Source organism: Podarcis erhardii (assembly GCF_964252035.2).
Source record: "Podarcis erhardii genome assembly, chromosome: 1".
Taxonomy (NCBI): domain Eukaryota; kingdom Metazoa; phylum Chordata; class Lepidosauria; order Squamata; family Lacertidae; genus Podarcis; species Podarcis erhardii.
In genome coordinates, this window is record NC_138497.1 from 63,652,712 (window position 1) to 63,941,069 (window position 288,358).

The window sequence follows — 288,358 nt, forward strand, 5'->3', positions numbered from 1 at the left end:
TTTTCGTCTTTCTTCCCTTAAAGCCAAACAGTCACTTTCTTTCTGTTCAGCAAAACAAGTCTGAATCCCTGCTATATTAGTTTATTTCCCTCTATCTCTTTGTGGCTTTGACACTTTTTTAGGTTACAAATAATCTGTTCATTTATTAATCAGTTTTTCATTGGGTTGTTAGAATGCCAAAACAGATTACTTCAGGTTACTTCAGGTTTCTTTAAAAATTGTGTGTCTTAGCATTTATTTTTTGGTTCCCCATAGGTCATTGTGTGTGTGTGTGTGTGTGACTTTGGGGACATGTCCATCACATGTTGAAAGTCATTTTCATCAAGTTCTACTTATCAGATAGCACATGCTGAATTTTAAGCCTTTTTCCATTGTTTTCCCATTTTTTAGTCCAGTAGTAATCTGTGTGGTTTTGATAATATCTTTGTATTATTTAATAATAATTCTTTTCTAAATCTGATGTCTTTGTGTCAAATCTGTTTTCATCTGACTGGTAATCTAATTTTTTGCTTTATTTTTTTATTTTTTAACCTTTGTTGTATTTTTTACAGTTCTCTTTCTATACATGTGGAGTAATTTTTATTTAACAACATGAAGAAAAAAACAACAACAAAACTAAGTGAAGGAAAACAAACAAACTTAGCAGATAATAACAGTAATTATATGAAAATGTGATAATATTAAATTGAGTAAAATGCTTAACATGCTAAGATTTTATTATTTGCAGCTAATAACTCAAGGAGATTTTCTTGGGGAGGGGGCTTTTGATCCTTCCTTTTGTCTTTTAAGTCCCCCCAAAACCCTGCCCCCTTACAGGATATCACTTCTACAGATATGCAATGATGAAAAGGCAGCAACAACCCCTCAACTCAGTTCTTCGCCATCACAAGACCTGCAACAACAGTTTTCAAAATGCCCACAGCTATCTCTTTCAAAGTATATAGACTGACGGAGGAGTGGGGCTGACAAAGGGGGGAGGAGTTGAATTGCAAGGACATTTTGCCACTTTTGAACCTTAAAAACTGTGCTCCAGGATTGAGAAGATCACAATTGTCTCAAGATATGCAACTGATATTTGATTAGGTGTTTTTTTTGTATTATGTGTTATTATGTAGGAATGTTGAAATGTGTCTGACAGTGTGTTATTTCCACAAAGGGGGGTGGGGGCAAAATTCTGTGTGTAATTGTTTCTGTATAATGTAGGGTGCATAACTATGAACAACAGAAGGGTTTGGATTACACCCCAAGTTTTTTCATGGAGGATTCTCATATATTACATGCTTTCTGATAGAGCAGGCTATATTTAGATTAAGTCAACTGATGATCATATTTGCTTGTCCCACCTGGCACTCTGCAGTGTGCCCATTTATTTATTTATTTTTATTTTGTCACAAAAAAAGATTTTTTTTATTATTCAAAGGACACAAATAGTGATTTGTTTTTTCTATACACGAAGTTCCCAGAAAGAAATTACTTTTTTACTATTTCTTTCTCTCTTTGCAGTCACTTTCTTTCTGTTCCAGAAAACTATTTTGAATCTCTTCTATGACTTCTGTATCTCTTGCAGATTCAGTACTGTCTTTAAGTAGCAATTGTTCTGTATTTATTTATTAATCTTGGATTTCCCATATAGCTGTGAAATTAATCTAACCACAACCAAGTATTATTCTTGGAACCATGTTTTATCAGGTAGTTTTGAAGCAACACTCTTTATTATTAGAATGCCAAATGGAAATGGGTGTAGATCATGTCTCAAATTTTATTTATTTGAGGACACGTCCACCATACGTGGAATAAGGTTCCTTCACTTTGTTTATATTTCCAACACATTATTTATTTTATTTTATTTTGCTAACATCTGCATATCATTTTCATATAGTTTCCCCCCCAGATTGCACACAGTGAATCTTAAGGTTTTCCCCCATAATTGCTCTCATTTTTTCATCTCAATTGGACAACCAAATTGTGTGCTTACTCTTCTCTACCGAATTTTGATTTTACCAAGGAGAAGTTTCAAGATCCATGAAAGCCCAGATAACATGAAGGTGGATATGCTTTGGTTTAGCAGGAATGATCCCTTAAGAGTTAAATTGACTTATTTGGACAAGTGCCCTTTTTAAGAATGCCTTTCTTTTTTTTAACAGAATGGTTTGAAGAGTTGAGAACCATGGGGCAAGATAAATTCAAATTGGACTCAGTTTGAATTGGGCAAGTGTATCCAGGCTGCAATTAGCCTTTTGGTCCTTTAAGAGCAAGTGAGCAACTTTCCTAGAGTGCAAGACCAACGCCAATAAAATAATAAAATCCCATAGAAAGGCCAAGGCGAAGACTTCTCTCTCATGAGATGTCCAAACCTGTGGCAGCTATGGTGAATGCCAGGCGACATGGTTAAATGAAAGCCCCGAGGGGATTCAACAGACAGGATGTGTTGCTGTAGCACTATGCCGGTGTGAGACCACAGAAGAGCTAGCTTGACACCTGAGAAACACACAAAAATGGTGAAGGACAAAACACCAACTGCATTTTTCAGTCATTAGTGGACCTTCCTGCTAAATGTAAAGCATAGCCACTATTGAGAAAATGTTTCTCCCAAGAGCTAGAATGCCACAAGTAATTTAGTAACAAAATGCAACATATGTTATTTTTATATGATATATTTATACAAAGGCATCCATTTACAACATACGATGTTATTATTTGTGGGGCAAAAATTTTTAAGAAAAATTCTAGCCCCAAAGGGGGGATAATGTGATAGGAATTTTAGGGTTTTAGATATATGGCAACGTTCATAACCACATGTACATAGATCAGCACAGGAAAGCCAACCTGGAACCATTTTGATTGCTAAACTGAGCAAATGTTTCTCTGCATGGTCAAAATGGAAAAGTCCCCCCATTGTCTCTTTCCTCACAAATCCTGTCTTAAGGACACATTTAAGATACAAGGTGTGAGCCTGTGACCTGGCCCAGGAAATAAGTATTTTACCACTACAAAAGAATGGCCAGGCTCCCCAGGAAATCCAATCAAGTAACCTGCCAGACAGAAGATAAACAAGGACAAGAGAAAAACAACATTTAAATTTCTGTGATGTAGGTGGGATGTATCTGAGGGGTGGTCTTAGGTTACACCCCTTCTGTGATGTATGCATAATGTTTCTGGGGGTGGTCTTGATCTACAGGGTGGCAATTTCAAAAGTCTTTATAAGGCCTTGCACGCCATTGTTCTGGGTCCTCCTCCTCTCCTGCGTGTGAGGGGAGTACCCTGTTGCAACAGATCAATAAAGATCAAGCTTACTAGCTGCTTTGCTTCTCAATATTCTCTGGTTGGCCTCTGTTATTTTCTCCTACCAATAGGGAACCTATGTAAGGACTCTATATGGGCTCTTGGATACCCCATAAGGGAAAAGGGCATATTTTTATTTACAACACTCGTGCTTATGTCATTGTTTTCTTCCATTATCACTTTCGTCAGTAATTACTTGAAAACCTCAAAAAATATACTTTTTAAAAATACAAAATAATTGGCAGGAGAGGACCCCGAAACAGCTCAAACAGGACTGAGCATGCTCGTTGAGCATAGAAAGTTGACAAACTTTTGTGGGGGAAGACAGAAAACCAGGAAGAGGTGGAATGGTGTATCCTTGGGAAAAGGTGTTGCTGGCTGGCTGAAATCTTGACCAGGAATACTCTGCACTACCAATATTTTGCTGCTAATCCCACTTGTACACCCTAACGTACACCCTCAGTTCACCTTAAGGAAAGGAAATGCCCAATAAGCTTAGCACAGCATCCCTTGTGAACTAAGTTTGCATCCCAGATGATGCCCTCTTTAACATGTAAGGGTTCCATGGCAGAACTCAAGGCTCCATTAACAGGCAAGGAAAGGGCTAATAGAAGGTTGAAAGTATGAAAACTCATTGGTACAAGGCATCCCCTTATAAGAGCAAATGGGCTCAGCACCCAAACGTATGCCTTCTCAAGGAGCACCTGCAGACCACCCAAGTGTCAGAACATCCCATGTATAGTGCTAAATTCCACATGCCCCCAATTTAAAGCTGGATACATGAAAAGCAATTTGTGGAATTTAGGGCTGCATACATGAAAAGCAGAACAACCACCCTTAGCCTTTACTTTCCTCCCTCCCTGTGCCTTCAATAAGAACCATTTTTTGATGAGTAAGAGAGTAAAGCTCACCCAGCTGAAGAATGAATAAATGCAGCACACTTTTAAATGTAAACACACCTCCGCTTGTGGTTAGAAAAGTGATTGCTCAGTGCATCTTTCATGTTTGAATAAGACAGGAAAATGCTGCACAGAACTTCACACAAGACAAGCAGTCTAGGGACACTGAGATTGATACTCCTGTTAAGCCTTCCAAGTCCAACCACATGATAAGGTTAGCATGTGCTCATCCTAAAAGCATTTGTGGTGGGGGTAAGAGGGACTCAAGGAAGATAATAAAGCTTAATAAAAGTTAACATTTGGCTGCAGGGCTCCAGGATGGTGTGGTATCTGCACTCAAGTTACTTTAACAAAGGAGGGGGGAAAACTACATATATCTTAAAGCGCCATCTCTAATTGAGGCATGTGTAGTTTCATTGTTACATTCCATGGTAGCTGCGACGTCTGGAACTGATAACGCAAACGAAAAGACAAAGGAATTAAAAAATGGGTTGCCGTTTGGGGCAAAAATAATTAGGTGTGATGCATGGGTGAGGTATCCAGAAATGAACCCTGATTCTTTCCTTCTTGTGTGTTGTTGGCTTCATGCAAATGTGGGCACATGCAAAATGGATCCCTTTTTACTTCACTGGACTTGATCACACTAAACACACTCAGGGATGTATGCATGCAGCAGCTCCTTCCATCTGGAAGAATGAGGAAAGTCCACATGCACAAGATTTCTGTGTTCCCTTTGCAGCACCTAGAGAACTCTGAAATTAGCTAAGCTATTAGGCCATTGCTGGCCACGTGACCCGGAAGTGTCTGTGGACAGCACTGGCTCCCGGCCTCTTAAGTGAGATGAGCGCACAACCCTAGAGTTGGACACGACTGGCCCGTACGGGCAGGGGTACCTTTACCTTTATTAGGCCATTGCATGGGTAAACATGCATATTCAGCTACATATTTTCCATTCATTTCAATAAAACTTTTGCAGGATATGTTTTCAGTGGGCTGCACCCTAGATCTTGTCTCCAAGTGGTGAAAACATCAGGAGGGTCAGTAAATACGCATTTGTCAGCTTTAGCATTTTCATTTTCAAATAATTTCTCTGTTCTGTGTTCCCAGTGACTGCTGGGCTTAAAGAATTGCTGTGAGTCTAAAATGGGGAGAGGGAGAACCATGTATGACACTTTGAGCTCCTTAGAGGAAAGGTGACATATGAATGTAATAAATAAAGGCACCAAGATGGCCCTGACCCAGATAATACTCACCGCTGTATGTCACAACTAGGACAAGGATGATTCACCACAGGGAAACCATGTTTGATGGTATCTCCATGACAACTGCAAAGTGTATTCTAGCTTTGAACTACATCTCTGGGGTGTTCCACCCCAGAGATTTGAGCTGGTTTAAAAGCACATACAGTGGCTGAAGTGGTTGTGAACCACACATAAAACTCCTTAAGTACAATTGCTCTGAATGGAAGCAAACGAAGGAAACAGAGACCTTGGTGCCAAACATCTCCAGACAAGGCATCTGTGGAAGTTGTGAACACCTTTAAATTTGCCATCGCAATTTGTAACCGTACTTATATAATCCTCCGCAAAGGTAAAACATCTTATCTAGCAATGAAAAACACTGAAATGTATCAGCTTGCCAAGAGAACTGATGCCTCCATTTCCAAGGATGTCTCAGCTGTTTACCCGATACCAGAGTCACACATAAACACAGATGAACCAACAGCAAAGTTTAGCACTTGAATTTCACCATCTCCTTTCAACTTTTGTGAACAGATCAAACTTCACCTGAATGCAAGCTCTTATAATTGCTTGTGCTAGAACATGCCTAGATGAAACAAAATTGATGTCTTCTTTGATGATTAAAGTTCCTTTAAGAATGTATCCCCTCCTCCACACATACACCAAATTTGTGCATGGAACTGTATCAAAGGAATGCAACCAAACCAGGTAAATTTTTTCACATGGGAAATGGCTCCTTTTTTTTAAGTACATGTGCTAACAAGTGTGGAATACTCAAGATAATGCAAAAATGCAATTTTTCTTCAGGACTAAGAATATTATTGAGTAGTAATGGATGTTCTGATCTGGGGGGGGGGAATTAAATTATTCTCCTGATTAAAATATGCAGGAAAGTTAATTTCAAAACCTTTTATCACAACCAAAAGTGAACAGCTGCTTTTTATTTTGACACAAATGCTCCCAACTATATTCGGAGATGTGATTGCATGGAGATATATCAATGAGAATTGAGACTTTCTTCTGAGTAGACTTCAATAAGAGTGCATTGTAAGACACACTTTCTGAGATATTTACTAAGCAGCCTTAAGAAAATGAACCACCTTCTCTTTTAAGGTCTGTGAGGCAAAGCAAAGGGAAAACAATGTAATAAATTCCAATAGATTCAGTGAAACGGGGAGATAATGAACTAGTAGTAAATCCTAGATAAAATAGAGTCTTAAAATTGGGGGTGGAGGAGATGATGCATGCCTTCCTCATGAGATTCCCATAGGCATGTGATTGGCCGCTGGGAGAATAGGATGCTGAACAGGCCTATGATCTAATCCATCAAAGATTACTAAGTCGTTAAAAAAGCAAGGCTAAATTAAGGGAAGACAACAGCTCAACTTTGGTGTGTCTGTGTAAGTCACCAGAATTCAGTGGCTGCTTCCAGATTTTTGAATTCCCTCCCTAGAGAAGTTAGACTGGCTCCCTCCTTGTTGTCTTTCTGGTGCCAGATAAAGACTTTCTTATTCCAGCTGACTCTGGGAAACTGACTGCTTTTAATGAAAGGGCTGGTGCTATGCTGTTTTTACTCTGTGTATTCTATTAATGTTTACTTTTTAAATGATTGCTTTTTTCCTATTTTTTTAGCTGCCTTGAATCCCTATCAAGGAAAAAGGCAAGGTATATATAAATATATAATCTTAATAACAATCGTTGGCTGATTCCCAAAACTCAAAGACACCGTGCAAGAAGGCATGAATTTTATGTGGTAATTATGAGGAAATTTAGCTTGACTTCTGCCTACTTTAGCTTAGCCAAATTAAGAAACCACAGTAAGTTTTTATATTATTTAACAGTGTGCATCCCTAAGAAACCATTACAGAACAACAGGTTGGCACTAACCACAGAATGGGCACAAGAGTAGTATTGCTCCCCAAGGTCTTCTTGCACAGCACTGGGCAATTAACAGCCTTTGTACTATTTCCACAAAAACCAAGAAATCTTGCCTCAGGTCAGTTCTGATTCTCCATTTTCCAATATGAGTGCTATGTTGGGGCCTTCTTCAGTACTGCAAGTATAAGCATGATAAATACGGTAGTTAACAAACAGGCTCACCTCACAAACTGAGCAGCGAAATCCAGAGGCCATTTTTGGTGAAGAGATGCTCAGATTTCAGGTATTACAGGTGTTCCAGAGCAAATTAAATCAGCACTGAGGAGCTGTTGTTAACAATTCACTATTAACCTGATTACCAACCTCTAGTATTCATTTCTCAGTGGGTAAACAGAGAATTAGTGAGAAGTTGCATGCAGCAGATATTGCTTAGCATTCAGAAACATCCATGTTCCTTGCCAATGACTTCCCATGTGTTCCTCCTGCCGAATGTGGTAGCAGAGACATGCATATAACAAATCATTCCTTGATTCTCTCTCATAATCAGTACAAAGGAAGCTATGGAGAGAGCCATTGTGGTGTAGTGGTTAAGAGCGGTGGACTCGTAATCTGGGGAACCGGGTTCGCGTCTCCGCTCCTCCACATGCAGCTGCTGGGTGACCTTGGGCTAGTCACACTTCTCTGAAGTCTCTCAGCCTCACTCACCTCACAGAATGTTTGTTGTGGGGGAGGAAGGGAAAGGAGAATGTTAGCCGCTTTGAGACTCCTTCGGGTTGTGATAAAGCGGGATATCAAATCCAAATTCCTCCTCCTCCTCCTCTTCTTCTTCTTCTATGGAATTTATATATGGAGAGAATTTCTTAATACATACACCATAGCATTTCATACCAGCAATTCTCTGGATGATTTATGTCCTTTGCATATAATTGGAGGAGTGTATATAGCTTTTGCCACTTTTGTGCAAGATTTGTATGAAGTGGGATTACTCTGATGTTTCATAAAATACATATTTATGTATTTCTCTCTGGTCTTTCACAAAAAAGAATACTCCTTTAAGTTTGATGAGACCTATAGCAGAGATCTTTTGAAAAGATGACACTCCTTTATTACCTGTGTTACCAAGAAGGTAAAGTTTAATTGCAAATGATAATTGCTCCTCATTTCCACATCACGTTTTATGTGCAAGGTGTGCTACAATCTTTTGTTCAAAAAAAAATATATCCACTTATCTGCACTACACTGCCATAATGTTCCTGGTTGACAGACTGAGCTAGGAGCTGAACCCTGTTCTCTCATGCCCAAATGGATTTACTACTCAAGCCTGAGGTGCATTTTATAATTGAAGAGAAGTAGGCACTATTCAGAAAGTTCCCCTGGGTGTCAAGAGTTTAGACACACCAGGCCCATCTTTAGAGCAGCTATCAGCATCATCATTAAATTATGGCATTTGCTCCCATGAGAGGTAGAAATGGCCACCCACTTGGAGGGCTTAAAAATAATATTAGAGTAATTAATGGAATATAAGGCTATGTTCTGCTGGAGGTGGAATGCCTTTGAATCACAAGTGGAAAGAGGACTTTTGCACTCAAGTTCTGCTTCCTATAGGCATCAGATTGGCTGCTATGAGAATAGAATGCTGGACTATTATTATTTCAATTTATTACTTGCCTCTCACTATAAGGTCCCAGGGTAGAGTACAACAACATTAGATACAATGTTTAAAACCGTTTAAAACAAATTACAGTCACAAAAATAGGGTGGATTCTAAAAATACCATTATAAGTTCCTTGGGTACCTGGACTTCCTCTTCTAATTCCTTGGTGCCAGATGCTGAAGTTAGCATGTTAAAAATACAAGCCAGGAGCCAGCCCAGCGATGGCCCGCTAAAGATGGGTCATTAGCTGGGACAAAGGGAGTGGCACTGTGCCAGAGGGCAAATGGGAGGGGCCCCTCTCCCAACTCAGAAGTAGAGCTGGAGGCAGAGTTGGAAGGAGGGCAGTTGTTTTCGGGATTGCAGTTGGGATAGTGTAAGCTGCAGGAAAAGTTAGTTGCAGTTTGCAAGCGGCGGAAAACTGGAGAAAGCAGGGTTAGAGCAAATCAAAGGCAGCAGCCATGGAAGAATCATGATCTTCTGGAATGCTGGAAGCCCCTCTATCGTAGGCTCAGGTTGTATGTATGTATAAATAAGCCATATATCATAAAGACACCACAGTCTCCTCTGTGCCTCATTTCCAAAGGAAACACGAATCCTGGGTACTGTATATACTCGAGTATAAGCCGACCCGAATATAAGCCGAGGCACCTAATTTTAGCACAAAAAAACTGGGAAAACTTATTGACTCGAGTATAAGCCGGTTCACCACACCACAAATCTGGTGGTGGCAGCAGCGGCGGAGGAAGAAGAAGCAGCCCGAAAGGGCTGCTTTCAGGCTGCTCATTCCTCCGCCACGACCGCCGACAGCGGCAAAGGTGGAGGAAGGAGCAGCCTGAAAGGGCTCCTTTCAGGCCGCTTGTCCCTCCGCCGCCACCTCTGCTGCTCGCAGCGCCTCTCCCAACTGCGGCTCCTGTGCCTGCCCTTGCAAGAGGCAGGCGGCGGCAGGACCAGTGACAAGAAAGGGCTCCTTTCGGGCCGCTCGTCCCTCCATCGCTGCCACCCGCCTCACGAGTATAAGCCGAGGGGGGCATTTTCAGCATTAAAAATGTTCTGAAAAAGTCAGCTTATACTCGAGTATATACGGTAAGTGCCTGGAACCTCTGGAATCTCACACTGCTTGGAGGTTGGAGTGGCGAGCTACAATATATATCTCAAAGACATGTCTCAAAGTATAGAGATATGTCTTCAGAATGCAATAGAAACTGTGTAATCAAGATGTCAGATACACCTCTGTGGGGATGGAATTCCACAGTTGAGGAATTCCACAACGAGCTGAGTAGGGATCTTCCTATGTTCTGATTACCTGAACTGAATACTGACTACATGGTATCATAATAGAATTGGGCAGGGTTCAAAAAACAGTTCTAGTCTCCATTAAAAGCCACATTAGGGGGTTAAAAAAAACAGAAACCCCGTCTGGCTCCAAATGTAGAACCATGATACTGATGGAACAGCTTTAAACAATGATACAGTTTTAGCCTGATGAATTCTGAAGTGCTCAATTATTTGTCAGTGCGTGAGGAGGAGGGTGGGGTGGAAATGTGTCACCACAGTTCTCTGATTTCATGAAGCAACACCTGAAGAGCACAATGTTAAGCTGCCTTAAAAGTGCTTTTTCATTATTAAGAAAATGTGATGCACATGTTCGTTGTAGGATGTTGCTATTCCCCAGCATGTAAACTGGGAAAGCACAAAGCAAGCAGGCAGGAAGATCAACTCCAGCCTCCTCAGGAGGCAACAGGGCTGATAATATCAAGCCAACATTTAGTCCACTTTATATATTAGGAATTGGAGGATATCTGTTTTCTTAAAAAATAATAACACCACAAAATGCAACCAGACCCAGTGATTCCTTGCAGGTGAGAAAAAATAGGCCCACAAGACTCCTCTCCTCACATGAGTTAACAAATCATGTGTTTTTATTAGATTTCTTGCCCACTCTCTACTATGAGGTCCCAGGGACAATATCAAAACCACTTAAAACAAATTACAGTCAGAAGAATAGGGTAGGTCCTTAAAAATACATCTCAGGTGTCAAAAACCAGGGCAAAGAGGTGCATATGACAGGTGAATGTGCCAAATTCACCTCTGAGGGGCAGAAATTCCATAGCTTAGGAGCGGCCACACTGAATGCCCTCTCCTGGACTGCTACCCCCAACACTTCTGAGGGCAGTAGAACTACCAAGAGGGCCCTCTCTGTTGATCTTAATGCTAGAAAAGGTCTGTAGGGAGGCATATTTGGGGCCTAAGTCAATTAGGGCTGTGGCATATAGAGGTCCTCAGTATCCTCAGATGGTGGAAACTGGAAAGAGGGGTGACAGTGGCAAGTCCCTACTTTTCTCACCTAGCCCCCTAAGCTACTCTGCTACCCTCAGGCATGGTGGAGGTCACCATCCTGTTGCCAGCACTGTAGAAAGATTCATTGGCTGGGTTGTAGAATGGAGATGCCATCTCCATTCTTACCTCAGGCAGGAAAATATATTGGGGTTGGCCCTGGCTGCATGTGAAGAGCTACTTCCACTAGTGAAGAGAATGGAGCAGCTCCTTTCACAAAAGAGTATGTGTGAAGCTCAGGACTGATGGCTGCTTTGAACCCTTGCATACACAATAGGAACATGGCTGAGTTTGCAATCAGACTCACGTCACATAAAAACACTGTTTGTGTGAACTTATTGTGGGTGGTTCATATACGGCTGCCCCAATTCCTACAACAGCAGTTTGGCTCAGGACTCTGCCCCAACTGTGTCCCTGGTGACTGCAAGCACTAGTCTACAGGAGAATATGAGTGGAATCCAGTGGATCCCCTCCTTTTGTAGGTGAGCAATGGGTTGCAGCAGTTGTCCTCTTTTTTGCTCAAGCAAATCATCTCTCCCCTCCCCCTCCTCACCCTTCACCCAGTGGAAAAGGGAAGCAGTGGAAAAATACATCTGAGCCTCTAAATCGGGGATGGGAAATGTGTAGCCCTCCGTGCTAATATGCAGTTATTATAAACAGTACCATATGCAGTACTGAATAAGAGTGCAATAAATTCAGATGCCTGGATGATGAAGACGTGTCTTGTTGAATCATGGTGAGAAGATCTTTCGGATGAAAACTGAACAATGCAAAGATGGAACAATACTAAGGAGAGGGGAGCCAATTTTATCATTCCAGTGTTTACTTTAAAATTGAAGGATGTAAATTAGCTAAACTAATTTAAAAATGAGTAGAGTATTTTGTTAAGAGGAGGGTCTGGGCTAAATGTTAGGAGCCCGGGATCACTCCAAAGTAAATCTATGTCATTGACTTTTTAAATGATTGCTGTTTATTTTCAGAAACAGACAGCACAACATTGCAGTGTACTTTCCATTGATTGCATAAACAAAACAAATAAACAAAGCCCAAATGTATAACTAGAACAATACAATGCACAGCTATCACCAATGTGAAACAGGATTGGACCACAGTGGTGGGGAGAGGCTTGAGCCCTTTGCTATTCCTATAGTCTGGATCCAGAATGGGACTCCCCTTATCAGAGCTTGCAGGGCAGCAGCTGAAGAAGGAGCAAAAAGGGTTTTCTTGTGTGTGTGTTTCTTTGTGGCTGATTAGCTGCTCTCCCTGTGCAAGGGTCAGAGGGGGCAGGGTTTCTGTTGAGGCAGGTGATTAGCTGTGGGAGGAGCTTATCAGAGCTTGTAGGGCAGACAAGATGGGTGACACCTGACTTGAGAGTAGTACATGTGAAAAGGATCTAGGAGTCTTGGTTGACCACAAACTTGACATGAGCCAACAGTGTGACGCAGCAGCTAAAAAAGCCAATGCAATTCTGGGCTGCATCAATAGGAGTATAGCATCTAGATCAAGGGAAGTAATAGTGCCACTGTATTCTGCTCTGGTCAGACCTCACCTGGAGTACTGTGTCCAGTTCTGGGCACCACACTTCAAGAAGGACACTGACAAACTGGAACGTGTCCAGAGGAGGGCAACCAAAATGGTCAAAGGCCTGGAAACGATGCCTTATGAAGAACGGCTAAGGGAGCTGGGCATGTTTAGCCTGGAGAAGAGGAGGTTAAGGGGTGATATGATAGCCATGTTCAAATATATAAAAGGATGTCACATAGAGGAGGGAGAAAGGTTGTTTTCTGCTGCTCCAGAGAAGCGGACACGGAGCAATGGATCCAAACTACAAGAAAGAAGATTCCACCTAAACATTAGGAAGAACTTCCTGACAGTAAGAGCTGTTTGACAGTGGAATTTGCTGCCAAGGAGTGTGGTGGAGTCTCCTTCTTTGGAGGTCTTTAAGCAGAGGCTTGACAACCATATGTCAGGAGTGCTCTGATGGTGTTTCCTGCTTGGCAGGGGGTTGGACTCGATGGCCCTTGTGGTCTCTTCCAACTCTATGATTCTGTGATTCTATGATTCTAAACATCCAACTGCTATTTGCATAATTCTCATTATTTTTACTATGGATCACCATAGCTGCTACTACAGGAGTAGGGAGCCTCAGGTGCAGGGCTGAATGTGCCCCTGCAGGTTTCTCTACCCAGCCCTAGAGACTCTACCCAGGCCACACACCCCAGGCCTGCACCCTCCATTAGCCATTTTACCTGTTCTAATATCTGTAGCTTGCCTGGCCACACCCACTCCTGCTATGCAGCCCCTGGAAGGTTTCCCATGAGGAAATGTGGTGTTTGGCATGAAACAGGGTCCCCAGTCCCTATGCTAAGGTTTCTTCCCCAATTATCATTACTACTACTTCTACTTTTATGAAGGTATATGCTGCTATTGAAAGGATAAAGGATCCTGTGTGAGAGGCAAGGAAGTTAAGATCTCCCAGGGTAAGAGGCTGGAAGAAGAAAGGGAAGCTCCCAAGTGAGAGTTGGGTATGTTCATTACTCTCTGTGTGGGATAAGAGTTAAGATTTACTTGGGGAGAAAGGACTTTGCATTTTTTCTTTCTCCTTTTTATGTTGGGGGGGATTGTAATGTTTAAGGAAAGTCCCAATAGCCCTCTTTCCAAACAAAGAAAACATACTATTTTTCCATAGTGCCTTACAACATGTAAAAACAATTAAAAACCATATAAAAGGTGAAACAACATATCCATTAATTAGAGTAAGCACTTCAATTTGGTTGGGGTGGTGGCGGCTCTACCCCTTTTGGTAAAACCCCAATTTATTTATCTTCATTTTAAAAAATCAGACGCATCCTGCTTTAAATGCAGAGTAAAGGTGGCGCTCCAGCCCCTTGCCCCACAGTCTGAAGGAAGGATGGACAAGTCTGTCAGTTTTGGCTTCTCTTACTTTCTCATTTTTCCAGTCTCAACTTCATTCTTCTCCATATCTGCCACACCGGTTTGTGAATATATCTATTTTTAAGTCTTTGCAAAAATTCAACAATTTCAATGCAAATTTATTAAACGATATACATTTTTGTACATAGGTTTGCCTCATATTAGCAATTTCCCCTATAATCACTGGGTCATGTAGGTTAGCCTCATCCCTTGCCACCATACCCCTTGGCCACAGCCCTCTGCCCCCACACTCAAAGGGATGCCGCAGGCATACTGACATATGTGCGTAGAGCTTGTTCGTGCAAGGGGGGATTCTGGGACAATCTGTATCTGTACCATGAAAGAGCTTCATGGTCATATCATATGTTGTCATGCATGTTAGGGCCCCTTCTCATGTCATGTGTAGTGGCATAGCTAGAGGGCATTTCAGCAGTGAGGATCCAAACAGTGCATGTTTTGGGCACATAAAGTCTCTCCCCCACCTCAGTCACCCTAATCTCTCCAGCATCTTTATTGCTCAGTCTTCACAGGTGATTTAATGTTGTGTACAACTCGAGAAAGGAGGCATCATTTGATTTGAAAGGTTAAGGAGAAATCTCTTGGAAGAGAGTATTTCAGACCTTGAATTGTTAGGAAGATGCACTGTGCACTAAGCCGATGATGAGAGCAAGATGGAACATTGGCATATAACTCTGGTTATATTGGTTAGATAAACTCTTTATGGCATTGTGGCCTAAGATTTATTAGTGCTCCTTTCGTGAAAGAACTGATCTCAATGATTGCCAAAGAAAAAAGAATATAAGGTCAGGGCAAGTCCTCCAAATTCTGTCATCTCATCTGCCTCGTAAACTTTGCCTACGTCACCTAAGTAGATTGATGGGTATTTTATGTAGACTGTCAACAATCACGCAAGAGGCAAAAGGTTAAAAAGCAAGGACGAAGGCGTAAGCAGAAATTCAAGTATCTACAAACATTTCCTGGATCGTTCCCATGAGGCATAACATTAATTCAGGATGTACCCTCAGATATACATGGTAAAAAAAATTAACTTCTTTTTTTAAAAAATGAAATTGGCTATGCCAACCCCAATTTGAGTTTTATGAATTTGTTTTCCTCTTCCCACACCATTGCTTTTTCCTTTCGTATCATGTCTTTTAGATTGAGAGATTGTGTTGTTGTTTTTAAATTTCTGTACAAGCAGTATTTTAGATGCATTGTCTTACTATATATTATTTTTGTAAGAAAAAAGTTATGCTACAGCCTCACAAACTTCAGTGTGACAACAGCAGGGTGAGTGAAACAGGCAGACTGGTGGTGCAAGTAAGCTGACTGGCAGAGTGAGCAAGCAAGAGGCCCAGATGGGCCTTCCCATGTTCCCCCAGCTGCTGCTGCCACCACCCGCCTGCATGCATGCACAACAGGGAGAGGGAAGACCGGGGTCCAACTGAGCAGGCAGCCCAGCTGACGAAATGACTGGGTGGGAATTCCGGCAGACCAAGGGAGCTGGCCACTCCCTCATAGCAGTGGTACCAATTTGATTGGCAGCAGGAAACCTGCCCAAATCCTATGCTACTAGTGTCCACAAGAAACCTGGCTGAGAGGAACTCTTTTTCAGACTAGAGATGTAAAATGTGCACTTGGTGAACTAACCACTAACATAAAAGCGATTCATCATGTCTTTTGGACCACTGTTTTTATGCCTCCGAAAACATTCCTATGATTAGCTTTATTTGGATTATGGAATTCCACACAAGTACAGAATGTGACAAGCACCAAATTCACTTTCCTAATAGTCTGTTTTTGTTTTAGCGGCATTCGGTTCCTGCTTGCACAATTCCCATAGACATCTGGTTGGCCACTGTGACAGAGTACTAGACTAGATGGGCCACTGGTTTCATCCAGCAGAGATATTCTTATGTTCCCACTTGGACTACTGCAATGCACTCTACCTGGGGCTACCTTTGAAGGTGACCTGGAAACTACAACTAATCCAGAATGCGGCAGTTAGACTGGTGACTGGGGGTGGCCGCTGAGACCATATAACACCGGTCCTGAAAGACCTACATTGGCTCCCAGTATGTTTCTGAGCACAATTCAAAGTATTAGTGCTGACCTTTAAAGCCCTAAATGACCTCAGCCCAGTATACCTGAAGGAGCGTCTCCATCCCCATCGTTCTGCCCAGACACTGAGGTCCACTGTGAGAAGTGAGGTTACAGGGAACCAGGAAGAGGGCCTTCATGGTGGTGGCGCCCACCCTGTGGAATGCCCTCCCATCAGATGTCAAGGAAATAAACAACTATCTGGGCTTTAGAAGACATCTGAATGCAACCCTGTATAGGGAGGTTTTCAATGTTTGATGTTTTATCATGGGCAGGGTATTATTATTATTATTATTATTATTATTATTATTATTAGCTAGTGCTGTCAAAATTAATCATCTCTTTGGCAGCATACATATGGGTGTGGGGTTTTATTCAGATTCTCTTGCATATGTTGGACACAACTGAAAAGGTATTCGTGCATGGAAGCCTGCTTCTGCATGCAGATTGCTGGATCCGACTGCTAACATCTGTGATGAACTGCACACAAACCCTGCTTAGTACAAGTTCCTTTCAAGGCCAGATGGAAAACAAGCGGTCTCCACACAAACTCACCACAGGCACAAAGGTTGTGTGCTGTTGTGCTTCAGCATTTGCTGAGGTCACACTGGAACCATGTATATCTTCTCCTTCGCCGATAACCTCACATTCCTCTTTCCACTTTGTGGAGTTTAGTGAACATCAAGGCCTACTATCCTTTCTACATACACACACACACACACACACCCTCCCCAGACTGTTTGGCTCCTCGTTGTATGAGAAAATTCTTTCTCCATCAGGTAGTTTACAAGGAGTACTAAGTCATTCTCTGGGACAAGTCTCTGTGTGCCTCAAACAGTGCCAAGGAGCACTGAGGGGAGGAAATATCAGTTAAGCACAAATTTGGAACTTGAAATTGCCAACATACAAATAGTAACCAGAGAACAGAACCTTGATTTGAAACATGTTTTCTTCCAGGAACAGGCTTCTTATTCCTTTAATTGCTACGCATCTCCCTATCCATTCCAGGAATGGCTGTGGGAAGTGTTCAAGGCATTCTTTACCAGCTCTCCCTGGTGAACCATTTTGCCTGGCATGCAAGGTCTGATCAGAGTTGCCAGATCAATATTTAATTTTAAAATATGGAGCCAGAGGGACACTGTCATATTCTGTAGCAAAGGTTCTCAAAGCTGTGGACCAGGAGTGCCTAACCTGTGGCTGTCTCTACATCTTGTCAGACTTCAAATCCATTCAGTCCCCGAGTATGTGACCCATGGTCAGCTGTGATGAAAGCTGTAGACAAAGATTATCTGGAAGGCCACTCCTGCTTTAGAGTGATAATCTAACAGAGGCACAAGTTCTTTTTAGAGGAGGGACACATTCACACTGTACTTGTAATGCACTATCATACAGTCATGGCTTACCCCAAAGAATTATGGGAGCTGTAGTTCAAGTGTGCTGAGAGTTGTCAGGAGACCCCTATTCCCCCCACAGAGCCACAGTTTCTGTCATTCCTTCTGAAGAGAGATTGATTATCAAAACACTCTGGGAACTGTACCTTTGTGAGGGGGGAAAGGGTCTCCTAACAATTCTCAGCATGTTTTATAAAAGTACAGTGTCCAGAATTCTGTGGGAGGAGGCCATGGCTGTTTAAAGAGGTATCACAGTGCTTTAAATGTATGGTATGAATGTGACAGAGGTTTGGACATCTCTTTGACCTGTTTTTATTTGTTGGAAGCCACCCAGAGTAGCTGGGGAAATATAGATAATGTATAGATAATAAAATCATCATTATCTGTTGTTGTTGTTGTTGTTGTTGTTGTTGTTGTTGTTGTTGTTGTTGTTGTTATAGTTATACCTTGGTTCGAAATCCCAACCTTGCATGTGGTTTTAGTCTGGGTCACATATTATATTCATTACTTGATTTGCACTACTTGATTACATAACTGTAAACTGGGTGACTTGAAGCTAAGTGCATGAATTGGCTCCAGGGGAAAAGCACTATGTCTGAACTGATGTTGGAGTTCTGTCTTCAATTTTATGAGTCATTCTGCCTCACCACCATTCTATGACTGGCTCCATCCTATGCACCCCATTTTTATGACTGCCCCAGCTGCTTGTTTATCACTGACTCCACCCTATGTAATCTTTTTATCACTGGTTCTGCCCCATGTTTCTCATGCTGGGATCTGCACTTGCAAAGCCATTTTGTGATTGGCTTTGCCACCAGCTGTCACTGTGTGACTGGCTCTGCACTGAGCCACTCTTTTAAATGATATGACTCAATAATTTCCTGCCCTCTCAAATGAGCCCTGAGAACAGAAAGTTTGAGAACTCCTCATATATGGCACATCTGAAAGATGTGCGAAGTTACCACTTGATACTGGAGTCATCAAATAATAGAGTGAACCATCTTGCTTTTTCCATGTGTTCAGTATGATAGTACTCTGTGATCCCCTGTTTTAAAATGGAGTCTCCGAAGAATTCAGCCCTATAACCCAAAGTTGGAAAAGTTGGTTTAGCCTTGGATATACAGTGTGGTCTCACCTTGTGGATTTCCCTGAATCCACAAGGCAAATGAGGACACTATTAATAATTAGCAGATACAGCTCGTAGGTAGGTTTTTACATTTCCAAGGCTGGAGTTTTTCTTCAAGATAAAACTTACAACAAGAACAAGAAAAAACAAAAAAGTAAACAATGAAAGGATTTCTTTAGACATAGGGCCAAACTACACATTATGAGAGAAACCCATGACTGGACTGCCCGATTTTTTTCTCTTTAAATGAAATGCAGCGATGGGTGGAGAAGGCAATTTGCTTTGTTTCATTTTACTTTTTCCCACAGTGCTATTTTCCAGATTAAAACCACCAGTCCCCCAAGATGTTTGTCCCAGAGGGCATTTCTCTTCACGGATTGTAAGCTACTCTGTCTCAGTTTTACCACCGCCCATCCGCCAGGGCACTATGTGAAAACAATGGATTACACTTCTTGAACTAGGAGACAAACTATTAACACTGTTGTGTTCACCCTAATACCTGGGCAGTGAGAGACTACAGGGGTCCCAGCACTTACCCAGGGTTCCATTTCTTTGCAATGAAGGTCAATGGAGACTGTGGTGTCTTTAGAACACATGGTTTTATTTACACATATATACAGCCCGAGCAATGGATTGAACAGCTCACAGCATTAACACTCCCAACAGATCTTGCATCCCCATTAGATTCCAGGGAGGTTCCCAAAGGCCATAGCTTTGAATTCAACCCACAGAGAAAAACAAGTCTCTTTCTCCCTAGCTTCCAGCCCAGCCAAACTTACACACTCTGGCCAACTCTGCTATTATTGTCCTACCTACAAGATGATGTCACTCCAGCCCCCCTTCCTCAGCCCCAATCCAGATCTGCTTTGGCATCAGAAGATTAGATCACAGATTTATTTATTTATTGCATTTATATCCTACCTTTCCTCTGCGGAGCTCAAGGCAGTAGAGATTCTTTCCTTCACAATGTGTCCTCATAGCTATTCTGTCTGTCACACTAATCGTGTCTGAGTAAGAATTTGAATGTGGGTCTTGTTTGTCCCTCAGACAAACAGAAAGAAAGCAGAAGAAAACTCTACCTGCTCCGAGAGAAGCCTCTCTCATTCAGAGATTGGCTCCACCCCAGGTGTTTTGTCTGAGATTGCCCACTCTCTGTTTTCCCGTAGAGAATTTGGATGATACTGTTGCCAACCCATTGCATTCCAGGGTTTTCTATTGGGATCTTTCCCCCTGAACCTGATTTGTTTTGCACATGCACACACATTTGCTTAAAATACAATTGCAGCACCGTTATGTCCACTGTGGGCTAGCAAAGCACAAATGAGGCTATTTGGGGCTACTGTGCCTTGACAATAACTTTCCTCCTTGCAGCTTCTCTCTCTAACTGCTTCCTGTGGTCCAGCATGGTTGATAAATTGCCTTGTATTTAGTCATTCCCTGCAATGTGGGTTTTTAAAAAAGAGCAGTTTCCTCTTATTATCCTCCTGCCACTTTCTTTCTTTTAAAATGGAACAAGCACATCATTTTCAAGGCAGCTCCTTGAACAAGAAAGGCAAAAGAAAAAAGTGAGCCTAGCCCAGGTGGAGTAGACCAAAAATGATCCCAAAATAGGCACCACTGCATGACGGGGCTCTCTGCTAGAAAAGCAAACTGAGGGACAATCCCATGTGTTTTTACTAAAGCTGTTAATTCACTCCTCACATCTCTCATTCAAGTCATCAATCACAACATAACCAAAATAGAGCTCAGAGCGCAGCTGCTAGCATGCCACTGTAAATGAACCTTCTGCCAATGGAGCCCTGCCCCGCCAAGTTGGCGTCATAGGAGAGGGGAAAACTCAACAGGAAAAATAAACTAATCAGGTACCACAGACCCTTTCCTTAAGGGGAAAAGGGCTACTCACTTTTAACTCTTTGTAAGCACATTCACCGGTAAGCCATTGGCTGGAAAGTAACCTGTTTGGGGATGTGGCCTTGTGGAAGCTCAGTAGCAATGACCTTTTGAAGAGAACTTCTCACCACGACATCACCATAATTCTCCACCTAGTATGAGCAATGTCGCTGTGTGTGGTTCTTTTAAAGCATAACACCTGTGAGGAGGAGTCATACCAACCATGTAATAACTCAAAAGCATAAAGTTAAAGGAAGCTTGCATACCTGTAGGGGGGATGTGATCATCATTATGTAGGCTGTCCCGTTCAAGAAGGCCATGGATTTCTTCTTCTGGAAGCAAAACACATAAAATTTGTTACAAAGGGAAACATCTGAACATCATGTATAAACTGGATATAAATGTGGCTTTGACAAGCCTCATCTTCTAAATCTGTAGCTAATTGTTTATTTGCTTTTTCCACAAAAGGTTTTTATATGCATTCATGTTACTATTGAAATAATTATGTATTCTAGGTTTGTTTTTGGTTCAGATTTACATATTTTTAAACAACATGAGAGTATATAATACAAAGTGTTGTTTTGTCCTTGTAATAATGTTACCACCTCATCAAATTTCCAGACATCCCTAACTAGGGATTATGAACAAATTTAATTCAGTTTGGATTCAAAGGCAAACCTACCGAAAATCACAATTTCAAAAACAAGGAGAGCCAAAACATAGCCTCCCTTCAAAACCTGCACACACCCAAATTTTGTGACACAGATCCCCCAACCAAACAACCTTTGCATATATTGAGGGAAAGCATACATAAAACTGAATATATTCATGAAAATAGCAAACAAAAAGCATTATTGCTTGCAAAAATGTATACCTTTGTCAAAACGGCATACAAACATATGTTTATTAGCAGAAATTCACAATAAAATGCTGGTGAATTTCTGGTGGTGATCGCACTAAAATACTGATTGGGAAAATGAGAAATTGAGAGAATTGGAATTGACAGATTTATCCAGCCCTATCCCTAACCAAGATTTTATAAAAACGTGTTGGCAGGCCAAATTAAAAAATGTCTCCTTGGTACTTGCTGAACAAGGCTCACTACTTCTTTTTTTGCTTCTTCTGGTGCTGCCCTCTTCACTTATGTTTTGTGATTCACAAGGTGATCAGATACAAAGGAGAAAATAACTAACATACCTTTAATAGTTGTGCCAATGAGAGAATCTGGGCAGGTGGGCCTGGCTGTGATGGCAACTCTCTAAGGCTAAGCAGTGCTGCACAGCTGGATTAAACCATCCTTTAAATTTCCCACAATTCCTCAGAGAGATGCTAGATTAGAGGCATTATGGGAAATTAGATATAACTAATTGGCATTACTCAGAGTGTTGGGTCTCTTTAAAAAAGAGGGTTGATGGAGTAGCATTGCTATGGCTGCTATCAGATGATAGGAGATGCTAATTTTGACCCTGCATACAAGGATGAGAAAAGCTATACTTGTTGAAATTCCTGAAAGATATAGGGTCACAATTTTTTTCATGTTAATTCACCCTATATGATCATTGTTATCAACACCATCATTACCATAATTACATTTGTTGCCCACCCTTCACCAGCAGGTCCCAGGGCAGGTTACAACAATTTAAAATTCAAGATTAAAAACAGTTAAAATAGATTACATACAGAGGAATAAGGTGGACAATGAAAACTCACATCTCAGGTGTCAAAGGCCAGGCTAAAGAGGTTGTCTCTTCAGCATTTGCCAGATGCTGTATGGCGAAGAAACCAGAAACGCCTCTGTGGGGAGGCAGTTCCACAACTCAAGGGCTGCCATAGAGAATATCCCCTCCTACTAACTGAAGCTTCCAAGTCATCTTTAAGGGCAGCCCCACATAGAGTGCACTGCAAGAATCCAGTCTGGAAGTTGCTAGATCATGGAATATCATGACCAAGTCATTTCTGTACAAAAGGGGCTGTGGCCATAACTGGAAATAGGCACTCCCAGCCACCAAGGGCCTCAAGTAACAATGTTGGACCCAGAAGTGTCCCCAGGCTACAAACCTGCTGCTTGCAGGGAAAGAAAGCAAATAATGTGGTACTCATAACATGTTTCTTCCAAATGGGAGGAAAATGGCACATTTACTGGGCACCAGGCTACACTGGGGAGGGTCAGTCAAACATCTCCCTCTACATGCTCAGACTCATCGTGAGCTTGATTAGGCTGTTCTTATGAATCTAAGTTTAATCAGTGCAAATCTTCCTGAATTAAATGGTGTTGCAAGAGGCCAGAACTGATGAATAGAATAAAACAATCGCAATCAATCAATCCTGTCATGCAAACTAAGGTGTTTTTTTCTCCCAAAAGGCAGTTTCCAAGACATCATTAACTTGAAGAAACTTTCACTGGGAACAAATGTGTCCCACTGCTGGTGGGGGTTTTTTCCACCTACAACTGATTCCAAAATTTGTAATTGCTTACAGTGATGTTTAAATTTACCCAAGGGTGGGCTGCAGTGAAGAAATAACATTGTATTTAATTATGTTTATTTTCCATAGAACTTGCACCGTGCCATCAAGTATTACATAAAATGAAACCTCTAAGCTTAGTCAAAACAATGAAAATGTGGAGGCATAAACCCACAGAGGCAGAGAAATTATCCTAGACTAGTGTTGCCCAAGTACCATATCACTGATTCCTATCAAGCCATCACAGGAAAATGGTCATAATATAGATTCATTATAGTTCTTCAACCATGAATTGTATGTTATGGATGGGTGACACACACACACACACACACACACACACACTCCGAATATCAGTACCACAATGATCACCACTAATAGACCATCCACCATTTATATCAAACATCTCACTTTGGATCATACCCAAGGAGCCATGCAAGGAGCAAACTTTTGCACATACAATAGGACTTTGTCTTCTCCTCCCCACTGAAGCTCCCATGCACACACCCCATTTGATCAGTGTGCTGATGACACCCGTTTCTATGGGTGAAATTCTTGCTGTCTCAGCTTGCCTGATAGCATGCTCCCCCCTCTTCCTCACCCCGTACTGCTCTAACAGGTCTCCTGATCCTCTACTGTGAGCCAATTGTGGGGGCACAGAGAGAGGTGGGGAAGCTATGTTTAATGTTTACATAAATTTAATGTTTACATAATTTGACTGTTACGTTCATGTTGTCAGGAGCTCAGGCCTACACTCGAGTAGGAGCCTGGTAGAGACACATGCCCGACTGGCATGTTCTCTCCCTCCTGGTCAATCGTTCAGGAGCTTCAAAAGCTTTCTTCAGCCCAAACATCACAGCGACCAATGCCAACAGACACCGGCACATTTAGGCATCCACAGAGTTCGTGCAGCTTGCGTAACAGACCTCAGCAACTCAGCATTTTGGCTAATCTACTTTATTTACATATAAACACACATGGAGCACTGCAACATGGCTCCCTCTCTCTCTAGCATCAGACAGCAAAGAGAAAAAGACAAAGGACAATAGTCCCACTTCACGGAACACAGTAACACAAACATCCTGTCTCCGTCACTTCCCACTCTGTGGAGTCAAAACATATACTGTCATGTGATAGACAACAATCCCATGACTGCAATCATGGAGCAGGAATTCTAACACATTACTCATTGAGCTGTGGAATGTCATTTCCAGAATCCATTCCAGTTTGGCTTCAGGGCTGATCATGGCACTGAAACTGCCCTGGTGGCCCTTGTTGGTGTCATTTATTGGGAGTGAGATTGGGGAGTGTGACCCTGCTTGTTCTCCTTGTTCTCTTGGTGGCTTTCAGTACTGTTGACAATTCCTCAGATGGCCTTGGTGGCTAGGAGTGCCTTTTCCCCCAACTCTGGCCGATTTGCCAGCTACAGCCCCTTTTCGACAGAGATAACTTGACCACTATAATCCATGCTCTGGTAAGATTGGGACTGGATTATTGTAATGCACTGCCCTTGAAGATGATTATTGTAATGGGGCTGCCCTTGAAGATGATTCAGTCCAAAATGGAGCAGCTAGATTGCTGACTGGGGTTCCGTTTAGATCTCACATAACCTTTGCTTTAAAACGTCTATACTTGTTGCCAGTTCATTTCTGGGCCCAATTCAAGGTGCTCCCATTGGTGTCCAAAGCCCTCAGTGACTCAGGCCCCAAATACATGAAAGCCCACCTCCTTCCGTACAGACCTAATCAAGGTCAATCTATGGAATTTTAACTGAATTAATTAGAGAAGAACCAAGGTGAATGACTGACAAAGTTAAATATGGCTACCTGCTAAAACATACTACATTGTTTCAAGGGAGGATTGCGGTTGATATTTTAAATTTATATTGCAATCTGGTTTACAAAATACTGCCACTATTCTGGAGCTCTGATTTCTTCCAAATTCAGAAATTAAGCACATATGATGAAACAAGGTGTCATTATTTCCATACTTGACTGAGCATAAACTAAACCCCTTCTCTCTATTTGCCTCTCACAACCCAACAAACTCTTTACTGTTCCTTCCTGCCTAACTTTTGCCTATTACATCTTAGAGCCATATTTATATTCCACTAATTGCAATATCTAATTGTTAGTTTTAAACCTACAGGAATCTCCATACTGGACATATAGAGTCTCGTGTTCCTCCTGTTACTCTGTTTATCCTGGGGAGAAAACGCAGCTTCATTTAAACTGAAGTGTGCATTATTAAGAGAGCTGAGACAGGTCCGATTTGTTCAAGTGCTTTATTACAACTAACTTAACTCCATATACAAAGCTGTCCCTACCTGATGACATCACCCAGCTTGACAGAACTTAACTTTTTCTACTACATCTCCCTTTCTCTGAAAACATTTCAAAAATATAATGGAAACTGTATTCAATTCTTTCTTTCTTTCTTTCTTTCTTTCTTTCTTTCTTTCTTCCAAAGGAGGTTTTAGCATCTAGATGTTCTACAAATCTAATATTTTTTGTGTGAAATTGAAGCATGCCCTTAGGATGAAGAATTCATTGTCTCCGCTGCACAAGGAACGAGGAGTCCCTGCACTAGTCTGGGCAGTTCTTTGAGCTCCCATATCTGGAATACAAGCCTCCTCCTGTGCAAAAATTGTGCCTTTGGCGATATTTTATCCGTTTATCTTTCCGGTGAAATTATTGTATATTCACAGCTTTTGAGTCAAATCAGCTGTAGTGGTTGGCAGGGTTGTACAGTCATCGACTCATGAGCAACTTTGGTGGATTCCACCCAAAAATTGTCGTAATTTTCTGGTGCAGCTGTAACTGCTTTTCCTGTATCTATTTTGGAGGTAACTCAGATGATTGATATGTATCTCTCTCATTGAGACATCTATGAAAGATGAGGGTTTGTTGCTTTCTTCTAGGAATGAAATTTCTTCAGAATAGTTTTGTTTTGTACCTTTGTGGGCTCCAGCAAGGAACCAACATGCTACCAAAGTGACTTTTCTTTGTGCATTTTTGCCAAATTGCTTCCCTGGCCAGATGAAAGCAGTGGAAGCCACTCATGCTTGCTTATATGGTTGTCCATGTTTAGTTTTTTGTAACCTTCTAAGTATGCGGAGTGTCTATGTCTGGCATCTGTTGATTGGGCTTGAGAGCCTTTTCAATTTATCTTTGTTGCTCATTGACCAACCTAGATTAATGAGCTTGTCTAATGGCCTTTTGAAGAGTCAAACCAGAATCCAGTGATTATTGTTGTGACAATTTTTCTTCGTGGAGGCCTACTGCAGCAGCCTTTCCCTATCTGATGCCCTCCAGATGTTTGGACTACAACTCCCATTAGCCCTCTAAGCATATCATGTTGAGGAAGGCCATACAACAGGATGGTCTCTGATTAGATTTTTTTAAAAAAGAACACCATAACCATAGGATTCAGCAAGTGTCAGAAAAGATGTGATAAAGCTAATTCCAGGTTCCCAGGGTCTTTGACTGCAGCGATTACATCGAGTCTCCTCATAAATCCTCTTTTTTCTTCCCCATGAAATGGCTTCTACCACTTCAGTATACTGAGTTTTTTTTCCTTCATAATAGTGACATCAGGATTTCATCAGCCTGATCCCTGATAGAATAAAGTACTAGGTTTTGTATGTAAACCAGAGACTTCTCCAAATTGGTTGAAGGGCCTAATCCACTTAGACTACATTCCAAAGGACTGGAAATTAAATTGTTCTGGTGAGGCAGTCTTTAATGGTTCCATTCTGACTGAGCCTGGAGTGTGTTGTGATGCGGTGTCAGGGCCTGAAACAGCTTGTTCTATCATTCTAGTTTCATTCCTTTTGAATGCCTCTTCCTTTTTCTTGTTTCCCCTTTCCTGGGCCTCAGTATATACTCCCTGCTTCTGTGCTCTTCCTGGCATTTACTGAGCACCTGAGCATTTAAGAGGTACTCTGCTTGCTTCAAGCTTACAGAATCTGGTTCTGTAGAGAGGTTAATGGCAGGATTTAGCCATTTCTGGTACCATTAAGAGAGCTGAGAAAAGTCTGACTTATTCAAGTGGTTTGTTACAACTACATCTCTAACAAAGCTGACCTTATCTAGCTGGCCAAAGTTAACTCCTACAAAGGGAAACACTGTTCACCGTTTAGCTCTGGTTGGATATCCATCATTCTCTAGTCACAGTAGCTTTAATGCAATCAGTCTCCAGAATATTTTTGTGGTTCTGAACTTCATACCAGCACTTTTGTAAATTACCCTTACTACACATAACTATAGTTCGCTTCCGAAATCATGTATGTCATTCGGGTACTTGTGTAATGACTTCTCAACCTTGTCCTTTGGATAAGCTATCCACACTTGTGTCTTTATCTAAACATATTTCTGTGCATCAGTTTTATGATAATTGTTGCTTTTCTCTGAATTTTCCCCACAGTTTTAAGCACTCTTCAAGTGAATTCAATGCTGAAGGAGACAGCAGTATCTGGCACAGAGGAATTAGAAGGGAGGTCCTGGCATCCCACAAATTTACAACAATGCAGTTCCTATAATCTCCAACTGCTGCCCAACATAGCTGGCACTGGTGGGAGTTGGAGTCCAATAATTACATTATAACAAACATTTATAAAAAGTTTATCCCAGCCTATGTCTGTAATGGATTTAAAATTAATGCTTTGTATGTTTTGTTCACACACACTTAAAAATATGAAATTGTTTAATATGTGTTTCTATGGTTAAATCACTCTGAGGTGTTTCACACAGAGCCGTTCTTAAATGGAATAAAATAACAAACAAACAAACATGGAAAACTAGGTTCTCCTAAACTGAATTATTCTGGTTAATAGGGTTCTCTGAAAGAAGAGGGGAAAGAAATCCTTCAATAACAATAGAGATTGCTGGCGTTAGGTGCTGCCAAATTGCAAACAATTCTGTTTTTCCTTGTTACTTATTCGTAGAGATTAGATTACCTTCCCAAACTCAGTGTTGCCATCCATCACAAATTCTGGAGAACAACACTCGCAAAGGAAATGCTCTTTGCTTCAGGGTCTCATCATCATTGTTTGGACCTTTCCTTTATGTAAGGCAAACAAAGAAGTCACATGAGTCAGAAAACCTTTTCATCAGGGGGCCGGTCCACTGTCCCTCAGACCTTGTGGGGGACCAGACTATATTTTGAGGGGGGGGGAGGAATGAACGAATTCCTATGCCCCACAAATAACCCAGATATGTATTTTAAATAAAAGCACACATTCTACTCATGTAAAAACACACTGATTCCTGGACCGTCTGAGGGCCGGATTGAGAAGGCGATTGGGCCTCATCCGACTCCCAGGCCTTAGTTTGCCTACCCATGGTTTAGACACTACTGGGAAAATACTGAAAGTAGAGATGCTGCCACAATGTCATTCAAAAAACAACAACAACATAAAATCAGAGGATTAAAACTGATGATGCATTTGACGTATTTTGTAATCTTTTTTTGAAAGGCTAGTGACAGTAAGTGTGCTTCTGAGGAAATGAATAGCACCCTACTTTGGAGCTCCTCTTTTTATCCCATTCTTACCTCCCTATCTATCTGAAACTAACCGTGCTTATCTTGGCAGGACAAGAGTCACATCTCCCAATAGCTCTGTTCAAATCGATGGTGCTGTTTCAAGTTTAAACTAGCCTTAAAGGTAAAGGTAAAGGTACTGCTGCCCGTACGGGCCAGTTGTGTCTGACTCTAGGGTTGCGCGTTCATCTCACTCTAGAGGCCATGAGCCGACGCCGTCCGAAGACACTTCCAGGTCACGTGGCCAGCATGGCGAAGCTGCAGCTGGTGAGCCACCAGCGCAGCACACGGAAACGCCGTTTACCTTCCCGCTATAAAGCGGTACCTATTTATCTACTTGCACTTAAGGGTGCTTTCGAACTGCTAGGTGGGCAGGAGCTGGGACAGAACGACTGGAGCTCACCCCACCGCGGGGATTCGATCCGCCGACCATACGATCGGCAAGTCCTAGGCACTGAGGTTTTACCCACAGCGCCACCCGCGTCCCTAAACTAGCCTTAGCTTTAGGGGAAAAAAGTTATTGCAGCAGGTTTATAGTTATTGTATGGAGTGAACCCAATCAGACAATCCTTCACCAGCGCGGGCACACTGAAGTACGCCCAGAGCTCTCCCTCGCCCCAGTTTGGTTCCCATTTCCTCAGTCACCCACAGGGACCATAAGCCATCCATGGCATGCACACATCTCAGTGCAGCACAAGGCTGTGGATTAGGTTTATACAGTACAGTGGTACCTCAGGTTAAGAACTGAATTCATTCTGGAGGTCTGTTCTTAACCTGAAACTGTTCTTAGCCTGAAGCACCACTTTAGCTAATGGGGCCTCCTGCCGCCGCGCTGCCAAAGCACGATTTCTGTTCTTATCATGAAGCAAAGTTCTTAACCCGAGATAATATTTCTGGGTTAGTGGAGTCTGTAACCTGAAGCGTCTGTAACCTGAAGCGTATGTAACCCGAGGTACCACTGTACTTATTTCATATTGCATAGTTAGTATTTGGAATGGAAGAACTAAAATAACTTAGATCAAAGGATGCTACTTTCTCTCCACATACCCCACACCTCCCCAAACACATTTTGGATGTTTCTCACGACTGCTAATTTGTTCAGACTTCTGCCTAAACCAAAACGCATTAACATTTCCAAACATCTTGTGACTGGTTTGGGCTTGTTCCCATTACTTCACATTCATTTCTGCACATATAATATATCAACTTGGTTAAACAAAGATGACAACCAAGGCTAAGAGTCCTGCTTGCAAGTTATTAAAAAGTCATCAATCATTCATTTCCTCTCCCCGCCTCCCTCGAAGATCTGTCTATAAATAGCCATTCTGCTGATTTAAAATCTAGGCAATAGACAGATACAGATATTGACATAAAATTAATTAAGAATCAGAATGGAATGGAATAATCAACCAGATGGTAAATATGTGACCCAAGGCCAGGAGACACAATCTGTTTACTAATGCCCAGTTGTGCATTAGCATCCAGCACAATAAATTATTTCCAACTCCTAGTGAGAATTTTCCCCCAACTGAACTTCATCAAAGAACATTTGCCAACAGGGGGGTCAGGCCAAAGGCCTATCTTGTCCACTCATAGTCTCCAACCAGAGTTCTGTACATTAGTCTCTAAAACATATGCGGAAAAGACAGAATAAAAATACTCAGGACAATGAGAAGTGCTTGACCACTTGGCAACAGAAACACTGCAAACCTCCCTTCATTTCAATGAGGCTTCCACATGAAAACTTCCCAGCAGACTCTGACCCAGGTTGATTAGTAGGAAGGACACCATTTTGATTTAATGCTTTGGGAATCAAACCATTTCAACCAGACCTTGACTATGGGTCTTGTGCAAACTTTGTTGATGACTAATATCTCTCTTTCTCTCTCTTCAGTGGACTTGCCCCATAGTGGCTCAACTGGAGTCACTTTTGGTTGCTCAATGTACACAGTGATTTGAACATCCATGGGGGACGGTAGGCACTAATCCCTAACCTCAGTTCTTCACCTGAATGCATGAACAGAGCCCCGCACATACAACTGTATATCTGGGCTTGGTTGAGGCCTTCAATATTCATAAGGGATAAGAAGAGCATAAATGATAAGAAGAGCATAAGGGAGAGAGCATAGCCATGGTAACTGCTCTGCCCCTACAGCAGGCATAGGCAAACTCGGCATAGGCAAACCACTGGTCCTGTTAGCTAGGGATGATGGGAGTTATAGTCCCAAAACATCTGGAGGGCAGAGGCAGTAATGCTTCTGAGTTTCTGGAAGCCGCAGAAAGAGAGACGGCTCTTGTGCTTGATGCTACTTGCTGGTTTTCCACAGGCATCTGGCTGGCCAGTGTGGGAACAGGATGCTGGACTAGATGGGCAACTGGCCTGATCCAGCAAGTTCTTATGCCAGGAGCTAAGCCTGAAACTGAACCCCCCCACACACACATGCACATATATACATATTCACTGAACCCAGTTCTTGAATGCTTGAGCAAGTCTTGCGATTCAGATGAATGGAAATTTAGCATTCACATTTATTTATTTTTTGAAGAATCAATCCCATAGTATTTGCATGATTCATGAAAAAACATTATAAGCAACTAGCAACTGTTAATGAGTAAGTAAGTTATGCACATTGAGAAATTGCTCTGGAAGGTTAATGATGGTTCCAGCATGCATAGGCTTACGAAAATAAAACAGAAGCATGTGGAAGGCATCAAGCTTGCAATTTTTAACATGAGCAGCACTAATAGACCTTCTCTATTGCCAGGCACAACCCCTGTAATTCTACAAATTAGGCCAAGCCCCTGGGAACGGTGTGCCTGCAGCTGCTGAGCAGATGTGGGGAAGAAAAATGAGGCAGATTCATCCAAATAAAACTGGATGGTTTTGCAGTTAATAAAATTACCACTAATCTGGTGCTAACTGACTAGAGTTCCATATAAAGAAGAAGAAGACCAAAGGAAAACACATACAGGGGTTGAAAGGTAAAACAGCAGCATGCGAGGAGCTAATTTCCATTTAAGACTAATTTCTGTTTACTAATTAGAGACACAGTGCTGAGCTTCCCTTGACTGCGAAAAGGCAGGAAATCCATTGCAGCAGTATAGGATATTGGAGGGGAGCTAACATGTTAGCACTTTCCCCACAATTAATTGTCCACAGAAGTCCCCAGTCAAATAAATTAGCACTGTGTAAATAGGAAAATAGAATGGAGAATCTGCGCAATTGTTTGGCTCTGGTAGATTCTCTGCTGGGGCTGCTTACTTGCAATAGGAATTGCATGTATCTCTCCATTATCTGATACCTTCTCAGAAGCTGGCTGAAGTCTGGGAGGGCCGCATCCAGCCCTCAAGTCAAGTTCCTGAGTTCCTTAGTACAGTGGTACCTCGGGTTACATACGCTTCAGGTTACAGACTCCGCTAACCCAGAAATAGTGCTTCAGGTTAAGAACTTTGCTTCAGGATGAGAACAGAAATTGTGCGGCGGCGGCGCGGCGGCAGCAGGAGGCCCCATTAGCTAAAGTGGTGCTTCAGGTTAAGAACAGTTTCAGGTTAAGTATGGACCTCCGGAACGAATTAAGTACTTAATCCGAGGTACCACTGTAATCAATAGTCAATGCATCAACTGTGCTCTCTCTTTCTCTCTCTCTTCTTTTGAACACATGAAGCTGCCTTTTTTAAAAAAAACCTTGTATGTCACATAGATAATTATTTCATTTCATTTCATTAATTTAATTTATGAGACAATTAATTAATTAATTAATATCAAGCCAGACATGTGGTCAATCCAGCTCAGTACTGTACTGCGTATTCCGATTCTGTCAGCAGCTTTGCAGGGTTTCAGACAGGAATTGCAGCCAGGCTACATCTCATGAACCCCTTCAGCAGAAGCCCTGCTTTGATTTTTGGAAAACATATTTTAGCATAAAATACCTTTAGAAATGCACAAATGGATAAAATAGCATTTAAATGCATGTTTTGTGTTTAAACATGCATTTAAGAATACATATTTAAATGCACATTTTCGTAGAGGGTTTTTTTAATCCACCAATTAAAGCAGGCAAAATGGGATGGAACAAAGTTATGAATAAATGCAAATTAAATTGACACAGATTGGAAGTTGGCTGACCCATCGTTATTGTGGTGTTCCATCAGATAATGTCTTGAAAAGGGCTTCTGAAAGCTTCAGCATTTGAGGGGGTGGCTTCTGGGTTCTGTATATCTGATAGTTGTTCTCTTATAGACTCTACTAATTCTGCATTCTGTCCACGCCTACCAAATTTTTACTGAATAAAGTAAATAGCAGATATCAGGTCAATTAAAAGGTGTGCAAATAGGTAGCATTTTGAAAATTTAAGGATGAAATTCTAAAGTAGGTGGGTGGCAGGAACTGAAGGCGACTGAACTGCTGTTTCCAACGCCAGGATTGGCCAAGGATGAATGAATGCAACCTGCAAGGTAAAAAAAAAAAATCTCCTCTCACCTTCTTATACACCAGGATTTTATTTTTTAGAAATATAACCTATCAGAACAGAAGACTCTGTGCTATTTCACACATTCTGCACAGGCCAAGTTGGATTTACTATAAAATGACAACAGGGCACTGGAGCCACTCGCTGCTCCATAATGATGTATAATGTATGTATATTTGCATTTCACATTTTTAGGGGTACACTTAAAACATATGAAGTTTAAATATTAAAAAGAAAAAAAGAGCAATATGCAAAGCGACTCTAAGCCAGCAATTGCAAGTGTGGCAATAAGTGCATTTTATCCAGGAGAGCACAGTTCGCAGAATGAGCTCACTTTGGGATAGTACAATTCACCCACATGATTCCCAGAGATTACAAATGTTACTGGCTCAAGCTACACATTTTTCAGAGCACTGAAGAAGAGCTGCCTCAGGTTGAAGAGTGATTGCTATTATATAAGAGAGTTTAGGAAATGCAGAGTCTTAACCCAACTGTATCTCTGATCCTGAACTAATTCCAACATCACAGCTTTGGCACTTTGAAACAAAATTGGGCCTTTTTCTTTTTTTTTAGGAGTAACATGTGACGCAAGAAAAAGAGTTAAGAAAAGAAGGTTGTTTGTTAATTTGAGGACAAGGCTGCAGAAAAATGGGGAGTTAGGATGAGCTAGTGTGCGTCAAAAGACAGAGGTTTTGGGAAATGAGTAATCTTGGGGAGTGATAATAAATTTCATTTGGTTCGACCTCATTGCATAAATACTTGTTTTCAGCTCCATGAATGTATTATCTGATAGATCAACAGCCTGTTGAAACCCACAGAGAGGGATCACAATGTTCAGTTTTGGATTCTTTAACAGCCTTTGCTGGAGATTAGGAGACAGTGAACTCTTTCAACTGTATCATGTCTTATATTGCTATCTGGTTTGAAAGCTATCCGTGGTCCTATGAAGAGAAGCTGGTGGTCAGGAGTATTCAACAAATCAATTAAGATGGAGCGCAACACCAAGATTTATGGTAGTTAAACCACAGAGCCTAGGGCTTGCCGATCAGAAGGTCAGCGGTTCTAATCCCCGCGACGGGGTGAGCTCCCGCTGCTCGGTCCCTGCTCCTGCCAGCCTAGCAGTTCAAAAGCACGTCAAAGGGCAAGTAGATAAATACCTTCCAGCGGGAAGGTAAAAGGTGTTTCCATGCGTTGCTCTGGTTCGCCAGAAGCAGCTTAGCCATGCTAACCACATGACCTGGAAGCTGTCTGAGGACAAATGCCGGCTCCCTCGGCCAGTAAAGTGAGATGAGTGCCGCAACCCCAGAGTCGTCCGCAACTGGGCCTAAAGGTAAGGGGTCCCTTTACCTTTACCTTTAAGCACCAAGTATTTCAACTCACCCAGTTAGTAGATCAAAACTCCTGTGAGAGCACAAGCTCCATGGCTGTGCTACTAAGATCAACTTGTGCATCCTTGGGCAACCTGGTGGCCTCCAGGTATTTTCAACTATAGCCTCCATCAACCCCAGCCAGAATGTGCCATCCAAACCACCTTGAAGGCACCAGGTTGATGATGCCTGAGCTGGAGTGATAGTATACTGTGTGGATGGTCAAATTCAAGTATGCTCACGATGCTGTTTTCTTCTAGACCAGTAGAATAGTCAGAGCATCACACCCAGCAGCAGGCAGGTGGGAAAGAGGAAGGATCCTATCCTGCATGGGAATGTACAAAGCACAGCTCACATATATATGGCCTTCAGAGAGTAGACCATCAATATGTGCCCTCTTAAACTAAGATCACATACTGAGATCCCTAACGTGTGGAGAAGTTTCTTCCACAAATGCAGGCATTTTCTTCCAGCTGTTTTGACCCGCTTCCAGTTAACTCTAATCAGATCTTTCCAGTCTGTTTTCTTCTCTTATTGGAAGTGCTGTGTATCTCCACTTCCTGTTGGAAGCTGGTGCGATGCTGTACTCAAACAGCTGCTGTTGTCCCTTTGCAGGGGGGGGGGGCTACATTCCACCAATGGCTGGACAGAGGCATTATACAATGTGTTGCCTGGAAATCTCCCTTGAACAAATGCAGGACAGTTTCATTAGTTATTAGCTTATGAATTATGACACCCTGCTTATGGGAAATACATGCACAGCTGGAGCCTGTGGCAGAGTCCAGGATTACATTACAAGACGTGATCTGATGGTTAACTCAGACCTTGGAGACCACCCCAGGCACAGCGTGTGGCTCCTGTTGTACGCAGAAGATTAGGTTGGAAGGAACATTTTTCTTACATCTGCTATCATATATTTTAGGGCAGAGAGAGTGTCTTTTGGCTTGAACCTGTCGCCACACCCAATTTCTATTTCCTCCCCACAGGAACCACAATAACTAGGCTGGCCCAGGCCTGACTATGACTCCATAACATATGGTGCAGCTGTTTCAGTCATTTCGTAGTTGACCACGGCACAGAGAGATGTGCTGAAGGTCACCATCTGAAATATATGGCGCAGTTAGAATTTCAGCACGCATTGTTGTGACTATGGCATCAGAATCACAACTCCTTCCTCTCAGAGAACCAGCCACAATGGCTATGTTCTACTGTCTGAGGCAGCACGCCTTTGAATTCTAGCTGTGGTTGTGCTCATATCCTGCTTGTGGACTTCCTATAAGCATCTGGGAGGAAACCTTGAGAACAGGATGCTGGACTAGATGGGCCTTTGACCCGATTCAGCAGGATCTTACATTCTTAACTCCATATTCAAGACTCTGACAGAAATTTTAAAGCCATGAGAAGGGAAGCAGTGATAAAACAGTGGATAGGTTGGGGGTTGGTGAAGAGGTGAAACGAAGTACACCCCTGCTGCTGTGGTCATGATTCAGAGCCAGAAAGATCATCTGCTTCCTTCTCAACAGAAGTATACCTTCTATCAGTCCTTTCCTCTTGAAGGAAATAATCTGGAAAACTATATTCTGACAAACATTGCTAATAGCATATGAGTGTGAGAGCCAGGAGAGGTGGTAGTGGTTTAATTCCAAGAGTTTCCTCTTTTCCAATTGCCTCAGCAGAAGAAGAAAAGAAAGAAAAAAAGACTAATTATGGTCTATAAATGCAGACATGTGGTGTTCCAGAGTCTGGCTATATTGGCTTGTTGGGAGAGTACTAGATGTTTGCCTAGCAATTTTGTATGTTGCCTAAATTTATCCAGGACACTGAATTAGCAAAAAGCTTGTCTTGGTATAAAAAATGGCAGGGATGTTGCTGCAGGTGGTCAGCAGATTTGGAAAACAGGATACACACCAAGGCATTGCAGGTCACTGAAGAGGGTAAACAAGCAAATTCTCTAAGAAACACCTTGGGCTGGATTCAACAAGGTCCTGTTCAGAGTAGACCCACTGAAATTAACAAACCCAAGTTAGTAATAGCCATTAACTTCAGTGGATCTACTCTGAGTAGGACTAGTGTTGAATACTACCCCCTTCCTTTTCTCCTCCACTCATAGAAATAGTGCATTGTTAAATATTTCCTGGAGTTTATGGGTGGAGGTAGTGTGCTTCCCTTCTTTCCTACCACTCTCTCTACCCAACCATAATGTAATTTAGAGAAATTTAAGAAATGCCATACCCAGAAATATCCAGACATGTTAACGATATGTGTGGCCTCCATTCATTCTTTGAATCTCATTTGATTAACTATTTTCCTTCGGAGGGAGAGAAAAGTTTAGCTTAATTAACTAGTCAATTAGTATCAATATCTACTCTGTAACTGGCCAAAGGAAAACACCAAGGACCCCTTCATCATTTAAATCTTCTAATGACATAAAATTGTGTGTGTGTGTGTGTGTGTGTGTATAAAGACTCCCCCCCCTCCCCACTTCACAACAGCCATGAATTTTGGGCTGATCCCAGCCCACTAAATGCAGCACTGCTATTTGCATCAAACCTTTGTGAATGTTAGTGGTCATGAAAATGAGAGGCTATCACCGGTGACAGAATCCAGACACACACGACAGGGCAGGGATTTATTTACAGAGCCCTATTATAATCAGCATCATTGCTATTCTTTTGTATTCAAGTCACTCTGAAACAGAAGTGTAAGTAAGCCCTTTTAATGAGTCCTGCCATGTCAATATACAGATTTCTATGGCAGCAACTTTCAGCAGGGTTTCAACATTCCTCTCAAGATTGAACTGTGGGGACCAGTGGTCAGGAAATTGCCTCCCTCCCCTCGCCTGCATTTGAGTGTGTTGCAGGCCATTAAAGGCAGAGAGGTTTTCCACTGGAAAAAGTTGGAAGAAGTGCTGCCCATTTTCCAAGGACTCTTTCAGTTCTGAACCAGACTCCTGCTAAGGAAAGGCATGAAGATAGTACACTGGAAATGAACACAGCTTTACAGAATGCTGAATGACAAATTATATTTCGTAAGGCAATTTCACATTTGAGGGGTTTTGATCAAACACTGGGGAAGGAGAGAAACCATGGGACAAATGGGTGTTATTTGGCATTCTGTCTGGTGCAGAAACCAGCTGCACTCATCCTAACACTTGGCAAAGGAAAACAAAGTCAATACGGGTGAACTGCTCCTGTTTCTTGACCATTAAGGTTGTGTGCGTGCGTGTGATTGGGTTGTTGTTTTTATTTTGATTATATATATTGGGGTTTTCATGTTGATATTGTTCTGTGAACCGCCCTGAGACCGCTGGGTATAGGGCGGTATATAAATCAAATCAATCAATCAATCAATCAATCAATCAATCAATCAATATAATGTGCATGGAACCATCTCTAGGTGGATGAGGAACTGTGGCATATTGCCTCTGTCATAGCTTTATCCTCCATGATTTTGTCTAATCAACTTTCTAAGCCATCCAAGCTAGCAAAATCCATAGTTTAATTATGCTACATGTCGAAACAAAACAAAATAAATAAATAAATTCCTTCCAGTAGCACCTTAGAGACCAACTAAGTTTGTTACTGGTATGAACTTTCATGTGCATGCACACGTCTTCAGAGTCACTGAAACAGAAGTCACCAGACCCTTATATATAGTGAGAGGGTGGGGAGGGGTATTACTCAGAAGGGTGGTAGGAATGGGTGATTGGCTGATATTGCACTAAAGGACAAGATAGAAACCAGTGTGGGACAGAGGTGAGGCTGGTGGATGGAACAAGGACACCAAAGTTGAAATCTCCACAAATGCTCACTTGGTTGCAATCTCCTAACCCAGGGTTCGGCAACCTAAGGCCCAGGGGCCAGGTGCAGCCCAATCGCCTTCTCAATCTGGCCCGCGGATGGTCCGGGAATCAGCGTGTTTTTACATGAGTAGAATGTGTCCTTTTTAAAATGCATCTCTGGGTTATTTGTGGGGCATAGGAATTCGTTCATCCTTTTTAAAAAATATATAGTCTGGCCCACCACATGGTCTGAGGGACAGTGGACCGGCCCACGGCTGAAAAAGGTTGCTGACTCCTGTCCTAACCTAACCATCTCAGAGTTACCTGGAGAATACAAATGGAGCATGCACTTCCTTAACACATTGGAGGAAAGGCCGGATAGTGTGTGTGTGTGTGTGTGTGTGTGTGTGTGTGTGTGTGTTTTAAAAAATGTCCAGGTTTTTCTTGGTTAAACTGCTCAAACTATGGCATAAAATGAGCTACTTCTGCTTCTCAATTCCCCCAGGAGTCTTAAATATTCTTTGCAGTCCTGTCTGAGCGAGACAATAAAGAACAGATTTGTTCCGATTTGCTTCGAAGTCTCCCCCATATCAGTGGTTGTATCCAAGAAGTCCAGCCCTCCGTGTACAATAGCTCATTTACTCCTGAGCCCCTGCTAGCAGCGCATAACAAAATATTTCCTCTGCACTCTTCCTGGACTTTTTAAACTCCAGGTGACCCACAGTGAAATCTGTTTTAATGGGGCCTCAGTTAAACAAGTCAACTGAGCCTTTGTTTAACTGGGCAACAGAATGCAGAGCTCTTCCCCCCACCCCCCAACCCAAAGCACACATTCTTGTTTTCTCTTTAGAGTTTGGAGTCACATTTTATCATCCTTAGGCTATTTCAGAGAGGAAGTGTTGTTGTTTTTTAATCATGCCTAATCCTCATTGAAAAAGTTAACTGGCTAAATCTTCCTCCACTGGAATGGCCTGCATCCAGTAAATAACCTGGAGCACAAACACTTTTAAAGACCACTGAGCAGTGTGTCCCTATGTTTGTCTGCTCAGAAGTACGGTAAGTCCCATTGAGTTCAATAGGATTTGCTCTCATGGTAAGTTCATTTAGAATTGCAGCCTTATCAAACTTAATGCATCTGGTATCAGCAGGATTTAGGCTGGTTTCAGACTTCAGCACTCATTCAGGTAGACGCCAGCATATGTTCACAGTGCAATAAAGTGCATCTCATAACCACCCACCCCCAAGATAGCAGGTACATTGTGATGTAGCAATGGCACAGTGCTCTTGCACAACAAATCCACTTTCATTTTTGTTTTACTTTTTGCAGCAGCATGAAGAAAAGCACGATAGAGGGTGTGACAACTATCACTCAACCATAACACCTGCACAAATTTTGAGCAAGCAAATCAAGACAAATGTCTAATAAACTGGTTGTCTGAAGGTGACCGTAGTGCTTCATTTTGGCTGGGTCATGGTTAAAATGTATTTTTGAATATTGTGTGGCCAGTTCTGTAGCTGGCCAGATTATCTTCTAATAATATTGCTGAAAAGGTGGAATGCTCCCTCACTCGCATTCAGCGAATGCGTAACTCATTCATATGACTAAACAAAGTGATAGAACTCAACAAGCTGAATGGGGAAGCAGGAATAGTTTGAGGTGTATGTGAATGGAATCACCACCATATCTTACATTAATAAGAAAGGAAATTGAGATTCCTGCCTGGGTTGAATTTCTGAAGGAAGTCAAGAATTTTGGCAAGATCTCTACAAGCTGTTAGGAGAGTATTGCTGCCACTTCCCCCTCAAATTTGATATGAGAAAATTTAAATGAAGCTGAAAGAATTTAAGGAAAAGGAATAAAGCTGATTGGAGTAGGGTGGTAGCGGTAGTTGGAGACACAACTCAGTGACTGTAGTCACCAGTTGATAAGAGTTCAACTACTTACATCCAGGTCTTAACCAGCCACCAACCACATAAGTCTAGGGCTATTCTTCCAAGATTTAAAGACTAGTAAACTGCTGTGAGAGGTTTTAATGGCTCTTTAAGCTTTGTCTAAGGTCTGGAAGTAGTTCACATAAGTATGACAAATTGTTGTCCTTCATTTGCCTTCTCGACAATAAGTAACACAATGGATTTATTTATAATGACCATTTATAACTGGTTAATCCCAAGGTGGGGTATAAGAAGACATAATTTTAAACAAGCTTTATTACTAATACAATTAATAAAAATAAAGATTACATGCTCTCTAACCTTGTGGTCTTGACTCTTCTGATCCACATCCTTGAGAGACTGCTGTTAAAGGTTTGCCATCAAAGAACGAAAGGATACATGTGCCTATTGATGCTTAGAAGGCTGCATCAACAAAAGTATAGTGTCTAGGTCAAGGGAAGTAATAGTTCCACTCTCTTCTGCCATGGTCAGACCACACCTGGAATACTGTGTCCAGTTCTGGGCACCACAGTTTAAGAAGGATATTGACAAGCTGGAATGTGTGCAGAGAAGGGCAACCAAGATGCCAAAGGGTTTGGAAACCAAGCTTTATGAGGAATGATTAAGAGAGTTGGGTATGTTTAGCCTGGAAAAGAGGAGACCGGGATGAGATATGATAGCCTTCTTCAAATATCTAAAGGGTTGTCACATGGAAGATGGAGCAAGATTGTTTTCTCCTGCTCTTGAGGGTAGGACTCGAACTAATGGCTTCAGGTTACAAGAAATGAGATTCCGATGAAATTTCAGGACAAACTTTCTGACAGTAAGAGCTGTTTGACAGTGGAACAGATTCCCTTGGGAGATTGTGGACTCTCCTTCCTTGGAGTTCTTTAAAGAGAGGTTGGATGGCCATCTGCATTGCAGGGGGCTGGATGAGATGAGTCTCTCCAACTCCAGTACAGTGGTACCTTGGGTTACAGACGCTTCAGGTTACAGACGCTTCAGGTTACAGACTCCGCTAACCCAGAAATAGTACCTTGGGTTAAGAACAGAAATCGTGCTCTGGTGGCGTGGCAGCAGAGGGAGGCCCCATTAGCTAAAGTGGTACCTCAGTTTAAGAATTGTTTCAGGTTAAGAACAGACCTCCAGAACGAATTAAGTTCTTAACCCGAGGTACCACTGTATTCTACAATTCTAAGAGCTTATCTAACTGGAACAATTTCAATTTATGTGCTGCAATTGAGATTCAAAGGGACACCATTTTAAACAAAACAGACCAACCCCTTTCCCATCCACCTCCCTGCCTTTAGATTTAGCCAACAATTTATAGATTATATGTCAACAAAGAGGCACTGCATTCTTGCTTGGTAATGAATTCCATCCATTATAAAACAGACTGTTTTGAGAAACAATTGGCTGCACTTATCAAATTATGAGGCTCCTAGAAGATTAAAATAATTGCGTTGTTAATGCCAGTTATGTTTTGGTTTCCCGCTCTATAATAATTTGGAATCATAATTTTTACGATAAATTGCCACCATACTTTCAAAAAAGTGATGGAGAGAGAAGCCTGGCTATTCTTCAGTGTTTCGAGCCTGAAACCAATCTCAGTCCTGAATTGCCACAAACTTTACAACTTGCTCGATTTTGCTTGAAATGTGCTTTTCTATTCTTAAAAGCCAAACCCTGAGAAAAAAATAACTGAAACCAAATGCCATGTCACCGAGGCCAACCATAACACATGGAAGTCCTAAAATAACAGGAGAGCGATTGTGGTAATGCCTGACCTTCTGAACCACACATATGGTTGGGATGCAACAAAACAGCCTGCATTCATTCCTAACCAGTGCACATAAGGCTCGTTTTCACAAGTGACTCTGAGAGCCACTGAGCTGATACATGCAGTAGAATCAAGCAATAAAGCTTTTCCAGGTTTATAGCATTTGGAGCTCACATTTCTGAACGCTTGCTAATGAAAGAAAGCAACTCCTGCCACATAAGACAAAAGTATGGCTGCAACTTATCCATGGTTGCAAGCTCCCCAATCTCCGAGCAGCAAGAGATCCCAGGCGTCCCTGCGCTTACCCAGGGTTCAGCTTCCTTAGAATGAAGGTCAGTGGAGACTATGGTATCTTTAGGATGTATGGCTCTATTTGCACATACATGTATACAACCTGAGCCTAGGATGGAAGGGCTTGCAGATCCTGCTTACCCTTTAGACATCCTGGGGCCAGGGGCTCATCCAAAGCCATAGTATTGCATTCCACTCAGAGAAAAATCAAGCCTCTCTGTCCAGCTTGGAGCCAAAAACTCACATGCCAAAAACCAGACCACCTGGCCTGTTGCTCTCCCTAGGATGGCATGGCATCCAGTCAGGAAAAGCAGGGAAAGCCGCATCCTCCTGAAGAGCACCATCACTTAGTTGTTGCTATGGCAACATGGTTCACTCTTTACTCTGTGGAGGAAAGCACTTAATTGGCCAGCTAAGGCCATTACTTTACAAACAGACTTGATTATCCAGTTCAACAGGTTCTCTCTTACTAGAGTCTAACTTCACAAATGCAGAATCATAGGTTTGGAAGATACCCCTATATATCTTCCAGACCAACCCCCCCAAATCCTATAACACTATCTATGTTCAAGGATAATTTTTCCTGTGTTTTTTCTTCTTCTTCAGGGGTGCATTCAATAATGTGATTCTCCCATCTAAGAACATAAGAAGAAATCCACTGGATAAGCTCCCTCTAGTCTGTCCCCTCACAGCAGCCAAATAGATGCCTATGAAAAGTTCACAGACAGAACCTGAAGCATGAAACCGTGAGTCCACACATAAAATTCAGCCACTTGATTCTGCTGAGCATATAAGCTAGAGCAGGCTTCCTCAACCTCGGTCCTCCAGAGGTTTTGAGACTACAATTCCCATCATCCCTGACCACTGGTCCTGCTAGCTAGGGATCATGGGAGTTGTAGGCCAAAAACATCTGGAGGGTTGAGGAAGCCTGAGCTAGAGCTAAAGACAGAGGCTGCAAGAAACTTTGGAACAGTGATATCTTCATCCATTACACCATCTTGCAATTCTTGTATTCCAAGTGGAGGCATTGGTACATGCATACAATGATTAAAGTTTCACTTGTGAAAACAGCAGAAAGGTTTATTTAGAATGTACAAAACAGAGTTTATAGAACAGCCTCCCCCAACCTGGTGCCTGCCTTCTAGATATTTCATACTACAACTCCCATTAGTCTCAAGTAGCACAGCTAGGCTGGCTGAAGCTTATGGGAATTGCAGTCTAAAACAACTGGAGGGCACCAGATTGGGAAAGGCGTTGTTACAGAGCTTGTTTTAAAACTGCAGGAACCTGCTTTACATGCCAGAAATGACATCACCATTTGGAATAAATTTAAATGGGGTCACAGTCAGACTCCATTTACTTATATGGGCAAAAGCAGCCCTTTTCAGAAGTATCACAGAATTTTTTTTAAAAGTTCCAAACATTCCTCCATATTTCTTGCCCTGCCGCCAAATGTGCCCAGGCCGATATGTACATGTAACATTCATGGAATGTGTGTGAGAGTGAGCGAAGCACTATTTGGGTTACCCCCTTTTGTTGGTAACAATATTTTTATTAGGTTTACAGAGGATTAGCGTGACCTCATCAGTTCTAAAGCTATCATTTTAAACCACAAGGCTAATCTACGTCTAGAAAGACATTTTTCCAGTAGATATGTCATTATGTACAGCGGCGGTGGCAGCATAGACCAAAGCCTGAAGTTCTTAAGCAATTATCCTAAGTGTGTTTACTTTCATGGAAAACAATGGGACTTGCTTCTAAGTAGAGATGTCTTTAGGGTCAGTGTAGCAAGACCACTCAGAAATTTATAGACATTGACACTTACTGTTTTGCAGAAGCAGACAAAGGCCATTGTCATGATCTGGCAGGACTACAGGGAGGAGGAAGAGGATCCCGGCAAGAGATGTAGCCAGGACTGGGACACACTGGGGCAAGCTGGGGGTGGGGAAGGGAAGGTTGGTGTAGGAAGTACTCACGGGGTGATTGAGGGTGACAAGGGGATGAGGGTCAGTGCACAGGAACCAGAGCAGCAGGACCCATCACCAGAGCCAGAGGGGGCCCTGTCTTCACAAACACAACAGGCTCTGAGGCAGAGGGAGCAGCGGATGGGATACTCTAGGAGGCTGAGGCAGGCAAGGGCCCAGAGCCCAGCTCCCCAGCTGGGGCTTGGTGTGTGATTCCTCAGCTGGAGTAGGCTTGGAACAGGTGAGGGTCACATGCCTCATCAAGCCCAGAGGCTGCAATCAGCATGCAGAGTATAAAAGGGCAGCAGAGCCAAGGTGCTGTGTCTGCTCAACTGTCCATGTTGATGGGGCTCAGCTTGGGTGCTCCTGGATCTCTGTGGGACTGTGCTTCATTTTGGACTTTGGATTGACCCTGGACTGGGGACTTGACATACTAACTTGCTGCCAGGTAAGCCAGGGGTTTAGGACAGACATCAAGTCTAGCTCTCAAGTTCACAGCAGTGGACACCTTGCTGCCATTTCCTCTTCCCCTCTTTCTGAAGGTCCAACTAGGAGCTCATTCACCCTTCTGTTTGTCCCACAATTTCTAAACACAGGTGTGAGAGGTTTTTCTTTTGGTCCGCTGCTTTCACCAGGAAAGCCGTTTAATGCTGAATCAGAATAAACCTCAATCCACAGAAAACCCCATAGATGTTACAGCTGTGATTGGCTATCCTGACAAGGCAGCCACAAGCTTTGGTGGGAGAACAAGCTGTGATATAAGTGGTGGTGGCTTTAACTCCTTCTCCACCGGATCTCCACTGGAAATCCCCCCCAACTGGTATTATTTTACTTTTATTTGTTTTTTCATTCTGCTCTTCAGCCTAAAAAAGTCTCTGAGTGGCTTGCAGTACTCTTTCTCGCTCTCTCTCACAGGCTTACAAAGAGATGTGACACAAAAGGAAAACTGATCAGGAGAAGATGAAATAAACAAACTCAGATTCAGATTCTTAGTAACTAGTTATTCTAACAGCCAGCTGAGATGGGGAGGGGAATCAAGGAGAGGAGCCACCAAAAGTAACAATAGAGTCCTTTCTCTTCTATCCTCTGTGGCAGCCTGTTGAAATGGCTGTTCCAGGTTTCATATGGGTGTCTGTATGTTTTCTCCTCCATGGCTAACATCTCAGGAGGAGACGATCTAGACCAAAGTCTCCATGTAGTAGGAAGGGGTCAGGTCCTTCTCCTTGTACCATGCCCCCCAACCAGCTTATTATACCAAATTTAGGACTTTAGGTGAGCTTTTTTTGTTGGAATCCATTTGTCTTTAAAGACAATGGAGCCTGCCTCTGGGGGCGAGGTCAAACCACTGTGTTGGCAGACCTGAAGTGACATTCTAGTGTGCAAGCTTCACTGATGTGGTCCAAAGGAAGTCAGAGCAATACACTTGGCACCAGTTGTGCTGTAGGATATGCTTTAAAACAGAGAAAGATGGTGGATTTGTTCTTGTTTAATAATTGCAAGAGGCCACCTCTGTTCACAATGCATGTGTTCCACTGAAATATTGTCTGGTTTTGCGTCTAGTACTATGAACCATGGTGTTACATGAAAAACATATCTTTATTATTTAACTTGCTTTAATAATTTGGAATAAAAAATATAAAATAAGTAACTTACTTAGAAATATTTTATGAATCACATCTGGATTCTACACCACTCTAAGGAGTTCAGACTGGGTTTATCCCAGGATATTCTCACAACCACCCTGTGAGGCAGGTTAAACTGAGAAATAGTGACTGGTCTACAATCACTTAGTAAACTTCAAGGCTGAGTGGAAATAAAATCTCCCTGGTTCAAATCTGATACCATCCACGACACTAGCTGTAAAGACATACAATGCTGCCAACATTTACGGTAATCTGTCTTCAGTCAGGCTATTAAATTGGAAAATTGCCAAGTAAGTTTTGCTGATGCTAGGATCATCTTGAAGTATATGGCAATTCTAAGTTTCAACAGCCATTAAAATTGACCAGAAGTCTACACATCTGCATGAAGTAAGGCACACATGACTTCACTGTGTGCCTTACCTAAGCAGCTGCAGGTAAATTCAGTATGTTTAAAAAGATCCATACAAAAATGCAAAGGAACAGATAAACTCTTGCTCAAGGTCAAATCAGACATGTTCATTAAAAAAAGCTGCAGAGGCAATTGCAGTAAGGATCATGGCAAGTGGGAAGGTGAATTAATCCCCCCCACCCTCCATCTTGGTCACAAAGAAAACCATACCCCTGTAAAAGATGGGGGGGGTACTTCCAGCTACCTCACCCACTGCCCTTGGAAACCCTGTAAGAACCTGCTGCAAGAGAGAGACTGTCTGCAGAATCATGGGAAGGTTGTTTCTAGGACCAAAGTGAAACTGTAAAGCTCCCTTGTTATTTTTGCTATTGGATAATGGATGTTGTTTGTGTAAACTTGTTATATAGTACTGAAACGTTGTTTTTTGTATGTTACTATATTTGATGTTGTGTTGTTTTGCTATGTTATTATGGAATTGTTTTTGCAATTTGGCTTTGAAACACATTTCTGTTTTCTTTGCTGTAAGCTTCTTTGAGTGTGATTTTTCTCTCTGTGTGTGGAAAAGCAGCATACAAATAAAAAGACTGAATGCTGAATGGATGCCCTTAAAGCTGCTGTTACAGATAGGTAGCCGCGTTGGTCTGCCATAGTCAAAACAAAAAATTCCTTCCAGTAGCACCTTAAAGACCAACTAAGTTAGTTCTAGGTATGAGCTGCTGTTAGGCCCAGTAGGGAAACCACTATTGCTGCAAATTATTATTATTATTATTATTATTATTATTATTATTATTATTATTATTTCATTTATACCCCGCCCTCCCCAGCCAAGGCCGGGCTCATAAACGGGAGCATAACTTAATGGTACAAGCATCTGCTTTGCATGTTAGTTCAAAGGATGAGATAGCAGACGATAGGAAAAGACCTTAGTCATTGCCAGTTGGAATGGGCTAGATGGACAAATGACCTGACTTGGTATAAGGCAACTTCCTATGGTCACCATCCTGTTCCTACCTCCTGCAATTCTTTAGAAGATAAAACAACTAGACACACAAAATATGATCATGCATGTAATGTTGTCTACTTTGGCCTTCAGTTACAATGAAAGCACCCAACATCCAAGGTTTTAAAAATTAAACTATTATGTGATACTGGCAGCTGGGGATTATGCTTCTTCACTGGTTTTTCAGTCTCCACCTTGGGGTGGGGCATGTGCATACCACTCACATCCTCCCATGTACGTATTTGTATAGCAGTTGCTTCTGTATCAGAGAAAGGGTAGTCTACAAGTTGCACACTAGATCCTCAGCAATAGGCACAATGTATGCTACTAGGCAACTGAAGCCCCACATTGGAAGGTGATCTATTTGTAAAATGACTCATGAACTAAGCTGGGGTGGCAGTGCTAAAGGAGATCAGTTGAAAGGTCTCAAGGCAATGTGTGAGAGGGAGGGAGGGAGGGACTTACCTCTGTTTCTTCTCTCTGGTGGCAGGAGGACATTCGAGATCAGGTGAAGTTCCACCTCTAGAAATTGATAGGTAGGCTAGAAGTTGAAGATCCAGGGAGAAGAGGGTCTTGTCCTACCACCCTCAAAACTGAATTGCAAGAAATGCTGGAACACAAAATATGAGGCCTGCATTGCAACATTAGCTGGGCCTTAGCAGGCAAGACAGAAAAGTACCACCCGTGCATCTGGAGCTTAGACACCCAAAGTCTAGTGTTAGAAGCCAAAGTAAAGTGGGATTCAGAATGCTTGAACATGCTGGAACTGATCTGATAGGGCACAGCAAGTGGTAGAAGTTTCAGATAAGCAAGGTAATAGGTGAGGAAGGTATTGTATATAACAGCTAAGCATCGCACTAAAACTCAGGATGTCTGAATACTCCCTTTCCTGCTTTTATCCTAAAACTTTGCATCACTCACTCACCTTGCTATTATTTTGATACCTATCTTTAAGACCAGAAACATTTTAAGTATGCAGAAAAAGGAAATTGGGTAAAGGAATTCAAAAGACCTTAGAGCAGCACATACATTCAAATATACTTTCCTACATCACTATATCCCAAAAGAGCAGCTCCTATACAATCCCTACCCTTTACATTTACACACAACTTCTTTACACTAAGATTTTATGAATACTTCTCTGTACTGAACTGTGGTGATTAGGTTTTTTTAAACCAAGGCCACACAAATACTTTTCAGTGTGCAACCTTAAAATTAAGCTTCAAAACTGCAATATTTTTCTTCATGCTTTATATCCTCTTGGAAGCCAGCCAAACAATACTTTCCTTCTTCTCTGCTCAGCAAAACCATTATGTTGATTGAACTGAAGCCAACATGCACACTCATGACCAATCTTGTCTAAAACTTTATTCAGGAGGGAACAAAATTGCATTTGTGATGCTACAGATTAGATTGTGCAAGAGCTTTCGTTCTGAAGCTGCAGTTTTTAGAGATTTACACAGGCCTCTTTCCAGATGCAACACATTCTACAGATAAGACAGAATACCTGTCTCCTCAGGAAATCTGAGGGAGAAGACAGAATTAAGTCACACACTTATTGAAACAGTAAGACTGTAAATGCTCCCTACACCTCTCTACATTACAAGTATTGGGAGGAGCAGGGAAGCCCAGATGGTGGTATCTGAGCACCACCTTCTTTCATTTCAGGATGTGCTTGCATCAACTGAGCTGTATTTTAGTGCAAGAATAATGTACTACTGAATTTTAGATGCCACATAAAAATACATGTTTTCTTGGACATTCAGTAGCCTTTACTACAGTTGAACATTTATGCTCTTTTAATGAGATGACTTTAAAAACCTAAGAGCAGCCCTGCTGGGTCAGATTGAAGATCCATCTAGTCCAGCATTTTGTTCCCACATTGGCCTATGGGAAGCCCACAAGTGAGACATGAGCAAAAAAGCACTCTGTGGCTCATGTTTCTTGGTAACTGGTATTCAGAACCTTAACCATCTGATATAGGAGGTAATGTATAGATCTGTCATGATGAGAAGCCATTGATAAGTTTATCCCCCATGCTTTGATCCTTGATATGCTATTAATTCTTTTTATAGTTGTTTTAAGTATGTTGTAAGCTGAATTATTATGGAAAAGCTGCATAGACTCAACTGAAGGCATCATGAGAGGGTGGCTAAATGCCAGTGACCACCTACTTATTGTTAACATCTACGCTTTTTACCATTTGTAATAATAATGATAATAATAAATTTATACCCCGCCCATCTGGCTGGGTTTCCCTAGGCACTCTGAGCAGCTCCCAACAGATTAAAACAAATATTAAAAACTTCCCTAAACAAGGCTGTCTTAGATGTCTTATAAAAGTCAGATAGTTGTTGATTTCCTTGACATCTGATGGGAAGGCGTTCCACAGAGTGGGCGCCACCACTGAGAAGGCCATCTGCCTGGTTTCCTGTAACCTCACATCACGTAGTGAGGGAACCGCCAGAAGGACCTCAGAGCTGGACCTGTGTCCGGGCAGAACGATTGGGGTGGAGACGCTCCTTCAGGTATACTGGGCAGAGGCCAACACTTGGAATTGTGCTTGGAAATGTAGTAGGAGCCAATGTAGCTCTTTCAGGACCGGTGTTATGTGATCTCAGCGGCCGCTCCCAGTCACCAGTCTAGCTGCCGCATTCTGGATTAGTTGTAGTTTCTGGGTCACCTTCAAAGGTAGCCCCACGTTGAGCTTATCACAGTAGTCCAAGCGGGAGATAACTAGAGCATGCATCACTCTGGCGAGATGGTCTGTGGGCAGGTAGGGTCTCAGCCTGCGTACCAGATGGAGCTGGTAGACAGCTACCCTGGACACAGAATTGACCTGCGCCTCCATGGACAGCTGTGAGTCCAAAATGACTCCCAGGCTGCACACCTTGTCCTTCAGGGGCACAGTTACAGGACCAGCAAGTCCTCCACACCAGCCCCCGCCCCCCGTCCCCCCAAAACATCACTTCTGTCTTGACAGGATTCAACCTCAATCCCTTAGTGGCCATCCATCCTCCAACTGCCTCCAGGCACTCACACAGGACCTTCACTGGTTCTGATTTGAGATGTAGAGCATCCACATACTGATGAACACCCAGCCCAAACCCCCTGATGATCTCTCTCAGCGGCTTCATATAGATGTTAAAAAGCATGGGCGAGAGGACGGAACCCTGAGCACCCCACAAGTGAGAGTGCAAGGGTCTGAACACTCATTCCCCCAACACTACTTTCTGAACATGGCCCAGAAGGAGCAGGACCACTGTATAACAGTAACCCCAACTCCCAGCCCCTCTAGCTAGTCCAGAAGGATGTCGTGGTCAGTGGTATCAAAGGCCGCTGAGAGATCCAGAACTAGGAAACAGCTTTCACCTTTGTCCCTAGCCTGCTGGAGATCATCAATGGTAGTGCCCAAATAATAATTCTGTGTGCATTTACAGCAAAAATAGTGTAATAATATAACTAAGAAAGGATTTCAGGAAAGGACCTTCGACACCAATAGTAGCATTTGAATGCAAGCTGCCCTTCTTTTTCAGGGTATTGTAGAGCTTGCCACATGCCTGCACCCTTGTGAGTTTTTGATTGATCTAAACAGAACTTTTAAGAGACAATGGAAAATTCCACTTTATGCATAGCAGAAAATATGTCCAGAACAATCACCACATAAGGCAAGTACATGGATATTTTAGGAGGTATATTATGTGATACCGCTTAATCACACAACACAATTACTTTGCTTTCTCCTTGGCTCCTTGGAGCATCGGCAAAGAGATGAGGGAGACTTGTTCATGGCATATGAGCCACGGGGAGTGAGCAACGTGAGGCGAAGACCAGGTGTTTACTGAATCTACATATCAGAAAAATAATGCAAACAGGTCTCTATATACAGTAGCCTATGTCTACACATCCACATCAATGCTACCACTCACTGTAATGCTGTGCTATGCCTTCTTTTTATTTGATGCATGCTATGGTGTGGGAAGCAGAGGAGTTAGTGACTAACAGCCTTAAGTCCGATGCACGTCTTCATCATTCCCAAACAGGCGAATTTTGGTTGAGACTGAAACTCTGCAATTACAAAGACCAGGTAAACAATGAGCTACGAGAACCAGTGCAATGATCCCTGCTTAATATACATACTAAAAATAAGCTTGCAACAGTCATTTAAACTAATCCCTAAAAGGCAGCTCAACACTACCCAAACAGAAGCCTTTCTCTGAATACTGGCATGATACAAATAAGAGATTACACGGCTACTTGTTTAGCAGTTATCTTCTGTCTCCATGATCTTGAAAATACGGTATTCCTAATGCAGATATTTGTGGGAGACTATCAGTTCAATAGTGATTTAAAAGTCAGTGAAACGGAGTAAAGGATGGAAAGTAATGCACATCCCTGCTCAGAGCGAATGTTAGCACCCAGCATCCTTGGGCAGATGCCAGTGGCCCAGCACTCTATCAGGGTCCCTTCTTGAAAATGCCCTGCCAGCCCCAGCCCCTTGCCGCCCACCCCTAAAAAGATTTCTGACCTGGTGCCCCAAACAATACTAGTTAAGTGTTTTCAATAATTCCTGAAAGCAATGTTTTGTTGGAAGCATTAAATGTCAGGTTGACCTAATTGCTGATCACACTTTGAAGTACGTACTGCTGCCCATTGCCAGGTAAGCTTGCCAGGGCTGACTGAGAGGGGGGACGCCTATGAAAAGGCATTTTGCCTAGGCCTCCCTCCAAGCTGGAGTAGACCCAGGACTATGATTTAAGAATTCTTTATGACTCATCTTTCTTGGAAAACAAGCATTAGAACTTGTGAACTGCTTATTTGGTGGGTTGCCGAATCAGAGCTATATGAACTGCAGAAGACAATGAAATGAAATAATAAATGTAAAAAAAGTCATGTTTAAATTTAAAGCATTAATTTTGATGCTTATAGTACGGATTATATATTCATAATTGCAAATTGTAACAGAGTTATGCAACTTTATATTCTTTGAAATGACTGCTTAGAAAATAAATGATAAATGAATTATATTGTTGGTTAGTTTTTTAAATAGAGGTAATTTTGTGAAGTCGCATGAAATTATTTACTCTGTTGTTTTTAAAATGGTTACTCTGACTATATTTTACAAATATTCTAGTTTAGTTTTTCTATTTTTAGATATCTATAAATTTTGCATTTATGGAAAAAATAACAAGCAAAGTACAACATAAAATCCAAGTACTACAATAACAACTGTAAAAACATAAAAAAATACTAGTTGGTAAAAAGATTTAGATGTTTATAAACTTTGCTTTCTGGAAAATACATCTTTCTTCTCCCCCCCCCCCCTTTATTACACACAAATGAATCAAAATAAGAAATGGATCAAAACTGCAGAAATGTATGATATAAAGTTATGGCAAGAGTGCGTAATCTTTCAGCTCAAGGGCTACATTCCCTTCTGGGAGTCAAATGCCAGTGGTGCATGGGATGGAGGCAAAAGTGGACACAGCAATAAATGTGAATTTTACCCTTGTACAGGAGGCTACTATTCTTCACACCCACCTATCCCTCGTTATCCTCCAACCAGGTAGGCAAGAAGCATTGAGAGTTGAAAGACGCACTCCTACCAAGCAAAGGTGCTTGATGGTGCAAAACAGGGCTGATGAGAGGTGTTGCTTGGGTGAATCTGAGGACCAGACAGAGGCATGAAGGGTCATATTTAGCTCCCAGGCCTAAGGTTCCCTATCCCAGTGTTAAAAGGAATAAGCAGGCATTACAGGCGGATTATCATCTCACATTTAAAGGAACAGAAGAGCTAATGCACCAGATTCAACTAAATTGTAGAGCTAGTGGAAGCCAGCACAGTAAGTTCTGCTTGTGCAAGAGACATGCCATCCTCTCATCCATATGTGTTCTCCCTGTAGCTGCTTGGGGGGGGGGGTCAAGAGAAACCCCAGAACAGTGCATGTAGCAAGAAGAGATTGTTCCCATCTGGCAAGCTGAAATACTTGTGCTGGCAATGATCTCCTCAGCACACTGCTGACTTTCTAAGGTCTAAGGTTCCCTATCCCAGTGTTAAAAGGAATAAGCAGGCATTACAGGCGGATTATCATCTCACATTTAAAGGAACAGAAGAGCTAATGCACCAGATTCAACTAAATTGTAGAGCTAGTGGAAGCCAGCACAGTAAGTTCTGCTTGTGCAAGAGACATGCCATCCTCTCATCCATATGTGTTCTCCCTGTAGCTGCTTGGGGGGGGGTCAAGAGAAACCCCAGAACAGTGCATGTAGCAAGAAGAGATTGTTCCCATCTGGCAAGCTGAAATACTTGTGCTGGCAATGATCTCCTCAGCACAATGCTGACTTTCACCCAAAATCTCCAGGCCTGGTTATTTGTTTGGAACAGAATCTGATGAAATGGCTTGCTTTTTCTGCATTTAGGATTGAATGAGCAGTAACAATCTGTACAATAACAACTACAGATGTTTTAACCACTTTTTAAAGTTTGGAGGAAGACATTTTTGTTGTTAATTAATAGACAACAGAATATGGTTCTAAAAGATGCAACAAGATACAAGCCACTTGGAGAGGGGTTTAGCCTGAATAAGAATATTAAATCTGACTGGAATATAGTTCACAATATACAGGAGGCGAGGTAGCACCATAGTTACAGAAATAGCAGCCAAAAAGATTCAGAAAGAATACTAATTGCATTTTCTAGTAATTGTTTTTGTTATATTATTGTGACAAGCCTTTTTTAAAAAAAATCTTTACTTTTATATTTAAAGTAAATAATTTTTTAAAAAAATGCTTGTCAAAACACTGCACTGAAGATGTATTCAAAACTGTTAAATAAGCCACACATGGGTGGCACTGTGGTCTAAACCACAGAGCCTAGGGCTTGCCGATCAGAAGGTTGGTGGTTCGAATCCCCACAATGGGGTGAGCTCCTGTTGCTCAGTCCCAGCTCCTGCCAACTTCGTAGTTCGAAAGCACGTCAAAGTGCAAATAGAGAAATAGGTACCGCTCCGGTGGGAAGGTAATCGGCATTTCCGTGTGCTGCTCTGGTTTCGCCAGAAGCGGCTTAGTCATGCTGGCCACATGACCTGGAAAAACTGTCTGCGGACAAACGTTGGCTCCCTTGGCCACAAAAGCGAGACGAGTGCCGCAACCCTAGAGTCGTTTGTGACTGGACTTAACTGTCAGGGGTCCTTCCCTTTTTTTAACCACTATACACTTATTAAAAATCCACAAAGAAGTAGATAGTATTTAAAATTCACTGGAAAAGAGCCAAGAGGAGCAGAAAATGTAGTACACTCTGGAAAGCTACAACAGTGCTACATAAAATAAATACTGTTTGATTATTACATAGCAGGTTATAGTAGAGCAAAGGGGAGCATTTCACAAATCATTTAACAGAAGTGGTATCAGAAAGTTCCTTGACGTCACACTCTGCAAACTGGTTACATAAGCACAGTTAGATTAAAGCACACATAGTCCCACCGCTGTTAACAGGCCCAAATGAGCTTAAATCCAAAATCTCACTCTTAGAAAAGATGTGCCTTTTTACTCTGACATTACTATAAACTTCTAAAGCAACAATCTCAACGCTAAGCACAGGAGCACTAGAAGTTGCATCTGCAAATACAGTACCTAAAGTAGAAGAATATTAGGGAAAGTTTGAAAATAATTACTTTTTATTGTTTAAAATATGGCTCACAATGCATTACATATAATACATTAAAATGACACTGATTTTGTCCTGCGTGCCCTATTTTAACAAGAAAATCAAAAACATTTGCCTACAATTAAGGATAGCTGTTCACAAAATGTTGTCAGTAATATATCATAAATTACACTATAAGGCCAAGTTAAAATAAAAATAATGAGCCCTGAACTATCTCTGGATTCTGCACAATGACCCAATATAAAGACTGCTTTTGGATTTATGAAAAGGCATTGAAGGTCTATATGTGTGACTGGATTTAGGCCTCTTATTTTTCTTCACTGAAACATACTTCTCTTCCTTGGGAGGAGGCACATGAACTGGTTTCCAAGGGACTGGATTGTAAAAGGCTGGAGCTGGATATGTACTTCCTTCTGGATAGCCTGGAATGTTTAAAGAAGCACAGTGTTTCAATCTAAACTATTAGCAATAACATTGTTTCTTAGGGTGCAATCCTACACACTTACCTAAGAACAAAACCCACTGAACAAAGAAAGGCTCGCCTCTGAGTAGACAAGACTGCAGGGTTAGTCATTCTAAGTTAAGATTCAGGGATCATTCTATGCTTCATGGGAGGGCAGCCGAGAGGCTGGAAGATGCTGTAGATCCACCTCTCTAAAGGCAAAGAGGGAGTTGTGCAGGCAGAGCTTTGCTATGTGCAGGAGTGGAAAGCTCGGCTACTGCTTTACTGTAAGTGGTTCTCCAAGCACAGCAGAACCAGACAGAGGGAGAGATGTCAGCATTGTATCAGGGAGACCTTGGAGCTGTCTAAAGTTCCATTGTCTCCTGACACCTCCACCCAAAGTGAGAAAGAACGCTATCTGCAGAGTTGGCTTATTTCTTCTTTCATTAGTGTCATTGAAATGCAAAATAGATATAAATAAATAAGCCATATCTCTCCTCCTCCCCCCCCCCCGTGGCTTGCAGAAGTTGCCAGCACTTTGGAAGTAGTGATTTCTCTCTCTGCACAGCATCCCCCATCACCAGCTTATGATTGTTTTGCCCAAGAACTCTGCCACTTTAATGAAATTTTACACAAAAGTTTTTTGGGTTTTTTTAAATGTACCATCTACCTAAGACTACAAATCCTTCCAGCAGTTATAGTCTGCATAGTTCCTTTCCTACATTCAATGAACCAGGATTTATTTTCACTTTCAGAGCTTATACTTTATATACAATTTTATAGTCTGTAACAAATAAGGGATCAGCTGGCCTATATTGTATCCTATTTAACTTTCTTCACCTGAAAGATCAACTGAGATCTCACGATACCTTACAATGGCCTTTAAGGATGGCTTTAACACATCCCTGGGCAATTTACAGGACAATAAATACACAAATATACTTCCACTCTGTAGATCTCAGCAGTATAATGAACAGTGTCTCGGATCCTGATATCCCATGAATTTAAGAAAGTTCATGGAAGGGAACTTTGCTGTCATCACTCCCTGGAGGGTAAGGAAACTTTCCTAAACAGAGTGGCATGAGGCACAGGAGGCTGCCAGTGGGAGCAGGGGGGAGTCACACAAAACTGGGTGGAGGCATCACGTGTGAGTAGAGCTTGGTTTGAGCAAGGTGCATTGCCCAGTTATAGGTGACCTCCCTCCCCAAGCGATCTATGCCATGCTCCAACCCTCCAGAGACAATTTCAGGGGCACAGGAAGAGACACAAAACTCCTCTTCTGTCAGTTTCCTTCCATTCACTAGTGTGAGAGTACTGAATTTGCTACCCCAAATGCCAATGTTAAAGGTCAGTTTATTTTCATCATTGCTTAATTTTTATCACTGTTTATCAGAGAAGGAGAGCGTGCTGCATGGGCTATACCTAAATTATGGTAGCAGGAATGTGGTGCCTTTGCCATAACAATCCTATTTGTCTGGAAAGAAATGTAAATACATTTCATTGGAGTGGTCAAAACAAAGTCTGGAATATGTTCTCTACTGTGAACAAAACTGGGAAGATATTTTTAATAAATTACTTAGACAAGTGACAGCAGCTGTCTGCAAGTACTGTAACAATGTCCCAAGACAAAGCATGAAAGAAGTATGCACCACTATCTATAATCAAACCAAAGCAAAACAGCAACTGGTTTTGTGCCTGGTGTGCTGTTTAGTGTTCAAAAGGAACAGCAGCCTCTCCCAGCAAATAGTTTAGGTTAACATATTTATAAGTGCAACACATTTGGCAAATAACTATGAAAGAAATGTTGTTTAAATGACAAGTATGCTTATTTTTTTCTAGGAAAAAAAATAAGGCCAGAAACAACAAATATGCTTTTCTGGCTGTAACAGGATGTGTTTTATTGAAAATAGGATCAAGGGTGGGTAGGCAGGCTGGAGTCATGCACATGGTGTCAGGCCAACTGATTTCAAAAGGGCATAAGCCTGCATAACTTGACTCAGGATTATATCTACCCAAAGACAACTTCTACACTGCACAAAAATTAGAGAGAGGCCGATTTTCTTTATTGGTAAAACCTTCAATAGGCCTATCATGAGCTGAGGTCCAAACTTATGAGTCTGTCTCAAAGGTGGTGGCTACATTTGCCTTGAAAGGTCTGACGATAAGGCCCAATGTTTTAGGTGCAGGCAGAAACCATAATCTTTAGCCCCCTTCAGTAATTACTCATGTGAAGAGGAAAAGTGAGTACAATAAAACTATAGAACTGCTTTTTGCTCCCATCAGCACTGTATGGCTTCTGTCAGATGCTCACAAGTTTAGCTTAAACTTCTGCAGCAAGGAATCTTCTCTAATTGAGGAGGCTGCCATCAACTCTGGAAGATGTTAATCAGTATAAAGGCAGATTAAACATTTAATAAATATATGAATAGAAGAGCATTCTCGGAAGAATAGGCACTGCAAAGAACAAGAATGTATGTGCCAGTATATTTTACTGAACTCTACTGACCAAAATGAATGCTTTCAAAAGTAGATTTCCAATGATATAATCTTAAGTTATTTGGGGTGTGGAATGGGACCAAATATACACATTCCTTTATGTGGGGCAACATCTACTGTTTGTGGCCTGTCTGTATCCACATCTATGGCTAAGGAATTCTAGCAGATGAACATTTAAAACAAAATATTCAAAAATAAATAGTAAAAGTATCCGAAAACTGCTCCTGCTACACAAGTTATGAAGTTATTAGTCTGTCTAGTACAGATACAAACCAGTATCTTTCCCATCTGCAGAGGCACAGCCAGCTGATGCTTGGCGGGGCTTAGTTTTGGAATTTTGCAGCCATTCTTTGAACATCTGCTCTGATTTTTCTTTTTTCTCTTGTAGTTCAGCTTCCCGTTGTTTTTCCTTCTCCTACAAAAGGAAAAGAGCCAAGAATGCCAAAATGTCTTAATACAACTGTCTTCTTCCAGATGTATTACTTCACCACTGTAACCAATTACTCTGGGTACAATCCAAATATAGTTAAGCACCTGTAAGTCCTACTGATTTGAATTTGAAAGATTTAAACTCATGTTCTAATTCCAACACTGACATAAACAAGATTTTAAAGTCTCTAATTTTGGCTGGTTTATGCATTTGGTGTTTCAAAAGTTTCATGTATGTTTTCATGATTTACAAAACAAGGCCACCAATGTACTATCAGGACACAGTGTAGTGAAGCATCCTCTCCCTAATTCAAATGTAATCTCAGCAATGAATTCACCAGGTGAACACTATTATTTAAGTCCTACAATCTGTAATATGGAGATGTTACTGACCTACCTTAAAGAAGAGTTTATTTACAGTATTTAGAGGACACCCTATAACAAAGTTCTCAGGGAGGCATAAATCGAGAAAGAAATCAATTTAAAATTCAGTAATAAGATACTAGAAGTATAAATACAGCTTAAAGAAATGAGTTGTAGAGTTAAAACACCTTAATGCCAAAAGAGATTAAAAGGCTTGGGAAAATAAAAAAAGATTTTCACCTGGTGCCAAAATGAGAATAAACCAGGTGCCAGGTGAGCCTTTCTGGGTAGAACATCCCACATCTAGGGTGCTACCACCAAGTAGGTTCCCTCTCCCATAGCCACCTGCCACACCTCACTCAGTGGGCGCACTTGGAGAAGGATGTTTGAAGATCTCAGGGTCCAGGTAAGTACATGTGGAAAAGAGCAGTCCTTCAGCTAGCCTGGTCCCAAGCCATGAAGGACCTTAAAGGTCAAAACCAACCCCTTGAATTGCGTCCAGATTACTGACATGATACATGGGTGGAAGGCTGTGAACAATCAAAAAACACTATATAAATTTTGTTATTACTATTGTTATGGAGTAACATGTTTCAGTTGCATCACAATATCAGTCCAACAAGATATGTTGTTGGTTTAAAAATACAACTTTCAGAGAATGGTATACCTGTATATCTGCAAAATCTACAAACTGGCGCCAGTTGAAGAAAAACACAATTCTTTTAGAAATCCTGTGATTCTTATGTAGCTGTGAATAACAGTTATACCATGAAGGGGAGCTAGAAAATGAAGTGTGCATATAATAAACTTTGATAACATTGCAATGTTCACAAGCTTCACTGTACCCCAGTCCCTTTTCTGCAACAAAAAGTGATTACTCCTCACGTTAGCATACATCTTCATCACCCATTAATCCCTCTGAAAGACATCTTGATTACAATATTGCACATGCAGTATGCTATAAATTTCTCTATGATTCCAAGACTAACTTAATCAACAAAGCTATACAGATAAATTCATCAAGTAAGCCAAGCTGCAAAGTAGAGGATAAGAAAAATCCTCAAAACGGGAACTCATTCCAGATAAGAACTATGTGTGGGTTACACCTCTAAGAGCAACCAAAACCAGATCAGCATCTCTTCAAATGAAAAACTGGGATAAAAGTTACCTTCTCTTCCTTCTTCTTCTGACCTTCTTCCATTTTCTTTTTCTTTAGCCATTCCTGATACATCTCTCGCGACTTTTCCTTTGATTGTGCTCTCTCAAGTTCTTTGGCTGCTTTTTCTGCCATCTCTTTGCTGAGCTTAAGTTCCCTTTCCCGTTTTTCCTGTAGATAATAATAGAAAACATATAAGAGAGAGCAGTAATAACAACTCCTACAAAAAGATAACTAGACTAGAACCCTTTCCCCTCATATCCTTGTTCTCTATTTGTAGATTTTTTTCTTCTTGTACACTAAGTATTTATGGGCATCCTGACCTACTGAAGTGGTAAAACCCAGATTAAGTTAATTCACTGGTCCAGATAGGTTGCTTCTGTCATTCTTCTTGCAGCCTTCAGCTCAAATGTGAATAGCCCCTGGTATCTGGAAACACTGTGCTTTCCCATTGTACTGACACTACTGATTCACATGAATGTTGCACAGGTGGTATGAAAGTCTTGATATGATTACTCAAGTTGGTGGTTTCTTTGTGTGTGTTTTGTGTTGTTTTTTTACAGTGAAAGAGTTATGACCAGTTTGTAGATGGTTATCCAGATGAAGAGATGAGTTACCTGCAGCTAGGCCAAGCATGGACAGCTACAGATAACTCCATGCAGCAACCTCTGGACACTATAAACAAAAGGACCAGTTAAATAATGGAAAGCTCTAGCTGCCTTTGACAATCTACAATAAAAGTGTAAGCAATTTTTTTTTTTATGCTGTAAGTTTTTATGTTCCCTGTAAATTAATAAACTGGTTTGGGAAATAAGTATTTGCCAATGTACTCATGCTTCATGAAAGAGACCGCCTAGATTGCTTGGCTTCACATTTTCTTGGAAAAGGGCCTTATGCCCGGATTAGCCAAGGGGAACCCAGAACACAGGCTGGAACATAAAAGGGTGTGTCAGGCCCTAAATCAAGTTCTTCCCACTGCTCAGGCTTGTTTCAGAGTGATTGGCATGGAGACCCTGGTTCAATTCTGCCTATTTATTTCTATGATTAATATCATATTAATTGTTTAAAGTTTTATTTGTTCCACAATTTATTAGTTAAGAGAAAAATACGACTTGTATAGACAGTCCATTATCTCAGTGAGTTTTTGGTCCTGATAAAAAGAGCTAGAAAGCCACATATTTGTCATGTCTACACTTCAAAATACATGTGTGTTTTCAGTCTGCTTCTCAGAAAAAATGCTTTGATCTTGTCTTCATTAGTGATATGATCTATTTTTTAAATTACTGATGAGTTTATATACCCTTTAATACCATTGACAATCACAGAGTTCTATCAAATTAATTCTAAAAATACCAGTTATTTTTAGGATGAAAGACTTCAGTTCCCACTACTCCACCCAAGAACATTATTAGAGATAACACAAACAAGGCATACCCCTTTTCAACTTTATTTCAATCAAAAACTTAAAAGGAATAGAGGGATAATGCAATACCTTTACAATACCTTCTACCCTTTACAAACATTCATTACTGCAAACAGTGGTACTTGCAAACAGCAGCAATGCATACCAGGCTAGTTTGTTACTATTGCATGTATTTTTATATTGTAAACACCCTGTGATTCTTGAAGGGTGGTATAGAAATTTAATAAATAAGGAAAATAAAAAAAGATCAGATTAATAAAACAGTAATGATTCCATTGACTTACACATTACTGTTTTAAAGAATTTCAACACTGCACTAAGAACGCTTTCATTTATTTTCCTGTGCCTACTAGTGTCCTTTATACAAAACGAAAAGAAGAGTAAGTTTGGTGTAGTGGCTGGAGTGTTGGGACTTCAACTGCTAAGTCACAGGTTCAGCCTTGAACCTCCCCAAGATACATTGAGTTAATAGCTGTCAACCTAGCCAATTGATGCACAAGCAATGCTGGAGAGGGATGACACCATGTATCCTACTCCGAGTTCTCAGAGAGGTGGTTATATTATAAATGAAAGTAGTTTCGGCCAAGATATTCAAGGGTGAGCAGACCGTATTAAGATTCTTCTCTTAAGAAAAACCTTTACAAAACTTACCCCACCCTCTAATGTGATTTGAAGCAATGCATAAACCAAATACCTTTGTCATTATCCCTTTTCTATAATCCTGCTAACCATTTTGCTTGGCATTTATTCAGACGCCATTCTATGTCATGAGGAAATTCTAATTCATTCAGCTGTCCTTCCCTGTTTGAACACGCACTGTACACCTCATCTGCTAGTATCAGCTTCTCCAACTTGACAATAATTAAATCAGGGCTTGAAGTGTTTATACTACTATGGTTTAAACAGATGTCACTGTTCTATGATACTAGTAAGTACATGTAAGAACATATGAAGAGTCTGTGGGGAAAAGTATCTAGTGCAGTATCCTGTTCTCACAGTGGCCACCCAGATGCCCATGGAAAGCCCACAAGCAGGACCAGAGCACAACAGCAACCTCCCCTCCTGTGGTTTCCAACAACTGGTATGCAGATCTGCTGGGATCTGCTGTAGCATGCTCCAATCACACGCCATTAGTGAATCATTGTAAAGGAGTACCACATGCAACCCTGAAGGAGCAGTGGTTACTTCCCACATCACTGTCAACCTCTTCTGTGAGCTGGTGATGGCAGCTTAGGAAGCAATAAAATTGGTGCAAAAGGTGCTTCTTTACAAACATTTCTGTACTTGTGCTGCTGTAAGTATTATTACTGATTTATTATTTAAATGTAAATCCCACATTTCCACACAATGTTGCCTGAAATGGCTAGCCACCAAGATAAAATACAACATGCAAAGAGTATATTAACCTAAGCTCATCTACTTTCAAACTGAACTAATTTTTTACCCTGGACTTTACCCTGTAAGAGTTAACATTTTCCACTTGGTCAGTCTAATTGATTCTAGTCTCAAACTACCACACTTTGCTTCAAAGGGCAAGCTTATAATTTATTTAAATAATGTTATGCCAAAATCTGTTTGTTCTTGCATATGGTGAGGAAGTGGGGGACTGAAAGGACAAATGTTCCTTTAGCTCTGCATATCTATAGAATAAAGTATGTACTAAAATAAAGTTTGTGACCTGGTGACGATTTAGTATTAGCATACATATTCTCAAAACCAGTATGCTTTTAATCTATTTTGAATATCTACACTAAGACTACTCTGAATCTCAACCAGACACAATACCAGTCTAATATAACTTTTCATTATTCAAAAGGAGGTATGGAGTGGAATTGACAAACTGGTTTTGAAGCAGACTCACCTGATGTGAACCACCTGGACCAATAAGCAGACTAGATTTGCAGTCCACTTTGGAATCAACATTCTTACAGGTTCCACAACAAGATGGGTTTGAGGGTTGCTTCCAAGTCTATTTTCATTTTTTAATGGTAATTCCAGCCACCTGAATAGCATCTGGAACATGAGCATCCTCTCCTGCTGTTGTGCATTGCAAATAGCAAAACTGGGAGTCATCAGAATTTATGGCATGCCATCACTCTCAGGGAGACTGTATAAATAATGGTTTCCCTACATGGAATTACCTTTAAAATTGAAAACAGACTCAGAGGTAGCCTCTGGGCCACCCTATGAGTAGTTTTGTTTTCTGTATAGAAACAGGATGGAGTAGACTTAAGTCTGCTTCCATGCTGAAAGTGGACAGAATGGGACTGATGTGCCTACTGATATTAAAAATAGCTAGAAGAATACTAAGGCTACAGTCCTCAACCCAGTCTTGGGAATTAGCACCATTTAATGGAACTTTCTTTTGAATAGACATTTGTAGGATTGCTCAGATATTCTGCCATTTAATAAACTCGTATTAATTACTGCCACTGACATTATAGGTGTCAAGCTTTAAGCACAGACCCCTGGAGACTAAGTAAGCGATTCATTCCTGTTGAACTATGAAAAAAATGTGGAAAAAATATCTGTATTAGCATGAAATCCAACAGTGTTTATGATAGCTTGGTAATTTATGTTGTTCCTAGACCAGGCCAAGTACACATAAAAAGGAAATAACTGGCTATGTAAAAATGTAAGACATTATTTAAGAAAAAAGCTATGGAATTCTTCACCCTTTTCACCTCTTCATTTTTTTTCTGGACCCATTCTTTGTGCTTCTCTTCAGCCAACTTTTTTTTTATTTCGCGTTCCTGTTTTTCCCTCCTTTTCTCCTTTTCCTGATTCACCTCCTATAATAACAACAACAAAACATTACTACTACTACTACTATTTTTATTATTCCACCCATCTGACTGGTTTGCCCCAGCCACTCTGGGCAGCTTCCAATAAATTAAAATATCAAAGACAGTAAAACATCAAACAGCCCTTCTCCATACAGGGCTGCCTTCAGGTGTCTTTTAAAAGTCAGATAGCTTTTTATTTCCTTGACATCTGATGGGAGGGAATTCCACAGGGGGAATGATGGGGCTGGAGACACTTCTTCATGTATAAAGGGCCGAAGTTGTCTTTAACAGTGGTATCTCTGGTGGGAGACATGTTGTGCTTTTTCTGAGTAGTTTGTCCATCATTGGTCCCCATCCACCCCACCCCGCAATCAGTTCTCAGCTGTGGCTCCTAGAAGCTGTCAGCATGTGACAGTGGCAACACCCAGTGAATGGCTTCAGTTAGCAATATAAATCATCCAAATCTGTTTTTCACAAATAATACGGGAAATGTACATTTTGGTGCCTGGCAATCTGCTGTCAAATGTAAATTATATAAGTATTCACCTTCATAGCTCGTTCTTGTAGTCGAGCACGTAACTCTTTCTCTTTGGAAAGGAACCACTCTTCCCATGGCGAGAGATTTTCTTCCACAATTAGCCGATTTTTCCTTTTTGTATCTTTAAAATGGTCTGCACTGTGAAGTGACAGGTACAAAATTAGACAGTGTTTTATGGGAATGCCATTTTCTAGCTAATGGTATCAAAGATGTCTTATTACGTACATCTTCCTCTTTTGTACAGTATGCTTGGAAGCAATTCCTAAAACTGACAAACTACTTTCAAAATTCATTGAAGTACAAGGACCAAAGTATAATATTTAAGATACTTTTATAATGTCCTTCAATAAAAATGTCTGAAAGTTTATATTTAAAAACACAAAAACAGTTAACCTACAAAGTATTCCAGCAGTGGAAAAACAGTAGAATTAAAAGGTACCAAGTAAAAAACATCTGAAGGACTATGGTTTTGACTAGAAGTTTTAGAAAAATAAAAGGACTTTGGCCTCATGCTGAAACGACAAAGAAGTAGGCACTAGGTGACCATTAGATTATGGACCCACTACAAAGAAGGCCATCTCCTGATAGCCATCACTATGCCTCAGACAGCTGGACACTGACATAATACCATTTACTGAAGATCTTAAAGCACAAGTAAACAGTCCACATGGAGACAATATAGTTTTCAATCAGTCTGATCCTGATCCTAAGTTGTGAAGAGCTTCAAAAGTCAAGACCAGTACCAAAAACTGGGCCCAGATAGGGACCAGTAAACAATACAACCTGATTAATACTTGCCTACAAGTATCATAACACAAAGTCTTAGTTAATAATCTAAATACCACATTCCGAACTTGTACTAACTACAGTTTCCAAACCATTATCAAAGGCAGCACCATCTAGAGTGTACAGTTTAACATTATTTTAACAACTGTATCAAAATTATTCTTAGTTAAAAGCATGTTTATGATGCACAATAGCAAAGCTCTCTAAATGGCATACAATAATATTAAAGTACAAAATAAAACCATAAAACCAAAGTAAAATACAGTATGGAAATGCAACTGGTCTCTTGACTTTTATATTAAAGGCCACAATTACAGGCTGGGGAGGAGCAAAATGGGAAGGTGGAAAGAAAGACACTGATTAATCCTCTCTGCTGTGTTTCTGTTTAAAATCCTCTCCCCAAGGGGAGAAAAGCAGCTGAAGAACAACTTGAGCAGTAAGAAGGGAACTATATTCCTCTGTTGAAACTTGTAATCACAGAGCCTCATTTCACTTATACAAAGAGACCGAAATTGACTTGCATAGTTGTTAAGGTGTAGCTTGAACCTAAGAAGCTATTTGACACTGGTAGGCAGTGAGGAAAGCCTATCAAAAGCAGCACAGAAAAATGCATTTCAGGACTGCAACCTGTTCACTAAACCAGATAATTAACCATTAAGGGGATAGGTGGGAATCAGATATCATTAAATAATTACATTTATGGTATAATCTCACATATAAAGACTTTCAATTTATGAATATAGTTCTTAAATAACTAAATTCAGTTTTATGTGACAAGCTACACACACATACAATACTCAGGATTATCTGAGCTATAACGTACTAACTGGGGGCTTTGTGACATAGCAAGGTGGGTTATGTCTACATAATGTAGCATTGCTTGGCAAGGTTTCAACATCAAAATGTTACTGAAAGTCACTGGGCTCTTTTTGAAATAGCTAGTGTATTCATATTCCAGTGTTTTCTAAAAGAGTCACAATTTATGAATTTATTTTTCCAATCTAATTTATTTAATTATTAGTCAACTAGACAAACTACTTAATGAGGGCTACAAATCAGCAACATATTGTATTACCCATTTAACATACACTGTACACTGAACCAATATTTCAGAAGTATGAGAAACATGTTTAAGATCAAAGCTATTCTGTGTCGAAGATCAAAGCTATTACCTCTGATATAAACATGCCATAGAAAATAGAATACTCTCACTAATGCCCGGACAAAGATTCATTTTGACAGACTTTCTAATACCAATATACTAGAAGAGTTAAACAAATATTTACTATTTTAGCTTAGTTTTTAAATAGGGAAAAATGAGGCACTGGTGTCTCTTAGCATTTTAAAATTTTAGTCCATCTTTCCCTGAGATTACTTCTGAGCAAATGTCCTTAGGGGTATGGTGTTAATATGCAATGGAACTTAGACCAGGAACACTCAGATATCTTTAGCAATACTTCCTACAGGGTTTTTTGGAGGGAGGATAAAAGAAAGAATTACTAAATATTACTATTTGCAGGTAACATACTAGCTGGGTGTTTTAATCTGGTTTTGTCTTATTGCTGATTTTAATCATTCTTTGAATATTTTAAATATTTATTTTTACTGATACTTTTACTGTTTTTGTCAACTCAAGTTTCATTACAATCAAGTGGTATATAAATGTTGGGAAATAAATTAAAATAAGATGCCAGGTTCACTATTTCTTCATGCCAGCCTTGAATGGAGGTCTTGTTGCTTTCTATTATTTTAATACCCAGGCTTTCTGTGGCTTAATAAGAACTCAAACAGGTATACAGTGGTACCTTGGGTTACATACACTTCAGGTTACATGCACTTCAGGTTACAGCCTCCGCTAACCCAGAAATAGTACCTCGGGTTAAGAACTTTGCTTCAGGATGAGAACAGAAATCACGTGGTGGCGGTGTGGCGGCAGTGGGAGGCCCCATTAGCTAAAGTGGTGCTTCAGGTTAAGAACAGTTTCTGGTTAAGAACAGAGGTACCACTGTATAACCAAAAGTGTAACAAACAAAACTATCCACGTTTAATTTATATGTATTTTTCCGTTACAGTATTTTCTTTGCTGTTCTACAATTCTTAACAGCCTCCTGAAGTTGATTAGGCTGAGAGATCACAACTTGCCTAAATTCAAGTGAGCTTTACATTTGCACCTGGTTATGAATGCTAAAGTATTAAACAAATACACCGCTTGTCAAATGTGAAGGGCATGAATGCATCAAAATTGGTGCATATTCCTTACTCAGAAGTAAAGACTGAATCCTTTTTCAGTTACTGCTTCTTATAATTTTAAAGGAATAGGCATTTGTCTTATTTTATGAGAGGTCCATAAGAACAGGAAGAAGCATGGGCTTGAATTTAAGCCTCAGCAATCCAAATCTACTTCTACTCACACATGCTTTCTCACAGCTCACATCTGTTTCAGGCTGCTTTCCTTATTGTTATGAATAACAACAAGGGAGGTCTGCACTAACACTAGCAGAACAATTTCAAGCACAACTATCATATACATAATGCATTTTTATGTAGAATGTAGTATGCAACATCTATGTAAATCCACAGTGATCAGTTTTTTGACCAGTATGCTATAAGCCAAGGCAAAGCAAAAGATAATACTAGTCTAAAATGCATTAAGATATACAGAAGGCCCCAGTGCCTTGTCTGGTTTCGCCTGTAGTCTATTGGCTACCCAGACAGGAAGGTGACACCTGGCTACGTCATAGCCAGCTCCACAGATCCTCTAGCTCCTGTCGTGCCACAAATCCCTAGTTGTGCAACCCATGTGTCAAGTCTGCCAACCACAGTCCGGCATGTAGAACACTTTTCATGCCGGTATGATATACAGTTTGAAGGGGTTGCTATTCCAGTGGGTTCAAGGCAGAGATATTTTTTAAAGGCTTGTATTGATTTATTGCACAGTACTGTAGTTTTATGTGATAATGCACCATATTACACTGTAGTATCTCAGTTTCATTGCTGCACAGATTGCATTTGCTGTTTAGTAAACACGCAGGGACTGTCTTCGGTATTAAGCAGTAAGTACAGCAGACCCGTGAATAACACGGGGGTTATGTGTTGACAATAGTGCATAACGCCAAAATCAATATAGTCAAAACACATTGGGTGCAACAGCAGGTGAGACTGCCAAATTTCCCCCTGGGCGGCCGCCCCCTTTCTAATTTTTTCCTCAAGCGCCTACAGCTGAAAGTGCACAAGCGAAACGTGTGTAAATTGCAGGTCTACTGTATGTAAACATACTGAGCAACAAAAGAATCCCAGGCCACTTGAGCAGGGCCTAAGAGCTGCAGCACGGGTGGTCGACACGTTACCTATGCTGTTTAATCCTTTGAGGGATGCCTGATCCCCTGCTAGCTGATGTTGCCTCTTCCTCCTGCCTCGCTCGGTGGAAACCTCGGTGGAAACTTGGAGAGATCAGGGAGAAAGAGGAAGACTTGCCGGCCCCCTCGTCGTCGGAGCTAGCAGGGGAGGGTGGGGTGGAATAGGCTGCCCCCCGCCTGCTACTTGGGGGCACGGAGGTGGGCATGGCGCTGACACGGACCTGCTAGGAAGGAACGTGAGAATGAGCGGCGGGCACTTCTCAAAGACCGCCTTCCGCACCTGAGGGAGCTCCGGACTCAGCCTCTTTGTTCCCTCAGCTCCCCAGGGACCAACTACTAGGCCTTGCTCGGCCCGCCCTCCATCCCTCCGAGGCCCCCCGGCCTTTGGTCGCACCTCCCTCCCCCAAGGCGGCGCCGCCGCTGCCGCTGCCGCCGCGCTCCCTCCCCAACCGCCCCGAGGACAGCGACGCCGGGAGAGCGGCCGTTCTACCTGAGGCCGCCGCTTTGAAACTCGCAGCGCCTGCTCTGCTCCCAGCGGTCCCCGCGGCGCGGCCCACTCCGCCAACCACCACGCGCAACGGGCGCCATGGCAACGGCGACGCCGGCGGCCCGCTTGCCCGCCTTGAGGGCCTCTTTCGCCGCTCTGTTGTCCTCAGAAAGAGAGGGGAGTCGGGCCCGGCTACTCCTCCCGCGTCTCCTCTTCCCTTTTCGCTTTCCCGAAATTAGTAAAACAAAGCGAAACACCAAAACGGCCTCCCCTCCACAGCCCCGCCCCACGTCGCTTGGTTGAATTACCTCAACAATGCCCGCCGCCTCCGTCACTATAGTTTGTTCCTTCAGAAACGCCCCCGCCCTCAGCCACGCGCGGGCCCGGAGTCGGCGAGGGCCCGGCCTCGGCCCGAGCCGCTCTTTTTAGTAGGAGGAGAGGGCTGAGCGCTCAGAATATGCGGAACCATAAGGAGCGCCTGTCGGGCTGCCTCTGGTCCCGGTGGACAAGCCACCAGCAGCGCAATAAAATGACTATGCTTATTTACGTATAAGCTAAGCAAGCTATAGCTTAGGGCCCCACTCTCTTGGGGGCCCTCAAAAAAATTAAAGGAAAAAAGCAAACGATGTACATTTCCAAAATGTAAGATAAAAAAAATAGAATAGAATAAAACCTACATACAGCAACAGTGTTTTGTGTTGTGTAGGCTCCTATTTGTTACCTGCAAACGGCTTTAGATACCTGTTAGGTCCATAAATTACCATATAGCATATATTGCTGACAAAGGACAGCTGGACATATAAAGGGCCCCATTACCCCATTACCTTCAGTAGCTTAGGGCTTCATCAAACCTAAATCCAGCCCTGATTAACAGAGGGGGAAATCTGCATATGCTAAGCCAAGATACCCATCCATAAAAAGGTGCATTTTTTTAATAAAAAAAAAACCATTCAGTGGAACATATCAGTAAGGAATAAAACCGAGTAACGCTGGATTTTTAAATAGATCTTTCTCAAAGCTTGGCCACTTTGCATCTACCCAGGGGATGTGGAGGAGTGGGACCCTCAGCACTGGCGGCTATGCTGGGTGGGTTATACTGCAGTTGGGAAACTTAAATTAAGAAGACCATCTTCCAGGGCAACAGGTGTCACTTTCCAGCTCCACCACCTATTATTGTTTAAATTTGTATGCTCCCTTTTATCCATAAATAAAAACACAGGCTCAGAATTCCTTTCAGCACTATCTCAGGGCATAACTGGTACAATGGATTATGGAACCGACAATATAATACAGTAAAAAGCCTGGAGTGGCTGTGGTAACCCAGTCAGATGGGTGGTGTAAATAAATGAATAAATAATAAATAGGACATCCCAATTTTCATCAGAGAAATGTTGGAGGCTATGATGTTGTATAGAAAATTATAGTCAGCATTGAGAAATCAGCAGCTATCATGCAATGCCAGTAGTGCCTACCAATAGCTGTGGGAACAAGTACAACTTCTGCTTCACAATCTCTGCTTATAATAGAAATCAATAGGTATGTTCAGTTCAGGAATAAGTAACTAATGCATGGAGTCCCCAATTTGGGAACCCATCAGTATTTGATTTTATGTTTGCCTAAGCAGAAATCACCCTTCGTCCAGATTTAATTGTAGCAACAGCGAGAGACTTCCTTAGACAGCATCTGGTTAATCTTCTAGGTCTTCAGCAGGTAGGGGTATGATTTAACCCACCATCATGCCACCGGCCTAGGCCATCATCCTCTGCAGTAATAATGATGTACACCTATTGGAGGAGATCTCCTTTGAACAAGTCAGTAGCTGAATAGAAGGCTGCATGGGTAAGTTTTATTACACAGTCCGTGTCACATGTAAAATGAGCTTTAAATGCTAGAGATAAAGCAGGCAAATGGAAAAGGATGCAATTTGGGAACTAGCTATTCTGTCAGTGTTGTGGCCCTGGTCTGACAATTTACTAGGACAAAGGAAGTCATACTGCTAGGCAGCTACTATGCCCTCTCCAGGCATATTCAGACCCCATTCAAGACTACACAAGTGCAGTGATAGAGGGAAGCAGATCTCTTATCTATGGCAGTGTAGTACAAAACTAAAACTACAAAACCCCCACCCATGGTGGCACACAGAAGTCAAAGTATATTTCTAGATGGGCAAGTTGTGTCCTAAATGTTAAGTTATCCAAAAGAAAAATAGCCAGTGTATTTAGAATCAGATTTGTAAGAGGTGAAAGGGGCCACGAGGGTCGTCCTAGTCCAACCCCCCTGCAATGCAGGAATCTTTGGCCCAACATGGGGTTCAAACCCAAGACCCTGAGACCAAGTCACAGCTCTACCAACTGAGCTATCCCAACATGTTAATGACATGAGTCTAAAAATGGGAGAGGCAAGCTTCTTGTTTGCAAAGTGCTTGCCCCCTGCCCCCACTGGCACCACCCATGCAACAACATGCCCTGCAAATCCTCCCTTCATTTTGTCATATGCACTATTTTGATGATCATAAGCATCATATTTTATATTAAAATCTGATAAGTGGATAAACTCTTGTGTTATACAAATTCCCTATATCATTATCCTATTCTTCCACAATGATTTCACTTCATTTACTTATTAAAATGGAGCTCAACTGATTGCAACTTTCGTTTTGAGTGGATTGTGGTTTTAACATTATGCACTGCCTTGTTATGGGAATCATGAAAAGCCTGCTTTTTTAAGCAGTGCAACCTGTAGTGTATCAATATACAAGCAGAAACATTTTAAAGTGCTGTTGAGAAGATTGTTGTTAAGGATTTCATTCACAGAACATCTAGCCATCCATTATGCAACAATGTGATTACAACCCAGACCCAGTAAAAAAGTTTTTCTACACAAGTAGGAGAGAATATGACAAGATCCTGGTGAACCATTTTTTAAACATTAAAAGTCCTTGAGGAGTTACTTGTGATCTCAGATATTTTCAGTGACAACAACTAAAGCCTTCAATATCAGAGTATACAAGATAATTTTGTTTTTAAAATGTTTTGAATATAAAATGTGAGAACGTGAAAATGTCATTTTAATATTTTCTCTGTGTAACAACAGCTACCTAAAGCAATATTTTCAGTAATAGTTGAGGGAACTCTATTTTGAAACAAGTTTTATGCAATAGCCTATTAATGTAGGCACATTTATAAATAGAAAACCTTTGTCAAACAGGCCTATGTATTTTGTGAAATTTAGAGTTTCCTTTGAAATGCAGAATGTCTAATACCTATAAACCAAAGTATGCAATTTGTCAAATACTGATGAAGAAACTGATTTCTTTTCACACGAACATCACTGGCATAAATAGCTGTATAAAAGTTGTAACTCATGAATTCCACAAAAATACTTTTCAGCAACATATTCAGGGCATATGTGTGTATGTTTAATATAACACCTTTTAAAAGATTCCAACATTCATAACATCCTGTTATAAACTAAGAATTTAAACTTAAAATTGATTTGGTAGTTTCACAACTGAGCCTCATTTCAGTTGGCAATATCATTTTCAAATGCTACTTTCTGTAGCAGAAACTAATTCTTGCAGTTAGAAGAGATTTTAACACACATGTAGAGCTATTGCACAAAACAGGCTTCCTCAGTCACTCTAATAGAGATAGCAGTTCTATATGCACCAAATATATCTGTAGTAATGGCCAGGAAAGCAAACATTACAATTCTATGCATCTTAGCACAGACAGCACTCTGGGTTAGGGTGAATATTTATCACACTGGTTGATTTTGGCATCTGTGGGCTAGTTTTGTTTGTTTCCTAACCAACAGCAACATTACAAAGTTAGCACTACTCATGCACACCATAAATTAAATATTTCCAGCAAGAATTTTCATTTTAAACCTGTAAGTTGAATTTAAGAGGTATAAAGTATAAACACACAAAACTCTAGGATACTTCTCTCTTGCTTTTTGATTTTCTTTGATTTTACTATGAATGATTTAGGCTTACAAAAATTACAGCATACGAGATTGATAGCATCCCATATTTTGTACAAGCTAAATAATTTCGATATACAAAGCTTCTGGTTTTATTACAACAACAATGTACAACCAATGTTTATTTACAATGCAAAAAAGTATATAAACCACAATTTAAACATTCTGCTACTGGCAGCTGTTATATTTCAGGAGGTAGCCTTAATTAACAAAATGCACTGAAGCCATGTTTCCTATCATGTGTTCTATCAAATAATTTACAATACAGAGAAAAGACTTTTTATGCACATTATGTACAGTTTAATTTTCCTAACTGCAATCTAGTTTTAATCATTTAGTAAAAATTATGCCAGAATTACTGGTATGGCAATGGAATTGCGATCAACTTAACATTTTCTTCCAAAATATGTAAGATTTAGTTTGATTATGCATTCATATTATGCTGCTCAGACTTCAGTTTAAGGGCATATTGGATTGCTCCTTATAATTATGAAACGATCAAGGCCTCACATCTAAAGATGCAATTACGGTATTCAACTTGCCATGCCCCTCCCCCACTTTAATGCAAGACAATCCATTTCCACATTACTGTAAAATAGCATCAAAGCAGAAATTCCTAGCGTTGTGGGACTCCTTACATGCCTTGTTTCGAAGTTTGTGAACATCCCAATCTTTTACTCCAAATAACCTTCTTCTTCTTCTTCTTCTTCTTCTTCTTCTTCTTATTATTATTATTATTGCAAAGTACTATGTACTATGATTTCACCCCAAACAACATTTCCCTTCCTGAAGAGCATGTTCATTTCTACCTCTCAGTGGCTGTTCATGTCACACATTTTTTGCTCTCTCGAGACACATGGCACAATCCCAAAACTGAGGTTCTCTCAGGTGATAGTGGTTATCCTGTTGTCTTCTATGTCAAAAATGCTATGGGTGTGCATTAGGCAACCCCCAATTATGTATGTAGACTATTCCGCAACTTTTGATAAGTGCTATATTCACCCTAGAGGTTGTAAGGTCAGAGCAATGGCAAAAGCAACCTCTGAACAGAGTTTTGCTCAGGGGATGCTCCTGACAGCATTTGGGGCAACAGGTATATGGAGGGGGTGACTTTTGCCAATTCCCCCCATCCCCCTGCAAGACTTTCCACAGTAGTGCCAAGGGTTAGGGGATCCTTCAGAATAGTGTGGAAGCTGGCACTGGGGGCTTCAGGTGGAGGAGACAAATCTGCAAAATCTGCCGTTACCAGTGGGCCACTTGGATAAAAAACTGCCTGTGTATGCAAGCAGCCTTTCTATCTGTGGACAGTGAAGTCTGGATCTAGCCCTTTGAGACCACACAGCACAAATTTGGCAAAACACATGTTGACGTTTGTCCAGCATGCGAAAGCCCAAGTTCTCATTTGCTATCAAGCAGTATCTGAGCTGAAAGGCTATTCAACCAAACTGTTCAGATTCTATTAAGAGGGGTTTAAAGTATTTTACTGAAATAAACGTTTTCATTCCAGACAAAGTTAGCTACAGGTTACATTATGAAAACATAGCATGTTTTTCCCGTATTTGTCTCACAGTTGCATTTGGGAAGAGTACTCTCTTCTTTTGGCCCTGCAGTAAAATGTCCTGAGATTCAGTCAGAAATGCTATACAAAAGTTAGCAACATTTTTTCCCTTGTTATAATAAAGTCACATTTAAAAATATTTGTGTGTGTGTGTTAACTGCTTTCTGTTGTATTGTGCTTAACTAGAAAAGTTGGGAGAATTCACATCACAACAGGAGCAGTAAGTTACAATTGGATAACAACATGGAAAAATAGCCTAAGAATGTAATACATAATTGCTTGGAAAAAAGAGTAAAAAACAATGGGATTATAAATTTTGGTTTTCCAATTATTTACATTAAGAGCAACAGCTCTTATATAAAATACATTGTTCAAGACATTCACTGCCTACATCCCTTGTTTTTAACTAACATCAGGTGATGGTTATAAAAGTGCTTCCAGGTAAAAGGTCAGAACAGCCATGGTCTTTGAAGCATCACACTTCCTCCTCTTTAATCACATGCTTTGCAGTAAAGTCTTTCAGTCTTTAATCCTTGGGATGTTGTAGGCGTATCGAACCAATGGGAAACCTCTGCTTTGATAAAAACAGGCGCGTCCACAGGCCTGTACTTGATCTGAACTGTCAGACACAAAAGAGTCCTCTTCATCAGCGTAATCAGAATGAGCAGACTGGGTACCACAATCTGACCAATAGCCATCTGGCCTTTGGCAAGGCACTACTGCCAGAGCTGGACAACTGTGGGATTTTATTAAGTGTTTACATGGCACAGGCTTTGATATAAGTAGTGATTCACAACATTCACACATGGTAAGGTTGCCCTGCAGATGTGTGTACATGCCACAGTCATAGTAAAAATCCTGCGCCCCACAGCCACCTTGAGTATTGACAGCAACTGTTCCAGTCCCACTTTTCTTGGTGATGTGCCATCTCAGTAATTTCCAATCTTCTTTAAATTTGGGATTGAAGAAGATGTACAAAACTGGATTCAAACAAGCAGGCAATGGGAAAAATATTAGAGTGACAGACTTCATGATTTCAGGGCTAATAGAAATTGCAGTGATGAGTGGAGCAAAGGAGAAAAATGCAACCGGGCAAAAAAAGATGCAGTTGGTGAAGATTAGCCAAGCAACATGTTTAATCATGCTAGCCTGCGAGTTCTCAGAGAGGTCTTCCTTTTCCAAGTTGCAGTAAAGTTTGATATAAATAATAGCCATGAGCAAAAAGGCTAATGAGTTTAGGAGCACTAATGTAACGGTGAACCCTAGGGAAGGAGTTTCTCCAGTGGGAAAGGGCAGGCAGAGAGGTGATGCAGAATACTCTCCCTTATGGAAAAGTGGTAAGCATCCTGCTACAAGTGCACACAGGAAAGCAAAAATAGCTGCAATTCGAAATTGTTTCTGATTATTGCTTTTACCCTTTTTAATTATTTCCTTTGCAGATAAGCTCCGCTCAATGGCTGCTAGCATCAGGAAAAAAATGGCACTTTCTGAAGAGAAGATGGCCAGAAACCCAGCAACTTTACAGCCACTGCCAGTTTCCCACCAGATACCAAATTCAGCAAACCTTCCCCAAGAAACTGCATCCAGGAAAGTTAATATGCCAGTGTAGACCCCCATAAATAAGTTAGAGACAGAAATCAAGCCTATGAATAGTTTGGAGGAAGGCAGTGAAGTACAAGGAGCAAATATAGTTAACATGACAAGCATGTTGAAGAACAAGGCAACCAAAAATATAAACCAGACTGTAAGACGGATCATCCAGCTTCCTAGTAAGTATTCACAGGGCTTGAAAGCACCTTAAAAAAAAGCAAAGAAAAAATATGGTGAGAAATACCAGATTGTCAGCGCTAACATATTTGAACACTATTGTAAGATAGGCATTAGCTAGAATCATACAATCATAGAATTGTTGAGTTTGAAGGGACGCCATGGGTCATGTGGTCCAACCCCCCGCAATGCAGAAATCTCAACTAAAGGGCCATCCATGACAGATGGCCATCCAACTTCTTAAAAACCTCTAAGGAACAGTCCACTACATCTCATGGGAGTCTGTTCCACTGTCAAACAGCTCATACTGCCAAAAAGTCTTATCATGATATTTAGTCGGAATCTCTTTTCTTGTAACTTGAATCCATTGGTTTGAGTCCTACTCTCCAGAGCAGGAGAAAACAAGCTTGGCTCCACCCTCCATGTGACAGCCCTTTAGATATTTGAAGGTGGTGACCATACCTCCTCTCAGTCTCCTCTTATCCTGCTTAAACATACCCAATTCCCTCAACTTTTCCTCATAAGGCCTGGTTTCCAGACCCCTGATCATCTTGGTTGCTCTCCACTGCACACGTTCCAGCTTATCAATATCCTCCTTAAATTGTGGTGCCCAGAACTGGACACAGTACTCTAGTTGTGGTCTGACCAAGGCAGAATATTTCTACAAAAGTGCCTCAATTTAAACAAGCATAATTGGTGCTAAAATCATAAGATAAAACCACAAAACAATAAATAACACAGCAGTGCACAACACAAGAGAAGGAAGATCTTTTCTGAATTATTTCACCACAATTAGTAGACTGTTTACCAGACTGGAGAATTCTGTCTACCTTTAATGCAAACATTCAGATGATAAATTTAAGGTAGGGAACAGTCCAGTTACCTGTTGTGGGGGTACAGTGAATTATTGTCTGACCAAGTTCCTCATTCTTATCACTGCTTAAGTAATCTCCTTCCGGTGCACCTTGATTAAAGAGGCAGATGATTAGGCCTAGAGAAATACTAAAAGAGGAAACCGCTGGGTGGTTCTTAGACTCTTAAAAATACATTCCTGTAATTGACACTTTTGCTTCATATTAAATTAAAATATCTTAAGTCTACTTGAGGGTGGGGAGAAAGCCTGCAAAATCCTCTTAGATGGCACTCCAAATTCTCATTAAGTTATGTAATGGATGTTTCCCCATAGTTTGAAGCACAGAAGATCATGGCATGACTGAGCAGTTTTGTGTTCGTGCTTTGGTGCTGGGAGTGGAGAAAGGAAGTATCACACTCACACACACCCAAATCGTGGCAGGCAAGATGTGATGATTGGATAAACCATGCTGATCCCCATCAGCCTTGAAGACTGGAGCAGGTCGAAAGCTCCCTGTGAGAATTGTGCAAACCGAAATACTACATATTCCCCTTAGCAGCATTAAATCCCACTAAAATTTGAACCATTTTCACACACTATTACTGTATCAGAGGACTCACCTCGCTCATGTGCAACTGAATCTTGGTGACTGGAATCTTCTGTGTTAGCATTTAAATAAGAGTCACAGCCCCAGAAAGCACAGCATTGGTAAGCATATGGAACAGAAAGAGATCTGAAAATACAAGCAGGAATTCTTAACTGACATTTGTTTTTCTTTATAAAACAACATATCTCAGAGCTGGAGACTGCTTTCCTTTTCAAAATACCTTCTAAGGAAGATGAGCTTCAGATTAAAGCTAATTATAAGATTTCCTGAAGAATACGTTTTATATTAGAGAGAGAGATTATGAAAGTTCCAGCTATAGTACTGTAGAATTCATTTTCTATATGAGCTCTGATCTAAGAAGTTTCTCTGGTTGTAATCCAACATTATGTTAAAATGTTGTCATCTTAAGGCAAGCAAGATGTTACAAGCGATCGTGCTATTACCTGTGCATGCTGAAATGAACATTCATCAAGCTGCCTGGAGAGCAACACTGTTGCGCAAGTGAATTCCCAGGCAAACACAGCACTAAGCACACGCCTGTCATCCTCACTGTTAATTTTGTTTATATGAAATCCTTCTGGCTTGCCTGTCTGGATTTCCTGCATTGCCCCTGTCTCTCATCCAACTTAAGGATGTGCTAGAAAGATTCATGTATTTAGATGAAGGGTCCTGACATATTTTAAAAAGTTGCTTGCAACTATAAAGTTAATGCCAAATAAAAATACAAACTAATTAAAATATTAAAAATATTGCCACTAAAGCTATACCACCATAAAAACTATAAAACTGCTATTGATGGGGTGCTGGGGAGATACTAGATCAGCTTAAGAGCATGTGCTTTACTCTCAGAATGCCTGCTAGCATTCGGTAATTTTCAGAAGATGTGGAAAAACCAAGCCTGGTAGACTTCTCTGATAAGGGACTTCTAAAATGAGGGTATAACTACAAAGAATTCTGCTCTTCATCTCTACCAACCCAACATCAGTCAAGGAAGAACTAAGAGCAATATCTATTCTGATTATAGAAGTGTGCATGCACATGAAAGCTTATACCCTGAACAAACTTAGTTGGTCTCTAAGGTGCTACTGGACAATTTTTTAATTTATTTATTCTGATTATCTTCATGTATAGTAGGCTGGTACACAGGCTGCTTGCCATAGTACACCAAGCAGAAACAACGGGCTTTGAAACTACTTCCTTCATTTGACAAATATAATGTAACCTCACCACATCCAATAATTGTGCTTACATCCACAAATCTATGGTGTGCAAATGTCAATGGTCAATATTTACAGCCAGCCATTCTTCTAAAATGCTAGAACAAAAAGTTGTTTTTTTTAAAAAAAAGAGGCATGAAAAAGGGTGTAAAGGAATAAAGAGCAGCTGAAGAGATTTTTTAAAAAACAGTATTTTTTTCCTGTAAAGCAATGATGGCCAATTTGTTTTGATGAAAGTCTGAAGAGGTGGGTAGGCCCAGTGTAGATTTGTTCTATTGTAGCTTGCAGTAGAGCTTCCTATAATGGCAGATTGGACAAAGATCTTTGCTCCAGGTGAGCACTGGATTTAGTCATCATATATAAGCCATAGTTTTCCATGTGGAAGTTAAATGTATTTGGTTTACTGCACAGTCCTATTAATGAGAAATGCAAGAGCAATTGCCAGCTGGATTGACTTTATTTTGGGGCAGTAAGATTAATCCAGGGTGTATTGACCCAGTTACTGACTTACCTGAGTTTTACAAAGTCCTTTGCCACCAAAGCTTCTTTCAGTTCTGTATTGCCTACAAGTTTAAGCTGGTTTAACCCAGCCAGGCCTCCAGTTGGAAATGAAGTCAATGCATTGAAACTTAAATCTCTAAAAGGATGACAGAAAAACCAAGTATGAGGGGAAAATAGACCACATAAATTTCAAATAATTGAATATGCAAATCTAAAATTAAAAAGATATCTAGCCATTTTGCTCGCTGGATGAGTGGAACACTCTGCTGCTGGATCTCTAAGCAGTATTGTACAAACAATATTCCCTTCCTCCAAAAATAACCTTAGGGTATCATAAGTGATGATAGCCCATAACAATCCTGAGAAGCAAGTTCAACTGAGAGATGATGAGAGGAGTAGAGGCAAAGTGATATAGTGCTTAGAGTGTTGGACTATGACCTGGGAGACTAGGGTTCAAAATCCTACAGTCTCCTAAGCCTACCCTACTCTTTGTGGGTGTTGTGAAAACAGACTTAGGAGGAGAAAAGTACAGCACCTTGAGGTCCTTGTAGGAAAGGTTGGATATAAATGTTCTAGTAATAAAAAAAATGGAGATCTGCCCAAGGTCACCCAGTAAGCTTCATGTCTGAGCAGGAAATTGAACCTGGGTCTCCTCCTTTGAGATACAATGCTCTTCCCTTTGTTGCACCATTTTCTATATTTTCCAAATGTCAACAGATGTTAACCCAGCCATCACCATCTTCAGATGAATCTGGAACCTGGCTTTTAAATATCTATTATCTTCCTATGCAGATATTTCAAAAGGGAATGGCTGTTATAGGCCAAGCCAAGTTGCCAGCCTAGCAAAGCACAGCTGCCCGATGCAGGTATTCGTCTAGATGCAGTAGTCAGTAAACAGAAGACAGAAAAACTAGGAGTAGCAGCATAAGGGGAGGGGCACGACAGAAGTTAATTAAGCATGATGTGGAGGCAGACATTTTTCTCCCTTCTGATAATACTGAAACTTGGGTCACCCAATGAAGAATATCATCCTGAAACTCCCACTAGACAAAATGAAGTATTTCTTGCTTGAAATGGAGATTAGACAAATTCACGGAAAGGTCCATCAGTGGCTATTATTCAAGATGGTATGCACAACTTCTTGTTTCAATAACTTTGTGGCCCTGAAAACCAGCTGATGGGAGAAAGCAGCAACAGGGGAGGGATATTGGCTTCATGTTCGGCTTGTCAGCTTCCCAGAGCCATGTGGGAAGCAACATTAGGAAAGAGGGTGCAGGACTAGTTGGACCTTTTAGTCTGATCCAGCAGGGCTCTCCTTCCAGTCTTAAGCACGCAACAGTCACAGAAATGCTCTTCATTTCTCCAGGTTGCTAAAAATGTGAATGCATACTAATATTTGTATAAAACTCCACTATAAATCATATTCTGCTTGGTTGTTCCATATGCAAAGTCAAGATATTGAATGACTTTGGACGTTCCCTGGAAATGACTCACTGTTTCTGTTTTTGGTTTTTTGTGTGTGTTTTTTTGCAAATACAGGAGTTGCATACATAGGGGATCAAGAAGAGAGAGAAGACCAAAATTACTCTAAGTTTCACAGGCTGAGTGGCATTCTTTTTACACCAACACACATCAAGCTGTGATGTGAGTAGCTGGTTTTCTTGTATGCTGCAGGAACATGGTACTTTTTGCTCTTTCAGGATGCCAGCTGAATGAGGGTTTAAGGCATTATGGGAAATAGAAGTGGATATTTTCAAGAAGGAGAAATGGTACTTGCACTGTTCTAAAAATGGTCTACTTACAGGTTGGTAATAGCACCCAGCATAGTAAATGCTTCCTTGTCAATTCGGTGGATCAAATTTCTGCTGAGATCACTGCAATTTAAAGAGGTGCTATTGTGTTAGTGATTTATACTGACATGCCTAAATGGCTATTGTTTGCACTTCAGTGATTACTTTGTGTTTCAGGTCATACTAAATTTCTAACAAACATAAATAACTTGCAACTTAACTGTATTTTACAATGTCATAATGACCAATTTTCTTGACACAGTTCTCTTAAGGGCATTTTATTCACTGGAAAACTGAGAAACAAGCCGTGGTGGACCATGGCCTTCCAGTATGGCACTATAAAGCTCTACTTGCTCTCTATTCTCCAGGTGCCAGCACTAGCTACCTAAATTTGATTTCAGATGACTGCATGTCATTTACCTCCCTTACCTGGGACAAATTCTTGACCCTGATAAGGAATAACCTTACATTCCGTACTGAAAGTCATTTTGTTACGGTCCAGTTTTCCAATCAGTTAAGGTCATATTGAATCCTGATTCTGTCTTCTGAGATATTAGCTCCCCCTCCCAGTTTGGTATGACCTATTGGATTATGATCAGTCACAGAGGCTCCCCTCCCACTTTCAGGATCTGTACTTTATGTGAAGATGTGGGAGAGGGCCCTTTGAAACTCTGAGGACCCTTTGCAATTCATTTTGCTGCCTAATACTGTGATTACCTTATTGTTTTAAGATTAGTATTGCTTGTTTATTGTTTTAGGTTATTCTGTGTAATGAATGGGGCACTCTGCAATACAGCATCTGTTGTTCTCAAACAGTGCTCCACTTCTGTGTTCTCTCATAAAAAACGTGCAGTATCTTATCTAAGCAAGCTCTCACCCCAGTGATCTTTGCAAGTCCTACAGCACTCACTTCCTGGCCACTGTCCTGCCATCAATACTACAGCCTCCTCCTCCCCCAATTTTCTAGGGTGAATTTAAACCAATACACCCACATAACAATTAACTTAAATTTTATAAAGTTTGTTTTGGTATGTAACTGCCACATATGCAACATGCATTCAAAGTGGCTTACAATATAACGGGTGAAATACTAATCTCATTCTAATTTATTTTTAAGGGGAAATAAACCATGGCACTTATGTGAGCTCAGAACTAGAAGTGGATAAAACCCAACTGAAGGCTGCCTCCTGTCTATGGTGACATTTCAGCAAACCACCTGGCTTTACTGATTTGTGGATGTGGATGTGGTTTTAAATTGGAGGAGAAAGGAGTGCATATGTGTGGGAGATGCCTAAATTAAGCATTGGGACAGGAGGGACAAAATAAAATGAAACATTTTGAGGAGTGCTGGATCGGCTGGGCTGAGAGCTATTTTACAAATGATTGCCTTGCTGTGGTTAACTGTACGTTGACTACCAACATTGAATACCACTGTTAGTTTCCAACACTTCACTTAAAATAAAAGCATTTGTAAAGAGAATAGACTCACAGGGTACGTAGAGAAGTCAGCCCCTGGAATATATCGTCTTTGATTTCTTCAATTTGATTATGCTGCAAAGATCTGAAATATGGAAATTAGTTACACAGAGGAGGATTTTCACCAAAAGGCAGTACAGTCATGACACTGCATTCTATCCTGACAGGAACAACCCCCACTTTTAACTTATTAACCTCAAATTATTAATGAATGATTAAGTGAAAGACACAGTGGAAGTCCGAAAGAAAGGCAGGAGGGGAAAAAAGAAACAGAAGGAGTTCAAGGAAGAGAGCATAAAGCAAGATACGAGGTGAAAGCCTAATTTAGCAACACAGTAATAGCATGAAGTGGACTTGGAGCTTATTGCAAAACCACACTAATTAGACCTCAACTGCAGTACTGTCTCCTGCTCAGAGCAGCAGACTTGAAGAAGTAGGTAGACAAATTGAATGGGTTCAGAGGAAATCAATGAAGACAGGTAACAATACAAGTTCTGTGAGGTTGGTTTGTGTTTTTTTAAGCACCTCCATAAAGGATAAAGATTTATTCTCTGCTTCTGCAGAGGGCAGAACTACATCCAACAGCTTAAATTTCAAGAGGACAGATTAGGTGGTAAGAGTAGTTTGACAATGGAAACCATTTTACATAGAGGGGTGGTGGGCTCTCTGTTACTGGAGATCTTCAAACAGAGCTTGGACATTTGTTGGGGATCATTGAGCTCTGGATTTTGTGCATGAGGTAGGGCATTTATATTATATGTCCTACAAGGTTCCCCCCAACTCTTATGACACCACAACATCAGTAAATGTAGCAAGAAGCACAAGATGAAGGGGCCTTAACAGTTGCTTAAAACTCACACCCATACACACACCACCCACACACAAGTTGAAAATTGAATAAAGGCCAAGGTCTAGAAGCCACTGGGGCAAACAGAGAGTGAGGAGGAAGCAAGAATAACAAAAGAGAAGTAGAAATGCATCAAAAGGCAATGAAGTAATGAGAGGACTTAACATCTATCACCACTTTGTACACTTCCCACTATGGTCACAAAACATTAACTTAGGGCGAAAACAAGGAATGCCTGTTTTGAAATACTGTCCTCTTGCTATCAGTTGTAGACAAACTATAGAGTTTCATTTTCGGTGGCACAGATTCAGGCGCGGGGGGTAGGGGTGGGGAGGGAATCAGATTAGACTGGGAGTGCTCTATACTCACATTTCTTCCAGGGAACTGCAACCTTTAAAACTTGGAAGTTGTTTTATGTTGTTATAAGATAAATCCCTTGAAAAAGGAAACAAAAGGAAAAGGTTACTATTATCATTTTGTATGAAGGTATACTGCTTCTAATTCAGGGTTACAAATATATGGTCAATCTTCCTCTCCCAACATTCTTATAACAATCTATTTCCCCACTAGCTGTTTTCCAAAGAAAGTGGACTGCCTTCTCTAAAGTTTTTCGAACAACTTCAGCTTAAAAGATAGTATAGATGTGGGATGTGATCAGGAAGTTTACAAAAGCAATTGAAACTAAAGTCTCAAATTCATAAGGGCTGCAGTCACCATTAGTCAACTCTCCAGGAGCTGTGTATCAGTAGTGGGTTTAGCCACTCCACACTCTTGCATTCACACACACCATATACACATGCACAGGCGACCTATCCTGAGCTAATTTCTGCAGATCAGCAGTGAAGTATTATTGCTCCCTCCTTTTTTAACAGAGGCTCAAACTGATGAGCGGGGGGGGGGGGGCATTTGCATCCCTAAGAGGATGCAGCAACACACAGGCCAGGGTGTTAGCAAGTCTCTACAAGAGCCTGCCCATTCATGCGGTCCCAGTAAGCTCCAGTTTGGCTTAGAGTGATATGAAAACAAGGCAACCGAAACAAATCACTCATAGCAGGGATGTCTGATCTGCATGGTTTTAAACTGACATGCTCAATTCTGACTTTTTGAGTTATTATGCTCCATTTCCCTCAAATAAAATCTGTAGCACATACTGCTCCTTATAAGGGATGTGCTAACAAACATTGATATAAATTGTATATTCTACTTTTGTGGTTTTATGGTAGAACCAAGAGATTACTACTTACAAAGTCCGAAGCAGTTTTTGTTCTTGGCATAGATCAATGGGGATGCTGCTTATTTTGGTGCCTGTAAAAGTCCTGTTTAATAAAACAGAAGCATGTGAATGAACTTTGATTCATAATAATTGCCAGAATTATTAAAATGAAGACACAACTATCCTAGAAAGTTAGGACTCAATCACTTAGTTCTGAACACAGTAAAGGACATTTTAAAAATACATGTGCCTTTGACTAATGCTCTAGCAGTGTTGATTCAACACAACTGAAACAGATTAAAAATAGGGCAATAGTTAAAGAAACAGTGATAGCATTTTTTCATTTGCTCTTTCAGAAAAGTATTTTAAAAACAATGATGTTAGGCTTAACCATGTGCATATCCTACATCATTAGGAAGAATTACATATGCTTTACTTTCTCTCCAACTAACTGGATACCCTAAGCTTAGATAAAGCTTAGCCTTCTTAAGGTTTCCAAGCTTCATCCAATGAGGAGGAGAGTGAGAATGAACTCACTGGCCCTGTCCATCTCCATCATGTTCCTGGCTTCATTTGATTTTCATGTGCTGGGAAAGGAACTTCTGCAGCAGGGAACCTTTTCTGTACAGGAAAGCTCCCCACATGAGGGGAGGAAGCAAGCCTGAAATGGGCTCACGTGACATAAACATATGGATAAGGAAGCAGTGGCGTAGCGTGGGCTGTCAGCGCCCAGGGCAAGGCAAGTAATTTGACCCCCTAACCCGTGGATTTGCGCCCCCTAACCCGTGGATTTGTGCCCCCTAACCCCCAGATGTTGCACCCGGTGCGGCCGGCCCCCCCTGCACCCCCCACGCTATGCCACTGTAAGGAAGTCCGATCTCCAAAACTCAGTAATAAAATTAATTTTAAATGTTCTCCTTAAAAGAGAATCTAACCATTAGAATTAGTTATTGTTCATTAATAGAGTTTGATAGAAGATACTTACAGGCTTTCCAGATTGGTGGTTCCTGTTAAGTTAGGAAACCACTGTACCATGCTGGCGCCACGAATGACCCTGAAGGAGAAGAAATACGATGACACACACTGTTGCTTTAGTGGATAGAAGGAACACAAGAAGAGCCCTGCTGGGTCAGGACAAAAGCCCATCAAGTACAGTATCCTGTTCTCAGTGGCCTTCCAGATGCCTCTGGGAAGCCTAAAATTAGGTCTTGAGTACAATAGTACTCTCCTCATTTGTGATTCCCACCAACTGGTATTCAGAGGCCTACAGAGGCACAGCACTGGAGGTCATACATAGCCAATGATATGTGCTATGTGAATAGAGGTTTTCATTAAAGGTTCATACCAATCTAATCTCATTTCCACTTACATTTATCCATGCTAGACTTAATGACATTTTCATCACATCTCAATGTACAAATCTCTAAGCACAGCTTAGAAATGTTTGAAATATTAAATGGTTTACAAAGGCTTTTATTTTTTTGGGGGGGGGGGAGAACAACCCACACAAAATATTGAAAAATGTGTTTGTCATCTACTCAGAATTATGTTCAAAATCTGAACTCTTGCCAATGGACTGCTCTGTCGTTGATACTATGGTCTGGTTGCCAAGACAGCTTCCTTGCTCACAGTCAAGACACTGACGTACATATTAAATTCCCATGTGTGGATTTGTGAGAGAGCAGAAAGAGAAAGTGGTAAGTAAGTAATGCAGAGTGTGTGTGAGGGTGAGAAAGAAAATGAATGATATGTGTAAGCATTCTATGTCTGCAGCCACCAGCAGTGTGCAGACCCCAAGGATTCTTCCCATCCCTGCCAGGGGAAAGTGGGCCTCTGTGACTAAAGATTCCCCACCTCTACTCTGCCTTTTCTTCTGGTGTAGGCCCTACTATATCCTTTCTGAGAATTTAATACTGGAATGAGGAAGATGAGCTTTTCTTTTATTCATAAATACACAAGAAACCTACGAACGGAGCACAGCACTTCTAAAGAATAACCACATTTGTGCCATGGTCACTGCCAAGTGATACAACCAAGACACATTAGGTCTCAGATTAAGTGAAGCTGTGAGACTCATCTAAGCCAAATCCCATTTTTACGCTAAGCTGGGAGTCATTCTGAGGTGGCAGTACAAAAAGCACACTGTGATTGAAATGCATTTCTCAGTTTAGCAAAGACTTGCAAGGGTTTGTTTGATCAAATCTCCAAGGCTTATGTTTTCAAAGGGTGTGTGCACCAAGATGAGCTTATGGAAACATACCAAAATATATGACCGATTTACAACCGTGGGGTTTTGCAAGGGAAAGAACAATAAGGAAAAGGGAAGAGGGGAAAACAGAGTGCTCACAAGCAAGCACAAGAAAACAACAATGAAGGCATCACCATAAATTAATCATCATGATAACCAGTGGCCAATAAAATCCAGTTCACAGAAGAGACAGAATAGTGTAGCAGCAATGGAGTTGTGGATGTAATAGTCAAGTACAGTTAAACCAAGTCACGCAGAAGAATGGCATAATGTAATGGCATAATGTTGTGTAACATAATATACAGGAACAGCAGTTGCACAATATTTTCCCCCAGTTGCTATAGATTGATTGCATGGCTCAAGGAAGGGGATCCAATACTTCAATTCTACTTGCAAAAAAGGATTTTGATCCAGCAAGTTCCTCTGCTAATGTAACAAGGGAAGAGAGGACTTTCTCAGATTCCCCTTCCTTCCTGCTTCCATGCTGTTCTGGGGATCCCCCAGGAACAGTTTTTCAGGAAAGTGGGGCACAGAGGCTGCAACAAGGAGGGAGGAATCACCTCCTCTTCTCTTACATTAGCAGAGGTGGCTGCCAGATCAAAAGCCACTACGTAAATGGAATGGCAGCATCGGCTTCCACCATTAGTCATGAACATAAACAGTGTCTGAAAGGGTTCTGGTACACAGAATACATAATGAGTTGACATTGCTCTATAACAGGGGTAGGCAACCTAAGGCCCGTGGGCCGGATGCAGCCCAATCGCCTTCTCAATCTGGCCTGCGGACGGTCCGGGAATCAATGTGTTTTTACATGAGTAGAATGTGTCCTTTTATTTAAAATGCACCTCTGGGTTATTTGTGGGGCCTGCCTGGTATTTTTACATAAGTAGAATGTGTGCTTTTATTTAAAATGCATCTCTGCTTTATTAGTGAGGCATAGGAATTTGTTCATATTTTTTTTCCAAAATATAGTCCGGCCCACCACCTGGTCTGAGGGATGGCAGACTGGCCCATGGCTAAAAAAGGTTGCTGACCCCTGGTCTATAAGGTCTTAGCACTAGGTCTGCAGCTTCTTCTGATCTCTTAGCTGGAAATTGTTAAATACTGCCTGCCTACAGTATTTGGTATCAACCATAAAAAACAATAATTTAGCAGGGAAATCAATGGCTTTTGTATAAAATATATACATTAGGATGCTGTCAAACAATTTATGTGATTAAGTATTTGCCAAACTTCTATTAAGCCATGCCCTATAGCAGTTAAACTACAGAACTTATAGATCTTTTAGAATCATACATGTTTCTCCATGTTACAAACATGATCTCCCTGTATCTTGCATGATGGTGCTTTCCCCAGTGGTCTTTACTGCACAACTTTAGTCTTGCAACTCCATTGCTAATTCTTCATCATCATTCTTGTGTAACAGATATTATCAGCACTGTTGATGTTAATTATAAATTTGGGAGTGCTCTTGTTGTTTTCTGGTTTTGCACTGTAAGCAAAACCTTTACCAGCTTTCCCGTAATAGCCTCCCTAAGACTACTAAACAAACCACCAAAACTGGAACTTACTATAATGATTTAAAGTGTGCTTATTTTAGTCTTGCTCCAGGCTTTTTCTCTTCCAAGAGATAACATAGTTACAGGAACACTCAAAGAGCAGAAAAAGAGTTGATGGGGCTGTCCACTATGAGCCCCCTCCCCCAGTAAGTTGAGGGGAAAGGCACCTATATTTTTTGTGGGGGTGTGTGTTTCTGTTTGTTCTTTGTTGTTATGTTATATAATTTGTGTTTTTATGTTGTAAACAGCCTTGTGGTCTTTGGATGAAGGGCAGTATATAAGTCTAATAATAATAATAATACAATTAAAAGATTTTTATAGTTACTTTTTAATGGAGCTGACAAAGGATACAATCATACTATAGTGAAAGGGTACTTACAGGGAATGCAAATCTGACAAGTTTTGAAAAGCTGAGTTCCCAACAAAGGATAATGGGTTATCAAACAGATGTCTAGAGTGAAAACATTTAAGAAGACAAATTGTCAGTTCTTATAATCACTTCCTGATCCGTTAAACAAAAATATGTAATCACTGTTTTTTTAAAAAACAAAAAAAACAAAAAAACTTACATAGTACGAAGAAGTGGGTTTCCTACAAACGCATTGTCAGGGATCACGGAAATGTAATTACTGTGAAATCCCCTAAAAACAAAAATAAGAGAAAGAACAATAACACTTTAATGGTCAGAGTCTTACAAAGAGTGGCAAAGTGTGACTGAAATCACAGGAACTGAGGTGGCTGTTACAGGCTATCCATGTGAAGATGCTAGTTCACATGAAGGACAACTTCCACGCAAGCTTGGTGACATCCTGTGGACTCCCACCACATGGAAACTCTCACTGGCCAAGATGCTGCAAGCCAGGATCAGGCTTACATCTAACTGCAAAGAAAACTGCATGCACATTGTTTCATTCTATCTTCATGAGTAAGAAGACAAGAGGCTTTCATCAAAACATGTAGCTTTCAGGGAAAGTACCTGGAAGATCCCCAAACAAGCTGTTCCCCATTTTAGATTGCCAGGAAGTGAGAGAGGCAACATCTTTAAACCTGGAGTTTTGTTTTGTGTTTTTATGTTAGAGAAAATGAAATACGTAAGAAAGCCACAATAATACTCACAGCTCTTTTAGGCTTGGAAGTGCTTTTACTGCTTCAGGGAACTCTGCCATGTTGTTATAATTCAAGTCTCTGAAAAGAACAGCATCTTTAATATTATGAAGTTCTTGGTATTAATCTATTTCCTCAAAGTAAAACAAAAACAAACCAGTTTTTGGGTACAATTTTTTTCAAAGCAGAGCTAAAGAAATCACAGAGCTTCTTCATAATCAGACATTTATAAAGACATAACAGTCAATTTGAAAGCAATCTAAAACAGACACATTGTATTTTATAAATTACTTAATGTAACAACACAAATATAAATCATCAAAGTTGAAGCTGCTCTATAAAGGATTATAATTTTAACTGGAACGTAACTGAAATTAATAAGATTTTGGAACACAGAAAAAAAATTAGGAAGCCATCAAATCTAGCACATGGGGGCCACTTTAACTAAAATTTATAATCTGGTATTTGATCAATTTGTATTAAGAATTGTATTAATTGGATATGAATTGGCATTGTTATAATGGGGCTATTATTGGAATAATACTGGAAAACTATTTTTTTTAAAAAAAGATAATTTCCCCCCAGCTCTGCTGCCAAAAGTTCTGCCCACACTGGATACCTTGGGAAAGAAAGGCAAGTTGTGATGTGACCAGCTCAGGGTTGTGCAACAAAGCATTAAGCATATTTGTATATGTAAGTAAATACAACTAATTACCATAACATCATAATTATAAAGCAAAACCTTAACAAATCTTAATCTCAATATTCAATGCCATCAAGTCTTTTGTAATGTGCTTTATTCAATCACAGAGCCCCAAAGGCAGGATACTTACAAGGTTTCTAGGTTGTTTAATCCATCAAAACAATGATGTCCCAGTGTTTTTATTTTATTGTTATGGAGATGCCTGAGAAAAAAAAGCAGAAGGGGTAATCCATTAACCACAGGAATCACTATGTAAGAGCTAAGGTTCCAAAAATAGCTTTACTTGATAGCAAAAAATGTGTTGCACTCACAAGGAACATCCAGGCTGATAGGTTGCTAATACACAAACCCCCTTTTGTTGTTGAGCAAGGTAGCAGAACTGGCAATGATTTTGAACCCCACCCTGCATTCCCCATCTTAAGAATGCAATTCCTAAGTGATAGAGGTTACCTTCAGATTCTGAAATTGACAATAGAAGAGTTCTGTTTTTTGTGCACACCTTACTCTTACCAGGGAATTGTATAGAAAGTGACCAGATTTTGTCTTTTCTCCTTGAATGGCAGGGGTGCTATCTCCCACACCCATCCCACTTAAATCATCTCAGTCTTGTAGTGGGACCCATGGAAGCCAAGCAGATTGTAACACATGAACAAGATCCTGCACAACCCACGCAAACATCACAGATCTACAAGAATGCATTCACATCTGCTTCCTTGCTACCCATCACTGAAACGGATTGATCATGTGAACCATAAACAGCCAATGAGATTCCCTTTCCTTGTCTTTTGCATTGGCGCTTGAACCAAAGAGCTTCTGGGAATTCTCTCTCTCAAAAATGCTAAATAAATAAAGCTTGGCAGAGAGCCCAATAGCAAACTCATTTGGAATTTTGGTTGCCCTTTTGGATGCACAACCCAGTGCAAGCATGCTTCACAAAGGCGCACACCCAAGAGCTGGGAAATGTGCGCAATGCATTTCTGTACCATATATGTGCCAAATTGTCAGTGTTGATCACTAAGGCACGGATGGGGAGACCAACATTTAAAGACACAGTCCCCTCACACTGAATAAAAGAAAAGGGAGTTGTACTATCAAAGTCAGTTCTGATGACCACTTGGTTCAAGCAACAAGATCCTATGTACAGCACGTGTGTATACTACCACTGCTATAAATGAGCACAATCATGCTAATGTTTTCCAGCAGCCATTTTTCTACCATATGAATGGCAATAAAGTACTTAATATAGCACAACAAAATCTGTAGGTATTCAGCAAAATAACAAGCTGCAAATTCTTACAGGACAACGAGGCTTGAGAGATTTGTAAAAGCAAAATCAGGGATGCTGGTTATTTTGTTGAGAGCCAAGGTTAAGGCCTGCAGGGATGGAAGATTGCTGAGAGGAACAACAGGGACTTCAGTCAAACTGTTATCATCCAGCCACAGGTGTCGCAGTTGAACGAGGCCCTCAAAACTGTCTTCTGGGACAGCAGTAATGTGGTTAGCATCTAACCGCCTGAAGATAAAAGAATATGAATATTTAACACCTTGCAAAATATATAGAATATACACATCAACGTATTTTAAAAGTTTTAAGGGTGGGGGAGCATGAAAGTTGTGGGAGCATCAGCTAAAACTGAATATAGATCATCATGAGCCAAATGAACATGCAAATCAGCACAACCCAGAAAAAAAGGGAATAAGTTATGCACATTGTGCATGTTATCTATCAGCTAACGCCTTTGCTCAGTAGAAACAGCTGAACAGCATACACCTAGAATTTACAAATGGGTAGTTGCACAACTATTTACTGATTCACTGGGCACTACGTTTAAGTCTATGCAGTAGCAAGGCCACCTTCCATAATAATTTCACCACTTCTTCACTGTAAACAGAAGCTGACCTGAGCTCTGTGTCTCCAGTCTCTCAACATAATTTGAAAATGAATAGAAGAACAAGGTAGCTCTAGGTTTAAAAACATGAGGTAGTTGTTATAGTATCTTTACAGAATTTTTAAAGCGATTTTCTATATTAGAACTTTGTCATATAATATTCTGCTAAAAACAACTTCAACTGGTAGCAGAAAATAATTTCAGTGAGAAAGCTCTATCTTTGCATTGTATAGGCTTCATTATGCTAATTTATATTTATTGTTACAGCAGTACCATAAAAATATCTTTACTATACATCTTTTATGCAGTTTTAGTCCTTGGGGCAGGTACAAGTCATCTTGGTGAGAAAGACCATCTCATAATTCCAGAAATTATGGAAACACACAATAAAGTAAAAAGAGAGCTAAGAAACACTGAGGAAAGGCTATAGCTCAGTGATAAAGCATGTCCTTTGCAAGCAAAAGGTGCCAGGTTCATCCACTAGCATCTCCAGGTAGGGATGGATAAGACTCCTATGTGAAACCCTGTTGAGTTTGTCAGCAAAATTACTGCTCAACTATGGCTAAATTGTAGGCAGTCAATCCTTTAGCAAAGTACCATTTCCAAGATTGTTTATGGAAGCCATGATAGTAAGCTGTTGTGAAACCAGTATTAGTCTAGTAGCATGGATGAGGTCTGTAGTGACTGCTTCTCAAGGATCAAGGACTTTATTCCCAAAACAGGTCAATTTTAGCAACGACACATGAATTCTTCATTTTGAAGGCAGTAGCCATTGTGAGGAATAAAAAAAAATCATCAGATAAAATATGAGTATGTTATTACGGAATGGTTCCTTAAAGCCCAATGCATTGTGCTACACAAAAAGAGCTGCTTCCCTTATGTACTTAGCAAGAGCTAATATGGATGAGCTTATATTACAGCTGACTGAAAAGCATCTTAGCATTTATCCTATTTTAAAAGAAGGAGTGGATGGTGCTTCACTTCTTCTCTCTCATCCCTTCTTCCCAGTGCAAGCAGGCAAAAGTCCACACTGACTTTAGGGGAATTCTATTTTTAAATTTTTCCGGCACACAAGAGATGCGTAATGCCAAAGAACAACAACAACAAAAATCTTACAAAACTAATGTATTTAGCATGCTTCTTTGCTGAAGTAGTTTAGCACATCTCCAGAGCTAGTAATGCAGGTTCTATATTTTGACTAAATCTACTCTGATAAACTAAAGAAAAATAAAGATGTGAAGGAGAAAGAAAAACAAAAACCACCGCCATCTCACATTAAGGATGCAGTAATCATTACATCCATCTTAAATTCAACATGCAAGTTGTTAAGAGTCACCCAGATATCCAAATAAGTATTCATATAGAATTATAGAATCAGATAATTATAGCTGGAATGAACCCTGACGGTCATCTAGTACAACCCCCTACAATGAAAGAATCTCAACTAAAGCATCTATGACAGATGGCCATCCACCTCTGCTTAAAAAAAACCAATGGAGAGCCCACCACCTCCCAAGAGAGTCTGTTTCGCTGTCGAACAGCTCTTACTGTCAGAAAATTCTTCCCGATGTTTTAAGTCAGAATCTCATTTCTTGTAACTTGAATTCATTGGTTTGAGTCCTACCCTCCAGAGTAGGAGGGGGGGGAAGTTTGCTCCATCTTCCAGGTGACAGGCCTTTAGATATCTGAATATGGCTATCATATCTCCTCTCACTCTCCTCTTTTCCAGGTTAAACATGCCCATTTTCCTCAACCCTTCCTCATAAGGCCATTCCTCATAAACCCTTCCTCATAAGTTTCCAGACCCTTTATAGGAAATGAATTCCAATGTAGCAATGACAGTGAGGTCCGCATGTCATTGCATAATAGATGGTGGATGTTTATCCTTCGAGGCTCAAAGTATCTTAGCAACCATAATGGCTTGCTAAATCCACTTCCGCCATCCTGTTGTAAATCTCCATACTATAGGGATATAGTTTAAAAGTACATGCACATCCGCAAATATGAAGGATTTTGCAAGTACAAAACTGATACAGACAATAGCCCCCAAACTGTGCAACACTGGGCACACCTACATCATATACTTCAATGCTTCAGGAAGGGGCTTGCATAGACCTTCTAAAACGGAGGGTGGGGGACACAATTCGTTTTAGCAACGACATTGTCTTTGGGACTACAAAACATCTTGTAGCTGACATCATTGTGCTGTTAACTGATGGGTGGAGCCACCCACCTGACAAATTTGGACAGCAAGGGAGATCCTGATAAGGACTGAGCCCATCAAACCAAAAAGGGTTCCTCGTCCCTGCTATATAGTGTTACCAAGCAAGTAATATTTCCTCATTGCTGTTGCAGCAGTTTTACAAATGTCTGCTTTAGTTATCCATTAAGGAGGAAACAGATTCCTCTTCTTTTCATGAGAAGTGCTCCAGGCTCCAGCTTTCCCATTTGGATATTTGCTTATAAGAAATCTATTTCAAATTCTGGTCTATAAATTCATGCTTGCTGGGCACACACTCATATTAATTACTATTATTTTTACTTATCAGGTCTCATTTCACACTTTAGTTCAAACACATAAAATGGTCAGTGGAGCAAGAACAAAGTAGGCATCATATATTTCTTATGGAAGACAGAACATTAAAATTATTCCTGAATGTACTGAGAACATAAGAAGAATCCTGCTGGATCAGACCAAAGGCTACCCAGTCCAGCATTCTGTTCCTATGTTGGCCAACCACATGCCTATGGGAATCTTGTAGGCAAGACCTGAGGGTATCTGTGCTCTCCTCCACTTGTGATTCCCAACAGCTGTTATTCAGAGGCAAACTGACTCAGACAATGGAAGTAGAACATAGTTATCATTGCTAGTAACCACCGATACTGAGATTTAGGAGCTTGCGGTAGTAGTCTGCTCCTCCCGCCCCAGAGCACGTGCCAGCAAGGAGAAAGCAGGGAATGACACATCAGGAAAGTTCACTGAAGGTTACAACAGCAGCAACTGGCAAGATGTTTTTCTGAAGCAGTAAAGGAAGCAATAGGAATATACTAATTTATGAGTGGCTTGTGGACTTGAGTATCCAAACTGGCATATAGGCATATAACAATAACAACAAATAATAATAATAATACACTTAAATATTAAAGTATTATTGCTCAAAACCGAGTAGCAGCAAATATAAAGCAGCAGATAAAAATCATGAGCTACTAAAACAACACAACAACTGAATGAGATTATGACGCACGCATAACACTTCACAATTTCCATTTCTGCAGCACTACAGCCTGCCAGTTCTGTCTCAAAAGAATTAGGAGGATGTTGTAAATGATGTTATAGAGTACAATGGAGGGGAATGAGTACATTTAGATCACGTATGTGTTCTCTATTCTCAGTAGATTGTTCTGTTCACTCTTGCGATTTAATCTCTCATGACTCTCTTCATTTGCTTTGCTGCTGTGGTACAGTATTTACATGGCTCAAGAAATCTAATAGCATTATTCCAGCAGTGAAACAGGAGATATTGACACAAGCCGTCATCTCAGAGTGTACATTTGAGATAAAACCGCTTCAGGACAACAGACGTCTGGAGTGAACTTTGTTCTTTTTAAGTGCTACTTCAAAAACCACAAGGAAATCACTCCAATGACTGCAAAGTAGTTATTAGATTTAAGAGGGGAGCACTGATAAGGCTGGATACAACAGAAATTGCATCATGGCAAGGACAACAAATCCACTCTTGAGTTAACAAGCACTTTCCTAGCTGTATTACTTGTAGGTATAGCAGACCTTGCCATAGCTCAATACAGCCTATTTAATAAATGCTAGCACTCCCACAGCTGGCAGTCGAGCAGTGACTTTATGAAGCAAACACATCAATTCTGTGGCCTTCTTGGAGTTACCAACTGTGTCACAAGAGACCAAGTGCATGAGTGCAAACACAGATTACACACGTTTAGTTTTACACTTTTAAAAGGGGCCACAAAACCTTTCTTGGCATTTGGGTTATGTATTAATCTTTTACACACTTGTCACTGAAATTGGTAAGGCCAATATACCTAAAATATTGTCTCACCCCTTAGATACTCAATAGATCACTGCGCTCTGCATGAGAGGGCTTCCTGCAGATACAATTTTATCAGGGGATCTATTCTGTATGATATAGGAAGCAGGCCGTTATTATGTCCCCTACCCTTCAGAACTCTCTCCCATTATAGATCTGAAAGAAGGAGATAGGGACAAGGAAAGAGGCAGTTCTAGTTTAGGTGGAAGAAGATTGTTAATGGTTTTATATCCACTGGGATATAACCAGCGTTTTATATGCTGAACATACCTTGCCATGACAGACCAGTAACAGCTATTGTGTTTTTCATTTTTTACTGGCCATCAATTGGGCCAATATTGAGAACTGGTAAACTCTTTAACAAAAGCTTAGATAGGATGAAAATGTTAACTGTCTTTTTCAGACAACCTGAACCTCAGTACATCAAGGGCTACCAAAATGGTTTGTACATACACAAACCATACTCATGAAATTCTGAGGTGGTGAAATACGTTTTGTCACGAAGAAAAAATCCCCCTAAAGCTTCCTTCCTATAAAGTTGGGAATACTGCCAGACAACCAGCTAAGTAACGTTTAAACTTGAAGATTTTGGACTGAGATGACAGCTACGTAAATCTTTTTCAAAGAAAAGGAGGGAGGGAGAACAGAGTGAGACCAGCAATTTTCTAGTGTTTTACATGTAAAAGAGTTATCTGCTTTAACACTGCACACCTCAAATACTTTCAAAACATTTCTATCTGGAACAAATCCTTACCCAAAAGGTCCGTTTCTAATAATGCTATAGTACTACTACATGCATCAAACCATTTAAAGTTCTTTTTAGGCAAGTCCTACAGGGACGTGGGTGGCGCTGTGGGTTAAACCACAGAGCCTAGGACTTGCCGATCAGAAGGCCGGCGGTTAGAATCCCCGCGACGGGGTGAGCTCCCGTTGCCCGGTCCCTGCTCCTGCCAACCTAGCAGTTCGAAAGCACATCAAAGTGCAAGTAGCACATCAAAGTACCTTCCGGCGGGAAGGTAAACGGTGTTTCCGTGTGCTGCTCTGGTTCACCAGAAGCGGCTTAGTCATGCTGGCCACATGACCCGGAAGCTGTACGCCGGCTCCCTCGGCCAATAAAGCGAGATGAGTGCCGCAACCCCAGAGTCGGCCACGACTGGACCTAATGGTCAGGGGTCCCTTTACCTTTACAGGCTCCACAACTGACAATATTTGAACACCCTCCAAGCACACAGTATACAGTAATCAAGCTGATGAGACAGCTGTTGCCAAAATGAATCTCCTCTAGCCATCATTCATGCCTTTGTAAACTTGAGGCTAGAGTTCTATAATACATTCTATGAGAAGCTGCCCTTGATGGCTGTTCAGTAGCTGCAGATAACAAGCCACCCTAACTGCAGACAGAGCAGAGCTACCAGGAGCACACTGACATGACTGCTCTATTGTTTGGACAGGCTGGTCCGTCATGGCAAAGTATGTTCAGCATACTTCCAATGGATATAAAATCATTAATAGCCTTCTTCCACCTTAACAGAAACTGCCTCTTTCCTTGTTCCTATCTTTTTTCTTTCAGATCTACTGTATAGCAAGAGTCTTTGGTGTTTACCAGCTGTGCATCAAGATACAATTGCAATAGTATACAATAAGGTATTCTCAGTTTTTGCTTGAAAATGTTGAACACCCTTGTCTTGAAGGCAACTTCTTCCAATAACATAATCTGTTGTGTGGATTTTAAGTAGTTGATTTTAGGACAATTTCAATGCATTCTATAGTCAGAAATCAAAGATAAAAGTATGTTAGCCACAACAAATTGCATAAAATACTAAAGAACATATACACAGAAACTTGCCTTTGCAGCTGAAGCATAATTCTGTCAATAAAGGAAGCCCTAAACTATGGTAGCCATTCTGTTGGTGGCGGGTGACTGGAGACTGTTACGTCGTTAAATACAAATGAATTTCTTTTGCAAAACAGCTTGCAGACCTGAAAGCATTTCTGAACTTCCTTAGACCATCCTGAATCAACAAATGTGCTGGAGGACTTGAATTATAGGTCAAAAGGATTAACATGAATTATTTTTCTCTCTCAAGCCAAATCCATACATTTTCAATGACATTTTTTGCGTTTTTGTCCTGTGCTTCAATAATGACCTACTAGGATCACAAAGGAATTGCACTTGAGAAAATTCCCCTTCCAAAGACTCAGAATTGGGCTGAGACTGAAGTGCTATGGAAAAAATGTTTAATATCTTCACAATAGATCAAGGGTGGGGCCTATTTCAGCCAGATGCAGGGAAATTTGTTTTATTGGTTTTTAAAACTGAATTTTAAAGTGTTGTAAACTGCCCTGGGATCTGATGGTCCAGGGCAGTAGTAGTAGTAGTACTGATAATAATTTGAACTTGGTCAATCTCCTGACAGTCTGCATTCCAACGATGGGTGAAGCAAAAACTACACACATCACTGTCACAAACACATGCACCAGACACGCAGACACACAACACTCTCTCCCTCACACAAACACAGTCACACACTCATATATCCATACACTCTGACACACAAGGAATACACAAACACAATATTTTCAGCTCTTCTCCACTCCAGGACTGTGGTTGTTGTAAAGATATATTTGCCTGCTCATTAGAGAGAGAAAAAACCCCAATTGATTATGATCATGTATCCCCACATGAGCACAAAGCACCTGTAACAATTCCATTTAAAAAACCCTTTCACTCACTGTGAAGTTTTTCTGATTGTTTTAGAAAGTCTTGCATTTGCAAACAGCATGAGCAATACCCTTCCAAATGCATTTAGAATAATTAAGAGTTATTCATGTACAGAGCTGTATGAGCTGCTTTCAGCTTCCAGAATGCAAGGTATGTTCAGAGAGATGTGAAAATAGGAAAGAAAACAGATGCAGGAGCAGAGAATTCTCAAGGAAACTTACAAGGACTGTAGTCCGCTGAGTCCCCTGATGGCCTCATTGGGAACGGTTTTCAACTGATTGTTCTGCAGAGTGCTGTAAAAAGAAAAGGTGGGGGGATAAGAACATGAACAGAATAAACAGATTGGACAAGTCTCTCAACTGACATTCACAAATTCAGTACAGTTTGTTCCCATTGTACTTCTTGTCTATGTTCCCTCCCCTCATGCTGGAATTCTGAACTAAATGACAGTTCAATATAGCCTGAGCCCTGTGCCTAGTGAGGGAAAAAAATCCATATTCTCTTGAGATCATACAAGGGAGATAGACGAGAGAGACGAGGTCCAGTAAACCACCCAAAAATGACTTCAGAAACACATCCTTTAGCCCACTGATTAGTGTTTCTTCACCTCAAAACATCTATGCCTGGAGTATAATCAGAAGCTCTGAGACATGCAAACAGGATTCCCTGTTACACGTTAAATTCTGAGGCTTCATTCATAGTGAACAACTGAGACAAAACCTATGGAGGCTGACCTATGCAAAAAGGACTTGGTGTATGAAGTCCCTACACAATTGTGGTGATGTTCAGCTTACCATTACAGTCGTGGTGATGGGACTTGAATTTTTGGTTAAAAGGAAAAGATAGCAACTTCATTGCAAGCTGCTTCACCCAAACAATTTCATACAGGGCAACTCCCACGTAGTTCTAATTCAAGCTAATACCATAGTGCTCTATGCATGCGTGCATGGCCCTTAGAACCACACACTGACCCCCAATTAAATGAAGCAATAAACATTTAAACGAAGTTGCAACCAGCCACCCACAGTTTAATCCTCCACTGGAATTGTTTAAAAAGTGACAAGGCAATAGAACTTTTCCTGTTACTGCCTCTGCACTGTCCAAAAAAAATCCTCGAACAAAATACACAATTCCGCTCATTCCGTCAGTGAATATGCTGACTGGACAAGAAAGAAGTAAAGAATTACCCCATGAAGCTCTGAAATTTGATTACTTACAGAACTTTGAGCTCCTTCAGCCCAGACAAGGCCTTCGGATGAATAAAAGCGAGGTCATTGCCAGCCAGCCGTCTGGAAAAGATTGCAGTAATAATAATAGGCTACAAAAATACAGCATATTTCTAAGTGTCTAATGCATTAAATCATCAGGACATCAAAACATTCATCAAGCAACCGGCGTGCTCTGCATTCGATTGTACCACATTTCCTTTCACTAGCACTCACTCAACTCGTGTGTTTTTAAGTAACCATTGTGCGTGGAGTTCTCAGAGTCTGTGTTTACAAGTAACATTTAAACTACAAGTGTCAAGCCACAGCTACCACATTATGAATTGTAGCCTACTACCACATTTCTATTCCACTCTAGATAACACAGCCTTCAACTATTGGGGCCAAGGATCCACTCTTAAAAGGGTTTTGAGCAGTAGGATAAAGGTCCCAGCCAAGTTACTCATGTCAATTCTGCGTGGAGGTGGGAAATTTTGTGCCAAACAGGTGCTGCCTCTTAAAAAAAAAAAATTAAGGCGACACATTAGATGTGTCAGTCTAATTCTAACAGAAAATTTCAAATCCCTTACTGCAATCTGTTTATCTTTTTTCTGCATGCTTAGAAGCAACTGCTCTCTCCATACATAGCTCTCTCTGTTTATTTGAAGATTATGGGTTTTTTAAATCTCCATTCTATAGGCCAGCAAATTCCAAACTTTGTAAATATCCACCATAGATCCAGATACTGTTTCAACCATTAAACAAACCAAAGTTCCTCAAGTCTGGACCTCACAATGAACTGTTGTTAGTTGAAAACCCAAAGTGGATCTCCTCCTGACAGGCATAACCAAGGAGGAGCTAAAGGTGCAGCGCAAGTATTATGTGAAGCAGAAAACCTTGGTTTTCCATTCTCTCTGAAAAGAGCTATTGTACATGTATGTATGTGTATTTATGCCCAAGAATAAAAAAGGACTCTCCACCACACCCAAGTAACCATCACAGAAACAGCTTTGAGATGGAGTTATCCCATTTATCTTTCATGTGTTCTCTTCAAACATTTATTTAGTAGTAAGTCTGTTGTTATATGGTCCAATTCCTGTCAACTGCTGATGCTTGTAACACTAGATGTTTTATTTAGGAAAGTGATAAGAAAATGCCAAACACCTGGTTATTCCTGGCTGCCAACACGAACAACAGATCATTTTCGGCCAAATTGGTTGCTTCCTTGTTTGCTTTAATGCCTCGGCTAAGATCTGAAGATGCTAGTGCAGATTAAATAATGCCACCGAGAAAAATACAATAGTCTTATTGCACTTAGAAATTGAAAATGGTTTTTATATATTCTGTTCCCTACCAGTTCCTTTTTTGTCTTTGTACCATGCCTATTACATTTTTAGGCTGCTTTAACCTATAAACAGTGTGTAGAAAATTGTAGGTGCTTTTAAAGTGGTAAACCATCACAATCAATGCAAGTTAACTTACTGATGACTAACTTGTCCCATTGATTTCAATTTGATTAATGCAGAGAGGGCTGGATGAGTGTATACAGAAACTAGCCTACTGCACAAAGCTAACATTTATTTTCATCACTTTATCCACCTTTTCCTCTGGTCCCCCTGACTACTGATATGCGGCCCCTGGAAATTGGCACAGAAAAATGCAACCCTCAAGGTGAGATAGATTCCTCACCCCTGCCATTTAATTAATAAATCTGGTTAAACCATAAAGGTTGTTTTTCAATTCATTTGCTTTAACTTTTCTTTTTAGTTGTTCTTATTATACTGCATACATTGCCTTGATACATATGAGTGCAACCAACAGGGCAGAGCATACACTGAGCTAGTGATAGTGGCAGTCATTGCTAAATCTCTAGATCAGAGCTTTCCAAACTGTGTTACGACATGTTAGTGTGTCAGTTGCAGTGTGTAGGTGTGTTTCGTGAATGCTCCCCTGCATTCTTCCCAGGACTGGAAAGAGGTTAGTCTAACCTCCGGTTTGCCAGTAAAACTGAATTACTGTGTCGCGAAATGATGCGTGTCTAAAAAGTGTGTCACCAACAGGAAAGGTTTGGAAAGCTCTGTTCTAGATGTTTAGTCTTCTGGATATCTGAGAAGTGGATGCTGAAGTCTATGCATTTGAAGTGTATATTTTTCCAGCCAGAGGGGTACTTGCTTTATTTATTAATTTGGAATACAAAGTTTGTGATACTTTAGAATACTGACTTTTAGCCAAGATATGTGTTTTCTTGTAGAAAAGTTGTAACAAGCATGAAAACACAGATGGTGCACATGTCAATCGGGATGGAACCGGCTCACACATCATAAACCCTGTGAGTGGTTCCAATCCACTGGATTTCTGGGGAGAAAAGGCCTGTCAACTGTGCGGATGGGGGAATTTCTCCTTCTTTCCTTTGATCGGGGATAACCAATGTGGTGTCCTCCTGGTGTTGTTGGACTACAACTCCCAGCATCCCTGGCGACTGCCCATGCTTGCTGGAATGGCTGTGAGTTACAGTTCTAAAGATCTCAGAAGGCCGCTCCACAGTAATTTGGAGCAGAGCTTTTTATGTGGCTGTCCCTGTTCTGAGGGGAAACCATTCCTGTCAAGATATGGCAGGTGCCCACATCCTGCATTTTCTGGAAACAATTTAAGGCATTTTTGTTCCAACAAGCTTTCTGAGCTGGATAAATAGGTATCTACTATACATGTCTACTTTGTATTGTTTTAAAGTTTATCTGTGTTGTCTTTAACTTTTAAAAGTTGCTTTTATTATATTTTGTACATCGCCTTGAGATGGGTGTGGAAGGCAATTAAAAGTAATTCCAAGTAATTCCTTTACAGTAGAACCTCGGGTTACAAACACCTCAGGTTACAGACTCCGCTAACCCAGAAGTAGTACCTTGGGTTAAGAACTTTATCTCAGGATGAGAACAGAAATCACGTAGCGGCAGCACGGCAGCAGCGGGAGGCCCCATTACCTAAAGTGGTACCTCAGGTTAAGAACAGTTTCAGGTTAAGAATGGACCTCCGGAATGAATTAAGTTTGTAACCAGAGGTTCCACTGTATTCATCTTTTACCATGCACCATAGCTGGGTCCACACTTATACTATTACGAGGAAAGATGTGAAATGATGCTTGGGCAGTTATTTACTTTATGATATAACAGTTACTTTGAAGATAAGGCTGCTTACTTGCTCTAATTCTTTTTACTAATCTAAACCAATAGGCATTTGCTCTTTTCCTTCTCCTTAACTCACAGGCTGCACAGACAACTTCACCTTAAGTCTTGATTTTGTCAGGATTCTCTTTACCTCAATTAATTTACATGCTTCATCTAGGTTCTATTTGAAGTTTTGTTTCTGATCAGGGACTCATTGCTTTTGTGAAGACAACCACCACCAACTGACAATCCGGATTCAGCTGTCTTGGAAAACTGCAGGTAAAGCCTCTCTTCCTAGCTTTAGCCTTCAGTGATTTTAACTTGGTTGTCTTTGCACCTTCCTGTTGAACAGCTGCCTGGTGCCAGAATACTCTCTCAGATCTCAGAAGCACACTTGCTACCTTTTCAGCCCCCAGCTGCAGACTCTTCTGAGCAGGGGCAGCCCATCTAGTTTCGCCACTGAAGGTGAAACAGCAGTGGCGGTGGGCAGATGCCCATGGAGGTGCTCCTTGGATTCTGCTGCCTATGGTGGCTGCCTCAGTCTGCCTCGTGAATGGGCCGGCCCTGCTCATGAGCCTTGACAACACTGACAACACTGTTCAGAGTGCTGTGACTGCCGTATTATTCTATTCCCTCAGAACCATCTAATCTTAAGGAATTTCAGCATCTCACTGGACTCTATCGGAAGACCAATGAATTTAAATAGGAAGTCCCACTAAGGGACCTATGACAGATTGCTCTTTTTGGATTCTACTGATCCATACAAAAACTGAATTCTACTGCAAAATGTCATAATGGTGGAAGTTGTACAGTTACCTCTTTAATAAATGTGTCAGCCTAACTGCTTCCTGGAAGATGACCAACTGAAGAACCCCCTATACACTGTAAATCACAGGCTTAGGTTAGAAGCAAACTGCCTGCCACACACACCAAACACTTTAAATAAAACATTTTCACATTTGAAATTCTCTCAGTGTTACAGTTTCCCTACAGAGGCACACTGACATCATGGCTAGAAATCATCAACAGAAAGTTTATGGTTATTTTGCACATTCTGTGGCACAAATTCTACATTTCAGGGAATTTTAAAGACTTTCTGCCCTCAGGTCCCACTTGAAAGGACAGAAAGTTACTGAGGCCCAGTATTCACAAAAGGGTGGTGTAAGGATGGAGCCAGACACAAAATGGAAAGCAATTAATGTCATCATTTTAACCCCTCCTTAAAAAATGGCTGAATTCTACACCACAATTATTTCCTTGTGGTAAGGAGTGCCATAGTTCCTCAAGTTAAGTACAGACTTTGGCTCTCTGAGTGAGACTCAGCCTCCCCATTTTAGGCAGAATTTGCCACGTCCAGAGAGTCTAAGCAGAAGTAGAGAAGACTTTTTATTTCATATTCCCCTCTCCATGCTTCTTAGTTCTCACCTGTCATCTCTTATCTCCTACTGTATTTATTTGCACAGTGCCTAGATAAACACAAGAGGCAGTAATAGTCACCAACTTGGATGGCTTTAAAAGAGGACTAGACAAATTCATGGAGATAGAGGCCCTGCTCCAACACCACCTTTGTAGCTTAGCTTAGTAGCACCAAGGTCCTGTCCTATTCCTCGTTCTCTCTGCTGCCGCCATCCACTCATGTGTTACTGAGGGCAATGGGCACAGGACTCCCACTGCCTTACAGTGGTCTCTTTGGAAGTAGGGAAACAGCCAGCTAAATTCAAAGTCTCCTGCTTAGCAACTTCAACCCATCTCCTCTCCTTCATTTCCCAGGCATCTCAACAACTAAGATGCTCTAGCAGTCTAAGCCGCATGGGAGGACAACTAGCCCATGAGTGTGTTCAGAAACCAGTACAGCCCAGAGATCCAATTCAGCAGTGTATTCAAAAGAAATATATGTAATAAGGAAGAGGGGGAGAAATAGCAAGCTTCATTTGTTTCAGTATTATGACATGAGAGGGGAGGAAAGCAAACATATTTTTATCCACTTCCTCCACACCATGCCTGATTTTATAAACCTCTATCAAGCTCCCTTACACCTTATTTTACAAAAAGGTTACTACATTTTATTATTAAAATTTATTCCTAAGGGGCTATAGACATTATTGCCAGAATAAAAAAGAACAAAGAATGCCAAATTCTGCACTCCAAATAGCGTTGGGGGAGGAGGTAAATACCAGTATGGTTTTCTTAATTTGCATAATTATACAGAAGTAGGAGCAACTATATAGTTGAAGCAGCACTCTTTTCAGTCTTTAATTTGGGTTTTTCAAAACAGTAGTCTTCCATGCGACATAGCAAGCCAATTCTGAAACTGGGAGAACCTTCCAAAAGCAGCTTGTGATATAGCATGGTAGGCTGCTGTCTAAGTGAGAAAAAAGTAAAACATTCTACTATGCATTCCCTTGGACACACCTCAAATAATTCATTGGATACTATCTATAAATACCAAGGAATAACTATGTAATATGAATCACCAGAATAAGAAAGTAGTTCTGCTATCCATCTGAACAGTATCATCAACTAAACCAAGGTAAGACTACCTAAACACACACACACACGAGAGAGAGAGAGAGAGAACATGAACAACAGTAGTGTTTATAAAAAATGTGATTTCTTTCTCCTCTTACTTGCCTAAAATTTTTCAATGTGAACATGAAGACCAGAGACAACTACTGGTAGCAGCACAAAACTGATTTCCCCTGTTAAGGGTAAGACAACATTTTTCCTGAAGCAGATCAACCAACATATTCACACCAAATAGAAGACTCATTTCATATTACACAATGTTACAAAGCATAACTTTGGTTGCACCATATATATTCTCATCATTGTTGACTACCTAAACTCTTGCTAGGGTTGAGGACAGCAAGCAGTGTTTCATTTTATTCCTTATTTGTACTCCTTCACTCCTTCATGTATTTATTCTTACTCTGTTGATTTCCTCCTGGGCCTCTGCCAAAGATATTGACAGGTATGCTCCAGACCTATGTGCCTCTCTGTAGTGAGTCAGTCAACTGCCTTAACCTAAGCTTGGAAGAACCTGTGAGACATCAGAAGGTCCAATACAACCTCAAGATGAGTTATGGCTAGACATTTCTGATAAGACAGGACTTGGAAATCTGGAGCATACAGTTGATTCTAATAATAATAATAATAATAATAATAATAATAATAATAATAATTTGTTTATTGTTTATTGTTTATTGTTTATTGTTTATTGTTTATATCCCGCCCATCTGGCTGTAAAATACTGTAATACATCAAACATGTATCAAACAAATACCTAAGGAAACAGAATATGAACTGAGACCCACAGCACTCCAACACACCACACAACCCTTGCCTGATGAAAGCTACCAAGTAAAGCCAAAGTTCAGAAGGAAGGGTAACTTTCACATCCACAAGCCTGTTTTTTATAAGTAGGGTTGTTTCAACTGTGGGAAGCATTTATACCTTCTACCTCCATTTCCAATCAAAAGAGAAAAGAGCAGTTAGAATGACATCCACAAGACAAGCCAAACTTCCAAGCTCAGAAATACAACATGACTTCTTTTTTTTGTATGCTATTCTAATTGCTTGTTTCTTCTGATCAGTTAGACACACACACAAGTGTCCTATTTACTCAACTGATTTGCAGTGCAGAACAATTCAAAACTGCTTCATTCACAGCAGAAAATGAAAATGCCACACACAGGTGATATGTCTTTAAAGTCACACAAAGGGCTCCGTGCTTCATTTCCTTCTATTTCAACAGATTACCAACCTCCTGGGAGTCCCTTTCTCTGCACCGGATAACATGGTGACCTCTTACTAGAACATATGGATGAAATGGCCCTCCTCCATAGCTATTATAAGCACCCATGAGCTCTGCAGCTGTACAAATATCATGCCTGAAGTTCAAGGAAAGTTTGAAAACCACATTTACTACAGCTGACATTTAAGTGGATTGACTGTACATTTTTCCCATAGAGAAACAATTAATATTTTCTACCCTAAAGTAGAATGACTGACCAATCTCCTCAAAGATTAAACGAAAGATTAAAGGGATAGTCTTGGCACTTTATTGACTTAGGCTATTTATAGGCCTATAACAAAAGGTGCTCTGGGTAGCTTGCTTGACAACCATATTAGTGATGCTCCAGAAGCAGCAGCAGAACCACTTCCTGACTTTTCTGACAGTTAGCGAAGCTCAAGTTCAGGGCAAATCTGCTCAACTATGTGAAACAAGCAGAAGATGCATGCGAACTGAAAAAAAGCATAATTGTGAATGGCTCAACACAAACCCAGTATTATGACAACATGCTAAGAAGTGTTGAAATTGAGGAAAAACCTAGATTGTTGAGCTAAAACCTACATAACTTGAACTATTCATAAGCCCATATGCTCTGAAAGGTCCACTGGAAAATTTATGTTCATTGCAACACATAAAAAGTGGTTATGAAAGCAATCTTAAGCAAGTTAACTAAAAACCTTAATGTTGATAGCGGAGAGAAAGAATGGAATTCAACATCCCATGGTGAACATCACATTAACACAAGCACTGTAGCTTCCAGATGGAACACTCCCTCTCTTCTCCCCTGCACAGTTCTGGAGGTTCTCCTGTGTTCCCCAAGACAATGTCAGGGGGTGCAAGGTAGGGGTACAGCCAAGGGGTGCAGCTGCCCCCTAAATCAATTTTAAAAATACAAATCTGAGGTTCTGTCCCTCTCCTAACAAAAATCCTGTGCAAGTTTCAAATGTGCAAGCACAAGTCCTCAGGCAGGGCACTGATTAGGGCTGCCATATGTCCAGACACAGCCAGGATTCAGCAGTTGGAAACAGTGTCTAGGCAGAAATCACTAAAATGCCCAGGAAAATCCAGATGTATGGCAACCCATGTCAGAAGTGTAGATTTTGGTGAATTTTCTTAAAAATAGCTCAAAAACTTCCTTTTATTATTTTTTTTGAGATTTTGCAAAAAAGAAAGCGCACAACAACTTTGGGCCAAACTGAAAAAAGCTCAGTAACTTCCAAAACACAGTAGCATAAAAATAAGGCAAGAAACAAGGCAAACACAATACTGTTCAACATCAACACATAATAATTTTTTTTAAAAAAAACTAATGAGAAGTGGGTGCTAAATACCAGCCTAGTGTCAGTTGGCATAACCCCTCTGGGAAGGCACATTTCACCCATGATGCATCAACACAATTCTAGGGAGTAGCTTCTTATACAGTTTCAACCACAAAGGGGTTGGAGAGTCATTTTTTAAAAAGAGATAGGCATAAAGAGGTCTGGTTCAGACATAACTCTAAACCAAAGCTCAGTATTATGGAAACAACAATCACAGGTAGCAAGTAGGTACACACACCCCTACCGGTTTTTGTGAGCTGCTCTGTGCTTTTAACTAAATGAATTTAGGACTGAGGGACACCGGTTTGCTGTTAATTTATTCCACAAATCTGTATTATTTTTTTAAATAAAACACCCAATAAAAAAATTTAAGGGGGAAGATAGGACTTAGGGGTTACATTAAGACTTAAATCACATTGGAACCTAATATAGCCAATATTTTAGTGTTGTTAATGGAACACGATGCTTTGGAGGTGATGCTGTCATTTACTGTGCTAGCCTGTGAGTTACACAGAACTCAAAATCTTGGCAGCATAAATTATTTTATATGAAAAAGAAGGAATCTTGGAGCAAGACTGCATCTTGCTGATGCTGACGTCAGTTACACTACCACCCTACACCTTTTGTATTTATTTATTTTAAAATTTTCCTCACTTCTTACACAGTTTGTGTAGCATCTTACCTAAACAAGTAGTTATGGAGAACTCAAAAGCTTGCAACACTTATGTGGCATTATAAAGGTATTGTCCAACTGGATTTCAGGGTGTTTTCCAATGGGCCAACAAAGCTACATTTGTTTTTAAAATACCTATTTTTAGTGAAACACAGCGACCTGTGCAGAAATATAAATTCCTTCGCTGGTAAACTGGAGGCAAACACTCACAAGAATTTTATTTTTTGTATCACATGCAGGGCTGTTGCATATTCATATTGAGGTACGTAGGTGCCACTGTGGTCTAAACCACTGAGCCTCTTGGGCTTGCTGATTGGAAGGTTGTCAATTCAAATCTGTGCGGTGGTGCTGAGCTCCTGCTGCTCTGTCCCAGCTTCTGCCAACCTAGCAGTTCGAAAGCATACCAGTGCAAGTAGATAAATAGGTACAGCTGCAGCGGGAAGGTAAATGGCATTTCTGTACGCTCTGGCACTTGTCACGGTCCTCCGTGCACCAGTAGTGGTTTAGTCATGCTGGCCACATGACCCAGAAAGCTGCCTGTGGACAAACGCTGGCTCCCTCAGCCTGAAAAGTGAGATGAGCGCCGCATACCACAGTCATCTTTGACTGGACTATACCCTTCAGGGGTCCTTTACTTTTACCTTATATTCATATTATGTTTGTTTAAAGAGCACACCTCATTAAATGACCTGGCAAAGCCCTTGGTGATCAGCTGTTCTTTATAGACTGATCAATTCCATTTCAGTCATTTGTAAATTACTTTCACACAAGTATCTGTTATAGAGAAAGACAAGAGAATTTTGACTATATTCCTAAGTACAGTAAGATTCCTATGGAGATGGCGTAGAAAATTAAAAGTTGTTAAGTGCAAAACAGAGCAGTGAATAATACAAATCCATGCCCTGCTTTTCATCTGTGTATAAACCGAGACACTCACATTTATGGCTGCCCTTGTGATAATTAGAAGTCACCATCATGTAAACAACAAACTTTGCGAAAGGCCATGGGGGAGGAGGGGAGATTAAACAAGCTAATTATAGTAACCTGGCATGGAGAAGCCAAAATGAACCATAGAAAACAAAGACATATATATTAGAATGTGAAGCATGCCTGCTTTAGTTTGTGGCATACTAAAAGGCTCCTTTGTGACCCAACAGAAGCAAAATGATGCTTACCAAGTCAGATAGCATGAAACACCTGGACACAGTTTAATATACAGTGGTGCCTCGCAAGACGAAAAGAATCCGTTCCGCGATTCTCTTCGTCTAGCGGTTTTTCGTCTTGTGAAGCAAGCCCATTGAAGGCTTAGCGCTATCAGCGGCTTAGCGGCTTTTAGCGGCTTATCAGCTTAGCGGATAAGCAGATAAGCGGCTTAGAAAAGGGGGGGAGGAAAAAAAAGTCGGAAAAACTCGCAAGACATTTCGTCTTGCGAAGCGCCTCCAAAACGGAAAACCCTTTCGTCTAGCGGGTTTTTCATCTTGCGAGGCTTTCGTCTTGCGGGGCACCACTGTAGATCCCTTCCGTCTCATCTATCTTAATTAAGCTTTGGATATTAATTTTCTTTTTGGATGTTGGGTTTTTTAAATGAATGTGCATAACTTAAAACTGATTCCCAAAACTGCCCTTTCTAATGAAGGTGCCAGTCCCTTGCCCTTTTGTTTATTCCCCCTTTTAAAAAACCTTCTCCTCCTGCCTATTTAAGAAAACCCTTTCTTGAACCAGACTCCAATCTCCTTCAGTGGAAAGTGAAGCAGGTAGGAATTTCATCTTAATTACCAATACACACCTGAGAGGTATTTTTTTTTATTTTTATGTATGATTTTCAATTTTATACACTTCAGTAATTTTACAATCATTTTAACATTTCTAAACTCGACTTCCTTCCCCCTTTCTGCAGTTCCTTGATTTTATTTTTTACATCTTCTGCATATTCCAAATTAACTTAATCATTTATTTATCTACCACCTGAAAGGTCTTAGCAGCCTTCTCCTGCAAACTCACACACTTCATTTTCTTCCTTCTGATTAGGATACTGAGTCCTCTGTCCCATCAACTCCATTCTCCTATAACTCATTTTTAAAGTAAGCAGTTTAGAGATGGGCTTTCTGTGTGCCATCTCTCTCCTGCTTTGAATGAAGCTGGTCAGGATCAGGCTCCATGATCCCTTTTCACCAATGGAGAACAATCCCCAGTTGGTAAGCAGCAGGGTGTAATGGAGCTGCCACCGTCAGTACCACCACCCTGTAATTCATGCAGGTCAAGGCAGAGGCAGGCAAAAGTCTGCTCTGGGCTATACCAGTCTAAGAGTTGGCATCACAATGGGGCTGGCTCAGGATCCATTGGATTGCAGATCAGATAATCCCTTCCCCTAGAACACCCAATTTGTGGGCTTTCTGCAGACTTCCCACCAGTAATAGTTCTGTCCACTTTCAGTGGTAGAACAGGGATGTCTGTGCTGGTGTCACTCAACAGAGGAGGCTGGTGAACCTGTTCCAAGTTGGGTGAAAGGAAACCACTGTACCACCCTAGCATGTAGAATTGGGTTTTTGGATTGCATCCCAAGTCTATTAACTGGGGGGGGGGCAGGAAGCAATGGCTTACATTCCTTTTATGAAAGTGTTCTCTACTTATTTTTAACACCATCAGGGAACTGAAAGGCCTAGAGCCTTTTGAATTCAGTTGTAGTGAGATTTGCAATGCCCAGTAGCATTTGTTTTCATGCATTTTGTTTTGTGAATGAGACCTAAATTTATCCAGCAGTGTAAGCAAGCGCACTAAAATGACCATGCAGCCATTCCAACGTATCATAGGACTAGAAGTTGCAACTCAACAAATTGTAACTCTTTGTCGTAATAAATGCATCCTATTTTCATTACAGTTAGCAGAGGGTGTTTCAGGTTTGCCTGCTAATCCAAGTCAGAAAACTAGAGCACACGGCATCAAAAAAAGGTCAACAAAATATGTAGTTGAAGTATGTCTGCTATTTTGTGCTGCTTTCCTTGAGGCTCTTGTTCGTGGGTGGAACCTTTTTGTATCAGAGAGTTTGGACGAAGTAGGCTGGTGAGTTTTTTAGTTTCTGTGCTTCTGGGGATTTCAGATTCTTCCCTCCCAATTCCCACGCTGGAAAAATACTACTCACTGGGAAGAAAATAGCTGTTGTCACAGAAGACTTAAGAGGACCAGTGAAGAAGCCTGCTAAGAACTTCCTTGCTTTTTTTCTAAGAAGTAGAAAATATTAGCAGGAAATTCCTGACTCCACCCAGACCCAATTAAGTGCAATGCCACCCACTGACTATTTACACATCTCCCCCACCACTCCTAAAAAAAACCCCCCAAATAAACATGCAGCAACAACACTTAAAGAAATCAGCACTGTTGAAACATCTGGTAGTTGAAGCAGTGGCATTGTGCAGCAAAAACAGGAATGGGGAGCACAGAACTTTTTTTTCTGAGGAGAAATTATGACATGTGTCAAAGCACTAGGGTAACTAACTAACAGACACTCCTTGATCTGGCAAGTGACTGAGGTGATAATGACACTTGCAAGTTTTGCTATTGAGACAGGTCAGCAAATAGGAAGTCAGAGAAGGAGGAAATAACCAAGCAGAGGCTAGGCACTTCTTCCTTTGATGGGTTCCCTACCTCATGCTAGCAGTTTAAATGGCAACATTTCTTTGAAATATTTTTAAACGCTAAAGGATGCATTTCAGCTACCTGAAAACCTTTTGCTCAAGGTCACACTGTGTTTTACTAATTGAACCTATGCAGTCAGAAGAAAGGATCGCCAAATGCAATAAGAGTTCACACCTAGGAAACTATGCTTAAGACTGCAGTCATAGCAAGACAAACCATGATCTGTAAACTCAAGGAACAAACCTTGGATACACCCATTGCTTGTTTGTAGCAAGACAAATTACAAGCCTGGATTTGGACAGCACACTAAGCCAGGGTCACTCATACCACTTTGACTGTCATGGCTTTCCCCAAAGAACCCTGGGAACCTATTAGGGTGCTGAGAGTTGTTAAGAGCCCTCATAGAACTATAATTCCTAGCCCCCTTAACAAACTACAGTTTACAATATTTTTGGTGGAAGCCATTAGTGCTACAGTAGTACAAGAGCGATTTAAATGTATGATGTGGCTATGACCCATGTATTAGCTCACAGCAGTACAACAACCATAATCTCCTCTCCAGGAACCCACACGTTTGCACTAAGCCGTAGTTTAACTTCGCTTTACGTGTGAACCAGGTCATGGTGACACTATTCACACATTTGTATACTTGGATACAGAGTATGAGTATGTTTCTTTTCTCTTGTATAGCTTTTCGAGCTTTATAATGTGCATGATGAAAAAGACACACCTTAAATTCTTTTCATTTTTGTAGCAAGGGAACAGAAATATGTTAGAATGTTGCACCAGAAAGGCAAGTAATAAATTAAATCAGGATTTCTCAGTCCCATAATAAAATAGAAAACTTTTCTATGCTTTTTCTTCTTCTTCTTCTTCCTAAGCACTATCATTACAGTTTGCAATAAAGATACTTTGGGTATTGTGCAATGGAGTTCCAAGTATATAGTGGCTAAAGGTTCTGCCTTTCGGCTCCTCATCTCAAGACACACCCCAAGTTTACAGAAGTTACATAAAGACTGAAACACCCACATAGTTTGTTTTTATTGCTTTGTACTTATAGGCAGAGGTGGGGGTGGGGAGAGATGAATGCAAGTCATTCAAAGAGTTGCTTATTTATTTTAAACATATAGAAACACCTGAGGAGATGGACACCAACATACTATACAGCAAATATTTATATAGAAATATTTATATATAAAATAAAACATGCAACACAGTTTTCAATCTATTATATAAAGCACCTGGTATAACTTGCCTCCTTTAATATTAATATATGTCTATTATTTATTAACTTAGCAATTATATAGTGCTGTTAGGATGTTTGAAGTGTTCCACATATTATTAATTTTTTCCCTGGTACGTTGCAACACTCTGCAAGGCTGCTTGGTAGTATCATCTCCTCTATATTCTGGGACAGGGACTAGGACTGAAGACAATGGCTTGTCTATGGCCACCCACCTTGCGAATCATTGCCAAAGCAATGTTTGCATCAAGGATCTCCCTGCTCACATTCTCACGTAGCCAATTACCACCCTTGTGCATTTTATTTTGAGGCTGTTTACAATTAAACAGTAGCAGCTACAACCAATATTTAAGATTTTTTTTTGCATTAAATGGCATTATTCTGAATCAATTTGTAGTGCTATTAATATTCTATAAACTTGCATGGAACTGTTCTACTGTGTCATATTTAAGCAATCATTTAAAACAGGTTAGGTAAGCTTTGGACCTCCAGATGGAGAACTCGAGAAGTTGTTGGACTCCATCTCCCAACAGCCCCAGCCAGCAAGCCCAACAATGACTGAAGGAGCACAAGCTAACCACATCTGCCTGAAAAAGAATACCCTAATCTCTGAGAGATTCCCAAGCTATTTGTTGAGGGTTTTCAAGTTAAATTTTTCTTTAAAAAGAAAAAGAAAAGCACTCTCAGTATGCTTTGAGTGTGCCACACCACTGTTGAGGAATTATTAAAAAGGGAGCTGTATTTTAATGGGGTGAAAGAAGATACAATATGTCACAGGGTTTTCTACTTTAAGCATTTTTTTCTTGCTACTTCATTGCCTGTTCTGTCCACGTTCTCAAACCCCTTCTCATTTATGTTCGGTTGGGGCCATGAATGAGGAATACCCTTTCACATGAAACATTTAAGGAAATGGGATGCATTTAATGAGCACATCTGGTTGTTTCTCACAAAGTCTCACTTTCTCAACACTTCCCAACCTTTACACACCACACACACACACACACACAGAGAGAGAGAGAGAGAGAGAGAGAGAGAGAGAGAGAGTACTTGTCCCAACCTAGGCTGATGGGAACCACAGTAACTATAGCACATTTTATAAAAGCTATGCAATCAGTCTAGCATAGCTCCATTTAAAACAGTGGTAATTGCACAGTCCCTGTGTTATCTTTGGATAGCACTGTAATTAAGCCTATGTCATCACTGCAATCACAATTAAAATAATTACTATAAAAAGGTTCCATGTAAATAGCATCCTGGCTTTGAAGCACATATAGGATTTTTAAAAACTATTAAGTACAATGCCTTCTTTGTTCCCAGTTGATTCACATATCACTATTTACTTTTACATGCATTTCTCAGGCAACATTTACTCACTCCCCATGCCACAAAAGCAAGTCAGATTCAATACTCACAACTCTTCAAGGTAAGGAAAATTCTTGAATGCATCTTCTGGTAACCTTGTTATATTGTTCATACTGATATCCCTAGAAAAAATAGGAGAAGAAAAAGCATTGCTGTGTGAACAAAATGTGCCAATTACCGTAAGTAGCATTTCTAGAACACAAATCGAATTAAGTCTACTGTGAGAATAAAAAGGTCACATGGGGAAAAGAAATGAAAGCTAAATGTTTCAAAACTTGATAGCGCGAAAATTGTTTCAAGAGAGAATCTAGTATATTACACAAAATCAATTTTTTCCTATTAAATATTTAAACCTGTATTAAAGGTCATGCCTGTATTAAAAGTCATGCTCCAGATGTATATACCAATAGCCAAACTCATTCTCCATGTACAGTGGTACCTCCGGTTATGAACTTAATTCCTTCCAGAGGTCCGTTCTTAACCTGAAACCATTCTTAACCTGAGGTACTACTTTTGCTAATGGCGCCTCCCACTGCCACCGCGTCGCCAGAACACGATTTCTGTTGTCATCCTCAAGTAAGGTTCTTAACCCAAGGTTCTACTTCCGGGTTAGTGGAGTCTGTAACCCAAAGTGTTTGTAACCCGAGGTACCACTGTACCAGTGTTTATAAAGATAAGACAGCAGCAGGAATGTATCAGAAGGCTTGGGGAGCCTGAAAACACCAAACAGAACCACCTAATAAGAACTGAGCATGCTCAGTGGGCATGGAATATTGGGGAGGTGGGGGAAAACTGAGGGGTAGCTGAATGGAGTATCCTGAAAAAGGGCATGGCATAGCTGACACCATGAAAAGGTGCTTTCAAACCTCAGCACTCAGCACACCTGTAACAGAAAACAAGCTGGTTCCCACTATCATATGGGAACAGGCTAGAGTCAGTGTGGTGTGGAAAGACAGTGTGGTGTAGTGGTTCAAATGCTGGAGTAGGACCTGTGAAACCAGGGTTCAAATCCTCACTTAGCCAATAAGCTCACTGGATGACCTTGGGCCAGTCACCATCTCTTACAGATCACAGGTGGATTTGAGAGGGGGAAATACGAAAAGAACCATGTACCCGAGCTCCTCCGAGGAAAGGTAGATATAAACGTAGTATATAAATACATGGAGAGGATACTTGGAGCCCAAACATTTCACTCATCCTTGGGTAACTTGTTTGTCTGTATCTTCCTGCCAAGTGGCAAACATCATCAGATGCAGAAGTGGGGTAAAATGTGTGGTTAAATGCATCCTTTATTTCTTAAATGGGTACCCAAGATGGTTGCCTATATGGACTCTCTGTCCCTTCACAGAACTACAACACCCTTTGTATTCTTTGGGCAGTAGTCACAACAAGTGTGCACATAAACTCTATGCATTCTATTAAAGCTTGTACTGCTAGCAGTAGTAAAAAAATAAAAAATTCAAATGTGACCACCCAGCATTCAAACATACTGTCTGCTTGAGAGAGAGAAAAGCACAACTATCAATGAATGCATTCAGACCTGATAAAATAAAACCCCTCCAGCAAATGAGGCTTCTGGGACAGCTGACAAGAATAGCAGGAACATGCCTCAGCTCTACCACAGTCATACGTTCCTGCAAAACCTATAAAAAAAAGTCCTCAAGGTAATAGTTTTAAGCAGATTTCAATTTCAGCCCATGAACAAATGCAGGCAAGTGCTTACATGATAGGTATGCAGGGCAATTTGTTTGTTTCCCCTTACAGCTTGCTGAAAGCACAACTCTGCAGAGTATTTTTCTTTATACAGAACCATTACCTGCTCTATCAGAGGTCTGTTTAGAGCAGCTGAAGTGGAGAAGACAAAGGAAAAAGGATGATGACCCAGAGCATTTCAAAAATATTTACTTTTGGGTGTGAAATGTTTCTCAAAAATCATGCACTGCTTTGCTTCAATCTTAAAAAAAAAGAACATGAGAAGTTTGAGTAGAATCAAATCCACTTAAAGTTATTTCTATTTTTAAAATTCTTATCTACTCTCATCTGCTCACTTCTTAACCTATACCTCTAGTGCACTTTCTCCTTTCACATTACTACGGTGGATGTGTATACTGTACAAGAGTTCTTCCCATGTTTTTATAGGGTGGTACAAAACAAAATTATTGTTGTGAAGAATCGAGTTTGTATTGGCCAGGGCAGTGTCATCTTTACTACCAGAATTCAGTTTTATTACTTTAGGATGGTTTGTTTTAACTAGTTGTCACAGAAACAGTGGTATTTATTATAAAATCCAAGGGAATAAACAATTTTCCCCCCAAAAAATCTCTAGTTACATACACAGAATCAAATTATCTAGCTGCCTGGTTCAAACAAACACATACCATCTGCCATATTACTGCCAGTTTCATACTTTAAATATAAAGGTATTAAAGTTGCCTGATAGAATTTGACATATCAGCAAACAGAATAAGTTGTCTGGTGTTCATCAGCCAGGAGAGACATTTATTTTGGCTTTTGTAACACTATGTTTAGAGTGTATCTAGAGTTGCAAAGGAATTTATTCAGTAAAGAATGGAAGATACTTTGCCAAATATTGCAAATAACTTCTGAACAGCAAACAAGAAAATATCTGAAGTGGCAGGTTTGGCCCTGATTTTCAACAAATAAATGAGTAGCTGGAGAGCTCACTGGGTTTACAAACTGGATTGTTTGGGCTAACTTTGATTGGGACTGGCTGGACACCAAGATTCTAGCGTGGGTGCGGAACGAGAAAGGCAACCGAAAGAAAGGACAGAGAAAAGAGAGAGGAGGAAGACACATTACCTTACTTGCCTTACCTATCCTTATAACTTTTGGGAATTTTATGTCACAGCCATAAAGCCAGAGTCATATTTTACTTTTGAAAATTTGGTACAAAAAGCACCAGATCCTCAAAGGCAAAACACATGCAGGGCATCATCAGTTGTGAGGGATGCACAATTTTTATTGTAGGGATGCCTAACCTCATATAAAGCAGTGCCAAAATCCGCCCTGATCACCACAGTCCATCTTGCGCACATGACTTTTATACTTCTATTATAGGAGCCGCAATCCTCTGCAATGTTATATAAACTGATCCTTCCTCATGTCAAGAATGACCAATTAATAAGCTTATAGCAACTTCATCGTTTATTTAACGGTCTCAGGCAACAACCAGTTTCAATCAATTTTTTAAAAAGGTGATCAGTTCCTTGACAAGCTGTACTCTTAGCATATTTACGAGACACTTAACCCATTAAGTAAAGGTCCATGAGGGATAGCTCCGTTGGTAGAGAATGACTCAGGGCTGTGGTTTCGAGCCCCACTGTGGGCAAAAGATTCCTGCATTGCAGGGGGTTGCACTGGATGATCCTTGTTGTCACATTCACCTCTACAATTCTATGGTTCTAAGTACATCTAAAGTCACAACTCAGTTCTTCCTTCCAAGTGCCATGAACACGCAATTTCACTCATCATCAGGCTGCACTGCTTCCTCAACTAGATGGTTCCATAAAGCCCTTTGTAGTCTATGTCTAACTCACACAGGAGATTGGAATGCAGCCCCAATTTGAGTGGAATAGAAACAGCTTTTTCACAGAAACAGTACAAAACTGCTTAGCAGAATAATTGTAAAAAGGCACTCTATAATTCCATACAGCAGCAGAAAAAAGTCAAAATTTTAGTGTAATTGAGGGGAACCAAATTTGAAAGTGACATGGTGGAGCTAGTCCATTGATAAATGGTTGGTGGGCCATACTCGCCATTGAGCAAGTAGTTTGAAATACCATTTATCACATGATTCAAGAAAAGCTACTTTGAAAGGATTGGTTTGTGAGATTTAAGGTTCAAATTAATAGGCGACAGTTCACACAACATTGAGTCATGGTAGCAGTTTTAATAGGAATACCTCAGAGGCAAGAGAGAAGCTAATACTATGAAATATTCTTCACTCACTCATCTTATAAATCTATTCCCTTAAACACAGACCATAAAAAAATCCTAACAATTTTAAATAAATTTCTTGGTTGAATAAAATACATTGTTGGCAATAAAAAAGGTAATCAGGAGAGTCTTATCTTTTAAATTACTTGTTTCTTTTATTAAACCAAGTACAATTAACTATATAATCAACCACCTAGAGCAAATGTTAGAACACAGCCTCAAAATTAATTCAGGCTTCCATTAAAGGGTTCCCCAGGGCAACAGTTGAGAGAATAAGAAGCTCTTTTATCAGCATCTGAAAATGGCAGCTGCCTTACTGTGAGAATAAACTAGAATTGATGTGCATAGTAAAATATACAAAGGTTCAAGCCAAGCAACATCATGTGCCTAACATGCTGTTATTCATGTGATGGTCCAACATCAATGAGCCTGAATTGAAACAAAGGCACATCCTGGATCGACCAATGATCAAAATGTCTTCTGGGTTTCTGGCGGTTTTCCTGTTGTTATTCTGTCTCTCAGAACTACAATAAACCTACCATTAAAATTATGGACTGGTCATTTCTTCGTCAGGGGCAAACGGGCAAATTTAGCAGGGGGTCAAATATTTTCCCCCTGACTTTAGCTTACATCAGCCCTGAGGACCCTCTAGTATGGTTCTGGGGATATTCTGCCTTCTCTGTGCTATTTCAAGAAAGAAAGTGAAGCAGGCAGCAGCACCTCCATTTTGTAAGTGGGAGGTGGAGATATGTGTGAATCCTATCTTTGGTCTTGACAGCTAAAGCTGGAACTAACAGTATAGCTGACACTGGTTGGCCTGCCTTACTGCTGAAAAGTGCCAGCTGTTACCTTCTGGCTTATACTGAACATGGGAGGGAAAAACTTATCCACAAGTGGGTTGGTGAATCTAATGACAACTGACACTTTGCAAGCAGGTCAGAGACACGTTTTCTTTCTAGGGTTCACAGACCAAATACTGGTAGCAACTGCCCTCAAATGCAACAAGCACACCAGCAACTGTATCAGGTACAACTTGTTCACACCCTCTTGAGAAGTGCTGTTGCCTGACTTTCTCTAGCTTCCCATCCTACATATTCTCCAACTATAAAGCAGTAGCTGGAGCAAGATTGGGTTGGATTCAAGTGGGAAATAATTCAAATTATCTTGGGATGGTATGAGGTGCAGCAGTGCTGATGCACCCACATCTCATAAAACCAAACTCAACACAACAGAAGAACAACCGCAGGAACAGCTATCTTGATCCGACAAATTAAGAGTGCACTTTGGTGGACACTCCCTGAAACTATATGGTTTGGCAAATTATTTGCCTTGCTCCTGATTCTAGGAATGCTGGAAGATTACTTTCTTTTAAGTAATAAGAACTCAGGATATTTCTCACATCCTTCATGCAATAATTTTTGTGGGGGGGTTATCACTGTGTTGTTTAAGAATGCACAAAGGAAGGGGTGGGTGAACTTCAAGTTTAAGGGATCTACTTGTCTTTTCCCTAGAAAACCAAGGGTCCACCAGCTGTATCCAAGTGGCATAGGAAGGGGCTGGGTGGGTGTATACTAAGAATTAAGGAACAGGACACCTCTTGTGTGTATCTCAGCCCGGGATTTTGTTCTCAGTTCCAGATGTGAGCTCACAGTCCTTTCACACAAAAAAACCATTCTTCACTTCCTCTCAAGCTTGCTTAGTTTCAGCAGCCTTATGGGGACGGGGGTGGTGGTTTGCTATCATTAAAGTAGGAGTCAGAAATCCTCAGTGATCTACTGCAAATCAGCCAGAGATCTACCACTATATCCTGACCTTTCTTTTGACTGCACTGAACATCCCACCAAGGAGACCGAAATTAAAGCCAGTCAACCATCCTGGGCAATCACAGATAAGCCTGGTATCAAAGGGTCTTCATTTTTACTTAAAAAACCAACGTATTTGAGATTAGCAGCTATATTTAAGCTGGTACTTTATGCCTTACTGGTATTATGTCTCCACATTATTTTAACACCACCTGTCTCTAAATGTTAACTTTAAAACAAAACCAGAAACCTAAAACAGCTACTTATTTTGCAATGGGATAGGAACAGTTGAAAAAGCACAAACATTTATCTGTCTCCTTTATTATGACTGTTCAAAGGGGTTCTATGTTTTCAGCTGTCGTCTTGCAAATGGGAGGTTTAAGTTTCATACTGGAATTCTGTTTCCTAAAATGCAGAAGAGAGCATACACGATGCCACCAGTTCACATTGTAAACGCGGAAAATCTCCATGAAGGACAACATTTCATAAAGATGTGCAATTATATAACATTGAAAGGAGAAGCTCTGCACAAGCTGAAGTGTTTGCTTGCTCTCTCTCCAGATTGTGTTAAATACTATCTGGCTCTTATTTGCACCCTCTCTTTTTTGTTTTTGTTTTTTTGTTTCAGTGTTTCATAATAAAATCTAAACACCACATAAGATCAGTAGTAAAGCTTGAACAAAGGTCAGTAAGTCCAGGACCACATCACCATAATTTGTAGAGTTTTAAAGATGTTTAAAATCACATGAAGTTCAACATATGTTAAAACATAGTTTCCTATATGTGAAATATGTAAAAAATTAAGTATGTGTAAAGTATGTAAGGAAACAAATTCTAAACAAGACAGCAAAACCAGTGTTATTTTCCACAGAATTAATTGAGGAGCAGATCATCTCAACACTTAAGTTCATGTATAACATTCTCTGCTTTCAAGATATGATGTTAGTTTATTGAGGTCACTGGTATAGCCTATTAATGGATCCTAGGTAAGTAAGGGGCCTGGTTTAAAAAGCAACCCCCCAGTCAATAGCATTAGTCCTTTTTAATGAGAAGTTCAAAAACAAAGCAAATCATTTCATGGGACGAAAAGACCAAGGAATGAATGAGGAGTGGAGGCATACTTTCTCTAAACAACAAGTGATAATTTACTTAGATAAGATCAAAAAGCAATACTAACAAATAAGATCATTACAACTGAAAAATAAATGGTCCTGTCCTACATTCACAAGTAATATGGAATTTGTTATATTGCTCATAAGTGAGCAAGCTTAGCAACACTGAGTTGCAGTTCATTATTTAAAAATATCTAGATCTAGCTTAGAATGTTCAGCAATTACATTTAATTACATGGTGCCAGTATACAACACATGAGCTATGCATGAACACCTGTGGGCTTTTAATCTTTCATAAGAATCATTCTACATGGTACAACACAAGCACCTGTCATTACTTAAGAGTGCTTAAGCAACTGAGCAGTAATAATTACCTACAGTAGGTAGGGAACAGAAACTGAATGTCCACAGAAGCACATTAGCTGTTCTTCAGGATAATTTCAAAGGTGGGAGTGGGGGGGGTATGTTGCATGTGTTGGGAGAGAATGGATGATGGCATATTTTCCTTCTATCTCTTCTTTAAGCGCTGGTGCTTAGTTTTAAAAAATAACTGGAACATTACTGCCAACTTGTCCACCGGGTTTGGTAACTTGGTGATGGGTGTCCTCCAATGCTAGAAACAGATATGGCATCTCAGTTCAGCATTTGGCATTGGACTGGCCCATGAACTTACCTAGGTAAGGTAAGGTTACAGTAGACAAGAATGGCAAATGTTGGCCCTCTAAATTTTATGATGAATTCCAAATCCCATCAGCCCAGCTAATGGTGAAGGATGACAGGAGTTGTAGTTCAACAAGATCTGGAAGGCCACAGGTTCTCCACCCCTGAGGTGAGGGAAAGAAGACACAGCCATAGACATACAACAAAAATATGATCAGAAAAGTACATGAAAATATTAATTGCAGCCCACCTAAGCTTAAATTCCTCATCACAACTCTGTGACGCTCTCCAACAGAACATGTGCATGTTGAGATACTCTTCAAACAGAACTCTGCTTCCCCCCTCACAATTACAGCCATCAGGAGGCTATGCAAATGCCACAGAGGAAAAAGGGAGCATAGGCAGGAGATGGACAATACTTGTGATTAGGACAAATAATGGCTGGCCAATCAAAATTTGTTGAATCCTGACTAGCATTTAAAATTTTGTCTAACCTGCTCTATTTGAGAAAATCAGCATTTAAAGCCCAACAAAATGTTCCAGTCCTGCCAAAAATGCTAATCAAAAAGAATTTTCTCTATCAATTTGCTTGTTCTTTCACCCACACATACACTTTCTAAAACTCAGTATGAGAATTAGAAACACCTGGCTGATCTCGCTTGTAGACTGGCTAGGGATTCCACAGCCCTGAAATGATCCTAGTAAAACAGTTGAAGCAGTGGCCAAGACTGACTTCATTTTATAGACTGAGCACATGCCAAGGATGCTTAATGGAGTTTACCATCCAGAACATGAAGCTGCAGTGGGAAAACTGCTGGAAATGCAAGACTACACAGGGAAATATGAATTACTCCCACTGCATATGGAGGGAGGGACAAAGATTCCACACACTGGCTGGAGAACAAGCTGACTCCTGGAATGGGAAATACTGGTGGGGCCACAGTGTGGAACCTTTTTCCACATTGTGGAAGGGAAGGATGCATTCCCTTCTTGGAAATCTTCCAGGGGCCACATACTAGTGAAGGGAAGGGCCAGAGGTAGAAGTGGATGGAAAAAGAAACGGCAATGTTACCTTTATACAGTAAGCTGTAGCTAGTACATATGCTCACCACACCCCTTCTCTATCGCCCATCCATGCAAGTAAGAGGCATTAACAAAGTTCAAGGACACCTTACAGTCAGGCAATAACACGGAAGGTTACAAAACAAGGCTGGTAAGGAGTGTGGCCTGGAGAGACTTCCAAGGACCAGGGCCACATTCAGTCCCTGGGGCTGAGGTTCCCCATCTAGTGTGTGTGTGTGTGCGCGCACGCGCGTGCGCACACACACGCAACCAATCCAATATTCATAATTTAGATGGTTCAAATAAAAAGGCTCCATGATTAAGTGTGCCCCAGTTTCTGCTCCAGTGCCTAGATGAATTGATAACAACATATCCAGTAAAATAATGGAACTTTGATAGCTTTCAGTGGAGCTAGCATTATATAGCCATTTTTTTTTACATACTACCGTGAACCAATGCCTTCCTGCTAAAACGTGCCATAAGCAGGAGACTGGAACTGTAAAAAGCACAGAGGTGTCTGTGCAAGTGTGGAAAAAGAAGCCCAAAGCAGCTTCTGCCAGATTTCAGAAAGAATTAAAAAAACCCACATAACTTTAAACCGTTTTTTCCCCAACTCTTCAAATTTTAGAAAGTGTCCAAATATTGTGTTCCCCACTTAATCATCTAAATTTATTTCCTGTATGTGTGATCGTTTAAAGAGAAAAAAGGTTTTGCTGACGATCATCATGTTTCAACAAAGCACCTTTAAACCTCTGCGCAGAATTTTCTAAGCAAGCTTAACCTGTTTGCTGTCTGATCACAGAAATTAATACTGCAAGTTTCATTCAGCCATTTTCAAGATCTGGGCCCTCTGCCACAGATTTATTTAATTATAACATTTACAAAATGAATTAGGCAGTTGTCTGCATTTGAATAAAATCCTCTAGTAGGGGGAAAAAATACTGGACTAACACAGTACCTTGCATATGAAAGTCAGGTCTGGACACAAGCTCCTATTTCTGTTATGATGTTATGATGCTAACAAAACTTTACAAAACTTAATGGAGCAAATCTATCTAAGGTGCTTTCCATTTGGAATGAAATTAGGTCAAATATGCCTGTCACACATTAATACAGTTAACAGTTCTAGGCAGAATCTATCCCATGTAAAATTAACCATTTGCACACGGCATCAAATTAATCATTCTAATAACAGGAAACAGCAAACTAGGGCAATTTCTTAAAGAAATGGGAGTGCCTGATCACCTCATCTGTCTCCTGAAAAATCTCTATGTGGGACAAGGAGCTACAGTTAGAACTGGATATGTAATTACTGATTGGTTCAAAATTGGGAAAGGAGTACGACATGTATATTGTCTCCCTGCTTATCTAACTTATATGCAGAATTCATCATGAAAAAAACTATGATCATGGCCACTGGCGCCATCACATCCTGGCAAATAGAAGGGGAAGAAATGGAGACAGTGAGAGATTTTACTTTCTTGGGTTCCATGATCACTGCAGATGGTGACAGCAGTCACGAAACTAAAAGATGCCTGCTTCTTGGGAGAAAAGCAATGACAAACCTAGACATCATCTTAAAAAGCAGAGACATTACCTTGCTGACAAAGGTCTGTATAGTTAAAGCTATGGTTTTCCCATTAGTGATGTATGGAAGTGAGAGCTGGACCATAAAGAAGGCTGATCACCAAAGAATTGATGCTTTTGAATTATGGTACTGGAGGAGACTCTTGAGAGTCCCATGAACTGCAAGAAGCTCAAACCTCTCCATTCTGAAGGAAATCAGCCCTGAGTGCTCACTGGAAGGACAGATCGTGAAGCTGAGGCTCCAATACTTTGGCCACCTCATGAGAAGAGAAAACTCCCTGGAAAAGACCCTGGTGTTGGGAAAGATTGAGGGCACAAGGAGAAGGGGACGAGATGGTTGGACAGTGTTCTTGAAGCTATGAACATGAGTTTGACCAAACGGCGGGCAGCAGTGGAAGACAGGAGTGCCTGGCGTGCTCTGGTCCATGGGGTCACGAAGAGTCGGACACGACTAAACGACAACAATAACAGGAAGAGACACATATCACCAACTGTTGAGGTCCTATTTGTACAGCCATAAGGTCACTTACAGCACAAACTTGATCTTTATAGTGGGTTAACTTAACTTAAGTTGCTCAATACCAACTGTGGACTAAATCAACAATTGCAGACACCATGCAAAGAAATCAGATGTTGATTAAGCATTGCCTGAACAGAAAATTTATTTGAGAAAGTTGTTTTCATCCGACAACAAATAAGACCTCTGTGGTGGTGCCTGGTCAGTGGAAATCCCTACCCTCAAAGGTATATGACTAGCACCAATGATATTAACCTCTTAATGCTGACAAAAATATACCTCTCCACCTATTAATGCAGGGATGTGGAACATCTGAGATGCAGACCATTTTCCGCAAACCACAGCCACCTGCTTCACAGCTGATTCGTATGTGATCAGTTACGCAACCTGGTTCTTTGTGCACCTGATCTGTACAGAAACGCAGGGATGAAGTGTAAACTTGATGGATCAACTGTGATTCCAAGTTCCCCATGGGAGGACAGAAGGTTTGCCAACCCTATGCTTGGTAGTTGGAAAACAAAGGGCTGGCAAAGCCCCTTGTAATTTGGTTCCCAAGTGCGTGACATCCAGCTGGTTTGTCAGACGCTTTAAAAGTGCTGGGCAAGAAACTTTCACAAGCAACTGGGACAGCCCACATGTCAATCACCTGACATCAAGATGGGTTTTCTTGCTGACCTGTCAAAGTTAGCCCACAGTGATGGAAACAGATACAGATCTTGCCCACCAGGCCAAAAAGATTTCCTACCCAATGAACACCATCAATACTTAAGATAGTTCATTGGCTATATCGCATCGTATTTAATATATAGTAAAAAAATTAGTATTTTTATTGCTTTAATCATGGGGGGGGGTGAACTGTCCAGGGATTAGAATGATGGGCAAATTGGAACAGAATAAATTAATAAATATGAAATACACACAAACATTTTGATGCCATCTCAAAGACAATCTTTTCCCTTGCATCTTCCATCTGGATAAGGCAACTGTAATAAAGGGAACACAGGGAGTATTTGGTGCCCATTTCAACCACGGCCTCCAAACTTCTCACTTGTAGTAATATTTTCTTGCAAGACATACTGACAAAGTTTTCAGCTAAGCATCTTAAAAACAAAACAAAAAAACCCCGGCTGCAGACAAGTATTACATTCTGGATAGTAAGAGGTCAGCAATTATCTTTTAAGAGACACATTACTTCACTTCCAAAGCTATTGTTTTATGCCATAATTGCCTTGGCTGTGAAGCAAGTTATATAGCAAAAATGAGAGGGTGTGTTCCAGCACAAGGACGCCAACCCTGAGGTGGAATTATAAACAAGAATAAGGGACAAATCCAAAGCAGAAGAAAACGCATGAGATTTATTTTTAAATACTGCAATATCACTTTAAAGGTGTGTTTTTTTATACAAACAGCATTGAATAGCATTTGTTTTGCTCTCTGCAGCCTGCTTTTTTATTGATTATGTTCTGGGTTTCTTGTTTTATGCTGCTCAGGCTTTGTAATTCAAATTTTAAGTTTTCATTGTTTTAATAATCATATTGTTAACGACCTTTGATTATTCTTTAGGAAAAGTGGGTTATAAATATTTTAAATAAATCTGCTTTCCAATTCACCTACCACTCACTCCAGGAAAAACCCCCAAAAACCTTTTATGTATCACTGTGTTGGTTCCAATGGTGTCTCTCCATTGAGGAAAGGCCATTTTATTCTCAGGATCCCACCTGACCAAGACCCTGGGAAGAACTATTCTAAGAGGCTTGGGCTCCCACAATGCAACTGAGGACTCATAGGAACTGAGCACCAAGACACCCTGACATGCCCCCTTTCATGAATCCCTGTCCAGTAACCCATTACACCACATTCTGAGTCAATGTCGTGCCCTCCAGAAGTTGCTCAGATCCCTCCAGTCCTTGCTAGCACTACCAATGGGTCAGGGATAATGGGAGCTGTAGTCCACCAACATTTTGAGGGCACCGCTCTCCAAAACCAATGCATTGTCAATGATAATAAATGCCTTTGTATATTCAAATATTGCACCACCAGGCCTGCAAAGTCTTCCTTTTCATAGTCTACTGAATCACTAAGACAGCATTGGAAAGGTTTGCAGGGTGTGTGCTTCGTTAGAAAAACAGTTCAGGTCTGTTCATGCGAAAGGAAGTAAGCTTCTTGGTACATGTCAGCTTCCCCTCACTCACATGCCATGCAATTCTTCTTTATTATCTGCCATAATGTCTTAGCTTGCATTTGGACACAGTAACCAGCTCTAATGTACCCTATTCATGTGTCAGTCAAGCCGTCAACAAGATCACAGAGCAACACTGTTGTGAAAGGACTTATTAGTATTTGTGTTACTGCATGCCAGCCATTTAGCAATCGCATATGTGCTCAACGTTCCACTGATGCAGAGTATAGCATGGCATAAGAAACAGTAGGCTGTGGAGGGGGAAGAGGAGACATCAGTTGCATGACCTTAGGAATCACTGCACAAAAGATATACTGCAAGTTTATAAGGGTTTTCAGAGCAGTAACTACGGAAGTAATTTACAACAGGGCTTTGAAAACATAAAAGCCTGGAATTCGATAAACAAACTTTCCACAGATCCACAACACAAAATTAGATAAAGGTTAAGAATCCTACCTATTTCTCTCATCTGAACAATGGGATCATGTTTTTCATCCTCTACATCTCCAGTAAATGAACTGGAACTCTAACTACATAGTATATTGACCACCAAATGATGCCTTCTCTGTATAAGCATCCTGAGGAAGAGGATGCTCTTACTGCCAGAAAGTTTTTTTCCGAATGTTTAGTTAGAATCTCCTTTCTTGCAAATTGAAGCTATTGGTTTGAATCCTACCCTCCAGAGCAGGAGAAAGGAAACATGCTGCCTCCTCCATGTGACAGCTCTTAAAATATTTGAAGATGGCTATCAGATCTCCTCTCAGTGTCCTCTTTTCCAGGCTAAACAAACCCAGCTCCTTCAGGTGCTCCTCATAAGGCTTAGTTTCCAGACCCTTGATCACCTTGGTTGCCCTGCTCTGCACATGTTCCAGCTTGTCAACATCCTTCTTAAATCGTGGTGCCCAGAATTGGACACAGGATTCCAAGTGTGGTCTGACTAAGCAGAATAGAGTGGTGGTATTACTTCCCTTGATGTGGACACTATACCTCTGTTGATGCAGCCTAGAATAACATTAGCTTTTCTTTATGCTGCATCACACTGTTGACTCATGTTAAGCTTGTGGTCCACCAAGACCCTGAGATGCTTTTCACATGTAAGACAGGTGTCCCCCATCCTATATTTTTTTATCTGGTTCTTTCTGCCTAAGTGCAAACCTTACCGGTGTCCCTATTGAAATTCATTTTGTTAGCTTGTGCCCAGTTCTCCAATCTGTTAAAGCCATTTTGAATTCTGATTCTGTTTTCTATGGCATTAGCAACCCCTCAGAGTTTGGTGTTATTTGCAAATTTGATGAGCATCCCCTCAATTCCTTCATCCAAGTCATTTATAAAGACATTGAACAACATTGGGCCCAGGACAGAACCCTGCGGCATCCCACTTGTCACTTGACAATGAACCATTAATGAGTACTCCATGTCTCCATGTAGCAAGTACATTATCAGCATACTCATCCATGGTCAGAAGCCTTGGATTTGATGGGGTTAGATCAAGAATGGAAAAAGACTCCTCCAAATCCATCTCCTCCTGTCTCTTTCTCCTGGGGGGGGGGAGAGGGGTGTGTGTGGCAATAATCATTCTGTGCACTGAACCTTTCACAGCCACCTTCATCTCTTCTGAGGTTGGCAACTGCTGTCTTAGCTTCTCTGGCCCAGAATCAGTGTCCAAGGTGAGAGCATGGAAGCGATTTTGCAACTCTAATGAAGTGTGGTTTGTGACTGTCCTACTTTTATGTGTCACATTCCTCCAGGAGTTAGACTCTTGCAATGTACAATATTTCTCCACCCTGGAGGCACCCCATCTATCTGGTGCTCAATCTCAGTCAACTCAGTTCTATCAACTAACTCTGTCCTGTTGGCTTGAGGTGTGGCTAGGTGGGCCTCAAGTTGCTGCACCTTCTCTTCCAGCAAGACAACCAGCTTGAACTTGCTACAAGTGTACTGTTGCTTGTTCTCTGGCAGAATGATAAACATGGCACAGGTGTTACAGGTCACTGCAGCAGCTCCCTCGCCCTCCAGGTCTCTGGTCCTATGCACACCAAGAGACAGAACTCTGGGACTCCCCCTTAAACTCCCTCGCAAACGCCCCTGCTTGCGAGGTCTGTTAACGAGCTCCCAGGATCTGCACTGAGCTAAGTTTGACTGCTGCTGGTTGCTAACTCCTCCCTCAGCCTGGTTTCCTCTCAGCTGTAACTCCTCCCCCTCAGATCCTGTGTTCCCACAGCCACACACTCCCTCAGGTGTGCAATGAAAGAAAAGTAATCAGGAAAAGTAATCAAGCCTCTAACAGAGCACTCAGCCAGTCCCTGAGGCCTGCTATCAATCTATCAAACTTTTAAGAAGCTCAGAAAAGCAAGCAAGCAAGCAAGCACGCAGCCTTACTCCAAAAGACACAAGCTCACTATCTTCCGTCTCCTCCAGCAATCCTTGTCCCTGTTTACAAGGTCTGTTCACTAGTTCCCATGAGCTGCACTGAGCTGTGGTCTTGTTGTTTTAAAAGAATACTTCAAACTCTCCAATATTTCAAAAAGATCTTGTTAAAAAACCAATAGCACACAGATTGCCAAGATCAGGTTAATGTAATTTTTGTGTGTATTTGGACAGCCTAAACATGAATAATCATAGAATCATAGAATCATAGAGTTGGAAGAGACCACAAGGGCCATCGAGTCCAACCCCCTGCCAAGCAGGAAATTCATTTATTAGAATTCCAATAAAGCATGAAAGAAATCATTGTTACAATCCTGTACCAATTTTAGCTCAATGGGACTTACTGGTACTTCTAAGCCAGCCTTTGTTGGACTACAACTCCCATCATCCCTGAGCTCTGGCCTTGCTAGCTAGGGATGATGGCAGTTGTAGTTCAACAGCTGGGGACCCAAGGTTGAGAAACACTGTTGGACATGTATAGATGAATGTGTGGTGAAAGCATCAGAACGGGAAGGTAGCAAAGGGGTTTTCTGAACCTTTTTCTCACAACTCCTGAAACAACTTCTCTTTTCTCCCAGTAGGAGATGCAAAAGCCTAACAAGATGTGGTGCCATTAATGGAATTAGTATTTGCATGATTATTTTTTTAAGTAGTTATCAGGCCCATGGGCCTCAAACCAAGTTTGCAAGCAGGGGGGAAAGTGACCAAGTTCCCAATTTGGGCCCTGCTTTCTGTGCCTTGTTGGCATCCATCTGTCTCATTTAATATCACATCTCATTGACCCTAAGGTTACTACATAGCATGTAGCTATAATTGCAAGGAGGGGGGTGAAACCAAAGGAAGAAATTTGCATATGTCACAAAATTTGATTCCTAATTAAATCATTTTATTTAATCTGGATATTTACCATGCCCCACCTCAACAACTCCCACTGGATTACAATGTATTTCAGTCATAACATTCAAAATCTGCATTCCACAAACCCACGGAGACATTTTGGTTTGTGCAAAACACCATAATCTGTATCCTGCAATCATCCCAACTGCTGCAACAGGAGAGCACTGCAGGAAAACTGAAAGAGGTACTCCTGTCTACGCCATAATTCATCTAACACCATGTAAGAAACAGCCTCTGTGGCTTCAAAGTTTGTCCTATGCAAAGGGAGAAGTAATCTGGACACTATCACTGAACGCACATCAAAATCCCCAGGAAGCTCTAGTATGTATGAAGATTTGGGATGCTTCAAAGGAACTTGTTGCACTTTTGAGGATTTGTGATTTCTTACTACTAGGCATTGAGCATGATGACCTAAGGGTTGAAATGAGTTTGGTATTTCACAGGGATTTCTCTCCCCCCCCCCCATTTATGCTGAAGAAGTGAACAATGTGAATATTATATTAATGCAGTGGTACCTCAGGTTACATACACTTCAGGTTGCATACTCTTCAGATTACAGACTCCGCTAACCCAGAAATAGTACCTCAGGTTAAGAACTTTGCTTCAGGATGAGAACAGAAATCATGCTCCAGTGGCGCGGCAGCTATAAGCCACCTTGAATCCCATCAGGGAAAAAGGCAGGTATAAATAAATACATAACAATAATAGTAATAATAATAATAGTAATATATTTACACAGTAGTTTTCTGGTTGTCTGCCTACATTTTACACCATGAGCAGCCCATGAACCATCAGCCTAGTTCATATAACTGACTAGCATTTCCTCCTTTTTTGAAACAGACATATGAAACACCAATATGTTTAAAGAAATCTCTGGAATAACAACTGTCTTGCAACTCGCTCTTGTTGGGAAAGTATATTGTTAGCATTCTTGCCAATTTCACCGTTAGATTTAAATGCGCACGGAGAACCATGAGTTCTACAGATGGGAACAAACAGCACACTTAAATAGAAGGGGGGGGGTTATGCCCCAATTGCAACTGTATTAATAATTAAACAGTGTGTATTCATGCACATGTTTCTTTTACACTAATGCCTACTTGCCAACAGGACTAAAATATTGGCTGGGACATCAGCTCCTTAGGACAAGTGCTGAAAAACAGAACACTCTGCAAGCCAAGTTTGGAGTGTCAAGCAAACAGGTGTACTAGGTTATCTGTAACATTTGTATGAAGGCTTGAGATCATTTGGAGAGAGAGAGAGAGAAAAAGGTGCCAAAACAAAGTGGAAAATCTCTCTTTCCATTGATTATGCATGGAAAAACCTTGAAATTAAGCCAGATCATTAGGGAAGGGAAACAACATGGGCATTATACATTCGAGGTTTGGGGCTGATGCCAATGTTCCTGAGAAAATTCAGTGGCATATGCAGCTTTTCTTCCCATGCTAAGTTTGAAACTTGGGGCCCAGCTCTTGAATATACACACACAGTCCTACAGAAGACTTCGGCCACGACCTTCTAGTGAAACAAAAGGGGGAGGGGAGAGGAAAAAACAGGCCATGGGCCAATGACTATTCAGCGCTCACAGTTATGTAAGCCCGAATGAAAGCCAGCCATGCACAAGAAGGTTTGCAGAAGTACAAAAAAAATATATTTAGGAAAGAATCCTAAACAGGATAAAATACCCACCTACCCACTAGCTCAATAAGTTCTGAGTATCCTCAGTGGACAGAGAACGTGCATGGGGGTGGCAGAAAACCATGTCATAGGTGGAATGGAAAGAAGGGAACAAAAAGTGGGATGGAAGAAGACACACATAGATATAAAGAGGGTAGAGAGAAACATCAAATTGCCAGGACAGGTCACTTCTTGGTTCATATCAAATAACTATTTTCAACCATCCCGAGGGACAGAAATGAAAGATGTTCAAGGAATTAATTAATGGAAATACAGTATCCACAATTTAAAAAAATAAAACAATATGCATAAACACTGAACAGGAGCAGCCCACAGTGCCCCTTTTAGTTGCAGGTTCCACTTGCTTAGTACTAGTAGAAAAAAATATTCTACTAGGCAGTTTTACATTTTAAAACTAGCATTCCTTCAAAACACCAGAGTTTGAACCTAAGAAATGTGCAATACAGTAAGTGGGGGACTGTTGTGGTATTATATTTCTGCACAATGCAGTGCTTCCTAGAACATCTGAGCCTAGAAACATGGTTTACTGATCCCTCAAAAGCCATGTTTCATAAACCAATAACAAAACTATGGTTTACAGATGGCTAATGAGACCTGCTTCTTATGAAGCAAAAAGCCAGGATCCTGAATTCAGATGTCACAAGCAGCCAAGCTTAACTGTGGTGTCATGGTTTGTTTATCCCAGAGGAAAATGAAGCAAGAACAATTGGGCAGCACGCATTAATAATAATAATAATAATAATTTTTTATTTATACCCCGCCCTCCCCAGCCAAGGCCGGGCTCAGAGCAGCTTACAAGCAATAATAAAAACAAGATGAATGATTACAACTTAAAAACAAAAATAAAATACAACATTAAAATAATGGAACATTAAAATATTAAAATGTAGCCTCATCGCAGGAGAAGGAAAAGAAAAAAGAAAGAGAGGGAGGGAGGGAATCAAACTGGCTCCAAGCCAAAGGCCAGGCGGAACAGCTCTGTCTTACAGGCCCTGCGGAAAGAAATCAGATCCTGCAGGGCCCTGGTCTCATGAGGCAGAGCGTTCCACCAGGCTGGAGCCAGAGTTGAAAAGGCCCTGGCTCTGGTTGAAGCCAATCTAACTTCCTTAGGGCCCGGGACCACTAGGGTGTTGTTATTTATGGACCTTGAGGCTCTCCGTGGGGCATACCAGGAGAGGCGGTCCCGTAAGTACGAAGGTCCTAGGCCGTGAAGGGCTTTAAAGGTCAAAAGCAGCACCTTAAATCTGACCCTGTACTCCACCAGGAGCCAGTGCAGCTTGAAAAGCACTGGGTGAATATGCTCCCATGGCAGAGACCCCGTGAGGAGCCTCGCTGCAGCATTCTGTACCCGCTGGAGTTTCTGGGACAGCTTCAAGGGCAGCCCCGCGTAGAGCAAATTACAGTAGTCAAGCCTGGAGATGACCGTCGCATGGATCACTGTGGCCAGGTCGGGGCGGGAAAGGTAAGGGACCAACTGCTTGATGCGGCGAAGGTGAAAAAATGTCGCCTTGGCTGTTGCTGTAACTTGCGCCTCCATGGAAAGGGAGGCGTCAAGGGTTACACCTAAACTCTTAACGGAAGGCAATGGCACTAACTGGGCCCCCACAAGAGAAGGGAGTTGGTCCTTCATCCCCATGCCATCCCGACCTAGCCATAGGACCTCTGTCTTCGAAGGATTTAGTTTCAATCGGCTCCCACGAAACCATCCAGCCACAGCTTCCAAGCATCTGGTCAGTGTGTTCAGGGCCGAGTCGGTGTGGCCATCCATCAGCAGATAGAGCTGAGTGTCATCAGCATATTGGTGACAGCCCAGCCCAAAGCTCCGGATAATCTGGGCAAGGGGACGCATAAAGATGTTAAAAAGCATCGGGGAGAGAATTGCGCCCTGCGGCACTCCACACACCAAGGAGTGGCGCAATGACATTTCCCTCCCTAGTGCCACCCTCTGTCCCCGACCAGAGATAAAAGAGCACAACCAGTTACGGGCTATGCCCTGTATCCCCACGTCTGCGAGGCGGTGGTCCAGAAGATCATGATCGACCATGTCAAAGGCTGCTGACAAATCTAAAAGGATCAGCAGTCCTGACCTGCCTCAATCCAGTTGTCTACGGAGATCATCTGTTAGGGCAACCAGAGCCGTCTCCGTCCCAAAACCAGGACGGAAACCAGACTGAAATGGATCTAATGCCGATGTTTCCTCCAGAAACCTACCAAGCTGTTCAGCAACCACTCTCTCAATTACCTTACCCAGGTATGGAAGATTTGAAACTGGGCGGTAATTGGATAGGTCTAAGGGATCTAATGAAGTTTTCTTTAAGAGTGGACACACCACTGCTTCCTTCAGTTCCCCTGGGAATGTCCCTGTGTCAAGGGACAAATTGATAATTTCAACCAGGGGGGTCCGCACAACATCTGGACACTCCCTAATCAGCCAAGACGGGCACGGATCGAGGAGGCAGGTGGTGGGCCTACCAACTTGGAGGAATCTATCCACATCAGTAGGGAGTATCCGATCGAAATGGTCCAACACTGGACCATTAGCATAAACTATGGTAAGCCAGCAATACACAAGAAGTGTGAGCACGTTCAGTGTATTGCATTGCATCACCCTATGACAGGAAGTCATCTATTGTCTGAATAAGTCTTAAATAAACAGTAACTATGGTATCTATTGATGAATATGTGTGTGCTTTAGATGGGCTGTTAACAGGCATGGGCATACTATCTCCACACCCTGGAATGCTTTTTTGGAGCTCCACTAGAGCCCATATACAACCCTAAGATTTAAATCATGAAAGGACAACAGTACTGGGTTGCCAAAACATACAGAGAAATGCAAATGTATGGTTGGAACGAAGACTGAGTCCTTTACAGTCGTCAAGTACAAAAAGTGAAGAAAGGCAAAAGCAACTCATCTTTTGTACGCTAGAACTGGTATTGTATCAATAGAATCCTATAGGGACTTGTAACCTAGGAGCCAGCCCATACTGGAGGAGGGACAATGAAATAGCACTCAGTTATGAAGATGAACACAAATCTCTGAGTTATGTGTTGCTAATATAGGACCCTCTAGCTGTTGCTGAACTACAATTCTCATTATCCCCAGCCATAAGTCAGGATGGCTCAGGGCTGACTAGAGTTGGAGAGCTATAGCTTCTCCACCCCGTCATAAGTAACTAACCTTCTTCACAGATAGAAACTCTGAAGCCACTGAGAATGTGTTCATTCCCTAAAGAAAAACTATATATTTACATGTCTAACAGTATATTCCTTATGCATGTCTACTCAGAAGCAAGCTGACTAAATTTGATGGAGTTTACTCATCAGTAAGTATGACTAGGAATGCAACCTAAAGTCACAGCATTTTCGAACACACACACACACACACACACACACACAAAATAAAGTCACCATCTTCACTCTGTTAAGTAACTCCTCCACAGGGGGTTTTCAACAGCTACACTCCAGTTTCAAATGCCTAGTTTAGAAACACTAAGTATTTCAGATTTCCTTCAGTTTTCATCCAGTTTATTTTGGATCTCTTGTTGGCCACACCCAATATTTAGAAAGCAATATGAGCCTTAAAAGTTGAAGTAAGCCTAACATTTCGAAAGCTAATATTTAAAAAGTGCAATAAAACCAAAGCAAAATTGGACTATAAATATAGCCTTAGCTGTAACTAAGCCAACAAGAATAGCATGTTCAAAACTGTCTAATTCTACATAAAAATAGTTTCAAGTATTACTGCACATTTTATACCAAAGTATTTTTTTAAACTTACTAAACAGTTTCTAACAAGGACAAAATGTTGTTCTTGCAGCAACAATTGAAAAATAATTACATAGTTGGGTGCAAGCTTGAAAACATGCAACCACATGCCAAGAAGTAAATAGATCCCATTGAAGCACTTGATAGGCCTCAAAAGACTAGAATATAATCTCAATGTACCTCAAATTAACAATTTTACACTGATTATTTTGAGGTACATTACTAACAAACAACAACAACACATTAATCACCTTCTGCCTAATTGTCTCAAGGCCAAGTGCAATAAAATCAGCCAAAGACAGTTAAAAATACAAAAAACAACCAATACATTGCAAACCAAACCAAAGCACAGAGAGATAAAGTACAGCAAGCTAAAATGAAGTATATGGCCCACATTGAATGCTGCTCTTAAACACAAACCAATAATCCACAGTCATGTTTGAAGCAGCTGCAGCAATATCTCATCTTGAAAAGTTGCACTCAGAAATGTCCATTCAGTAGATGCCTAATAAACTAAGGAGATACCTGGATCCATGAGAGAAGCAGGGGTATGGATGCTGTTATTGGATCTGCTGGATCAGGTCCAATTGCTATGCCAGTGGCAGGCTGGTGTAGCATGGAGCAGAGTTTTGCCCACCTGGTTTGAGCAGCAAGGCTTTGGAGGCTGTGCCATTCAACCATACCCCACTGCTGCCCATCTGAGGTTAGGACTGTTCTGATAGGCTTTGGTCCCTTCCACCTATTGCCCCCCCCCCAGATAAACACACTGGCGCTCCAATGCAAGATGGGGTGAGGGGACCTAGTGAGTGGTGAAACCATGCTGTATGCATCTCATCAAAATCTGAAGACAGAATGTGGAAGGAGGCAGAGCATTCAAATGAGGCTCTGTCATGTGCTATGCAAGTTTCAGGTTAGGAAGCAGGAACATGCCATGGTTGCAACCATCTATGGGAATATAAAGACCAGCTGATGCCCAGGATCTGTCTTCAGTCTTAGGCAAAAAGCACAAGTCTCTTAGTAGGTGAAAAACAAGAATAAATACAAAAACTGCCTAGTATTTCTTAAAGCTGGAGATTAATTATGGTTGGTTTAAGTTGCTCCTAAACTGGAGGCATAGGATCTTATATCAATGAAGATGGGACTTTATTATTTGAGGGATTCAAACTGTTAAGTAATGCTACCCAATTTGGCTTCAGTTGACCTTTCTTTCTTCCTAGGACACTACCTAGAATGGTGTGATGACATTCTGTGCCCTTTGAAGCTTCTGGACCATTTTCAAGGCAGTACATATACAATGCATTCCAGTAATTCAATCTGGAGGTTATCATGGCATAAATGACAATACCATGGATAACTTCCACTAGTTGGTACTGCTGGTGAAGCAACAGAGCAGACAGAAGACACTCCAGGCTGCAGTTGCCACCAAAGATATAGCATCAATGCTGTGGGGCCAAGAGGACCCCGAGGCTACAAATCTACTATAGTGGGTAGGGAAATATACGAGATCCCAGCCAACACGGCATTTCAGCAACTAGCTGATCCACAAAGTCCCCCATTAGCATTAAACTCAACTGGGTCTAAAGGTAGCATCTTCAAGAGAGACCACATGATCACTTCCCCAAACCATGACCCCCAAAATGGCACTGACATTCCTGTTGATAAAAGTCAGTTAGTCTCTTGTGACTAGCTGTTACGAGCCAGGAGGGGCAAAGATTGAGTGGAATGTATCGTGTGACTCCTATGGTAAAACCAACTGCGTTTATCTAAGCACCTGCAGCAAGTGGAAAACAAGCAGTTTCTATTTGAACAAAAAGTGGTACCTGAAATACTGAAATGGTTTTACCCAGCTATAGCTGCATGTTTGTTAAGGGAAAGCTCCCATTTCATCCAGTGCCAAAGAAAGACAAGCAGCCTGGTTTGTGGAAAAGTGCATACTTGCCTTTGGTTAAATCAGTCTGCAGCTTCCCTGTGGAAAAGACTGCCAATAATTGGCTTCTTTCACCTCTGTTAACCATGAACAAAAGTGCCATTTGGTTTCAAAATGGACAAAATGCACCAATGGGTAGTCAGCTAGCCGAGCCAATGGGGTGGAATAACAATAACCTGCAGCATTTTCTTTTTCCTTTTGTTGGAACTTTCAAAGCCCTTAATTAAGACCTACACAAAGCACCCCCCACTGGCATCTTTCAATGAGGCATTACATGCCTGTTTTCTTGTGTTTAAAAGGGGGAAAGAAGCCTACATTTCTGAAACTGGCACACACTATTTTTGTGTACGTATTTGCAACTGGAATACTGTTACATTTTAGCTCTTGAAAATCATCATCAGAGTGAGTGTAGAGCTATTCCAAGTACACTGCATCTTATATTAAGTGCAGTGCTGAGAAGAAAAATGGCACACAGTCACAGGAAACGGAAAATAATCAGAATGCGTGCTCACCTCAAAGCTGAAAGCAAGAGGAACATGCACTGCAAGTTTATATATATATATATCTATATATATATATAGATATATAGATATAGATATAGATATAGATATAGATATAGATATATACACACACATATACATATATATATACATACACACACACACACACACACACACACACATATATATATATACACACACATACACACACGAGAGAGGGAGAGAGAGAGAGAGAGAGAGAGAGAGAGAAGAATCTTGTTATGGTCTCCTGAGGAGAAACCTTATTTGGCACACAAACATACACATTAGTGGTGCAGACACTAAGGAATTTTTATAACATAAAATAAGACAAACTCTAGCTGAAAAGTGCAAAATGCCAGGTCTTAAAAGATTGCTAACAGTAATATGTCTGGAGTTTAGATTTTAGTGCATGAATAGATAGCCTTTTACTAAGAGGAGGGTCAGGCTTCAAAATTTGTTTTAAACCTATTGCTGGGATTCCAAGTGCTGCTTTAAAGGGGAACTTCTGCCATCTCAACATTTTTGTTTTCTTTGAATTCCGATGACATATCACAAACTGGCTCTTGAAACTCTGCTGTTTCAATATTGGTTTGCCATGACAATGGGGGAGTGAGTAGTTGAACACAAACCAAGTTAATGCACTTTCAGGCTCGTGGTATTAGGTTCCCTGTCCTTCCAATTCCTAACCTATGCTTATACATTTTGTTGTTTCAATGGCAGGTAAACTGCATGTTCAGTGGCTACAAGGGCAATACTGAATACAGTATCACAAATAAATGCATGTGGAACATTAAAACAAGAAGAGGACCATTATCATGACTCACAAGAGAAAAATAACCCAAACATGCAGATAACAGAAACACTGAAATGATGTATCCCTAACAAATGTTCAAATAACCACAAAGACCATTTTATGTTTTTACAGTGAGAGTGCATGAATATTTGCCTATTTCCTTACTGCCACCACATCTGAACGAACTCCATCAGATTTCCTGATTTTTTTCTAAGTACTTCAATTCCTTCTCATAAGCACTCTTCTCCAATAAAGGACATGGAATCTGATCAGAAGAGAATTCTCACACTCACATTAACATATATTTATTCATCTGATTAAGAATTTAAGGGTCCAGCAGCTTATTTCCAACAGTGGCCCAACAATAAGCCTCTCCACAAGCTGGACATGAGTGCCACCAACCATCTTCCACTATTTTCTACTCCCCACTGCTGCTAACTGAAAATATGAAGTTCACTGCCTTTTAATAGGGAGGCTCTCTCTATTTACTCTCCCAGCATCTAATTTAATACCTGAGTTAGATCTTGTGTGAAGTGCTTTGATGGCCCTCAGTCTACTGCCAATCAGTTTCACTGAGTGACCTCAAGTTACAACTCACTGGGAGAGGCAGCTCACTCCACACTAATTTTATAAACCTCTGGACTCGTCTTTTTTTCCCCTAAACAAAAAGGGCCTAGATCCTTTAGCTTTTTGTTTTGTTTATAAGGAAGGAGCAACAGCACCATCACCATTTTAATCTGCCTTTCACAGCTCTAACACATCCTTTTTGAGACAGGTTGACATTTTATCCAGAGCAGCTCCTCCATAGGTCTGTCCAAAGGCACTGTGAGGCTGGCTGTTTAATTTTTGGTTCACTCCCTTGCCTTCTCCACCACTGTCAAACACAGAGATGACAATTCCTACTCCATCACTGCTAGTTTAGATCCTCCTCCACCACCGGATTAATTTCAGGGGCAGTAATTCATAATTTATAGTTGAACTTGTAAAATATTAGGTCTATAAGAAGGTCTTCTGCTAGTAACATTATAGTTAATAATTTAACCCCTTCACCCATTTTATTCTTTCAGTTATTAGTATTCAATGTCTTTAGTTGATGGAACTTAATTTGTCATTAAAGTCAAAGGGAAGATTTCAAACAAAAAGTGGACAGATGCAAAGCTAGAATTTTAAAAGGTATATTGAGCAATGTTCACGCATTAGTTCTGTGTCCAGATACCATTCAAAAAGAATCTTGAGATGCCCCAAGTTTATCTTCTGGTTTCTGCTCAAAAAACAGGTCTATGCACTGTAAAAAGTAAAACAATTTATCTACTTGCACTTTGACGTGCTTTCGAACTGCGAGGTTGGCAGGAGCAGGGTAATACTGAACATTGCTGAATTACAACTTATTACTAAACTGAAAAGTATGGAGAGACCTGGTTTTAATAGAGATACTGGATACTTGTCTCACTACACATGCTAAACCTGTGTTTGGTCATCTGCATACTATCCCTTGCTTTTTCCTGTAGGACTAATTGCAACCGTTAACAGTCACAGGTTTACCATACCCATTGAGTCAATCACCCATCTCCTACTACCCTTCTGAGAAAAACTCCACTGCACCCTCCCACTATATATAAGGGTCTGGTGACTTCTGCTTCAGTGTATCTGAAGAAGTGTGCATGCACACGAAAGCTTATACCCAGAACAAACTTAGTTGGTCTCTAAGGTGCTACTGGACATTTATTATTATTATTTCGACTGCGTCAGACCAACACGGCTACCTACATGAATCTAGAACCAATGTTCAACACTGTTACATCAGCAGATTAGTACAAACATAACTCTCTCATAATGCTAGTTCTGTAAAATATTAACAGTTTAGTCAACATTAGCACAAGCTTAATAAAAAAATAAATCAAACTTGTTAACACCAACAGGAGTGAGACCAAATAAAGGGAGATAGGAAACACATCCAAGTTGCCAGCTGCTGCATTCTTTAGTTAGAATAGTGTCCTCACTTCACGTCATATTACCCAAGCATGAGATTATGATCTCAACAGGCAAGATTCTCCATAGAGGTCATAGGAATTTGAAATTAATTCAAAGAACACAAGTCTCAAATGCCCAGAACTGTACTGTGCCATTCCAACTCCCACTGAGTACGTTCTGGTTATAATGGAGAACATATTAACTATATGATCATGCAATCTTTTCACAGCATTTTCTAAAAGGAACCACATGTGAATACATTGCAGGTTTCTATCGCCTGCTGTATTTGCTGCATTTATTTTTATTCAATATCATTTTATTTGTGTGTGTGTGTGCGCGCGCGCGCACATGCTCATGCTTATATTTCAAAATGCAAAAGGGAAAGTTAAGAGCTGTTCTGTCTTGAACAAAAGTTGTATTTATTACGTTGTCATATACTCTTCTACCAAGGAGCTTAGTAAGTAGTCTTAGTCCCTCACACGCATGGATAAACTGGAAGACTTTCCATCCACCATACAATGAGTTTCACAGCTGAATAAAGGGAGATTTGAATCTGGTATCTCACAAAGAAACCTAACATAGGAGCCAATGCACCACACTGGCTCATTATACATCTTTCTTTCCCATAGGTTCACCTTATTCATTAAATCATGTGAAGGGAACCCATGCACATGGTCCACCTCCATGATTACATGACTCTCGGTCACCTTTTTTACATGCATCCATTGAGTGTGGATGCCTAAGCCAGGGAAGCATATACACAGAAGCTTCCACAGAAGTTGGGATCCCAATTGTGCATGGTTCCAGCTCCCATACAGGGCTGTTGCAGGCTTCCCCAGCTCAAAGCATCCACACCTTAACATGTAGACATCTTGGGGGGCACAGGGAGGTGGTGTCTTTCAACATGTGGACCCGTTTTCTGCAATTAATGCAGGATGTGAACTACAGAAATCTCACTCTGGTACCAAACATCTGGCCTGCAGAGTTCCAGGTTTATATGCACTTAAATCTATATCGGGACGCGGGTGGCGCTGTGGGTAAAACCTCAGTGCCTAGGACTTGCTGATCGCATGGTCGGCAGTTCGAATCCCCGTGGCAGGGTGCGCTCCCGTTGCTCGGTCCCAGCGCCTGCCAACCTAGCAGTTCGAAAGCACCCTCGGGTGCAAGTAGATACAGTGGTGCCTCGCAAGACGAAATTAATCCGTTCCGCGATTCTCTTCGTCTAGCGGTTTTTTCGTCTTGCGAAGCAAGCCCATTGACGGCTTAGCGGATTAGCGCTATTAGCGGTTTAGCGGCTTATCGGCTTAGCGGATAAGCGGCTTAGAAAAAGGGGGGGGGAGGAAAAAAACCCCGCAGGAACTTGCAAGACATTTTCGTCTTGCGAAGCAAGCCCATAGGAAATTCATTTTGCGAAGCACCTCCAAAACGGAAAACTCTTTCGTCTAGCGAGTTTTCCGTCTTGCGAGGCATTCGTCTTGCGGGGCACCACTGTAGATAGGGACCGCTTACTAGCGGGAAGGTAAACGGCGTTTCCATGTGCGGCTCTGGCTCGCCAGAGCAGCTTCATCACGCTGGCCACGTGACCCGGAAGTGTCCGCGGACAGCGCTGGCTCCCAGCCTATAGAGTGAGATGAGCGCACAACCCTACAGTCTGTCAAGACTGGCCCGTACGGGCAAGGGTACCTTTAAATCTTTATCAGCATATCTATATATTACCTTTAAATCTATATCAGCAAGGTACATGAATACGTTTCAGATCCTATACCATATGTTTACATTGCTAAACTTTAATAAGTATACATATATCCTAAACATAATTAAATACCATTTATACCTGTTAAAATTCTGGTTCTATGATGCTCGTGTTTCAGCCTGCTTCATGAGTTTGTTAAACAACAAAACAAAACCTATACAAGAAACAACAAGGATCTTGACAGCTCAAATATTTTGTTAAGGGTTTATGGTAGCAATGCCATTTTGTTGCATTAGCAAGAAGGAAGCACGTTAGCAAGGAGGAGGTATTGCACTTTCCACTTTCTTTTGTGCAATACCTACTTAGCCCCTTTGTGTGTGTTAATGGAAAGGCAATATAAATTAATTCCCCAATAACAATATTGGTTGGCTTCCTTTCTGTAGCCCCCATGGAGACACAAGTCCACAAGTTTTCACACTATGAAATATTTCTCTAGACACAGAATGCAACAAAAAAAACCAACCCCTAAGTCAACTGTAGTCCTTTAAAACAAACCATTTCAGAAGTAAATGAAAAACTTCAGCTCATCCATTGTCTTTAAATCCAAACTGCAGATCAGCATTACTGATAAAATGTACAGAGCATTAAATACTGAGCTCCTCAAAACAGTTGTAGAAATTGCATCATTCAAATAATAATATGCTACAGCAAGAGTAGAGGCCTATGGCCATCGTTTTGGCTGGTTATCTCACCCCAATGCCAACTCTTATCCTCTTATGGAGCTCCTAAATAATGTATATATCACCACTCTAGCCATCCACTTCTCCAGTCCTTTGCCCATTCTCAAGACTCCTTTTTAATTCATTCCCCTCGTTCCTGGGTGCATATCCATCTTGGGAGTCTTTGTCCAAGTATGATCATTCCTTCCAAAAACCATTCATTCCCAATACTGAATCATAATTTAAAAGATGCCATGTTGATGTATTAGACTGAAGAAAGATATGGAAGATCTATTATACAAGCCACAATGGAGCAGCTCAGCCAATGGCCTTTCTGCTTGCCCTGTCCCTCTGTGAAATCAGAGTTCAGCCAAATACTTATTTAAGCACATTTCAAAATAGTTAATTTCCAGATTTATAATTATACATACAAGGATATTTGGGTTACCATGCAACCAGTGTACATAATTTCACTGAGTTCAGTGAAATCAATTTGCCATTAATGTCAAGACCGCAACCTCAAAAATCAATTTTTAAAGTGGCATATATAATTCCTTGCACAAATCTACACAGACTCAACATAAAAAATACTCTGATGTGCTTAACAAGCTTAAAGCGTTTTCGCTTCCAAATGCAACCATGTCTATAAATCAAAAAATGCCCACAACATTTTAAGTGTCATGTTTAACAGTTCAGCTAGAATTTCAGCTGCTGAAATGTATTAAACAATATTGCTCTGCGGTAGCCCATTAATGTTCATGAATAACTTGAGTTTGCTTAAGTACCAGAATGCAGAATAACCAAAGACGTGCCAACTGTGACACAACTAAAAACAAACTGGTATTGATCTATAATCCACAGCAGACAAACACAGACACCAAATGGAGATTTCCAAAAAGGGATCAACTTTTTTAAAAATTAAAATAAAAACACAAGTTCATCTTTCATAGATGCCTTGCTCAGATCAATGGGAGAAATATGCTGACACTATCACCTGTTCAAAAACAGATCCTTTCTTTTTGTTTCCTTAAACATATGTCAAAGCAAAGTTATGTGCCTCACAGATATGCATCTGTAGTCTGTACTATATATTGCAATGTTACCATGACACCATAACAATTTAAAGCTATGTTCTTTTTAAAATATGGGGTTTTGTTGTTGTTCTAAATAAGAAGTGGTTTTGAATTCTGGAATACCATGCATCTTTCCTATTATTTTCCTCAGGTTTTTTAAATATCATTATTTCAAAGGCAACTAAAAGTAGAGGGAAAGCTTATCGTCAAAAGGATCTGTCTAAGTGTGCATGCATCAACACAGCGAGAACTGAATGTGAGCCAATTGTCAGATGAGATCGCATAGCTGTCTAAATACTATAACCAAATTGTACATACCATCACAGAAGGCCTGATGTTCAAAAGTGTTGAGTTATATGTAACTTCCACATAAATTAATATTTGTTGTAGGATCCAAGCACATATGAAACCTCACATCAGCTGATTTACCATGTACACCACAGGCCATCTCAGCATGTTTTAATTATTCCAGTCAGATGTTAATATACTTAATGAACCGTAACTTAAGCCACATAAGGATGATTCAGAAGTGTGGTCAATGACCCAACAAGAGCTGCATCAGGCTCTCCTAACAGGCAGTTTCACACATTTTCATAACGAGAACAACATTAGTAAACAAGCCATGTCATGGGTCATTAACCTCTGGCCTTTATTCATTACTAAATTCACATAGCTGCTTAATGAAACATCCCTAGTGATTGCATAGTTCACAAGATAGCACCTACTTTTAATCAGCCTGGACTTCACGGACTTTTGCCAACTACTTTCACATTAACTTTTGTCAAGTCACACTGTACATGTCACTGAATTAATGCAAACTAGTGTGCAATTCAAGAATTACTACCTCCAACAACATGACAAACCAAACTATGTTCAAATGCAAAATGCCAAGGCAACCCATCAGAAATACTTCCATGATCAGTATCCAGTTTCATCTGCATGCATGAATGAAAGGAACTGAAATGTTTTAGCTGAACTATATAATATAACAGAACTAGGCACATTCGTGAATCCTGCGGACTGGAATTCGGTCATTGGAAATAGCTGAAATAGCAAAAAAAAAAAAAAGCTCAACAACTTTTTGAAATATGGCAACCCTATTAAAGCTAGGTCCTCAAGTTTCATAAACTGGAGTACAGTTACTCTGTATTGGTTGTAATTTTTGCAATGTTATTTATTAATTTGTATGCTGCTTATATGCTAAAATGGCTTATCACAGAATAAACTACCTCTTCTTTATGTACATGTAAGCATTTAAACATGTAAGAATCTCCATTCCACCTAAGCATATACTGACTAGAAACCACTTGGACCTCACCTCACCCCTCCACTTCTTACACCAATACTCAACATTTCAGGAACTTTTGCCATTTAAAAGATATACTGGGGATATGTTTTTCCATTCTTTGCCATCCAAACACTTTTTCTTCAGGTCACAACCACATGTTTACACACAAGGCTATTTTTCCTGCAGTGAAACGAAGACACCCTCATATCCAGACTAGACATAATTTTCTTACTTTTGAATAGGAATTCACAGGCAACCCAGCAAAAGTAAGGTGACTGAAGTGCAGTTTATATTGCCTGGATGAACAGATTAAGGAATAATTAATCCTCACCTGTTTGGCTCAGCCTTGGGCATAGTGGGAGGCAAGGAAGCAGAATATATCTATCATTCTGCCACTTCAGATATTAAAGTCTTTCCAAAACAAAAACAAAAAGGTAGTAAAGCCACCCTAAAAAGACCAAGACAGTTCCTCACTATAACAGAAGTGGGGTGACTAAACTGACTCTCAAGATGTTGTTGATGTTGGACTAAATCCCACCAGCCCCAGCCAGCATGGTAAATGGTCAAGGATGATGTAAGTTGTAGTCCAACAAAATCTGGAGGCCCACACGCTACCCCTCCCTACACTATAGCAAGACTTACTTATACCACAAATCAATTCACCCCAACCAAGTATCCTCCAAATGTTTTGGACTCTGACGTTAGCCATGCAGAATACAGTTAATTGAGTCCCACAACATCTGAAGGGCAACAAGTTGAGGAAGGCTGCTATGAATATATCTGATCAGAAATGGCACAACTCTCTTAGGAAAACATTTATCTAATACCCTGTAACAATGTAGAAGTGGCATGGTTTTACAGAGTTCTATTTAGCTACAGAGAAACTAACAAGAATATTGTTGAATATCTGCAACAAGAGTTTTCTTGCAGCAAATGCCACAGCGGTGACCAAGCTGGCCGAGGAGCACAAAACACTTGCACACTGTCATTGGACTAGTGAACTTGTCAAACATCTTTCATGGGCTTTCCCCCTAAAAACTAAAGCCCCCAACCACCATCTCTGAAGTACAGACCAATGCCCTCTTCTAACTTTGTCAGCACACACTTTTATTCTTCTGAAAGGATCCCTATTCTATTATCCAAAACAGTCATGAAGCCCCAAGTTAGATATGCTAAACCTGATTATTTTACAACAGTCAAAACAAAATAAAAAAATTCCTTCCAGTAGCACCTTAAAGACCAACTAAGTTAGTTCTTGGTATGAGCTTTCGTGTGCATGCACACTTCTTCAGATACACTGAAACAGAAGTCACCAGGCCCTTCTATATAGTGAGAAAGTGGGGAGGGGTATTACTCAGAAGGGTGGTGTGATTGGGTGATTGGCAGATAGCTGTGATGAGCCTGTTGACGACTCTTAACGACTGCAATAGGTCTTGCAGGAAAAAGCAAGGGGTGAGAAGGTGAAAAATGGCTTTGTCATGTATAATGAGATAAGAATCCAATGTCTTTGTTCAGACCAGGTCTCTCCATGGTTTTGAGTTTGGTAATAAGTTGCAATTCAGCAGCTTCTCTTTCCAGTCTATTTCTGAAATTCCTTTGTAATAGAACAGCTACTTTGAGATCTTGTATAGAATGTCCTGGGAGATTGAAGTGTTCTCCTACTGGTTTCTCTGTCTTGTGATTCCTTTTTTTTTATTTTTTTATTTATTATTTTGTTTTGACTATGGCAGACCAACACGGCTACCTATCTGTAACATTTTACAACAGGTACTTCCTAGAAGACTGATGAATGCTAGATGTAATGCACGACCACTCCACACTGCAAACCAGTCTCAGTACACCCTCCGCATAGCAAACAGAAAGAAAACTTTCCTGCAAAACTGAGCTCCGAAAGAAAGCAAAACTAAGTGTCAAATCCATTCTAAATTAAGGGTTCTCTTTGTTCATTTAATTTGCTCACTGATCTGCAATCGTCAAACCACACCCACAGGTTTTCTTCAACTGCAAATCACTTGAAAATTCTTACCGTTTTGTTAAAAAAGATCCGAGACCCACATGAACTAAAGCAGTTGGTTAAAGCATGCTGCTGATAACACCATGATCACAGGTTTAATCTCCATATGGGACAGCTGCATATTCTTGCATTGCAGGGGGTTGGACTAGATGATCCTCAGGACCCCTCTAACTTTATGGTTCTATGTTGGAAATACACTGAATATTTATTAAAGATAGAGTGCCTTGCATGTTACTGAAAAACACATTTCAAACATAAACAAACCTCAGAATCAATATAAACATTAATGGTCATATTAAAAAGTGCAGCTAATGAGTCTTTTCTAAAGCTTATCTACTGAAAATAAAGGCTGTAATGCCACCCTTTTCACAAACCAAGACTAGATGAGGCAGTTTTAGTCTCCAGTCTTCCCTTATTGAAAAAATATTGCACTGTACCAAGAAGGCTTTTTAATTCTGTTCTTGTGCAACATCATGAAACAGATGTCATTCTCTTTTGCACACTCCTTTTCATTTAAGTGGGCATCTACAAAAATGCTTGATGAAATACATTCTACAAAGAAGATACTCCACTAAGATTCCCTCTAGAACAAATACACACAAAACTTGTACAAACAGGTCTCACTGGAGGAAGAATTTTTCCACTCTATTTCAGATAATGTTTAAATGGAAGCCTAATTAATTTCAGGTGAACTTTTGCTCAAAGTTAGTGTCTCTTCTATTATTAGAAACCAAGCATGAAGACTTCACTTATTTTATATTAAGCAGTAGCCAACATTTCTAATTGGCATTTAACCTATTTTAACTGAGCATAGCACTCTGGATTTCCATGTTCTGAAAGATAAACCTCTTGTACAATTTTCGGAAAGAAAATTATGGAGGCTAGAGTGAGGGAAGCTAAATGAAGACAACTGGTATGAAAGAAGCAAACCAAATGGAACACAGCAATTGTGGTTTTACTATACATAGGATGAGGAGAGAGAAAATATAAACCAATGTAAATAAACATAGCTAGGCCCTGTACAGCTGCACTAGAAGTACCACACAGGACATCTTGTTTGACAGGAATCCTAAAAACTAAAGAAAGCAAGAACAATGTTAAAGAACTGCAGCCTACTATAATGCTTATCAAGGAAAAATGTCTACTAGAACTGGATTATTTTATTCCTTGCTTCCAGATGAGGCTACTCACGCCTGTTGTTGTTTTTTTATTATTATTCAAAGGGTAACTAATGTATCTAGATGCTAGGTTGAATTGGATCAATTCCACTAAGGCTCTAAAACTCTTGTTGGGTGATGCTCTCTCGCTATGGTGTCTCCCATGTATTTGACTCTCTTTAGGTGGACTTCAAGCAATGGCATGGTGAATACACACCAATAAACACTAAGTGCCTGCAGTGAAGCACATCAGATTGTTGGCAACCTCCTTTTTATATCAACTGAGCATCAAAGAACTGTGATATTTTAAGCCATTACTCTGTCCTTTCACCTGAATAAAAAGGAAAACATGGTCAAGGCGAAGCATGGAGAAAATAAACAGACAGTAAGAGAAGCTTTCCTTGCCTTAGGTAATAGTTATGATCATAGTGATCAATTCAACTGAGTTATGATAATAGAATCATACAATCTAAGAGTTGGAAGGGACCCAAGGCTCCTCTAGTCCAACCCCTTGCAATGCAGAAATCTCAGCTACAGCATCCATGACAGATGGCTATCCAACCTCTCTCTGCTTTAAAACCTCCAAAGGAGGAGAGTCCACCACATCTCGTGGGAGTCTGTTCGACTGCCAAACAGCTCTGAATGTCAGAAAGTTTTTTTGAATGTTTAGCTGGAATCTCCTTTCTTGTAACTTGAAGCCTTTGCCTCGAGTCCTACTCTCAAGAGCAAGAGAAAACAAGCATGCTCATTAGTATAAGCTAGCGAAATTGTGGCAAAAGACACAATTGACTGTGTCAGCATAGTCAATGTGCTGGACATCACCTATCTCGCAACAATGCAATGTCATAATCTGAACAAACTCTGGGTAATGAAACCAGGTTTCCTGCAACCAAGCAATCCAAGAGATTCTTCGGTACATACAGTATTTTTAGTAACTGCTATAACTGCCAGTCATGCATCTTCATGTCCCATTAAACTGTTCTCTTTCCTACCACACCAGTGCCAGCCAGCCTGTAAGACTTGTATCTATCTTAACTATTATGCTTCCCTTCTTTATACTGATTTTCAAATATTAATTTATAATATCACAAAATAACTTCATTTACAATAAGATATTAAGATAATTCAGTTTATAAACAGCAACAGCCATTTGCCTGGTTATTCGTGGCCAGTAAGGAACACCTCAAGGCAGGGAGCCATTTGTAAATTGGGAGATAAGCAATTGCAATATCAGAGTTGTTCTTCTAGGTCACTGATATGCTACAAATGATTAACGTATGTGTGTGGGCAGATGGGCTGGTAAAATTGTTGCTGGTAGCAATTTTGTGACCTTATTTCCAAGGCTAATTTAAATATGTAATGGTTTTCAATCCCTCAACTTGCTCAGAATAACCTTAACATGCAATTCACTTTCCCTCATTTCCCTTTGCAGCCATTTAAGTTATTCCTATGACTAGAGAGAAAAAGAAAACAATGTGTGTCCATGTTTGTTCGAAGTTCAGCATACATTCTGAACACAACATAAATGTTTGGCCCAGTTCAGATGTCATAAACACAATGCAACCTTCCCCTCAAACCCATATTTTAAAGGCTCTGGCATGTTCTGCAGGATCTTACACTCTCTCCTAAGGATCGCCTTCTCCACTTCTTGGTTTTCCATAGCTATAGTTTGTACTACCTATAGTTAGTTTGGCAAACATTATGCTGGTGGGGGAAAGGGGATTAAATAGGAGGATGTCAAGGAGGAACTGGAGTTCACAAAAGAAAGTAGGCAAGTAAACAACACAAACTTGTGACACACTCATGAATCTCCAAATCATGGTTTGGATATAGTCTGTTGCATCACACCTGGCCTAGTGAAACTTCTAAAAGTGAATGTCAAAGTTCTAACACTGCAAAAGGGTTATACAGTGGTACCTCGGGTTAAGTACTTAATTCGTTCCGGGGGTCTGTTCTTAACCTGAAACTGTTCTTAACCTGAAGCACCACTTTAGCTAATGGGGCCTCGCGCTGCCGCCGTGCCACCGGAGCACGATTTTTGTTCTCATCCTGAAGCAAAGTTCTTAACCCGAGGTACTATTTCTGGGTTAGCGGAGTCTGTAACTTGAAGCGTGTGTAACCTGAAGCGTATGTAACCCAAGGTACCACTGTAATAGTAATAATCTGTGGCAGTGGGCTAGAAAAGAAATTAATCCAGAAACTGATACGGATATACTGCTAAGAAAATTAGTATTTTAAAATTCCCATGGGGCAGCGACGTTTATGCTGCCTGCTTGGTGCGGACAACATCTAAATGTATACCACAATATTCTTTGGGGGGAAAGAAGTGAAATTTCAGTAATACAAGACCTGACTGCAGCTCAAAGCAAGTGTTCATTATAGCTTTTCACTGTTAACCCCTCATGGAAAGGTGAGGCACACCCAACATGCCCTATTATGAGATTTGTGGGAAGCCTTGCTTAGCATTGCAACTTTCTAAGCCAGACATTTCAAGATACTATCACTCTGAAACCATCAGATTGTGAGACCCTTGCATGCTGCAAGTACTTCAGTGTCAAACTGTAGAAGCAGCACCTACAACAAAATGCAATACTGTGGAGTGCTCCTCTGCAGCATGCCACCCACCCAGACATGTCCATTCTCGGGACTTTGTCCTCCTGTCTAAGTTTTCTGTTTTTATTCAATAGACAAAAAATATTCCATAGTAACTGAGAATGCTCAGTCCCCACTGAGCTGCTCCGCCATCCCAACACCCTTTTAGGGTTTTTCCCTCCCCCAACTTTTTGTGTACATTTTTGCAAACCTGGGGGTTCCCCTATGGGTTGGGTCTGCATAATCCAAATCACCTGGCACTCACAGAATGAGTTTTGTCTTAGTATATAGGATTGCAGATCCAAGCTCTCTCACAACATCTCAAATGCACAAGCCAAACTAAGCAAGCATATACTTATCCTTTAATATTTCACCAATATCCAGTTGAAAAAGTGTTTATGCTTGAAGCATCCCTGCCTAGATTTCCTATCCTAATCTGTTCTATTTTGTGGAAATAGCAGTCAGTGACTAAGTGAAAAACCGTAATAATTATAATGAAAAAGGAGAGTATCTGCACAAGTACCTGTACCCTCTCTCCATGTTTAAAGTACACAGTACTCCTGCTTTTTTTAAAATGACACAGCCCTGCGCTAGCTACCTCATCTTACTCCAAACCTGTTCTCATATTTATAATCCTTATTTATGCACTCCTACCTAATCCTCTTTGGTTTCATATACACAGCTATTTTTAATGTTAATCCCCACCACCTTCTCTTGGCCTTTAAACAATGCAACTCTGCTACATAATCCATTTCAAAATTAATTATTGATTCTTCTTGTCTGCCTCAAATCTTCTCAGCTGACAAATTCAGCATATAGCCTCCAACTATCTTTGAAACCAAACAGGACTTTGCTTCAGTGCTCCCTGAATATCTTATAATTTCCTTTAAAGCACTGGATACTTGAATGCTCAAGCAAGCTTTAGGACCAAAAGCGTAAAAAATTTAGGAAATTCCTCAGAGCTTTTAAGACAAGTCTGCATACACAGCACCAGGTGTGATTAACCACACACACACCTTAGAACACCACACCCTTGAAATCCTAGATGCAGTACACACCTAGCATTGTTTTCTGAGGTATTTAGTTTTTCTTATAATGGCATTGTTAGATAGAAAGGCTGGGATTATTTGTACTGGAATCTCAGTTTTACTGCATCTGTTTTCAAATCCAAGCCCCAGTAACATGTCAGGATCAACTGATTTATACAGAAAGGCAGGTGTCATTAGTCAACATTAGTCAAACTAAAAGGATGAGAATTGGAGAATCAGGCTAAGGCTGTGGTTACACTCCCGCTCATTCTGCATCCACAGTGTGCTCCCACCCGACACGTTCTCCATGATCCATATCTATCTGGTATCAGTCTTATGGTTCCCTATGAAATACTGTGTTTTGATTCATTCCCTCCCCCCCAAGAGAAAAAATGACCCACCTGCTCTTTAAGTCAGTATTGTGTACACAGCCATAAAATAAAATAAAGGGGGGCAATGTGGCAAATCAGTAGCTAGGCTCAATTCAATTAAAACTTCCCTGCTGGTTTGTAAAACAGGGCTTGGAATTTACAGCCCAGTCATATCTATGTTTACTTGGAAGTTCAATAAGAGAGGATGCCTAGGATTGACACCACACATACACACACATTTGAGTTACGCTAGGTGTTTGTTACGACATCCTTGTAGCCTATGTTCATGAATGCAAAATTAGTGAACTACCAACTGTTTCCCTTTAGCACTCAGAAACGTTACCACCTGAATACCCACGGATGTGGTAGAAAAAGTTCGACTTTTTTAAAATAGCCTTTTAGCCATCCTGAAAAGGACACCCCGATTTTAAGTCTCGAGGTGTTCAGGGAGGCTGCCTGACACCAAGTAAAGTGGACACCGGAATCTGGATTACAATTTAAGCACTGGCATCCTAATTACACTTACAGTACTTGCGAGGATGCCCCACTTAATTTACTTTGAAGGAGCACCCACAGGAAAAGGGCTGTGTAAAAAAAGAAGAAAGGAAGAAACCCATATCTAATCTGCACGACACCATGCGCGCTTCCCAGGTAGGCGAAGGGGACGCGCAGCAGCTCTCGGTTGGCCGCAGCGGGGCCGATCTCCACGCAGGTAAAGCTTCGCAGTCAGGCCTGGGGCAAAGAAGAAAGGAAAGAAAGAGGCTCCTTCCCGCCTCCGCCCCCCCCCCTCTCAGGCCAGGCTGCGAAAGCGAACACAACCTGTTTGGCAAGGTGAAGGCAAGCGCAACCACCAACTCCCCCCGCCCCCCCCCCGCCCCGGTCGCCTTCCCCGCCCGACTTACAAGGTGTGGGTGAAGGCGCTGAGTCTCTCGGGCACGGCGGCGAGCCCCTTCCCGGAGCAGTCCACCCCGCCGTCCCCATCGCAGCTGCAGGAAAGCGGGCAGGGAGGAGGGGAAGCTCCTCGGCTGGGCCCAGGCAAGCTCGCGAAGCCCCAGGCGAAGAAGCCGAGCAGCGGCAGGCAGCGCATCGCGAGAGCCGCCCTCGGCGCCCAGACCTGCCCGCCGGCAACCCGGGGAGCCGCCGAGATGGGGTCTCCCCGTCGAGGGCCAAAGGGCCAAGTCCAGTCAGTCGCTCGCTCGCTCGGCCCTTCTTCGCCTGAGCCGAGTCCTTGCTATCGCGGCTGCCTGGCTGCCCACCTCAGCGCTCCGCGTCAGCAGCAGCCGAGTCCTCTTGCCTTTCCCCTTCCTCCTCCCCTCAGCAAAATCCCCCCGACGCTTCAGCGGCTCCCCTTCCTTCCCGCTCCATGGAGAGGCGGCAGCTCGTCGTCAATCATTTCTCAAGCGAGCAGGTAAGGACGCGCCCCGCTGGGCTCTGCCATGGCAGCCTCGCCGAGCTCCCCTCCTGACGCCGACGCCGCCGCCGCGTGTAGCGCAGCCTCCCCGCTAGGAAGTGGACCTTGCAGCCATTCCAGCGCTCGCTCGCCCGCTGCGCTGCGCTTCGCCTGGCCAGCAGCCTGCCTGCCTTCTTTCGCCTTCTAGGGTTGCACACAATGCGGACGGCTACTGCGTGCGCTCCTCGCCAACCCCGGCGCCGGCGCCTGCCGCTGCTTGCTGCTGCGCTATGCAGAACGACGAGGTGTGTATGCTAATGAGGAGGACGCTGCCGCCCGCCCGCATTGGTGCAGAGAGAACTTCGGCCTGATAAATATGCAAATATTTCCACGCACGTTTCCAAAAAAAAAAAAAAAAATCTCGGCAACGTCCTCCGGGAGGGGGAAAAGCGGGCCTTCATTGGCAAGCGGAGCAGTGGGTGGGCGGGGAAAGAGGCGCTGAGTGACAAGGAGGGCGGGGCGGAGGGCGGCTTGGGGAAGAGAGCGGGGCTGCCCCGGCTAGCGGGTGGGGGGAGGCTAGGTTTCTTCGATCCACGGTAGAGCCGTGCGTTGCGTGCGCATTGCGTGACGCACGGCTGCTCGCGGAAGCTTCCGGCTGGCCCGGGATTCCGCCGGGAGAGGCGCGAGGAGGAGAGGGTTGCTCTTGCGCCCGGGCCTGGGCTGCAGGCTCCGGGTGAGCAGAGCGGCGGCTCCACGTCCAGCAAGGAGGCTGGGGGAGTTAAAAAGGCGCGCCAGTGGCCGAGTCCAAGCTGGAGGGCCCGGAAGCTGCAGTCGTCGGAATGGCCCCAATCCCGAGAAAGACAGGCATGGCCCATTGCCAAGGCAGGCACCTCCTGAGGAGTGGGGTGCCCCAGTTAGCTGCAGCTGCTCTCCGGTTCATTGGAAAGGGGCTTGTGCTGCATGGGCTGCTTTCTCCGGACTATTGTGTATCTGATTAAAAGTACAACGCATAAAGCAATGTTTGCAGACACTTCAGGATGGAAGCTTATTGTGAAATAGGTGTTTCCCCGCCGATGTTTTATTTTCTTTCTGCAGCACCAACACTGCCTTTTAATTTTTTTATGTTGAATCCAGCTTTTCCATATTGTGAAATACTCAGGGAAGTAAAAGCAGCACACTGAACACTTGCAGTGGCTGCTAGTGCGGAAGGTCATTAGTGCTGGGGGTGGGGGAGGTTGTGGTGTGTGGATATGTTTCCGTGGGCTTGCCTTGACTTGCATATGCTCGGTCTGGCCCTTTTGTTTCCAGCAGCTCCCATTTTTAAAGGAAAGAACCCTATTTCCACTTATTGCCACATGCCCAGCAAAAAAAGGGGGAAAAAATCTGTTCTTTCAAAATCTCCACATGATATATGTGGGAAATTTCTAGGGAGATCAAAATCACAGTACCTACACCAGGCTTTTAAAACAAGATGGTGGTGGTGCTAATGATGAAGGTCTTTCACAAAACCTCTTACAGAACAAAGAGAAGATGAATATTGCCCACCCGCTCCCCCTCAAAAAACACAAGCCTTCATTTTGCAACAGGTTAACTGGCTGGATAAAGCTGGTAACCTTTGCTCTTGCATACTTCCTGGAAGTGTGTGTGCACAGGTACAAAATGTGTGCAGAACTGGCAAATTTAATGGAGAACCTGGGAGGAGTGATCGAGTTGAGGACAGAAAAGAACAGTCCTGATGCTTTCTGTCCAGCTCCACCCACTAGTGTGGATAGCAAAGGAACAAATGGCAATGAATATTATGACTGAAAAAGAGAGCATGTTCAGCAGTTAACTTGCCACACACAGGAATAAATGGATCTTCAAGACCTGTTTGAGATATAAGGTCCTCCATCTGAAATAACCCTGAAACCATACTTAAACAAAAAGCTTGTGAGGAAACTTCTAGAAACAGTGTGGGCCTCTGGGAGGACTCTCTAGTGTGAGAATCCCACACTAGGTACATCATAACACTAACATAGTGGCTATTGGTACTTCAGGCAGTCCTCAGTTGAACCTGCCATGACTTCTCTCTTGGCCTCATTTCTCCATCTGCAACAGAGAGGATAATAATACAGACTTAACTTACAGCAGGGGTGGGGAACCTCTGACCCATGGGCCTCATTTGGTCTGCCACAGATCCCAATTTATCCTGCAAGTTCATTTCCCACAAACCAAGAGCCAAGCAAGGCCCTTTGCAAGACTCTTGCTCCTTGCAAAAAGCCCTGCTCAGTGCTTTGAAGTGCCAGTGACCAAGTGATCAGCAATGTCTCCAAGCAGCATGCAGGGCGGCCGAGCCCACCTGTCAAATTTGGCCTGGTGTAAGGGGATAAAAGGAGCTTGCCTGCAAGCCAGATCCAGTTCCCCTCTCCTGCCTTACACAGTTGTTGTAAGGATTACCTCTAGTAATGCATGTGACATGCTTAGAACACTTGAAAGGGCTATACAAATGTTAAATATTTGTTTTATCAAGGCTGTGTGCTGCTCCAGCTAATTGTTTGCATTGGAACTTGGATGTGGCTTCAACCTGGGTAGTTATTAAAGAGTTAACTCAGTCCTTACTATAGTCCTGTTTACTATTGTAAAAATTATATGGAAGTTGCTAACCTGGATTCCTGGAAGCAGAATGATTCAGGAAAGTATTTTACTCAGAGAGACTAGATCCATATTTTTGCCTTGGCTATTGGATGTTCACAAAATGCATCACCCCCAAGAATATTATTTTTCTACCTTGGTGACCTTCAGACCTTTGAGCTTTATTTCAAGAAAGGCAGTGGCTCTCCAAATAGAAGTAGCTGAACCCTACTACTTTGGGTAGTAACATCACTTTGTGAAGGTATTGCTGGAACATTCTGGGCAGATTCAAGACATGCCAAACTAGCCAGCTACCAAATAGCAAGAAAGGTAAGTTCTGAAACCTGTCTGGAAGCATTGTGGTGGGTCACCCAAACACTTTCAAATCCCTCAGAAGCATGTTCTGTGCTGTGGATCTTTTCCATGAAGTGTGCGGTACAGAGGTTTTTTATAAGCTTCACCACCAAGTGGTTTGTTGCAATCATCCCAAAGGTTCTTTTGTTTGGCTTCTAGAGCTCACTTTCATACAAAGCATAGATGATCTCTAGCCATTTAACAAACAAAAAACAGTGAGTATAATGTCATCACAGGATTGACTCCTCACCTCCCAAAGTCAACAGTCTGCCAAAATACAAGTGGCTATTCCTTTTGCCCTTTTGAACATTTAATTGATACACAGCTAATTTTGTATATCCCTTAGTGTTAGATAATGTAGATAGGCTTTGGGCCTATAGATTAACTCTCAGGGAAAGGAATTCCATACCTGGAAACTACAACAGAGCAAAACATTTTAAATTTAATTGTTCTTTTAGAATCACATATTGTGAGGTATGGAAATTTTTCACTGCTGAATAAGCATTCACTTACTATCCTGAGTTAAGCAGAATGTTTTAAATAATATAGGCTAATGGCAGTTGCAATTTTATAATTGTGCTCACATACTATTTCCTGCTTTGTCTTATATTGTGCATATTGCAAAAAAGATAATTTAAAAAGATAATTAAAAAGAAAATGATGCTAATGAGAAATGCAGTTGACATGGCTGTGCAGATAGTAATGGGTGTGGTTTTGAGTTGGTTGCATTGTAACAAAACGAAAAGGTTTTTGTGAGTGATAAAAACGTTGTAACTGATCTAAGCACATGCTTATTCTGCTGAAATCAAATTGGACTTTAAAGTGCCTATGTTTAGCTGGATTTTGCACTTCAGCTGTGTACACACTCTCACCACTGGTTCGGGAAGTGGTGTAACCACAATTCATATCTATTCTCCATCCATCCTGTTGTTCCTTATGAAATACTGCATTTTGATGCATCCCCACAAAACTAGCTTCCATCTTATTTGAGAAAAGGAATGGCCTAGCTGTGTTTCAAGTTAGTAATGTGTTGTGGCTGTAGGTTGTGACTGCCTCTAAATAGTTTTGTTTTCATAGCTTTCAATTCTGGAAACCCTCATTTTATTACATCTAAGGAAATACAAATGAGGATCAGATTGCACTTTATTAAATTTAAGATCACATATTGCAAAACCTATGTTAAGGTAGTTCCCTAAAGGAGTGGTAGTGTTTCTCTTAAGTTGAGTGGCTTAGAATAAGTAGTAGCTGCTTTTCATAAATTATAAGAAGAAAAATCCACGTATTTTATTTTTCAACACATATGAGCCATTCACTATTAAATCATCACCATATTTCCTGCACATGTTTACTCAGAAGTAGGGATGGAAGGAACTGCCAATTTTGGTTCTCCCAATGTCTCGTTTTTCCAGTTTTAAGATCCTCATGGAGAGTCATCATTATAGTATTCATCATTTTTATATGCAGCTCTGGCTAATGCATACATTTTTCGCAAGCAGTTTCCCCCAACATAATGCATCTTTGTATGCTACTTTCACTAATTCCTTCATTCTTAAATCCACTCTCCCCTAATATATGTATTTTTGTAAGCGTTGTTTGAATGGAGAACTGCATCACAAATTTCAGATAATTGCAAATTTTGGAAGTTAGTAGTGTTTTGGATTGCATATTGTTTCAGAAGTGGGAATTTGACAGATTTGGCTTTAAATGCACCCTGAATTGAACGTCTCCTCCAACACTACTCAGAAATGACTCCTACTATGTTCAGTGGGTCTCATTCCTTAACAAGTGTGGTTAAGATCGCAGCCTAAAACATGGAACTAAAGCAACTTCATAAAATACATAATTCCTTGTAGTTCCTTTTGTCAGACAGAACCCTGCAATAGCTTTGCCTCCCCAAAGGTCTACTAACTTGGGATGCAAACTGAGAGTGAGGAAGCCACCTAACAGTTTCTCTTTCACCAAATCTGATGCCAGAAGAAGGAAATCATAACACCTGTAAGACCTCAGTTGCAAGTCCTTGAGGAAGCCTAAAATCCAGCACCAATTCTATGAAATAATTAGATGAGCAAATTTAAATGTTCGAATAAAAGCTTTAAATTGATATGGTACATCTGTTAATTGCAGCCTCACAAACACACACACACACACACACACACAGTGAGCACACAGGATGTGATCTAGCTATTAACATCAAGGAAAGGGTTAAACACATGCTTAACTTTGTCCCACTGAAATAAAGCTGCTTAAGTTTGACTGGATTGTGCCTACAAAGTACCGTAATAATGGGATAGCAGGCTCAGGTGTTGTTATTTTCTCTGTCGCTTCCTCCTAGAAGAACCTTGACTAAATCTGTTAAAATTGCACACATACCATATTTTTCGCACCATAGGGCGCACCGGACCATAGGGCGCACCTAGTTTTTAGATGGGGAAATCAATAAAAAAAATCAAAACTGAGTAGCTTGGGAGGCTATGACTGGCTGGCTGGAATCTTTGCACAGGAGTAGTGATGTTAAATTCTTGAGAATAATCTTTTGGAGAATATTCTTGAGAATATTCTTGCAGAGAGCCGGTGTGGTGTAGTGGTTAAGAGTGATAGACTCATAATCTGGGGAACCGGGTTCGGGTCTCCGCTCCTCCACATGCAGCTGCTGGGTGACCATGGGCCGGTCACACTTCTTTGAAGTCTCTCAGCCTCACTCACCTCACAGAGTGTTTGTTGTGGGAGAGGAAGGGAAAGGAGAATGTTAGCCGCTTTGAGACTCCTTTGGGTAGTGATAAAGCGGGATATCGAATCCAAACTCTTCTTCTTCTAATGAGGTGTGTACATTTAAAGCAGCCGTGTAGACGACACAGAATTTACAGTTTGTGGAGAATATTATCCAGAGAATTTTCTAGCACAGAATATTCTCACCTCATATCACTACACAGGAGCATTTCAAATTGCAGGCTCTTGCTGCAGACCCCACTTGTCACATTTGGAAATTATTTCCCCTGGTGGAGCCATTCGTCTCTTGTTAAATATCTCCCACAGCAGTAGCTGGCACAGAAGCTCTCAAAAGGAGTTCTCCATGTGGTAAAGCATTTTTTGCACCTTCTGGCCACTACCAGTGCCACAAAAAGCATTTCTATTGCTTTCCATATACCTGCTTTAATGTGAAAATCTTCCTGAGGCATTCTTCCTTGCAAAGTATAAATGTGTCATCTGAGATCAACTATTCAGCATTTTGTTTAACTATCAACTTTTGACAACCCAGAAGAGGGAGATGGTGAGACTACCCTCCCTCTCACCTTGGAAAACCCCACAACCTGCCCCAATTCCTTGGCTCAAAAGTACTATCAAAAAGCCCTAGGAGTCATGTTCAGCATAGGTCTTTCAGCAAGCTTAGTTTTAATACTGGCCAGGGCAAGTGCCCAACATCTATTAAAAGAGTACTTCATTCTGAGAGCACAGAAAGACGCATTTGCAGTTTTAGATATCCGAAAGAAACCTATTAACTTTAGACACTAGCAATGCTAATACTGAATCCAGACAATACGTAGAGGGAGAAATATTTTTTCTTTGCAGAGAATGATGAAAAAGCAACATTATTGGAAGCATAAACATCACCAAAGCGGTAAGCGCAAAGAGACTTCTGCTAAAAGCATATTATGTTACAGAGGTTTAAAAATAAGGAAGAGCTTCAACTGGGTCTGCAGCCAAAGTTGGGGTGAAGCCAATGAAGTAAACAGGAGATCAGGCTCAGCACAGGAGCAAAGGGCAGGCTTGTAGTCAGTGTCCAAAAGCCACAGCACGCTGAAAGTTAGGAAAGCATCGTGAATTGAAAGCGGAGCAGAGCCAGTAATTAGGTCAGGAAGTCATGTCAACAGCCAGAAGGCCTGAGCCAGACAGAAAGGTAATGTCTGCAGCATGAACAAGGCAGGAAGAGAGGAGGTAAGCTAGAACACCCTTCACCACGGACTGGAAACACATTCTTCCTAGGGCACTATTAAACTAACCAGACACGTCCTGCTTCCTGCCAGAACTTCATCTAGATGGCAGGAGGGGATGCTGAGAACCAGGAAACAAATGAACCAGAAAGTCCACTGGTTAGAAAGCTGGCAGTCCCGTGGGCTACGATAGTTTGTGACCGTTACACCAATGAGCTCCTCAACAGCAGCATAGAATAATTCTGTCCAGGCTGTGGAAATACTGAACTCACCCATATGTTTTATGGCATGTTTTTACAAGTGGGTCCGTACATTGCTGTTTCTGTGAGTGAAATGAAAGATCAATTTGACTAAAGAAGGGGTGGGGAGACATCACCTGGAGGTCTAAAGAACGGAGGAAATTATGCAGTGCATACACAGAGGCTCCACTCCAGGAAGCGGAAGGGAAACAGAAACCAGCATCATGGTAGCCGACAAAAAGAGAAGCGGGATTTTACTTCAGTGCCAACATTTTATTACATTTCTGGAAATTAAAAATTGCTCCTCTAATAAGCTAAACAATGCTGAAAATGCACAGGGTTGGTACTGCTTGATTTATTTAAAATTTGGTATTACTTCAGGCGCCTCTCCACATAAACCTAGAGAGGTCTCTTTGGGAAAGAACCGTTTAGAAGAGCCAGTGGGACAATTGCTTTTGCCCTCTCTCTCCCTACTCCTGTTGTCTTTCCATTTCTCCCTACACCCCACCCCCAAAAATCTATCTCTTCTGTTAATCTTTAAGGTGCCACAAAAGATTTCTGGGTTTTCTAACAGATTAATATGGCTTCCCCCAGTGCTATTTTTCTAGAAAAAGAGGTGCTGGAACTTACCATGAATGCCTTTCTCATTCTCTTAGAATGGCGATGGCACCCACTTGAGAGGTGTCGGAAGTGAGTTCCACCAAGTTCTGGCTGGGGGAAAAAGCCCTGGTTATCCCTCTGTTCTTTACCCTTGAGAATATTCTCTCCCTAGCAGCCTCCTTCTATCTGAACAAGCCCCCTGTGGGTTCTCCCTCACCTGACATTACCCCACAGGAATTCTCTTGCCCAGCTAAAAACCTTTCCCAGGCATTCCATCCATCCATCAAGCTCTGCCTCCCCAGCATTCCAGGACAACTCCCTCCATCCCATCATTAAGCCTGGCAGACGGGGCGGGGGAGAGAGAGAGTTGGTTTCAATGGAGACAAACAAACCCTAATTATTGGAATGATGGGAAATTTCAACCATGCAAATTATTGTGTACTCTGGGCTCCAAGCTCTATGCCAAACTGCAGATGATGATGATGACGATGATGATTAAACCACACGTCACCCTAAAGTCACCACTTCTTGTTTTAGTTTGTACCTTATGTGTTCTATCTGGTCAATAACTTCAAGCCATGAGGTGGCTCATAAATCTGTAAAATAAACACACCCACAAGTTCTCAAAACTATAGGTCATCATGTGCAATTATTGCATGCATTTCCATTTGTGTGGTTTCTCATGCATCTGGGTTTTAATTGTTTTATATCCAGCTGTTGCTATGAGCTACCTTGGGTGATTTGCTTGGGAAAAGTGGAGCATACATTCTTAAACCACTGTTTATTCATTATGTCACATCACAGAAATTTCACATAGAATTTCCCTCCCATCATGGAAGTGCTTTTTCACATCTGAACTATCTGGCATGGAAAGGACCTTCAGCTGCACACGTTTTCAAAATGAAAGACTCTTACTTCAGAACACCTGGAAGGGCTGTAGCTCAGGTGGAAAGAGCTATGTCTACAAAATGTCCCAGGTTCAGTCGCCCCCATTTCAGGTTGGGCTGGAAAGAATCCTATATGAAATCCTGCCAGTCAGTAGATACAGTACAGAACTAGACGGACCAGTCATCTGATGATATGTTCCTAGAAGCAGTCCTCAGAGGTGGATGAAGGAAACCCAATACAGCCAGGCTAGGCAAAGGGCAGGATTTGGTGCTGCTTAGTGCATTTCAGTGGAGGCAACTGGGAATTCATTCCACATGGGAATGAATGAATGGGGTAGCTTTTGTGTACATTAGAGCTGTTGCTCCTGTAAGAAACTACTCTGTATGAAACAAAAGCACTTTAACACCACCTAGTGGTATATGATACTGATGTGTACCAGCAGCTCGATCTGTTTCGGAGCTGCTCTGTGTTTTCACTATAATGGGAGAGCCTTAAAATGTTTATAAATTCCCCTCCTCTTTCCACAGAGGTAGGTGAAATTTGCAGGCATAGCAGCTCCTCCTGCCAAATTGTAGGCAGATACATTCAGGGGTTTTCCTGCAATTCACCTTTAAAGTTTGGTGGTTGGTTTGTATACTATTTTCTGCAAGACTTTGATGTAATTTCCAGGCATGGTGATTCCTTCTGAATAGACAAAACCTGTCAAATTTCTGAATGATAGTTGGCAGTGGTTCACAGAGTTTTACTGTTTTGTGGTGGGTGCAATAGGAATAATAAGTTCGGGGGTGGGGGTGGAAAGAAGACAATGGATCTCCAGGAAAGGCTGATGTGGGTAATATGTCGTCATCCCAGCAAGGATTCTGTTGTGCTAACTTTAGTTGCTAGGGGGTGGGCTTTTGTAGAATTATGTCCTGTTCCTCCTAAGAAAAACAGACACAGGAGCCCTAGGATTAGCATAGGTACAAATATACCAATTCTGTCACTTACTGAAGGATCCAGCCATTAAAATATATGCATGTATGCCTTTCACACAGTATGAAGAAATGGTATGATCAACTGGCCCCAGTTGCAAAATAATGATTTAACAAAGTAATGGAGAACTAGTGGGAAATTTGTCAGGACTGATGCAAACATGGAAGAATGAACTGCGTCACAATGTATGTGAGCAAGATTGGGAAACTGTCTGGTGAACCAAACTTGCCAAATCTATCTCTCCATATATTAGGGAAAATACAATCAAAATCATAGGACACCATTCCAACTTTCCCATGTGGCATCTGATATCTCCAGAACTGTTTACCTGGAAAGATTACAATCCTAGTGGGACATGCCATCATTTATGGTGGGGTTGCTCAGTAGCACAGACCTTCTGGGGAGATAAACACTTGCAATAGTAAAAATAATTATACATGCACCAATAGATTTCACACCTCAGTTGTCTTTTCTATCAGTCACTAAAGGGATAAACAGATGAAGACAACCCCCCACGCCCCAATTTTCCTATTAGTTGCAACAAGGTTCTCCAATGTCCAAATGTGGAGGGAATTGCATAGTTTAAAACTTAGATTTATGTTTCAAAAATGGCTTGTGACTAGCTGTAGCGGGGTGGGGTGGGGGAGACACATGATGTTAAGGTATTGAAAGGCAATGAAGAAAGTCACATTTTATGCAGTATGGTGGCAAAGTAAATACTAACAAAATTGTGCTGAAGAACAAGCTGCCCATGGCATCACTAAAAATCTGGATATTATGGTTCTCAGACATAGTAGGTCTCGTTCTCTGTGAGGCAGAAGCCATTATCTGGATTATAACGCAATTATCAGCCAGTTTATCAGGTTTAAAATCCTCTTAGGAAAAGGATTTAAATATTTGTATAGAGGAGGACATGGACTGAAAAGCACTTTGGACTTCTAAGCTGTGCAAATCATTATCTGCACATGTGAGAATGTTCCTTAAAAATTCAACACTGATGGCATTGTACTGCATACCCATTCAGCTATCTCATATTACTTCCAATGCAGTCCAGAACTGTTGGAGAGGTTGTAGGAATAAAGGGGCTTTTCCACATCCATAGTGTGAATGTTCACCGGTTGCTTTATTCTGGAATGAAATTTATCAGCAGATATCAAAGATTATTCAAATGTCTCCCCAGTTATCCCTACTAAATGTGTGGGCAGATACTAATAAGACGTTTTGCCAAAAGGAACATACAACATGATCTCTATAGCACAACAGTGGAAATCTTTTCTTCTTTTTCTTTTTTATCTGACTATATCCTTATGGCATAAAAATATCTGGAATTTAGTTAGTTTTTTTCAGCAAACACACACACGTTGTGAGTCACTAAGGGACAGAGGAAGATCCTGATCATTTCTATTCAGTATGGTGGGATTTTATTTCATATACCGTAGTTTAGTTTCAGATTTACAGGCATCTCTCCCCACACCATCAGGAGAAATATAGTTGCCATGGTTTTAGAACAGATGTTATTTAATATGTTTAGGTTTTGTATGCCCTGCTTTTAGCTGGATATGTGGTTGAATTTTTGCTATTGTTTATTTATCTCTGTGGTTCCACAATGATTTGAAAATAAAGGTAAATCTTTAAGAAAAATATCAGCCAGATGATGTGTTCGGTGTATACTCTTTTTCCTGTGAGGAACAAGGAAGACAGTTATGGATACTATATCCCACCACTGGCAGGGTCATACGGACTTTTGTATCATTGTTACTCTCCATATTTCTCTTTTATAGCCAATTAAAAACTTTTTTAAAAAGTAGCCACTTGCAGTTCTTAATGTTTTCCTTCCTAGAAGTACTTTCCTGTACCTGCCCTGCTTAGCCAGCAGCAATCAGTCAGAAGTTTAGCTTCAGAAGAGAAGGGGCTGAACTCAGTGGTAGAATGAGTTGCCTGCAGAAGATCAACAGTTCAACTCCAGGCAGAGTCAATACTCTTGTTTATAACCTTGGAAAGCTGCCTCCTGTCAACACAGGTACCAGTCAACTAGATCAGTGTTTCCCAACCTTGGGCCTCCAGCTGTTTTTGAACTACAATTCCCATCATCCCTGACCACTGGTGTTGCTAGCTAGGGGTGATGGGAGTTGTAGTCCAAAAACAGCTGGAGGCCCAAGGTTGGGAAACACTGAACTAGATGGACCAATGCTCTGATTCTATAAAAGGCAGCCTCCTAGAAAACAGGGGAGACCAGTTGTTGTTCCATCATTTCTTACCGCTGGTCATGCCAGCTGGGAATGATGGGAATTGGGAGTCAAATTTGGAGGGTCACAGGTTAGCCACACTTGCTATGAAAAACCATACTGGAGACTTATAAAATCTCTGTAAAATATGAAGGTTGGCTTAATCCCATCCCCCCTTCCTGGTCAGCTTGCTCACATTCAGTGAGTTGTATGTCTTTACAAATTTCTTTCTTTCACACTTTACTCACTTCCACTGTGCAAAGAAAGGCCACACTATGCACATCTACAGAAACTATTATTGATGCCATTTTAATTGTTGGGCTGTTATTTGTTTTTATGAGGAGGAGACCTTGAGTACTGCGTGGGATGTATTCCCAGGTACACTTCAATCAAAACAGAAAAGCTTGCTTAGGACAAACATACCCCATTTCTCACATAACGTGATCTGGTTCTTTCACTCTTCAGCATAATAAACCTGAAAAAATAATGGCTGCCAATCATGTCATTACCACAGGAGCATTAGATGATCTCAGTAGAAAACCACTGTAATTTGAAGTCCTAATACTTTCTTAGTAAGGTAAAGGGTAAAGGGACGTGGACGACTCTGGGGTTGTGGCGCTCATCTCATGGCTGAGGGTGCTCATCTCCTCATGGCTGAGGGAGCTGGTGTACAGCTTCTGGGTCATGTGGCCAGCATGACTAAGCCACTTCTGGCAAACCAGAGCAGCACACGGAAACACCATTTACCTTCCCGCCGGAGCGGTACCTATATATCTACTTGCTTTGACGTACTTTCAAACTGTTAGGTTGGCAGAAGCAGGGACAGAGCAACGGGAGCTCACCCCTTTGTGGGGATTCGAACCGCCGACCTTCTGATCGGCAAGCCCTAGGCTCTGTGGTTTAACCCACAGCGCCACCCGTGTCCTCTAGGTATTACTGAACTTGCAAGGATAAACCCTGAAGTGTATTTTGTGGGGGAAGCCAGGAGTGTTGAAAAGAGTCTCCCAAATAAATATACTCTAACATGGTGGCTGTCTTATAAGGATAGTATGAACTTTGTTTCATTTGTATCAGTAAGACAATAAGGAAATAGAGAGAGTACTCACACAGCAAGAAATATGAAATTTCAATTCTTTATTTTCATGTTCCTAAAAAATGTACAGGGCCCTCAAGCAGCAATTAAGTACATAAAGACTACACACACAGTATTGTCTATGTTTTAATTTTTGCTGGCTATTAAATTATTGCATATGTGCACACACCAATACAATGTAGTCATTGCACCTGTTCAGTAGTATCTTATATGTTCATTTCTTGATTCTCCAACGAATCTAACTTTACTTTAAAAACCGGCTTTCAACCTGGGCTCAGGATCCCATTTGTATTGCAGCGACTTAAGAAAAAGAGAGACCAGTTTTAAGTAGACACACACATCTATCTGGCTTTGTGCCTCTTTCACAGTTTCTACTGATCCAAATTTTGGATATGAGATGGGTTTAGCAGCACATCTTTTACACAGTGCTTTTGATTCCAATAAAGACAAGAGGCAAATATATATATTGCCACTGTCTGGCCCTTATTTGCTACACACCAGACTTTAATCCAAAAGGCCTGGAGCCTACTGAATCCATATGCCAGGCTTGATAATGAAACCCCCTAGCAGTGCGACTATATACATGTCTACTTAGAAGCAAGTCCCATCAAATTCAATGGTAATCAATCCCAGGCAAGTGGGCAAAAGGATTATAGCCATAAGCACTTTTCAACAGCAGCCCAGGCTACCCCAAGCTAACCCTTTCTAGAGTAACAAAACACATGTCTATATTCAGTAAAAGTAGATTAAACTATTTTTATTATAGTATTTGTTTGACCCTATTCTTTTTACTATAGAAACCTCCAACACAAATCTAGTATTATATATAATTAAAATAAAATACTTCCTGATTGGCCCAACTACTTCTTTTGGTCTCATTATTTTAAATATTAATTGCTCCATAAAAAATATACAGTCCACCAACATGGTACAGCTGGTTGCCTTCTACAGCTGGCTACATATTTAAACCGTGCAATTCAGTGCTCACTTATCTAAAGGCTCACCCACACTTAGCTTTTGCCCTGCAGTTTCCAGGCACAGATCCGTGCTTATAAAAGCTCTGTGTCCAAATGTTTGTTTGTTTTACCCCAGAGCTTTCCCCGCAAAAACCTGCTCTTTATTGCTCAATTGGATCAAACGTCAGTTTGTGTTTCCTGCAGATTGCTGTTTGCGCCGATTGAGCTTTAAAGAGCAGGTTTTCACAGGGAAAGCTCTGGGGCAAAAAGGAAGAAAGGTGCTCATACATGGAGCTTTAAAGTGCGGACCGTGCCTGAGAAGAGCAGAGGAAAGGTAAGTGTGGATAAGCCCAAAGTGACAAAAACAAAACAAAAGAATAATAAGAATAAGAATAATAAGAATAATAATACATGCTTCATGGCTTCAGTCACTAAATCTTCAATTTACTGTAGGCTTATGCTGTCTAAACGCTCAAAGGATTTAAGGTTACTTGAATCAATTTTGCTAGACTACCCCCCGCCCTGGTCATCCAAACAAATGTAAGATTTACACTGTCGTTAGAATGAAAAATCTACTCTCCTGACCTTTTATATTGGCACTCTAGTTATATTTGACTGCATGTAGTTCACACAGAGGAGACATGTTGCAGAACACTTACTCCTATCCACTTGGATGCATTTACAGCTGAACACTGACATCCAGTGGATAACCGGGCTAATGCTAGATATACCAAGCCAGGAATGTTCAAGTTTCATCAAGGTAACCCCCTTTTTAGCTCGTTATTAAGGGAGGAGATTGAACCACTGGCTATTTTCATCTCAGGCAGAGTAGGGAATAGTGACAGCAGATTAGTGAGAAAAGGGTGGAAGCAGGGCTCCATGCATCTCTTGTACAACTGAAGCTTTCAAGACAGGGGTTCTAAGAAAAGCAGAATAACTTTCTGTTACATACACCCCTCACAAAAATGATTTTCCTGCAACGTTGCTAGGCTGAAGATAATGGCTTGAAGCTCAATCAAAGTGATTGAGGGAAGGCAACACACTGAAATTCAGCAAGAAAAGGTTTGCCATCCGGGGCACGCTTACTCAGAAATAAATCCCAATAAAATCCATATTCCTGAAGCAACACGGTTCAGTGTAGTTTCCACTGTCCATTGATCAAACTACTTTCTCTCTCTGGATAAGCATTAGCAAGATAGTTTCTTGGCTCAAAAAATTTAACTTGAGAATTAGAGACTGGTCCTTTGTGTCATCTTTCTGAACAGCTGAAAGTGGTGCAAATGCTTCCGGGATTAAACTATACAGTCTATAAGCAAGTTTAAGTAGCGCTCTGTTTAAATAAAGTTGGAAGGTTTAACCCAGTACAGTAACATGAGCAGCAATGAAAGCATCTATGATGCAAGTCAGTAATGTCTGCAGGAACTCATTCTCCACTGCCACTACAGTTATCACACAGGTCTAGCAAGCTTAGTGACCACATCACTACCAACGAGAAGATTAAAAAAAAAAATTGCAAAAGCAAAGAGTCTCTTTGCTAACTGATCTTCTAAACCCCAGAAAGATGAACTTGTACAGTTGTGGGGCTCGGCTGAAAATAACGTGTATCCAGCTGCTGCAAGTTCTTTGTTTTGGCTTGGCAGCTTATGCTAAAAGAGTGAGGCAACTTTAAACTTAAACAGAGCTTCAAGGATTTGCAGTTTTGAGGTAGAGCATCTGGATGAAGGAACTATGTTGGTCAGGCATTTTCATCCACAGTAGTAAGGGATAAACAGGAATCTTTAGTTGCAAAGCACAGCCCACCACAGTATAACTTTGGCAGACCACCAGCCAAATGAATCTCTTTATAGAGATTCCCAGACTCTAGAAAAGGATTTCTTTGCACTCCAGGTGGATATTTTCTAAGCACCCCAGACATACTAGCTCTCTCTTAGCACAAGCCATCTGCTGAAACTTCAGTTGTGGATTTGTACTTACTTCATAGACAACTTTGGGTGGGGGGGGGACTATATGTGATGTACCAACCACTTTGGGTTAGAAGCATGCCCAATGGATTTACACAAGCAAGGAATGCCTTTTCTGATAGAATTTGCGGTATCTGTTAGCTTTTCTGTGTCACTATGACAACTGCAAACAGCATACTGAAAGAACTCTGATGCTCTAGGAAAGAAGAGCGCACCACCCACTTAGGTACCTGATGTGGGTTACATCCATCACTGTTAAGAGAACAAGTAGACACAGTTGCAGAAGTAACTTACAATAGAAGAAAGTCTTGAGTACATATACAATCTTTTCTGCACTGCATGCAATTTTACCTTACTGAATATAAATACACAACTACAGTCAGGTATGCTTTCCACTTTCTCCAAGTATTCAGAAATTAGTACAAAAGTATCTAAATTATAGGAATGATTGCTGCTAGTGATGTCAATCACTGAAACATTAAATATAAGAGACTGCCTGTTACAAATTATTCACAAAAGAGGTAAGAAAGTGTCCAAGATGTCATTAACCATATAAAGTTATGATTGAGAACATGCATAGAAACTTGTTCATCAAAAGCACTAATTGTACTTGACCACATAATTATGACTACCTGTATGTAGAAGACTAAATTTAGTGCCAAAAAGAGTAAGACTTGTTTTATATCTGTATCCAAAATAAAGATTTCCAGTTTTAAGTAATGCCAAATGGGAAAAAAGTACTAGAAAACAGATGTTACAAATGCTGAAAAAAGCTTATTAAAATGTATTTTAAAAACACTTTACAAATTTGTTCTGATGGTTACAGGTTTGAATTTTAAAGAAAGGATCTGTAAAACCACATAGCTACAAACGCCCATGTAAACTTTTCTTCCCAGAAGCATTAAGATGTTCAAGAGTTATTTGTAAAAGACAAAGCATTAACAAAATTAACATCCTTTTCTAACGTTGCTTGTCTGACGTTTCCAGACAAGCAAAGTTCATGCTTATCCTTAAGTTACATGTAATACATTAATTCTGTTGCCTGCGTTTTGCCGATCTCATTTTCTCAAATCGTGACTCCATCTCTTCCAGGACTTTGGGTGTGTATCGTACAACCAGCTTAACTTTTCCTTGAGCAGCTTTTAGCAGTTCCACGGCTTTCTCGTGGTGCTCCCCTTCAACACTCTGAAACAAATATTTCAAAAATTAACCATTCTGTTAGTAAATATATATAAAAAAGCACTCTAATATTCCAACATTGTTATTTATAAGGCTAGCTGAATGACCTCACACAGAAGAGCTAGATTTTATATTGGCTGTATCATAACGTTATCTGTTCTAGGTAATTTGTGGCTTTCAAAATTAAGCACATATTTAAGGGTGGGGGAAAGAAAAGGGCAGTTGCTCTAGGTTTCACTTACAACAGTGCTTCTTGAAATGTCAGTCATGATGTGTAAATGGGTCCTGATGTGTTCCTAGGTAGACTGCTAGACTCCCAAGATTTTCCCACCTTATCAGGGCACAGCCAGATTGCCTGGCAAAGTTAGTTCCCCCAACTGAAGTTACCAGGACCAATGAATGAGTCTATAGAAAGGTAAGGATTGTCTCAGTGCCACCCACCAGCTGGAAGGCTGTGTGGGGACTGGTCAGCTGAGTGTCAATGACTCCTTTAGTCAGCCGCCAAAACAGTTCATTGTGGGAGGACTTGAGTTGCTGTGAGCTATTCCAGTGGCTACCTATTAGGAAAATGGAACAAGGAGCTGCTGGCCGTTGCTACATTGTAACCGCATTTAGGAAAAAAGTAAATGTGCATGCAAAGTAGCGTTGTATGGGGAGAACTGCTTTACCTCAGGTGTTCTGAGGTAACTTGACAGAGAGAACTCAAGGAGTCACAACTAGAAAGGGATGAATCTCTAGTTCCAGTCTCTGTTGTTTTTACATGGGTTCACTCAATCCATGCTTATCATGCCGTTCCCTCCAAAAACAGATTATTTCAAAATGCATTTTGATACATTTTTTGGCACGTTTGGGAAGTGTGAAAACTGGGAGGTGAAGTCTACTCAGCACAGTGGATTAGGTCCTTTCCTATCCAAATTAATACACACACACACACACACACACACACACACACACACACAAAATCAAATTACTGAAGCACAGCCTCATCCTTTCAGGATTTTGCCCCTATACCTTCAGCCTTCATTAATTTTTTTGTATCTTGCCTAGACTGCAAGGACCTCAAAGTAGTATGCATGAGGCTATCTCATTTTATCCTCACAAATCCTGTGAGGTAGGTTAAGCCAAAATATAACTGACAGGTCTCAAGAGTAGAAAATCTTTTTTCATTTAAAGTTGCATAGTATGTAAAATAGTCATTGATGAGAAACTACATATGGGCAGAAACTGCCCATATGCAGTTTCTCATCAATGTCTATTTTACTAACAGACTATTAGTGATAAACTAATTTACTAACATCTTGCTAATGTTATTTCAACAAACTTGGGATCCAATTCTAAAATGTGTATCCCGCTGCTTTATTAATTAAAAATGTTTCCTCACATAACAGCAGGTTTCTATCAGTGCTAGTGAACATAGAATTGCAAATCTCAAACATACTCCATAATATTTTACTCTCCGTTACGATTTGCAAAAGGAAAATATAAACCTGTTTTTTTCATACTGCATAATACACACAAGACCAAGCAATCAACATCCCCTCAATGCCCTCAAGCGGTCACAGGTAGCTACTACAAGTGGAAGTTAAATTCCATCCCTACCACTCCGTTTACAGAAAGAAGCTGGTCTCCACGCTTCAATCCCCCGTGTCTATCAGCAATACCACCTGGGATAATTCGGGATATATAGATTGGAGAATTTTGCTCTTTGCCGCCCATGATGTTGAATCCGAGCCCTTCTTCTGTTTTTGGTAGTTCAACGACTCTGGGATGGGAATGACCCTCACTGGCAGCAAAGGCAGCAACAGTGGCCTGCAAAACATGGAAATCTCATTTTCCTCCCCATAGTTCACAAGGTATGGAATCTTATTCACTGTCTTATCTCAAAGGCAAATATTTCAAAGCATCTAGCTAAATACTGCCAATACAAGTGCATCCCCTGCAAATGTACTTCAGAGTATTTTTAATCTCTGGGCTGCTGTTCTGAAGACGGTTTTTACTCCAAACCATGGGAAAACAAAAGGCAAATAAACCAAACATATTCAATGTTTCACTTATAACTGCATTTTCTTTGATGATACATGGACAAAGGTGAATTATTATTATTATTATTATTATTATTATTATTATTATTATTATTATTATTTTATATCCCGCCCTCCCCAGCCGAAGCCAGGCTCAGAGCGGCTAACAACAGTAAAAATAACACAGTTTACATAAAATCACAATCAATTAATTGAAATACATTCTAAAATCAATTCATTCTAAAATCAATTCAGAGTCAAATTAATGGCAACCATTGGGATAGAGTTCTATGAGGATTACAGAAGGAGGGGGTCAGACTGTGCCTTGGCCAAAGGCTTGGTGGGACAGCTCTGTCTTGCAGGCCCTGCGGAAAGATGTCAAGTCCTGCAGGGCCCTAGTTTGTTGTGACAGAGCGTTCCACCAGATCGGGGCCACGGCTGAAAAAGCCCTGGCTCTGGTTGAGGCCAGCCTAACCTCCCTGTGGCCCAGGATCTCCAAGATGTTTTTATTTGAAGACTGTAAGGTCCTCTGTGGGACATACCAGGAGAGGCGGTCCCGTAGTTATGAGGGTCCCAGGCCATATAGGGCTTTAAAGGTTAAAACCAGCACCTTAAACCTGATCCTGTACTCCACCAGGAGCCAGTGCAGCTGGTGTAACACCGGGTGAATGTGATCCCACGACAAGGACCCTGCAAGGAGTCTCGCCGTGGCATTCTGCACCCACTGGAGTTTCTGGGTCAGTCTCAAGGGCAGCCCCACCTAGAGTGAGTTACAATAACCAAGTCTGGAGGTGACCGTCGTGTGGATCACAGTGGCTAGGTCAGGGTGAGAGAGGTAAGGAGCCAACTGTTTAGCTTGGTGGAGATGAAAAAATGCCACCTTTGTTATAGCTGCAATCTGCGCCTCCATGGAAAGGGAGGTGTCAAAGATTACACCCAAACTCTTAACGGACGGTGCTGGCACTAATTGTGCCCCCGCAAGAGATGGGAGTTCCCCCCCCCCAATCCCATATCGTCTCGACCCAGCCAAAGGACCTCCGTTCCACCTTGTGAGTATTTTGAAAATACACACAAGTTCCTCATAACAAATGCACTACTATGCATTTTTAACTTGGGCACTGGAATCAAGTAAACAAATGTACAAATGAGAGTCATATTACACAACAGAATGCTCTCTAAGCAGAGGCAGTATTCATCACCCTGTCCTGAACCCCCTTCAACATCCTTATAGTAACAGGTGCTGACAATCCCAACCCTCCACATTCTTGTACTGTGGGAACACCAGGCATTTATCCAATGCACTGACTGTTCAGCAAGAATGCTATTTTAGCATCCCATGCATTGGGGTAGGAAGGCAGTCAATAAACATGTAAAAAGCATCCGCATGAGAGTGCATTAGTGAACATTAACTGCTTCAGTGCATTAACAGAAAAACAACAACTTTAAAATAGGGAACTGCTATAGGAAAACTTTGTCTTTGGTAAGGAGCTCTTTCATTCTTCCCAGTTTATCTTAAGCCTACAATTGTTTAAAGTGTTGTTTCACGGATGTACCCACTGAGCTCAAAAGCACAGCTCACTGCAATATTTTCATAGCCTAATACTTCAGCTTTTATAGATCGGAGCTGCCAGTTGAGCTTTAACATATTAATCCTTCCTAAATAGGAGTCTTACCTTGGCTGTGGCATTAGCTCTCACTTCTGGGCTACTGCTGATGTCCACAGTCTCATACACATGCTCATATACCTTTAGAAAGAAAAAAAATCAGGTATGTGGTTTATTGGATAGGGGATGACTAAATCAAACCACATTAATAATATTTCCAAATGAACTGTGTGGATTAACTATAATTTTGCATGCATGCATTGAGTTGTGAATCAGGAAACTTGGTTTGTCATTCACTACAGTCATACCTCATGTTATGTTTGCTTCATGTTATGTTTTTTCAGGTTGCGTCCCGCGGTGACCCGGAAGTACCGGAAAGGGTTACTTCCAGGTTTTACCACTCGCGCATGCGCAGTAGCTCTAGCTCTAAATCATGCTTTGTGCATACGCACAAGTGCCAAATTGCACTGCGCACCTGTGCAGATACAGTGCTTCAGGTTGCGGGCTTTTCATGTTGCGAACGGTCCTCCAGAACAGATCCCGTTCGCAACCAGAGATACCACTGTATTATCTTTTTTCTTGTAATTGCACTTCAACAGAAGGCAATTCCCAGTGTAGCTCCCAAATATTAATGAGGAGACACTGATCTATACCTTCTCCACACACTCCTCAAAAACATACCTCCCGCACAGCATTACAGAATTCACTTTGAAGGACCCTCTGCAAAGCCTGTAGTTTTTGTGGGGGCACTTCTCCGCTCCTTTGCAACTTTTCCAACAACTCAATAGCCCGACAGATGTCTGTAAAAAGAAAGGCAAGGAAAGAACATGAACTACTAAAATCTACTCAGAAGGTAATGATACTGGTTCTGACCATTGAATTGGGCTAGTGAATCAGACCATGTGATCAGCCTATATACCTCAACTGTGTGGGAGCCACTCATAGAAATGTGGCTCCCACGCAGCTAGAGTAACATTCGAAAGCACTCCTTCCCATTCATCTGGAGCAGGAAAAACCCAGTACAGATCTTGTACCAACTTGCTCTTCAATGTTTGTTCTGTGACTAATGAGCATCAGACCAATATACTTGTCAACAAAATCCCAAGGACAGAATCCCAATGATCACCAGCTCTCCTGTTTCAGGCAAACCTTGTTGCTTGCAATGTATACCTACAGTGGTGCCTCGCAAGATGAAAAGAATCCGTTCCGCAAGTCTCTTCGTCTAGCGGTTTTTTCATCTTGCGAAGCAAGCCCATTAGAGGATTAGCGGATTAGCGCTATTAGCGGCTTTTAGCGGCTTAGCGGCTTAGAAGAAGGGGGGGGGGAGTAAGAAAAACTCGCAAGACATTTTCGTCTTGCGAAGCAAGCCCATAGGGAAATTCGTCTTGCGAAGCGCCTCCAAAACGGAAAACCCTTTCGTCTAGCGGGTTTTTCGTCTTGAGAGGCATTCGTCTTGCGGGGCACCACTGTATTAGGGATTCTTTATTACAAATATTTCAGTGGCAGACAAACGTTCATGAAAAACAATCTGGACTCCCTCTACCATTCTTCCTTTGTAATATGCAGATGGAGAATTAAATGCCATCCCAAAGCAGCAGAATAAATATTGTTCTAGGCTCTGTTCAGTGTTCACATGCTTAGATGACAAGGTCTAATACATGAACCGTCTATGCTCCAGATTAGAACATACTCCTGAAGTCGCTAACAGACAATGCACATGGTTCCCAAAGCAGACAGCTCTGTGCAAAATGTTCCCTCGGGGAAGAAAATGTGAATATGGTTGCTGTAACAAGCTTGGGGCCCCTCTCCTGCAAGCAAAACACACTTGAAACTGCTTGAGTAGAGGGAAAGACCACAGAGAACATTTTACCCAAATGATTAAGTTAAAAGGTGGCTCAAGGAGCAGAGGACACTGATAATACCCTTGCATTTGAATAGAAACCAGAGCCTCTGAAAGAGTACATTTCCATAGGATGATCATTGGAACACTGAGAGTCAGGCACTGACCATTATGCAATGAACTGTTGACAGGAAGCTAAGTACAAATGTTATTGCTGCCGGATACATCTGCCATCTCAACTTCATGGAAACACATGGCATTTTAACTGTTTCTCCACTATCAATTCTAACATCTTCCTTAAATATTTGCTTCCACAACCAAGCACTCACTACGAAGCATGGAAAAAATTAAGTCATCTGTTGTTGCCTCTGCTACCCATCAAAACAACAACTTAGCAAAAAAATTGTAATTCCTAAAGCTTAGTCTCTGAAGATTAGAAATAAAAACACAGCCTTTGCATGACAAAGAGCAGAGCCAGCAGCTGAGTCCAAGCATCCAATTTTTATTTTTATTTGCAAATATTACTTAATTTTCCTTGAATGACTGAGGAGCAAAGGATAAAATGTTGTTCAAAACATATATGGTTACAATAAGCCACTACTGTATAATGAATGTTAGAAGTTTCAAAAACAAACAAACCCAGCCATATTTGGAAAACTAAAACATGACAACTGATTGTCAGTTATATGGGTTACACAACATCCATTCATGGGAGAATATCATCATGACTTTAACAGGCTCATTACACCCTCCCTTCTATTTCTGAGAATTCCTGGGTTGTTAGACCCAAAAGGTCAATTGTTACTTAAGAGTTCCTATTGAATTTTGCCTAGCATGGACGTTTTGAAAACAGTACTCTCCAAGAATTAAAATTAGGCAAGAAGAATTTCCCAGAGGTGTTTGCACATTCCCTATCCTTTTTTCAGTGTGAGCTGGTGACCCAGTTCTGTTTGGAATCATGCATGTACAAAGGGGGGAAATGTTTCTGGGAGTGGCAAGAGATTTAAAGGCTGAACATCATATGTCGAACACTACTTTTGGGGTGGGCTTGAGCAGCAAAGTCATGCAGGGTGCAGTGCTTAAAGTTGCACATACAGTACAGCAAGCTGCATGGGTGATGCTGTTTGACTTCATTCCATAACTAATGAAGAGGTCAGTCATCAGTGATACTAAATCTTGTCCTCTGTCATAGCTTTACACAGACACTACGTTTTAACCTGCTATTTCCTTTTTCTTTATCTGAACTGTTCCCTCATAAAACACAGGATTCCCCCCACCCCCGGGAGCTTGAGACATCAATACTTTGACAATTGACTCAAAAATAGCCTACTTGGTCATTATTTGCTAAGTTTAGTTTCTACTGAAATACTGTTAAGATACAATGTACATTTGTTCAACAGCAAAGTAACAATCATTCTGTTTTCTTAAAAATGTAATCATTTGTATCAGCAATTCTGTGAAAACTTTGTATCAGCAATTCTACGAACCTGCCCAAACCCCGTGATCAACAACTGAGACCCTTCTTCATGAGCAGTGCTAGAAATTCGCCAAGCGTCAGGCATGTTTTGCAACTCCAAATGTGACCATGTGGAGATATCTGAATGCCAGGTTGGCGAATGACATCTCCATCTGGCTGCCCACTCCAGCTTTCTTAAGCAGGTAGGCAGAAAAACTTAATTGCATTTATATCCCACCTTTCTCTCTAAGGAGTACATGGTTCACCCCCTCAGTTAATCCCCACAACAATCCTGGGAGGTATGTTAAGAGCCTGTGACCGGCTCAGGGTCACCCAGTGAGCTTCATGACTGAGAGGGGATTTGAACCCTGGTCTCCCAATCTGACTATCTAACCATTACACTGGCTTCCTAAAGTACTTCTGCTATGAGGCAGCTATACAAATTAAGTGGGTAAATAAATATAGGAAAGCAAAATGTCATTTGGAGAAGGATTTGAAATATTTTCCTTGAAGCTTGAATTTGCTTTATTCTGGATTGTTTTATTTGATGTTTTAATGTATTGTAATGTGCTTTGAGATTTTTTCTTTAAAATATAAAGTGATACAGAAATGACTAATGCTGCTGCTGATAATAATCATCATCATCATCATCATCATCATCATCATTGTAAACAAAAAAAAGACACCTATGTATTCTGTTTTGGTGGCCGTAACTAGGTTTAAGGTGTCATTTAGTGATTAGCTTATATATCTGAGTTTCTAAGGCAACAAGGCCAACAGTGATTTAATGCCTAATGAGATATTTGAACCTTCATCTACCAGGTGCAAGTTAAAGAACCACACAAGCTCTAAGGAATACACACACACAAAATACCATATATTTATAAGTAACATATGTGCATTACAGTTCAGGATAACTCAGAGCTTAAAGCCTAAAACCTGTTTAATCACACCAGTTTACCTAAAAGTTTGGGGACATGCAGCAGTTCTTAAGATTCAGTACCTAGCCTTTCCTGTAAAACTCAGCTCAATGAGGACTGAGCATTTTCAGTGACCACAGAATGTTGACCAAATGGGGGCAGGGGGTGGGTGGGTGTGTAGGAGCAGAGTATAGCTGGCTGGTTCCTAGAACCCCTTGCTATGAGCACTCAAAGTGGCAACATTTTGCTGCAGCGCTGTAAAAAAATTAACCCGCTAAATTTGATTCTGTGCCTAGGAATCTGTTATTTCGGTCTGCATTAGCATTATGCAGCCGCAGAGAACCCTCTCCCCCTCACAGAGCAACAGTTCCTGGAGTTCCCAGGGAAGACATACTGACTGTTAAATCACTCTGAGAACTGCACATCCCTCAGGAGAAGAGGTGGTATCCGAAAAGCACTCAGCACTCTTAGCCCACGACACTTCCCAGTCCCAGGATTCTTTGGGGGAAACCATGATCGTTTAAAGCAGTATGATGCTCTTTAAATGTATAGTGCAGATGGAGGCCTAGATGCTTCTAGGCTCATAAATTAGACCCTCCCAACTAACTATACCTAGTAGCAGCTCACAGTGCATTTTCCACCGAGGCCTAAGAACTCCGATTTAAAACTTCCATAACTTTACACCCAATATTGGCACCCAGAGAACCGGCTGGCTCCTTCCGAGAGCAGCAGCCCAACCTGAACTTCCACGGGGGCCTTGTGTTGTCCATTAGCCTCCTGGCGCACCCCGACCCACAGGGGAGCGCGCAAGCCACGGTCCGGGCTGGCTCAGCCCCAGCTGACCCGGACCAGGCAGAGAAAGAAGAAGCCGAGGCTGCTTTGACAGACGGGCGGAGGGCGGGAGCCAAGAACAGAAGAAGATCCCCGCCGGGCCGGACGCCACGCCCCCATCTGGTTCTCTCCGGGCAGCCGCGCGCTCCCCACTTGCGACGGCCATCCCAGCTAGTAAGCCTGGCACTTCTCTAATCCTCTTCTTAAGCCACCTAAGCTGGAGCACTGCTGCGGAGGAGGATCTCTGGGGGGGGGGGAGGGGAGAGGCAAGGGCACCCCCTCTCCCCACTCTTGGCGGAGGCTTGCGGGGCTGCTCTTGCTGCGGGCAAGGAGTTGCGCCTACCCTGACCAGCCTCAGGACCTAATACAGTAAGGCTTTGGGGCTTAGCCTGCCTGCCTGCTCCCCAAGGCGAAGACACACGTCGCCCCTGCAGGGCATCGCTCAGTAGATCCGGCTCTCCAGTGGCTGCAGCCCAGGGCAGCCGTTCCCCGCCCGCCCGCCCGCCCGCCCGCCCGCCCGCCCGCCTGCCTGCCTGCCTGCCTGCCTTTGCTCTCACCTCTCTCCAGCCGCACCGGCTCCCCCAGCGCCGCCATCTTCTCCTTCCCCAGCTGCTCTCGGGGAAGTGACGCCGGGCAAGAGGCGGCGCTGCTTTCAGGACGCGCCGAGGCGAAGGAGGGGCGAAGGCCGCGGCTTTCCCCGGCTCTCGCCGGAACTAGCGAGGCGCGCGAGGGGGTGGCGCGTCGGGTGCTCTCGTTCGGCCTCTTAGGTAGGCGGGCGGGATTCCCGAGCCCGTTCGCGCTTGCCGGGCGAGATAGGCAGGCAACGCAGAGAGAATTCGGCTCCCGCAGTTTCGAGCCAGATGCCTTGAGGGCAGGAGTGCCAGACTGGTATGCTGAGGGCGACGCTTTGCACGGCGAGTCCCAAGACCAGAGGAGCCAACTCCTAGGGGTTTAGGTCCCTTTGGCCCCCCCGGTAAAATATTTGAGGGCCCCCAAAGTTGATGGACATTGCCATTCAAAAAGTGTGATCGATGATGCAGGGCGGACCTTACCAGGGCCCATGGGCATAGCCAGTATTTATGTTAGGGGGAGCAGAACAGAACTATCACCAATGCAGTTGGTCAGTTGGTTAAGTATTTTTATTTATTTACTTGATTTAGGGGGGCAGTTGCCCCCCTGGCTGCCCCCCTATATTTTATTCGAGTTGGGACCCCTGCCCAAAATGATAGTGTGGAACTTGTCGGTGAAGTCCAACCCAGCAACTCTATTCCACAGCCTCGCTTTGAAATCTTTGGTAACTTTGAACTCTTTGTTTCCTGGAAAACTGAAATACTGGCTTCAAAAGGTCTTTAGACTCACTAGGTGTGTGCCCCTTCAGCATGTCTGTCTCAGTGTGGAGGTAAAGTAAAAGGTAAAGGACCCCTGGACAGTTAAGTCCAGTCAAAGGCGACTATGGGGTGTGGCACTCATCTTGCTTCAGGCCGAGGGAGCTGGTGTTTGTCCACAGACAGCTTTCCAGGTCATGTGGCCAGCATGACTAAACTGCTTCTAGTGCAACTGAACACCGTGGCAGAAGCCAGAGTGCACGGAAACGCCGTTTCTAGGTTGGCCGAAGCTGGAACAGATCACCTTGTTGCACGGATTCAAACTGCTGACCTTCCGATCAGCAAGCCCAAGAGGCTCAGTGGTTTAGACTATAGTGCCATCCTCTCCCTGTGAAAACAAAGTAATGGAATCATCATCCTAGAGATAATAGTCCTGTTCAGAGAGTCGCATCCATGTGTACAGTAAATTTGTGGAATGGAGAGGGGAACCTCATTTGCTGGCCCCACCCTTAAGTGGCCATGTGTTCTATTTGCCCCCAACATCTGTGTGATGTGTCAAAAGGGAGCCTTATTTCTTATCCAAAAAATCAACATAAATGGCATCTATAAAACTACAGATGCACTAGCTTTTGGAACATGCGAATGTCATGCCCCTAATACAATGGTGGCACAGGTAAACTTCAATACGGATTATGGTGCCAAGCCCTAACACACAACACAAGGATGTTGTGAGGGCAGCCCAGATAACATTTGCAAAGTGCAGCCTATCCAAAAATGCCATCAGTGTGGTCTTGTGGGTGGAGAATTAGTTAAACTTTGAGTAATCTGAGTTCATATTCCACAATACGCCCCATGCTTTTCAACTATTTTTCTTCAGGAGTAAAAATCACCATACTATCGAAAGATGATGAATGTTTAAAGTGGCAATCCTATGTCTACTTCCTGAAGCTGGGTAGCCAATGTGGTGCCTGGCTCCACTGCCCAATGTTGCTGGACTCAAGCTGACATCAGCCTCCGCCAGCCTGGCCAGTGGTTGGGCATGATGGGAAGTAGAGTCCAACAACATCTGGAGGTCACCATATTAGCCTTCCAAGTCCTTGGAACTGAGTTCTGTTGGACTAAGTTCTGAGTAAATGTGCATAAGATTGGCTACACATCTGCTGCCTGTACGAGGGATGCTTTTTGCTAATACTGAATCAATCCCTCCTTGATGCACATGGCTATGTCCTCAGTACTATGCCTGCTGGCTGTATGTGTGATGCACTTTTCCCTGAGTGCTTCATCTGTCGTCAATTTAATCTTAGTGTGTGGGGCGAGTTTCTTCTGTGTTGTTAAAGTGATCAAAGCATCGGGTGCAAGAAGGACAAACCCATTGCATGCCAAAGCTTTTTTTTTTTTTTTTACAGAAATGGGTGTGGACTAGGGTCTGCCTGGAGGGCATGTGCTTATGTGTTGTTAATTTCATCCCAAAGTATTTGAACTCTTGTTTGAAAGCACATGCTTTGGTTTAATAAATGACACGACCAAGATGCCCACTACTAGCCCTTATACATCCAGAGGGATTCCCAGCTTCTGGGATTCATTTTAAGGTTGTCACTCCTTCAGTTGTGTGATGGAGCATTCTGCTATGTGCCTTTCAATGAGACATTCAAATGTGAAGGAATTTATGTGAATGAACAAAGTCAAATCACAAACACGTTTTCGGCCAGGGACATGCTGGGACTGAAAACACTATAAAATGTTTCTGTAATATAATCCAGATGTTTGCACTTTATGGTGTTCCATGAGCTAACTGCCAGTTTGCTTTGGCAATGGTGTCCTTTTTAGGAACCTGCAGCTGATGTGTGGACATACAAAATTAGCTGGTAGTATAAAATCCAGATATGTACATCCTCTACACCATACATTTCATAAAATCATAGAACTGTAGAGTTGGAAGGGACCAGGAGGGTCATTTAGTCTATCCACCTGCAATGCAGGAATCTTTTCCCAATCTGGGGCTCGAACCCACGCCCCTAAGATTAAGAGACTCATGCTCTACCAACTGAGCCATCTCATTTAAAGCACTTCCAATGTATATTTAAAGCACATGGTCCCCCCCCCCCCAATCCTAGGCACTGTAGTTTGGCACTAGGAATTGTAGCTCTGTGAGGGGCAAACTACAGTCCCCAGGATTCTGTGCAGGAATCATGTGATTTTAATGTCCATTTGATGTGCTTTCAATGTATGGTGTGGATTGTGATCCACAAACCACCAAAGCCAGAGTAGTTTCCCGCAGATCACAGTACAAGCTACAACAGGACCAATTTATGACCAAGGAATTCATTCTCATGAACACTTTAGTGTTCTCCCTACCTCTGCATTACATAGTAGCAAGGCAGGTGTGCTCCTATACCATCCTGGGCTGAATTCAGTACAGGTTCTCTTTTAACAAGCTACTGCAAGCGCTTCAGCAGCTATATTTGTATTGCCATGTCAAAAAGTGGGGAAGGGCTTGAAGAGTTTGCATACAAAAGGCCCCAGGTTCGATCATGACATCTTCAGGTAGGACTGAGGACTTCTGACTGAAACTCCAGAAAGCTGCTATGAGTTAGTGTTAACAACGCCCAGCTAAATGGACCAATGGTCTGACTCAGTAGAAGGCAGCTTCCTGTGTTCTAAGGTGATCTACATCAGGCATAGGCAAACTCGGCTCTCCAGATGTTTTGGGACTACAACTCCCGTCATCCCTGACCACTGGTCCTGTTAGCTAGGGATGATGGGAGTTGTAGTCCCAAAACATCTGGAGGCCAAGTTTACCTATGCCTGATCTACATGATCTCTCTGTGCTGACATGGCTGAGATTAATCAGGTGCTTGATTCTCTACCTCTTTCCTGTGGCCCCCATGACCTATACTGGTAACTGTATGATAAAAATATATGTTGAGTTGACTCATGTAAAAATAACTGTATAATACAGCCATGGGGGTGGCACTGTGGTCTAAACCGATCAGTTGGTCAGCGGTTTGAATCCCCGCTATAGGATGAGCTCCCGTTGCTTGGTCCCAGCTTCTGCCAACCTAGCAGTTCAAAAGCATGTCAAAGTGCAAGTAGATAAATAGGTACCACTCCAGCAGGAAGGTAAACAGCGTTTCCGTGCACTGCTCTGGTTTCCCCAGAAGTGGCTTAGTCATGCTGGCCATGTGACCCGGAAAAACTGTCTGTGGACAAATGCCGGCTCCCTCAGCCGGTAAAGCGAGATGAGCGCCACAACCCCAGAGTCATTCGCGACTGGACTCAACTGTCAGGGGTCCTTTACTTTTACCTTACTGTTATTGTGTCTTGATTCAGTCATCTTGCAACTGAACCCATATTGAACATTGCAATAAATACTGAATGTTTATTCAGTATGTTTACTCAAAAGTAAATCCCACTGAGTTCAAAGGGACTCCTTAGTAAGTGTGTTTAGGATTGTAGCCTTAATGTGCTGCCTCTTGAGCAACTTGGGGCAGCTCTGAGACAACAGAAGCAATGCAGGCTTGAGCTGAAAACAAAACATACTGTTCGTTAAGAGGCACATGGGCACATGCTTGGCTGCAGCTAAATCTGTTAAGAACTCTTCCAAAGTTACAACTTGCTTGCGTCATGCCAAGAAGAAATTTTGAGCCTCTTCTCACTAGATTGAAACACATTTAATTGATCTTGAAAGGTCATCCTGTGCCTCCAGAAATGTTAATCAAGAGTTTTGTGGGATTGCCCCCAGTACAGAGGGAGTCTTCCATATGCCCCAGCAGAATACACTGATCTGAGTAAAAGAATGTAGAACACGGGTGTCAAACACAAGGTCCGCGGGCCGAATCCGGCCCGCCAGACCTCGTCATGTGGCCCGTGTAGCCGCCGCCGGCCGCCAGCCTTCACCTTTTATTCTCACTTTTTTTTTGACACAAGAAAGCCGCCTTTTCAGCGCATGCGCGGCAGCCTACAAGCCAGAGACCGTCTGCCCTCTAGCAGCGCCGGCCGTTCTACACAGGAAACCTCCACTTTACATGCATTCAGGAAACCTCCACTTGTTTTTATATTGAACGCATGCCATCCTGTGATGTGACAGATCCAACGGCTGCCTGAACCCTTCTCTCCTGTACTGTAAGTATATATGATGTTAACGCCTTGTGTTTGCCATATGTGTAATAAACAGTGTTTGGCAATATTTGTATGTTTTTTAAAAAATTACTGTCTGTTACCAAAAATCATTTTTCAATAAATTGTACAATAATTGTACATTTGAATATCTACTTTATTCTGACTATGTTTCTGCTTTCAGAGCTAGTTACATTATTACAAAAAACAGTAATAATTGAATGCAGTGACAATAATTTATGATAATAAAGATTGGACACATAGTCCTACAGATACAACCGGCCCTTTGAGGGTGACCAAACTGCTGATGCGGCCCCCGATGAATTTGAGTTTGACACCCCTGATGTGGAAGAAATGTTGGCATTGTACTCAAGTTTGGCAGAATGCTCATTCAAGCAGGTGAAAATGGTTGGGAACTGGATGGGATATCTCAGGGTAGGGTTTTTTGTTTTTTTTATAACCGTCTTGGGTATGTGGATCTGAATGCTATTTTAAAAAAATTAAAAACCTGCCTACATTGCAACTCATTTTTGTCCCGGCTTAGCCCACTTTTTTATTATTTTTAGCTGTCTTACAATTACTACAGCATAGTCAAACTCAGGCTTCTGAGAATTTGGTCCCAGTTTTTGTTTACAACCTTACTTATTGGCAGAACCCAGAATAAGTTTCAGCACTTGCTTTGCTTGCACAGTCTCACAGATGAATTGATGACACCCCATAGTAGAGGCCACCGTTTTGTGCATGCTTTGGGAAGTGTTTAAGGATTCGTCATGCATATGTTCATGTGGACACCTGGCCTCACGTCACATAGCAGATTTCTGCACTGCTACACATCAGAGAAAATGCCTTATGATTAATCTGAAGTGCCGACTGATTTGCATGTAAGAAGAACCCAGCATTTTGTTATATGCCACAAAATGCTTCTCTTGATTAATTTTGCACAGAGATTGACTGGCACAAGCTCATTTAGAGAGTTTTCACATTCACTTCTGGCAAGTGTGGGAGTGCACAGCGGACATATGGAAGGACCTTTTTGTGCATCAGCTGTTGGAATTTATGTCATTATGATGCTTTTCTCCCTTCTGTGCACATGAAAACTCTGATTGATATGATAAATGACTGGTATGATAATACTGACACAGAAGAACTTGCCGATTCCTTGGAGAAGGTTCTAAAAGACTTTGGATGGGAATGTTAATTAACTTTCACTTTCAACCATGTAGTTTCTTAACTCTTTATTTATAGGATCATAGAGTTGTAAGGCTGCCAGTGGATAATCAAAGCCAATGTCCCTCCAGATTCACTCTGAAGCAGGGTATCTTAAACCTGAATCGTCATTTATAGGCCCTACCTTTCCTTGAAATGTCCCTGGAAGGAAAAATCTGGTACCAAAATTTCACCATAAACCAGGAGCTTCAATAAAAGATAAACATGAACATAGCAACAGCATAAAACTAAGCATTTCTGAATGCCTGTGCAAAGAAAGACCTCCCCCCCCCCCAGCTTCCATCAGGAAGTGAAAGATGTGCCTCTAGGGCTAGATTATTCCAGAGATGGGTTGCCACCATGGATAATTTTCTCTCCCTTGTACCTCAACTGGGGCTGTGACCCGTAAGAGAACCCCTCCTGAGCAGCATGATATGGGGTGAGGCATTCCTTCAGCCCCAAGTCATTTAGCGCTTTATAAGTCAAATTAACACTGTGACTTGGCCTCCAAAGCATATAGTCTGCCAATGCAGTTCCCTCAATACCTGTGTTATGTAGGCTCATCTAGAAGTACCAGTTAATATCCAAGCAGCTGCATCGAGCACTAGTTGCAGCTTCTGGACTGTCTTCAAGGGTAGCCCTACAGGAAGCGTATTACAATAATCTAATCTGAAGAATAGGTAACTGTGGCCAGACTATGACCAGCCAAGGCCCTTGCTGATGTTCACCTTTATTGGCCTTTCCCCCTCCCCTACCTTTCCTGATATCATGCAAGTAGCTTACCCTGTATATCAGGACTTAATTGGGATGGGCACAGGATATCGGGCATGAAATTCAACTTGAACCATAGGAAAGATGATTAAAGATTGATATCAGATTTACAACATCCAATGCAATTAAAGAGACAATGACAATGTTTCATAGATGGCATATAATGCCAGTAAAACTTGCCAAGGTATATAAATCAAACTCCAGTCCCTGGTGGAAATGTAAAGATGCTGAGGGCAAACTAATTCATATGTGGTGGGGTTGTGGGAAAGTGAAAGTGTCTTGGAATAGTGTGCATGAGGAGTTGAAAAAAAAGTTAAAAATTCCTTTGAGGGGAAAAAACCCCAGAAATATATTTACTAAACTTGCTGGACAAAGAGATTCCGCAAGACAGAAGAAATTTATTGCTTTACGCAACAGCAGTGCAAAGGTTACTGTTAGTGAAAAATTGGATGAGTGCTCACATACCCTCGAAAGAGGACTGGTTAAATAAGTTATCAGATTTTATAGAACTGGCAAGACTAACTGCGATAATAAGATATCAATCAAATCAGAAACTAAGATCTCAATGGAAATACTATGAGGAGTATATCGATAAATATTGTTCAAACAATAACATGCTGATATGCTTGGAATACGTTTGCACAGTATAATCAAACCCAAATGAGAAGAGGAGTAAAGATCGGATAATTAAGTTCATAGATTCGAATTGGAATATATGCAACGTAGAATGTAGTTTATGGGATAAGGTACAGATGAGAACTGGTGGAGGGAAGACACACGGGGTGGGAGCGCTGGGTATAACTTTATTATAACTTTTGATTGTTGGTATTGGTAGTGGCATTTGTAGTGTCATCTCGTTTTTTTCTTTTTCTTTTTGTATATGTATGTTGACTCTTTTTTTTAAAAAAATGCAGAAAAAAGGACTTAATTGGGTCAGTGACACTTCAGCTGATATTGGGAGTCAAGACAGGCTCCTGCCATTATTACAACACTATTTAATTTGATATTGTTGTGCACTTCTTTGATTGGTGAGATCAGGCTTCCTCAAACTTGGCCCTCCAGATGTTTTTGGCCTACAACTCCCATGATCCCTAGCTAGCAGGACCAGTGGTCAGGGATGATGGGAATTGTAGTTTCAAAACATCTGGAGGGCCGAGGTTGAGGAAGCCTGGGTAAGATGCTCTAGGGACCACACTTCTGAGTTTAGTTTCCTTTGAATGAAAACTTATTGAAGACATGGCTGCTTTGTCATATTTTATTGATTGACAATTATTAAAGCAGAGTGGAAGTAGAAGTAAATAGGCATTCCTATAATGCAGCTCCCCAGATACTGTATCTACTTTGGCAGTCCCTAGGCTTCAGCCCAAATTTCAGTGTGTCCATGTGCTCATTCTCTCTCTCTCTCTCTCTCTCTCTCTCTCTCTCACACACACACACACACACACACACACCTGTTACTGTAATCAGCTGGAGGGTGTCACATTGTGTAAATACTTCATATACATTTATGATATTTGTAATCTAATCTTAAATTTGTACTCCATTTTAAATTGCCTATTCTTACTGGTGGGTCTGTTAGTGCAAGAAAGCCTGTTGAGCAGACACACACTCACTGACAGTCACTTTTGCAGCAATCAGTATTGAAATAGTAGCTTCAGTGAAAGTATATGAAACTTGGCCACTGGGGGAGTCTGTAATACCTCTAAAAAAACAAGCAGTGTATTTGATCAATTGCAATAACAATCAGTTTGCAAAATACATTTCTGTTGGATCTCTAGGGATATTTGTGTATTTTCTCTCAGTGTTTGTGCCAGAGTCTTCTTTTTGCTAGTTTGTATAAGTTTTATTTTTCATTTAATGTTGTTTTACTGTTGGGACTTTTACTAGTAAAATATTTTGTGTCTTTTTAGGAAGAAAAATTTTGTATTGCACAGATTATTGAAACTGACTGTTTTGTGATTTCTTTAATCATTTTTGTTTATTATTTATATTTTGCAATGGATTGCTATTGATAGAAGTGTTGTTGTAATAATGTAGCTATTATTAGTTGTAAACTGCTTTGGATTACACCCATGCAGAAATGGGTATATAAATAAATATGTCTTTATTTTGTTGTACCTTGATGATTGAAGTTTCCAAGCCTTTAAAGTGAACAAACAAGTACCAAAATTCTACTGTTTGACTGTAGACTATCAGGGCTGGGTAACTATTTGTTGGAGACCCCAGAATAGTAGGACTTAGATCTAGTGAATAATCCATCTTCCAGTTAAATTCTGGACACCACGTGGGTGCTGATAATAGATTCTGAAATTTTATCCTAATTATCTGGCTGTGGAATTTTGCATCAACATATAAGCAGATAAAAGAGAGGGTTACCGTTGCTTGCAATTTGAAGTGATGTAAGCAAAGCCACATCCACAGATTTTCCAGGCTATCTCTGGCACCCAGCTCAGTCCTGCAAACTATTATTTGATCTAATGCAGGGGTAGTCAGTGTTTTTATACTGTACCTACCGCCCACTAATGCATCTTTCTTGATGGTAAAATTTCCTTACCACCCACCAGTGCTCGGTGGAAGGAGGATTCAGCTTGTGCTGTAGAACCCCCTACCGCCCACCTAGACTCCTGAAATGCCCACTAGTGAGTGATAGGGACCAGGTTGACAACCCCTGATCTAATGGGATGGGAATATTTTTAAATACTGAGCAACTCACAGGTCAAAGAAATCAAGGAGACTTTCTTCTGAGTGAATATGGTTGGGTTCAGGCTGTAAGTAGGGCTATAGATGCTTTCAGACCTGTTTAGGTTGGCCATCTTATGGACTGATAGATGAATTTAAAGTGATAATAGCAGGCAGCTTTTAACCGACATGCTTAATTCTGAATGGTAAAATGACAGACAGCTTACATCAGGTAGGCAAGAGAAGATGCTGTAAGGCGTCATCAGGCCTGTGGGCCTAATTAGGTCCAGCAGGTGTGGGGCAGGTAAAGACATTGCAACACTCTGGAATTTCTGGGCTACACTGAAAAGGAAAAACGAGTCACCTGATGTCATGATGATGTCAGGTGACTGATAGGTGGGTAGCCCCACCCACTTGTCAAAGTGGGTCGTCAGGAGTTTAGGATTTGGCCTGCTGGGCTGAAAAGGTGCTCCCAGATTTAAGTGGCAATTTAACCTATGGGCATGTGCTACAGACAGGTCTTCAAGTTCCTAACGTGGAACTTGGTTGTTTCACTATGACTAGTCAACTTGAAATCATACAACTCAGAACAAATGAATCACAGTTATTTTTACGTAATGGAGTCCATATATCTAATCAGAGGGAAACACACACATGGCTCAAGGTTCAGGATTTGCTCACATGTCACATCCCCCCCCCCTCAGCACCACAGGAAGTAAACACTTGCTGAGTCTTGGGCTGCAGATTATAGCAGTGAACTTAAAACTGAAATGTATTTAAGACTGCTTGAATACAGTCTATTGTTCTACCTATGGAAAGCTGCTCAAACATATCACACTGGAGAGACCACTGAAAATATTTCCCTCATCACACTTACTAGGAGCTGTGCCTCCAAATGCAAAAGTGATCTTTTTCCTTGGAGGTTTTTAAACAGAGGTTAGATGGCCATCTGTCATGGTTGCTTTAGCTGAGATTCCTGCATTGCAGGGGGTTGGACTAGATGACCCTTGGGGTCCATTCCAACGCTTAAGACTCTACAGTATGATTCTATGATCTTGCATCGTGTTCTGCCTTGCCTAACAACTCCATGGGGTGTGATGCTGCATCATAGAGCCCACTCACATGTGTTCTGGCTTATGCATTGTGAAACCTGCTCTGATTTGTATTCACTCCAAGATGCAGTGAAAATCCATGGTCCCAGTTTTGAGCAGAATATTAGAATTATTAACACAAGGGAGGTTTGACCTGACATTTTGGTGGCTGTTAATTTTTATTTTCCTTTCTTTTCTTTTCTCTTTTTAAAGAGAAAAGGTTATATTTCTGTAGCTCCATCTGCTCATATCTGCTTGATTTGTGAGTGATCTGCAGCATGTAGAATTTGTGTGGGGTTTTTTTGAATAGCAAAAATGCAGCAATACAGAATAGTTAGTAGGAGCCACAATATTGCAAAGCACTTGGGTAAATGCTTCCAAATAAATTATAAATAAAATCACACATCGGAATAAATAAAGTAATGCTTGAGTCTCACAAGGAGCAAATAATGAGGAAATCAAAGAGAGTAAGCTTTATTTTAGTACACGCCAACGGTGCTTCCTGTTCTTTTCCCATAGCTCAAACGATTTACTGGTATTTATGCAAGACACAGATTTCATTTTCACCCATCATAGATCATCTTAAAGGAGATCATTGATGCAGCATAATAAAAGCTTCTTAATGGACTTGTGTGTAGAAGCAACAAGCTGCTTCAAATAATGAACTTTCTGTGCTCAAAAATAATTTACAATAATGAATTAATGGATGTGCACAGTAAAAACTTCACGGGTGGGGGAAGAAACTGTGTATTTCCCCCAACCCCCATCTATATATTATGGATTGGCTAGTGGCATATCCTGCTGAATTTGCGTGCATCCACAGGCTGCAACTTCACGCACTCTTACTTGGGAGTAAGCCACACTGCAAAAATGCCTCTAGCAAAAGTGAATCTCTGTAGGTGGCTCTTCCACATATTGTATATGTCCGTATTTATTCATTAATAATACAGCGGCACGTCTTCCCGACATGAACCTGAAACTCTTTTCAGAAGAGTGACCCAAGAAGAAGAGTACAGTGGTACCTCAGGTTACATACGCTTCAGGTTACATACGCTTCAGGTTACAGACTCCGCTAACCCAGAAATATTACCTTGGGTTAGGAACTTTGCTTCAGGATGAGAACAGAAATTGTGGCAGCGGGAGGCCCCATTAGCTAAAGTGGTGCCTCAGGTTAAGAACAGTTTCAGGTTAAGAACAGACCTCCGGAATGAATTAAGTTCTTAACCTGAGGTACCACTGTATTGGGTTAAAAGCAGGGCTTTTTTCCAGGGAGAACTCAAAGGAACTCTTTAAACCAAGGATGGGGAACCTGTAACCTATTTGTTCCCCCTTATTTTTCCCCTCTGTTTTCTTTTGGCATGTATTTTTCAGCCTTTCTGATGGTAAGAGCTGCTTGATAGTGCAATCAACTCCCTCAGAAGGTGGTGGGCTCTCCTTCCTTGGAGGATTTTAAGCAGAGGTTGGATGGCCATCTGTCATAGATGCTCTAACTGAGATTCCTGCACTGCAGGAGGTTCTTCTAGATTACCCTTGGGGTCCCTTCCAACTCTCCAATTCTATGATTCTGTGACTCTAAGAGTAATGCAAAAATACATCAGTACTGTATACTGAATTGGACTTGTGTGGTTAAAAACAATGCAAAAAATGTCAATGTATAATTGTCTTTCAAGTGCAGTCCAGTTCTGCTTTCAAAGTCCACCCATGGTGCAAATTTTGGAGCTGTGTTTCCAAAGAGCAGTCCTGCAGGTCTCATGGCAAAGTGCTTTTGAAGGTGACATGCTTTGAAAAATGGCTTGTGATCCAAGAGCAGGCTGCGTGCATGCAAGCGTGCATGTGTGAGGTGTGCAAATGCACTGCTGTTCACATGCAAACATTCCTCTAGGTATGCACATAGCCTTTGGCTTATGTAAAACAGCCCCATGGAACCTGGCCATACATGTGTTCTTTGCATATGAATGTCCACTCCTTTCTCGCCAGAGGGCACTTTTTTGGGTTCCTTTTGCATGTTTATGTGATTCATATGCTATACAATTGGAAACTGATTTTAAGCGGAATGGTGAAATTCCTATAGCCTTCAGGAAACAAACATTAGGGTGTGTGCGGGTGTACCTAACTAAGTACAGGAGCCAGATGGGGTTTTTCCTGCTGCAGGGCTGCCTTCAGTCTTCTACCGACACATAGATCTGGCACTGAATCCAGTGTCTGTTTTCACTCTTTTCTTCATGCTTCAGGCAGGCTTCTAGCTTTTTTCTTACTTTCTTCAGGTGTCTGACATGCTCATTTGATTAAATATTTATTTTGCAATCTCTTTCGTAAAGAGCTGAAGCAATGCTCTAGGTCAGTGGTTCTCATATATTTTTCGCTGGGTCACACTTTCAGAATAAAAATTGCCACACTGAATTTTTTATTGATAAGAAATACATTGGACAAAACAAAAATAAACAACTCCTAGCAAGATTTGATTTATAACATAAAACACAACTACTTTATAATATGATCACGAGACATGCAGAAAGTACAAAACAATGCAGCTACATAAGAACTCAAATCATTCCCAAAATATAATAATAAATGAGTCTTCTCCTGTACTCTGTTTGAACAGCGATTCTGGATGAAAACTAGGTTTGTCCTCAGTGTCACTTGATGCTCTTGCTCTCTTGAAAAGATACCTATCCATATTCTGAAAATGGCAAAAATAAAATAAAATGATACTATACTACCCTTTTTGTCCGTAGCAAGCCTTTTTCAGGGTAGTAAGCAACAAAGTAATAAATAAATTCAAAGAACTCAGAACCTTGCTCACAATATTGTGACATTTTGGTTGGTCCTAATACAGGTACTGCCCAGCTCTAGATTTTGGAAGTCTTCTTACAGACGAATACAGCTTCCTTGGCTTTTTATCAAACACAAGTGGCGTTGCTATCCAAAGGCTGCCTATTCAGAGAGGAAAAGGCTATCAACTAGCCAGGATGGCTCTGCACTGCCTCTACTGTCAGAGGAAGTACGTCTCAGGATACTTGCAGTACGTCCCACTTGCAGGTTTCCCATGGGCACCTGATGGGCCACTGTGAGAACAGGCTGCTGGACCAGACGGGCCTTTGGCCCGATCCGTCAGAGTCCTTCTTGTTCTTATTTTTCTGCAACCTTGATTAGGACTCCTGTCAAACAGACAATTCCACGCTCTGTTAAAAGTTCAACTTTGAGAGTCTTCCAGACTGCAGTGGGGATATCCATTACTGGAAGCACTTCGTTTTGTACACTGTGTTCTGCTCGGCATACAAGCAGCCACGGAACACCTGCTGGCCATTAGAAGATGCACAAAACAGGCTTCTTATGTTTGAGGCAAGCCTGGCCATGTTGAGAAGAAAAGGATGGGGTCTTTGCCAAAGTTTGTGTATGTTTTCTGCCACAGTCACGCTCTGTACACCCTAACCTTAAAAGCATGAATCATATCAGAACCCGGGGCTAGGTCTACCAAATAAATATGTCCCAATCACTGTTTTAGATCAGAAACACGGAGGACTTAATACCCTGCAGAAGCTTCCCCAGAGCTCTATAAAGGGAGGCTCAGTATTTTGTATTCTTTGCCATTCACCCCCACCTAACACTACTCCTTTCTCAAGGGCGTGATCCAAATCACAGATATGTAGACAGGATTACCACCACCCCTGCCTCCTCTGTAGGTCAAAAGCTTTGGCTCCTGATCAAAGACTATGCCTACACTAAGAGAAGAACCCTAATAAAAATGGCTTTCTATACAGAGGGACAAAAATACTTTCTTACACCTGCAGATCTGCAAAGTCATCAGAAAGCAAAATGGGAGTTTTCCTCTTTCACACACACAGCAGATTTGATAACTGACTTCTGATTCTGGAGCCCCCATATTGTCTTCAGATTGGGCCTACAGGTATATTTCTGAAACATGGAGACTTAAGTATATAATTCAGCAAACTCTGTATTTTTAATGCCTACAAGCAAGGAGATGGGTGTAACTTTGGATGTGTATCTGTGGGTGTTTTGTTTTTTTACCGGTATAACCTTATAGCACACATTCAAATGTGTACTATAAAGCTATATTTATCCATTATATTTACACTTACTTCAACTGTGCTTAAAGGACTCAACCTTTAACAGTGGCATGAAAGGCAAATAAAGAGATTCATTGCCCTCATAGTTCACCACATCACCATGAACAGAGCACCTCTGTATTCATGCTAGGGCAGAGGCAGCTTCTCCCCTCATCTCTGTTCTAGAAAATGCCAGATACTGAGCTGGGGAAAAAAGTTTTAAACCCCCACCTGGGGCTTGCTGCCCAGGTTGCCCTATCCTTGTCACGTGGAGATAGTATGTAATTCAGATAGGGTGGGGCAGATGTCTGGCCTTTGCTGGTTTGCTTCTCTCTTTCTGCTGTCTATGTGTCTCCTCTGTAGAAAGCCCCGAGACTCTGCTGCGTTGACCCTTATTAGAGCTAAATAGACGTTAAATAATGGGAGCAATTCTGTTACTAATATAATGGATGCTGTCAAGTGCTGCTGAATGAGGGCGCGTTTCACAGCAATTGTTCTGTTTGTGCGCTTGATAGCCTTTTAATCCAAACATTTTGAGCGAGGCTGTAACCTTGTTGTGATGTGCTGGCTCCATCCCTCCCTCCCCGCTAATCAACCTTTGTTTATGGCTTTCTTTCTCTAAACTGTCTTCCTCCACCACCTGTTTCCCAAGCCAATTTGTTTCTCGTTTGAACTTTAGTCGCCTGCAAGATAGTGTCAAAAGCAATCAGGGCAGAAACAAGCTTTGCTTTATGCTTTGCATAAAATATCTCCGCTGAGCATTCTGCGTGGGAATCCTGGATGTATCCCTGAGAGGCTGAGATACAAAAGCATTCCAGTGCGGAGTCCCCGAGCCACCATTTGTCTCATCTGCAACCTGATAGCTGCAACATGTGCGCAAAAGCTAACAGGGGAGCTCCAGTCAAATGTCACGTTTGCCCACTAGAGGATTGCACTCAGTTTGGCCTGCCAGCACTTGTGGCTGGGCATGAGGAAGAGGCTACCCCACCAAGCCTGCACAAGTTGGGACCCATCAAGCAAAACACAGTCCAACGACTGTGGAGCATCTCCACCCACATTGTTCTGCCCAGACATTGAGGTCCAGCTCCGAGGGCCTTCTGGTGGTTCCCTCACTGCGAGAAGTGAGGTTACAGGGAACCAGGGCCTTCTTGGTGGTGGCGCCCACCCTATGGAACACCCTCCCATCAGATGCCAAGGAAATAAACAATTATCTTACTTTTAGAAGACATGTGAAGGCAGCCCTGTTTAGGGAAGTTTTTAATGTTTGATATTTTATCGTGTTTTAATATTCTGTTGGGAGCTGCCCAGAGTGGCTGGGGAAACCCAGCCAAATGGGTGGGGTATAAATAATAAATTATAATTATTATTAACCAGGCATGGCAGCTCACCAAAGTGTGTCTCAGTAAGCTGCTCTGAGCGTATTGGTCCTCAATGTTGCCAGGCTACAGCTCCCATCATCCCTGACCATTGGCCCTGTTGGCTGAGCTTGATGGGAGTTGGAGTCCAGAGGGCCACAGGCTCCCCACCCCTGAATTGCAGCATTACCTGAGCATGAAAAGACACATTCAGAAAGGTCAGAAGCCAGGCTAAACATGACCGGCCTTGATTCTGTGGGTCTCTTCACAAAAGAACAAGAAACCAAGCTGCCTTTCTCTCAAGGCAAGATGCACCTGTATCTTGGTGCTTTCTGTATCTAAGCTGATTTCCATGTCATGTTTGGTATCTTGCTGCTCCTTAAGACTGAAGGTTAGGTATGCTTGGAGTAGGGATGATTTGCTGCTTGAGATGAAGAAAAGTTGGTGCTGCCTCCCCTGACTGGGAATTGGAACCTACTTCAGCACTAGTAATGGGATAGCATTCTCCACTGAGGCAACAGGCAAGTTTAGGTGGCCCAGGAAAGGCCTCATGGCAGACATGCCTTTCCTACAATGAAGGAGAATGGCTAGGAACAGCCTGCACTGTCTGCCGAATAGTAGGGCTGGCCTTGCCTTGGAGTATTTTTCTCTCTCCCTTTTAGGATAGAATCATGGTCAGCTTGAAGATGCAGACAGAATTTTCAGCATGCCGCCCTTGTCTTTCAGAACTGCCACCTCTGCACACAAATTCCAAGTGTGCCTCAGAATTTTCTGTGACATTGCTTAGGGTTCTGCATTGCTCTCTCAGTTCATGCTCACACCTTTCCCTGCCTGTATAGCAAAACAATTTTAGCTGGCCCTAGATTGAATTAGGAAGATCTAGACTCGTGATGCAAATTTCTAATGGCCCAACAGTGACCTAACCAAGTCTCCTGGGAAATTAAAAACTAACATTAAATAGGGTGATATCATTGTTGGTCATACTCAGAGTATGACTCACTGAGAGCAATAAAGTAAAGTAACAAGTCCATTGGAATCAATGCCTCTACTCTGACCATGTCACATAGGATTTGATTTAAAAAACTTCATAATACTGGTGTAGATCAATTTTAAATAATATTTGTCAGAGCAGCCATCAGGAACCCTGAGAAGAGCAGTGTTTGAGAATGCTGAGAAAATTATGCCAGCAAAAAATATGATTCCCAGGCAGTCCTGGTGCCCTCAGCTGAAAGCTAATATGGCACCCTCAGGTAAATGCTGGGTCCCTGGGGCCCTCTGCTGTTGACAACAAATCTGTTCCCCTCTTCTTCTTTTTTGCCCAGCACTGACGGGAGGAATGGGCTTGTACAGCTGCACTCCACCACACACAATTTGAATTTCCCCACAGTATAACCCATTGTGAGGGTATTCAAGTGGGAGTCTGGTGCTCCTGTCCGCAGCACAGTTGGGCCACTCAATTCTGGCAGCTCTTAGAGCCCAGAAAGCCACTTGCCTGATAGCAGTATATATGGCACTGAACTGTGCAGGGTTCAAAATGGCAAAGGGGCAAGTTCAGCCAGTTGAAGTATCAAGCCAGACCTCCTGTCAACACCCTGTTTGTTGTTGCTGCCACTGCTGGACCCTCTGCCTACCATCTGTTAAAAAGTGGGTATTTTTTTTCTGTTGTATTTCCCCCCCACTCCATTTTCTGGGCCTTTGACACAGCTTTGACACTAGCCTTTTGCTGCTGGTCATTCTGTCATGTCATGCAGCCTTTGAATCTCAGGCTTTGCGATGCTGGAGAGAAGTGGTATCTTTACTCTTACCTCTTCTTGCAAGGCTCCTCAATGTTTTCCCTGGCACAGCTGTACTCCCAAGGGACAGCAGAGCACCCCGTGGAGGACTGGTGTCGAGTGTGCCCAGAGGAGAAGGGGCATGGCATTGGGGGAATCCTGAGAACAGAGAAGCCTGGATAGCTACATTCAGCCCCCAGGCCTGAGGGCCCTTACCCCTGGCTTAAGGGACATATCCATTTGGTCCTGACCTGTGTTCAATGGCAGTATGAAGAAGTGTGAGCGGCACTGGAAAACCAAATTCTCAGTGAAAGGGCTAACTTGTGTAGTGAATCTTATGATTACTGAGGTAGGGGAAGGGGAAGGGGAAGGAGAGGCTGGCTCTCATTCGTCCAATCCAGCTTGCTGCTTTTTGGATAATAATTGTGTAGAATTTGTCTTTCTTTTTGGGGGGAAAGGAGGGGAGTAGCAGGTGTTCCTGGCTGCCCGGGCCGTAAATAGAGACAGGCCAAAATCCTCGAAGCAGCAGTCTAGTAGTAATATACCCGCAGGCTGGCCACACCCTTCTCTTCTCACCCTCTGAAGCTTGACTGTGAAAGGGAAGCTGATCATTCCACCGTGAGTGGGTGGCATGCCTGTTATTTTTCCCTGTGCTGTAGACATAAGCAAGGGATGACCTACCAAGCACCTCTACAACAAGGTGGGGGGAGGGAGAGTGGAGGGATGACGGCAGGGAGCTCAGACAGTAGAGTGGACAGCTAAAAATGCCTCCCGATGATGGAAGAGTAAGGGCTTTTGGCATTCATACCTTATGAGACTTAACACTTCTGCTTCTCATGGGATTTGGGGATGAAAAGGAGTGTGTGCGTGTGCCTGTCTGTCTCGCTCAGTGCATTTTAGTGTCATGTGTTTAACTTTACTGAGGACAGTCCTCTATTTGACAAAGTCCTCTTTTTTAGCTCCAAGCTCTGTTTAAAAATAAAGAATTAACAAGGGAGTGCAGAGGCCTTGAAGTTACCCACTGATAACACCTGGGCAGCAGACTGAGGAGATACGAAGGTCAGTCGGTCACAGTCTTCCCCCACTATAGCGAGATGCATTGTATTTTTACGTTTTAAACTGTAGTCATAATTTCTAAATTTGCATCTATACTTATAAATCAACATACGCAAATGTTACCAGGAGCAGCCATGGGGCAGAGCCTTGGCAATTGCTTCCCAGAAGCAGTGGCACCGCCACTTAACGGGGGGGGGGGGCAAGGTAGTGGCCATTTGGGGGCTCCATGCTGCACTAGTCCTGCCAATGCACCACATAGGCCTGATACTGCTGTTGCCTTATTCTTCTTCCTGCTGGTAAGCAGAAGCAACTATATTGGTAGGAAGTTATCACTGTGGTTTGGCCACACCTGTGAGCTACACCCTAACCTGTATCAGCGGAGTAGCTAGCCACTCGGGTGCCGGGTGCGGCCCGTGCGGCCTGCAGCCAGGGGCAGGGTGAGCTGTCCATGGGGGCAGGGCACACTGTGTGGAGCCTCTCTGCAGCCTCCCCCTCAGCTGTAGGGCGGCTGAGGGAGAGGCAGTGGGCAGACACAAGCCCCATGCTGCCATTTCAGGCAGCGCTGAACCTGCAGGCGCCCAAGCCACAACATCACTCCCAGGAGAGATGTGTGGCTTAGGCATGCTGCAGGCCCTGCGGTCAGTGCCAGCCGCATTTCATTATGTTTGTTGACTAAACTAAAAAGTTTTGTGAGCCCATTTTTAAAAAACTCATATTTTTGTCATTTTGTCACAACACCACCCCCCCCCCCGTGATGACACCCGGGGCGGTCCGCACTCCCCGCATCCCCTTCCTCCGCCACTGACCTGTATACATTGCCATTTCTCTTTTACATGAATTCCTCTGAAAGGGGATGAATCCATGCAGTGCTTTTTTTCAAAAAAAATGTTTAGCGGTACTCTCCTTTTTCTTTTCTTTTTTCTTTTCAAGTTTTTTTATTCATTTTATAACACATATAAAAAACACAAACAGAAAAGACAAACAAATTCTTGTCATATCCTTATTTTTCTAAACATTGTTAATCTAAACATTGTTAAACTCTCATTTTTCTACTCATATTGAAATCATGGGAAGTCGTGAAGTGGGGGTGGGTGGGTTTTGTGTGGGAGGGTGGGGGAGGGGGGAGGGGGGAAATGGGGGAAAAAATAAGGATGATATGTTTCTGGTTAATATGTTTTGTTTTAATTTTGAATAAAGAAAAAAAGAAACACTGCCCCGCAATGAGGCCAAACTTAGATTCACAAAATGTTTAGGGGCATCTTCCCCCCCAGAAAAAAAGCACCAAATCCATGTGCATATGTAATGTGCCTGACAAACAGCTATGTTTAGTGATTTTGCATTGATAAAAGAAAAACCCTCAATTATTTTAATTAATAAAGTTAATTTTTAAAATGGAACTTTGAACCAATTAAAGTGAACATTTTTTAAAAAAAACTGACTTCCTTTAAAAAAAAGTTATGCTTCATTTGAATCCTATACTTCAAATGCATCTTTTGTCTTGTTACTGAACTGTCATAAGCATTTACCGACTCAGTCCTGAAATCCTTCATCTATACCAAAAATGTATTCAAAGTTTGAAGTGTAGAACTTAAATACTGGCAATATGAAGATTTGGCTAACTCTTATCAGTCTCTCATTACACTCAATTCTCAGTTTCAGGAGAGAATGGAAAATAATATTGGATACTCCTCATGAATTAAAGTGACACATCACTTTATTTCTATGCCAAGAAAAGTTTCATTGGCTTAAATTTCTGTACGCCTGGTTGCTATTAAAAGCGCAGGAAAAAGTCATGAAAAAGGTGGCAACTCTAAAAAGAAAATAGTGGCCCCCAATCCACGGAATGCTATTCTGAAATCCCATTGAATTCAGTAAGGCATAATGTAGTTGTGAGGGAGCTGGATTTTGGTGACCAGCCCTTTTCATACATTATATTAACAGCAAATCCTATATACGTCTACTAAGAAGTAAGTGCTACTGATTTCAATGGGACACTCCCAAATAAGTGTGTAAAGGATTGTACCTTCAGTGTGTGTCGGGGGAGGAAAGTATTGTATGTGTCACTCTTATCACAAACTCATATTTGCAATTGATATACTAATCAAAAAGCTGTCTTCTGCTCAGTTTACCATCCCATATGAAATCATACTCAGGTTCAAAGTCCAAGTTATGGTGATGATTCTATCCAAGTTAAGTTGAATGATGAAGGTCTTATAAATCATAGAATCATAAAACTGTAGTTGGAAGGGATCACAGGGGTCATCTAGTCCCAACCTCTGCCATGCAGGAATCTTTTGCCCAATGTGGGGCTTGAACCCACAACCCTGAGATTAAGACTCTCATGCTCTACCGACTAAGCTGTCGAGTCAGGAATATATAACTTGGCTATGGGAAGTTGCCAAGAAAGCCAGTGTTCCCCCCCCCCCAAAAAAAATCTGTGTTTTGGGCCAATAAATAGGAGAGTCAAAATACTGGTCAGGTAGGCACTCTGAGGAGTAATTCTCCAGGTAACTCAGGAACAGGGAGCCTGTGGGCTTCCAGATATTGCTGGTCTACAACTCCCATCATTCCTTATCATTGGCTTTGCAGGCCGAGGCTGATGATAGGCAAGAGTCCAACAACATCTGGAGTGGGGGCACTGGCCTTTATGGACCAGTCGGCAGCTTTTAAATTTTGAGAAGGTGCTGTGGCCACCAGTCACAAAATGGCTGCCATGGAGGCATGGTATAACGCAAAATGGCAAAGGACACCCAAATGGCAAATGGCAAAAGGGGTGGTGGCAGTTTAAAACACTGGACTTGAGCCCCACATGACTGCCTCAGCTTCCTTCCCTTCTGCTTTTTCCTCTACACCAACACATAAGTTAGAATTCTAACTGACTGTCATCCAAGGCTTGCTGGATCTGCTTAGTTTTCTTTCCTTTTTTTACTACAACTCTTAAGATCTACCCACCAGAGCCAAGTACACATGACATATAATTAGAATTAAATAACAGAGTGCCTCTGAAGCACATTCTGAGCCTATCAATTTGTTTCCAGGATCAGAAGTAAACTGGGATCACAGTCCTTTCACACAAAACTCCATTCCTGCTTAGCTTTCTAGTTTAGCTGAGGAAAGTTGGTTTGTGTTTGCTACCATTCAACCACTGGGAGTAAAAAACAAAAACCCTTGACAATCTGCTTGCAGATCACCAAGAGATCTACCAGTAGATTCCAATCTACTTTCTGCTCCCCCCTGCAGTGAATCACACCACACCACAAAACATTCATAATTTTTAACAAGGAAACACATCTCTCAAGATGCTCAGCATGGGGCTACATCATTTGATCCTCCTTCTATCCAGAGAACAATGGGCATATGGGGCAACTTGGGAGGATTGGAAACTTGGTGAATGTCAACTTAGCATAAAGGGTGTACTTTGCAGAAAAACAAATAGCCAAAAGTCAGCCACAACTTTGTTATTTTTTTTAAAAAAAAACATTATTTACCCTGCCCTTCAGACTTACAAGTCCCAAGGCAGCTAACAATCCAGAGATGAAAAAGGATTAAAAAATAAAGCATTGGTAAAAGGAACAGAGAGAAACTGGAACATACATGTCAACTAACAGTGTGCTGCTGTGAGTCTGTTCAGAAGTTAGCCTCTTTAAGTTCAGTGGGCCTTAGTTACAGGCAAAGGGATAAAAGGTTGCAGCCTAAAACAGAGTTAGCCAATGAATTTTTTTTAAAAGTTCCTCAACTGCTGCCAAATTCAGCACCGGGTAAGGTTCCTTCCATAGTGTGTTGCATAACTGGGGCACACAACAGAGAAGCCCCTTTCCTTTGTCCCCATCCAACTATCAAAAGGCAGAGGCGGCCTGAGAGGGACCTCAGAAAGGCAATGTTCAGGTCAAGTTCATATGGGTGAAGGTGGCCCCTAAGAAACCCAAACAGTCAATGGCTTTAAAAGGTTAAAGATAGTACTTTGAATAGTTCCTCAAAACAGATGTTGCAGCCAGCAAAGCTGCTTAAGAAGTGAGAAGATACGTTTTGTGTGGCCAGTTCTGGTCAGCGATCTAACAGCTGCCATTCTGAGTCACTTGAAGTTTCTGAGTATTCTTCAAAGGAAGCTCACATGCTCTGCTTGTAAATGCGTTCTCAACTGTCAGTAGCCCACCAGGTCTGAGACTGTGCTACCTGAGTACTAGCTGGGCAAGGAGAAGACCGCCCGTGAATCTCTTGGTTCATACATACTGCCCACTAAGTGGTTTCTACCAAGTCTGTAGTCCATGTGACTGCTCAGTCCAATGTGTAGCTGCTGCTATGGGCTATCATACTGCTTAAGTCAATGTGGCTTTCCCTGTTACTTTCCAATAGCACCTTGCTCAAAGCAAATCCAAAATAGACACATGCTTGGGACCTGCAGTGTGTTTTTCTTAGAAAAAGGAGCTGTGGGACTTTGATGCAAGGAGAAGGGGATTTAACCCTTTCCCCCAACCCCCCCCCATTGTCTCCCCCTCTGAAGCTGCTATTTTCATTTTGAACTTGTTCTAGTATTCTCCCCCCCCCCAAAAAAAAAAAATCTGCAGGTGCAAAGGCACTGCATTAGAAGCAGCTCTGCTTTTGCTGGATCTGCTGTACTAAGCCTGACCCAATAAAATCAATGTTATAGTTTCCTTACAAGCTGACTTATTAGCAGACCTATGTCATTGTTGATTCCCTTTAGTGAAACACAATAAGCATCCACAATAAGACTAGATGCTAACTATGCAAAACCTTCCCTGCGTAATTAGGCTGTGGGGACTGAAATACTCTCGCTGCCAACCTCCTGTCTCTCTTACACCTGATTTGTGATCAAGGCACCAAGGCATGTCTGCTTTGTATGACTCCTTGGCGCAAGGCTAATGGATGAGATCAGATGCCTGTCCATCTGCAGCTCAAACAGCTGAGCAGTGGGATTAGCACATTAGTGTGTTCCGAAATGGGAGGCCTACCAAATGAGATTAAAGCTTTGGCTAGCGGTAGCCAGTAGCATCCTGTAACATGATGTCCTGTTGCATTGTTAGAGAGAGGGAGGCCTGTATGCAACTTTTGGATAGCAAGAAGGATCAAAGAGAGTTGCTGCGGGAAGCCTATAATGGAGAGGGGGGAAAGTCAGATTCATTGGTAGTTTCACTTTATAAGGATATATATATATATATATATATATATATATATATATATATGTTGTTGTTTAGTCGTTTAGTTGTGTCCGACTCTTCGTCACTCCATGGACCAGAGCATGCCAGGCACTCCCGCAGTTTGGTCAGACTCATGCTGGTAGCTTTGAGAACACTGTCCAACCATCTCGTCCTCTGTCGTCCCCTTCTCCTTGTGCCCTCCATCTTTCCCAACATCAGGGTCTTCTCCAGGGAGTTTCCTCTTCTCATGAGGTGGCCAAAGTATTGGAGCCTCAGCTTCACGATCTGTCCTTCCAGTGAGCATTCAGGGCTGATTTCCTTCAGAATGGAGAGGTTTGATCTTCTTGCAGTCCATGCGACTCTCAAGAGTCTCCTCCAGCACCATAATTCAAAAGCATCAATTCTGCGGCGATCAGCCTTCTTTATGGTCCAGCTCTCTCTCTCTATATGGGAGCGAATACATAAAGTCTGGGTTTTGAACTGAAATACAGGGGTATAATAAAATTTCCATCAGATTGCAGAAGCGCCCATAGACTGATGTCTATGTCCTGTCTTTACTCTTAGAGGCAGAAGCTGCAGGAGGATGCTGGACTTGATAGGAGTCAGCAGGATCTTCTTATGTTCTTGGGCTTCAGCCACAAAGATGCTTGGCCCTGGGAGATCTGAAGCCTGAACAAACATGGTGCTTCTGCTTGCCATTTCTGTGGCGTTGGGTAGCAGGTGGATAGGGTGCCTCCTATTGCCTCAGGGCTGCCCAGGCTTGTGAGATTCTGGAACTGGCTGGTGTTGTGTATGCAGTTCTCATCTCCCTCTACAGGTGAGCATAAGTACCCAGGAACTTCTCAAACCAAACTGTTGGATGTTTGAGTGCAACTCAGCTTATAGAAGAAGGGTGTTGCATGGTTTGAAATAGACAGAGTTAGGTTAGTCTGGGAATCTGAAGGTCCCAGTCAGCTTACTTCTCTATCTCCTTGTTGTTTAGACTGATACTCTCAGATTGCATCCTGTTTTACAATTTCTCCCTCCTTGTCACACTTCTTTCTTGGACCTCAAGACGAGAGGTCACCTTTAACAATCCTCTGAGAGAACAAAAGGAGCAGGCATAAGTGCCTTGTTCTTCTCTAGTTAGACTAGAACTGGAAACTCCTATTCAAGTTATGTATTTCCTACAATAAACAACTTTATTATTTTGTTACCTACATGTGTATGTAACATGTAAAGTAAACTCTTTGAGCACGATTCATGAGCTTAAATGCTATTCATTCTGCAAATTGGTTTCAAAAGGTTATCACATTATGCTTCCTATTCAGAAAGGCTAGCAGAATGATACTACCCTTATCTCTTAGGAAACTCCTGGTGTTTTGAGATGAATTCCCTTGTTACAGGAGAGGTTGGGGGAGGTTGAGGAGTCTGTCTGTCCTTTTGGCAAGGATGAGGAATCTACTGAATGTAGAGAGCCTTTGCTTCTCCATCCAAATACATCAAATTACTTCCTGGGCTGTATACATGCCTAGCCAAGGTACCTAATGAAATATAAATGCTCAAATGCAACATAGTTCAGTAGACTGAAATTGAACTTGGAAATCAAAATCTCCTGATTTTGTTCCATTTTGAAAATGTTGGCAGTGATATCAGTCTAAGTTTCTTCTGTCTTTTGGTAAAAAAATAAAATAAACAAAGGGATTTTTTTTATTAGCAGGTGAAGAAAGCATACAGAATTGCAGGGCGAGGTATATGTTTTGCTAATGTTGGGTTGTCAAAGAGATCTTGGTTTGCTTGAAAGCAAGTGAACTGTGTGAATTAATCAGCACAAAATTCACTGTCAACAAAGCCAATTTTTCTGTAGATTACTGATTCCATCATATGTGGCTATGATGATTTATGTTGGGTATTAACAATTCTCAATTCAATTATTCCAAAGCAGCTTTGAAGTAATTCAGTTGGATAGAGGAGAATGGGTGGTTACTTCTGTCATAGTGTTAAGCTGTTTTAAAGATGCTTTTAATTGTCTTGTTTTACTGTTGATGTGTTTGAACCCTACAGTCCTTTGGGAGAAAGGATGGAATATTATTATTAATTATCATCATCATCATCATTACCACATCTGCATGCCCCATGCAGAAGTCTTTGTGGGCTAATTTCATTAAATGTTTATCTCATAACTTTTATGTGTTCCCAGCCCAGAAACACCCACCCAATCCATTGGTTTCTTTACAAAGGCCATAGGTACTACCTTTCTACCATCTACCATTCAAGGTGCTAAAGGGTACTGCACAAAAGTAAAATGAATATTCATTACTCCACCCACTTTTTCTTCTGGTCTGCCCACCATGTGGCCCCTGGAAGGTTGCCTGGAAGGTAATGTGGCCCTTGGATTGAAAAAGTCCCCCCACCCCTGGTGAAAAGAATGGGGCCCTCACAACTTCACCAGTTCAGCCTCAGCTTTTGCCATGAGATAGAACTTAAAGCCAGAGATGAATGTTCTTCCACCATCCAAAGATGGGACTTGATATTTGGTGATTTCATACCCTCTGACCACTAAGTAACACTATCCACCTTTACCTAGCACACCTCCACTTTTGTTAATACAACCACTACCTCCTTCTCTCCTTAAGTCTGCAGCACAAGGGACTTGTACTTGGAGCTGGACAAAAGAAATGTGTGTGTGCACTACACAATAATGCCTTTGTTTCACCACTTTCTGTTCTCATGACGACTGTCCTCTGATTCCAGCCCCAGTTCATCAGAAAGATAGTCCCCAGATATGTGGACCGCAAGTTGTCAATGCCATGCTTCATCCTGATGAGGCCTCACCGTCAACATTCTCTGTTTCGTGACAGTGTTTTCTGTAGCAGGGAAGAATTTCTGTGGAGTAATAATTGGTTTTCTTTTCGTTTTGTGGTGCTTCTTAATTTTTTTGCTGCTGACAAAGCCCTGAGGGCATCTTAAGCCGGTCTGCAAAAGAGCAACATGACAATAACAGTAGTAACCAGAGGTGCTTTTATGAGAGATTTATAAAGCAATTCAATGTGTGTACTTTTTATTTATTTTTTTGGAGCTCATTGCAAAACACCTTAACAAGGGAATAATGAAATCTATTTTGTAGTCTTGTGTAAGAGCTCTGCCATTCTAGCACATACATTTCCACCTCCACTTACATTGTGTTGTGGCTCTGAAAAACAGCATCTCCCTTGGATAGCTGAAGTGACAAAACTAATCCAGTTTTTCATAAACGTTCAGAATGGTGCACAATTCTCAGTGTGATAAAGTTGTTCTTGTTGTTTTCAAAAACCAGAAAGTTATGATTGTGATTACATAAGACAAAATACAAAGATGTATTTATCAGATGTTTATCAGATGTGTCTGTGTGTTTAACATACATTAATACTGTTGTTTTATGTTTGTTATACTTATAATGAATGGCAGGGCTGTAACAACAACAACAGCAACAATTTTATTATTGGCAGACCCTACAAGGGTCCCTATTTCCCAAGGACACCCCTGATTTAGAGAAGCCAACCCGGTTTCTGATTTGATCCCAGAATGTCCCACTTTTCCTTAGGACATCCCTATTTTCATCAGAGAAATGTTGAAGGGTATGGAGTGTTGGTTTGCAAGCCCCCTCCATAGAGGCTGGCCCCTCTCACTGTCCTCGGAGCTTGCTTACCGGTAACCTCCGCAGGGGAAAGAAAAGTAGTCAGAAATCTATTTACATGATGTTTATTTCTGACATTATAGCACTAGAGGAAAACACGTCCTTTCAGTTCAGTTCTTCCAGCACGTGTAACAAACTTCCTGAACATGCGCAAACGGAAGGTTTCAAATTACACTCTTCACAAAGACTTATCCAGCCTGTGAACGTCCTGGGAAATTCTTCTTTCCCACAGATAGGCGCATCATGTGATGTCAACAATCTGGCTGTCTGCAGCGGTGATGTTTCCATATACTGACATGGAGTTATCTGACCCCTGAGCCATCTGAAGGCAGCCCTATATAGGGAAGTGCTTTAATGTTTAATGTTTTATTATGTGTTATATATGTTGGAAGCCACCCAGAGTGGCAACCCAGTCAGATGGGTGGGGTATAAATAGTAAAGTTGTTGCTGTAGTTAAATAGGATGTCCCCATTTTCACCAGAGAATTGTTGGAGGGTATGCTTTGGGTGGCACCCAACATATATAAAACATAAAAAATCATTAAACTGTTTTTTTTAAAAAACAAAAAACCCCAAAAACCTCCCCTCTTCAGAGCTGCCTTCAGATATCTTCTAAAGGTTGTGTAGTTACTTATCTGCTTATGATGGGAAGGTGTTCTACAGGGCGGGTGCAACTGCCCAGAAGGTCCTCTGTCTAGTGCCCTTTAACCTCACAGTGAGGGAACTGCCAGAAGGTGCTCAGAGCCATAGGCGCCGACTCCATGGGGCCTGAGGGGGCCCGAGCCCCCTCAAAAATTCGTTTGGGGGGCTCTGCCCCCCCAATAATTTAAGAAAATTATTAGTTATATTATGCTTTGTAAAATTACAAAATTATGTTGGTATTTTTTATTTTCCTTGTTTGACGATAGTTACCTTTTAAAATACATTCAGTAATAAGTTAAAACAAAGCCACTCCTGATCTAGAGAGGGGGTGGGGTTGCGGGCTCTCGACCCATCAACAATCTCGCGGGGCTGGCGTCAGCCCCGCGAGAAACGGGGATTCCCCCTAGCTCATTAATATTCACTGCCCACGGCGGCAGCCAATCGGCTGCCGCAAAGGGTGGGCCCTCACAGGTTCACTTAAGGTCGGGGCAGTCCGGGGCTCACCCCTTTCGTTCCCCCAGCAGCAGCAGTTTGGAGGTCTTGACCCCCCCCCAATATTTTTTATAAGTCGGTATGGGCCCCCGCCCCCCCAATATTTTTTATAAGTCAGCGCCCCTGCTCAGAGCTGGACCTCAGTGTCTGGGCTGAATGATGGGGGTGGAGATACTTCTTCAGGTATACAGGGCTGAGGCCCCATTTGATTTCCATATCTGTACTGTTTTCCATTCCATAACCTTTCACTCAGATTTGTGATAAAATGTAATAAAATACAGAACATAACTGCTCTATCCAGTCAGGACATATGTGTTTGCTACTAGCCAGAATGGCTGTGTCTGCCTCCACTGTTGGAGGCAGTATGCCTCTGAATGCCAGCTGCTGGTAATCGCGGGTTGGAAGAGTACTGCTGCAATCTTGTGGACTCCCCATGGGCATCTGGTTGGCCAATGTGACCACAAGATGCTGGACTAGATGGGCCTTCAGCCACCATGGCTTTTCATGTGTCCTATGTATGAGGCAGACAGGCTTTAGCGTGGCTCTTCCTACTCATTTCCTAGTCCTTAAAAACACTCTCTAGAAAAGGACTCCATGTCCATTGGTGGTAGTGCTATTAACTGATTTGTGAGGAGGCAGAATGTGAAAGACTAGATTCAGCACCACCTCTCTACTCTCAGCATCTGAACAGATAACCAGTGCCACTCCTGATGATCTGATTGAGACTGCAGCCCCGAGTGCTCTGGAGGCATTTTTTTTTTGTAATTATGTGGAGGTGGAATTAGAATGGAGGTTCCACACAGCATGTAGTATAGTATATTACAACTATATTAACTAGCAGCATTATTCTTCCCTATGGCCAAAGCCCATCACTCATGTCTACTCAAAAGTAGCCTGCAAAGCAAATTTAAATAAATGTTTGTTGTTTGCTTGGCCAGCCAGTTTTATTGCTCCCTATTAATCGCAGGAGGATTCGTGAATAGCGTTGAATAGCCTCTCTATAAATTGCCCCGTGTAATTTTATTTCCAGGGAGGGGATGATGATGATCAAAATCAGTAACTAAACACCCCACGAAAAAGTAAACTGAGGCAATTCGCATATAATCTACTCAACTAATCCCCCAACCAGAATGAACAGGAACAAATGAAGGCATCTGACCTTGCAAAAAAGGAAATGTTGCATTTGAAGGCACAGGAGCCCCCACCTACAAATAAAAATACCCTTGATGAGATTTTGTCTATTCACATTGGATGAGCTGGAACATCAATTGCATTTTATTATAGAAGAATGATCACAAATTAGGTCAGTAGGGGTGAAGATAGGAGGTGAATAAACACTGAAAGGCAATGTTTTGCAGATGATGTCTTCTGGGTATTCTGGGAAAAGTGAGTAAGCATTCAGAGAATGTGGCTGATGTGGAAGCACCTTGTATGTGCCCCTCCAGACAGCAATAATTTGGTAACATTGGAGACTCACTGCAGATCAACTAAGAAAGCAGAATGTTGTGTGGGCACTCAGAATACCAACCTATAATATAATTCTTAGAGGAAGTTCATATATTAGTGACAGTGGGCAGTATGCTCCCAATGAGTCCCATCAACGCAAAGATTTAGGCTTTCACAATTAGACTTCTACCCCATCTCCCCCAGCAGGCACCCCACACCATTCCTCAGATCTGTTCCAAAGGGTTGGAGGAATCCCTACAACAGATTTCATGGAGAAGAGGGGAAATGTTCTGTTGTGGAAGCTGTGTTGAATTTTGTCCAGGAACAGCTAGTGGCACCTACCTTTCCAAGTTTTTCAACTATTGAAAATTCAGTGTAGTCATGGGGAACTTGGCAAATAGCTTCACTGAAATAAGATTTCTCAGTCTTTGTTTAAGTCTCAGAACTTCATGGAAGATAACGTATAATTCAAAATAGTCCTCAGTGAATTAAGATAGTAGGCAGTATACTTGGACTGTGTGGAGGTGAGTTCAATAAATGCAGAGGAGCTAGCAAGAATGTCTCATTATTGTCCCTCAAACATTAAATTTGGTGAATAGATAATATTGGTAAAAGAGTGGGGACCTATGAGCAATTTCATGGGGTAGAAGGGAGAAGGAAGAATCTACTTTGCCTCTCATACGTTTCATGAAATTTATATTTTGGCAATCACCCAGTGGTATAATGAAATGGCATTTAAACTAACGGGTCAAAATAGTTTGTTAATTGTAAATCTCATTTGGTAAGTCAAAGTTGTTAATTGAGCTGAGAATACTGCTTGATACAACAGGGTTCTCTATATTAATAGAGGACCTGAATAATGTAGAAGTCAAAGGAAGAACAATTTTGTGTGTCACTTTGAGCGTTTGCTTTGAAATTGCTACATTCCTTAGATTCTGTAAGATCTAAAATGTTGATACGAAATCCATTTTGTTAAAAAAACACACCACTATATAAGCAAGGGATTAATTTATTACTGGTCAAAGGAATTTTTTCTCTTTTTTTTGAAGTGAGAAAGATGTGAGAATATTGCTGAACTCTCTATTTATAGCTGTAGTGAAGCTAAAAAGCCTTGGGTTCTTAAGTAAGAGACATACTTCTAAATATAACAACGCTCTTCGTTGTGAATTTATGTCATTTTCCAATGGCAGGAGAGCAACAGAAGTTGTCTATTCCAAGCAGGTTGATAACTTTTTGATTTAGGATGGGTCAAAAAGACTGTTGTTCTGATCTCTGTACTAGCAGGACACCATGTTGAATGTCTTAATGTGTATTTGGTGCTTGCAATATGTTGGGGACACCTTAGAATACAGACCTGACAGGGACCACATAGGGAAGGAGTAGTTTTGCATGTATCAGTAGAAGCAGAAGCAAGGCATGGCTAGGTTAAAGAAGAGGGCCTGGAGGATGAAATCGAAGGACAGGGAGACACCCAGTTGAGTACCAGGAAGAGCTTGATGCAAATATGACAGAAAGCATGTAGGTAGGAGAGAGAGGCAAAGGGAAGTGATAGGAAATGAACATGTGCAGAAATGGTCTCCTAGAAACACTAACAGGATTTGCATCACCATCTTCCTGCTATGCCATTTAACTGTATTTGTATGTTAGCCAGCTCTTGAATGATATCCCAAACTTTGGTGTGGAGGATACAATCGGTTTTTCCTTCTTCCCTCTGGTGGCAGAGCATGATCTCAACTATAGGGAAGATGCTGGCTGAGGACCACATATGATTGCAGTTCACAGCGTTCTCTTACGATGTGCCATTTGTGTATCTCTGAAAAACCTTAATGTCATTGGAACATAGGAAACTGCCTTATACCAATTCAATCCATTGGTCTGCCTTTTTATCAACACTGACTGGCAATGGGTTTCACATTCTCACTCCGAACTGGAGATGGTGGCGATCAGCAGTGTAGCGTGGGTTGCTGGCACCCAGGGCAGGCCAAGTCCCTGGTGGACTGGGCAGTTGGTATGGGGGCGCGAACAAGGGGGCCATGCACAGAGCCTGCTAGTAAGGTGAAGGGAGCCCGCCTCCCCCTTGCAACCCCATAACCCCTAAACCTGCTCCCGAAGTATGTCTTTAAAAATTAGATATTACATTATTCCAGTTATTGAACTACACACTGGAACAGTTTCACGCACCACTATTGTTACCCTCTTTGTAAACCAGGAAGTGTAAGAAGGATGTGTACTGATTTTTTGATATACCTGAATAAATTATTGGCATCTGGGGTTGGGGTGGGAATGTGGTTTCAATTTTTTTAACTGAGCTTCAAAAAATTTTATCATTAAGATTTATTTTATTATTACAGGACTGTAGTATCATCAAGTGTACAAAGGCTTGGCAGTTATAGCAGAAACATATCTTTTTAGTGATGCTATGAGTATGTTCAGTAATGTACAGTTCAAGCTGGGGGTGTATTTTCATAACCATCATTTTCACTGGGCAGCTGAAATGACTTGTAACCTTGTCAGAAATTCCTGCTGTCCTAGATTTCTTAGTGACGGGTGTGATTGGCAGATGATCATGTGAACATGGCATGAATGTATCGCCTGCATCCCTCCCATCCTCCACAGAAAAAGTACGTAAGGCCAAATTAGACATAGTTGATTGCTTAATAGGACTGTAGTACTTCAGATTGCTTGTGGGGTGGTTGCACTGCTATGTATAAAAGAACAAAAAACAACAGCAACAACCTCTCTGCACAGAGTGAAGTCATATATATTGAAAAAGGACAGGTTGGAAACACTGATTCTGAAATTTTAACTTTCCACAAGCAGGGACTTTTTAATGGGGTACCACCTTTAGCCATGTGATCGCCATCCTGCATTCTTAAATGGCAGGTTTTCTGTAAGTACAATTACCTTAAAAATGCAGAAAAGGATATAAAAGCTGATCGGTGTCCCAGTTTTCAAAAAATTCAGTGCACGATCTGCCTAGCAATGATGGCTCATTTTGCCAAAGTTCTAGAGCGGGGTTGGAAAGCCTATATCCCTGTCGCTGGTCAGGCTGATGGGAGTCTGGAGGGGCAAAGATTCCCCACCTGTGTTCTAGGGAGTGCTGATGCAGAGCAAGGAAAAACTCTTCTATGTGAGCAGATTGGTCTTTATTGCTGAACCAAATTGAGCAGCTCAGAACTGCACAGAGCAGAATCGGTACATTGGAACCTTTAAATATGTTCTGGACCTATCAGATCCGGGCATCATGAACTGTATTCACATACATGATTCAGTTTTTTAATATGGATATATACAAAGTTAGACTTGTTCATTGTTTTATAGTTGAATGAAAATCATGATGTTTGATCCATGGATGCTAGTTTTGCTAGGAATTATTCTGGGAGGGGCGGGGGAATCCTTTCTTTGTGTGTGTGCGTGGAAAAGGACCTCTTGCAACTCCCCCTCCCCTGCCAACTGTCCAAATATGAAACAGCTGCCTAGCTGCCTTACCAAGAAGATTTTATTGTTAAAATAAAAGTAGATTTTGCTTTTGGGGGAAAAAAAGAACACACATCTTCATTGTAAAACTCATGTTTGGTTTACAATTAGAGAAAAGTCACATGGTCCCAAAAAACCCCAGTTTATATATACTGTATATATATATATATATATTGAAAATATATTTAAAAAACATAAAAATCTATATTTAAACATATATTATATGTTAATCAGTACACTTAAATATAGCTTAATTTTATTTACAATGTGACGCAGATGCTTGTAAGATTTAATGCCAGATTCATTTTTTTCCAAAAATCCCATAAAATTATATAAATATACAATAAATATTTGTTACACATGGTGAATAAGAGAGAACAAGGCCACAGACATTAACTTACATTTGCAAGAGGATTTTTTTTTTGAACAAAACAATAGGGCCAAAGACATGCATGAAATACTTTTGCCACAGACAGATCACAGCAAAAAATCAAAAAAAAAAAATCAATTGAGTGACATTTTTGAAACCCCAGTTCAACTAAAACTGCCAAGCCTGTGATCATGTATTTATTTTGTAGTAGTAGGTCTGGCATAGAATGGGTGTTAAGAATAGTGCTTGTTTCAGTTTACAAAAGCTAGGGCTATACTGATTCGTTGCATAGAAGATTCTGCATCCAAATAATGATTTGTAGTTGTTTGTGTGTTTACAGTGTACTGTACAACTGTTAATAAAAATTTAGTATTCCTAGATATACGAATTACATTCTTATGTAGCTTCCAATCTGTGATACACAAACTTGTGATTCCACAGTAAGCCCATGGAGTTGAGTAGATCTGCTATAGTGGTTGGAGCCTTAAATTGTCCTGTTTGAAGGCTGAAATATTTTGGGCTTGTATCAGTCATTGTCCACTAACAGAATAGGATTCTCCAGTTTATTAGGAATAGGACTGGCTAAATCTGATTTTATTTAATTTTTAATCCTATGTTATATGATGCCCCACAGGGATAAAGTTATTATAAAGCTGATTCACTCTGGATATGTACAAAAACAATTCTATGTTCTGTTCTGCTGGTGGATTATATTACAGCAAAAATCATTTTCTTTCCTTGTGAGTTAAAAAATAGCCAGAAACCAATATTATGCATCCAGATATAAGATCACTCCTATTCCAAGAATCTTTTATATAGGCTAAATTAGTATAGTATATCTGATATGCAATAGTTACCTTACTTTCAGATTTTCCCTTTGTTTTGACTGTGAACCGCATGACTCTAAATAATGATCCACTGCAATTTTTTAGTGGGAATTTAGGTGACAGGCTTTAGTTAGGACTGAGTGAGGATGTTGACCTAGTTATATACACAGTGGGGCTGGAAGGGAATCCATTTATATCAGCGGAAATGGCTTGAGAACAAGTCTGCACACTGTTTCGCTACATAAAGTTAGGAACAGCCATAAAGCAGGGAACTAGCTTAATGGATCTGAAGGAGATCAGGATTGTGATATTTTCTCATCGCATAAGAAAACACCACCGAGGGATGACAATGATTCCCCTCCATTTCCACTTTCAAAAGTGTGAACAAAAACAGCTTCTTGCTTATAACACAATCTTACAAAGACTTTCCATTCCAAATGCATGGATTAATGTAACCCAGATATTTTTCCTGCCTTTAAGTTATATGTCTTATATTAAATGTCTATTAGGATTTTGTGGTGAAGATAGCCTGGGATGCAGGTTAAAGCTAAATAAAGGGATTGCTATTGGGCTGAAAGGCTGATTTAGCTCCAGTTGGATTGCCTATTAAAAATGGACAATGACAGCATCTGCTTTCCTTTATGGTAACAACCATTTATTTGCCCAGCTTTGGGCAGTCAAGAGTTGATTAATGGCAAAGCATCTACCTGCATACTGTCGTTAATCAATTGGGTTAGTGTTTTGTTTTTCGACAGTGAACACATGTCCAAGGAGAGTGAATAGATTTGTAATAACCCAGAACCAACCTTCTTCTTCCTGTATTAGAAGTTGGTGAAAAGCTTTGATATTTTCTATCAAAGCTCAGTCCAGAAACAGATTTACCTTATCTACCACTTTTGAAAAACTAGGCCTACATCAAAGCAAAGACCTCTGCTTAGCAAAACATTGGACCCCACCCATGGAAGTAGGCATCGTCACTATGAAATATACATGCAATTATCCCTTGATAAATGACACTGTCTGCATTGCAACGTGTGGGTGATATGATGCATGCCAAAACAAAAACCGAATATATTTAGTGAGAGGTCACGCTCTTGCTGTGGCATTTCTAATGTAGTCATTGTCTATTTGTGTTGCAGGTTGTGCTGGATTTGCTGATAATTATCCAAGGCCAGAGGCATCAGTCCTGTGCTCAGTTACTTCCTTAAGAGTACCACTGGAGTTACCTTTAAATAAAGTGCATGCAACTGATGCCAGGATTGCATCCTAGGATTTCCTTTTAAACCAAGAGCTATGGTTCTACAGGATTCTCTTGCCTGTAGAAGATAAGGCTATTGTGTGCTACCTCTCAAAAAGCCATAGACCGTTGCAGACATATTTAGACGAAACAGGTAGTTGGGTTTTGAGGTAGAAGGCTCTGCCTACCTGATTCCAGAGCCACTCCTTCAGGCCTGGATTCTGTCATATTATCTCAAGTAGAAAAAGTAGCAGGTATTTGAGAACAGGGGCATACTAGACATTCTTTTTTACAATAAGAGCATCTGGCTGCCCTGCATATATTTACTCGCACAGGGAAGCCTTTACTGCTTCACTGTCTCTCTGTGCAGTTCTTTTCAGTAGCGATTGCTACTCCTTCCGTTGCCAACACAACTGTAGACCGTCTGGATCCATAAGTTACAGCATTGTGGCATTCCAAATGTATTTGCTAAAGTACCATCTGATATTCATGTGATTCTTTTCCTCTTTTTTTTCTTGCCAAGATTTGGCAATTGTACTTCAAGGGGATACTTAATCCAGACACAAATACTACTTCTCCCTGAACCGACTCTGCTCATACAATGAGAGAATGGTGATGAGATTCTCCATCCTCACCAAGCTCATTGCAGCCTGGCGAAAGATCCTGAGGAATCTACACCAGCTGTGTATGCAGATCTCCCTTCCTAGGCTGGGCAATCATCTTTGATCTCAACACCCAAGGAAAATGGGGGGAATATATTTGAAAGAGAATGCAATTTGTTTTCTTCCTAAGAGAGGAAAGGTGTTGGGGGACGGACGGACCCCAGAACAACCAAAATACAAAACAAGCAAAAGGCAGGTCTTTAAAGCAACAATCATAGAATAGAAACCACACCTAGACAAACATAAAAGTGCTTCCTGTAGATTAGAAAAGAGCACTGGGAGGAACATCAACACTGTCTTTTTCAGTTGCCTTTTTTATTATTTTTTTCAGTAGTCTGATTTGATATTGCAAACACCTTCACAACATACAAAAAAACCCCAAATTTGTTTTATCCAGAACATATACGGTGATGACAGGGAGTAATCTCCTCTTTTTAAAACCATGTGGGAATTTTAAAATAAAATAAAAAAATCAACAGTAAAACTATGACAACAGCACCTTGACATTGTTTTAATTCCAACGCTACCAGAAGAATTTAAAAGCAGTAAACAGATATAATACTAATAGGAATCAAGATACTTACTGTCTAAAATGTAAACGGAATGTTTTGGTTCATTTTCTTTTTTTTTGAAAGGACAGTTTATCATCAATTCACAATTGAAGCAGCATGCAATTTTATTTTTTTTATTTTTTTAAGTTTTCAATTCTTGGCAACAGCAACAAACCACAATGTTAGAGGAATGTAATGCATTTTTTTCTCAAAGTTGTGCGCAAATGAATTTATCTCTCTCTCTCTGTCTGTCTTGTTCCTCTTTAGCTCATGGATATGTTCAATAAATAGATTGTGGAACCACTGTACTGTATAAACTTCATTTATACATGCAGTCCATAAAATTATTTTTTTTTCTTTCTTACTGAATAATTTACCCTGTTATGTATATATACAAATAGATAAATTTTGTCTCAATATAATCTATACAACACAAATCCACTATCTTCCCCTTTTTATGGTCAGTGTACAAACACAGGAAGTGTCTATTCTTATAAACCGCCATCCAACTCTCTTCTTGTTATCCATAGTGAGAGCTCGCACATAAGACTGGGTAGTTCGGCACTGGGAATTCCAGTACCTCTTGTCTATGCCCCGGCAGCCCTCTTTCGTATAACCCTTGGAGTTGCATTTGGTCTCATAAAAATATTGCTTCAGTTGGCCTTTGGGTACCGGGACTTTTTCCAGGACTGTAACGGTTGCCCCTGACATGTCCACCGCAGTTTTTTTCTCGGCCGCCGTCACCCACTCGCTCGTACTGTCACACACACTCAGCTCCCCGCGGCGAGCCGGGTCAGAGTGACGCCGGACCCTCATGGACATGTTTGCAGCATCCAAGTAGTTTTTATACTCCTCAAGCAGAAAGAGCAGTGGTGGCTCCAAAGGCACTTGACTGCTTAGCATCACCCGAGATGAGTACAAGTCGGCATCCTTATTTTCCTTGCTGGGCTGGATGACCTGCTGCTCATCCAGGAGCTCCTCTATGACATGTTCAAAAGTGTCCGCCAAGGACGTCAATCCTCTGGAGGCGTCATTGGGCCCGCCGAGGTTCTCCAGGTTTCCCTGTGTCCGGAGACCGGGATAAGCCAAGCTGCCTGGTCCTCTGATGCTCACTTCTTTCATTGGGGCAGCTTTCATGCAACTGAAGTATGAAATAACCATAGTAAGGAAAAGGATGGTCATCACTCTTTTCACTTGGTGGAACTGTGGGCGACAAGAAGAGGGGAAGAAAGATAGAAAAGAAGGAATTCAGAACAAATAGATGAAAGAAGCAACAAGCATACATCCCTCGCCTCTGCCAAGTTGGAAAGAGTTATGTATTAACCCTATGTAACTTTTTAACCTCACACAGAGACAATTGGCATGCGTTTATATTCCGTCATCCCAGTCAAGCGACAGAAATCACACCTGGAAAAAGGTTTCCCACATTTATCTTTTATGTCACAAAGGCATTCCTTGAGAGCGCTCACTATGGCAGAAGCCAATGATTGGACTACCCTGCTTGGAACAAGTTAAAGATGTTGGCCTGAAGTCTCAAGAACCCTTGCACAGTAAATGTCACACTCTAGGCATGATAATTAATTATTTGCATGACAAGTGTAACAGCATGCTTGGAAAGGTTACTAAGCATCTGCGGTATGCATGCAGTAATGGGGAAAGATTTCAGAAAGTTATTGTCTTTTGCAGAAAGATCTCAGCACGGAGGTTGGAACTATATGAACAGTAATTACCTTTAAAAAGACAAAGGGGGGAAAGGATTGCCTCACAGTGCCTAAGGCTCCCAAAACTACATTTCAGAAATTGAGGAGCAAATAACCATCTGTCAGCATGGGAGAGCATGGAGAGCATGCACACAAGCCCCAACACACCCCAAACTTTCCTGCAATGAGCTTTGGCTTGCTTGTTTTTGTGTAGCAAAAAAAATTTGACCTGTGGAACTCACAGATACCAGGTGCAATTACAACAGATATTTTCATGCAGCTGAGGTGGCATTCGTAAGTCAAGGTAAAGGTGTATTAAGGGAATACTGAGGGAAGTAACAAGGGAAGTATTCAGCTATCCCAATTAAAGGGAAGCCAAAATGGGGTTGTGGGGTTGTTCAGGAACATTTTTAAAATCCAGCCCAATTACATCCTTGCCTTTTGCTATTTTGTGGCACATGGAGGTGCTTGCTTGCATGCTGCTCATCTCTCTGTACTAAACTAGCAGGCAATGAAATTCAGTGAAGCAGAGGTCAAGACCCCTCCTTCGTGCTCTAACTGAGGGTCAGTGAACCCCCTGCACTGCCCTTGGTCTGTATAACTTGGGGGAGAAGGAAAGGGAATGTGACAGCCCATTACCAAGGCAACAAGGCTGGTGCTCCCTGTCAAGCTGTCCCTCTTCATCACTTTTCCAGTCTGCTCTTGTTTTCTAGCATGTGCTCCCTTGCAGAATATACTGTGGTAATTTTTAGAAGGCACTTGTTCAATTTATGCCTGGACATTTTCTTTAGTATATGGCAGTTTAGGTAAAACACTGTTCTGTGGGGAAATTTATCTGGAGCGAGTGTCTGGGAAAGATATACCCCTGGAATTCCTGACTGGACACATCTCCCCAGACCAGTTTTGAAGGGTGAAAAATCAAGGTAAAGTGTAAGTACATGGTGCCTAGCTTGCAAACAAGCAAAAGAAACAATCATGTACAAAGCTTTGCTGCTTACATAGTGTGCAAGTTTAGGAGTGTGTCTTTAATTACCGTTTTAGAAGAAGAAATGGTCAAATCTCACCATAAACCAAAGAGTTCAATTATGGAATTTCTTTTTTTAAAAAAGGGAGGGGGGAATCAATGAATTTAAATGTGCCCTCCATGTTTCTTTTCATGGGGGGGGGGGCAAGGAAAGCAAAATTGATCTTCATATGGGCCCTTTTCTAAATTATGCCTAGTAATACAGCTGGGGAAAGCAGATCTCCCTCCCTTCCTCTCTGTTTTTTTGTTTTATTTTCATGCTGGACCTTGCTATGGATGCTGTTGGCTGCCATATTTGAGACTGGGCAGGAATTTTTCCATCAGGCAAATTGCCCCACGACTCACAGTGTTTGCCTACCTCATAGCAACTGTCACAACTTTGGCAGTTTAGGCATTGGGTAAGCCTTAGTCTTGGCTGGAGGGGAAGCTGTAGCCTCTGCCTGCCCCTCTGAGTAATGGGTACCCCATTCAAGGGATCCAGGAGGAGTTTAGTTTGTCCAAATGCTCAGGCGGGAGCCACAGCACTCCTCAGGACAGCAGGTGGCACTCCTATTTGATGTAAGTCATAGGTCCCCCTCCCCTGTTGGGTTGGCCCAGGTTTTACTTCCAGCAGGTGGACCTGGAAGTCCTTGGCAGAACCCAATGCTTAGGCCAGGCTTCTGATACCTGTAAGCAATAAAATTGTGGCCTTATTTGATCCCAGTACACTGCGTCATGTCTATTGTGTGGATTGGGATGGCGGGAGCTGCGGGATATTAGCACGCAAAAAACAAAACAAAATGAAGAGATCCTACAAGCCTGACATTTCCCCACTCTTGAGGAAACATATTTGAATGCTAGATGCAATAGGCAAAAGAATTCATAGAGTGACATCATCACTTTATGAGTAAATGCCATGTCACTACGGAAAAAAAGTTTCCCTTAATTGGGTAAAACTTCTAAACAAGTTAATGCACTGAATTATGAGGACTGTGGTATGTGGGGATTGCAAGAGCCATTCTGGATCAAGGAAGCCTGAGGGCAGAATGAGGCATAAGCCCTATCTGCTTCTGTTGATTCTCTCAGCTAATTGCATCTATGATATGAGATGGATATTGTAGATATGGTTTTAATTTAAAAATGGGCCCCCATCACATGCACTCAGACGGATTACTGGATGACATGTGTTGTCTTTCAAGTTCCTGAACCCCACTATCAACCCAGAATATAAATGCATGAACTACTGTACTTATTAATGACTGGTGAAAATGTTTTCCTCACTTTTCTTTCTTTCTTTCCTTTTCTAAAGCAGCCTTTCATGAATTTGTAAGGTTATAAATTTAGTTTTAAGAAGTTCTATTTTTGCTTTCATTTTAAACCAGGTTATTTTTAAAAAGAAAAACTTATAGCTGAAATCTGAACAAAAGTTACAATCTAATTATTTTTTAAAGATGTGCTTTAAAAAAATCCACTTATTTTTATTTACCCTGATTATCCCACAGAGAAGTAGTCCCCACATGGCTGTAGCTGTGTTGTTAATGTGAGCCTAAGTCACAAAGGAATAAAGAAACTTATCAAGGAGAAACCCACCACAATGGAATTAAAGCTGGTTGCCTTATACAGCTTCGAACAATCTGCTTTCCCACCTTTGCTTTGGTCTTGGAAGACTTTTATCCCAACCTACAGTAGGAAATATATTTTCCTGGATAATCTTTACTTTTGTGACAGGTTGAGGAACTTTGCAAGTCTCCCTACGAAAAGACACAAAATCCCAGTTTTCTGATTTTACCAAAGTTAGGATCATGACTTTGAGAGAGGGTTTCAAGCACATACTAGAAAATTAAATTAAATGTCAACCTAGCACAACAAATCCACTTAAAACAACACCACAGAGACTCTGCAGTTGGGAAAGCAATGGGCAAAATGTATTGAAACGCATAGTGCATAATCACTGCACACATCCAGTTGGATGCTCATTGTTGTATAAACGAATCAGAGTGAATGTTCAATAAAGCTCCGGAAATACTCTTAACTTCAGGATGAACGATCAACACCCAAGCCATGTGGAGGAGCCTAGTGGGTTACCTTCCTTTCTGAACTTGTTCCACTCTTCTGCCTCCTTTCACAACTTTGTGGCTGACCAATTGCTTCTTTCTAGCAAGCAATAGCATTATTCACGTTTCTTAAGAATCAGCTAATACTCATTTCAGTGCTTTTGATGTTCACGCCGAAGTACCTCATACTTGGCAGTAAGGACTGGAGTAAACACTCTTTTTGTTTGCCAACACAGCGCTATGTATAAAGACTTACTTCACATCCTTATTCTGTGGGAAACAAGGAATCCTAACACTTGTCAGAGGAAAAGCACAACAAAGGCACTTTACGCACTAAGACAGGAATTGCCCAAGTTTTAGGCCCCGATGTTCGTATGAGGAAATGTTATGCCGTTAGGAATTCTGTTGACAATAATCTAAGCTCAACATGTCCTTTGGATACTAGTCATTCTTCCTATTCATATATATCATTGTGGCATCTTTGTATAAATATTAATAGTTTACTCAGTCCTTGCAGGTCATCCCTCACTGAATTGTTTGCTGCATTTATTCTGAAAAATCCTATATATCTGTCATCTGACTTCAAAAAGGTCTTTATAGATTTGTACAAATTGATCTGGTAATTGAGGCGACCAAAGCCAGCTTTTGGCATGTAAATTCCATAAATATGTGGCAAGATGGCAACTGAGCAAATGTAGGGTGCTTAAAGTTCATTTTCTCTCAGAGCTATCTTCACCACCCACCTACCACCTGGATTTCCATTTTGCCCTTTGTTGACTGAATGATGCACGTACCAGGGAATTCACATTGGGAGACTGCTGAACTGGTTCTGGAGCCAGGTTCATGGTGTGGCCTGATGCCACACACTTCTAAATAATGACAGCAGGCAAACATTTATAGCAAAAGGTAACTTCAAAGGGCAGTTCAGAGGCAATGATACAGAGCAGGGATTAAAAGATCTGAGTGTCTCTCATCATAATTTTGATTTATTTATTTCAATTATTAGCCTTGAGTATTATCATACGCAATTATAAGTTACCTTGGTGCTCATATATGATGCTCTTATTTGGGTAACTTATAATACATGAAATCTTCTCTCTCTCTCTCTTAAGAAACACACCATTAAAACATATAATGTCCACCTTCCTGATAAGGCCTGGGCACAGCTAGATAACCCAAAGAAAAAGATATTTTGAAGCATTTCTGAATTGCTTCATGCATGGCTTTTGGGAGGCATCTGGAGGAAAAGATCTCCACAGCTGTGGGGCAGAAGGGGTGCATGTACACACATGCAGTTCAACACTCTCAGGCATGGGATGGCTCTTTCCCCTCAGAAGTGGACAGTGCTGCATTTAAGGCCATGTAGACATGATGTCTCTCACTCTCATCTTGCCTACACTTTGTCTTCCATTGTCTCAGTCCACACCTTGCCTAAGACACTTCAGATACATTTTACCGTCAACTTCAAGATCCCTCCATGTGTATGAGTTTACACTGAGCATTGAATGCAGTAGGTCAGGCTATTGCCTATGAACGTTTATGCCACACATTCCCCACATCATAACTATTCATAGAAGTTCTTTTCTATATATCTTTTGTGAGAAAGAACACACAGAGAGCACATCTTTTTCTACACACAAGACTCAGCAGTGAGCTCATTGTGGAAACTCAGAGACAAATCACATCAAGTGAGGCAGTCTTGTGGTGTGAGGTCATAACAGAAAAAGGGGTTCTGAAAAATCAGCTCATGTATAAAGAGACATCTCTTAGGCAGCTTAGAGAACTGGGTCACATTTTGAGTCACAAACTTTCTTTGCTCAGTAAATGAGCTTTTGTTTCTTACTTGACATGCACAATTCACATCTTTCTTTAAGGATGTGCTCCTGTTGCAAATATCCCCCTCCCACCTCGCAAAACACGACAATTTTCTTCCTCTGAAAACATTACTCTCCTTCCAGAAAGTATATTCATTGCTTCTTAAGATGGATCAGTGAGCATATTTTCCCATGAGGTGGGAATACAAACGTATACAATTATCTGTTTCCAGATGACCACAATAATCTACTCTTTAAGAACCTTTTTCATGTTTGTTAAGGGTGTTGAAATCTGGGGGCCCTCCCCAGAGCTTACAAGTCCAAGTACACCCTCTGATGGATATACAGCTACAGAATTGGGGGGTGGGAGCCTTTTATCTAGAAGTGTGGGGCCACATAAATACCCTTTACCCCTGAAAAATAAATAAATACCCTTTACCCCTGAAAAATGAAAACCTCCTTCCCTTTCCCATAAGAAGCAGAGGATGTCAAACTTAATAATAATAATAATAATAATAATAATAATAATATATTTATACCTTTATACCCTACCCATCTGACTGGGTTTCCCCAGCCACTCTGGGCAGCTTCCAACAAAAGATTAAAAATACATTAAAACATCAGTCATTCCCTAAACAGCCTTCAGATGTCTTCTAAACATCAGATAGTTGTTTATTTCTTTGACATCTGATGGAAGGGCTTTCCACAGGGCGGGCGCCACTACCTAGAAGGCCCTCTTCCTGGTTCCCTGTAACTTCGCTTCTCGCAGTGAGGGAATTACCAGAAGGCCCTTGGGGATGGACCTCAGTTTCTGGGTTGAACAATGGGGATGCAGACGCTCCTTCAGGTATACTGGGCCAAGGCCGTTTAGGGTTTTAAAGGTTAGCACTAACACTTTGAATTGTGCTCGGAAATGTACTGGGAGCCAATGTAGGTCTTTCAAGACCAGTGTTATGTGGTCTCAGCAGCTGCTCCCAGTCATCAGTCTAGCTGCCGCATTCTGGATTAGTGGTAGTTTCCAGGTCACCTTCAAAGGTAGCCCCATGTAGAGCACATTGCAGTAGTCCAAGCAGGAGATAACTAGAGCATGCACCATTCTGGCAAGACAGTCCACGGGCAGGTAGGGTCTCAGCCTGCGTACCAGATGGAGCTGGTAGACAGCTGCCCTGGACACACAGCTGCCCTGGACACAGAACTGACCTGCTCCTCCATGGACACAGTTGCCCCATTCAGGACCAGGGAGTCCCCCACACCCGCCTGTAACATTCCGCTTCAACCTACATCGTTCCTGACATATTCAAACACAGTCATTTGTGGCAGACTGCTTGGGGTGTATGTGTGGAAATAAGCCAGTTTCTGCCAGCTGCCTTGCAAGACCAGCTCACCCATGAGGCAAGGTGAGGTGACCACCTCAGGTGGCAGGATCCACAGGGGCAGCAGATCCCAATGCAGCTACTCAACCTTTCTTCCCCAGAGGCACAATTTTGTGGTTCACCTCAGGTGCCAAAATGTATTGGGCTGGCCCTGCTGTAGAAATGTAAGAAGACCTGGATGGAAGGGGTTGGAAAGGAAGCTTTAAGGCTTCAAAATAGGTCAGAAGCCCAGAATTGGCCTGGTGCAGGCCTGCAAAAGTCCATCTCTCCCCTTGCCTTGACATGTAGTTGCTACTTGCGAAAACAGCCATAGCTGTCAAGTGTCCCTTATTTGAAGGGACTGTCCCTTATTCCAGCGCCATGTCCCGCTGCTGTCCCTTATTGATGGATGTCCCTTAAATGTCCCTTAAAGGATGTCCCTTAAATTTCAAAGGAAGCAGCTCCTCTCCCTCCCTGCCTGCCGGCCAGGGAGGAGGGAGGCTCTAACTGTGTTGCTTGGCTGTGTTGCTCACCCAATAAGAAGTCTAAGAACGACTCAGGGGTGGAGCTTGCATGCCTTGTGTGTGGCTAGTTAATGCAGGCTGAGGGGGGGGTTTTGAATACTGGACGCCATTTTGTTGCACGTGCTGCTGCAAACTTTGCAGTGCAAAGCCAGGCTGGGGAGCCATCTTAAGTTGAGGCTGCATAGGCCTTGTGGTGCATGTGATTCAGATTCTATTCAGTTGAACCTCTGGTTACAAAGTTGGTTGGACAGTGTTCTTGAAGCTACCCAGCATGAGTTTGAGCAGACTGCAGGAGGACAGGAAGACTGGAGTGCCTGGAACAGGTGAGGCTGCAGGTCCCTTATTTTGGCTGCTGGTCCCTTATTTTCAAATCTGTAAGTTGACAGCTATGGAAAACAGCACTTCCCAAGAACTCATCCAGACCTTTTGCCACCCAGTCAGCATTCTCAGATACAGTAAAACTGCAACATTTGAGACAGAGCTTGGCCACAGATTCTACTAACTATTCACCCTGGAACATACAGTGCTAATGAGAATGCCTCTGAGCATGGCCAGAGTGCCTCTGCCCTATCAATAACTACTCAACAAAGCCCACAAGCCAGGAGCTTCGGTAGGCAGGCCTTTCAAATCAGAAACTGTGGCCTCCAATACAGCCTTGACATACCCAGCTCTCTTGGAAAAGTTTCCACTGTATATTATACACATAAAAATATATGCGCATACACAGTTCATTATATTTCTTACCCATCATTCTCTAGCAAATGCACCAAGTTGGGTTGCAAATCCATGCACACCACAGGCACATAACACGATAACAACTGAAACAATAGAGGATATATACCAAACGCCTACACTCTGAATTGGACAGATTGAGATCACTCTGCGATTGTACTAAAAACTGAGTTGCTGTGATGTATGTTTGAAGAAACAAGAAAAATACCATCCAAAGTTAACCTTTCCACATCTGAATTACCTTTACATCTGAATTACTCTGTTAGTAACAAAGTTAGTAGTTAGTAGCAAAGGATTGCATCTTTCAGCAGAAGTCCGGCACTGAAACTTGCTTACAAATCTATAAACAGTGACATTTGCAGTGCAATCCTATGCTTGTCTTCTCAGAATTAATCCCCATTGGATTCAGTATGGTTTATCCCCAAGAAAGTGTGTATACTCACTTTCCTGGGAGTCGTAGTGGCTGGGGTGAGGAGGCAGCACCGCTCACCTGACCTCCTGTTGGTCACATTGCTGTTGCTTACTGGGAGATAGAGGGGGAGGGGCAAGGTGGCAGTGAAGCTGGCATGGGGGAGCCAATCAGGTACTCCTGCTGGTGCATTTCCACCATGACAACCTCCCCACCACTCTCCCCTCCCCTCCTGGTAAGCAACAGCGATGTGACTGACCAGAGTTCAAGTGAGCATGAGTGTCCCACCACACCATCAGCTACTGAGTAAAACTCATTGGACTCAATACAACTTACTTTTGAGAAGGCATCTCTAGGATCACACATGACAATTCTACAATTTATAACATAGAAAAAGATCATAGGAAGGTGGCAATACTATGAACCCCTGCTTGGGTGAATAAGTCCCATTCAACCCAGTGGGGATTATTTCTGAATAAAAATGCACTGAAACAGGTTAGAAAACTGGCAGGTTAATCATAAGTAAACACCACTGAATTCAGTGGGACGCTCAACTTCCCGAGTAAATGCGTACAGGATTCCATAAAACCAGGGAATTAATTTCCTCCTATTATCATGCATGCAGTACTTCAGTGTGCTTGGTGTTATTTAAAGGCGCCTACAAAAGATTCCTGCTTTATGTATCTTTTTATAGGTGTGGGAACAGATACCAAAATGTGCTGCATGTCAGGACATGATTTGCAAAGACTAAACATACTGAGAGCAAGCAGAGTTAGCAGTCAAATGCATAGGCTGCTGGCAGTTCAGCACACACGTTATCCTTCGGGATATTTATTCATCCAGCTGTATAATTATTTTTTTAATTAATGAAAACAAGAAAACAACCACACACAAAAACACATGCTAATGAACTGAGCGCTCCTAAACTGCCGGTGGAAGAAGCAATTGTCTTGGTTGCCCACTTTGGCGGTTTACAGTTTTGCTCAGATAAATAACCATCAAATAAGAAACATCAAAGTATTTGACCATGAGTGTGCTTGTCAATAGAGTTCACAGGATAGTACATGCCTTTCCTTCCCACTTTCTGATGCACGGGATAGAAAGACAATCCATCCCATCAGCTACAAAATCCCCAGAAGATTCCCACCACCTACTTCCACATTCTTGGAATATACAGAATCATAGAAACATAGAAAGGTAGTGTTGGAAGGGATCCTGAGGGTCACCTAGTGCAATTGCCATGAAAGCATCTCAACTAAAGCATAGGGCTAAACCACTACTCTGCAAGTACTTACAAAAGATTTTGCTGACTGGCCATTCATGGGATGTTCGCCCTTTGGCCATCTGCCGGAAAGTGAAATGTTTTCTACTATTCTTGATTCTCTTACCCCACCCCTGCCTTCCCTCATCCCAATCCCTATAATTTATGGACTCATATTCTGCTTTCCAAAATATAGGTTATGGAAGACACTCACACATATGCTCAAGAAACCACAATGGCCAGTTTTTAGATCTGTTGCTCTCAAACTTGGCCGACCACTAAAAATAACTTTAATAAACTTCCCTCCCCCCATTCAGCACTGGCATCATCATGAAAAACAACGCCCAATTATGAAAATCATGATCCTTAGGCTAGCTGGCACAGAAAAACCTCTTTAACCAATAGAGTACAGGGGAAAAATTAGACCAAGCCAGTGCTGCTTTTTGACAATTATGTGTCTTGGGCCATGGCCTTCTTTGGCTGTTTGCTAACTGCACTTGACCAAAATGTCCTTGATCTCTCTGTGTGTAGATATGTCCAGGGTGACACAAACTGCAACCCAATTCAAAACACACCATGGCAGATGTTCTCAATATGGTTCCTCCAACCATTGCTATCTGTAACACTTCATGCAACAGCTCCGAGAAAGGTACAGTTCATTACTGTGATGGACTTTCCCCATTCTAATATGGATCTGATGCGCCGGTTGAAGTATCTTAATCAGGGGTGGAAAACCTGTGCAAACATTCCAGATATTGTCAGCCAACTTCCATTAGACCCACCTAGCATGGCCTATGGTCAGGGATGATGGGAATTGCTGCCACAGATTTTACCTCCTTGCCTTAAATGATGATGGGAGACCTCTATGCACATCCCCAGCTTGGTATATTGTTGTTAGTTAAAAAATGGATTAACCCATCTTGTTTGAAAGCTTGACAGAGTCCTAGCAGACCTTGAGGGGTTTTGTATCTTCAGGGTAATGGAAACACTAATTAGTAAATATTAACTAGCTTGTACAAACAATGGAAAATAATTGTGCATTTTAAAAAATGCATGTATCACTCACTTTATCATAATCTTATTGTAATTCATACCTTTGATGCAAATGAGGCCTTTTAATTCTACAGAAAAGTTTCCTTTGCAGCTGAGCCCAAGAGAAATCATTTGGGAAAAGCTAGACACATAAAAATGGAATTGTAATTCATATGGGTTTGCTGTCAAAGCTGCTTCCGAGTATTTTCAATCCAATGTTATCCAGTGATAATTATGTTGCAATAATTATAGGAAAAGCTTTTCTAAACAATAAAGATGTCAACAAATTGTAAATCATAGTTGTGTAGTGGGAATATTCCAGCATCAACAGAACATTTTATGTAGAAGGCATTATATTTGGGAATAATGTCCAGTTTTGAGCAGGTACCCTAATCTCAGCGCTGTTTGGAAAGCCTGCATCTAGTAATTTTACTAGCTACCTCTTTTGATAGCCCATTCTAGAGCAAGCTACTAGACATGCACCCTGAAACAGACCATGTTTATAGGCATATTAAGGAACAAAATGCAAATCACAAGCCACATTCTCTGAATTTTGATTGAGTAGATAGTAACACTTGTTACCCAACTGGACAACAGCCATGATTTATTATTGATGCCAGTTTTGCATTATGGTTTTGCTTGGAGATTAATAACATGCCTACCACAAACAGGAACACAATGTACAGACAAAAGTATTGGCAGAAGCCAGTAACACACATGAAGTACTGTGACAGATGAAACCTAAGAAAAAACGAAGTACAAACTGCAGGACAGGGGCTGGGGGCTTCTGGAATCGCTACTTTTCATGAAAGCCCTAAATTAGGATATGGGAGCAGGGGCGCCATCTCACCCACAGGATTGTGTGTGCCCACTGCTGCAACACAGACGTGCAATGTCACATGCGCATACCTGCACATAGTACGTGTGACGTCACATGCACTATGTGCAGGCGTGTGCATGTGATGTCGCATGCCCATGTTGCAGCCGCTGGCGGTGGCGGCAACTCTTGTTTCTCCTGCTACCAGCATCCAGAGAGGCCTCCTTTTCCATGGGAGGGACTTGGATGCAGAGGCAGAAAGACTTTGCCTCCACATCTGAGGAGGGTGGAGCTGAACTGCTTCTCTCTCGGAGAAAGCACCGCTGCTGCCTGCCAGCTTTTTTCATTGACTCTGTGGGTGCCTGGCCATCGCCATTATATTGTGGGTGCCCCCACCCCCATGCCCCCCTGGAGTTGGCTCTTAGGTATGGGAGCATGTTTTGCCCTGCCCCCAAACTCCTGCTCAAGTGCCCATTGTGGTCCTCCTAACTGGAACTCTGGCTATTAACCAGAAGGTTGGTGGTTCAAGTCCACCAAGGGACGGCTGCAGGCAGGATGACTCTAGGATTCTTCACTTAATTCAAGTATTGATAATAGGGAATACCAACTGAAAAACTCTGAGCTAAATCTGAGCCTCTGCGGTGGAACATCTGCTATCCAGTTGCCAAGTTAGACTCAAGAGGGTGTATGTGGACAGCACATAGCACAGTGATTTGGGGCTTTGCTTGCAGTGCACATCTGGAGGGGAAAGAAAAACAACCCCCTGCCCCACCTTTCTACACCCCTTTACCCAAAGTGATGCTCTAGCAGAACTAGGCTTGCTGGATCAGAGGATTAAATCCCCCCCCCCCAAACTACTCCAGTCACAGAGAAAGACCAAGGCCTTGTTCTCACGCAATGCTAAACCAAACCCAGAAATCTCCAGTAACTCCTTACCTCAAGGCTCACAGACTGTATTGCTACTGCCACATCCTTTTCATCTCCACCTCCCATAGTAGCAGTATGTTGCTGGGCTTGGCTGCAGAAAGGAGAAGAGTCCAGTCTATTACACCACTAGAATAGGGATGGAAAAGCTGTGGCAATCAAGGCTGCTGCTCCCAATATCCTGGACCGTCCCAGCCAGGACTGATGGGAGTTTGAAGTTTAGAAGGCCATGGACCTTGGAGGCCACAGGAGGCCACTTCTCAGCTAGAGCACATTCAACTCGTTTTCAAGCTCTTTCATATTAACAGGGAGTTCTGCCTGATGCGCAAACCAGAGTCGAGACATCACTGCTACACACCAGATTTGCAGCACAAGGCAATTCCTTTCTAGCCAACCAAAACAGCATATCTGTAGGGCACTACTAGAAAATGCACCCCAGTGCCTTTGCAGAAAAGAAAAATCAATGTGGAATGGCACAGAGTCCAGGATACCAGGGGACAGGCACAGTTGTGAACATCTGATCCACTTTTGAGAGAGGAAGAAATCAAGGGGGACGGTGGCCACTCAGCCTCAGACTATTCCAAGTACCATACCTAGGAGGAGTCCTGTAGCTCAGTGGTTGAGAATCTGCTTTGCAGGCAGAAGGTCCCAGGTTCAATCCCTGGTGTCTCCAGTGTAGGCTTGGAGAGAACCCTGCCTGAAACCCTGGAGAGCATCTCCCTGCCAGTGTAGACAATATTGAGCTAGATGGAACAATGGTCTGATAAGGCAGTTTCCTATGTATGTCCTTATACTTACCTCTGCTGATATTCTGACAGTGGGTGGCATTGGTGAAGGTGACAAAGAGTTGGAACCAACACCTTGCTATTAGCCATAGCTGGCCTCGGAATGGAAGAGATTGCAGCAGGCCGTGCTGAACTGGAAATGCCAGTTAACAGCGCTTCAACAGGTATTTGACAACAACAGGTTCTTTTTTTCCTCTCTCTCCATGTTGGAAGGCTTGTATTTGTCAGTCGTGCTGCCAATCATTTCCTGGCTATCCCTGATCTATGCCAAGATCCCTCTCGGCACATGCCCAGTCCAGTCCCTTGCTCAGCATAGCCATTAAAGGATGCTCTCCTTATTTGGGCAAGGGATCCAGCTTGCATTCTAGTTCCATAGTGGGTGGCCTCTGGAAGAAAGTCAGAAGGAAGAGCCGGACATTCCACCACAACCCAAAAGGACAATGTGTATTGACTTGCCATGCTGATCCAGTTAGCCAACAGCCGAGTTCAAGGAAAAGCCTTGCCGCAGTCATTTACGCTGGAGCCCCTGGCAGCAGGGAGATGTTTGCAGCGAGGGCTGCGTGCAGCACTAATGGATCTGTGTTAATACACTCTCAAATGCTGGGCAGGCAGACCCTGGTGGTTTCCTGCCCCAACTAGTACTTTTTGATCATTCGTTACCATCGCAGTCAAATCACATGCTTTTCTGACAGATCAGCACTAGAAACCTCCGGCCCAGGAACTTCCTTGAAATGAAGAGATTTATTCCACAATTATGAATATTTATGTGCACACACACACACACACAGGCACCACTCTTATTTTAGTAACAAATAGTAGCCTGTGATCAAAACGCTGTGGTTAATAAAAGAACAGCACCAGTCGTATATAATGAGCCCTGCTAAGGAATTCATGCCCCCCAAATGTATATAAATACACCACTACCAAAAAATAATATAAAGTGATTTATACGTTTATCAGATATATAAGTGTATACATACATATGCATTTCTATAAATTATTTATACAAAGCTAAATGGGGCTTTAGGCAAGACTTTCTCTCTCTCCACAGATAGGAAAGGACTCAGCCCCCCCCCCCCCGCCGGAGAAATTGTTTGAACCTTTCACTCCTAATTTATGTATTTCCAACTTTCCATTTTAAACCATTCGGCAAAAGGAAAAACCTGGTTTGTTTCAGGCTTGTCTTGAGATTTAGGACCTGGTTTTGGTGTCTTCTGACATTCTTTCCATCAAAAGTAATGCCTTGCTGGGGCAAATCCCAGAAAGACGGCACGTGGCAGAAACTTGTCTGATATAAGTTGGGAAAACCTGAGCTTTGTGACAGATCTCACAGCCAATGGCAGGCAAGTAACTTGCCAACATTAAGAAGAAAATACATAAAACTCATTGTATCTTAAATACACCTATAGCTTAATTTGTTTAATTTTTTTTTTCCAGTTTGGACAAAGGTTCCCCCTGTATGTGAAATTCTATCTTTGTATATGGAATTTAAGTGAGGGCTGGAGGCTGGCGCCGCAGCAATTCAGGCTGCTGTACACGCCCCCTTGAAGGCACCCGGTTGGGTGCCTGGCCAAGGGCGTGGGCGCCAGCCAGGTGAGTGGGAGGCAGGGGGCAAACGCCCCCTTGCTTGAGGCGGAGTCCGGCTCCCGGCCACAACCACTCCCCTCTCTTGCAGGGAGGAGAGTCTTTATGTTATCATTTTGTTCAGCATAAGGGATGTAAGTAACAACCAAAGTCAAAACACACAAAACTAATAGCCTCACAGTGTATATGCAGTGATGGCCAAACTCGGCCCTCCAGCTGTTTTGGGACTACAATTCCCATCATCCCTGACCACTTGTCCTGTTAGCTAGGGATGATGGGAGTTGTAGTCCCAAAACAGCTGGAGGGCCAAGTTTGGCCATCACTGATTTAAGGGGACAGAATGTTGCTTGGGTTTATCTACTTGCTGCAAGCCACGCAAAGGGAGGAATCCAACATTGCACTATTATGGTCATTCTGTCCATGCAAGCAGGAGGAGGGTGGGCAGAGCGTGGCTTCAGTGGCCAGTGTCTCCTCCTCTTCCTGCCTCCTCCTCCACCAAGTATGAGCTGGCCATTGAAGTGGCACTGCGCTCAGCTCGCGTTTGGCCTCCTCCACCCCAATTTTTTGGGGACATTGGGGGGCCTGTCCCCCCCAATGGGGGGAAGGTCTCAGCTCCCAGGAGTTGGCACCCCTGCTAGGGCTGATGGCATCTGAAAGGACCACAAGAAGGAGCTGAACCCTCTTCCCACCTGTGCTCCCCAGCAACCAGTATTCAAAGGAAAGGAATCCCTGATTTTAAAATTGGAGCAACCACCTCTCAGAAACAAGGTGGGGAAGTATGGAGCTCCACCTACCAATCTATAAATTAAGGCTCATCAATCATGTAGTACAAAATAAGAAGTTAATTAAGCTTAAGTTTCCATTTCCCTGTGTCCCTGCGTTCATACAGCAGGGACATCTTTTAAAACTTCCTTTGCTTTTACAAAAACATTCCCATTGCCCCAATACTCAGACTACAAAACCCAGAATGCTGATCTCCATTCCCCATTGATCAGACTGAAGCAGGTAAGCAGCTTTTTGTGACTTACCTATAGTCATGCAGCACCCCAGTGCTGCTGCCAGAAGAGGGCCCCCACTCTCTAACCACTACCAGGCACTGCCTCCCCATCTATATATTTTGCAGTTTCCTATGGCAATGCTTAGGCTTCTAACCCAGAAAGAGGCAAGGCTTCTGATTAAAACCTTTGGGGTATTAATTTTTTTCCTCTTAATACATATGCTAGCTCACTCCCATCTGTGTTGTTAATTAGTTCCTGACTGTAGGTTAAATGTAGGGCATGTTGTCACGAGCCTAAGGTGGGGTGGCCAGACCTCCTGCTATTGCCATATGGCTTTTTCTTTTTTAACTCTTCTCTTCCCATCCAAGCTTCTGGTTTTCTAGGCACGGCAAACAAAATAACAAACTAAGAATTGAGTGTGAGGAGGGGATGTTTGTTCATGTTCATTTGCAATTCTAAGAGGAAACATGCTCTTTGTGGAAGCAGATTTCTCCAGCATTATTGATTTAAGACCCAGCTTCCCCCTCCCTTGCCTTTCGCCCACTTCCACCGCAGAGCAAAATCATTATTAAAAGCAGGAAATAACTCTCTGCATAGGGAGAAACTACTGCACAAATAGGGTGTTTCCAGGGGTCCTGAAACATGCTTTATGACAGCTGCACTGGCAGCATGACAAGAACATGAGGGTCACTCTCAATTAGCTTAAAACAGAGAACCAAACTCTCCTCATCACTGAAGCAAACACGAGTGAGAGAAGCAAATTGGGCTGATTAGAGGAAATCCACAAAGTATGTTGGTTTTGGCCACCCTGTAAGTCCTCAAGCCTGTGTGTTAAGAACAATGCACAGGTCACATTCCCTGGGAAATTCCAAGGGATTTTGCCAGGTACCTGCAACTCTCCAAAAAGTCGAGCCTGTTTGGTGAAAACAGCTGTTCAGGGCTTGGTTCCTCTCAGAATTTGGCTCAAAGCCTGGTTGCTTGCAAATAATATTTCATGAAAACAGTCAACAGGTCTTTATCTTCTTAAGAGAAAGTTTATTATTGTGATGGGACAACCTTCCCTGGGAGCAAACACTTGGGAGATCTCTGGAGATCTGTCACATTAGCCATCAGAACGTTGAGAGGGTGACTACTCTGATGGAAGGGAGATCATGTGCGTGCAAAATGAAGTGGCCTGTCTAGTCTCTGACACTCACTTTACTGATACTCATTACCTGCACTGGCTCTCAGGTCATGTCAAGGCTCAATCCTTGGAGTTAACTTCAAAGCCCCAAACTTTTTTGGGAGCAGGCTATCTGAATGACGGGAGACACAATACGATAGCCATCTCCAAATTTTTGAAGTGCTATTCCACTGCTGTTGGAGCAAATTTGTTTTTTGTTGCTCCAATGGACAGGACCTGAACCAAAGAGTTCAAATTACAAGCAAATAACTTCCTCACAGCACAAGTTGTTTTGGCACAGAGACTGCGCCAGAAAGTGGTGGGCTGTTCTTCATTAGAGGTTGCTAAACATGCAGGCTGAGCACCTATCAAGGATGCTGTAGTGGTGGATTACCTGCACTGGACATGAGGTTGGTCTACAGGACCTCCAAGACCCTTTCCAACACCATCATTCTAAGATATCCCCCCACCCCATATTCAACATTAGAGGCTCTGCTATGCTTCCCACCACTTTCAGAAACATGGTTGGTTGAACCTAAGATGCAAGACGGGACCTTTTTCATATTGCCACCCAGAATACAGAGCTCTCTCACTATGGTTTAATGTTTTTATCTCCCTGGTTGTAAACTGATTTTAGCCTGATCTTTTAATGGTTTCAATACCCTTCAGAAATTTTGTAAGAATGACATTTCTTAATAAATATTTCCCCTGTTCCCATTCTTTTAAAGGGCTCTATGCAGGACCATTTTTACAATCTTTTGCTTCTGGCCAGGCTTCTGTTTTTAGCATGTGGCAGATGTGATAAGTTTCACCTGGATGGGGTGATGGAAGAGAGGTTTTCTTTTATATAACAAAATGCTACTTGGGGTGTATGTGGGCATCTAGAGAAGGATCAGGAGAGCATGGATGGCTCCAGGCAACCATTGCTATGGGGTTGGAAAGGAAGGAGGGAGGCACCAAAGGAGGAGGAGGAAAGCAGTGTGAAAATGGAAAAAGAAAAGGGAAAATGGAGAGTCCCAGGTTGCATCAGAGTCTGCTTCTTGGATTGGACACTGGAGCAGATACCAAAAAGGCACTGGTCATCCTGGTTTAGAAAGTCCTAAGCACTTTGTCTCCTCTTGATACAAAAGGACTCCATTTTGGGTCACTTGCCTGCTGTTGTTTGTGCCTCTGTTTTGAACTTCTACTTTGCTAGAGGTCTGTGTGGAAATCTTACAGGAAGTCTGTTATCACCTTCTCATACTATTGACTCTGATAAACAAAGAAGGCATATGGGGAGACAGACTTCTTCTGTGCTCCAGAAAACCACAGGTTCAATATTTGAAGTTCCCCAGAATCTATTTTTGCACTTCCAACAACCCACTCCTTCCTTGAACTACTTTTGCCTATACAGTCATACCTTGGAAGCCTTGGCTCCTGAACAAATCGGCTCCCGAACAACCGAAACCCAGAAGTGAGTGTTCCAGTTTTTGAATAATTTTCGGAAGCCAAACATCCAGCGTGGCTTCCATGGCTTCCGATTGGCTGCAGGACACTCCTGCAGCCAATCAGAAGCTGCGCTTTAGTTTTTGAATGGTTCCGGGAGTCAAACGGACTCCCGGAATGCATTCTGTTCAAAAACCAAGGTATCACTGTACTCTTTCCCAGCTCTTGATCATAACATCAAAAGTGGTGAGGCAGGCCCAGCCAGAGTGAGCATGGCGGTGGGGCAGTTTAGCACTCACTGTATATCAATATATGGATAGGCACATAGTCCTAAACATACATAGAGCTATGTGCAGATTATTGGATGCTGCTGCCATGTCACAGAGAGTTATATACATCAGTGGCAAGAGTCCAAGATGCAGCTTGGATTTGGCAGTGAGCTCCATCTCTTCGTGTGGTCCTGTTTCCCATGCTGATAATAATTATGTCAACCCAGGGGGTGTGGCCATTTATCCTGTTGGTTCTGCTTGTGGGATTACATGTGTGCAAGTAGTGATGTTCCCACTCAGTTTTTCTTGGAGCCCTAAATATGTGAAGAGCTTGACATAGGCAGGGAGGAGGAGGTGAGGTTGGGAAAGAGAATTCTAGAAAAGCCATTCAGAGCACATATTTAGATTGCAAGCATTGCTGGTTTTGTATGTGTTTGAAAGTATCTTTTCTCAAGACTATGGGTGAAGTCCATTATCCTTCAGAATCCCAATGCTGTCCAATAGGAAAGACAGCTGACAGTGGAGAAACACTTGTGGCTTCACACAGAGCGCCTGTCTTTTTCTGTCTTCTATTTTACCTCAGAACAATTAGAGAACTCACAGAATGCTCTCAGCGACCCAGAGCAAGTTTCACAATTTTTCAGATTGTGATACTGTCCTGTTACACTTTAGAAAAACCTGTGTATTTAAATGTTTAGTTTTAGCTAGTAGTATTGCTCTTTAAAACATCACACGTTTGTTATGTGTGTTTAAATTAGTTGTACAGATTAGTTAGATGCAGTATATGGATTTATACTACTTCATATTTGGAAGAAAATGTAAGAAGAAGAAAGACATCAAAATGTGACTCTGTAAGCAGCATGAGGGATGTTCTTTCTATTAACTGCACTGGCAAAACACTATGGTCATGATGCGCTGATGCTGATGATGTCACATCGTGATGCAAAACCTAACAGAGCAAAAGTGCAGTATCTTTTTTCTACCACTACTATGTCCTTCCGGGACATAGTACAAGGGGACACGTCTCTGCCCCCAAGGAACTGGCAGTGCGAACACGAGAGAACAGGGAAAGACGTGGAGGCAGGGACACATGTAATCACGGGCTGCAGGAAAACACATGCTGTAGCATAATGGATTACTGCTCCAACTCTCCCATTGTTCCCCACTGTCACATTGCCAAATGTGAATACTGTGTCTTCTTTGAACCGTAATTCTGTAACATCCTCCTCCCCGAAAATACAGGGAAATGCAGAGAAGGCTCTCATCCCCACATGCAGGCAAACTCTGCTGGCAAAAATCAGACTCTTTTCTCTAAGCACTGTCATTGCTGGCCAAGTTACAGCAGCATTGGGGAAACCTCTGATCTGTGGGCCTAATTTGGCCTGTAAAGCTGTTTCCCCAAGCCAAACCACCTGCACTATACCTGACATCTTATCTGTCAGGGAGTGGGGCAGGTAAAGACTGCTGCCTGCTACTATGGCTGAGTGGCTAGGCAACTGCTGTGTGACGTTTGTGCTGTGGGTTTGAGGCCAGGGTGCTCTCTCTTCCTTTCATTAACCCTGATATGACATTCCTCCCTGCCAGGCACGCTAATGGCGTGTGGGGTCGCTTCCCCCTGGTAGGGCTCAAACTCTTGTCTCCTGCTTCTGCTAGTCCTATGCCCTGTTCAGTGATTCATTAATGGCAGTGGCTGTCAGTGTCAGTGTGTGTGTGTGTGTGTGTGTGTGTGTGTGCGCGCGCGCGCCCCATTCCCTTGGCTGCTTGGCAAAAAAATGAATCTTTCCCTTCCTTAGGTGGGTTTTGAAGCTTTTTCCAAAGGGGGGGGGGAGCTGTGTATGCTATGTGCAGCCAGGTAGTTGTGCAGGTGTCACGTTGTACGACCTCTCCCTCCTTCCGTTTGTGCTCCAAAACAGTGGTTGTCATAAAGCACAAAGGCATTAAAAATCTGGACCTGTCATTACTGGCTGTGCCATTGGGGCTGATGTGAGTGGTGTTGCCTTGTGTGTAGTGAGACACATGCCTTGAGCATATTCTTATTGTTAGTTCACTGGCTCCTTCCCTGTGTTGATGTCTTTACTAGCACTGGCCATGATTGGTGGGCTGTGGTGGCATTCCCAGGGATGCTGTTGGGGATGTGCTTGCCATCTCCTCCCCCCTTTAAATTTCTTACTTGTGAGAATTTCCCTTCCAGGGTTAAGCATTGGATTGGCTGGCCTTTCTGCCAACATAGTGGCACCAGAATTCTGGTCCAGAATAATAAAAGTAAAGGATTACTCTCTGACAGTGAAACCTGAAAGGATTTATTTCTGTGAGGGCAATCATCTTACTTTACCTCCATCCCTCTTGCAGCCACAACCTCTTCCTCCCCAGGGAGCTGTTGGTTTGCAAAATGTTGTGCACATTTATACACTACGTTGCAGTCATAAGGACCAGACAAACAAGAAATCTGGATGTAGAGAGTACAGAACAAAAGTCAGGATGACAAGGCAATTCATTAGTAACATTTGGGCCAAATTAGAATGCAAAGTGAACTTTCCACTGGGCAGAAGCTCCAGAGAATGCAAAAGATTACTGAGAATAAGGTGTGGTGCCTTGAAGTGAGGCATGTATGAACCAACCATAAACAAAGTGGGAGCAGCCATTCTTTCACATCCTCGCATGCCTTCCTGCTAAATTGTTTCCTTCCAAATGGATTTTTTTTTATTTAAACTGAAAACAAATCCTTTATGAGGTTTTGCATCTTCAGCATCTGATGCACACGTTCAGCATGGAACCAAGCCTTGGTGGCCACCTGTAGCAAGACCCAAGAAATTTAATTTGCAAATAGTACCCTGCTGGCAAAAGCAGAAAGGTAAACATGCACCTAGTTACTGATGCTAATCCTTGACATTTGACTATTTTTTTCCACTGAAAAAGTTGGGAAGGGACCAAAACTTGTTTTACTGGGTTGTTTGGATGGGGGAGGGGTGTTTGGAGATAGTCTTGTAGTGGTTTGTGATATTGCATTGACACATTGTTCAATATGCCCTTATCTTAAGCATTTGTTTCTTTATGACACAGGTCTAAAGATGTGAACAGGTGCTGGCTCTAAATTACTGGCTGCAAACAAGGAAGTTAGAACTGGAGGGAAATGAACTGTTAATATTAGCTGGGGAGAATAAGTTGATCTGTGAGGTAGCAGTGCTTTCTGCTGAAGAGACAATCTGAGAAAAACTACAGTAAAAAACAAACAAACCCACAAGTGTGTATTTCATACCTTCATGTCCCTTCTTTGGTTCCCAGTTTTAGGATGCAAAATTTTAAAATAAAATAAGATAATTGTAGGGTGGCTAAAAAAAAAAAGTCCTAGAAACAAACAAAACTTTGAAGTGAAATTCATGAATATATTTTGTTTGCTGCCCTGTTTGTCACTAGAGGCTCAGGTGGCCTCAGTGGCCAGTGTGTCTTCTACCACCTTCAGCTGAAAAGACATTTAGAGTTGTTGCTTGAACTGGGAAAGCCTGGCCACTGTTGTCCATATATGTTGGTAACCTCCAGGCTGGATTACTGCAATATGCTGGGGGGGGGGGCTGCCCTTGAGGCTGGTCCAGATGTTGCAGCTAGTGCAAAACGCAGTGGCTTGACTGGGGCAGGATATCACCAACACATTAGCCCGGCTATTTAAAGGACTGCACTGGCTGCCAGTTAGCTACTGGGTTATGTTCAAAGCACTGGTTTGGGGGTATTAAGCCCTAGTGCACTTGGGATCTGGTTACCTGAAAGATTGTGACACTTTATATACCATTTGGAACCACCCCTGTTGCCATTTCAGCATTTACTTAAGACCTTCCTTGGAATTGTTTTCAGTATGTTTTTATTTTATCTCTTGTTTGCTACTCCAGGCTCCTTTGGGAAGAAGGGTGGGATATATATATATATATATATATATATATATATATATATATATGCAGGTTTTGGTGTCCTCGGGTGTCTTCCCGTGTAAAAGTTGGGGTGTCTAGGCGACGTTTCGACGAGGTCTCACTCGTCATCTTCAGGCTGGTGCTTTCGGCTTCTTGTTACTGGAACAGAGCTCTGTTCCAGTAACAAGAAGCCGAAAGCACCAGCCTGAAGATGACGAGTGAGACCTCGTCGAAACGTCGCCTAGACACCCCAACTTTTACACGGGAAGACACCCGAGGACACCAAAACCTGCATTCCTGTACCCGTGAAAATCTACGAAAGCAAATATATATATATATATATATATATATATATATATATATATATATATATGTATATGTATATGTATGTATATATATATATAATTGGTAAGAAATTGAAATGGTCATTATGACAAATGGATGTATAGCTTCAATGGTACAAATGTAGTTTTAAAAAGTTTTCTTTGTCATGGAAAAGGGTAATAGCCAAAAACAAGAGAGCCAGTGCTATCTGCTGTTAGATATGTGCAGTCTGGAAGCAGACCAGCATATCCCTGTCTTTCTTATGACTGTAGGCCTATTTATGAAACCTTTCCAACTACCAATTCCAGATGCAAGAACTCCTTTGGGGTCATGCCCATGTCTTGAACCTACTTTCCATATTAGAAATTTAAGTCATCAGTATGATCCTGGAAGTAGCTCTCACATCTGAAATAGCTAGATGGAATGCTTTCAAATGTATCTATTCATGAGAAAGACACAGATATGCTGTTCTAATTGTGTGCTGCTTGTGGAATCAGTCAATTGCTTTCCATACCATCCCCCTTTCCCTACCTTTTCCTCATTCTCCTTGTCTTCTTGAACATAGTTCATTCACTTGTCATCTTGAATATAGCTGGATGAGTGGGAAGTGACTGCCTAACTTTAGGCACCCCTGTGTGAAACAGGTTATCTTGACTCATTTTAGTCTGGCTTCCATTCTGCTTTGGGGACTGAAACTGCTTTGGCTGCTTTAGAACAGTTGCACTGGCAGATAATCAGGGGGAAATGCAACACAGTTGATTCTTCTGGACCTCTCCATGGCTTAGAGCAGTGTTTCCCAACCTTGGGCCTCCAGCTGTTTTTGAACTACAACTCCCATCATCCCTGACTAGCAAGACCAGTGGCAAGGGATGATGGGAATTGTAGTCCAAAAACAGCTGGAGGCCCAAGGTTGGGAAACACTGGCTTAGAGTACTATTGACATGGTATCCTTCCAGATCACCTGTCTGAGATGATCCAGCTTTTTTGTTGCCTCTTGCCTCCAGTGCTATTAAACACCTTCACAAAACTGCTCCTGGTAGTCATGTGGAGATCTGGAGATCTGCACCTAGATTTTCCTTTTCATCTAGTCCAGGTGAGGCACTGGACACTCTCAGCAAGTGCCAGGACTTGTAACGAGCTAGATGAGTGCCGATAAACTGAGTCTCAATCCAGCCAATAAAGTTTTAGATGGTTAAGTTGACAGCTGCCCTGAGTGTCCCTTTGAGACAAAGCGTGGAATGCAAATGATCTACATGAATAAATACATTTTGGGACACTGGCATTCAAACTCTTTGGGATGGAGCTACACTAATCCTAAAGGATCAGGTTGACAGCTTGTGGTTGCTATTGGATCTGACCTTTCAAGTATCCATTGCACAAAGCACCTTTCACCAAATATCCTTTGGTGTTTCAGCTATTACCCTGCCTGAATAAAAAGGATCTGGTCATAGTTACCTGTGCTCTTGAAACATTCTGCTAAAATTACATAGTGTCTAATACTTGAAACATGGCTTTGCCTATGTTTGGAAACTTCTGAATGTAGCTGCCCAGTTATTAACTGGGTCCCCAATTCCAACGTAATTAAAAGTGCTGGTCTCTTTTTACTTTAAAACAATCTGGGACAAGGATAGCTGAAGGTCCTCCTTCTTGCCTGCATAGAAAGATCATCTGCTGAGGCATTCCTCCAAATGCAGCAGTGGATCTGCCACGATTGCTCCTCAACTTCCTCTGAATCCAAGCTTGTTGGAGGGACACCTGTGCCACATCCTAAACCCCTCTAGCAGAGTGAATCAGGGGGTTAAGATTGCCCTGCCCATCCCACTAAAATCAATGAGACAAGTTAGTCCCATGCTATGTTTTTGTTTTACTTGTGCACTGCCTTGTGAGAGCTACACAATGAAAGCTAGAAATCCACATAATTAATAAACAGAATCCCATTTCTGCGAGACCAAAGCATGACAAGCTACCTCTGGATTCAACCCTGTAATTCTCCAGGAATGGAAGATTCTTAGCTCCTCCAAATTTCTGAAAGCTACTTTAGAACATAAGATCCTGCTGAGCCAAACCTGTGGCCCATCTAGTCCAGCATCTTCTTCTTACAATGACCAACCAGAGGCCTATGGGAAGCCCACAAGCAGGAAAGAAGAACCTAGCAATTCTAAATAATGTATCCATCAGTAATCTGTAGCTCAGCTCTAGCCAATTTAGGAGAGACACAGAACAACACTATGTAGGTTCTACTCAGAAGAAAGGCCCATTAAAGGGGGACTCACTCCCAAGTATATAGATAGGATAGCAACCTTAATTATAGTGATCTACAAGCTACCGTAGTATCTGCACTTCAGCCACTTAAACAGGTTGTGGCTCACTGTTTATATTTTTCTCTGCTGGGTAAAGTCTGGCACTGTGATTCATTTAAGGACTTTCAGAGACTTAAGTTTGTTAGTTTTGATGTTTTGAATTATTCCATAAAGTTTTTCACATTGTTATTGTTTCTGGCCATCGTGTTGCTTTTGATATTGCTGACTCATATTTTGAAACAGAGGTTGGTTTGTTTACTCACTATATTTTTCCAAAGACAGAGAGCTTTGTTTGGGTTTCATCTGACAACACACACACACACACACAGAGAGAGAGAGAGAGAGAGAGAGAGAGAGAGAGAGAGAGAGAGATCACAGACTGCCCTGTCCAGGATGTTTAGCTGTGGACTCTTCTGCCTTAGTGCAACATGTTGGACTAGAGGAACTGACCAGCCTTATAGTGATGAGAAACACACCTGCTGAAAGTCAATACTGGTATATCTTTAAAAGTTGTCATTATAACTAATATCACAGATATGGCCAGAGAGAGACCAGGCATTCTTCAGTGGGAAGAGCTGTGGATGTTGTCCCAGATTGGTTGCATTCTGTGAAGCTTCTGGTTTTGAAGAACTCAGTGGGCAAGTAGTTGCCCAGCCTTGGACAAGTTGTTATTTCTCTGCACCAGCTGTTCTGCCATGGTATGACAGCAGGACATGGGATCATGTGCTAAGCAGCCAGCATTGATGCAAGGGGAGACTTAATCCCTTTGTTGGGCATAATGCACTGGAGTGCAAGTGTAGAAAAGAGAAATTTCCATAACAGACGGGTTGTATCCAATTAGTTCTGCTCTGAGTAAATGTTAGCTGGATACAACTTACAGTGTATAAAATTATGCACAAAATTGGGAAAGTGGACAGAGAAAATGACACTATTCTCCCCCCCCCTCTCTGTGTGTGCATGGCATGAGATTGATGCTGTCCTCATTTATTTCTGTCCCACACCCAGCAGTAGAGCAACAATAGATGTTGACTGTGCTCCACAGGTCTGGGTAAAGAGATGTTATGTTGCTCCACACCACTGTGGAAAGGGGATTTGGAAGGGCATGTTATCCCAAAGACCAAGGGAGTGACCTCAGCCCCTACATGATCTTCGCTGTCATAGGCCCATAACAAAACTAAGGGGTTTTTCGTAGAAGATGGGGCATATCTTCAGTCTTATCCTATGTTCGTCAAAGGGATGTCACTGCCTCGACTACAGCACAGCACAAAAGCTGAGTTTATAAAAGACCCATGACCTTCAGATGGTCTGAACTAACTGTAATGCAAATACTTAAATTTACAGCATACAGTAGTTTACAGCATACAGACTGTAAACATGTTCAATGGACTTTGGTTTAATGTTGATCTGCTGCTTATCAAATAAGGGGCAATCCATATATTGCATGCTGTTTTTCCCTGCAAAATTGCAGCCTGTCAAAGCTATTCTTTGTTTACAATTAAAATAAAAAAATAAAAAATGACAGGACTATATTATACACAAGTAATGTGTAGCTTGGCCCCAAGGGTGAAAAGTAAAGGGCATGTTATTTGGGTACCCCTTGTGCTAGTGACATACAAAGAGAGTTTGTTCTTTTTTTCCCTAAGCCAGAGCTCTGTTCCTTAAGTTCATATTCAGAACAAAACACTCAGGAGAAAACAGTTCAGTTTTTGGTAAGATGGAGCGTGCCAGTATATAAACCTCTCCTAGAGATGATTAAGAGGTGTTCCATTAAGCTGCAATTTTACAGGGGAGGGGGCTGAGTGCTCATAACAATTATGTGAAAACAAGTCAATGCAGGTTAGTAATTAACCTATTAAAAGGGATATATCCGCTCACACAGGAGCCTCTGTCACGATGCTCAGCATACTGAGCAAAATTTCCAATGCGGCCATAAATCAAAGGCTGGAAGCAACATCTGTAGATATTAAAGCAGCAGCCACTTAAAACAAGAGTAAGCATTACAGCTCGGGCTAAAGATATCCTCTGCTCAGAGCTCTCGTAGCATCCTGTTGACCTCTTTTCCCAAAGAAAATAGCTTGACCTTATTCTAGATAGCTACAACTCTTGTGAAGTTCAGTTTTTTCCGTGCTGTACCTTTTGAGTTTACTGAGACTGAAACAAGAAAACCAGTTTTTTGGACTCTGGGTTCATTCAATGAGCAGTTTAGGGAAACAATTGTAGAACACGAGTGTTAAAAACAAATCTTTACTGAAAGTTGTCTTTCTTTCTACCCCTCTCTCTCTTAGGAGTGACAAGCAAGTGCGTATTGTGCAAAAGCCTGGTTGAGCCTGGACAAATAAGCAGAACAGGGCAAGCAGCTCATTTATTTCAATTTCAAACTTTGGGGAGACAACTTGTGTTTTGGTCCACAAATGCAGCCAGTGCCCATTCCCCATGACTTTTTAAAAGTAGTACCACCACAAAGTTCTTACCAAACACACATTTAAATAAGCAGGAGGATCTTTTCTCATCTCCTGCCATGGCACACAACTTTATGCCTTCCGTCAAGTGATTTGTAAAAAAATAAAATGCTCGAGACTTTTGGCTTGTTATGCCAACCACAATTTACAGTCTTCGAATGATGACACCCTCCCTGTAGCAAGAAAAATAGGACTCTAACAGAGAGTGCAATTTTTTAAAATGGGTTTTCCAGCTGTGATTCAGTGAAGTTGAACACTAAGTGGCAGTACTACAGAGGGAAAATTGTTCCGTGTTGTTGAATCTCAAAGAAAAGGCCTTTCTTTTTATCTCTTTTCATTAAATAAACAATAGTGAACAGCTCTTTTTCAATTGCCTCATATTGAGAGTTAAGTAGCGATTTTATCTTCAGCCCTGAGTGAGATATACTGGCCTGAACCCAAAGAGTTGTATTTCCTCTGTTCTTTCAGAGCAGGCCCCAATCCTTTTTACCAGAGACAGGCCTAACACTATAGGCAACAAGGCCTAGGGCAGGCACAGTGGGCACCATGGTGGGCCATTTGCACAGAGGAGGGAATTCAAGCAGGAACAGCTTTTGCCACACATACATGATATGGTCACCTCCTCTGGGGCTGTGTATTGGCTTGAGGGTCAGACAAGGGTTCAAATCCTCTCTTAGTTCTCAAGGGCTACACACACACCATGCATCCAGAGCACAGCATCACCTCCCTCAAAAAAGAAGAACCCTGTGAACTGTAGCTTGAGAAGCTCACAGGAGTAGAAGAGAGCCATTTCTGAGGGAATTCAAACTGTGCTGCTAGATAGGCTTCAGGTACAGTGGTACATCAGGTTAAGTATAATTCGTTCCAGAGGTCCGTACTTAAACTGAAACTGTTCTTAACCTGAAGCACCACTTTAGCTAATGGGGCCTCCTGCTGCCACCGCGCCACCGGAGCACGATTTCTGTTCTCATCCTGAAGCAAAGTTCTTAACCTGAAGCACTTTCTGGGTTAGCGGGGTCTTTAACCTGAAGCGTATGTAACCTGAGGTACCACTGTAGTTCCCTGGAGATGAATGAGGAAGGGCCATAGCTCAGTGTAGGGCATCTGCTTTGCCTGGAGATGGTTCCAGTACCAAAGATCTCCAAGCAGGGATGGTAGATAATCCCTGTCTGAAATCCTGGAGAACTGCTGCTGCCTGCCAGTGTAAACAGCGCTGCACTGGATGGCCAAATGGCCTGACTCAGCATAAGGCAGTTTCCAAAGTTTCTTCCCTACTTGCTGACACCAGTTTTCATCCCCGATTCCAGATATGGGGAGAGACGATGCGAGTGGCGAGGCCTGCCTTTATTCAGAAACTTTCTCTGGACAGCACGTAAGAGTTCACAAAGATGGAAACATGAGTGAGCAAGGGATGGTTTCTTCCACACTAGCAGTGTGCTCCAGAATTAATACCATTTCATTACTCCTTTATTGCAGATGATCCAGATGAAATCACCGTGAAACAGTTTTGATCCAGTGTGCATGCATGTTGCACCCTTTGCAGACACCTACATCTGAAATCAATGTATGAGACCCTTCTGTCTGTGTCTCTTTCCTTCTTTCTCCCTTGTCTCTCAAGCTATAGCATTTGCAAATTATCAGATGTTTTTCAGCCTTGCCTGGATTAGTTTTCAGTTGGCTTACTCAGAACCAGATGCCAATCCTGACCAGACGCATTGGGAAACTAGTAGGTAAGATGAAGACTAGAACCAACCCATATCAATGTACAAGGTGATGGCGATTGTGCCAAGACTGCACAGAATCACTCAGCAGAGATTCTATGGGCATCTGCCAGAAATGCTGATAACTAATGGATGGTTCTCATGTCCAAGAAAGTGGTTGACTGCCTGCAGTGGGTGGGGTTGTGGTGCCTCCAGAAGACAGCCCAAAAGGTGCTCCTGGATCCAGCATTGTCAGTAGAGTGACCCAAGTGACCTTGTTGGGTAGGAGAGCTTTTCACAGGCTTCAGCTGATTAAGCAACTGCAATCATTCCTGGACTAGGCCAGCTTGACCTCAGTGGTTCAGAAATTGGAAACCTCAAGACTGGGGCTTCCCTTTGGTCTGCTCCAGAAACTGCAGTTAGTGCAGAATGCTCCAGGATGATTGCTGACAGTTTGTCAGGTAGAGTCCATCAGCATAAAGGTAAAAAGGTAAAGGTCCCCTGGACGTTTAAGTCCAGTCAAAGGCAACTATGGGTTTGTGGTGCTCATCTCACTTCAGGCCAAGGGAGCAGGCGTTTGTCCACAGACAGCTTTCCAAGTCATGTGGTCAGCATGACTAAACCTCTTCTAGCACAATGGGACACCATGACAGAAGCCAGAGTGCATGGAAACACTGTTTACCTTCCCGCCACAGCAGTACCTATTTATCTACTTGAACTGACATGCTTTCGAACTGCTAGGTTGGCAGGAGCAGGGACAGAGCGATGGGAGCTCACCCTGTTGCAGGGATGTGAACCGCCGACCTTCTGATCATCAAGCCTAAGAAGCTCAGTGGTTTAGAGCACAGCAACACCCATGTCCATCAGCATATTACACTTGTGCTCAAAGATCTTCACTTGCTGCCAGTTTGCCATCGGGCTGAGTTCAAGTTGCTGCTACTGGTATATAAAGCCCTTACATGCTTGGGACCAATTTACTTAAGGGATTGCCGTCTGGCAACATCTGTACTTCAGAATTTCCTGTCTCCAAACATGAGGCAGCTGCCATAATTGTATTCCTTTAGATGTCTGCTGAAAACATTTCTACTTTAGTTACATGTGTTAGTTTTGTTATGGGCCTATGACAGTGTTAGTTTTGTTATGCCCCCCCCCCCCGCACTCCTGGCTGCATACCGTAAGGTCATGAATATAAGCTCCACTTTAACTTTTCACAGTCGGAATTTGGGGGGAAAGTGGGGCTCATATTTAGGCCAATACGGTGTCATCCTAAGCACATAAAAAGAGTGCCAAAGTTAAGAGTCAGAAAGATATTCCAGATTTTTAGGAGCCAACCTCAGTTATTCAGGACATATAAAGGAATTATGTATATATAATTTTAAATTAATAGGAGCTATTTTTTGTGCTCAGGAAAACTAGTGTGTGAGAATCAATCATAGTAATAGACTTAAGTTAAAAGTATTGCTGCTTTGAAGTTACATGAATAGATGGCACATGCCTACTGAAATAGTAAGCCTTGTCATTCATGCTGCCAGTCAGTGGCTCAATGAAATTCACTCAATGGGGCAGTATAAGCAAGTGATCATCATTATCTTTTTATTTTACTCATGCCACACAGCCTGGACCATTGCCTCTGTGTGCACGTGCATTTATAAATATCACAATGGTTTCAATTCTGAGTATTTTTATCAATCCATGAATTAAAGATAACACAGGTACTTGCTGTATACTACCAGAATAGATTCTCTGCATACATTAAAACTCAGTTACTAGAAGCATAAATAAGTAATGGTTATTGATCTCAAAACGGTAATAACCTCAAAAAAAAATGTATAGCAAACAAAGTAATTTAAAAAAGTACTTTTGGAAAAAAGAAAAACCCTTAACGTTCAAGGCAGGAAGCTAATGGCAATTCTGGGAAAAAAGAATGCACGTGGTTGTAACACATTGCTCTTTTAATCTTATAAAAAATTGAAGAATTAGAGCAATCAATAGCGCACAACAAAGCTGCCAAATAGTTCATTCATTGTTTGGACACCTGAAAATAGTTACTAGGTAGCATTTTCAAAAGCACCTCATTTAGATGACTTGTAGCATAAGCAGAATTGTATTTACCTGGAAGTAAGATGCACTGACTTTAACATAAATTAAAGAAAGTTGATGAGGACAGTGACTGCAGCTGCGATCCGCAGCAGCGATGGTTGGTGGGAAGAGAAAAATCAACCCCTTTAAGTATTGTGAGACTTACTTCTAGGTAAACATGCACTGAATTGGTCCCCCCACCACCATTCAAATCTCACCTTAGCCACATATTTGTTCAATGGTCTTAGGCAGCCTTCTTCAACCTGGTGCCCTCCAGATGTTTTGGACGATGACTCCCACAGGCTCCAGGCAGCACAGCACAGAGGTGTCATCCCAAACATCTGGAAAGCACCTGGTGGGAGAAGGATGGCCTTATGCAAGCCACTATTATCAGCTTCAGCAGTACAGTATGGGGATAATAATGATCTACTGGGCAGGGCTGTCGTAAGGATTCTCAAGGCAATGTATATGAAGTGTTTCAAGCACAGTGAAGTGCTATAATACATTATGAAGTCTTGTTGACACAGCAGCCTAATTCTGTTGCTGCGCCTGTTTGAGATCGAAATACGAATACTAAGAGAGTTGTGGTAATAACTAAGATGGAGTACCTAATCCTCTATGCTACTCAGTGCTATCAAACAGTTTCATGTGTATGTCAGCAAGATCCTAATCAAACTTACTTGGATCCAAGATGCATTTAAAATAACAGGATTTCATTCCACATTCAGGACTGGGATGGCAGGAGCTTAATCTGTGGTCCTCAGTTATGCTTTGTCATGCATGCAAAGCTTAACTAACCTATGAATCCCCAGGTTGCAAGTTGAATTTTCAAAATAGTCTAGATCTTGAACAACCAGATTCTCAAATGGCCAAAGCAACACAATCCCTGTTGAAATGGAAAGTGCTTATTCTGTGGGAAAGAGAATGGCAGACTCAAGTTCTGTTACAGTACTAACTAAACTTTCGTGTAGATAAGGTGCATGGAAATGAATGGGATGAACACTTTCAAATAATGGATAGGATTCGAAGTGCCATCTGTACACTGAGCATTCCCAGTCTCTCCCTTCCCACAGCAAGCCCTGGTGTGGATGTGTGCACACTATAAGATGCTGCACAAGGTCAAGGGACCACGGGGCAGGGGGAATCACTGTGTGCACACGAGACCACTTTAGACAGCCATGTGGATCTCTTTAAATCCTGGTCATTGTGATAAGATTGGGATCACAAATTATTGCAGATCTGATAAAGCAAAGAATGGGAAATGAATATTCTCTGTGCTTGCAATGAGTGGATGAAATGCACAGGTGAGTATTGCAGAAATATATAGAGATTGCTTGCTTTTATTAAGTTGTCTTGCCCCATCCACCGATTGAATGCACAATATAAAAGGAGTTTAATAATTTACGGAAAGCATACACACACACACACACACACACACACAGAGACAGACTTCCGTCTAGCGAAGTAGACAAAAAGGACAAATAACTTTATAGCCCTGGAATTCGAGTTATGGTAACCGGCGTGTTTTAAATTCCAGTAAAGGTTACATTTCAACAAGTGTCTCTTTCCGTTCACTTACTGAACCTTGCTGGCTTGTGTAGATGCATAATTTTGAGCTGCAGCCAACAGAGTAACTTCCCGTTACATTCCATTTATAACCTCTGGCAGTGTGTCATACCTAGGCGGTTATGCATCCCCACTGCTGCTGCCACACATCCTAATTCTCTCTACAGCAACAACAACAACGTTAAGTTGCCCAAGTCATAAATATACCTCTACATACACTGAAGAATGAGTGAAACTTTTTGTTTCCAGGAGATGACACTCAAGTTTGAGTTTGAATCACAGTGATGGAAGGAACTTGAGGCAATGCTAGAGGGAATTACTCCTAATAACATGGCCAGTTTCTTGGGCTGGTGGGGAGATGGACCATGCAGCCATCAATGCGCACAGCCAAACCTATGTCACTCATTTCCCAAGCACCTAGTTGCAACAGACTTGCATTCCCTGGAGCAGGTTAAAATCTATGCACCCCAGCATCCTGATCGAAACATCCTGATCCTTGAAACATGGAGGTTCCACTAAGCTATCATAGCTAATGTGTATAAACAGATGTCTTATCCATAAATTTATCTACCCTGGAATCGACCGTCCAGATATTGTTGGACTCAAAGTCTCTGGTGGGGCTCCAGCAGCCAGGGTTGGCTGGTGCCCTATGGGACAAGCAGGGTTGTACGCAGGGAGACCACCACTGGCTGGTGGAGCCAGAGCCAACTAATACTTGTTTTGTTCCCATCCTCCTCCCTGCATTACATGGGGCAATATTGAGACCAAGGTGGAGGAAGGTGACAGGCAGTGCAACCCCTGAAGATGGACTGAGGATGGTGGGGCAGCACCATATTCGCCCTAAGGAACCGCCTGCCATGTGTCCCAGGTAGCATGGTCAATGAAGCAGTCCAAATCTAGAAATCCACAGTTCCCCATCTAAAAGTGCATCCCCATATATGCTCATTCAGAAGTTAAGCCGATTGAGTTTACTACCATGTAAATGTATAATGACTGCAGCCTAGACGTAATGCTCAAACCTGTGTGAAGAACAGCTCCCCCAGATTCACTTTTGTCCCCATGTTCTCCCCGCCCCTCCGTTTAATCCATTAGGAACTGCATTCTTTGCTTGCAAGCTCATTTCTGTACCCAAATACTGTATTTTGGCAGCTTCCTCCCGTTAATCATTAAGATAAACATTGGTGGGTGGGCATTGTATTAAAAGGAGATTGATCTCCAGTAATTTTCAGAGAGAGAGTGTTCCAACCATTTCCCTGGCTTCCCTACATCTCTCACACATACAAGATTGGTCTCCGTCGCTTAGAGCGTTTCTCTGCCTCCTTGCCCAGTTGCCTGCCTTTGCTGTCATCAGGCAGCGTTCCCCGCGCCCTGGCTGCTCTCATCTGGGCAGGAGTGCTCATGCAAAAAAGTTCCTCTAGCACATCATGTTACACAAGGAAATCCCCCTCTGGATGCGAGGCCCCTCCGAGCCAGCGATGTAAGACGCATCGAGCCTGACGCGGATGATCCCACCTCGCCCAGCTGCGTGGAGCAGAAGACCTCCCACTCCCATTCAGAGGTTGGCGGCGGCGGCGGCGCTTTGCTCTGGAATCCCGCCCTCTCCTCTGGGCCTTCAGCCGCTGCGCCTCTCTCTCTGACCAGCAGAGGGCCCCCTGTCCCATTAAAAACGCACAAAACCACCACCCGAACAAACTCGCTCCACACAACTAGACCACCACAAAAATCCAAGGAGTATCTCAATTGCAGCGCTGCTTGGGTTGTTTTGCTGGTTTGGGGGGGGGGACACGCCCCCCCGTCACAAAAACCCACCCTTCCTTCCTACCTTCCTTAAACCCGCAGCTGCAGTCTTAAGAAGGCTCCCCTAAAAGGAGGGGAACCCCTACCTCGCCCACCAGTAATCGCGCGGCAGGCAGGCAGGCAGCCAGCCGCCCCCAAACCCGCTTCCTCCGCTGCGCTGCGCTGCAGCCTCGAGGGGATCCCCTCCTCTCCACGTACCGTCGGATGGGACCAGCTGGGGGAAGCCCTGCCTGTTTGCCTGGGCTCCAGCGAGTGGGCTCCAGCGGCGCGCCTGCCTCGCTCGCTCTCTCCTGCCGCCCTCGGACACCCACCGCCTCCGTCGGGTGGGCTTTCCGCAGAGGAAAGTACGCGGCAAGTTGCAGGCAGCGAGCGAGCGAGCGAGAACTAAGTGCGCGCGTTGGTGAGCGAGGTCGTGCTATAGCCTGGCCGGAGGCAGCGAGGGCGCCAAGTCCCTGCCAGCCGCGAAGCGAGCAGGTGTCTGGTGCTCTGGGGGCACCACCCGAGAGGGGCAGATCGGACAACAAACCTCGCTCGTTTGGGCCGCCCCCCCTCTCCACGCTTACCTAGGGCTGCGCTCGCTCTCGGGCTTTACTTCCGAGGAAGCGGACGGGCCCGACGGGCAGATGGCGCCGCGATCCCCTCGCTCCCAATCCTCCCTCCCTCCCGCCCGGCGCTCCATCAGCTTCTTGAAGGGAATCACACCCCCCCCCCACCCCGGAGGGTCCTGCCGGAGCCCCGGGTCCGCAGCTCCCTAGCCCTCCCCTTCCGACGCCCTCTCGCGTCTCCCGCTTTGCTTGGCGCCCCTGCTGCTGCCCCTTTCCGGGGCGCCTCTCTCTCCACCCAGCTCGGCTCGAGTCAACTTTTCCTCCCCCGTCCCCCGCCCCGTCCCTACCTTGCCGTCCACACAAAGCCTGCTGGGGTCTCCTCCGGAGAGTCACATCGTCTCCCAGCCGTCCAGTCCCTGCAGCCGCCTCCTGCAGCTCCAGAAACACAGGAGGAGGCGAGCAGCTCGAATGTCTCATCAAAGCTTTATGAAGGGTGGGAGGGCAGCAGCGTGGTGGGGAGCCTCTGATCTCCTTCTCTCCCTTCCTCTCCCCCCCCCCCAGCGGGGCGGAGGGGGGGGGGCTGGCGTAGGAGCCTCTCTCGCACGAGCCCGTCTGCCCCCCCCCCCGCCCGTGGCTGGCTTCTGCTCACTCAGGAATTATTTAGATCTCCGTTTGGGCTTCGATTGGTCAAGCCGCTTCCAAGCAGGAACGCCGAGGACTGGGGTGCCCGCTTTAAAGGAACCGCGCTGCCTCTCCCACCCCATCCCAATGCCGGACGGCAAACGCCGTTTGCTCCCTAGAAGGGGAGGGCTCCCTTTCGCCTGCTACAAACTTTATTGTCCCTGCCTGGGTAGGGTTGGTCGAAGAGATCTCTCTAGGGAAGGAAGAGGATCGGGTTGGAATAGACACCCAGATCGCTTCCCCCACCCCTTATCGCGAAGCAAAGTTGCAAATAACAACTGAAAGCCAGTAACAGCCACGCATATTGCAGAGACTTATGCCTTCCCAGGTTAGTTTGAGCCAGACCCATCCGCAGGCTGGTCATGCTCAAGCCCCCTCCCCCCTCATCACAATGCAATAGGACTACTTCGGAGTAAGCGGATTGGACAGAAGGGCGGTGGGTGCGGAGATGGGTAGAATACCAATTTATTATTATTATTATTATTTCTCCCCTTCCAGTGACTCGCTTTTAATAGCAATTTAAAAATCCAGGGAACTGGGGCTTCCTCTCGAAATGTTACGAAATCCCTTAAAAAGCTGGAAAAGATTGGCTTACTTGTTCGTGCATTAAACAAACCAGATCCATTTAAATATAGCTCCCTCACTGACCTCTCCATAGTCTGCCTATTAAGAATGCAATCAAGATAATAACAAACATTCTTTATTAATGAAGGCTCCGGGTAACGTTACAACTAGTCACTTTCGAAGAGAACACGCAGCGGGCAAACGTGCTCGATCCAGCCAGCCGGCGGATTCTCTCGCAGACAGAACCAGACAGGCAGAAGCAACACAACCCCAAACTCACCTTTCGCTTAAAAAACAACAACAAAGCCCCGCAAAACTTAATTTATTGTTTTGTTTCAAAAGCGCGCCTCCTTGCAAAAGCCAGCCACCCCAAGTGGGCTCCTGCGGGGCTGCTTTGGGAAGCGAGAGGGAGAAAAGAGACCCCCCCCTCCCGCCACTACTTGCCCAAATTTTGCAACTCGTCCCCTCCCGCGCGCGCAGCTCTTTCCCGTTCATGCCGCCAACACAGATTAAATTATTGCTAGTGGAAATTGCGTGGCGGAGGTTAATAATTGCAACACACGCCCCGCCCCTTCACACGCGACTGAGCAGCTTCCTTTGATCTTGGCCCGGACGGAGAGATTGCATTGTTTATCAGCGGCTCGCCTCGGGTCAGCCTAGCGCCGGATCGAAACCTCCCGAGCGCCGCTTAGGGTGGGATGCGCGGACGGGAAGCCACGCGCGCCATGCGTGGAGGTCACGTGACGCCCCGCCCGCCTCTCCGAGGGAGACGCCGCTGGCCGCACTAACGAGGAACCGCAATCCCGACGCATGCGAAGGATGCCTCCCATTAGGGGGGCGGGGGGGGGGGAAAGGAAAAATCGCTGCCAGCCTCCGGTTGCCGCCCCTGGCACGTGCTCGATGATGCTCCCTCGTCACTTGTTTCGCTTTCTCCTTAAAACTCTGGAAGAGGGTTTTCCCTACCTTGCGAAAAGGAGGCATTTGTTTGAAAGCGCTGAAGCCGCCCAGAGTGGCCGGGGCAACCCAGTCAGGTGGGCGGGGGACAATTTTTTTAAAAAATATCATCATCAAGCTGAAACACTTAGTTTTTTGTAAAGTATTCATGCTTTTTCTTCCTTTCTTAAAAAGGTGCTGCAGTTGTGCCTTTAGCTTGTGCTGCCAAAGATTTTGGTTTCATAACTATCTTGAAATGTGGTCCTCATTGCAGTCCTCTGCATGTCCTCTCATGAATTTCAAGGGGTTCAGGATTGCAGATCAAGGCTCCTAAACCATCTCCCAGGCCCATCGCACAGACAGCGGTGCAAATGTCAGTCTTAGGCTATCTACACACTATAGCTTTAAGGTGCAATTTCTATTCCTACTCAAAGAATTCTGGGTACTGTAGTTTGTTAAGGGGTGCTGGGAATTGTAGCACAGTGATACCTTGGTTTTTGAACATAATCTGCTCCGGAAGACCGTTCGACTTCCGAAACGTTCAAAAACCGAGGGGCAAAGGATGGTCTGCAAATTCAATAGAGAAAATTGGGGGGAGGGGGACTCAGCGGAAGCTGTTTGACTTCCGAGGCACCTTTGTAAACTGAAACATTTGACTTCCAAGACGGAAGTACCACTGTACTGTGAAGGGTTAACTACATCGCCCAGTATGCAGCCTCAGCTGGGACTAGTAAACTAACGGATAGACCAAGCAAAGACAACAGTGCAAGGGTGGCTCACGGTATTTTGTACACCATCAAATGGTGCCCAGCTGCATTCAAGTCAAGTTGCGTAGGACCCAAGGCCAGCCAAGGATATTCAAGGATATTCAAGAGGAGGGAGGAGACACAGGATATTGGAAACGTTTCAGAAAAGAGCAGTCAAAATGGTCAAGGGGTTGGAGCAACTCCTCTACAAAGAAAGGGGGTAACCTCTGGGGTATCTTAATTTAGGGGGGAAAGACAAGCAAGGTGGGGGGGGGGACATTGTAGAGATGAACCCTCTCTCATAATACTAGTGCTTTGGACCAGCCAACAAAGCTGAGTGCTTCCTCACACAGGCACATAGTAAATTTGCTCCCACATGATGTAGTGATAGTTACTAACTTTGGTGGCTTTGAAAGGCAATTGGACAAATTCATGGAGGATAAGGCTACCAGTGTCCACTAGCCATACTGGCCATGTTCTGTCTCTGCTACTGGAGGCAATATACGGTACCTCTGAATACCAGCAGCTGAGAATCACAAGCAGATCCTTACTGGCTTCCCATAGGCATCTGCTTGACCACTGTGAGAGCAGGGTTTTAGTCTAGCTGTGCTCTTGGTCTGATCCAGCAGGGCTCTACTATTTTGGTACATGAGGCAGACAATCCCATATGCACCTCTTCCCCTTCCAGGGAGCAAGAATCCATCAAGATGGTGATAAAGAATGAATGAAGGAAATACGGAGGAAGGAGATGGCCAATATACCTCAGATTTAATAAGAACAAAATAGGTAATTCTACAAGCAGCTCTTTTTAGAGGGATCACACTTACAGTGTGATCAAGAATACGTCTCCTGAATATCCTGCCTCTAATTGCACCAGGGAAGTGTTTGATTTCGAGAAAGATCAGGTGCCACAGGTCATGTAAGCTTGCTGTTTTAAAGAAGCAGGGCTTCATTTGCCTTTAAGCAGGTATGTGACAGGTAGAAATGCTTCACCTCTTGAAGCTCTCTGTGGTATCTAGTGTTAAAGGACATGAGACCCTTGCCAAAAAGAAAAGAAAAAGAGATGTGAAAGTCCTAGGCTGTTGAAGTGTGAGAAAATGGTACCTTCAAGCATGTGCAGAGTACAATTGTTTATATTTTATAAGTTCATGTGATGCCTGCTAGAGCCTGGCTCAAATCAAACTTCCTTGTTTTGCACTACTCGCCATCCCTCCCCAGTCATCCTCCTAGCAGTGCCAGTGGAGGTATGCAGTCATCACTAACTAAAAGAGAGGTGTTAATGTGAGGTCTCCAGGAACACAGTTGCCCACTGTGCCTGTGTGTGCATGCTCCAGTTGCATATGAAGCATATAACTGCCCCAATGCGATTATGAGCACAAATCTTCATGAAAGCACAATGAAAAGGATTTCTGGAGGGGCTTAATGGCCAAGTAAGACCAAGTCAAACTTCTCAGGCCCGGGCCGCACTTTCACCCCAAACATGCATTTGGGGGACCCATTTCTTAATTTTTTACCATGCATTTTGCATGGTCATAGTTGAAGACCAGAGGTCAAGTCTGACTGGGTGCAGCTGTCCAAGGTCTTAGACAAGAATCTAACCCAACTCTGTTACCTCAACTTTTCTCTCTCTCCCTGCTGAACTAGGAAACTATGTATAAGAGGCAGATCTGGGCTTGATGTTCCCCCAAAATGGGGAGAAGCCATGGCTTAATTTTCCTAGAACCTTAGGGATGTAAGTTGATATCTGCAGCACCTAGCAGAGACTTGTGCAGGCCGGAATCTCCACACCTTGGAAATGTTTAAAATTGCCTAATGTTTAAACTCCTTCCCCACCTTATGTAATATCTTGCCTGATTTTGGGGAGAACTCCCAAACTTATAACTATGTTGTGACATGTTGGAGTGTCCCAATAAATATCCAGCTGCAACTTTTGGAGTTGTTTCTTTTACTTTTTAAAAGGAGATGCAGAGACCACTGTAATGCATACTGACCTCAGTGGTACATAACACTAACCCTGGTTAACATGGTTATAAACCATGGTTAAAGTTGAGGGATCTCACAGACAACCATGGCATCTTATGTCACATCATAGTTTCTCTCACTTCCACTTCCACCCCCTCCACCTCTCCACAGCTCCAGCTTGCAACCCTAACGGCCTTTCCAGCATCCTTATACTGACTGTGCCTCACCATGTTATCAGTGTCAGCAACCTGCTGCTATTAGCTGGATGGATGGATGGATGGATGGATGTAGGGGGCATGGAAAATTCCTCAGCCAGACTTGGCATCTGCCATAGCAGCCCCCTCCCTTTCCCCACTGAGTTAGAAACGAGCCTGGAAAGAGCTTTAACTCCCTTGCATGCAGAGTACTGGACTGGAAATTTGAAGTGTAACCACAGATGCTGAAGGATGGCAATTCTTCCCCAAGTCCTCTCCTCCTTTTCATACATTCAAAAGCTTTCCTCCACACCCCTCTTTAAACATTATTATCTCCCCTGCCCATCACCTTTCCCCCTTGTATGGGTCTAGCCTACATTTCCTACAAACTATATTCAGTGGTACTTCGGGTTAAGAACTTAATTCGTTCTGAAGGTCCGTTCTTAACCTGAAACTGTTCTTAACCTGAAGACCACTTTAGCTAATGGGGCCTCCTGCTGCCGCCGTCCCGCCGTTGCGCGATTTCTGTTCTCATCCTGAAGCAAAGTTCTTAACCCGAGGTACTATTTCTGGGTTAGCGGAGTCTGTAACCTGAAGCGTCTGTAACCCGAGGTACCACTGTAACATGTACTAAGTGGAGCTGCTGTTGAGTGCAAATCAAAGTGCTGGCTATTACCTATGAAACCTTAGATACCCGAATGACCGTCTCCTCTAATGTGAATCTGCCCAGCCTTTAAGATCAGTTGTTGCATCCCTGTTGCACACCCCTGAGACAAGATTAGTGACTATGAGCAAGAGATCATCCTTGGTGGTGGCACCTTAAACGTGCAACTTCTTGCCCTAAGAATTTAGGTCATCCCTCCCCCCCCCCATCCATTTTTCTACTAGCAATTGGAAACATTCCATTTGAAACACTGCTCTTTGTGTTCTTGCGATGATGATTTTGCTGCTGATGGTTTTAGTATGAACAGCTGCATTTCACTGATTGGATCACTGTGGTTTTGTTTTTTAATGTTAGATTTTATGTTTGTAAGCCACTTTAAGCTATTCCACTGAGAGGGAAAGTGGGGTTATAGGTGATTGATTTCTAACATTTTAAGAGAAAGGCTAAACTTCATTAGCTAAAATTAAACACTTCCCCCACCCTTCAAAAGAGCCACATTTTAATCTACCTATAACAGGCTCCTAGGATTCTCTCTCTCTCTCTTTAAAAACATAAACAAACTTCTCCTTGCTATCTATTCAACCATCTGTTTGGTTAATGTGATTTCATCCCAAACCAATTTTCTGAGAAGAAAAGGTCAAGAAAATGTCCTGGATTCTTCTTTCTCCTTGTCAGGAAATCTAAATTAATCCCGATTATACAAATGAGAGTGATGTCAATGAACTCAGAGTTTTGACACCAGAGTATTTTTCTCTATTAATACTTTTTAATTGGCTGAGGTGACTTCTAATACTACTAGCAGCATTTTATATTTAATTGTGTTTATGCGTGTTTCCTAGTTACGTATGTCCAACTATTCCTGTCCTCCTCCCATACTCCCAAATACAAGCAATAGGAAGTTGCTTGAAATCAGCTAGCTCACGCTACAATTTAAATATAATAGAAGCAATAATCAGAAATGGAGCTATTCAACACAAAATGGAGTTTGTAGTTTATTTTAACTTGTTTGACAACATGCTAGTTATGGGAGGGCACCATATAGATTGTACTTCTTAGCCAACACAGAAATATCAGCAGAACACACTAGATGGCCCTCTGGGTCCCTTCCAACTCTACAGTTCTATGAAATCCATCATTTGCTGCTGCACTCATTGGCCTACATTGCCCAGTGAATTATTATATTATAAAAGTGTTGGTTTCCACTACAAAATGCTAATTTCCCAACCATCACAAAGGGGGAAGGAGAAGCAGAAATAGTGGTCTTTCATGAAAACAATGATTTCCACTGATTTGAATGAACACATTCCTCTTCCTTTCTGTCTTTTTCCATTTAATATGAAGTAAGTTACCGGTATATTTCTACAGCCACTCCTATTGCAATATCTGCATGCCTTACAGACACACAACACTGTTCCTAGTATCCATCTCATGCAATAAAAGTGTTAACAGGGCCATTATTTTCTGAAGAAGAAGAAAAAAGTAGGAAATATACATTTTTTTTGCAAATAAACTGTATTTTCTTCAGTGGCTCCTCTGAAACCGTTTTTCTCCTGGCTTTCAGTAACCACGCACATCATTCTTCTTTCCAAGAAGTTAATGTTATCAATGCCCTATTCCAATTTCTCCACAAACCCAATCCTAAAAGTGCACCTCCTAAAGTGTGTATCCATCAAATAAAGCCAAACATTTATATGTGGTGCCATCACTGATAACAGAAGAGCTTAAGAAGAGCCCTGTTGGATCAGACTGAAGTCCCATCCATCATCCTGTTCTCACAGAGACCAACCAGATGCCATTTGGGAAGCCCACAAGCAGACCCTGAGCACACCAACACTCTCCCCACTTGTGGTTCCAAGCAACTGGTATTTACAGACATACTGTCCCCAGCAGTGGAGGTTGAACCAAGTAATCGTTGCTCATAGCCCTTGGTAGCCTCCCTTATTCTCCATGAATTTATATAACCCTCTTCTAAAGTTATTCTACTTGGTGGCCATCTCTACTTCTTGTGTGAGAGAATTTCGTAGCTTAACTGTGCACTTTGCCATCTTGGCTCCTTCAAAGATGAGTAATTTGGTGAAGCCCAAGGTTACTTCTTAAGTACAGTAATGCATGGAATTTAGTATAATAGGTATTTCCACCCCTTAAAAAATGGGGGGGGGGGGACCTTCATGTTATTGTTGCACGCTATCCAAGAACCCAACAACAGTATCTTTACACTGAATTTCACAGTACAGGTGGGGGCCATTTTAGGCACGTCCAACTGGCATGTGATCGATGATGTGTGGGACCTTTTGGACCTGGAAGAAGGCAGAATGGGGGCAGTGCATAATAGGGCATGCTTATATGTGTTTCGCCAGTGCGCGGGTGGGCTGGGAGCAGAACCCCCCACGCAAAATTGTCGCTGCCCATAGTGCTTTATTAGTGGTCAGAAGTGCACTAGTCACTCAATGTCTATCTCCCTTATAGGCTGCCTGTCTTTATTCCATGCCCAAACCCCAATTGCCTCAGGCAATTCAGATTCTGCATCAACAAAAGCTACATTCCCGTATAGATTTTGCACGTTTATCAGACCTATATAGCTTATCACAGTTTGCGTTGTTTATTTTGGCATGCTGATGCTGCAGTCCTATACATACATCCCTGGGAATAAGTGAATTCAGTGGGATGGACTTGTAAGTAGACATGTATATGGATTGTATTGTGACTCCACTGGTCATGGGGAGGGAAATAAAGTCATCTATAGCATTGGAGCCTTGCCCCAACAACTAGAAACCTTATTCAGCCACCCCTCAGGCTTCTGAGATTTTTGCTGGCATTGCCCACATACCTTCAAGAATATCTTTGCACCCACAGGGCTATAGGCCTGTTTTTCTGAAATGAAAGCTGGGATTATTAGGAAGCTGAATTTTGCCCCCAAATACCAGATTTGCATTTTTCCCGTGTTGCTGCAGAATCACAGCATACATTCAGTTCTGGCTATTAAGGAGGGAAAACTTCCAAAGGTTCCAGCATAGCAAAAATGTGGGGTAACGATGCCCTGAACCACATAGGAGAAATGAATAATATAGATACAAAGGCCTATCATTAAATATAGCAGCAATGCACACTCTGTCAAAGCCAGAAAGCACCGGGAATAAGATGGATGCAAGGTTTAGTTTGTTGGGTCCAATGTCATCTTTCCTGGTGTTTGAGATCTTTCGCTGGTGACAGAGTTATACCTTGTGCCTATGCACTCACAACTCATAAGAACTGGGAATTAATTTCACCGGTGTTACTGGATTACTCTCATGTGCTCTGGTAGGCATTAAAAAGTTAGTGTCTGAGCAGAGAGCAAAGTATCTGGGTATCTGGTGTCCAGAACCTGAGTGCATTTCTGCCTCTCACTTCATGATTCTCTGGGCTAACAATACCAGAGATCTTGACCACATGTCTTGGTGATAGCTGAAAATGAGAAGAAATAACAGGAGGGGAGATCAACATGCAGACAGAGAGAAAGTGCAGCAAAAAAAAAACCCCCCTTTGTTAACAAGAGCCCCAACAAGATAGGCTTAGCCACAGAGAGATATGGTGAATCCTGCCATTGGATCTCTATTATTCCGTTTCCAACGAGCCTTTCAAGTGATTTTCAACCCAGTTTATCTGCATTGGACTAGACATATTTAAAATATGTGGTTTATTGCTAAATTGCTTCAGGATGTTTCATAAGAAGCGGTTCATAGATTCAGGACTGACTAAATGTGGGAAATCAGGAAACTCTTCCTGCACTGTGGGTCGAAACATGCTGGAAATGACTTCTCTTTCCCTTCCAAGAATTTATTGAGTTTATTGATGAATTATTCATGATATTTCTCCCTTGTTACCCATTAGGCCCGGAACTCCTTCCCAGAACTGTGCCACATCTTCATCTTCCTTCAAATTCCTCAATAACTCATTTTTTTCCACGATGCTTTTGACCAGAGACTTTAACTATTGGTGGGGAACCTGTGACCCTTCCAATGTTGTTGGACTCCAGCTCCCATCAGCCCAAGCCAGCATGGCCCATAGTCAAGGATGATGGGAGTTGTAATCCAGAATCTCATTCCACATTAAGAACAAAACATTAAGTATATATAACATGGATCTCTTCTTCCCTCTGCTCTCTTCCTTCCCATCCTCATTCAAATTTGAATTGTAAAGTCTGAGGCTGATGGAGAGATGGGCAGAGTCCTGTCTCAGGACTTAGTGCTTCCTCCCTGCTGGGGACTGGTAAATCTGAAAGTAGGTTGTATGAATAAAAGACTGTTGAGGAAGCCTAGGAGAATTATGGAACTATTTTGTCTTTCAGAGTATAAATGTCAGCAGAATGCTAAAAGTTAAATACCCTACTGGGTACCGATCCAAACCACAGTGTTCTCTTCAGCCACTGTGTATGGCTTGTGGTCAGAGATGAAACTTATATTGAATTACATATGCATAAGGTCTAAGGGGTTCCTTATTAAAATGACTCATTTGTGTGCTGTCATTCATTTCATTGAATATGTGAGATGTTGAATCTACCATTAACTGAAAATCCAGACCCTGCTGATACCCATTAGAAGATGGCCAAATGCCAGCTCCATTGGTTCCTGCCCCCTTGAATCCATACTAAAGGTGAGAATTCCTGTGTGGTCCATTGATCTGTAAACTGGCAGATGCATTTGACCCTGTGGCCAAATCTATTGTCTCTTTCCATCATTGTGGCCAGTCATCTTGTTTGACCATTTAATACTGGTATCTTGTAATGGGTAAATTATAAAGTCCCAGGACTCTAAGATTTCTCCACAGTGGTTTTTGTTCTGGTTTGTAAAGCAAGACAAAAGTGTATTTCTCATTCATACGTTGATAGTGGACTATAACAACAGTAGAACCCCTCAGAGGTATAATAAAACAAAATTATTACCATATTTTTTTCTTTGATTTTATCTTATTTCCACGACCTACAATCTATTAACTATACAACTGGTGGACAGTAAAACCAAATGAATGCATGAAAGAGTGTGGTTAAAAACAAATCTATCTTTGATATTCTTATATGGGAGGAATCGGAATACTTTATATCTCTAGAAGATTCTGAACATTCCAAAACAGGGCAGGCCCAGATGGGCTCAGTTCCAATTAAAGGAAGCAGAAAATGGGCAGTCAAATGTTCTCTAGCTTTTCTCAACAGGAGCAACCATTAATTTTGAAGTCATCTCTATGATTTAATATGAAATGTCATATGTGCTGTAGACATTGTCACAAGAAAACCTAGGATCCTCTTGGTTCTGGAAATCAGGTACACCTAGAAAGTCAGTTTTATTCTATTGTCCCCTATATAGCTCCAAGGTCTGCTGAATACTTTCAGCCTGAGCAATCAATCACTGAGTTGATACCTCACATCAAATTTATGGACATCCTCACCTAGTGATTTCACAGAGGTGTTCATCCAGCACGAGAGGCAAGATAGAACCCTGAGGGGTCACATAGTATCAATGCCACAGAGCTCAGCAATAATTCTTTATCATCACATTCTAGAATAGGTGATACAAGCAGACTGTAGTGTGGTACCCTCAAACTGGACCTGTTGCCTAGGAGATGGTATGTCATGTCATCTTTCCAGTGTGAGTGAGTGAGTAACAGATCTATCTATCTATCATCTATCATCTCCATTGAAGGCATCTGACACCCATAGAACAGTCTAATTGCTAGACAGAAGCTGTTTCATTTTCATTATTCTTTCCCAAATATTTTTCTGAAATCTAATCTTTGGAAGAATTGCTACTTACGGTAACATGGAAGCAATCTCCAAGCTTCCTCTCCCGCCCCCTGCGGTCCTATTCAGTAGTGATCACATATCCAACCCACATATGCAACATGCATTACTTTGCTGTGCAATAAAACATGTTTATATCCTGCTATGACTTTACTGGTGCTTACTCTGTTAAAAATTGACTTGCCAAGTGTGTTTTCATTAAGGTAAAGAACTGAAATAGTTAATGAAGGCTGGCTTCCTCCAGCCAATTAAGTGCGACAGTAGTACAGTTTTGGAGGAAGTGATATTAAGATTACAGAAATTTGTGAAACAGACAAAATTGCACATATAGTCCTGTGATTTATAAGCATGTTTCAGGCTACAATCCTTTACTTGCTTACTGGGGGGGGGGGGAGGGAGAATAGTCCCTTTGAACTAAACAGGACTTACTTCTGAATAGGCACGCATAGGAGTGCATTGCAGAACAGTGCCACTACTGAGCTTGAGAGAAAGGAGGGATTGACAAAAAAACCTGTGGAGCATTCTGAGCACCTATAGGTGAAAACAAGTCATGTGATAAAGTCAGACCCACCCACCACAAGTGATTCTGGGTGAGGTCAGCTTTTTCACTCTGAATGGCAGCAGGGCTTCACACAATGCTGAACCTGCTACAGAGCTGCTTTGCTTTTGCCACTGCCTGATCCACCTTGCATAGCTTAGTATTCTTTGCCCTTTCTTCCTGGATCTTGTCACCACACGGATACAACAAAAATCAGAATGCTAGCTGCAAGCTCCATATTCTGTGAAATCTGATTATCAGAATCAAAACTGGCGTTCACTTTTCAGGCACAGACTCAAGTTTGGCATTGTGAAGATGCTATTATTTACGGAAACCCCATCTTCAGACTCACACCCTTGTTTAGCAACAGGAAAAATCTGCTAATTGAGTTAAATTTGGCAAATGTTTCCATTGTTTTGCATATGTCAATTCAAATTGGGAACCCACGGGTTTTGCATTATTTTCCAGCTCTGTTTGCACAGCCTCTGTTTGCCCTCGAGAGCTGGAGCCAAAGCTTTTCTTTTTATAGGAGTGCCTAATTTGCATTGCAGAAGCGCTTGCCTCGGTGGTGTTTAGCGTTGCTGTTGCTGAGGGTTGACGTTAAATAGCAAGCTAAGCAAAAATGGCAACAGATGAAACTTTTACTGGCATTCAAGCATCCCTGCAGCTGCTTGAATGGTGTGGGTAAACACCACACACTGCATTAGTGGTGTCTGGTGCCCATTGAGACTGGGGGGGGGCATTAAGGCAGGGAGCCCAATGGTCAGTGTACCCAGAGCCAATGACAGCTGCAGCTAACTAATTCTACTCTTCTCCACAACTCCTCCCTGCACAGGCAACATTGTCACGAAGGAGGAAAACTGCAGGCTGTACCACCCCTGGACTGGTTGTCTGTTTAGAAAGTAGGCAAATGGAGGTTGGCTGAGAACAGACTAAGGTTAGCAGAGCAGAGCCCCATTTGCTTCAATGGACTGGCCTCCAGTTAGCTGCATCATTGCTTGAACTCGGCCAGTGGGTTGCTGGAGAGCAGCTGGTCTTTATTGAAAAGCACCATAAAGCACTGACTCATGAAAATGCAGGCGATTTGATATTTAAAAGCCTTGAAGGCTCATAAATCACCAGAGATTAGATTGCTAAAAATACTGTCTTCTTTAATTTGTGGAGTTTCTGTTCCCCACCCCCACCCCCTGCTGTTCCTGAATTAGTAGCTCCTTTCCCCTCTCCACCAGGCAACCCTTTGGCAAGACTTATTACATTCTAAAGGTCATAACTTGTTGGTAAAATGGGATCGCCTGAGTCATTATCATGCTGCTATCAACCATATCACCATCTCTTACCAGATCCACTTGAGGGCAGAGCAGGGCTCACTTCACATGCCTTATTATGAAGAACCATTAAAAGTCAACATAGTGTTGATTAATGAGTGTATTGCTATATATTTATGGTGCAGGAGGCAAGTGCAGTTCAGATTTCCTGCCTCACTCACTCTTTTATGCCACCTTTGCTTGGGTTGGCAGGATTCATGCAGTTCTCTGAAATTCAGGGCTCGTGCAAAAGGCCAGCATAACTGGGCACCTGATGAGGCCTGTCTGCTTAGCAGGAGCTTCACTGTTGATCCCTGGAACCTCTGACCCGTGTTGCTCTGCCTGCTCTTCTCTTGCTTTTTGACCATGCAAGTGCTCCCAAGAGTGACGAGACAAAGCTGCATCCTCCCCTTGCTTTCCACTCTCCCTCTGGGTGGTTGAAAATGGGCAATGGGGGTGGTGAAGATGCCCTAACTGAATGAGGCCATCTTGATCATAGGAGCCCCCCATAAAATATTTGAGGGCCACCCCCAAGTTAATGATCATTGCCATTCAAATTGTGTCCGTGCACCGCATCATGTGATCAGTTATGCAGGGCAGGGCTTACTTGCCCCCCCCCCCAATATTTTATTCAAGTTGGCACCCCTGTCATGAGCTATCCAAAATGTGGAGTTGGCACTATCTAGTTTGTTTATACCTTGGATAATCTTTCCACTCCGAAGCATCTGAAAGGTGTGCAAGGCTTCTGTTGCACCAACTGACTTTTATGTTTACTTCAGAATCAGAGGTAGCTTGTACTCAGGTCCTGTTTGTGGACTTTTCACAGGTGTCTTGCTGGCCACTGTAAGAACAGGATAATGGACTAGAAAGGCCTTAGATTGTACAGGGCTCTACCTATGTTCTTAAGTGGGGCTACTTCCAACTGTTGGAGCTCTAGATTGTGTCTATTGTGATAAATAGTCCATTGCAATGATAACTGATATGGTAAAAGTTCTTCTGCAGAACTATGCTGTGATGACCATACATGAGCCTTACATTTTCTTGAATGGTGAGGTATATCACACATGTTGCATGACTGCTGTTATTTAAATGGGATGTGTGCTCTTGTAATTAGTTTAAAGTAAATGGCTTTAACCTGAAAGGAGTTTGCTTTATACAGGTGAGGAAAAGAACCAGGTGTATTCAATTAAAGATCTTATTTTTGAAATACTGAAGCTTTTTCTGATGACGTACTCTGGGATATAGGCTGCTCACATAAAACATCTTGTAAATGTGTTTGGAATACAGGCCAGCATTAAGAAAGCTGACCTCTTTCAGCTTGTTTCAATTCTTCATTTGAGATTTTAATGTTTGAGGAACAAAGGACTTTGCCAGGCAGTTTGCAAGTTTATGGAGTTCTGCTTTGGGGAAATAATGGAAAACTGGTTTCAAAAAATAATTTCCTTTAGATTCATTCCCATAAAGATCCATGCTTGTCATATCCTGTAACAGGATTCACTAATAGATTTCAGGATCCTTTATTGCCAGGGGAAGGTGAGTTGAATTAATATGACCTATAGTTACTCTAGTTGCTTTGATGCACTTAGTGAGTGGAAATCAGTAAGCTACAATTCCCAGAGTTCCCTGAGAGAAAGGATTGGTTGTTAAACCACTCTGGGAATTGTAACTCTGTGAGGGGAATGGGGGGGGGGTCTCCTAACGATTCTCAGCATCCTTAACAAACTAAACTTCCCAGGGTTCTTTGGGGGAAGCCATGATTCTTTTAACATGGAATGCTACTGCTTTAAATGTACAGTGGTACCTCAGGTTACAAACGCCTCAGGTTACAAACTCTTTGGGTTACAGACTCCGCTAAGCCGGAAGTAGTACCTCGGGTTAAGAACTTTACCTCAGGATGAGAACAGAAATCATGTGGCGGCAGCAAGAGGCTCTATTAGCTAAAGTGGTACCTCAGGTTAAGAACGGTTTCAGGTTAAGAACGGACCTCCGGAATGAATTAAGTTCATAACCAGAGGTACCACTGTATAGTGCAGATGGGGCCTTAAGAGTGATGTAGGCTGAGGCAGAATGACATTGAGAGTTGATGGTGTGGCTGTGGCATTCCTTGCCGTTTCCTGAGGGTGCTGTTTACAGAGGAAGACAAAGGCCTGAGAAGTGATTGTTAAGGGCCGCACAGCAGCAGTGTCCAGGGAAATGGACACTTGCAGAGACTTTCTTGTGGGCCACCGTGTCAGCTTGAAGCCATGACCCTACCATGCTCATTGTCACTCATACTGGACTCTTTTATTTCTCTTTGTCAGCAGTTGCACCAGCTCAAAGGAAAAAGAACTATGATGCATTAATTGTTTCTCCCTTAGCTTCCCTCTCAGAGTTCCATACTTTATTTTTTATAAGCAGCATTACTCCTCAGTCCCTGCCACAAGCCTTTCTTGCAACAAGGAATCCACCGAAATGAATAGTAGCTGCTACTAGGTGTTGTGAGCCTCCTGCATATTTCAGCAAGGGATAACATAAGGGAAGTTCCCAGTTGGTAGGATCCTGTACTCAAGTGGTAAGGATCATTAATTGATATGCTGTTTTATGGCTCATGAGAAAAAAATTACAAGTAGCTAATGCTTGTATGAATTACTTATATGATCACTGCTGGTGGTTCTTCTATGTAGCTACATCTCAGTTTTGCTTCTATTGCTATTTGATAGGGTGATATTTACTGCCTTGCTTAAATTCATTTAAAAATACAACCATCGAGTATTTTTTTTAAAAGAAAGTTAAAATAAAAGTTGAATAAAACTGTATATCACTGATAAAACTGAGTGGTGTGTAAAAGGAAAAAAAGTTTTAAGATTTAGGAATCAGAGTCCAGGATGGATATGGGTAAACATACGTCTCTGTTATGCGGACACCTCTTGAACCACCCATGCAAGGGCATTCCAAGGAGTGGCTGCCACCATCAAGAAAGCTTGTCACCAAAATACCATCTACAGCGTTTCCTCAGAAGATCTTAAGCGTGGTTTAGTAGTTAGAGTATTGGGCTACGACTTGGGAGACTAGAGTTCAAATCCCTGCTTAGCCATGAAACTCACTGGGTGAAACTCACTAGGCCAGTGACAGTTTCTCAGCTCAAGTTACCTCACAGGGTTGTTGTGAGGAAGGAATGGGGAGGAAGAGAACCACATATGCTACCATGTGTTGACTGGAAGGTAGAATAGAGATGCAACAAATGAATAAATACATAAAGACACAGCTTGGTCTGTACTGGGTGAGGCAGTCTGCTAGGTACCTTAGTTCTAAGTTGTTTAAGGCTTTAAATATCAACCCAAACCCCCTTGAACTTGGCTTGAAAGCTAATAAGAAGCCAGTGCAGCTATTTCAACACTGGTGTAACATGTGCAAAGCTGGATACACTACTGAGAATCCTAGAAGCTGTGTTTTCAGCTAGCTGCAGCTTCTGAATCGGGCACAAGGATAGTCTCACTTGTGGCACATTACCATAAACTAGATATGAGGTTATCTACTGCATGGACCACTATGTCCAGGAACTGTTGTAGATGGCCAAACAACCAAATTTGGTAACATGTGCACCCTGCTACTGAGATCATCAAGGCCCATAGTGACAGTGATGGCTCTAGGAGCACCCTCAAACTATGCACCTTCTTCATCAGAGAGAGTGGAACTCCACCCAAAGCTGGTACAGACCATTTCCTAAACCTAGGGACTATCCATCTAGAGGGTTTCTGTCCCCCCTTATTTGGTCACAGTTTATTAGCCCTCATCTAACTGTATCCAGGCACCAGTTTAAGATGTGCATGTCCTCTGATTCATATGTTACAGGGAAATAGAACTGAGTGTCATCCACATATGGATGTCACCTTGCCCCATATCATCTAGTGTACACCTTCAGAGGATTTGCATAAATGCTAAGTAGCACTGGGGACAAAACTGTGCCCTGTGGCACCCTGAAGATCACTTGCCAGGTGTGGAGGCACTGTCATCTAATACTGTCATCTGGATCCATCCTTGGAAGTAGGAGTGACACCATGACAGAACAGTGGGCCAAACTTCCAACTCATGAGGAAGACACTGTGGTCAATAGTATCAAATGCCACAGAGCAGACTCAGTAGGGTTGCACTTCCTCTGTCTCTCCATCAGGGTGACCAAGGCTGATTGTGTCCCCAAGCAAGACCCAAAGTACTTGTCTTATTTAGTATCTGTGAGGTCTCTTTGTCTGCTTAGCAGAGTATATATAACCTTTCACCTCAAATCTGACCACCATCTTTAATTACAATAGGCTGAGAATGTTCCTAGAAACCTCCCAGTGGTGAAGATGGTAGCAAAATTCAACACACTTTGCTTTATTTGGTATCAAGTAAAGTAAAAGTAGGCTGGGAGCAGAGACCACAGTAAGATGTGAAATGAATCTTCTGTGGGGGATACACTCTATAGCCAGAAAAGCAATGAGGATCTTGGAAAATGTCCAGGGCAGGAGATTAGGGAAACACACAGATCAAGAAATTAAATCACAAAGCAGCTGATAAACTGCAAGGCTTGTTGTGTGGGGGTGGAGTGGGGTGAGGATATCACAGGAGCTCCAGGTGCATCAGAAAATTGAAGAAAACTATTACGCAAGGTGAGAACTTTGAAATCAATAGATGTTTTGTGAACGAAGACCGAATAGAGAGGAGTATACATGACAAGGGTTGTATCTTGGTGATTGCTATAGCTCAGCAGTGGAAGCAAAAATGTATGCATTGATAGTCCTTCTGCTAGCACTGATCTCCAGGTTATACCAGATCCACACATGCATGTACATCACCTGATTTCTATGTGTTTAGGTAGGTACATATTGCATGTTTGCCACTTGTTATAATAATATCAAATAATGACCTGCATGGGTCAGTGGACCATCACAGTATAAAACACCACAGGCGGAAATTTAATCTCTTTCATGTCATCTCAAATGCCATGCTTTTCAGTGAAGGCAATTTACACCTTCATCTGCCAGTCACCAAATGAACAGTGATCAAGTGCAGAGATGTCAAGTGGCGCAAATGCACGTGTGAGCAAAGCCTTAACAACTGACCGGTGAATGTGTGAGAAGAATTGCAGTTGAATTGACACTGTGTGATATGGCCATTATTTATGTGCAATGATTTGGCTGCAGTAGCTCATTGATGCTATAGCCATGTACAAGACAAGGATTATTATTCATCCTTGGCCTTATTGACAATGTGGACTAGAAATCCAATAACGACTTGAAAACCTAAGGGTCAAACCAACCTGCTTCTTACTTTGTATTCCAGAACAGTATATACAAATAGAAGGGGGGGAGGAGAAATAGAATGAAAAGAAGATGGAGAACGTGTTGTCATAGAGCATTTCCTAAGACAGCTGAGAGGCTTCTTACAAGACAGAACATCTTTGGATTGAACTGCATATATGAGTAATTTGCTATTTGACTCTTCGTGGACACAACAAAATATAAGAACTTCAGTAGATAGGCTGACATTTATTGCCATGACAGAATCCTGGACAGGAACTTGTCAAACAATGAGCTTAAGACAGCATTTTAACTCTGGCATCTTTATAAAGTCAATAACAGCCTCATCAAAGGGCAATCATGACCAATGTGGGTGTCTGCCAATTGTGTTTTGAACTGCTGCAATAAGCTAGCCAATCTATGGGAAGTTTGCTAGGTTTGTGTGTGTGTGTTTTGACACCCACATTTCTCCTTAATTATCTTCATGAGGCTGAGGTAGTTAACGCCAGATCTATAGCGCTTCTTAGATGTCAAAATGCCCACACACCTTATGCAATCCTTGGGTTCCCGGCCCCCTTTCGCATTCTTCTTAGCTGGTCCATCTAATTATCTCTTATCATGCCTGTATATCATGTATTATTCATGAAGTTCAAGGTGTAAATAGCTTCTGATTTAAAAAGCCAGAATACGTCTAATTACCATTGCATGCATTTCTCCCCTTCCCAGTGTATATATATGAGAATATGATCAACTTTGGCATTTATGATTGAGAAATGAACAAATACTATTTCTAATGATGTTTACGTTTTTAAAAGTCTCCCATGAATTCTAGACCAGTTGACACACATACTGGTGGTTTATTATTGTTTTTTCCTGTTCTGAGCCACGGGGGGGGGGGAGGACATTAAACCCCCCATGTGATATGGTCAGGGAAACATTTAAGATGGCAAGCTAGTGAAAAAGTTGAGGCTTAATGATTAGGTTACCTAATCATTCTGCCTGAATGTCAGAGTAAATTGGATGCCACATAGGATATAGGTTAAGTACCCAGCTGGAGAAATGGTGCCCTCGATGCACTGCAGAAAGAGAACCAACTTTCTAACTGATCCTCCCTGCTTCAGAAGGAAAGAAAAGGAAGCATGTTTGCTTTGGGACATTGAATTTAGAGTAAGACATGCTTCCAGTGCTGGAAAGTTTATACAGGTTCTGTATTAAATAGGAGGCTGCCTTTTCTTTTAGAAACTTTCTTTCTTATTTGCATCTTTTATGCACTTTTGTGATACAGTAATTTGGAGGTGTATCTCCCCCTGCTTTCATTTTTCATAGGGCATGACCCAGACAAAGTTTAAGCCCCACTGATTTCAGCAATTTAAACAAATGCTTAGTTTTCACATTGAAACTAAGTTGTCCTAACTTTAACCAGATATGCTTTTTTCTTTAAACAAACCAACCAACCAAAAACCCACCAAGCTGCCAAAGTTGTTAAAAATGAAAACGGGGCATGCCTTGTTAAGAATACGTAAACAAAAATGCAGGATAAATGCATCCCAAGGGTTAAAAATCCATATATCATTTCCCCTGGTATTCCCAATTCCAATATTTCATGCCACCAGCGCATTTTACTGTTCTACTGCAGCTGCCTATGACATACTTCAAAACTTTGCAGTGGCCCACACAGGGAATGGATGGTGAAGTGATCACATGACCAAGCCACATCAATGCAACTTGCATCTTGCCACTTAAACAATGGTCATGCAAAATTGGCCCAAAAACTAATGTTGGGAGGACAAGCATTTCTCCAAAAGGGGGTCAGCATAGAACATCCTGTGTAGCAGGATCAATATGTCCCGTCCTCCTGATCAGAAATTAAAGGCTAGAGGCTGATAGTCTGTAAGATGGTATACAGACCAGTTCTCAGGGTGGGGGGTTTGTGTGCTTGGATTGTTTTTATGTATCATTGCTTGTCACACTTTATATTGATGTCTGCCACCTTGTAAGACATGTTCTAAAAGGCATTTATTTATAAAGAAGAGAAGCAGGAAGAATCCAGAACAGTCACTTAAAACAAGGAGGTGTGAGGTTTATTGACCTCCAAGATTCTACAGGAGGAGGACTAGCTGGCTTGGAAGAAGAACAAGGATGAATTCATCATGAGCCCATCTTAACATGCCAGCACATTCAAGTTATGCTCTGCATTGAACTACCTCTGACTGCATCCTTCTTCGAACGATTGCCCCAATTTAAGGGGCTGCAAAGTGGGAAATCAACGTGAGGGCATTCAAACGTACCTCGGGTTAAGTACTTAATTCATTCTGGAGGTCTGTTCTTAACCTGAAACTGTTCTTAACCTGAGGCACCACTTTAGCTAATGGGGCCTCCCACTGCTGCTGCACCGCCGCCGTGCGATTTCTGTTCTCATCCTGAAGCAAAGTTCTTAACCCGAGGTACTATTTCCGGGTTAGCAGAGACTGTAACCTGATGCGTCTGTAACCCGAGGTACCACCGTACTGTGTAAAATAGTTACACCCCCCTGGCCGTCTGAAGAGTATATTAAGGGGAGAGCCAAGAGAGTAGTGGCACAATATTGTACCACTGTGAGAGGAACAGAAACAGTATTTTTAATCCGTTTACTCTTCTGAATCCTATGAAACGACTACAACTGGCAACTTTTCCGGCAGCATCTGAAGGCCCAAACTTTGAGATCTTTACTCAGCCCTATCGTTGGCAAACCCTCAATTTATTTCAGAGATTTGGCACAGCAGCTTTCACATGTCATATCGCTCTGCCAACATCCTGTAAAGAATTTCTTTTGGCACTTCACTATCCTTTGCTTCTTCACAGGGATGTAACTAGGCTTAAATGGTCCCTGCTGCACAGAATGGAAGTGGGCCTCATGGTTGCCAACTCTGTGTGTTTGTGAGGTCTGGAAAACCTCCACCACCTGCACGTATTGTATATGTGATTTGAGGCTGCCCTAAGTCCTTTTGCTGCCCGAGGCAGAAGGCAAGATGGCGTCCCGTCCCACTTCATCTGCAGAAGCTAACCCAACTGGGAGTTGAATCTTCCTTTGAGAGCATAAGAACATAAGACGGACCTGCTGAATCAGGCCAAAGCATCCAATCTAGTCCAGCATCCTGTTCTAACAGCAGTCAGTCAGATGCCTATAAGAAGGCCACAGGCAGGATCAGAGTGAAACAACCATCTCTCAGAAGCATATTGCTCCCCAACTGTGGAGGTAGAACATAGCCATCAGGACCCTTAAATTGCCTAACGCCCTTTTAAAGCCAACCCAGTTAATGGCCATCCCTGCTTATCATGGGAATGAATTCTCTGGGATAGTTCAGATAGTACAGCATGAAACTCTTAATCTCAGGTTCATGAGTTCAAGCCCCATGTTGGGCAAAATATCCCTGCATTGTAGGGGATTGGACTAGATGGCCCTTATGGACCCTTCCAACTCTACAATTCTGTGATCTTTGATCCACTGTGTGCTGCATGAAGAAGTATTTCCAACACTCAGCTTCATAGCCACAAGTTCTAGTGTTATGACAGAAGGAGAAAAGGATGTTCTCTAACCACTTTCTCCATACTGTACAAGATTTATTTATTTATTAGCCACCTTTTTCTTCCAATGAGCTCAAGGTGTTGTAAATAGTTATTGTCCTCTCCATTTCATCCTCTCAACAACCCCATGAGATAGGTTAGGCTAAGAGTTGGTGACTGGCCCAAGGTCACCCAGTGAGCTTCATGGCTGAGTGGGGATTCAAACCCTGCTCTTCCGGGTCATAGTCCAACATTCAAACCATTATGCCACACTGGCTCATTGTATACATGACTGTCATGTTGCCTCTTACTCTAAGCCCCCGAAGTTTTAATGCTTTCTCGTAGAAGAGTTGCTCCATCCCCTTGAACATGCTAGTTGCTCTTTTCTGAAGATGGTGAACTTGGACTCTGGTGACGGCACCTGCAGCCACCAGGCCAGGTCACATGACACTCACAGCCTGGACCTCCAGCATCTTCATGCCACCCCCTGCAACCACTAGCAACATTTGTGGCCTGAGGGAACTGTCACACTCTGCCTAAGGGGAGAGCTGGCCCTGCATGTATTTGCTTTCTAAGCAGAGAGTCAGTCCGCATGCTCCATTCCTCTGGGGAATACTTAAGATTTTTAAGTATACACCTGAAAAAGGAAAGTATCCATGCAGGGGATTTGAAAACAGGGATGCATAAAAGAGCTGAGATTGCATCCAGCTTCTTGCTGGGTTTGTGACAAGTGACAAGACCAAGTTGGTTGCTATCTAATAGCTAAAATGGCCCAGATATGGATGTTCTTGCATCAGAAAGGTCAGAGTCTCATCCCAGCGCTGACCAAGCTCAGATCTAACTCGCTTTAGCAGCATCACATGAGCCCAGTGATTAGCCCCTCCCTCTTCATTTTCCTCCGAAGAGGTGCCAGCTATCCATATGGCATCTGCTCCAAAGCCATCCCATTGACAGGCTGCCCTGGAATAAACAGGCTCCGGAATGCCCCCACATGACGTCAACGGGACTACTCCAGAGCAAGCGGCTCGAGGATTGCAGCACAAGAATAGAAACAATATGTAAGCAGATGGAAATGTTAGCACTGCCAGGGATGACAGCTCACGAGCATGCATCACACATTGGTGAAATAATGAAAAATGGGTGGGCAGTTGTTATGCTAACTTCATGCTGCCCGTTATGTTTTTCTGACTCCAAAATCTGCTAGAGAACTGAGGGGGAACATGCTTGTTGCTTCTCAAGAGATATTTTCAGCTAAGCAGAGCAGCCAGAGTAAGGATTCTTTCTGGCTTGTGGGTGGAGGACAGACACGCTCATATATATATATATATATATATATATATATATATATATATATATATTCTCTCTCTCTCTCGCTCTCTCTCTCACGCACACACTCACTCACTCACTCACTCACTCACTCACTTATCAGAGCCTGTCTTAAGGGAATGTGGCAGATCCAATGAAAAGCGCTCAAAATTTGGGATGCTGTCAGTGGCAAAGGACCAAAAAAGTCACCCTTGTGGCTGAAACAGTCCAAGTCCCCTTGGACTTTAGCTGTGAGAGTAATACGAAGCTCCCTTTATATGTCAATGCTACGTCCTCCAGTGGGAAATAAATCTCAGTCAATCAAAGCTACAACCTCCAGTGGAAAATAAATCTCAGCCAACCCAGGTATTTAATCTTAACAGGGCTGGTGGAGCAGGCTCCTCGAAACACACACATTCCTTTTGTTTATCATAGGGTTGAGCTGCACATGTCATTTTCGTCATGTGGCAGGTGCAGCATGAAGTGGCGACTGGCCACAGATAACTCCACTGGCAAGAGAGATCTGGAAGATCATGGGTCCCTCCAGCTCAGTCTGGTCTGCCTTGACTGACAGCGGCTCTCCAGGGTTTCAGGCAGGGCACATTTCCAGCCCTTCTTGGAGAGGCGGAGGATTGAGCCAGGGGTCTTTTGCATGGAAAGCAGATGCTCTAATACTAAGCTGCAGCCCTTCTTGGCCATTGTATCGGAAATGCAATGGCCAAGATCCAGAGCACCTGTGAAAGCAAATATAGTGACCACAAGAGGGCTTCTTAGCCTTCTTTCCTTAAGCATCAGTATATCCATATCCCACTGAGGAACAGATGGGAGTTTTAAACAGAGGCAAGTTTTTAGAAGAAGCCTGTAATATAGAAGAAAGAGTTTAAAAAGAGAACAATATATACCAGGCTACTGCTATCCGTTCATAAAGGGCTAGTTTTCACGTTCCCCTTCATCACTTGATCACTGGGCTGCACCTGCACTCTTTTTCAGTGCTTCTCCTCATGCATAGCCTGAGGCTGAGGCGAGATTGCGCATAGTGATGTACCCTCTGAGCACTGGGTGAAAGGGGCCTTCTTTACACAGCTTTATTTGCCTTGAATCTGAATGTGCCCAGTTCCCACATTCAGATGAGAAGCCCATGCAGGAGTAGGAACATGCTGCAGAAGCTTCCTTCAGACCTTCAACCAAACTCACAGAAGTTGCGAAGATGGGGCCAATCCACCTGTTCCGTCTACACATGAACAGATGGTCTGAAAGGGCTTCAGATGACTAAAGCATATGTGAACTGCAGGAAACATTATTTGTGGGAGGAGGCTGCTATGGAAGTGCATAGCTCGCCCCGTTTTCTGGCAGACGTACGATCTTCCCTGACTGAGAAGAGGGGAAACCCATTCTTCCTACTTTCAAACTAGGAGCAGTATATGGTGCTGATTGGTTGGCCTTAAGAAGAAATCAGCGATGTATGTAGGAGGAAAACCAACTACAGCAGGGGAAGGATGACATGTGTGCATGTTTGAAGTTCTGTACAAGCATGTGTGAACCAGCCTTTAAACCACAGTGCATGGGTGCATACTTGGAAAGTGGCGGACTGTCCTTCATTGGAGGTTTTTAAACAGAGGCTGGATGACCACTTATCGGTGATGCTGTAGTAGGGATTTCCTGAAGCAGCAGTGAGTTGGACCAGATGAGCTTTGAGACCCATTCCTGAACTAGGATTCCCATACTGATAAAATACTGATAAAATCACAGTGTCCATGTACCAACTTGGTAATCCAGCTGTCCCTCCTGCAAGTGGAGGAGGATTTTACTGCCCAGGTATGGAAATACAGTAAAAATTATCATTGCCTAGCAGGACGTTATAAATTATTCTCTTTCCATGTGGTGCACTGCTGTGCTACATGCAGAGTGTGATAAGATACCCCTTGGTACATAGTCTCTATATTTCTCCTAAGAGGCAAATCTAAAGCTCTGAAACAGCAAATACTTGCTCCTCCACATTATGGTTTGTGATGTTGCATTGGCAATGCAACTGAAACATCTTGACTTAAGATTGCATGGGCTAATTGTATAAAGGAGTTAGCTGTAAGGAATACATGCATATCGATAATCAACAAGTTGTGTTCTCAAGTTACTCTGCTTAGGAATTGATTTCTAAAACTACAGTCCATTTCTTCAGAAGTACTGGAGTCAGTAGGATGACTTGAGTATGTGGATGTGAGGGCGATCTGGCTGCGACATCTGCCACCCCATTGAGTAGAACTTGTTTCTGGTCATAGCCCTAATCGCTCACACTCCCAAATAAGTTTCATAGAAAGCAAAGAGGCAAAGAGTTAAACACAGTAAAGGATAACAGCTTACTTTCCTCACAGAATATGAAAAAGTTGGCAGGACCCACCATTCCATTGCTATGCTTGGTTCTACTTATTGTTGGTAAGTAGATGTTGCAGATCATGCTTTGTCAAACAGCTGCATCCCATATATTTTGGACTGCAACTTCCATCCGTCCCAGCCGGCACAGTTGTATGATGTTGGGGCTCATGTGAGTTATAGTCCAAAACATCTGGAGGGCACCAGGCTGGAGAAGCCTGCTGTAGACACTGAAGCCGTTTGGTTTATCTACACCAGCCTCATGTAGATGCCTTATTTTAAGGCAAGGATGGCCAAGAGGTGGCACCTTAGAATTACGTGGCCCCTGAAACTGCTTTACGTGCCCCCTGGCCCACCCTGCCAAATTTTGATCATTATGATCAAAAGGCGGCACCCAGTTTTGCTCGAAAAGGAAATTCTTAATGCAAAACCACTCTTTGGTATTCTGTATATAACACGTGCAGCATAATAATGTGCATCTTTCTATGTAGCACTATGCATGAGCACACAGCTTTGAAGCACTTACTGCTATAGCATTCCAACTTTAGGATTGAGTCTGGGCAATGCATGTGCATGGGTGAAAATCCACTTACTGTCCTCGGACTATTTAAAACAGTGTTCCAGGGAACCCTGGGATTGTGTGAAAGCTCATTAGAGGTGTCCCAGAGAAGTCAGAAATGGCGGGCAAGCATCCCTAGACTACCGACCTTTCCTTGCATTGTGCAGCCATAGGGGAGCACTAGGCAGGTTCTATGGTGGACTCTTAGGCATAGAACCTAAGGCAACAGTGAGATTTAGCTTCAGGCCCATTGCTAGATCCCTGAAAGACTCAGCACACAGGCCCATGCCCACATTTAAAGCACACAGCTTCGCCCAGTTAATCCTGAGAACTAGAGTTTGTTAAGGGTGCTGGGAACTGCAGCTCTGTGAGGGGTAAACTCAGGATTCCCATAATTCTTTGTGGGCAGTGATGTATTTTAAATGTGCATTAAATGCATGGTGTAGGAAGACCTGGGTTCAAATCCTGATTCAGCCATGAACTCCAAGTTAGGCTTAATTTTAACTGGGCTCATAATGGCTACATCTTACAACCTGTTTTTAAGGGCAGGGTGCTCTATTGCACAGCCTGCAAAGTAACCAGTACATTTTCTTCCCAACTACCAAGCCAAACATATCCGGAATTAGTGTTAAGAACTAAGGGGGGGGGAGGCTTCTTCTGGGCACACTTGAGTCTCACTACATCTAGGTTTAGAAAGCTATGACTACTGTCTTTGGGCAAATCACTCTCTTGCACCCTCATCTGCAAAGTGGTCATGCGGATGACTTATCTCAGGGGACTTATATATATATGGTGAGGATTCCCACACCTGGAGATAGCCAAGGGAGGGCAGGGGGAGCAGATGCCCCCCTAAATCAATAAAAAATACTTAACTAACTGAAGTTCTCTGCTCCAAAAATAAGCTCGCTTCCTTCAACAAAAATCCTCGTTACGGCCATGCAGGCAAGTGTTCCACAACACTGTAGGCATGCTAGAAATGAACACCTCACACCACCTACCCCAATGTTGGCCTGGCTTTAGCACCAATCCTATTTCTCTACCCAGTAACTCCTTTCTGGACAACTTTGTTCGTGAAACCAGTTTATGTCGCGGCCACAAGGATCTGCTCAACCAGAAGCCACCGCGGCAGATCTTTAGCTTGGGAAGGATCTCCCCGTCCAACACACACACACACACACACACACACACACACACACACACACACACACACACGTCCTCTCTACGCCATTGCCTCGGTTCATCTGCCCACCAAATGGGTAACTCCGCTCAGATCCCCCTTAGCAACCGAGGCAGGTTTTCCACCCCACCACGCACGCACGCATCGCAGCCTGGACGGCTTCTCTCCCCGTTGGCGAAAGTCACAATATTGACTTCCCTCGCTCCCCCGGGCGCCAATTGGAACTCGGAAGAGCGGGGCTCAAGCAAAAGGCAGGAAGGCGCGCGGCGCCTTTAAGGGCTCCCTCCGCTCCCTCCCTCTCCGCCAATCTCCGCCCGAGAGCTCTCAGCCCCGCCGATCCGTATTTAAAGGCGCGCCATCTGGGCAGGTGGGAGGTGCGAGTGATGCCGCCGCTGCCTCGGAGTTCCTTTGCAGCACGTTTGGGATTGCATCAGACCCAGCAGAAATCCCCCCTCCAGCGCCTTGGCCGGCCCGCTCCGCCTCCTCCTCCTCCGGAAGGCGATCTCCAAATCCGAACGAGGCGCTCCTCTCCCCGCAGGCTCCGCTTGGAGCGCCTCTGGGGACCCCGGGGTAGCTTCCTCCTCCTCCTCTCCTCTGGCAGCGGGATCCCACCCGGGTCCCCCGCCCCTACACACCTCGACTTCCGACCCGTGCGTGGGAGGCCACTCTGTATCCTTCCTCCTCCGCCCCAAGCCACACCCTTTTGCGAAATCCTCTCTTCCCTCCCCCTGCCTGCTTGCTTGCTTGGGATTCTCCCTTCTTCCCTGAGCTACGTGATCGCAATCGCGCCGGAGGAGACACTCGCGGCCCGAGGAGCTGCGCTGGGAAGCGGGTGGGAGGAGGAGGTGGAGGAGGGAAGGCGAAGCCAAGGAAGATCGCCAGGCAGGCAGGCAGGCAGCAGCGCGCTGCAGCCAGCTAAAGCTGGCCGAGCAGCCCCGGGAACAAAGAGCGAGGCCGGCGAGGTGGGATCTCTCTCTCTCTTTCTCTCTCTCCAGGACCTGCGATGGGGAGTGAAAGGGGCAGGGGAAAGCAAGGGCCGGATCCAGCACCAACAGTCCAGCACACCCTTGTCAGTTTCAGCTCGGGGCGATGGCCGAGCGTGGCTTTGGGGGAAGGCAGCGGAGCGGCTGTCCCTGGTTTCTCGTGCAGGCTCCCCACTTCTCTCAAAGCCATCGCGCGCCTCCTTGGTTTGTAACACCTCCTGGCCAGGCTGGCGGTGGGTGAGGAGGCAGCTCTTCGCCGGGGGTTTCCTGCCTTTTCCCGTTAAGCCTAGCTCGCCTGCCCCCCTCTTTGCTCTCCGCGGATGAAGATTCCCATTCCCTCCTTGTCCCTACCCGGCTTCTTTCTCCACCCCCACTTCTCTGGGCACCACGCCGGACGGACGGATTTGAGGCTGGATCGGATCTCCGCTCCCAGCTAGGATCCTTGCAATGGGCGGAGGGGGGTTTCAAGGGAGCGGGGAGACGATGACGACGTAAGAAGGGGAAAGATAGAAATCAGGGATGAGACGCCCCATCACCGCCGCGCGCATAGCAGGCACCTCTCTCTCTACCTGTGAGCAAGCAGCAGCACCCGCTGCTCCAAACTGCTGACTTTCCACAGCTTATTTTTAGCCTGGAGACTAAATATTATTAGCTACATTTCTACGTAGGAAGAATCGAAAGAGGAAAGGGGAGGGGAGAGAGAATGGAAGGGAAGGAGGGGGGGAAATAAAACACAGGAGCAGAAAGACTGCAAGAGAATGGAGTTTCCGCTGCGTTGATACGTTGGAGGGTTTAGAAACACCCCGCTGGAGAGAAAAAATAAAACTGGCAACTAAAGTACCACAGAGAGCCGCTTTTGGAGAAGGCACCACACGTGAATGCAAGCGAAGGTATCGTCCATGTAAACACAGGAAGGCGATCGTTTGGAGAGGAGTTTCTGGAGAGCTGACTCTCCCCCCCCCCCCCCAAGCGGTGATCAGCTCCTGGTAGCTTATCACTTGCCGGTGATCTCTCTGTCTTTGCCCCCATCTCTCTCCAGGAGACACACACTATCTCTCTCTCGCACAAACACACACACGGCAACCTGGGATCCAACCCCACAAGTTGAGACAACTCTTGGGAGTGAGCAGTCGCGCCAGGCGCCTCTCCCTCGCCTACCTTGTCTCTCTTCCTCCGCGCACCCAGATCGGAAAGCAAGAGAGCACAAACTCGGCCAAGAGGAGCGAAGAAACCTCTCTCCCCGTCGCGGGGAGACGGAGGACGGGTGGGAAGGCGCGCACGGACACGCGCGCGCGCGCACACACACACACACATATACCGGGAAGCGAGGAGGGGGAGGCGAGAGTTCGGCGCCCTTTCCTTACCTTTAGTCACCGCTAACCCACAACCCGTGGCGAGCTCTTTCAGAAGCAGCGCACTCGCATCTCCCAGAGTTGACCCGACCCGTCGGGGCCAAGCGCCGGAGCTGCTCGCTCTCGCTCTCTGCCTTGCACTCTCCGCCGCTAGGAATCCGAGTCAATGTCAGCCCAGAAACCGGGACGCAGTTGAAACTGTGACGGGAGAGGGTTTGCTTCGTCTCTTTCTCTCTGCCTCTGTCTCCCTCTCCCTCCTCCTAGCCAGATCTTATCAGTGTGAGGGGAGGTCCACCCTAGCCGCCTTTTAAGAGCTCCGGGATTCGCTCCGGAGGGGAGACAGATACCTGGGGTGCCAAACCCATTGCCTCTCTCCAAGGTACTGATCGACACCCCCTCCTCCTCCCTCCTCCCCCACCCCTTTCTCCTCAACGCCCCAGGAAAGGTGGGGAGGGGGCGTCGAGGATGTTCACTTTCACCAAGTGTCACTTGATACGGGTTTCGCCTTTTCTTTCCCTTTTCTCGGGCTCTGTCACGTGAAGCGAGCTTGGCAAAAGAGCCGGGCTGTAAATAGAAGATCACATGTTGAGTTTGCTTCACCGGGGCGGCGGGGAGGGGGGGTTGGAATCACCCATTACATTATTTTAATTTTTTTGTTCTCCTGCCTCCTCCCTACAACTGTCCCCCCCTCTCTCCGCCCCAAACATCCCGTTCCAATATTATTCTCCCTCCCCCCCAAGTGTCCGTGTGAAATAACAACAAACACCCTCGCCACCATCATCCTCAACAGCAGAAAGGGTGAAAGTGGATCGCGCAGCCAACAGCTTTCCCAAGGAAAAACCCCGCTCCAAGTTTCTGATACGCAGCCTTAAATCAAAAAGAGCGTTGCCATTAAAGTTGGAGCCTCTTTAAACACACACACTTCCCGCACGCACGCAATTCATCTGGCCTCTGAGACTCATATTATGCCTGGTGAAATTAAAGTGCTACCGAGTGGGGACGTCGGGGGCGAGAGGAGGGTTGAGAGATTAATAATAATAATGCTAATAATGATGATGATAGTAAGGTGAGCTGTGAACTATTGTTGTCAGGCAACAGCCCCAAGCTTTACTGAGATCTATCTATCCATCTTCTTTGAAATCACAAGTCTGGAAAATAACAATACCTGGTCTTGGTACTCACCATTGTTTCTTTGCTGTCCTGGCGACAGAAGTGCCTTTAAAATCCAGTCTCTCCAACAGATGCTGGGAGGTAATGTGTCTCGTTTGAAGTCATCATGTGAGAAGTTCTGCTCGGCTCAGTGGATCGCCCACCACTTGGTGTGACTTATGAATCTAATAACAACCCTTTGCAATATCCGCAAGCCTCAACTCTTCCACCACCTTGGTGGCTACAGGAAGGAAACGGAAAGCGACGGGCTGGCAGGGAGTTCTTTAAAAACCGATCTCGGATTTACGCAAACGCCTGAGCTCACAGACACGTTTTCTCTCCCCCTTTGGGTTCTTCTTCTTACGTGATCTTAATAAACGAGAAGGGGGTTGGCAACGAGACCCAGCTGGAACAATCCAGGGAAAGAAGTGGCGCGCGGGGTGGGGAGGGGGAGAGAAAACGTGTCTCTCTCTCTCGCCCCCTCCTTTTGAATTGCCTCCCTCCCGACACGTGGGGAGTGGGCTTCAAAGTTCCCCGCCAAAGTCTTCTCAGGACACCCCATAGAACGCACGCAGGGAAAGAGAGAAAAAGTCCAGCTCACTTTACCTCCCCCCACCCCGCGCCCGCTCTAACCCGTCTGGTGCGTGCAGGCGAGCAAGATGAGCCGGCTGGAGATTTGCATTTGGTGGGAGCAGGTAAGGAAGCAGCCGGCGTTTCCCTCTCTCTCTCTCTCCCCTTCCCTTGCCGTGTCACTTTCACTCTAACTGAACACACGGACGGCACTCCAGGGACTTGTTGCATCGGAGCGGAGTGGAGCCAAACAGGCGGAACTATGCAGGTGGCATGGCGAAGGGAGGACGAGAGGGAGGCAGGCAGATGGTGGATGGAGACCGGCAGACAGGTGCTCGAGGATATTTACATATACCTGCATACGCATCTGAATGGCTGGCTCGCGGATGGAGTGTGCGCGCGTGCGTGTGTGCGCATCAGGGAAGGAAGACTAAGCAACGCTCTGCGTTAATACGCATGGGTGCCTATGGGGTTTAGGTCTAGGATCCAGGTACAGGATTGATGGCCATGCTCAGGTACGCATCCTCGCACACCTGTATAATGATGGCGGGATGGATGGGGGTGTGATACCTGTGCATACCCATCCGTTTTGTACCTGGATCCTAAGCTC

At 42.3% G+C, this 288,358-nt stretch overlaps 4 protein-coding genes and 1 long non-coding RNA gene across 16 annotated transcripts; all 5 read right to left on the minus strand.

The window, feature by feature from the left end:
* Positions 1-9,263: 9,263 nt before the first annotated feature.
* Positions 9,264-48,013, minus strand: LOC309327668. Its single transcript, XR_014150617.1, has 3 exons — positions 47,832-48,013; positions 20,996-21,061; positions 9,264-9,332 (listed from the first exon to the last, which is right to left on the minus strand). It is a non-coding gene; the product is annotated as an uncharacterized lncRNA (long non-coding RNA).
* Positions 48,014-51,300: 3,287 nt separating this feature from the next.
* On the minus strand, positions 51,301-69,716 carry CCDC34 (coiled-coil domain containing 34). Of its 5 annotated transcripts, none has more exons than XM_081856867.1 (7): positions 68,799-69,172; positions 64,674-64,803; positions 64,017-64,133; positions 59,931-60,089; positions 58,244-58,385; positions 55,364-55,454; positions 51,301-51,434 (listed from the first exon to the last, which is right to left on the minus strand). In XM_081856867.1, exons 1-7 carry the CDS (start codon positions 69,011-69,013, stop codon positions 51,374-51,376), a joined length of 915 nt encoding a protein of 304 aa, XP_081712993.1. In that variant the 5' UTR covers positions 69,014-69,172; the 3' UTR covers positions 51,301-51,373. The 5 variants fall into 5 exon arrangements, with proteins under 5 accessions (XP_081712993.1, XP_081712990.1, XP_081712994.1 ...); XM_081856864.1 differs by lacking the exon at positions 51,301-51,434 and adding an exon at positions 69,603-69,716 and having other exon boundaries at positions 55,025-55,454; positions 68,799-69,031; XM_081856868.1 differs by lacking the exon at positions 51,301-51,434 and adding an exon at positions 69,298-69,438 and having other exon boundaries at positions 55,025-55,454; positions 68,799-69,031.
* A 3,630-nt stretch (positions 69,717-73,346) lies between these two features.
* Positions 73,347-156,323, minus strand: LGR4 (leucine rich repeat containing G protein-coupled receptor 4). The gene is made up of 18 exons (XM_081834645.1): positions 155,498-156,323; positions 115,833-115,904; positions 100,611-100,682; positions 99,615-99,686; positions 92,019-92,234; positions 90,852-90,923; positions 90,031-90,099; positions 89,484-89,555; positions 89,294-89,365; positions 86,093-86,161; positions 85,139-85,210; positions 84,264-84,329; positions 83,061-83,132; positions 81,584-81,655; positions 79,792-79,917; positions 78,077-78,189; positions 77,487-77,567; positions 73,347-76,632 (listed from the first exon to the last, which is right to left on the minus strand). Exons 1-18 carry the CDS (start codon positions 155,680-155,682, stop codon positions 75,356-75,358), a joined length of 2,850 nt encoding a protein of 949 aa, XP_081690771.1. The 5' UTR covers positions 155,683-156,323; the 3' UTR covers positions 73,347-75,355.
* Positions 156,324-168,921: 12,598 nt separating this feature from the next.
* Positions 168,922-182,380, minus strand: LIN7C (lin-7 homolog C, crumbs cell polarity complex component). The gene is made up of 5 exons (XM_081836397.1): positions 182,221-182,380; positions 177,298-177,416; positions 176,686-176,757; positions 174,591-174,800; positions 168,922-172,997 (listed from the first exon to the last, which is right to left on the minus strand). Exons 1-5 carry the CDS (start codon positions 182,255-182,257, stop codon positions 172,842-172,844), a joined length of 594 nt encoding a protein of 197 aa, XP_081692523.1. The 5' UTR covers positions 182,258-182,380; the 3' UTR covers positions 168,922-172,841.
* Positions 182,381-219,358: 36,978 nt separating this feature from the next.
* On the minus strand, positions 219,359-288,072 carry BDNF (brain derived neurotrophic factor). Of its 8 annotated transcripts, XM_081836061.1 has the most exons (3): positions 234,036-234,414; positions 233,250-233,331; positions 219,359-220,818 (listed from the first exon to the last, which is right to left on the minus strand). In XM_081836061.1, exons 1-3 carry the CDS (start codon positions 234,110-234,112, stop codon positions 220,057-220,059), a joined length of 921 nt encoding a protein of 306 aa, XP_081692187.1. In that variant the 5' UTR covers positions 234,113-234,414; the 3' UTR covers positions 219,359-220,056. The 8 variants fall into 8 exon arrangements, with proteins under 8 accessions (XP_081692187.1, XP_081692189.1, XP_081692191.1 ...); XM_081836063.1 differs by lacking the exons at positions 233,250-233,331; positions 234,036-234,414 and adding an exon at positions 287,212-288,072; XM_081836065.1 differs by lacking the exons at positions 233,250-233,331; positions 234,036-234,414 and adding an exon at positions 286,042-286,468.
* Positions 288,073-288,358: the final 286 nt, after the last annotated feature.

What these genes read in the sequence shown, in the direction of transcription:
- CCDC34 (XM_081856864.1), bottom strand. Translation starts at nt 69,013, where the DNA reads ATGCCCACCTCCGTGCCCCCAAGTAGCAGGCGGGGGGCAGCCTATTCC. An exon ending in TACAAGAACGAGCTATGAAG is followed by an intron (nt 64,134 to 64,673) that starts GTGAATACTTAT and finishes TTGTTATTATAG; the next exon opens with GAGGTGAATCAGGAAAAGGA. An exon ending in TGCAGATGGGAAAGATACTG is followed by an intron (nt 55,455 to 58,243) that starts GTTTGTATCTGT and finishes TAAACATTCCAG; the next exon opens with GCTATCCAGAAGGAAGTACA.
- LGR4 (XM_081834645.1), bottom strand. Translation starts at nt 155,682, where the DNA reads ATGCGCTGCCTGCCGCTGCTCGGCTTCTTCGCCTGGGGCTTCGCGAGC. An exon ending in TTAAACAACCTAGAAACCTT is followed by an intron (nt 90,100 to 90,851) that starts GTAAGTATCCTG and finishes TGTTCTTTTCAG; the next exon opens with AGACTTGAATTATAACAACA. An exon ending in CTTCCAAGCCTAAAAGAGCT is followed by an intron (nt 89,556 to 90,030) that starts GTGAGTATTATT and finishes TTTTGTTTTTAG; the next exon opens with GGGATTTCACAGTAATTACA.
- LIN7C (XM_081836397.1), bottom strand. Translation starts at nt 182,257, where the DNA reads ATGGCGGCGCTGGGGGAGCCGGTGCGGCTGGAGAGAG. An exon ending in TCTGTAATGCTGTGCGGGAG is followed by an intron (nt 176,758 to 177,297) that starts GTATGTTTTTGA and finishes TTCTTTCTAAAG; the next exon opens with GTATATGAGCATGTGTATGA. An exon ending in GAGCTAATGCCACAGCCAAG is followed by an intron (nt 174,801 to 176,685) that starts GTAAGACTCCTA and finishes CATGTTTTGCAG; the next exon opens with GCCACTGTTGCTGCCTTTGC.
- BDNF (XM_081836061.1), bottom strand. Translation starts at nt 234,112, where the DNA reads ATGGCTAATAGCAAGGTGTTGGTTCCAACTCTTTGTCACCTTCACCAA. An exon ending in CTGTCAGAATATCAGCAGAG is followed by an intron (nt 233,332 to 234,035) that starts GTAAGTATAAGG and finishes TCCTTTCTGCAG; the next exon opens with CCAAGCCCAGCAACATACTG. An exon ending in TACAGTCTGTGAGCCTTGAG is followed by an intron (nt 220,819 to 233,249) that starts GTAAGGAGTTAC and finishes TGTCGCCCACAG; the next exon opens with TTCCACCAAGTGAAAAGAGT.